The sequence below is a fragment of the Bactrocera oleae genome, chromosome 4 (assembly GCF_042242935.1).
Source record: "Bactrocera oleae isolate idBacOlea1 chromosome 4, idBacOlea1, whole genome shotgun sequence".
Classification (NCBI taxonomy): Eukaryota; Metazoa; Arthropoda; class Insecta; order Diptera; family Tephritidae; genus Bactrocera; species Bactrocera oleae.
The window spans coordinates 55,931,325-56,191,311 of record NC_091538.1 but is presented as its reverse complement, the minus strand read 5'-3'; the positions used below and the strand labels follow the sequence as shown (position 1 = coordinate 56,191,311).

At 33.9% G+C, this 259,987-nt stretch overlaps 5 protein-coding genes across 13 annotated transcripts; 1 reads left to right on the top strand and 4 right to left on the bottom strand.

The window, feature by feature from the left end:
* Positions 1–26,939: 26,939 nt before the first annotated feature.
* On the bottom strand, positions 26,940–35,374 carry LOC106618793 (adenylyl cyclase X E). Its single transcript, XM_036363453.2, has 19 exons — positions 35,228–35,374; positions 35,024–35,164; positions 34,819–34,963; positions 34,352–34,722; positions 34,153–34,277; positions 33,070–33,226; positions 32,868–33,004; positions 32,511–32,799; positions 32,363–32,446; positions 32,194–32,288; positions 29,823–30,041; positions 29,512–29,758; positions 29,337–29,429; positions 29,009–29,277; positions 28,840–28,934; positions 27,864–28,015; positions 27,641–27,806; positions 27,304–27,549; positions 26,940–27,241 (listed from the first exon to the last, which is right to left on the bottom strand). The coding sequence occupies exons 1-19, from the start codon at positions 35,333–35,335 to the stop codon at positions 26,946–26,948; spliced, it is 3,435 nt and encodes a 1,144-aa protein (XP_036219346.2). The 5' UTR covers positions 35,336–35,374; the 3' UTR covers positions 26,940–26,945.
* A 1,967-nt stretch (positions 35,375–37,341) lies between these two features.
* LOC106618794 (adenylyl cyclase X E) lies at positions 37,342–45,229 on the bottom strand. The gene is made up of 19 exons (XM_036363452.2): positions 45,063–45,229; positions 44,836–44,982; positions 44,612–44,765; positions 44,138–44,505; positions 43,949–44,067; positions 42,789–42,933; positions 42,585–42,721; positions 42,193–42,478; positions 41,773–41,832; positions 41,603–41,703; positions 41,314–41,532; positions 41,001–41,247; positions 40,193–40,282; positions 39,843–40,111; positions 39,682–39,776; positions 38,963–39,114; positions 38,768–38,900; positions 37,949–38,164; positions 37,342–37,747 (listed from the first exon to the last, which is right to left on the bottom strand). Exons 1-19 carry the CDS (start codon positions 45,174–45,176, stop codon positions 37,440–37,442), a joined length of 3,360 nt encoding a protein of 1,119 aa, XP_036219345.1. The 5' UTR covers positions 45,177–45,229; the 3' UTR covers positions 37,342–37,439.
* Positions 45,230–56,163: 10,934 nt separating this feature from the next.
* On the bottom strand, positions 56,164–58,515 carry knon (knotted onions). The gene is made up of 3 exons (XM_014236683.3): positions 58,312–58,515; positions 58,049–58,247; positions 56,164–57,989 (listed from the first exon to the last, which is right to left on the bottom strand). The coding sequence occupies exons 1-3, from the start codon at positions 58,422–58,424 to the stop codon at positions 56,316–56,318; spliced, it is 1,986 nt and encodes a 661-aa protein (XP_014092158.2). The 5' UTR covers positions 58,425–58,515; the 3' UTR covers positions 56,164–56,315.
* Positions 58,516–59,968: 1,453 nt separating this feature from the next.
* Positions 59,969–61,092, bottom strand: LOC106618800 (uncharacterized). Its single transcript, XM_014236687.3, has 3 exons — positions 60,890–61,092; positions 60,673–60,835; positions 59,969–60,606 (listed from the first exon to the last, which is right to left on the bottom strand). Exons 1-3 carry the CDS (start codon positions 61,003–61,005, stop codon positions 60,145–60,147), a joined length of 741 nt encoding a protein of 246 aa, XP_014092162.2. The 5' UTR covers positions 61,006–61,092; the 3' UTR covers positions 59,969–60,144.
* A 16,672-nt stretch (positions 61,093–77,764) lies between these two features.
* Positions 77,765–230,103, top strand: LOC106620341 (semaphorin-2A). 9 transcript variants are annotated; one of them, XM_036363448.2, is made up of 16 exons: positions 129,046–129,112; positions 132,392–132,435; positions 132,712–133,250; positions 184,444–184,531; positions 184,757–184,808; positions 198,372–198,440; positions 203,670–203,777; positions 206,694–206,831; positions 207,802–207,934; positions 212,028–212,384; positions 214,777–215,005; positions 223,386–223,722; positions 224,195–224,358; positions 224,514–224,666; positions 224,764–224,872; positions 227,010–230,103. In XM_036363448.2, the coding sequence occupies exons 3-16, from the start codon at positions 133,013–133,015 to the stop codon at positions 227,076–227,078; spliced, it is 2,244 nt and encodes a 747-aa protein (XP_036219341.2). In that variant the 5' UTR covers positions 129,046–129,112; positions 132,392–132,435; positions 132,712–133,012; the 3' UTR covers positions 227,079–230,103. The 9 variants fall into 9 exon arrangements, with proteins under 9 accessions (XP_069963863.1, XP_069963862.1, XP_036219340.2 ...); XM_036363443.2 differs by having other exon boundaries at positions 129,052–129,143; XM_070107761.1 differs by having other exon boundaries at positions 129,032–129,112; positions 132,392–133,250.
* Positions 230,104–259,987: the final 29,884 nt, after the last annotated feature.

Here is a 259,987-nt window from a genome sequence, read left to right as displayed (position 1 = left end):
AAAACTTTAGCTCCGAATACATTACTTGATTTAGATCGGTCAGTTTGTATAACAGAAATACGTACAGACGGATATGGCGAAATTGACTCAGCTCGTTACGCTGATCGGATCTCCGAGGTCTCCTTCCGGGTGTAACAAACTTCGTGGCAAACTTAATATAAAGAAGTTATTTACGTACCTTGAAAGCTTTTCTTTTAGTGTTTTGGTTTGGAGCCAGCCGCGGCGATCTTTTGTTCGAAATCATTTTTAAAATATAATGGAAAACCCTTATCTTCACAATAAAGCTAAGTTCTTGGCTATAACATTAAATTATATGCGATTTATTTCTTCTTGAAAATAAAAACGCTCTTTGCTTACTAAAGCCTGTCACCTTAAATGTCAGCAAATTTTCCGCTTCGCACTTTTCTTTTGTTTAGAAAACTCTCTATAAAGTCATAGCCCTTACACTTCTACTATATGAATTAAAAATTGGAAATTTATACAAATTAAATTTTTATATTTATTAATGCGATCAACGCACTTTAATTTGCAACAAACTCGTGAAATTCCACATGTTTCTTCTTGGCATATTTTGTATGTATATATAATGCCTTGAGGCAAAGTATATAGCTCATTTATCAGTTTAATGCCACACATTTGCGCCCTACAACGACTGTCATTGTGACAAATTAAAAATGCACGCGTCGCTTCTTATCCTTACGCACGCACACACATACGCACTTGCCTACAAAATAAATACATGTAATCAACTACCACACACAAACATACACATGCATGCATCTGACAGATTCATAACTTATTTTTGAGGCTTAAAGCAGAAAAAGAAATAAAAATACGCTTAAATACAAAATCATTGCATGTAAAACACACACACACACACACAAGCACAATGTAAAACACATTGCAAATGAAGTGTGTTGAGCGGCAAGAGAAGGGCAAGCAAATGGAGAGCGGCGCACGCGCAACGGATACCGCTGGTAGTTGCTGACCACAATGCAGACGAAACACGTAAACGCAATAAAGCAATAAATATCCAAATTTAACGCACTATTGTGCGCGGTAATTTGCTGCATGCAGTCGGAAAGGCTGAAATGCCTAGGCGGGAACCTTAGTGTAATTGCAGCGAATTGCAAGGGTTGGCAGCTGGAAAAGGCATAAAAATGCAATAAAAACAATAAAAAATGAGAAATGCGAACAAATAAGAAATATAAATACAGAATGCCTCGAGAATGAGCAGCAGCCAGCGTTTTATTCACAATACTACCATAAAAAAGCGTGTGTATATGTGCGTGTATGGTTGGAGTTTTTTGTCCCCAGCGAATGGCTGCCCCAAAAATCAACACATTTGTCAACGTCATTTGATTGATGCAGCGAGCCATGCAAAGAGCCACTGTCCACTGCCAGCAGCCAGCGTACTCTGTTATAATTTGCAGATCATACATTCATACATACATACATATACATATATGTATATGCAAGTATATATACAACAGATACAGTCCATGGTGTGGTGCCTCGACATACGCATAATGCTGATGGCTCATAATGATAATGCTGATGATGGTGCTGGTGACGCTGTTGATGAGGCATTTATACGAGTGAACGAGTGCGGAAATGCGTGCGCTGCCCAGAGGCCACAAAGGCGATGCTCTGTGTTGCAGTAAGGGTGATTCGATTGTAAAATGGCACAGGAAACACACTGTGTGTGTGGGATATTAAAGATGCTATTGCTTCATTTAAAGTCTATTTTTATATGGCTCTCTATTCAGCTTCACACAATCCTATGGATTCGGGTATAACAATTTTATGTAAATTTTTCAGCACAATACCAACTAAATTCGCTCGGTAGCTTGAAATATAGGGATATATACGAAAGCGGTGATGTAGATTTGGCTCCATTCTGAAACGACTGACTTCGTTGGTAATGATATACACACAATCCCGATAGACACCATTGCTAAAGCAGCCTCAAATGCTAATCATCTGGGAAAATTTTTAAACCTGTTATTCATATAAGTAGATATAAGGTGTCTTGGGTCTAAAAATGTATTGAGTTTTCAAACAAGCTACATTTTTAGATTTTAGTTTTGACCATTACTACTCCTATTGTGTTCATTGGTGAGTCCAAACTATATACCGTTGACCTGAGCGGTAGATCTCCTGCTATGATCCCCACATCATGATAAGTTATACTAAGTGGACTGTCTAAAAGAACAGAAGAACAAAAGTTTTTTAGTCTGCCCACAAGCCCCACTGGTGGAAGTAAGAAGAAGTTCGGTAAAGCCGCACTCGCTTAACAGCTATAACGTGTTCAACGAGCGGCTCTCATTGGCATCAGTGGTACACTACGTAGTACAACATCAACGATGCCACTTAATGTCATTCTAAATGTAGCACCCGTGGACAAATGCATTGCTGTGAATGTTGCTATCAGACTCCGAAAAGCTGTATACATTAAGGCTCCTAGAGAAGGACATTTCAAAATCTTGTCTCACTTCGATTTGATTCGTACTAACTTGGACTACGGCTCCGCGGAGCCTACCACTAGCGGCATCTTCTCCGCGCACATACCTTTAAGGTATATGTGGGTTGGGCGGAGGCGCTGGAGTAGAGGCGCAGGGAGCTTTTTTACGGATGGATCGAAGCTCAACTCTTGTTTCAGACGGCCAGACCACTGTACAGTCTTTCAAGCAAGTTCTAAGAAGTGTGGCTTATTTAAGGAAGGTAGGCATTCACTCCGATAGCAAATCTGCAATACAGGCCTTAAGCTCGCTGACACCCTTACTAAAATCACCTTACTTAATCTTCTGGGCGCTGGATAAATATACAAATTGAATAACATCCGCCTAAGGTAGATCTTTTTGGAGATTTTATGCTCTACAAGAATCTGCCATGCAAAATTTTTAACCTAAATGGTTCAGAAGTTATGATATTTTTAATGAAAACATATTTCTTACGTGTTATTTGTGTGGAGAAACTTTGAAGGCTCACCGACAACTTTTAAAATTAAGCCATGCAGGCATATGTTTTTATATGTATATATGGTATGGGTTTTTTTGCTTGGCCTGGGGGTAAAATTTGTAAATTATAAAAAAAGAAAAGTTGGAAATTTTTTTTTTTCTAACATCTAGAGGCGGCTAGAGAGAGAGAGAGTAAATTTCGAGTTAAATTTTTTTTGGACAAAAAAAAATTTTTTTTGGTTTAAACTTTTCACATTTATATAAAAATTACCGAATTTGACGGTTTTTAACTTAAAATTTATTTTAACGCTTAAGGAAAACATGTTGTCGTTTAAGACTTTTTTTAAACTCCAATAATGACCAAATTTGTTTAAGTTGATAACTTTTAATTGGCTAGAAAAAGGACTCTCTACAGCTTCTAGAACGCTTATCATTTTTAACGAAATAAAATAGATGTAAAAATTTTCTGTTTTTATAATCTACATAGTTGACCCTCAGGTTAAGCAAAAAAAAAAAATTTTGTCCTCCAACCTAGTGTGTAGTTACAGAAATATATACATATGTATCAACTTATTTTTGTGCCTTACCCATCATTTGCCATTAGAGTTAGGCACTTTATGAGCCCCCTGAGCATCATTATTTGCCGGAAATCAGTGAAATTTCTTATTTTACACCCAAAATGTGGCCAAAAATTTCATTTAGTAGAAATACTTAGAATCATGTTAATGTCACCTTTTTATACACACATAAATGTGTGTGTAAGTAATTATAAACCCTTGCTAACGCCAAAGGGAGGTAATGAAAATACCCTTTTAATACACTAAGCCACACAAATACACTACAGTCGGTTTTGCGACCGCTTGCGAGGGACTTTCCGCCGTACGACGAGCGCCGTTTAATATATTGTATATGTGTTGGCGTGAGAACTATCACCGTTTCTAGCAACATTCGCCTAATGCCGTAATGCCATATTAAATGATAACATCAGCACTAACTTTTATCTAAATTCTTGTTAATGAAATCTTTTATTTACGAATTTACCATACCTTCTCTCTCTGTCACTCCCTCCCTTGTGCACACTTTCTGTGCTATTTGCTTATGTTGTTGTTGTGTACCATATCTTAGCTGGCCATTTAGGGTATTTGGCCCTATTCAGTTGTGTTTTAAAGCGAATAAAGGAATAAAATTAGTTGACAATGGCTGGTAGAATACTTATATATTCTATATTGATTCAGCTTTTTAGTCTGCACTGGTGAATGGCTTAATTAAAATGATAAAAATTTGCTATTGGTTAAATACTCTAAGTTTTTCACAAAAACCGCCTTATTCTAAGTTCTGTGCCGAATATTAAATTCTTTTAAACTTTCATGAATTTAACAGAGTAATAGTTTCCAAATATTCTGATTAATCAAGAAAGATATTTAAGAAATTTCTAGCCTTAAAAATCGTTTAGGTTACGACCCTTTTAAAATAGAAAATTCTTGAAAAAAAAAATGTAAGCCCAAAAATTTTTAATCTTATTTACATACAGAACTTTAAATATTACAAGTAGAGGTAGAAGTAATATATAATAAAATATTTTTAACCAAAGTAAAACCGACGTATTTTGAATCATATTGAGAATAATTATAAATTTCTAGGCCTTCCACACAGTATATTGCCACTTTTATTGAGTTATTAAATTCTAGGTTGTATGTGCATCCAAGAATATGTGTTTAAATAAGTTTTTATGTTTTTTACATTTTAGGGTTGCCACCTAATTTTTTTTCGAAATAAGTAGTAAATTAGAAAAGTTCATGTTCGCGTGCTTAAATAGTGCTTTCTTTTCAACCTTTGCTATAGCGGCTTTATACAGTTGGGCCGATCTTACGTCGTCGCAAGCAATCATTTTGATTTGTTTTTGGTATTAACCGACACCTGTGCATGACGGTGGCAGATCCGGACTGCTTAGTAGCACTGTTAGCGCCATGTTTGTCAACGTAGATTACATCCACTTCCATTATGCTCTGCAAATTTTTCATTCGGGATCACCCTCATCCAGCCCGTCAATGATAGTGAGGCTTCGGGCCACAACAGTAAACGATTTTTGAGTGTTACATCCTTTGTCTTCGGCCTCTGATACTGTGGTATCTAGTAGCAGTCGGCACCTTCGGCATGGTTTCAACGAAAGATTTTGTCCATTTTAATAAAGGCGTTGGATAATTTTTTTTTTTAATATTTAGAGTTGCCGCCTTTTCGAACAATTGTTGGAAAATTAATATCAGTTTGGAAAATTCTTAAGTTAACAAAGTTCGCTTCTGGCTATAATTTAAAATGCTTTCAAATATTTGAGTTAAAGTATAAGTTGAAACGAGGTTGCTACTCCTATTAAATTTAAATGGGTAACTAAATGTAAAGTATTCGGTATAAAAATGTCAAGAACTTATATAGAGAAGTATAATTAAGTAATAAGAGTTTTTAATAATGCCACCTTGTTCGATTCGACATTTCATTATCTGAAAATATGGTATGTGATAAAGGGAAGTTACAAGGAAGAACAACACTATTTTGATATAGGTGAGGTGTTATGGTTTAAAAACGAAGTACTATTTAAAAATGCTTGTGATGTGTGTGGTTATACATTTATTATCACTGAGTTGTTGTTGTTTTAGCGTCTGATTATTGAACTTGGTAGATATTCCGAATTTTTTAAGGTATAATGTTTTGATATAATTTACAACAACAACAAGAAACTTAATGGATAACACATTTATATCATAAGCAACCATTCATACCCACAAGAACACATGTCTACTATATTTGCATACAACTTGTATATGGTATGAGCACCCAGCATTCGAGTTGTTCCACGACCATGTTTTCGGGTCACAAATAAGCCATAAATTTGCATTCCAACAATTGACAATTTTCTAAGCTTAAATCTTCCAACCGTTTACCTTCCACATTTAGGTCTTTCAATTGGCCCAACTGCTGCCCACAAACCGAGATATAACACACATTCATACGTGCATATACGTTTATGGAGCTACCTACATTTATATAATGTTTCCCTTTTTCTTCTTCATTACACACAATTTTCAATGTTCGGTTGCAAACTACTGAGTCGGAACTTCAACTGACTTTCGGCACCATTTCCAACTTACATGCCTCCAACAGCGTTCACAAACACCCAACTTAGCTCAAGGGAGGGAGTGGGGTCGCAAAGTATTGTCATTTTGTGTGGCCCGGAAACGACAATGCTTGGTGGCATTAGCGTTGGCCAATGCTGGTGGTTTTGCTGTTGTAAATACCCTTGCTTTTACTACCTGCGGTTCGAGGTTTAGTTGATATTGTTGTTGTAATACCTCTTGTTCGGTCAGAATGGCAGCAATAGCGTTAAAACATGCGTTAACAGGCGCACAGTGGGACAATATCAAGTATGAAAATGATTTTATGGTTTTTTATTTATTTTGTTATTAGATTAGTTTATATTATATTAAGTTTACCACGAAATTTGTAACTCTGAGAAGGAAACGTCATGAACCATATAAAGTATAAATATATACAGACGACTAGTATTACGTCTGTCTGTCTGTCCGTTGTCCGTCTGTCTGTTCGCCTGTATATACCCAAACTAGCCTCTCAGTTTTTGACATACCGATCTAAAATTTTGCATACGTCTCTTTCTTCCCAAGAAGCTGCTCATTTGTAGGAATCGCCGTTATCGGACAGCTATTGTGGCTATGGCTGCCATACAAACTGAACGATCGAACTCAGGTCCTTGTATGTAAAGCCATTTTATTTGACAAGTTATCTTTACAAAATTTGGCATAGATTATTGTCTTTGAATATACTGTTAAGATCAGACCACTATAGCATATAGCTGAAAAAAAAACTGACCGATCAAAAATCAAAATATCTTTTTATACCCTTTCATGCTACAATAATTGCACCTGTGAAGAACACCTAGGGAACGCTTGATCATTTCCAGCGTATGGTCCGACTACTGTGACCTCCTCCTACATTAAACTTTTCTAAATAAATATCAATTCGCTAAGACAAACTTCCTGCTGAAATTATGGAATTAAGTCTCGCTGCCCAAATTAGGTGGAGTATTTATTTTAACAGTCGGTTAGTCTTCGACAAAAATATATTTGGTTAAAATTTGTGCAGTTTTTATCGACGTTCACAGAATAGAATTTCAAGACTTATTTAAGACTCAATAGAAATTTATCACATGTTTAACAAGAGAAAAGAATCTGAAGTATTAGATTTATGACAGAGAATGCAACTTTTATAATTAAATTTGATAAAATCAATAACCTCATTCATTAAAGTTCTCTCTTAAATACTACTAAACAACTTTTTATTGCCCGTAAGATCAATATTAGCCTAACTGGTCGAACGAGTAAGGGAGAATAAGGATATGAGCTTCATCTCCCAAAGTGCTAATGGCTAAAATATTAAAAGCAAACAACTTAAACCAAACAAAGCTTTTCTGCGATATTCCACAGGCGAGGCAAATTTCAGCTATGAGAATAATATTGAAGCCTTTATAGAAATCTTCAAACAGAGTTTCGTCAACATTTTTTATATAGAAGTTTTGTATGAAGTTAGTAGTCAGACTTGTTACGAGGCAGTCCAGATACTTTGGATGAATTTTATTATAATATTTTGGACTCTCAGTCATTAGGTTATAAGGCCGAATAAAATTGTTTCATACTAGGATCTTCGGGTACGTGGTTTCCAACCATATATTGTTCAAGACACCTGCAAAGTTGTTGACAACACAGAACATACTTTAAAATTTGTAGCAAGAGATTGGAGCTAGTTTTAGGTAAAAATTTTAAAAATTTAGGAAAAATACTGATTAAGAAGTTTTTAGTTTATTTTCATTTTGAAAAGATGTAAATCTAAAATATGATTTGGACCGCTTAATTTTTGCTGCAGAAATACCAACCCACTGTCCGGCGCTCTACCATCAACGCGCATTATGCCCGTTCAAAGCAGGAAACAGGTACGAACAAACGAGCGGCCGAACGAGTGCATCACAATAACACTAACTTGTTTGGGGGCTGCCATTGTGCGTTGTGTATGAAATGTTTGTGAAATATTTTCCGGCCACTGTGCCAACAGAAGACAACATTTTACAATTGCAATAAACACAACAACAACATGAACGAAATAACAAACAAGTGACACAAAACCAACAACATCAACAACATGGTGAAACAAATGAACCTGAAACGTATTTTGGGTTTGTCTCTGCTCGTATTGTGTCTTCACTGTTGCTGTTGTTGTTGTGCCAGCGTGCGCACATTGTTTTTGCCTAGAGTGTGCTTGAAAATATTAGTCCCAGCTCCGATAACGCAGTTCAGTGCGTTTGAACACAATGGAGAACACCTTGACTCATGCCCACCTTTTGTGGTTGTGCTCATTTTATTCTTTTTTTTTGTTTTTGTCAAAAATATTTCTACAAAAATGTCGTTTTGTCTTGCTAAAGTTTTGTTTATGCGTTTCGGATGTGAAGTGGCAACCGCTAACAATGTTCCGGGGACAGCATTACACCAACCAGCAACCACACTCACACGCACTATAGATTTTGGCTCGCATGCATGGGAGAGGTACTATTGGCAAAAAAAACAAAAACAAGAATAATCTATTATCTTTCTACGCCTGTGCTGTGGTGGTCAAGCGCGCTAGATTTATGTATTTAGGAAATTAAACATCCTGTCCGCGAACACAAATGCAAAGATTCATTCCAGTTCATACGTGTGAGTGCAGTTAATATTCATTTAAATCCGTTTTCATTTGCTTTGGCGTTTATGCGCTGTATTTTTTTTTTTAATTTTAAATTGATGAAGCGAAATTTCAATTTTAGTGCGAAACTAGTTCGTCAATATTACTCATGCGCCATGGTTTCATCAAAATTACCATACTCATACGCCGTGACTTCATACGATTTTTGAGATTTTTGCGTCTTTTACATCACTGATTTGTGATTACAGCAACAACATATAAACTTGACGAATCACTGTCTTCCACGAAATTGTATATAGCAGATAGAAATTACTTCATAAAATATGGTTAGAAAAAGAAGCTCGATGTATGCAACAAATCACATGGACCGAATCTTTATCTGCAACAAAAACGATACATTTCTGAATCGGATGGTTACTGGTGATGAAAAGTGACTCACTTAAAACAACGTCTAGCGAAACGGGCAGTATTGGCGGTCGGAAATGTTTTGATCAGTCGTTCTCTTATGGCCGAACTCTTAACACAAACATGTACTATTAACAATTGGAACGACTGAAGAAAGCAATAGCTCAGAAGCTGCTAACTTTGGCCAATATGAGCGAAATTTTGTTCCACCAGAACAACGCCAGGCCGAACCCATCGATAATGAAACGCCAGAAGCGCCGAGGGCTTGATCGGTGTGTGCTTATGTTTCCAATTTATTGTCCAGATCTGGCACCAAGCCATTACTATCTGTTTCTGTTTACTGCAAATTTTGGTGGTGAAAAAATACGTCCCAAAAGAAGATTGTGAAAATCGGCTGTCCCAGTTTTTCCTATAAGAACAAGGGTTTCTAGGAGATAATATTTCATTTTAACGTATTCATATAATTATTTTTCAAAAAAGAAATAAAAAATAAATTTTAAACTGCTCAAGTGAGCAGATTAGCCAAAATTAAAATTTGTAATTTTTATTTTGTTCTTTTCTGAAGCTTTTGTCAATCTAGATTTAAGTAAGATTTGCTTGGCAATACCCCATAATATATGTTGGCCTGAAGAGATCGAATAAATGTAGATGTCCGACAGTGAATTAATAAGCAAGCATTTGATTCGGTCGAAAATTCGTTTGCCTTTGAGCTGGGCGAATCATGGCTTCGTCTATGATATACTCTTGATATAGACGTTCGATAAAACATGCTACTTAGACAACAGGAAATCGTCGTTATTGGTATAGGGGCGGACCAAGCTTAATCGATTATATGTCTTATGATTTTTGTTATTTACTCCAGCGTTTTCTTATATAAGTATCTTATTAAATTTTCAAACCTCCCAGACATGGATCATCAGACCCTTTTAAATGAATTAATCGCTTTAAGCTTACCACAAATTTGTTTAGGCGGCGAATATCAATCCTAACCGCTTCGACAGGCTCGCCGAAGATGTGTCTACCGAGATGTTTGGCCTCACGCTGGCAAAAGCAGGAAAGTTGAGAATAAAGTGCTTAGATAATTCCACCTCGTCTTCCTCCATTTAGCTTTGGCAATTAGAATCTGACAAAATTTCTAGTCTCACAACATGTGAGCCTATTGGAAAGTGTTCATTTAGAACACCTACCATTAAGGCGAGATTATGCTAAGAGCAAGTAATTCGGAGAACATACTACGCTCCACTCTTTGCCAAAAGGATCTCGCAACCGTACAAGTTCCGTTTGTTGACCAATGCTTGTTGAGCTCACGGGAGTCTCATAACACTACCCGCATGAGGACAGCGTAGTACTGCCTCATATCAAATTTGATAAAAAGATTAGTGGTAAGGGTGCTCACACTAACATGCACATCGATCCTCAGCTTCCGCTGATTCCGCTCTAACCAGCAACGCAAACAGTTGGATAACAAAGTAGCTTGATGCTACTGACAAGGATGTCAGTAGTCGGTATAGTCCTTGACTAGTATGCTTAGCTCAGCTTTCATTTCTCTTTTGCTGTTTTGCATTTAACAAATCGGTTCTAATTTAAAAACTACCAAATATAATATTATGTAAACATATTCAAATATTTATATTATAGATATTTTCTACTTAGTTAATATGCAAAATCAATTACGGAGCTTAGTTAACCAAATTTCATGTGCGTGTATTCAATCTCATTTCGTTTCATATAGCCATGGGAAAAGATGCGCTTGGTCAGCTTAACGCAATCCATCACTGCCCTAAATTCCGCTTTTTAGTGGGCAATTACAAATATTTTGCATCGGCATCTTAAAACATCGCTAAAATGCCACAGAAATACCAATACACCACATTCGCGCACGATCGAATAAGAAAATGTATGTGCGCTTCACATTTTAAATGCTTAAGATGAATTGTAAATCTTAACGGATGTTTGCACGTCGGCTTACCAAATTGCAATGAAATTAAAAAGCAAATAAAATCTGTAAAATAAATAAAACCGCACGTACCAGCGTCAGCTAAAAGCATTAAATGTGTGTAAGTATATGGCAACGCTGTTTGCATGCTGGCCGCCGCAGCGTTGTTTGCTCAGCAAGCAACCGCTCGTTGCGTTCTCCTCATACACGCACTTTCACTCTCACTCCCACTCTCTACCTCTACCGCCTCCCTCTTCTCATTTGCTGCCCTTAATTGGTCGATTTATCAGCGTAAATATTTTCCAGTGTGCATTTTTAATGAGTGGCAACCATGACGCTCGTTCGCGTATGCCTTCGGTCCGTTTGTACCGTTATTGGTCCACATATATTACAAATTTGTACTTATAAATAAAAGCTTGATGTTTCACGTAGCGCAGGAGGTATTGCTCAGATTGGTCCTGCCGCAGCAATAAGCTGTGAGGTAATTAAATTTCTGCCAGCAAACGAATGAATTTTACAGTAATGTTTTTGCTCGTTATTTGATTCTTCTGATTGTGTTTTCGTATAAAATTTTCAGTGAATCACGCACAACGCATTTTTTTGGCAGTTTCTTCTTATTAATTTTTTTGGTGGAAATGTATTTGGTGGGCTGCGGTTTATCTTACTTGTATATCGAGGAGGTACATTTCGATAGCCCAGAAGTGATGCAAGGTGATGATAACTGGTTTAGTTACGACATTGAAATCGTACGTTTATCCGAATTTCTTAATTCCAATAAAACTTTTTACTCTATAAATAAGCTCTTTGAAACGTCCGAATATAACCGATTAATGTGTAGACGTTTGCTGGATTGTGGTTCAGTTAATCCATGATATTATAGTAAAAAAAAGGTTATAAATATTTCTAAGTCACCTTGAAATGGATGGTACTCTCTATATCAGATTGGTCCGTACAACATTTATGCACGAACGGGATTTCGTACAGCTTTTCCCATAAGTTGGTAACAACTTGTGTAAGTGATATACAAGTATGTATACATGGAAACTATTTGTTTATGACGGAAATACTTTTTTTTTTTAATTCCCTTGATTCCAATAAAAGTATTGCTTTGCAGTCATTACAAATGCTGTAAGATAGTGATTTGAGAAGTATATTTTATGGAGATTGAAAATTATCGACATAAATCGTTCAGTGAAAGTCGTGAGATTGTAAAAAACTATGAAACGAATCGGTAATAACATTGAAATAATAAACCGCAAATAATCTTGCAGTAAACTGCAGAAGATCTCCATTTTGTCTAAATAGAATAGCAAACAAAAATACTGCTTAGCTACAGCTACAAAAAAACTCCTCGACAGATTTGGGGTCTTTGTCACTAATTGACGCTGAGACTATAAAATAGCGTGAAGTTTTTTTTAGATCCAAAGTCAACCGCATTACCAACAAGCAACGAATCCAAACTTTCCTAATCTCTATTTCTTTCAATTTAACACAAACTCGTCAATTTGAGATAAATGACCGAAAATAAGTATTTCTTTCATTTTAATCTAATCTAATCTAATAACAAAGAGAAAACCTGTTGAGCGAACGGTTTTTTATTATAAAATTGCAAGTCTTTTTGTGAAGAAGATGTTGATTCATGCATCCTGAAGACATTAAAAGTTGGAACATTAATCTCGAGTAGATTCCTCAATGAATGGCGTTAGAATATGAAGAGCCTTCACAAGTTAAATAAAAAAAATTAGACCTTTGAATGCCTACGCCTCAAACTCAGTGAAATGCCTTACTTCTACAACACACAAAATGATTTTCATAAACTTTATCAACCACATATTCTTTGCTTCCCCATTGAAGTCCTAAATGACCAACAGCTTAAAAGTATTTGAGTGTTCTCAAAACTCTTTACTCACTGGGCTAAGATGAAAAAAAACCTTTCAGCAATGCCTCAGATTGTGGAGGTCCGAAACCCCTCTGGTTGTTCCGATTGGTTCAACTCAGTGCTAGCGGTAACATGGGCTTTGCAGGGTTCCTAGATATCCTAAAAGTGTACGTTCCCACACTAATTTTTAAATATAAAAATAAATAGATCATAGTTAATACCTACAACTGGGTCCGGATACTAAGACTTATATATTAACTAATCAGCTCTAATGCTCTGAACACAAAGACACGTCTTCACGACAGTGAAATTTTCTTGTCGGCAAATGGCGTCTTTAATCCAGTCTCTTGAACATTTTGAAGACGGCAGGGACATATCAAACAGCTTATGTATACAACTTCGTTGTTGTCATACCGAAACATTTCACTTCAATGAAATTCAAATATTTGTTCAAAGTAAAATTTTTTGCGGGAAAAATATGTTATTAGGTTGATTTATTTGTTTTCAATTATCAATTGTTATTACAAATTCTACTATTCACATATTAGTGGGAACTGGTTTTAATCGAGCGACAGCGACAACCGCAAGCCTGCTGCCGTGAAGTCGTGCTACTGTCTAAGTATGTATGCCCATAAGAACGTGTGTATTTTAATATTTGACAGATGCTGCCTGTCGCTTGTCGTCGTCTATGTGTTAAGCACTTTAAGGTCATTTAAATATAGCAATACTTTTTCTGAAATCACTACTCTGTTAAATGTATTCTTAGCTCTCACTAATGAGGTAGGTTTCCCCATTAATTTCACTGTACTAATTTTGCTTTCAACAAATTGACATTAGTGATTCAAAGCGACCCTCTCCGAGCACACAAATAAGAGAAAATTAAGAAAAGCAAATGAAATTGAATTGTGTGTGTAGACCAGAGTGTGTTGTGTCCTGGCAAAGAAATGTGAAAATTGTATTAAACACTCATAACAACAATTGTATTGTGGCATGCATCTGGTACGACAAAGTAGTTCAGAAGTCATTCACGTTCGACGAACAGTTCTAAGTAAATCCTAAGTAGATAAGTTTTGACTGAAGGTGTAGAGGAAGGAGAAGCCAACAGCAGCAGCCTAGAGAAAGCCATCACCGTTGACTCCTCTACTGCGTGCAACTACACAAAGTAAAATCTGTTGCATGGTCACCGAACCTATGGTACTTCGAGTGCGTGCCACTGGTCCTCCTCAGCTTTTAGCTTGAGCATATGAAATTAGCTTCTTCACTCATTCCCGCTTCGGCTGCTTGTTTGGCTTGCCTTTGTGCGTGAGTACATGACCGCTTGGTATGCGAATCATCTCCGCGCTGGCAACATTACACCAATTTAACGATATCACGTACATGCGTTAACTAATGCTAACTACGCAGTTAAGCAGTCGTGAGGTAGCGTTAACACATACACACACAAGTATACATATACATAGTTACAAAGCGCAGCGTGGCGTTCGTGCGTCGTGGTCGCGTAAAATTATGCCACGAGGCTAATGAAGACAACTAGTTGGCCGGTCCACCGTTGACTTTGAGTCGTTCAGGCGAAATTGTCATTTCCAGTTAAGAACTTTTAATTATGCAGGTTTAATGATACTCCTCATAATAGTTAGTTAGTGGCAGGCACGAAGCATTAAGACGGAAAGCGTGCGTATGTCAACGCATAATCAATTTACATTTGTATTTGTATATATGCAAGTCTTTGTATGAAATGCTTGCGAAATAGCTAATTAGGCTACATTAATACACAGATATCTACTAAGTTTTCCCTTTCCTTTGAAATTTGTGGTGTTAATTTCATTAGTAACGCTGGTTATCTCGAAACGTCGAAATTCCGAAGGCAAGATTGCTATTAAGTCGGTGATTATGATATGGGAAATATTTTTACAATTTATAGCTAAAAATATTTGTATTAAAACAAGATTTTAAAAATAATTATTCTTCATTTAAAGTTGAATCTTCTAGCATATATGTTTATAAGATAAAAAAAGAAGCTTATTCGCTCAGTTAGACCACATAATTCATTCTCATTTACTTTGCTCCGATCAGTATGTACCATATCACATGGGTGATTCGATAATGTCATGGATATCTGATTTTTCTATCGATTTACGCTTAGCTCCGTGACCGAGACCATTTTATGTATAAAGACCAAAAACTATTATATGTTATGAAGTGTGGTTGAGTTTACTTTGAAAATCAGTAAACGAACACAGCGAAGTATTAATTGATATTAAAATCAGATTTGCAAATAATGCAATAAGGAATAATTGAATTAATATTTGAAATACTTTTTTTTCCATCCCGTCTTTGGGATTATAAAATAAAAAAAAGCAATTTTATTTCAACCCGTCTCTTCATTCTGATCATTTATATATATATAACTCTATATCTCGAACTCAATTCGTTTTAGGTGATACAAACAACTGTTAGGTGAACAAAACTATTATACTCTGTAGCAACATGTTGCGAGAGTATAAATATAATAATATGTTTTAGCGTCTACATAGTTTCGCGTTCATTCAAATCAAAAACTAATATTTTCAATTTTAATTTTTTAATCCCAAACATCTTATATTAAAAAATTAAATTTTATTTTTAATCCAAAATATTGAATTAAAAAACTTGCTATCTGATTAGAATAATAACCTTGAAAGAACTCAAAAAAAGATTTCACCCAAAGATTTATCTTTGTTTGATATTCAAGTCTTATACACCTCTCGTAAATATTTCAACCGAACATGCAGTGTTAAGACTGTGAAAAACGGTTACCTACGATAGTTGATCCAAATATTATTACTTTTTTTTGTCTCATGGAGGTTGAAAATCTTTTAAAAACATATTGTTTTACGAAAATGATTGCTGAACAATGGTTAATAGAATATACTACATTATACCTTTCTTTTTGTATGATTTATCTACAGCTAATATTCGTACAAGAAGTATAGGCCTGGTAAGGTATTTTGCTTCAAGTATCTGATGGAATTCATTGTAGAAATACTTTTTAGTCATATTTTCTAAAAACATATATATTGATTAATTTGTTATAGTTTTCTGTTACCATACTTTTTCTTTCCATACAAAATTCAAAATACTAATAATTATCTGGGGAATATGACAGACAGCTCCAGACAGATCCGTACCAGCAGATGAGTGTTTGTATCGAATAGACACTCAACTCTCATTTGCTTTCCCATGATAGCTTTTTAAAGCTACGCCTTTAAGTTTTACAAGACAACATTCCTTTGAAAGCCAAGATGATGGAACGGAAAAACAAGAAAAATTTGCCATACAAGAATTTGTTTTTGATCGGTCAGTTTATATGGCAGCTATATGCTATAGTGGTCTGATCTGAACAATTTCTTTAACACTGTTGCTGTGTATCAATCCATGTAAAATTTCGTGAAAATATCTTGTAAAACAAAAAGACTGAATGTGGACCGATCAGTTTCAATGGCAGCAGCATGCTATAATGGTCCGTTTTCGGCGGTTCCGTAAAATAAGCAGGTTCTTTTAGAGAACAGTATGTATGCAAAATTTCAGAGCTATATGTCAAAAACTGAGTGACAGGACAGATGGACGGACATGACTGGACTCAGCACGTCATGCTGATCATACTTGTATATGTATACCATATATCGGCTTTTTAAATAGGGATGACATGATTTCTAAGTGTCGTTTCGGCCATTTTTAATATGTCATGATCTGTAATTTTTTTTTTTCATTGTATTCAGATATGTTTACAATTTAATCATGGAAAGATATACACAAGAACAACGTTTTCAAATTATTCAATTTTATTACCAAAATAGTCGTTCTCCAATTGCAATTCTTTAAGAAACTCTTCTTCTCCGATGAGGCTCACTTTTATCTGAGTGGTACGATAAATAAACAAAACTGTCGATTCTGGTGCAACCATTACATTCACCTAAATTGACAGTTTGGTGTGGTTTTTGGTCTGGTAGAATCATTGATCTTTCGAAATGAAGCTGGTGTCACCGTTACCGTCAATTGAGAGCGGTATAGATTGATGTTCACCAACTTGTTATGGCCGCAAGCCGCAGCAGTTGAACTTAACAACAAACTTAACAACATTGGTTCCAACAAGACGAGACTAGGTGCCACACAGCACGTACAACAACCCAATTATTGCGCGAAAAGTTTGGAGATTCGATAATTTCAAGAAATTGTGGCATTCAATGGCCACCAAGAAGTTGTGATTGAACACCATTAGACTATTTCTTGTGTTAGTTTGTTAGTTTAAGTCATTGGTCTTTAGCAATAAACCAGACTTACTTCAAGCTTTATAAATCAATATTGAACTTGCTATTCGAGACATATGATTTGCTTCAGTGGAAAAAGTACCGGAAAATTGGGGTCATGGAATTCGTTCCTGCAAAAGAAGTCGTGGAGGTCATTTGAATGATGCTATATTCAGAACTTAATTGTATTGTTTGTATATAATAATGAAACCCGTTTCCCGTTGTCCCGCCATAACTTGAGAACGGCTAGACAGATTTGACTGGTTTTTTTTTTGTAGTTTTCTTAGAGTATTAGAAGGTTCTTACGGAAAAAAATATTTAAAAAAATACATTTAACTTTGCATATTTTAAAAAACGCGCGTAACAAATTTCATCGTCATTCACAGCCATAGACTATATTAAAAGTGCATCGTTTGTTCGAAAATGTGATTACCTAATTAAATTCTATCGCCTTCTCAGTTATGGCGAGACCAGGGAAATAGGGATTCATTTTTATATGGAGGATATTATAGACTCCAGTTTAAATTGAATAGGTACTCATACCTAAGAATGGACAACTGTCAGCTATACAAAATAAAGTAGTGCATCAAAGCTACGCTATGGCGGTACAAAGTTCGCCGGATCAGCTAGTATTAAATAAAAAACATTTGAGTTTCCCTTAACAATTAGTGTGTTTTTGTTTTTAATCATAGCACTATTAATGGAAAACCCTCTTTATTACATGATTTCCGACATTCCGACTTTGTGGCCCTGTTCCTAAAGCCTAAAGCTGCTTTTTGAATTAGACCCTATGATAACAATACATATATATTAGTGAAAGAAGGGTTCACGACCACATCTAAAATACGCTTTATCGAATGAATGCTTAGAACAACAAATTCAAATACATTTTTGTTTCATTGACTTGTAATGGGTGTTTTTTTAGACAGGTACTTTTTATTGAGGTAATACTTTTTTCTGAGTTGGTCTTTTTGACAATTGTTACTTCATTTATTTAAATTATATCAATGTTTACTGCTCTAAACAGTTTCACATATTTGTCGCAAACAATCGAAATGTTAAAAAACCCGTTAAACTCAGCACGGTATTCAAGTATAATTTATAGACGAAATTTAGTCAAACACGCAATGTTCGAGCTATTCATTGGGAAAATATTGCGTCAGTTGAAATTTCTGGGTCTTTGTGTACACGTCAATACCGGCTAATATTTGCACCAACTTTATGCAGCAATTAAAATTATGCCTACATTTAAATCACATTTAATGAGGTAACAATAAAAAGGCAAAAACAATGAAAAGTTTTGTAAGCGCTTACGCTGCCACCCAAGCACCAGCTAGTAGCGGCCTTTCGGGCAGTTAATGTCATCATGCCAGCTGTCGTGGGAGCAGCTCGTAAATTAGCTGCGCGATAATCAAGCATCGTAAATCAGTGAAATTGTGCCCGCTGCACCGACCCTAACCGACTGTGATATAACTGTGCGTTCCCCCTCTCCACAGCGGCGGCACATTCCATGTGTACCTTTCCATCCACCGCTGCCGCCGCCGCCGCCGGCCACACGGGGCACAGGTGTTGAGTTCACGCGCACCGTTGCGATAAGTTTGCAAAAATATGCATGAAAAGGTAAAAAAAAAAAAAATTATAAAAACAAACGTGCTCAATGTAGAGAAAATGGCATGCCATTCTTTTATTTTATTCTTGTATTTAATTATGTCATTGCCTACAAAAGCGACATTTGTGATTAGCCTTTATTAGCATTTTAAGTGCGATTCGGCAGCTTTTATGCCGTCCAATTAATATTTTAGTAGGGGGTGTGAGCAACAAAGAGTATTTATGTAAGTATCGCACATGGATGTATGTATGTTTAAGTTCAGCTCCTCAATTTGGCGCATTTACAGAATTCACCAAGCGTGCAGTACTAAAGGTTAGATTAGACGCGGTTATGAGGTAGTCCAGCGAATGTGGTAAAGTAAAAGTCTCTAAATGTTTCTAATCGTCCTTTCTCCATACAACTTAGACATTTAGCATCCGAGAGTAAAAACTCCTATAATTGCGGCTAGATTAATCTTGCTAAAAGCAGGTAATTCATTTGACGATCAGTTCATTACATACTTAAACTGAGAAGTATTTAGTATGTACTACTGGGTCTTATGAGGGAATAAATAATATACATTCTTGAATAATTGCTCGACAATGAAACGATTTTGCCAAACACTTTTCGACACTCTTGAAAGAAGCAATCATATTCCCGCTAAATTGTACAACGGATAGACTCTAATTATGTTCACCACGCCACTTTTAAGAACTTTTTGAAAAAGCTTGCATACACTAGGCACATTGGATATCAGTCGAAACTTTTACTTTTTTTGAATTTTTCAAAGATCAATTTATGAAACATGTACTTACAAAGGTACACACATATGTATAGAGCTTTTTCTGTTGCTCCGAAGATAACTGTACAATAACTTATATTGTATTAAAAAATAAACCGTATCGAGCTCGTTGTTAAACTTTACTAAACGTATCATTCAAATTGTATTTAAAGCAGAGAGGGATTATTTAAAACCTAATTTGAAGCGATTGGTGTGTAAAAAATTAAGCTTCCCACTGAAAATATTTTTGTGTTCCATTTCCGAATAAAATTTTTTGCGAGCAAAAATACAAGTAATATAACAAATTTTAAACTGGTGGCAACAACCTTCAAGTATATTTTCAAAAGTATTCCAGCCTAAACCACTTCGGTTCGATAACCATATTGAAATTAAACAAAAAAATTGTTTTATAATTTTAAACGTATGTTTATGCATACTTATTTTTAGAATACACAGTAAAATTGGTTAAAAAAATAACGTAATATTTTTCGAATAACACACGATCTCTAACGGTGCCAAAAAACGTCCTCCACTGCTGCACTAATTGCGGCCTTTTCTGGCGATGAAACCTAAAATAGAAATTCCCGACTAGAAAATATTATTCGTATAATGACCTACGGTTGAAAAAATCGAAAATTGTGGTGGCGTTTAAAAAATATTAAATTTTACCCAAAATAAAATTTTTTTATCCTTTTTGGCCTACCAAAATTTCGATATTTGATCAGATCAAAAAGCTAGTAAGTCATTGTATGGAGAACTATATACAGAGTATTCATAAAAAAATGTATAGTGATGTGATCATTTGTCCCCGAGTAATCACTGCAGCAATTTCGAAATATTCTGTTTCGAGAAAACCCTGCGAAAGATACGCTTTTTGAGCTGATTGAACTGAGCGGTCACACTTCAAAAGGCTGTAACTCAAAAAATATTAGAAATATTCATTTAAATTTTTGATGTGTTATTTGTGAAAGTATAGACCATTGATATATGCTAGAATAAAAAATTGATTCTTCCGACATTTCATATAACCCTTATACAGGTAAAATACTGTAATATACAAACAAGTTTGACAAAGATTTAATTTTTATCACTACTTTAAAATTGTGTATATGGCCTACAGATCCACGCATACATATGTACATACAACACTTACAAGTATCAATCAATCTCTTAGCCAAGTTTGCCACCTTTAAAATTCGATTCAAAAATATTCCCCCTATTTAGTTACCAATTCGAAATCTAATATCAGTTGCTCTTGCATACTTTTTAGCGCAGCTTATCTATTGTAGATAGCAAACTAACTTACCCAAGTTCATTGAGATGCCCACTTCCAGCAGAAATCGAATGATCTCTTCCTTGAAAAAGGCTTTACAAAGGCTTTACAAAGGAAATTCCTGCAGTCAGTTTAATTTTTGCTTTCAATTAGGTCGGTCGGGATTATGTAACGAGTGTAGTGAATGAAATAGTACATTAATATAATTATATATTTTGCAATGAAAAGTGTTAAAAAGTGTGAAATGTAATAAGTGAAAGTGATAACAAATATTTATAACACGAAATATCTAGTATTAAGTGTTTTGTGAACGGAAATCAGCTTGTGCAAATTTGATGTGCTGCGCAGCTCAGTGTCGTTTCACAAAATGGCTGCCGGAGAGTAAGTAGCTGCAGTATAGTGAGATTCGGCAACTCATGTATGTATGTATGTAATTACATAATAATGAACGCATGTTCGTACATAGCTGTGTGAACGAATTGTAGGGTGAGTCTAGTAATTAATTCCTCTTAGATTATTTATTTTGAAACTGTTTATATTTTTCCAAGTTTAAAAAGAAATATATTTAAAAAAGGCATGTTCAAGAAACACAAAAAGCTTACTAATCAAACAAATATAAAAAATTTTAATTCAAAGAAAAAATTATTTAAAATTATTACGAGCTTTTTGCAAAATAAATTAATGAATAACAGTCATAAAATTGTGTTTAGTAGTTTAATAACGAAAATTTTAACATCTGCATTATATTTAAATATTTAAAAAATATATTCTCTTATTTTATTTTATTTTGTGATTTTATTTAACTTCATTAGTGAATTTTTTAAGAAAATACTTGGCAAAAGAAAATTTATTTAACGTAAATATTAAAAAACATTAAAAACAATTTTGCGATAGAAGGTAAATTTCTTAACTATTAGGGTAATCAAATATGTCACGTTATTAATTATATAAATTTGTTTTAGAAGAAGTAATAAGCACTTAACTGAATCTAAAATATTAAATATATTGTACATAAATTCTGATTCGTTTTTTTAGTTTAAATATTATTATTATAAATTCCAAGCATTCTAGTTTGGGGCTTCATTTAAAATAACGAAGTTAGAAATTTGAAATTGCTTCTAAAAAAAATATTTTACTTGTTTATTTTCTTAACAGAAACAGATTATCCAGCATTCAATGGTGACGGCAGTTAATGAGCCTGAAAATCGTTTTAAAAATATTGGCAAATAAAATTCTTTATTTAACAATCAAAGTAAATGTAAAGGAAATCATTAATATCTGAAAAGCTGGACAGCTGAATAAATCAAAAGGTAAATAAAATTTAAATAAAGTATAAATAAAATTTCCATTTGTAATATATCATTTTATTTTCGTTTTTTTAAAGGTATTTAGTTTTAAGAAAATCAGATAACCGGTAGCGTTAGTCGGTGAGCCTGTAAAATTGTTTTCGAAATTCAATATAAAAATTTTTGATTAAAGATCAAAAAGAAGACAGCTCAATAAACGCAAATAAAAATGAAACACTCAAAAAACTGCCAGTCGACTACAATTAACGGTAAGTAAAATCAATTGATTAAAATAAAACATTTAATTCTTATTTATTTTAATGTATTATTTTGTTTTCCAAGAACCATAACAACCAACAACATATATATAGCTGAGGCTGAAAATCGTAGTCAAAACATAGAAAACTAATTATTGTTTTATTGATGAAAAGGTCGATTCCAATAACTCTGCATATCTTAAATATTTTCCAGCCGATTACATTAAAAGGTAAGTGACCTTCAACATATCATTTATGGATACTTTAGTAGTTAAGTAAAATTTCTACTATCCCTTTTTAAAACATAAAGAAGTGTAGTTTTTACAAAAATATAAAAGTAACTTAAGTTACTAATAAAGTGAAACTCCGAAGAAATATTGTCGTTGTTCATAATAGAATGATATTCTTTTTTTTAAATTAAATGGATAGTTAACAGTTACAAATTTTGTGGTTTAGTTATATAGCTGGAATATTGAGTTAAAATTAAATTTAATTCGATTAAGGGTAAATAAAGCAAACCTGTTAAAATTAAATATAGATTTAATTTATTTTGAAGAGTAAAAATCTGTATATAAATTTTTTTTTAATTTTAAATTGTTTAGGAATTTTGAAAATATTGAAATTTTTATTAACCCATTACATTTTAGATAAAAAAAAGCTGCACTTCGAAGCTATAAAACCCTTCACAAATACAAAAGATTCCTAACGAGAAATTGATTTTGATCGGCCAGTTTGTATGACAGCTATATGCTATAGTGATCCGATCTATTTCCTTAAATATTCCATTATTGCTTTAGATAATAATTCGTTCCAAATTTCATGAAATTATCTTATCAAACGAAAAAGTTTCCCATACAAGCACTTGATTGCGATTATTCAGTTAGAATGGCAGCTATATGTTATAGTGGTCCGATATCGCTTCTTATTGAGGAAAGAACAGGTGCAAAATTTCAGATCGCTAGCTTAAAAACTGTGGGTCTATTTCGTATATATACAGACAGACAGACGTACATGGCTAACTCAACTCAGCTCATCATGCTTATCATTTTTGTAAATATTTTATGGGTTCTCCAACGTTACCTGCTGGGTGTTACAAACTTCGTGGTACGCTTAAAACCTGTTCAGGGTATAATTAAATTAAATTTTCATATTAATTGAGGATATCTTGAAGACAAAATGGCAGAAAAAACTGGCAACTTTGCACTGGCTTTCGAATTCAGTAGCTTCTTAAACTTATATGAATGCAAAATAATTGAGTTTTGCAATTGTACCAAAAAATATATTTCCATGGCAAATTAAACTAATAAAAATTTAATATGCTATTAGTATATTGAAATTGCCTGCTAAAAACTGACTACAATATTTCAACTTACATATGTAATTTCTTAAACTACGATCGATTTTCGAATTATCAATGCAATTGAATAATAGCAGGAGAAAAAAAGCATAACGTAGAATCATAATACATATACATACATATGACAAGCACCGGAAATAAAACCATATTCCGTAAATTGTTGCTAACTAAATCCAAGCAATTTAAAGCTTGCCAATAGCTTCCTAGCGCTTTCATGTATGTATGTGTGTATGTGCGTGTACGTAGATTTAAGAATGGCAATTGCAGGCGCAGACATTTTACTGTATCTGCCTGTGTACCAACAGCGACAGCATCAATTTCAAAGCAGCATGCAATTGTCAACAAAGACCGCACAGCCACATCCACACACACATTTGCTGTTCATGTTCATTCATAAATATCACGCTCCCATACAGAGCATAGTTGAATGCAATATCTGCTAGTAAAAGCAAAGTGCCGCCGAGAGCCATGCCAAGTGATAAAAGTGAAATAAAATAAATTGTCAAATTCAAAAGTTAAGGAGTTTATGTCTGCTCTTCCCAGCAAATATGTATTATTATCATATACTGAAATATATATATGTGTGTGTTTTTGCCAAAAATCTGTAGCCCAAAGAATTTAAACAAAAGAGGAACTCAGTGTGTTGCATGCTTTTGGCATTCAATATAAAAAGCAAGCTAAGCAGGATATCGGATATTATAGAAGACAAAAGGTCTTATATGTACATAAGCATATAATAATAAATATCTACACAGAATTTTTTTGGACTATGTATGAACCAAATACTACAATAATGTCATGTTTCTAAGCATTTTGTTGCCAAGAAATTTCAAAGATGCTCTCTCTCTCTCGCTTTCTTTACCATTGTCAAGTGCAATATTTTAACACAACAAAGTCTGTCAGTTAGCATATTTTAAGATTATGTGGAATTGTATTTTAAGATATATGCAGGACGGTACTTTGCTTGTTGCAAAAGTTTTTATATTGAAGAAAAATTGTTAAATCTTTTTAAATCTGAATTGATATGACGACGGAAATGATGTAGGACCAACAAAAATAATTTTTGAGCTCAATTCCAAGCAAGAAAATTATAGATAGACTACTCATAAAATATGTGTCTTCATATGAAACAGTTTTTGATATAAAGCGTTCTCAGCGAACTCACCCAGTCAATTTATGTAAGCATCTAGGTAGCAAATATTATCTTTTCGTATAACTTGTTTATATTCTTTCTAACTAATAAACTGAAGAGTATTATTTATTCTAGGTCTTCTTTATGTCTCTACCTAACTACTTTAGCCCTCAATATATGGTATCGAACGAACTAATTGAGTTCACAAAACCATTTTTCTTTTTCATTCATATATAATATAATAAAATGTCACAATTGAAAATTTTTTGATTCCGATTTTCGGAATAAAAAACTAAATTTCGAATATTTACTTTCGAATTTCGATTTAATTTTTAATTTTCAATGCAAAATTTGGTATTAAAAAGAAAAAACGGTAATTTCGGTTGCACCGCAACTATAATACAACTTTACAAATACAAAAGATTCCATACAAGAACTTGATTTTAGTCTGTCAGTTTATATGGCAACTACTCGTATATGCTGGCGTCCGTTCTGAATAATTTCTTCCTATATTGTACCGTTGCCTTGAAAAAGAATTCATGTCAAATTTCGAGAAGATATCCTGTCAAATAAAAAAGTTTTCCAAACAAGGATTGGAGTTTGATCTTTCTCTTTTGTATGGAGCTATATACCATAATAGTCTGCTTTGAACAATTTTTGCAGAGATTATACCGACGCCTAAATTTTGTGAAGATATGATTTTGATCGTTTCAGTTTGTATGGCAACTATATGTCATAGTGATTCGACAGTTCCGTTATATAATCAACTTCTTGGAGAAACAAAGACGTATGCAAAACTTCAGTATATTTAGTGATATCTCAAAAACTTTACGTACGGAAATAAAAAGACGTCATTGGTTTTCCTGATTTCTTGAAAGACAACTGATTAACAAATGGTTGTATACCACGCAGAATTTACTCTTCTGTGTTGTTCTAGTAGTAGGATTGCGACATGTCCAATTCTTTCACGATTCATCAGCACTGCTATGAGCGATTGTCAAAATTCGTGGGATCCAACGTGAACAATTTTTTTTTACACTCAAATGTTCAGGTAATATTGAATGTGTGACAGTAACAGTAGTGCCTATAATTGTCTCACATGTCGATCTTGCAATATCAGTTTGCGCACAGCATCAATAGTTTCCGGAACAACAACTGCTTTTGGCCGACTTTCACGAAATTCGTCTTAGAGTGATCTACGACCTACATTGAACTCATCACACCATCGATAAACACTGGTGCTTAATTGAGCTTGATTGCCAAAAATTTAATTAAATTCATCGATGCACTATTGCTGAGTTAATCCACGTCGAAAGTTGTAAAAAATTATCGCGCGAATATGTTCGCGATTTAATTCCATTTTTTGGACAAGATGAATATTTTAAGTTACTGTAAACAACATAAATAGCGCTAGTATGTCAAAACGTTCTGAGTATGTATAAAATGTCAAACTTTACGATAAAATTGTGAGTTTCAAGATTGCAATACTAGACTTGCCAAATCACGAAATGTAGGGTATAAAAATGATTTTACAGTTTTGAGGCAGAAATATTGTTTCGCTTACTACTTTCTTACGTTGGTCTTTGTTTGTTGTCGAAAAGTTAAATTCTGAATTGTATTCCTTGACAATATACATATGTCGAATTTTATCTCACATACTAATTGGCTTATTAACTCAAGAAGTTAAGCTTATACACAACAAATAGCATAGAATGTCAAAAAATATTTTTTTTTTACCCAAATCCACCTGTAATATTTATCTCTCTCTATCGCATTTACACTTTCTCTTCTTTCTTTATTTTTTTCTGACTAAAATAATACTCGTATTTTCGTTTACCGCCTTGACTGTTGAAGAAGTCCCTTGAGTTCGCTAAACTTGCATCTTTAAAATAATGAATTTCCCTTTAAAACTTTGTTCAGCTGCCACATGACATATTCTCACTTGAACTCGTTTAACTATCTATTTAAATATATATTTATTTTATTTCACATTAGCTTATGATAATAATTATAATATATTTATAATATATTGCAAATTCAGTTATAATCATTTAGCTCTCACACTATTATAATGGATCAATATCTGTTTCTTCTAATGTAGACTTTCTAAATTGTAAACGGTCATCAATATCTATGAAATATGTCGGTATGGAACCGCGTCCTTTAACATATGTTATGCCTCTGTACACACAGTGTATGTTGTGAAGTGTCAAAATGTTGGCAGTTTCCTCAGTGACTTGAATTAGGTTAGCCACGCCAGTGGAGTCCATGCGCGCCGCCATATTCACAGCATTGCCCCAGATATCATAATGCGGCTTAAACAAGCCAACAACACCGGCCATAACGGGACCATTCGCTATACCTTATATGAAGTGTAAGACAAAGTGAGTATTTTACCATTCAAATGATTTTACTTCGTATTACCAATGCGTAAATCGCCAATAACTTGACTTTCCATATCGTGATAGAAATTATTTTTGTTGAAATTGTCCATGGCATGCAACAAACTCAAACCAAAGCGCGCCATAACATAAACGACATCATCATCGGTGATTGGCTCCTCGCCATCATTGAACATGCGCACCGATCGACGTCGTGTGGTGCCACCGGTCGTTGACGACTTATCCGTAACAGCACCAAATAAGTCACTAATGTTTGCTGTCCTGTTGGCTTGGTGTTATATAATATCAAAAAAATAAAATTAATTAACTTTAAGTAAAATTAAATAATTTAATATCTTCCAAATCAAAAATTTATTTACCCAAATGATCTCTACGCCAATTGTAGGCGAATGAGAATGCACTTGCGCGCTTTTCTATCGAACCTCTATGCCCCGTTCCGGTGGTATTCAGCCCACAGGCCGCCATGTACGTCCAGCCGGCTACCTTGATTTTCTCAATTTTATGCACGCCTTTGAATGAGCTTAGCTATATTTTAAAGATTGTCCAAGTGATAAGCAAAAGTTAAAATAGAGAATTGCTTACCACTTCATCGAAATCGCAAATGATTTCGTTTAAAACACGCATACCAACAACTTCAATGTCGAAATTCAGAATCGTTGCAAAGATTACAGCTACATTGGAGTATTCTTCGTAGTAGAGCTTGTTGGTCAACTGATTGTCCATATAAATGTCGACTAAGAGAAAACCAAATTATATATTAAAGTGTTAAAAATAAAAAAAGGTAATTTAGGGTGAAGAACGACCGAACAATATCTTTAATTACTAAACCAAATCGACTACTAACCATAACACCGGTTAGTTTAACCCAATATTCTTAGTGTTTAAATGAATAAAAACTTATTTCAACCTAAAATTAGGTTAGGTGGCGCTATCCTAAAAATTTTGCCATTTTTTATGGGTTTTAATCGTAAAATATTATTTTTTTCAGTTTTTTAGGCTGAGTAGGTTTGTTATTTAAATTCCTCACGCGGCTTACGGTTCCAATGCGAAGCTTTAAAAGGTATTAATTATACTTATGTAGGTCTTCAAAGCCTTTATTATTAAAAATAACAAATGCTAAAATTCTAATCTCGACTTGATCGACTGCCGATAATACATCAGACACCTGTTTTTATATCCATAATGATAAGTACCCTCTAACCCAGCTCTGATTTCGCTAAACTCTAAGTACATCGTAAGTATTCGTGGAATAGAAAATAAACGCCACACAATCCATTCATTCTCTCCTACCGCAATCCGAATAACTTTTCGTAGCGATCCAAGGACTAGTCAGGTGTTAAGACTAATCAGGTAATTATGGAAATACTAAATATGTTGAGGTCAGTCAAGAGGTGTTAAAACACATGTATTTCAGACTTAAGGATAGATTTATTAATCTAACCTAACTTATAGAAGTTGGGGGAAAATATCTAAAATGTTTGGGTCATACCTTCGACTCGTGCTTTTTTAAATACATTTTGGCTTTACTGTAACTTTAAAAAATCAGTAAATTCCTCACCTATATGGGATGGCAAAATATTACTGACCAATCGGGAAATCGTCTCATTTGTTAGTTTAGCATTTTCCTGTTTTTTCTTCAATTCTCGTTTCCAACTATAAAATGGTAAATAAAAAGAACAATATTCAAAATAAATTATTATTAAACATTTTCACTTAACGTTACTTACTAATAATCCACACGTGAGATGAACTCTTTTTGACGATTGATCATGTTAATTACGACAAGGGTCAGAACGGACACAAATATATGCGAATATTCAGGATAAATATGACTATTACAACTCAGACTGCGTTCGTAGACAAAGTCATACAAAACGGTTATGATAATTATGTAACTAATGAGTGTGAAAAGGCCAACAGCTATTTTAATAATATAAGTAATGCCCGAGAATAGAAAATTTAGAAATAAATTCATGACAATGCATTCAGTGACAGCCTGCAAAGATCGATAGTTGTATGAGAACATATAGAATAATTAAGTAGAGAAGCACGCACCCAGGTATTAAAGCACAATATATCCCTGGTGCCATCCTCAAAAAGTAGAATCTCAATTTCCTGATTTTCAATTTGAAAGCGATCGCAATCTAACTGATTAGATGTATATTAGATGAAATAGGATTTAGTTTCAAATGCAAATAGTGTTTCAAGCGCTACAAATTACTTTGCTTACCAGTTGTATTAGTGTATAACTTAACTGTAGTATTAAAATGCCCAAATAAATGCAAATGCGTACATTGAACACCCTTTGTGTGAATTCAGAAAGTCCATAAATCCAACGACTGGCTTTATTGCGCGGTTTCATGTGAAACCAATTTTTTCGACACACTTCCCAAAGTTTCTTGTACCAGACCAAGCCCAAAACTAACAACATCAATATATTTCCAACAGCCACCAAGACCCAAAATTTTATGCTTTGTCTGTAAAAGAAATTTCTAACGTTACGAGTATATTAGGTAGTGTATTTTAATTTAGATCACTTACTTGGCATTAATGGCCTGCATGGCAATTGTGCATAAAATAATTATATATGAAACAAGCACACTATATTTTAGTTTAATATCTGGTTGAATCATATAGTTGTGTTCCCAGCGCCAATTCTTGAAACACATAAGCCACCAGGAAAAATTCATACGAAAGTTGTGCTCTTCTCTCTCGAAGCGCGTGAGATGTCGTGATTTTCCAAAGAATATGCGATGGAATCTAGAAACAGCAAATGATTATAAATTAAATCAAATATGTTATGTATTTAACAAATCATAAATCACAGAGCTAAGCAAAAATGTAGTAATACAAATATGGAAGAAAACAACAATAGAAAAAAAACAAGTAGTGAAGAGCTAAGTTCAGGTGCAACCGAACATATTATACTCTCGCAACTTGCAAGCATCAACCCGTGAATGGATTACAATAAATTTTAGTGTCTTAGTAACTTATATTGAAGGTCATAGACTCACTTAAGGGGTTACATGGGTTTCACGGCATCAAAAAAAATATTATATAATAATAATATTAACTTCTCTAAAATATTGTCCTCAGGTTAATACCTGTAATAGTTTTGGAGGTACAGCTTTGCAAAGTTGCGCGCTCGAGGTCAGCTATATAGTTGCATAAAACTTTAAACGCGTTTTTCTCGAAACTGTGTTTTCAAAGTCGGATATCAAGATTTCTCACGAACAGCTGAACCGATCTTAATGAAATTTTACACAGGTCTTTGAGGTATAAATAAAGGTCTTGCCGCGGATGATTTTTTTTGGTCAACTACATCTATTTGAAAAACAAAAAACGTTGAGAAGTTTTCACCAAAATATGCATGTTTTTATAAAAAAGTCAGCCAAAAATTAAAATTTCTAGTTAATGGTTTTAGTTCAAACATGTACAATATTTGTTTTTTTTTTTTTTACTTTTGATGATCCGAGGGACTGCCGGAAATGACGTCGCAATGACTGAGTTTTGACTATTTCCCTTTAAAAATTTCACAAAGTCTTTATCAGATATGTATCTTCGATATAATAAAAAGTTTTAATAAAATATTTAATTGTTTATATGAAAAAAAAAAATTATTCAAAATAGGGCGTTTTTTGCTCGACGAGTTCCATGTACCCCTTAATTTTATTACTATATTTTACTTCCCGTCAATAAAAATTATATTAAAAGCAGCCTCAAATGAGTAATCAACTCAAGCGAAGGAGCTAAATTAATATATTGAGTTGATGCGGAAAACGTCAACCAGAGGATCGTAATTCTTTATATTATGGATATGAGAATGGACCCAGGTATAGACTAATTCCAAACTAATTCAGCGCTAAGCCATATAATTTTTAAGAAAAATTAAACTCAATTATTTAGTTAATATAAATAACACACATCTTCACCAAACTAAACGGTTTAAAGCCTGGCGTAATATTGAAAATCATTATATAGTGCATATTGGGGACAGAGAAAGATCTGGACTGATTGCACTAACTTTTAACATTGCTCAGGTATAGTCGATAAAATATTTTTAAGCAGTTTTATAAATACATATGTATACAACTCCCACACTGACCGACATATTCAACATAAAGTTTGTTAGAATAACGAATTTCATTATGTTGTATATAGTGTATTGGAGTTGGGGTAATTCGCAGACGAAATTCATACATTTTCGGTATTAAATTATAGTATATGCAATATATAATATGTTCAGATAATTTTGCTAAGGTATCTTAATTATTGATCAATATACGAGTATACGGTATAAAGTCAAGCGGACGTTTGAAAATCTTAGACTAGTTATATAATATATATGAGAGATAGGAATAGTATTGACCCAATTTTTGGCATTACAGAAAATTACAAAAAGCATTGTTCTGAGCAAATTTAGCAGACCTGGTGGGATATACTTGTATGTATAATAACCGCAGTAGAGGTCGGTGCTACCTCCTTTTTTTCAAATTTTCAGTCTACAGATTCCCCTTACTACTAAGATGCCCTGTACCAAATTTCATATCATTTTATATCTTATTTTGAAGCTTAGTAATGTCGCCTTAAAGGTTTTCGATTAATGACATAATTGTGGGCGTGGCAGTGGACCGATTGCGCTCATCTGCAATACTAACGTTCTCATCTCAATTTTTACTCAAGTTACAGCTTGCACGGACAGACGGACGGACGGACAGACGGTCACCCAGATTTCAACTCGTCTCGTCATCTTAATCCTTATATATAAATCGATTAGCTTTAGTTAATGCAAGCAATCGTTAGCTAAAAAAACTGTTATAATCTGTGACAACATGTTGCAAGAGTATAAATATTTAGATAACAATTAAAATCTAGAAAATCTTGTAAAAAATTTGAACTTCCTAGTACTTACTGTAGAGTTTCGACCGGAATGCTTGTACTCTCTCGGCGCATCTCCATATCCACCATTCTTTGTATTATATCACCAGAATAAACGGTTTTCAAATCCTACACAACAAATACAAAATGAAACGTTAGCATAAACTAAATACACAATAGTGAAGTATTAAGACGAATTATACCGCTGCTGAACCCAGTGGTGAGCCCTTCAGAAAAGAAAACCGACTCATTAATGTATTATTTGATATCGTCTCCTTATATTTAGACTATAATGGAAAAAATTCAGCGCAATTGTTACTAAATATGTACAATAAAATCACAAAAACTTACCGTTTTCGGCGGTATAATCAGATACGTACGTATGCTATGTTGTTGCAATAACAGATCATTGACAGCTTTCTCCGTACCATCTTCATATTGGAATTCATCATCTAAACGTTCGAGTGTTTCACCGCTAATGTGTACACGACCGGGTACGCCGGTATTCTCCAAACGATTTGCGATCTCAACATCTTTCGAGTAAATATCGAATTTCCATTTAGTAGCGCCAATGACACCAGATAATACGCTACCCGAATGCACGCCAATGCGTATATCCATTTCCAAGTCTCTGGTATCTCTGTGAGGTATCATATATATATATATTTCTTTGTTACTGGAAATTTTACCAATTTAACAGTTACGCACCGCTCCGTGTGTATCTCCTGTATCATGCGTAGACCAAGTCGCACACAAGCATTAGCGTGATCTTCATTGGGTATCGAGACATTCGCCACACAATAGTAGCAATCGCCTAAAAACTGTATTCTCAGTACATCCAAATCCTGTAAGTGATTGAATTCTCATGTAAATGTGGTGATAATCGAGTGAAAATTAATGGTATAACTACCAGAGCTGCATCATCAAATCTAACGTAGAGATCATGTAGCGTCTCCACAAGTGTTTTCACATCCACAGTGGTTGTTAGTTTGGTATAGTTGACCATATCAGCGTAGAGTATTGTCACATCGTCGTGTGTTTCAATGAAGAGTTTTCTATATAGTAATCTATTATCATAAAGAGTAGATACAAAAAGACGCTTTAATAATTAAATCAAATTATTAATATACAAAAACCTTTACAGACCGGTATTTCTGGTGCTACTAAGATGTCTTAGACTTGAAAATCTTGCTATAGAACATTGTAAACTTATTTTCTATATAATTGTAGAGATCTAATGCTAAAGAGGATCTAAAATCGAGCTGAGATGCAACGCAAAGAATTAATCTGTCAAAAAAAAAGTATTAAATACTTTTGTCCATAAGCTTTAGTGCTCCTCCCTTTAACCTTTAGACTCTTAGTATAATATCCTGTAGAATCTAAGAAAAATTTGATTTCATCATGGTAGATTTCAGTGGCTGAGCCACGCAGGGGTTTGGGTAACCTTTCCTTCCAATTAGAAATTTTAATTCAAATTCATAAGAGTTAAGTAATATCAATGCTAAAAATATGTTCGTAGGCAAAACTCCTCCAGAAATAATTTCAAATCCGCCATTGGTTTCTTTGTTCAAGTATAAATTGATTTCCTCTTTCATAAAATCAAAATAAAAGTCCTTTCTAATCAAAAAGAGACCACTAAACTGAGTTTAAGCAATTTTGAAAATATTTCTAACTAGTTCAAAAAAATAAGTAGGACCAAACATACTTTAGAGGTACTGAGCTTCATAAGAATAATTCAAGGCATAAAGTAAGATCAGACTTACTATAGATGTAAAAAAATTCACCCTAAAATAAAGAGTTGGCACCAACTCTTTAACCTCTTGAAAATTTGATGCAAATGTTATAATATTTGTTGAAAAAGGTCGTCGCGATATCAGCATTCACTTAACTCGATTTTCAAAAGCGCTGGGCACCTTCAGCTTAATATCTGAGCGCTCAACAGTGTTTATTGAGAGAGCCGGCATAGATTTTTTCTTCAATATTTTATACTCACTCCGCTTCTCGCTGAAAAGACGAACGTCTGCGCGAAGTTAAACTCGTGCGCGTTAAACGCAACTTTATATCCTCCTCTATTTTATCAGCGATTGGTGCCGGTATCATGCTTAGTAATAATATTTTCTGTTCAAAGAGAAAAATTATAATTTTAGATAATCCAACTTTTGAGAAAAAGTTTTGTTTTTGTTATAACGCACCTCTTGAGTTTTCGCAGCATGCAACAGAAGATCCTCTTCAACGCACTCACGCTTGTCTATGAAGGTTTGTCTTATCACTATTTCACGTGGTAGGCGAAAAAATAAACCCAATAAATTGAGCCCCACCATGAACAAAATTTCCGATATGATTTTCTCTTCGTCCATATTGCTGCCACCATCAACTTTCATGCGATGCGTTATCGTCAGGAATAATATAATATAACACAGTGATATTGTAACTCCCAAAATGAAAGGTTGACGATGATTAAAAAACGGCATATATATGTAAACTGAATAGATTATAAAACTATAGAATAGTGGTACAAAGATCTCATAATGTGTGACGGCGTGCACTACCGGCACGGTTATATCTGTAAAGCGTGTAAAAACATCAACTCAAATTAACTACAATATATACAAGTATGTTTGTAATTTAATTTTTTATTTCTACTTTTTTCTTGACTCACCCATTGCTGTAAGAAATAGTATTGACAGAACTGCTACATAAATAATCCAAGCAAATTTTGTAATCGCCTTCTTCCATATGCCTATATAAATAGCCACGACAGCCAAAATTGTGAATACCATATAAATAGATATGTCAGTCGCTGCCTGAAATCAAATTTTATTAAAATATTTTACATATTATTTTTGAAGAAAATTTCTTTGAACCTGGTCAGAATTGACCAACAGCACACAATAGATGAATGTTATGGTGATGAGTATTGTCAAGAAGGTGGTTAATTGTATTCGAAGCAGACGCGCCATGTAGGTTTGGTAAATTTTTTCCACGTCATATTTGCGGCAATGCTCCTGCAAAAATATATCAGTACGTTATATTAACCGTATATTTAAGATTTATGCGACGCATCTTACCCTCAACACGCTTAGCTCATTTTTGCCCTTAAACTGATGTGTCACATCGTCTAATATTGTGCCAACATTGACAGAAGCTTTACGATTACGATCGTACGGTGCATACATCGTTATTTGAGAAAAATCAATTTATAACGAAAAAATCATAACGACACTCTCAGCTGATTTTATTGATGATTGAGTTGTCGTTCGGTTTTCGTTTAATACTATTCCTTTCGTATTTGACGCAACTCACATTTTATTTCGTTTAACAAGTGTTTACATTCATGCTTACAGAACTGTAAGAGTAGAAGTAGTTTTCGAAATACCGTTTTTGAACAAAATGAGAAAAAAAGTTTACTTCGGCTCAACCGAAACTATAAGACACTTCACTGGTGCATTTCCTACAGTATAAAAGTGTGAAAAAAGATTATTTTCTCGACTTTGACCATTCGGTTTGTATGGCAACTATATGCTATAGTAGTCCGATCGTTCGGATATTAAAGCATTTCATTTGACAATCATGTATGGAAATTTTCGTGAAGATATTTTGTCAGTTTTTTCAGAAGTTTTCCATAAAAAGACTTGATTGCGATCAGTTAGTTTGTATGGCAGCTATATGCTATAGTTCTCGATATCGCCGGTACTGACACATGAGCGCATCTTGTTTAAGAAAAGGACGTGTGCAAAGTTTCAGGTAGATATCTGAAAAACTGCGGAAGTAGTTTGCGTTTGTACAGACGGACATGGCTAAACAGGCTCGGCTCGTCACGCTGATCCTACATATATACTTAATAGGGTATCCGACGTTTCCTTTTGAGTTTTACAAACATCGTTGCAAACTTAATATGCCTTATTCAGGGTATACGGATTATTTTAATGATTTCGATAGATCGGTGTGCATGAAACTACGTGCCACAGCATTCCAATGATCATCCAATAATTGTATGCCATCGCTGTAACGACTTCTGCAAAATACCCGTGTACGGCTGTAATAGCTTCTTCATTCATCGAATGACTCTTTCCACGAAGGAATTGTTTCAGGTTTCTGAAGAGCTAGTAGCCGCTGAGAGCCAAAACTGGTGAATATGGTGTCTGCTCAAGCAATTCGTATTTTTATTCGTCAGATAATCAATTCGTCAGATAATCAATAAGAAAAATTTCCTTTAGAATCATGGTGGTAGATCCAAGTCTCATCCATAGTTGTAAAATGACGCATTCAATCGGTTTTATTCTGCTTACAACACTCCAAATTATGATGAGAAATTTTTTTTTCGATCCAATTTTTGTTGAATTGTTAACGTGTGCGGCACTAACTTTCCAAACAGCTTTGCCGTATGTAATTCTCCATGTAAAACATGAAGTACTCGTTCGTCTGAGGTGCCATGAGGCATTAGCAATTTCACGCTTAATCAAACTTGGATCTTCACTAACAATATTATGAACTTGCTCAATGATTTCTGGTGTGGTTGCGGATTTTGGTCGTCCTTCGCGTGAATCGTCTTCATGCCTAGTATGACAAATTACGTTTAAATTCACCAGCCCAAAATGCGGTGCGTTGTGAAGATGAGGATTCCTTATACACTTCTAACAATTTTTCATAAATTTCATTTCAATAAAGAATTAATTGATAGAATATCTTGAAATTTCGCAGGTGTTCACACGACGGTGGTACCAACTTGGTGGAAGCTAGTAGAGCTATTTCTTGGTGAGCATTACTCACTTTTCAACCAACCCTCCTACTTCTAAGAATATGCTCTACGATGTGAGATTATTGGCGCCTGATTATCGACGTATATCTTGATCTTTTTTATATTGTTTTCTGCGTTGTTACCTATCTCAGCCGCTCACCTGACCGAAAAGACTTCCGCCTGGAAGATACTCAGTATTCCGTTAGCTTAAAGGGTCACTCGAGGAATAAATTCTGGCGCCCATACATCTGCGTATGAAAAACTTGAGCCATTTTTTTAGCCATCTCCCATTGAAAACTTACTTTGACTAATGAGGTGTCTGAAAGCTGGTACATATTCTTCGCAACATTGACTCTTGGTGTTATCTAATATCGAATGAAGCATTGTTATAAAATATGCATATATCTATATACCTATATCTCTATTTACTAGCTTTAAACCTGGTTTATTCTCGGCCATTGGCCACTCAATTTATTAATTATCTCATAAATCTCATTTTACTTTAAGCATTTACAAATATTACTTAAGTTAGTTATATAAATTTATGGCGTTTCAATATCAAAGGCGGTTTCAGTTCCCTCACTCACTCGTTGCACGAAATTTAAGTCGTCATCAATATTTACAAAATAAGTGGGAATATAGTCACGTCCCTTAACATACGTCTGTCCTCTATATGTACATTCAACATTGTAAGCCTTCAATATATTTGCAGTCTCCTCAGTAACCTGAATTGAATTCTCTAAACCGGTGGAGTCCATTCGTGAGGCCATATTAACAGCATTGCCCCAAATATCATAAAATGGTTTATACAAGCCCACAACGCCGGCCATAACAGGACCATTCGATATGCCTATAATAGAGGTATTAAACCATATATATATGTAAGATGTGATATTCGATATGGAAAATTGTTAGGAAAAACGCATTAAAATACGTTCATTATTTAAGCCTGAGCTTATTAACTATTTTCATTTCTTTTTCTTAATGAGTTTTTCTTATTCACACACAATTATATATTAAATTAGGTTTTAGCAATGACTTAGTATATTACCAATACGCAAAGCACCTTGACTACGTTTCTTATCATCAGTTTGAATATTCTCCTCGTTGAATTCTTTCATTTTTTGCAGAAGATCCAAAGCAAAGCTTAGCATAACGAATACAACATCATTTCCCACAGTTGTACTATCCGGATTAAGTATATCATTTGGTGCATCATTTAATTCTGAGAAGATACTCCTCGATAAAATTGCATTAATATCGCCAGCTAAAATATAAACAAATAGATGAGAATATATTGAGATAATATACTCTGAAGGCTCAAAGGCTTGAATTGTCCACAAAGCTTTGACCTAATATTTGGTGTCATATTAAATGATCTCATACGCCACAAAATTGCATGATTATTGTTATGGTTGACGCGGCAGTAAAATTCCCCCGACTACTTTCGAGGGCTGCTACCGAGTTTACAGCATTTGGGATAAAAGGTCAGGTCAGTTGCGACCCGACTGGAACGGAATCTTAGGGACTCATGTGGGGACGCCTGAAAAGATTACGACCGATTTTTATAATTTTAACAAGAGAGTTACCGCATACACAAGTTTTGTTTAGCGGACGATTCAAGTGAAAGAATATGATTGGTTGGTTGTGATTCGACTTTGTCAATTTCCAAGTTAAAGACGTAACGATGGTCCAGTCCAACTTTTTTACGGCATACTATCCTAAATATGTGCCTAGTTTCATTCAGATATTTAAATTTTAACTCGCGTTATCGCTTGCAACGTCAAAAGCGCGGACGAACGGAGAAAAATACTCTTCGTATCACGTTGCGTGAGTATAAAAACTATTTTAAGTATAATAGTATGCTTACCGGACGACGATGTGGAGAACATTCGATTTTTTTTAATTATTGAGTTACCAGCATTTAAACCACATGCAGCCATATATGTCCAACCAGCAACTTTGATTTTCTCAATTTTATCGATGCCCTGGTATGTGCTTAGCTAAATTTTTTAAATACAACTATAGCATCTAAGTACAAAAAAAAATCAAATTTTTCGCTCACCACTTCATCAAAATCACAAATGATTTCATTCAAAACACGCATTCCAACCTGTTCGGTGTCGTAATTCCGTATGGTTGCAAACATCACTGCCACATTTTCATATTCCTCATAGCAGAGCTCACTCGTCAACTGATCTTTCATATAAATACTCACTTTACGAAAGTATAGGGTAAAAAAAAAATTTATATTTATAAGATCGTTTAACATATTTGTACTTATTTCAGATAGTTTTTAGCAAATAATATATTTTTTGTGGAGAAGAGAAGACAAAAATGCAGGCCCAGTTTCAATTGAGACTTCTTAAGAACTGTTCTCAACTTATTTAAGAAAAACGAGTTAAAACATTTAATTCTTCTAAGAAATGTTGCTTTTAGCGGAAATTTTGTGGCACTTATTGGCATGAAGTTGAGGAACAAGCAAGATTAACCTAGTTTTAATTCAAGTCTAATTATTAATAAAAAGTTGTCAAAGAAATCAAAGATATGCAAAGAAAATACCTTTGTCAACTTGTGGAGCACTGAACACTTGTCAAAGAAAATACGTATGTGAACTTGTGGAACACTATACACTGGGGGAGCAAATGGGTTATACTATCAAAATTCGTTTAGAAAAATGTAGTTCGAAATAGAAATCCTCAATACGAAACAAAAAAAAATCGATATTTATGTTAAATATTCTTTCGTAAATAAAAAAATAAACATTTATTTAAAATAATTTACCTATATGGGTTGGTAAAATATTAGCAATCAAAATTGAAATGGTCTGGTTTGTAAATTTTGCGTCTTCCTTTTTCTTTCTCAGCTCATGCTTCCAACTGTGAAATAGTAAAAAAAAAACAACATTTACGATACAATCAGCAACAAATAATCATTTTACTCACTTAAAGTCCATTCGTGAAATAAATTCAATTTCTCTGTTCATTATATGGAATATCCAAGCGGTTCTACACAGCACCATTATATGTGCGAATTGGGGAAAGAAATATGGATTGGAGCTTACGCTATATTCGAACAAGAAATCATAGACCGCAAATACTATAATTATATAAAATATGGTCACGGACAGTGCAATGATCCATTTTAAAATGTAAGAAATGTGCGTGAATAAAAATATTGTGCCGACATGTATCACCACAGACTCGGTGACAGCCTGAAAATGTAGTATACAATTAAATATGCTATATAAACATTTACTTAACATTAAATTTAGACAACATTTGTGCTGACTTACCCAGGGCACAAAGCATACGTTATTTATATCATTCTGATTTGCATGAGTTTCGATAACTTCATTCACAACTTGGAACTGATTGCAATCTAGCTAAAGAAAATACATATATGTATATTGAACTGTAGTACTGGTGTCGTACGAGATTTTGTCTTGTGACAGTTATTCGTTTCTTCTTAATACATTTTTATACCCTAAACAGGGTATACTTGTATTAAGTTTGCCACGGTGTTTGTAACACAGAAAAGGAAACTTCGTAGACCTCTTAATTTCTAAGATATCGATATCGGACAACGATAACAAATAGCTGATCGATCAAACTCAAGTCCTTGTATGGAAATGTTTTTTATTTGACAAGGTATCTTCACAAAATTTCGCATGAATTTTTACCTAAAGCATCGCTACAATTTCCGAACATATTATTCAAATCGGATCACTATAGTATATAGCTGTCATATAAACTGATCGATCAAAATCCAGCCGTTATATGCAAAGCTTTTGTATTTGTCGAGGTATCTTCACGAAACTTGGCACGGGTTATTGTCTAAAAATGTGATATAATCTCCAAAGAAATTGTTCAAATCGAAAAACTCTAGCATATAGCTGCCATACAAACTGACCAATCAAAATCAAGTTTGGGTATGGAATCTTTTGTATTTGTGAAGGACATTATAGCTTTCGTGCCTCCGAAGTTAACGTTTTTTCTTGTTTTGATAGTTTCAAGTGTTTCAAACAACCGTTAGGTGAACGAAACCATTTCATTCTGTACAACATGTCGGTATTTTTGTATATTTGCCTGTGTATACGTTACCATTTGCATTGTAATCAAACAGAATTGTATCAGTACTATTGACAAATAAACGATGGTACGAAACTTGAGACTTTTTTGTGCTTTATCCGAAAGTTTGTATATCCAGTAGCTGAGCTTTTGTCTGGGCCCCGTTATTAGTACTGTACCACAAAAGTATGACCACGCTTTTCTATACCACATCAAACAAGCGATGACTAGGAAAAAAACCACTGTGCAAATCGCGAAATCCCAAAATATAGAAATTTGTCTGATAAAATAAGCAATTGCTATTACAACAAGATATATATATATATATACAAGTATATACACTTACTCTCCGTTGAAATATTGTATTAATATTAAGCCCCAGGTGACTAACATGCTGATTAGTACGCTGTATTTGTGTAATATATCGGATTGTTGAATGTAGTTATACTCCCAACGCCAATTCTTGTAGCACAAAAAAAGCCATGAAATGTTCGCATAGAAATTAGACTTTTCACTCTCACTCCCTCTGCCGCGTGAACGTTGTCCATACATCAATTTTTTATACCTGTGGTTTACAAGATGAAAAAAAGTTTTGAAAACATTTTTCTAATTTTTAGTAACAGCCATTAACTTACTGCTGCACCAAACCGAAAATTGGAAATTTGCTACTTTCTTGATTCATCTCGAAATGCACCAGCGTTCTCATTTTTTGCACCGAATCAACATCTTTAAATTCCTAAATTTTTCAATATGAACATGAAATTATTTTAAAATCTTTTCTCCACAATTATCAGCTGAAACTTGCCTCATCAGTGGACATTCCTCGGGTAAAGATCGATCGTCGCATTTGTACGCCTACTTCAACCTTTCGTTATAAAGAAACAAGAAAAAACATTAACTTTGGCTGCACGGTAGCTATAATACTCCTCACATGTGCCTTTTTTTAGAGAATAAAAGGGTATAAAAAGTTCTACATCTTGGTTTTGAACGGTCAGTTTATATGGCAGCTATATGCTATAATATAATATCGACGATGCTGACAAATGAGCAGCGCTTTGCGAAAAAGAGGATGTTTGTAAAATTTCAGAAGCATATCGATCATATTTGTGTTTTATAGAGTCGGCGACGTTTGCTTCTGGGTGCTGCAAACTTTGTGGCAAACTTTATATACCCTTTTCTACTAATTTCGTATTCCCTTAACACTACACTTCTCTTTCGCACTCACCTGGGGTCTTATAATTAAGAATGTGGTGATTTGGTGTTTTCGCAAGAGTGGATCAAAGCGTGCCGCTTTTGTGCCCGCTTCGTATTCAAATCTTTTATCCAGTCGTTCCAAGGTTTCTTTGCTTATATGTACCCTACCCGGCAAGCCAGTGCTTTCCAAGTGATTGGCGATTTCGACATCTTTCGAGTATATATCAAATTGCCACTTGGTGGCGCCGATAACGCCGGATAAGGCACTGCCGGAATGTACGCCAATGCGCATATCAATACCTAAATGTCTATTCTCTCTACAAAACATCAGATATCAGTTATATAAAAATATGTTAAGTTGTTATTAAATCTTCGTAATGTGAAATATTATATTATATTTAAAATAAATATGATTTTATTCACCCCACTTCACGTATGTCGTCAATCATGCGCAGGCCAAGTTTCACACAAGCTCTGGCGTGCTCTTCGTTGGGTATGGAAACGTTCGCCGCACAATAATAACAATCACCCAAGAACTGTATTCTCAAGACATCTAACTCCTGTGTATTGAAGAGTTTATTAAAATGAGGGCTTCTTGAAAGTAAGTCGAAAAATACATGTTCTCACCTGTGCGCCGTCATCGAATCGCACAAAGAGTTCATGTAGCGTCTCCACAAGGGTTTTCGCATCCAAAGTTGTTGTGAGCCTGGTATAGTTGACTATATCCGCATAAAGAATTGTGACATCGTCGTGAGGCTCTATGAAGAGCTTTCTGAAACAATATATAATTGAAGCGTTTTTAAATGTTTTAAAAGTAAGCTTTCAGATTTATGAAAATATTCTAGGAGGTAAAGGTCAAGGAAGCTCCTCATTCTTAATAAGATCTCGATCAATTTAACTGAATCACAAATTTTTATACTGTGGAAAATATTTGAGGCAAGTAATAAAAATATCAGAAAACTACAATAAATTTATCGTTTAAGTAAAATTTTTAAAATGTGATATAGCTTTGTGTGTCTTTAGCTCCACAAAACCCTCCTTGTTAACCATGCACTGCTCATAAGATTGTTAGATACAGATTTGAGCGTCTTCAGCTTTACAAAATCCACAACAAACCGAACCACTGGAATAAGTTTGAATTTGGATGACCCTTTGTCGTATAATCAATCTCGTGAGTAAAAAGCGAATAAAGTTTTTCGCACAGGTGGCAACTTTTCTAAATAATATGTCCGAAAGAATTTTTTCTTGAACCTGTTTAGTCCCTCTCCTTTGTTATTCATATTTAAATCAATGATTATTCAATTAATCTCACTGAAAAAAAAATTTAGATTAATTTAGATTAAGTGGCAACCCTACTATAAATTTCTTCAATTTAATAAATTCTTTTTAATGGCTTCTTGTCTCATTATTTTTATGTTTTACTTAAAAATTTAAAATATGTATATGGCAACCTTTTTAATATTTTTGTTGAAGCAGCCCAAGATTACACTGCACAATCCAACAAAAAAAAAATTGTCCTACCGAATGAATATGTTGGCGCTATGTATATTGCAAACGTGACGAAATTTTGTTGCGTAACATCATTCCGTTGCAGTCGTTCGATTTTACCACGAATTCGGTAGTGGTAAAATAAAAAATAAAAAAAAATATTTTACTGAAAGAAAAACTTGCGTGTTTCTTTAATTTGACCATATGTTAGTCTAAAAGACTAATCCAGATAATGTGTTCTTAAGCAGCAGATAATCCAATTTTTTCCATAAACTGATCGCCCAATCTACTGAACCAACCTTATTTTTTCTAACGAATGCGCCGAGTCTGGGTTTTTCATAAGCTCAATGCGCAGCTTAACATCCTCCTCAATTTGTTTCGCGATCTGCTGTGGTATCATACTCAATAAGAGACTTTTCTACAAAAAAAAAAAAAAAACAAGAATTCACTTAATTAGTAATCACTATATAAAACCTTTTTATATATACCTCTTGGTCTTTAGCAGCATGGAACAGTAGATCCTCCTCTATGCACTGACGTTTATCCAGAAATGTCATGCGTATGTTCATTTCGCGTGTGAAACGCATAAATATCCCAAAAAAATTCATACAGCATAACGCTATATATTCGGCGGTGCCTTTTGTGTAGTCAAAACTTTTCGAACCCTGCTCTGTCCAAACATAGACTTGTAATTTCAAAAAGACCACGTAAAATGCCGATGCCGAAATTCCCAATATAATCGCATAAATATCGCTGAAAATCGGCATGAAGCAATATATAGAGATTATGATGAAATTCATATAAACTGGTAAGGTGATATTGCGCCTTAAGGTATGCAGAAGTGGTACAGAGACATCTGCGGGTAAGAAAAAAATATTAATTGGCGTTAATAGTTATGAGGACATTAGCGGTATATCACACTTTTTTAAGTGAATTAACCTTTTTTCACTTTACCCACTCACCCATTCCAATGAGCACTACGACGACCAGAAACGATATCACATTAGTCCTTAGCGTATATGATTTTTGCCTCTTCAAGCCGATTGCTAATATGATAATTATCAGTATGGTGGCACCAATATATATGCACACATCTCTGTAGGTCTCTTTTCTTTCCTAAAATATTTTTGTTTTTTATTATCTTAAATTCTCTAAATAATTGATATTTTTATTAGCAATTACCGACCTGTGACGATAGTGTGGCGAGCAGCAGCCCTGCGTGAATACCTGTATTAAGCACGAGCATTACTATAAACGAATAAAGTTGATTTATGTGCAGGCGTCGCATGTAGCCCTTGTAGAACTCCTCCATATCCTTTTCTCTGCAATACTCCTAAAGCCAAAAAAAAATTTTAATTATTTACATAAGAAAAAAATAACAAAATTGTTGTCTCTTCCTGTCGTGGTTTTTACCCTCAATATGCTGAGCTCCCATTTTTTACTGCCCCTCAAGTGATCCGTCACATCTCTAGAAAGGGATACCGATGCAATTGTCTCATGACGCCATATTGATCGACGCGTAGACATATTTTATAATTTATTATAAATATTTTTCTTTAGCCTGAAGAAATAAATTTACACGTCTTTTTCAGAATGAGCTTTATATGTGTTTTGATTGGTTTTCTTTACAAAATCAAATAAGAAAAAGTGGAAAAAAACGAACAAATCAGACGTTACATGCACAGATGGAGTCACGTGAACTATTATATAATATACATAGATGTTGCTATAATATTTTTATCAGGAAAAGTTCAGGCTTACAATAATTTATTCTTTTAAGTACTTTATTGTTGTTAAACAAAAACAATTTTAATGATCACTATAATGGTAGAAACGGTCGCAGCTGGCGAAAGAAACTCTGATTTTTTGGTAACTCTATAAGACTCTCTCATTCTAAGACTTTTGATATATGGATGTTTGGGTAATTGGTGGACTAATACTACATATTCTAAAAAGAAAAAGAGGCACTCTGAGTTTCATTAAGCTACCTCACATAACATCACCAAGATATAAGGAGCAAGGCAACTAGATGTCTTAAAATTCTGATATTCATTATACTTGTATGTGGTCTAGCGCATATTTTCACCCGACCGACACATATTTGCTATGCTTTACAAAGACAGCCGGAAATTCGAAAATCTTTCTGTTAGGTATGGGGGAGCTAAGGGAATTATTGATCTGATTCAACTCATTCTTGACATACATACAAGTAAAGTCAGAAAAGGATTCTATCCGAATATTTATAATATATATCACAGGTTGACTGATATTTTCGATACAAAGTTCGCAATAGGAACTGGAGTCCACAGATTCGGTATCAGGATGCTTGAATAGTTTTGATCCGATTTGGACAATTTTTAGACCCGATAAGGCACACCTCATATTCACTATACGTGCAAAGTTGTATCTAGATTAATTGATTCGTTTTTGATTTGTATACTGGAAAGTGAAAGAATGAGATGGAATTTAAAATTGTGTTATATGGAAGGTAGGTTTCGTGGTTTCATCCGATTGCGCACATTTTCACACTGTAATGTATGAATTACAGGATAATATTACATACCGAAAATTATTGAAATTGATCTAGTAGGTCCAGAGATATGCGCTTCTATAAAACCTTTTCATTTATAATATATATTTTATCGCACTTTTAGTTTATTTTTAAAAAACCCGTTATATGAGGAGTGGGTAGGGTTATTATCCGTATTCAGAGGGTGCGTACAAATGTTAAAAAAATTTTCCCTGAACGAATTTGGTTATTATAGCTTGAACGATTTAGGAGAAATGGACATACATTCAACAAATTAGAGGGCAGGGCCACAACCACTTTTTAGAAGTTTTTTTAACCAAAGATGCCACTCTTTAATGCAATTCCTTATACTTAATAACAGCCTTGTAGCTTATTTTAGGGCTTAGTTACACTCTTTGATTAACGATTTTGATTAAAGACGTTTTGTGGGCGTGGCAAAGATCTGATTCCGCTCATCTGCAATAGCAAGCCTTCTTGGGTGACAAGCCACATACCATATGTACCAAGTTTCATCAAGATATTGAACTAAAATATGGGCACAAAATGGTGCATAAGATGGCATTAGAGCTAGTACAACTAGAGTCTCCAATTTTTTAATAAATTTTGTTGGTGAACCTATAGATAATGCAAAAAAAAATATGTTTGCAAAAATAGTTTTCGCAACTTACTCTGGTTTCGAGGAAGTTAAATATTCTATATCTATGGTTTGACTTAATTTTACTGACTTAATTTAAGACTTTGAGTTCAAACAAAACTGCTTTGGAATATAACCACCAAATCATACCACCATCATGACGTGGTTCAAAATGTAATGCCAAACTTACTTGAAAGCATAAATAGTTTCGGGTATAATATTATAGAAATAATTAACGAAATACACACATGCTCATAAACGTTCAACTGACAGTGAGATTTGCGAACAAAATTCGGAATGCAATTAATTTTCTCTTAAATACCAAAACACTAAATCCCACAAATCAAGCAGGTCAAACAATTTGTACACTGGGCCACTGATAAAATATGTGAGTAATATATTGAGGCAGCTAAATCAATAAAGACATATCAGTTGAGCGCACAAAGCCATAAAACAATTTTTTAAATCACGCTTTACAACAACAAATTTGTGCACATATACAAATACTTATATAGATATGTGGGAAAAATGATCTGTCTTAGATAGGACAAAAAACTAGGCTTGTTAGTTGCTCTTTTTCTGCTCGAATGTCTATATACGATTATATGTGCATATATATTGTAGATGTTAAAATGCATGTCGTCAAACCGTTATGTGCGTGTATGTTTGTGAAAGCGAAGTAAAGTGGCGCTTAAGTGCAATCACGCCAACACACTTTTGTGTCACTTAAAAATCGATTAAAAGATAAGCCTTTCATATCCGTCGGATCATATACGTATCCGATTCTTATCACCACCCACAATCACAACCTGACATGACATAACTCGCGCTTTACAAATACACATTGTGTATGTATGTGTGTGTGTGTGTCTGTATGAGTACAAGCACTTAACGCTAAAATGTCACAACACAAGTTTGAAAACCTGCTTTATATATAACGGTACCAATGCACCCATTTTAGTTGGCCCGTTGACGGTTTGACGGCTTGATTGGAATTTATATACAAACACACATACACATATATGTATGTGCGATGGTGTTTGCTTTGTTAGCCGCTTTGTTGTTGGTTACGCTTGAATGGCGCGACAGCTCATAAAAAGGATTACATTTTGGCAAACACTCACACATAAATACAAATACGCGCACAAGTATTTATAAATGTATGTAAGCCAATACAAAGAGTTCGAGCAAAACACAACCAAACATATACAAATATACATATATAGATATGTGTGTGTAAGCACAAAAGCGTCAATTTTTAACGCTTCTCAAAGGTTTTTGCTTAGTTTACTTGTTCCATATTGTTGTTGTTGCCGTATTTGTCATTAGGTGACGGCGTAGTTGCACCTTTGTTATTAGCCTGTTGACGGCACCCACTTTTGCAAAGCTTGTTTTTGTTGTTGTTCATTTCGTTTGTAAAAACGTGAATTTGCGAGAAAATTGAATTTTGACGTGCGCGAGCCAAAGCCAACAAAACACGTCTGGTTGAGTCTACTTATTGTTAACAACAACTAACAAAGACTTTGCGAAGCTTTTTAGCAAATCGCGCAGCAGGTGTGTGTTATAAAAAGGTTGAGCTCCTCTTGCTCATCTTACTTTTTGTAAAATTTTCCTTTGGTTCACAAATATTTAAACCCAAATGCAAATTTGTTCATAAAAGGAAACTTGAATTTATTGTTTGCTTTTTTTATGAAATCCTACAGTGGCTAGGGTAAAGGTCAGTTATTCAAAGGGTATTGAAGCGTGAGTGTACGAAATGCTGATAATAAACTTTTTATTATTGTCCGCTATTTGAAAAATCAGTTTGAGCATTTTTAAGGTCAAGACAATAAATAAAGAATACATATGTTTATTCCATTATATCTTTTCGATATATAAAGATAAGATCTAGATTCGATCTTAGTTCAAGCCTGTGTAAAAAAAAAAAAAAAAAAATTTTAGGAAAGCATTTGCATCTTAGCAAAGAATGGCAATTATCGAAGTGTTTATTTATGTTATATATACAGGATGTTTGAAAAGTGAGTAGTGCTCACCAAATTCTTTGTTTACAAGCCATTTGAAGGTGAAGTGAAGAGTATTCTTTTAATATGGAAAATTTTCAATATCGCACAGGGATTAGATTCTTTGTTTTGAAAGGTTTAAAAGCAAAGTAAATTTATGAAAAAATGTTAGAAGTGTATAGTAAGTCCTCACCTTCAAAACGCATTTTACACGTAGACGGATATTTTGCAGAGCTTCTGGAAAGCCATTATAGGGATGGCATAAAATTATTAGAGGATCATTGGAATAAGTGTATTGAAGTTAAGTGATATTATATTGAATAAAAAAATATATTTCGTACCAAAAACAGTATTTTTCATTTCGAGCGCATGCACTTTTCAACCATCCTGTATACTTCAGGTATTCAGAAAACTGTTATGCACAACCAATATAGATTTGTCTCTTATTCATATCTCCACAAAATACTTCATACTAAAAGTCTAGGTTTTACATATACCGTTTTAGATCCAAAATAACAACAGAACGTACAGAAAAAGCTAATGTGTAAGATTAGCCGATACTATTTTTTACTTAAGTGACGAGATTGGAAAATACAAGATGAGCTAGCAGAAGTTTTGGCTGTCACGTAAGCCGACATTTCAAAACGTTTAGAATTAGCTGACCATTAGTCCCGGTTTGGCCGGAACAGTCCGGATTCCGAGTTAAGCGTCCCGGCCTCTTAAAAATTAAAAAATTTAGAATGAATTGAGTTAAATTTTGTTGCTCTCTCACCTATTGTATGTCGCAATTTTCATTGAATTAAAATATGGAAAAAATCGATGACTAAAAAAAACCGTCTCGGATTTTGCCAGGACAAATATGGTCACCTAAGTTTAGAAGCATGAATGGTGCCATATGAATTGAAGCCAAGAGACATTGAAAGCCGAGTTGTATGCCAGAAATGCTGCTTGAACGCCACGAAAAGAAGTCGTTTTTGTTTTGGATTGTGACTGGTGATGAAAAATTGATACATTACGAAAACCCTAAATGTCAAAAACCATGTGTGGATCCTGGCCAATCAACGGCAAAGCCGAATGTCAATGATGACAAGCTAATGCTTGGTTTGATCAGAAGACCGTGCTTTATTATGAGCTTCTAAAACCGGGTGAAACCATTAATGTGGAAAGCTACCGACAACAATTCATCAAATTGAAGCGAGTCATTGCTGAAAAACGCTCGGAATTTGCGACTAGACACGAGCCGATAATTTTCCATCTTGACAACGCTCGGCCTCAAGCTGCGAGTACGGTTAAAAACTATTTGGAAAATTTTTTTTTTTTTTTGGGTTGGCAAGTTTTGTCTAATCCACCTTATAGCCCAACTATTTGTTCCGTTCGATGCAAAATGCTCTCACTGGTATGCGGTTCAAATCAGTATCAAATTGGCTTGATTCATTCTTGCCCGTTAAGCCAGCGCAGTTTGGAATCGATGGAATCCACAAATTGCCAGAAAGATGGGAAAATGTTATAGCTTTAGACGAGCAATTCTAGTTTTTTTTATGTGTATGATACAGATGCTCAAAACAAAGCAGCATAATTTTGCTGCAAATTTTCGGAATCTTACTTTCCAGGAAACTACATTACATACTCTCAGCTACGACGAGATTGTATTTAAAATCACTTTGCTGCTTATCTGAAATGACTATAGGCTTCCTTCTCAAATTCCATTAGAGGGAGCTCTGATTGATTTATCTGTTATAAATAACCAAGCTTTGACAGCTCAAGCTAATACCTCTTATATTCAAATAAGTAATATATAATATTCTGAAAAATAGTCATCGACCCATCTGCTAACTATTGCAAATCTAAGGGTGCTACCCACACTGGTATTAAATTTATACCACAGGGCATTTAATTTATTGAAAGAGCTTAGCTATCAATTCCTGCTTCTTACTTGTATAAATTTGAAAAGTTTGTTTAGAAAATATGTAGACCTTTAGTTAGAATAGTCTACTACAGTCAGTTAATATAATATAACGAAAATTGATTCGCCATGAATTTTGAGTTATTTCCAATAGATACATCTCACACAACAAATTGTAAAGTGGGTCCTCCAAAAGCAGAACATACTGTGAATATCCCTCACAACTCTTCCAATCTTACGTATATCAGTTAAAGTCATTTGGGTTCAATTAGTTTTGATAGGAACATTAAAGCACTATTCTGATATTAGCAGCAATTTTTCACTCGCATTATCAAGATATCGCACACATCCAGATTAAGGCAACGGCAAATGCAACTTTAACTTCTTATGTGTTAAATTACGCTCACACCTTTCTGCTAGCGCTTAAGCACATAAGTTATATATACATACATGTATATACATGTGTGCGTGCGTCATACAATCAGTACTTAACCACTCATAAATTAATCCTGACAACAGAAATTTATGTTCAAATAAAACTAATTGCTAACGTCAGTATGGAAAGTTTTACTTGCGGCTAAAGTGCGCTCAAAGAAACTTTTGCCCACCACAGCACCGGCAACAACAACAACAACAAAAATTACAACACCAATCGCACTAACAACTTAACTGCAGGCGGCTCACAACATTTTTATTTTTTGGCTCTGACTTATTCTGCAAATGATTACATTCACATATATATTTACATACAAAGTTGCGGATAATACATAAACCATATACGTGTATGTTTGTATATATATGTGTGTAATTTCGGTTACTAATGGATTTAAGTTCAATTACACTGCAGGTCGTATTTGCCCTTTACTATTCAGAAACGCATTAGTTTATACTTAGAATTGGCTCTATTGGTTAGATGGGTCTCAGGCGGTAGTGAGAAAGGGGTATATGGTTTATACAGGCAGCATTAGGGATTTCATTGTGTAAGGTCTATTTATAGGTGTTTGATATATTCTAGAATAATCGTATATACAAATATATGTATCTGATTTTTCAGATAAAAACCTCTTTAAAACAGATTTTTTCGGTACAAATCTTTCATAAAATAGCCTCATTGCGAAAACTTGAAGCTGAAAATACTTGCATGAGGATTTGCTGAAAATAATATAACTATTTGCATTTTTTATTAATCCCAGAATTTCTGTCATATATAGATAGATTGTAATCTATCGCGATCGGATTACTTTGACCTTATTTTGTAAAAGCCAAAACAACATTCTAATTTGAAATATATCAAGCTTGAGAGAGGAGTACTTTCTAGGTACAATATGGACTCAAGATCAAGATAGTTAGATTGTTAAGCGGAAGGCGATACTAAGAAGCGACCCCACCATATTACGGAAATTTTTAAATTACTGAGTTCTTAGTATTTCCTGAGTTAGTTTTCTATACCATCATTCTGCATTACTAAGAAACTGCCGAAGTATGTCTAGAGATAACTATTAACTAACATATACGTTCTGCCAACTGAATGTGGACAAATAGAGCTAATTGGTTCAGCGATAGCGTGATAGCGGCTGCAAAATTTTTTTTGTTTCGAAATAATTCTATTCAATAGTAGATATTCAATTGTAGGAGCTTTTTCAGATTCACGCCAAAACTAACTCTCGTCATTTGTTTAGTTTTAAATTGTTAGGGTTCACAGATATTATAGAGACTCTAGATTTTCGAAGCCCGCAATTTCTGATGATCAGCTTTCGAAGGTATTAGACCAAATCATGACAGAACTTAGCTCCCCTTGAAGATGAATATTAAGTAGTCTAAATTTTGTGAAGAGTTTTTATGATCTCGAACATATTTCTGGTATGCTGTCCAATCACCTAAGTTGGCTCCGAAATCATTGTATTGATATTATATACTATGTATATATCTCCACTTTATAAAAATTATAAAATTCGGATGGGCGGAGATTCTACGATTCGGTTTTTGGATACTAGGATACCGATTGATATTATTTTTGAATAGCAATAAAAATAGAATATAGAGAGAAGAATACTACGATCATGCACATCGCTGCATAGGTCATAGAATTGATTGTCATATCATAAATCTAATTAGAAAGCATATAAGTCGCTGCCTATATGATGACAATAACACCTTAATAAGAGCTCATTTTTACGAAAGTGATGACTACTTTGCATTAGCTATTACAAATGGATTTGCACCACCAGAATCTTTTCTCTACTTGGACAAAAATGGCTTCATCCAAAACGTAGACAACATCCCAATAATCTATCACATATTTAGAAGAGCTAACAACAAAGTAGTCACTTCGAAAATACTCACTGCTGAAAACAAACGATTCGACACATACATCCCGTTTAGAGACAAAACTGAAACCGCTTTGACGAAACAGAACTGCTGGTGGCTATTAAGGTCTGATTTCTTGTTCTTCTTTTAACCATTTTATATTATAAAATCATCTATGCATCGTTTTTTTCACTTTTTCCTTGCAAGAAATACATGTACAAGTATATACTATATATCTACTAAGTTAAGATATAAATAATATCATTAGTTAATAAAATGTTACTAATTATTGATAGCGGAGTACTCGAGAGCTCGTCTAGAGACACTGTACGTATTATATGTTATCGGTGTACTATTGTTTATTATAGTAATTAAGCTTATATTAATTTTAATCAAATAAGCAAAACTAAAAAAAAAAAAAAAATTTTTAATAGCAGTTATAGCATATTAGGAGTACAATTTGTAGGTGATTGAGATGTCTTTTCCAAGGTAAATTAGCTGACGGGATTACATATGTATGACGTTATTTGGATAGTGGGCGTGTTGAATGTTTGATTTCATCAGATATCGATTAGGGAGTAATAGATATGTTATGAACTAAATTTTGGTTTAAGTTATTGAAAAAATTTACAGAGAGCCTATCAGCCTTCAGCACACGTCCTTTTATTTACAAGAAGATACTCATTTCGCCGAGATCGGAGCACTATAGTATTTAGCTGCCATACAAACTGATTCTATTTTCTATTCGACAAGATATCTTCACAAAATTTAGCATGGACTAGTTTATAAGATAATCTATATCGGATCACTATAGCACATGGCACATACGAGTAGTTTGCTAACAGAAGTGTACCTTCGAAGGATAATATAGCTTCACTTCAGCCAAAGTTAACGTTTTTCTTGCTTGCACAGATGTGCGGAGATAATTTGTAGATCTTTCTGATAATTTTGATATTATGACCCACATTGACCAAGTGGATATGTGGTCAATAAGCCTTCTTCAAAGTTTAATTTCATCATAAATTTAGTTGAAACTTGTATCCAAAAACTTCCTAGCAGCAAAAAAAAACATAACCCTGAATTTTTTATTGTCATAAAACAGCTTTTGCTTTCACTTGTTTTTACTTCGCCTGCCAGTGCGCTTAATACTCGACCCTAGCTCCAGCAAACAAAAAAAAAACAATACCGCTTCATGTAAATGAGCCTAACTTTTGTATTTCAGGTATTTCACATTCAAATATTTCTATTCACGTGAGTGTATTTATTGTAATTCATTGTCGCATGACTGCCGCTGCTGCCTTCACGGCACATTCGAACCGTTATTTTCATAGCTATGTGTTGTTATTGTTATTGAAAATTTATAGCGCGCTAAATACTTAAGCTTTTAGGCTGTTAATCTACATACTTTCCACATAGATTTGCATAAACAAAGTTGGGCATTGCGTGCGTGCAAACGGTTTTCGCTATTTCAGTGGAATTCTGCTGGTAAATAATTTCTATAGAAAGCGAAAACGGGATATAAATTAATTTTTTTTTGTAGATTAAAGTTGCGAACTAAAAACTGTTACACAATAAGTAGAATGTATGGCAAGTGGAATGCTTTCTAAATATATTTTGCATAATTAAATACATAAGTTGGAAGATCTATGAGAGTATATTCGTGTACTGTATGTTTTCAGGCATGCATTTTTGTGGCGTCTACTTATTTCCAAAACAACTATTTGTTGCTGTTGTTTTTCAAAATTCATAAAATATTAATTAATAATTAATTACTTTCACTACATCACAATTTTGTGTGAACGTGAATTTAAGTGTTCCTACAGGGTACGGTAGTGGCTATCATAGGAGGACTCTACTACACATTTGTTTAAGGGATTAAAGTAAACAATTCCGACTACTATTGCAATTTTTAACTTATTTATGCTTTGAATAAAGATCACATTTTCGCCATTAACCTATTTCAAAAAACCTTTAGTTTTTAGTTAACAAGCTTGGCTAGTAAAAAGGTATGAGGAGCCAAAGTGGAATTGATATTTACAGATTAGCAAAGCCGACACATGACACTAAAAAACAAAGCATTGGTGAAAGCAAAGGTATACTTTTAAAGAGCTAAGCATTATAAAAACGTGGGTAAGCTGAAAACCTACTTGAGAGCCTAATACTGTTGTACGGAGTTCTTAAAAGCTGATTAAAGTTCTCCGTAAGATGTCTGTCTGTGATGTCTTTTTAGAGTTACAAAATATCCTAGAGTTTATCCAACCAGCTGTAAAACTAATCACAAGTTTTAGAAATGGTAAAGGCTGCAGTCATGTGTTTTTTTTCGATAAAAAATTTTTTTATAGGAAGTTACATCCTTCAGGTCCATAAATCTTACGCAGAATCTTGTACTCTATAAAGTTAGGGTCTAAGCTATAATAACAGTTATGAATTTGGAATGGGTTGGAAATGAAGTCAGTGCAGGAATAAACAAACTAAGATACTAAAGGCTTATGCTGACTCTGAGCTGATGGTAATTTTTTTTGTTTTCAAAATCATATATGAACTCTTTAGTATCGAAGGGAGGCTAGGTTAGGTTACATGACTGATCCCTCAACATGGTGTGGGATCACATTCAGGTTGTTCTGTAAGTACTTTGTTAAGCCAGATGAAAAACTCCTTTAATTGGATATCAGCTATCGGCAAAAGCGGCCTGAACCTATCACAAATCTGCTGGTGTGTTTTATTTCTATTTCCGCTATTTCACGTGGTTCTTTAAAAGTATGCGATCCGAGATGTTTTTGCATATTACTAAACTGCTATCACAGCTTTTTACAGACCACACATGTTAAAATAATGCACTATACAATATTTCGCAACGATATACTGTAGATAATTTTGCTCAGCGTGTGTAAAAATGTCTAAGAATGTCCTTGGTTAAAAACCACGTCTTCCGGCTACCATGACAGTCTCGCCCTCAATATAATTTCTTTTTAATGCTTAAGCGATCATTTACGTGACTTAGTTTCACTTGTAGTATTCAGAAGCAGGCTAGAGGAGATGGAATAAAATTTTATTCCTAGCAGAACTCATTTGTCTGACAAACCCTTAACTTTTTTTTTTCAAATATTATGCATTTGATACGAAAAATAAGAATATAAAAATTTAATTTTAAAAATATGAAACTTTCAAAAAATTTATTAAAATATACATTTGCACAGAAAGTTTCGCAAATTGCGCGAAGTTAAATTTAAAAAAAAAGAAATCTCCAAATATACAGGCATCTTCCTAAAGTCGCGTCATTAACTCTTTGACACTACTTATCTTCGTCATATTTGTCATCTTTGCATGGATCGTAATAATCATCTTCGATATTATCGTTTGCACATGGATCATCCTGTTCGCTATCTTCGCACATCTTTTCTTCATTTTCTCGATTTTCTTCTTCACTTCGGAATGGATTGTAATACGGTAGAGCGCCACAAGGCTTGCTAAGTTTGTCCTTATCTTCTTTAGAACGATCTTTAGCTGTTTTGGCACATTTGGGATCAGCAAACACCATGGTAAAATTATTTTTGTCCTTTAACATATCGGTTCCAGCTTTTGGCTTTTTTGTTTCATCACAGGGTGATGATTTTTGAACTTCTTTTGGTTTAATCACTTCCAAAGTACATGGCTTAGTGTCAGATGTAGTCTTCTCCACGTTTGAATCAGCTGCTTTCGAACCGAAGCCAACACTGCAAGGATCCACAAATACACGGGTATTATCTTTTCCATCTTTAACGTGCAAATTTTTTGTCATACTTTTTGGATCTTTTTCGGCTTCAGCTTTTTTCTTGACTATCTCGCACGGTGGTAACTTTTTAAGATCCATTGGCTTTGGTTCAGTCTTTGTTGTGGGTTTTTCCGCTGATTTTATTCCAGTGCCAAAACCAACAGCGCATGGATCAAAAAAGGTTCTCTTTCCGTCTTTAGGTTGATCCTTTGTTGAGGCACCCTTACAAATATCTTTATCGGGATCAGCTTTTTTCTTGACTATCTCACACGGTTGTGATTTTTTTGGTACCAGTACTTCTGTTTTTGGCACAGCTTTGCATGGATCTTTAGCGACGTCAGATTTCTTCTTAACTATCTCACACGGCTGAGATTTTTTAGGTTCCATTGATTGTGGCTTAGATTCCGCCTTTTGTGCAGCTTTTTCCACTGCTGGTTTAACATCTGCTTTTACCCTATCGCCAAATCCCACACCGCATGGATCCACAAATATTCTGGTTTGCTTTGCTTCATCTTTATAAGGCCCCTTGCGTACAGTTTTGCAGGTATCGTCTGCTTTAGAAGTAGGCTCTGTCTTCCTTTTTGCCAAATCACATGGGTGCGGCTTCTTTTCTGCCTCAGTTTCTATATCAATTTTTTGTGGCTTCTGTTCTTGTGGTAACGTTATGGCTTCAGCTTTCTCTTTCTTTGCTTGTTTTTCTATTAGTCCGCATGGATCTAATTTTCGTCTTTCCTCTTTAGAAATGGGTTTGTCTACATTTGGCTTTGGTTTCTCTACACTTTTTGAACTAATTTCTATGTTAGGCTCTTCCTGCCGCCATTTTTCTGACTCAGCTTCTGATTTGAGTGTCACGGGCTCTTGTTTATCTTTAGGAGAACTTGCCTCCACTTCTTTGAATTCGAAACTTTGCGTACTACTTTTAATGTCACGCGGTTTAATAGGATGCTTACCGCCACTACCACCAGAATCACCTCCCCCACGACCACCGTCTATTTTCGGCAAACCTACCGGTCCAGGTGTCTGCTCGTCTGGATCATGCGGCCAGAAAAGAGGCTTACGTTGATGTGGTATATAATTCGAGCACTCAGGACGTAAGTTAATAAACTCTTCCATTGTCATTGACGAATAAGGTTTCATATTACAAAGCCGTTCTATTTCAGTTTCATAAGCTTTCACGCGTTTGTTTGATTCTAAAATATACTGCTTCACTTGTGCCTAAAAAGTAGTGTTAGGAGCATATTACAAATAAGACAAAAATAATTATTGGAACACACCTGTACTACTGCTCTCTGCTTTTCCAGCTCCTCGTAGTATTTCTTCGTGTCTAATTTCACGCGATCATCGAATACCTTATTCAACTCTTCGTATTTTTTCTCGAATTCATCTACCATTTTTATGGCTTCTATACGTACGTTCGTGCGATAGTAATCCCAATCGATTCGCGGCAACTTTTCAGGATACTTATTCACGCGCCTAACAGTAAAAATGTCTATGATCGTAATGGTTTGAATTTAAATCCTTCATGCGCTTAACTTACTTTTTGTATTCAGTATTGAGATCGAGTAAATGACGAAATTGTTTCTTCTGATTATTTGGCACACGTTTCGCCAATTCGCCTAACACACTTTTGGTGGCATTACTGCCAGCCATTCGCAAAAAATCGAATTCAGAAAATATATTTAGTTATAAAATAATATTTCAGCAATGTTTTCGTAGATAGTTCCCAAAATTTATTTTTATTCAAAATATTTTCGAATGACACATTAACTAACAAATTTTGTAAGGGTTTCAATAGCTGTAAATAAATAATACAATTATGTTTTGTATATGGCGTGATTTATGGCAAGACATTTATTTATTATTGCAGCCGTAAAAAGAAGAATATCTACCGTTTTGATCAATGAGAGCACTCCAAAATTTCGTCCACTGATTGAATTTAGCTTTGATGATATTTTTCTATACCTATGAATGGTTCCATCGTATACGGCCAAAATATTAACTTTTATGAAGGTGTGACGAAGATAAAAATATACCATATCTTCCATTTGGGGTGAAGCGTATTCATCCTTCTAGTCAAACTCAGACAACTGTCACTTCCACAAACCGATATAAAATGGCTTTAAAATTATGTAAACTAAACGCGTCCATCGTTCTCTATTGGATTCACTGTACACATCTTTTAAACTACTAAAGAAATTTTTCCTAGCTCGAGGGGAACAATTTACGCCCTTTTGATTCAATTATATTGTAAAATGACCCGTACATGATTAAAAACTATGGGTTAGGTTAGGTTCAATGTCTGATCCAGGGATCGCACTTGGACTAATTGTGAATCCATAAAAATAGAACTCCTGTATCTGATCTTATAAGTCGGTCAGGCGCTTCGTGGTTAATACAAATTTGCTTAGGCATTTAATTTTTTTTTACACCAACTCGATGGGAATATGTTTCCACCTCGTCTTCTTACATACAGCCTCCGATAACATTCTTCAACTTGTAGCGTGTACGTCCAATGGCCTTAATCTTGAGAACTAGCGAGGGGCTATCCTTACTGAAGATAAAGAGCTCAGTTTACAGCCGATGTTGGAACAAAAGGATCTTGCAAGCTCTCGCGAAGCCCAGCTAGTCAGTAGTACAACACACGAGGAGAGCAAAAAACCGACCCGTCCCCATTCTATTGATGCTTGGGTACCTTTCCTTGGCAGCTCGTCAGTTTTAAAGTTACCTGCGATTCCGCTGTGGCCTGGCACTCATAATAGACTTGGCAGAAAGTGTTCAATACCATTGATAACGAGGTCAGGCATTATTTAACCAGCCCTGAACGCACGGTTTGTGAGATTAAGGCTAGTATCACCGCCCTGCTATCAGAATGAATAGACACTTCTGGGAAGGAGGCTGTACTCCGCACACTTCAAAAACATTTCCCCAAGCTTTTACTCATCAGTAAAGAATCTCACTACCCTTACCCTCCAACGGCTTCTAACCATCCGCAAAGGATCTGTTATGAAGTCAAAACGTCCGTGGATTTCCTATGGAAAAGTTTTACAAATGAATCGGTTGAGATTTTTTTGAACAACCACTGTCTGAAACATTTCAGAAATATGAAAGTCTTTCCAGAATATGTACATATATATTCATTACATACACATAGTTTTTTTCCCAATATTTTTTTATTGAGATTTGTGTAAGTAAAATTGTTTTAACAGAAATTAAAATTGTATTAAAAATATAGATTATAGTTAATACTATATGTATATAAGTAAAATAATCTCAAATAAGTCATATTTTTTATGTTGAAAACAAGAAGCAAATTTTCAAAATCATATACAGTTATTTGAACAATCAGACCGACAAATGCCACAAACTTTGCTCAATTGCCTTTTTCGGCACTTAGCATTAGAGATCTAGGTATATCAGCATCAGGAACACGCAAGGATACAGCAGAATCAGTCATTGAGGTGTCATTTGGTAACTTTTTCTCATCCAAGTTCTCCAATGTGGACTTTTGTATATTTGCTTTCACCTGTGGTGGTTTCGAATGATCAATAGATTTTGCTGTAGAGTAGCACTCATGCGTTAGCGTTGTCTTTGCGCTACTTTGTAATGAAAAATCCTGTATACCACCTTTCGTATCAGAAATGACTTGAGGTCTACCTTTGGCAAGTTTACCCTCCTCCATCATATATATGGAGTCTATATTTTGATATTTAGCTTTACGAATCTCTTGTTTGTTGGCTTCGCTGTGGGGCAGCATATGGCGTATGCGCACAATATCCCTCTCCAGTTGGCGTATACGTTGCTTGGACTGAAGCATCAGCTGTTGTACATTTCGCTGCAATTTATGAAAATATAGTATTTATTAAAATCTATAGTTTATTGTCTCTCGAATTCATACAACCTTTGCTTGTCGCAGCGATTGCTTCCCCGTCGTTGGCACTTTGCGCCCCAGCGCTTGAAAGCCAAGTTCCACGTCATCAACTAACCGCTCCATTCTCGCTTGTAGTTGCTTATAATAGTAATTCCAGCTGATTAGTTGCCAAAAGTCAGACACTTTCTGAACGCTGTTGCAGATAAATTATTATTATTAAAAAAAAAAAAAATTTCAAATAACTTACCTTTTATTATTTTGTGCATTTTGCTTGTTGAAACTCAAATATTGCTGGAATTCGCTTGCTGTAAGGCGTTTACAGAATTCCAACAAATTGTTTTTGTTAAAAAATCTACCAGCCATCGGATTTCGTTAATATGTTTGAAAAATATATTTTTTTGAAATATTATTTCGTCTTCCGAATGAATTTTATTTAATTGACTTAGAAATCATAAAGATTGACAATGTGATAATAAAAAATATTTTTAGATTTTTTTTCAAGGTTTTCATGGTGAAATTGTGTATTATTGTGTGGTGGATAATAGTAAAACCCGCTTAAGTGCCTTACAAAAATCCCAGTTGTTTAAGGTGGCGGGTGGGGTACTTAAAAGGACCCAACTAAGTACTCTTACGAGTATTTATGAATTGAATTAAATATCGGCCAAATGTCCACCATGTTTGCATATCTTTTTGGGAATGCAAATGCGTTTCGTGAACCACACGAGGCTTTGACTGACCCCAGTAGCGACAATTTTGTTTGTTGACAAAGCCATAAACCAGAAATGGGATCAAGATGATTTTTCGATAAAATACATCGTTGGCGAATCGTCGGAAAAAAAAATGTATTTCTGTTTCCAAAGTGAAAGGTTACATGAGGAAATGGCATACTTTTCTGAACACACTGTAAATAAACATTGCCGCCATGAGCTCTCAAGATTATGTCATCGCTATTGGTAGACGCTGTACTTTATACGTACTCCGACGTTTCCTTTTGCGTTTGACAAACTTGGTGGCAAACTGAATATGCTGTTTTAATATTTATGTATATTATATATATATTAAAATATATACGTATATGGTAAAAAAACTCTTATATCTTAAAAAAATTTGGTAGAAATGTTGCTTGACACTCTCGGTTCAGCATTGTACAATATATAGAATGAAGATGTTCATCACACTGGTTAAAAATATTTAATTTCATGAACACAGATCAGCCCGACCACCTGCAATATAAGAGTTATGTTCAAAACTTACTAAAAGTGAGATTAATGTATGACGAAGAAGATCAGCAGAGTCAAAAATAGCTACATTGGTCATACAACTAGCTATCTTAATCGGCCTATTCTTTCTTTAGCTCAAAAATACTGATTGGGTTTTTTCAGTTCGAGCCATTTGTTTGTTAATGAAAGAAGAAGTGGGTGTTCTTAAGCACAACATAATTCGGTGTAGAAATAATTAAGGAAATTGCCTGCGACGTCTCCAGTTTTTCCATAAAACCAAAACAAGCAACCATTTGCTTAGAAGTGCTTCGTACGCAAACAACTTTTGTTGGATTCGGCTCATCTTGAAACACCCATACAGGCGACTGCTGTGAACACATTTTTCTCTACAGTCGTTTTGGAGTGATCTTTGACCTCGATTGAATTCACCATATCATCGATAAATCCTAGTTCTTACTGAAGTCTCATCTCCATAAATTGAATGAAGTTAATCGGTGCACTGTTGCTGAGATAATACACTTCGAAAGTTGGTAAAAATAATAGCGCGATTTCATTCCATTTTTTTGCCGATATGAATATTTTAAGTTACTGTTAACAATACGAACAGCGTTCGTATGTCAAAATGTTCTGAGTATGTATAACATCAAAAATATCAAACTTTATCATAAAGTTGTGAGGTGCCAGATTGCAACGCTAGTGTTCCCAAATTTCAAAATATAAAATGCAACCTACGTATTGTTGAAATTTTAGAAATTTTGTATTAAGGTTTCACCCACGGAGAAGGCCGGAATCACTGCAGTAGTAAAGGAACTGTTTTTAGGGCCATCGGAGAACTCGAAATATATTTCAGTTTTGCACTTCAAAAATTTTATTTTGTATTAATAAAATGTTTATAAATATACGCGTAAATTTCAAAAACAATTTATACATAAGTTTTTTATACCCAGAGCAGGGCATATTTAATTTATAACGAAGTTTGTAACACCCAGAAGGAAACGTCATAGACCCTATAAAATGTTTATACAATACATATATAAATGATCAGCGTGACGAGCAGAGTTGATTTAGCCATGTCTCTGTGACTGTCTATCCGTATATACGCAAACTAAAACTCAGTTTTTAAGATATCGATCTGGAATTTTGCATACGTTGTTTTCGTCCTGAGGAGCTGCTCATTTGTCAGAAATGGCTATATGGACCACTACATATATATGAAATATTTTTAATTTGACAAGATATATTCACGAACACGAGATCGATTAATGCGCTAAATCAGCGGTAAAATATCCCATTAAATTTTTCAGACCGGATCACTTCAGCATACAGCTGCCATATAAAGTGAACGATCAATATCAAAATTTTGTATGGAAAACTTTTTTATTTTTAAAGGGTATTATAACGTTTTTTATAATTTAGCTGTTATTTAGAATGAAAAATCATTTCAATATAGGGTGTTTAATATATTTTACAATTAGCTATGCTCTTATAATTTGCTTAGTATATACCATAAATTTAGCGTTTCTGACACCACTTTTATTGCCTACTCAACAATTTTCACTCATTGGATACCGTTAATAGATAATTCCCTTAGTTGATCGAAACTAATTATTCTTTTTTTATATTTTTTATTGATACTATCCACAACAGCTAAGCAATTTAACTTTCTAATTACGACTATGTACGCACTAAGCCAACTCTACGCTTTAGTTATTCCCATGGTTAGCTGCATTGATTGCAAAAAGCACTTACTGAAATTGTTGTAAAATGTTGGGCAATAAAAATACTTTATTGCTAACACATCAATATTCATGCGCTCACACACACACCAACAATGTAACCGGCAAAACTTCATTGTAAAGTGTTCCCATGCAAACGTCCAGTGCATTCACCAGAAATCAACAATTGAATACATTTAATTGTACACCTCTAAATTGTCGCAAACAAAAGCGCAAAAAGAGTCAAATCAAAGATTTGTAATTAAAATTAAAAGCATTGTATTGAGTTTCAGCGCAAGCAAATGATAATAAACATAAACATAAAACACTAGCAAGAAAGTCAAGGCACGCGGCAGCGGGGAGGTTAACGAGTAGAGTGGTATAAAAAGTGTGGGTCAGGGGTAGCGAAGCAAAGTTACTGTTACAAATATAACGAGTTTGAGTTGGGTAGTCGCACAGGTAATAGTATTGCTTGATTGGTGCTGCCACCCTTTGTGGAATGGCGTATGTAGAGGAGTTGAGGATAGTTGTAAATATGTGCATACATTTTTAAGTGTATGAAATGGTAATGTAACAACGAAACAATACTAAACTACCCATGCGCGTGCGCCACAACTGTCAACGTCAAATGACAGCTGTTGGAGTACCAGGGCGACATTGCGAGATATGCGAAACACAATAAAATGCCGAAGTGGGCTAGCTACCCGATTGCAACAGCTGTGGCAGCAGTTTTGTTTGTTTTCACTTTTACCAGCAAACGCATCTTACAACAACCCCCAGCATAACAGTAACTACCTTTTGCAAGCGTTTTGACAGCTCGTGCTCTCGCACAGCGCACACACTCTCGTTCAGCACTCACCAAATGGAAACGAAACAAATGTCGTATCGTGCAGCGCTGAAATTTGTGCGGCAGTGAAAAATTTCTTCAAAATATTTTTGCAAAACTTTAAAATTTTCTATGAAAACTTAAGCGGTTTCGCGTGAAAAGTGTTGATAATTACAGTTAAGTGCTGCTAGCATGTTGTGGTGTTAAAATTTTTTTTGAAATTGCGAATTTTCACTGCGTATTCGTGTAAAAGTCGTGCGTGTGCCAGTTTCTTAAGCGCATGTGCATGTGTGTGTGCGTCCAGTGCCCAGTTGGTTTTTGGTGCAAACAAAACGCTAGCGCTCGAAAGCCTGCCAAAGCAATTGTGTGTGTACTTACACTTTCGCGTGTTTAGTTAAATTGCATTTGATTAAATAATGGAGAGAAAATCAGCGCTAAATCAGCAATAAAATAATCGATTACCCTAGTGATTACAAAGTAATTCAAAGCGGCCTGTATGTTATCAAAATTTGTATTTTACAGCTATTGAGCATTTTTTTTTGCTTATAAACACATAGAAATGCTTGTGTATTTATTTGTATGTGAATGTATGTATATATGCTTGTAAATGTATGCATGTATGTATGTGTGCAATATTACCTTTTTTTATATATTTATAGGCAGTGTGCCATTTATGTAATCTTGCGAGCTTCTGCGTCAATTTCCTTTTATGTAATGCTTCGCTTTTGCTGTTTTGAAATATTTTTTAAGGTGTGTTTACCTTGTTGGTTCGCCAACGGCATTGCCAGGAGGACATTGCCCATGAGAATGTGAAGAACTTAATACGCTTATGGCTTCTGAGTGTTTATGTATTTGTGCGGTTGGAAATGTAAACATCCACCAGCAGACAAAGTTGCCAAAATTTGTATACAAGTACCGAATTCCATTTTCGAATGTACAAGTCAATACATGCACACACATACATGCTTAGGTATATAAAACAGGGACCGTAAATAAACCTTTTTCGACGATCTTTATAACATATTTACATATACTATATATTCATCGTGATTTTTTATGGTCGAATTTTTATAATCGTAAATAATCAATAATTTCGATAAAAAAATTATAAATAATGATAATCATAATTATCAAATTTATCACAATTAAGCATTAACAGCGAAGAAAATCGTAAAAATCAATATAAGTATATTAATTATTACGTGATTTTAAAACCTAAAATTGTTCTATACTCTTCTTGCGTTTCGATGTGAGAAAGTTTGAAAACCCCGAAATTTGGAAAATTTATTGAAGATAACTATGTATATTGTCAAATCAAAATGCTTTCCATACAAGCACTTGATGCAGAGCGTCCAATTTGTATGCCAGCTATGTGCTTTAGTGATGCGATCTGAAAAATTTCATTGGATATTGCATCATTGGCTTAGACAAATATTCATGCTGCACCTTCTAAGTGCAAACTTAATATACACTCTTCAGAGAATAACAAGCAAAAACGTTAACTTCGTTCACAGGTCCATATCTTAAATACTATAAAAAGATCTTAATCTTGAGGTCGATATACCAATTTGAACGCCAGCTACATATGTCCGACCTAAAACCATTTTTTGGATGTTGTATCTTTACCTTAGGCAATATTCGATGCCAAATTAGGTGAAGATATGTTATCAAAACGAAAAGTTATTAAAACAACAACATGTATTTGATCAAATTGTATAATAGCTGTATGCTATTGTGATTCAATATCGTCATTTCTCTTTGCGAGAAAAGGACGTGTGAACATTTTCAGATCGATATCTCCAAAACTGTGGGATTAGTTTGCGTATATACCAACAGTCAAATAGATAGAAATGTCTAAACCGATTTAGATGGTCGCGCTGATTTTTTATATATATGGTATATTAGAGTGGGGCAAAAAAGACGAATGTTGTTTTTTTTCTCTTCGTACTCTGAAGAATTGGTTGACAGACACCTCTAAAAAAATGTCTGCAAGTAATGATATATCCTTAATTGTAACAGGACGGTCTTCCGCCTTACAGTTTTAAATTTTTTTCTTATTATCAGATAGAAATATTCATATCTAGCTTCCAACTACTTGAAAAGATATTTCGTGTTGTAAAATTTATAGAAAATTTAATGTTCTACTAAATGTTCTCTTACGATGTTTTCGTAAATCTAAGCGCTTAAAAGATATTAACGGTTTAAGTTTTACTATTTTTAGACAAATTTGTTTTTTTTTCTTTTGAATCTTATAACTCAATGAAAACAAAATCACGAACGAAACTTCGATCAAATGCGAAGCTCATATTCTTGTAGGAATTTTCTGCTCCACAAAAATTGTATGGATAATTTTTCGATTAAGTTTAGCGTTTACCAGATATTCATCGTCAAACATCAATGCCTATCAAAGGAACATAAGACAAATAAGATTTGAATTTTATTTAATTTCATTCATATAAGGTCAAACTATAAACTAAATCAAATGGTATAAAGATTTATCGAAATATTTTGAACCCAGCGCCATCTATGTCCATCGTGGATTTGTGTATTTTTGCATTTCTCTTTATATTCCGATATTTTCCGTTATTATCGCGATAAGCCGACTGTACTGAATAAATTCCCCTGCGGGTTTGGGGAAAGAATATGCCCGCGGCAAGGCATGCCTGTCGTAAAAGGCGACTAAAAGCCAATATGCACTATGACTGTTATTATATTCTTTGCCCAGTAATATCAGCATAGTATGTGGAGTGATAGTGCTATAATACTCAGCTTGAACTGATATTAGAAACACTTTAAATGAAAAAGCAAATAAAAAGACATTTGAAGTTCAAGCGACAAATGTCACCAGTCATTTGAGTAATGGGTAGCTCAACTGGCAGTAGTTTAGGCTACGCAGTCTGACCGGAGACTTTCCGGTACCACGGGGAGCAGAAAGCCCTTGGACTTCTGTTCAATCTGCTCATTGGGTTCGGCCCTTTGGGGAGTATCGTGGTGGCTGTGGTTTAAACCTAAATGCTGGAAGAACTGAATTTTCAGTTCGAAAAAAGAAGTTACACAAGTAACTGGGTGCCGTACCCGAAAACGGAAGAGGTTTTAGGTCGGCCTCGAATCATACCAAGATGGTAGTGTGGACCCAGACACACTGCCACTGGTATCCAAATAAATACTTGGATAAGCTCGTTTTGTTTGGGGCGCTGATCAACGCATTGTATTGATCCGTTGTGTTTTGAACACCGTGAGGTAAGGCCGTCGCCGGCAGGTACTCACGTAAATCTACAACGAAAGTTGTACTGAATAAAGAATTATAGACTCTAAATGAGATTCCAAATAAAAAGACATTTGAAGTTCAAGCGACAAATGTCACCAGTCATTGAGTAATGGGTAGCCCAACTGGCAGTAGCTTCGGCTACACAGTCTTACCGGAGACTCAATACCCTTGGACTTCGGTTCAATCTGCTCATTGGGTTCGGCCCTTTGGGGAGTATCGTGGTGGCTGTGGTTTAAACCTAAATGCTGGAAGCACTGAATTTCAGTTCGAAAAAAGAAGTTGCACAAGCAACTGGGTTCCGTACCCGAAAACGGAATAGGTTTTAGGTCGGCCTCGAATCTTACCAAGATAGTCGGTGTGCCCCTACACACTGGCCACTGGTAACCAAATTAATACTTGCAAAAAGCTCGTATTATTTGGGGCGCTTATCAACGCATTATTCTGATAAGTTGTGCTTTGGAGCACCGTGAGGTAACGCCGTCGACGGCAGGTACTCACGTAAAACACATCGGACGTTGTACTGAATAAAGTTCGTTTGAAATTTACCTACAATATGGGTGGATGATGGATGGAAATAAACAAGAATTAATTTTATTTTATTTGAAATAATTTAATTCAAATTATATCTTTTTAACTATATACATCTAATTTATTTCTCTTGTACACATAAATAGTATCTGTTTTACTTTATTTCGAGTTTCATACAAATCAATCATCATACAAATAATTTTTAAGTTGCTGAAGCTTAAATCTACTTTTAGAGTAAATTTGACTTCCACTACAATTTTATGTGTATGTGCTTCGAATTTAATACATTCTGCAGAGCTGTATTTATAAACAGTAAAGTATAGCTTCAGGCGCTTTGACGATTTTCCATTTTATGCTTCAAAGTGAAAATTTTTAACAAAAAAGCAAAGAAAAAAGAAAAACACGTAAATAATTTTAAATCCGATAAAAATTTTAAATTATTTAAATATATAATAACTTCTTTAAACTTCTACCTAGTGCGTAACTTGTACACAATTTGTAGCGTTTAATCTGTTGCTATGACTTTTTATGCTATATTTACGTAGTACTTATATAAGCCGATTTAAATATATTAAGATTTAAAATTATAAATATATTGGCAATGCCACCAATTCAAATATAACTACATACATACATATGTAGATAAAAATAAATATTCTTCTAAATTTTGAAGCACAGAACAGTCACTGATACTTTAAAGAGTATATTTGTTAATACCCAATTTCTAAATGAACATGTTAAAGCCGATTAAACTCTAAGGCAGTATTATTTTGTTATTTCGTGATACAATAGTTATCCAGACTAAACAGCTGTCACATTATAACTGAATTTATACATACTATATTCAAATGTACAGAATAAATTTTCTTTGAATAAATATTCGAACTACTTATTACTATTTACAATATTTGTATTTCTCACGTAAAATGGAAGCCCTACTCTGTTAGCGCCACACTCTCACTTCAATTCGCTATTTAGTATTTGCTTCTTCATTATTTCCTTCACTGAGTAGCTCACACAACATCATCATCTACAATTTCCACACAACTGACCATGTGAGAAAATTTTTGTCTTATGTAATACATCGCCCCATGGTAATGCGCTTGTGGTATCTATTGCATATAGCTTGAACGTATATGCTCGAGAAATAAAAGAACTAAAGCCATGCATTCCATATTATAGAAAATATGAACGTTTCAAGCTGTTATTTCTAAACATATTTTGCTAGACTTCTACTTTAAAATACAGTAGTAAGATTGCTGAAAATGAAACAATGATTCTAAGGTTCTAATTAGCAATAATAAGTTGTTTCATGAAACCCTTAAACTAACCTTTACAGTTCTTTCCGAACATTAGCTAGTATTAAATTTAAAAATACCACAGTTGCCGAAGTCATTAGGCGCAAAGATATCTGCTGCGTTTCGACTCAGATTACAAACTTACTTGACATAAAACATTTGACTTAGAATGAGTAGGAACATAACAATATCTGTAATCAGTACACCAGTGGGAGTAGTACCCACCAAAAGATCATTTCTGAAAGTTACCAAATTGAGAAACAGACGTCTTTTATTCATGAAAAGATATATCAACATGATCTTAGATAATCGTTGAGTCAAGGCAAAAGCGTCAGAATTTCGAAACCTATTTGGCAAAAGCGAAACAAAACGACGTTAGAGCCTCGGTAGAACCAAACCGTAGCACATAGTTCTAATCACAAATCGATTGCTTAGTGTAGATTAATACTATCAACTTCCTACTCAGTTAGTTTCTCTGCTTTTTTCTGAACTTAAAATGAGCAAATCCACAGACTCCATCGGAATTTGACGAATGAGTTTTAGAAATGTCCGTGCATTATCCAAGAAATTTAGCTAAGGTTAGATAAATAGGCTCATTTCTCGTGATCCACCAAAAAATCCCACTTGAATCAAAAAGACCGTCACATATCGACAAAACGCTTGACGCCTACCACAATTCATTGAGGCGGTTAATATCAATTCCAGCCAACTCGTTAGGTTCGTAAAAAGTATATTTCACCCTTCACAAATCTAAAAGTTTTCTTCACAAGAACTGGATACTGATCGGTCAGTTTGTATGCCAGCTATATGTTAAAGTTATCCCATAAACCGAGAACATCCGAGTACCGAGAAATCAGCAGCTCCTTGGAGAAAAAAGTACGTGTCCAAAACTACAGATCGATATCTCAAAAACTCAGGAACAGACGGACATAGCTAAATCAACTCAACTCATCATGTTGATGATTTATACATATACTTTATAGGGTCTTCGACATTTCCTTTTGAGTGTTACAAACATCGTGGCAAACTTAATATAACCTGTTCAGGATTTGATAAGATATAACATTAAATTTTATTATGTATTCTTCTCTCTATTTTCATCATGTGAAATAAGCTCCAATTTCGTGAAAGCTGAATTCCCTAACAGGAAGCCACTTACATCAACGTGTTCAACACCTCCTTTCGCTGCTCACCACGTGTCGATAGCTAAGTATATATTTCCACTTGCCTTAAAGCGTACATTGCAGTAGTAGTTGTTGTTATTCGCAAGTGATTTTATGCTAATATTATGGGTCATTGGGATTTGCAAACATTTAAGTGCTTGTTAAACATTTCATTAGTGTCGGTGTGTAAATGCCCGCGGATAACGTTTTATGCGCCGTTACGATTTGAACATGTGTACCGAACATAACTAGGTATTTACATAGCACATTCACAGACAAACGAATACAATTATGCGTGACATGAAGCAACCAAGCTATGCGCCGCTAACTCCTTCGAGCGCCTTTTTTTGTATCCTTTGTACTATCGGCTTAGGTACACTCGCGCTAACTGTAGTTATAATAGTGTTCTAACTTCAATATTACGGTTATACGGAGTAGTAGTCCCTTCGTTAGTTTATAAATAAAGATAACTATATATAATTGTAAATGTAAGTTGTAAATTTAGAGCGTGTGTTTAACCTAACTTACTTCCTACTTAATATTTTATGTTCGTGCATTTCTAGTCAAGCGGATTGGTTTGGAATTGGTGCCTCGATAATTTGAGTATGTTATATTGTTTAATCGTTAAACGGATCTTTGATTGCTTGAATTGGTTTATCTTTGATTTTTTTTTAAGTTAAGCTTTCTGGGTCATTATTACAATGCCTTTTACATATAGTCTTTTGAACCGCTAGTTCCTGATGTCGAAAATATCGAATGATGAAACCCGTCTAGATCAACCGACAATGTTTCGATTGTGCCCGGTGCTAAGCACTGCACAAAAAAACCATTTGGAACCATTTAAGTAAGGCTGGATGGCAAAAACCAACTCGTGGACCAAATTTCCATCTGTGAGTCGCAACAACATTGATCTCTTTCCGACGCAGATAAATACTACTGACTAAAGGAGGGTCAGTTGAGAAAACGCCAAGCAAAAACGGTCGTGATCAATTTTCAGTAAGCCGGAGTACATGGTAGTCAATTCAATAAGAATTTGCTTTCTGTTTGGTAGGGTTGAGAGCGAATCAACTACTATGAGCTGTTTTCCTACAACCAAGCTCTTAATTCGGCTCTTTACTGTTAACAATTTGATCGTCTGAATTAAGCAACCGCCCAGAAACGGTCAGCTTTGGATAATAATAGGAGAGGAATAATGTTGCATCATAGTAAGTCGCCAGAAGTTTTGGGAGAAAGGTAGTGAGGTTCTCTATAGTTCGAATTCAAGTGATTGCTATTTATTCATGAAGGCCTCACAAGAGTTTTAGTAACATAGCGGTAAGCGAGAAAATATCAATTAATTTTTGGGTTGTATTGACAACGTTAAAATCTAAGAGTGACACATCGCAAAAAACGGAGAGGTTTCAAAAAAGGGACATAACCTGAAGATGAGCAAACTTTGTAACGGTATTGCTTGGATAGCTCTGCTTTCATTAATTTATTATTCCATAGCTGTCCAAACACCTTTCCGAAAATTGTCTTTTTGGATTGGAAAAAAAATTAAAGCTAAGATTTCTCAGTTTTTTGTAAAAAACTTAATAAGCCTCCCTACAAAGTGAGAGTGTTTGAGCTACCCTGTCGTTAAACCAATTGTAATAATAGAAAAAAGTTTAAAAGGAAAATGTTCTCATATATATAATATTATACCGAAATATTAAAAAGCAATAAATTTAAGAATCACTTCCAGTACTTCTAAACAATTTTAAGTATAGAACAAAAAAGCATTAGTTCAATATCCAACGCACACGGTGCTTAAAAGATTCGCACATGTGCCACTAACATAATTTGCAAAAAAAATGTGTCAAATTGTCTGCATCAAAATAAACCGTTACGAGGTGAACGAAAATAGAAAAAGAAAATAAATGAAAATTCAAAGGCGCAGCTCCCCTAATTTTAAACGTTCACAGCTGTTGTTGAAAGGGAGCCTCAAATTTATAAGAACAGAAAAAAAGTAGCAAATTCACGATGTAAGCATGGGTGTATGTGGAAATGAACGACAGCTTTGTTGCTGTTTAACAGCTGCTGTACAAATATGAAATATAATGAGCAAAAGCTTTCAAATTTACTTTGAAGTTTAAAAATTGGTCGGAGAAGAGGCTTTATGCATATACTTGTACTCTTATAAGTGTATGTAATATTTGTACATATTTGTAAATATGTATATCTATATATGCATATGTTGGTCTTCGGTTCATTGTCCTGTGAAGCTGTAAATTTCCTTTATAAACACTTGTTGACTATTACTGCTGCGTATTTATCTATTTATTTATTCAAGAAACCAAATTATTTGTGTTTAAGTACAAGAGTGTTTGAAAAATGTACATTTATAAAGCATGCATTCCTGATGAATTTTTTTTGGTCAACTGTCGCTAAGTGTGTAGGAGTGTCTGGTAATCAAGTTCGATTTTCCATATTTCTTCTAAGCTGTTGAAGAACAAAAAAAGTAAAAGTTTAAAAATTTTAAAATTTTAAAATTTTATATTTTACTTCAAAAGTTTTTCATAAACATCTACAATATTAGTCGTTTGGCAGGTATTGATGACACCGCTCGAACCGAACATTTTTTGAGAAACTACCAATTTCTGTGGGGTATTCTACAGGCGATGTTCACCAACTCTAATCACAAACTGTATACTAGTGGATTCAAATCTGACGCCCATTCGCAGGTATGAAACCAGTAATATTGTTTTTTAAGCCACTGCTGGGCAGTTTTTGACTTGTGTGCTGGAGCAGAATCTTACTGAAAGATTCAATGCTCTTTATTGAAGATTGCTTAACTGCTTTACCACGCCTTCTAAAACATCTGCTGGTACACTTTTGCTCCAGTTTTAACTCTTTTTTTCACAGAAGTGAATTGGTATAACCATGACGGTCACCACGTTGAACACTTTAAATAATAGTTTTGGTGTCTTTGCAAGTTTTTGAGTAGATTTTGTCCTGTTTATTATTAAAACGTTCTTCAACAGTGAACATTTTTTCAGCTGTAAAAAGTATATGTTCATAGTCAAATATACTTCAAGCGCGTTGTTAGAAGATTACTATTTGGCCTATCATCTTTTATTTGGAGATCACCTCGAATATGTCTCGACATTGCTCTGTTTGTTATATCCATTTTCCTTGACTTAATTTTCTCTTTTCTAAGGAGATTTCTTTGAATGCCTTCGCAAAACTTTTTGACTACTTCTGTTTTTTTCACTAACGGTAGACGTTTGTTAAAAACGATCAACGGTGCGATAAACAAAAATTTTCAAAATATTAAGTTTGTTGTGCTTTCTTGACACTTATGTAAAGTATTTGCCGCAATACGAGTTATACATACCTTATTTTTGTTGCTTTTATTCCACAAAATAAGAATAATAATACAAAAAATTTCTGCGTTTGCTTTTATGTATAAAAAATAGAAAAATTCAAGTTAATAAAAATACACAAAAAAAATTTTAAATACAAATAGTTCATTAAAATATATCGATCATTTATACAGGATTTATTCTAACAAAAATATTTTAAAATAGAATCCAAATATCTAAAAATGAATAGTTTTACTTTTCCTGTCATGTTATGAAGAAGTTTATCTTATTAGTGCCAAATATAGTCTCCAATCATGCTTTCAGTATTCCGGCCTTGGTAACGTAACTCAAATTCCATTATATCTTGATGGAAGCTATATAAAGCATTTCGTGGCTACATCGGAGCTTCTAAATTCATACCTCAAAGGTTTTGTTCCACAAAAGGACCGGTGTTTTAACTCTTAAAGTGAAAGCCTCTTTACATTGCCGTGGGAATCATCCCTGAAATCTAACCTAATCTAAACAGACTTTTAAAGAAATCTTGCTGAATTCTATTACCTCATGTTTCTTGTTACTCTAGTGGGTAGTATTTTACCGCTATCAAACAATAGAACAAGCCTATAATAAATAAACCATAGTGAAATCATCGAAATCTTGTTTTCACAAGTAACTTTATACAGATATTATTGCCTTTTATAAAAAAAAAAAAAAAACAAACATCAAAAACGAATATCATTAAGAATTTTATTTAATGGCCACTACAAACGTCATTTTCATTCTCAATTATCTGCGTCTGATGTTTGCGCGCACTTAAAATCATTAATTTATTTTTATGCTCCTTTCATATTTACCACCACTTTTCATACCTGCAATTTTTACTCATATAAAAAACGTTGAATTCTTTATCAATATGAAGGCATAAAAATATAATTAATGAATTTTGCACCTTCCCCCACCATATATCGCTTCTCGCCCATGGTGCAGTCCTACATGGAAACCACCACTACTTGCAACTGACAACCCGCACGCCAGCTGCCTTGGGAAATAGGTGCGTTTGCTTCAACTCCTCGCATTACCTGTCATTTAGTCTGTTAATTCGTTAGCGTGCTCCAGCTGCGAAAACGACGAGAAGCTGTCAATTTGCCAAATATTTGATGGATGCGGTTGACATCCGCCGGTGGTCTATGGCCAACGTCTTGCGTGGCCAATAATGATTAAAAATGCGGCTAACGGTGTGCGGAATATTGTCTCATGCTGATTGTAAGCGTGACAACTTGAGTTTTGAGTAGAAGATGAGACATTGTTTTGCGACTTCAGGGGGTTGGTTGTCATTTTCGGTATTTTGGGAACAATTTGGATTATTTTTGTGAAATAAATTATTCAAATTTTACTTGAAATAGTTAGAAATGAGAATACTAATTTTTTTTGCCACTGTATGTATGACTAAAAGAAGCCTATTTGAGACTCTAGGTCACAGCTTTATTGTTTTCCAATTTAAGTGACATCTGAAACTGTTCTCTATAATAATAAGCTCTATAACAATATTTTAACATTAATTTCATAACAGATAACAGCCTTTGTTTTTCCATTCAATTCGCATTAAAAAAACAGCACTTTTAGTATATCCCTGTCCTGAAACAGCTCCATAAACAGCTGTCAGTTTGCCATTGTTATTGTGTAAATGAAGCGCTGTCAGCTTTTTATAAACACATATAGATACATATATATGCAACTATAGTTATCCGTTGTGGCTTCCCGCATACGCAGCAATAACAAAATGCAAGTCAGATAAACAGAAAAATGCAAATTCAAATGTGCTTCGCCTCCGTCACATGAGATTCGTTTTAAGTATGTGTGCTTAGCTTTTGTATTTGTGGTTGAAAATATTTTCCTTATTTATAAATGTCATCGCAGAGTTGTTATTCTTCGTATTTTATCTGCTCAGCAAAGTTTTCTGGTTTATCTGCGACTGTCAAGTGTGTTGAGTTGACTTAACAACGAATTGCAAACAAGATTGTGTGGTGTTGTTGTGGCTGCACAAATGCAATTTAATTATTTTAGACAAAAACTAAAGGATTGGATATTTAAAAAATAAATTAAAATTTGTATAAAATATTGTTCTTTAACTAAATTGTAGAATATTTATTCTAAATATTACCTAATTTGTCGAAGGTTTCCTTTTCTAATATCACAAAATAGAGGAGGCAAATGCATTCGAATTATATTAAAATGAAATCGGCGAGTTTTTCGGACGCTGGTCATTTCTTCTCTTCGCCAGTTTGCATTCTTTCGATACACTTATTGAAACTAAGTCATTCTTCACTTGATCCTTATACAACAGAGGACGCTATCTACTTCGCCATATTCGCCGATATTTTTATTCGATGATCTATGATTTTTTTATTAATTTAAATTGATTTGTTTATCCCAGTTTCATATTAAGTGGCACACATAATGTGAAGTTAAAAAATTTTTTAAGTTACAACACTCTAAAGTGTAGCAATCTGCTTATTTTTACACACTTTTTGCTCAAAATTATGTTTTCAAATTTACTTGAGCGATAACAAATGATCCGATCACTATGAGGGTTTCTACATGTTCCGTATGTAGTTATCCACACAACGACCGACTAATTTTTTCATCAGACCAACACTTTTGAGTAAAAGTTAACTTTGTTTTAAAAGTGTCGCCATTTTGTCAATCAACTATAAGTCATTGTACGGGCAATAACTTCTAATGGAGATTAAGGGAAGTTGTGACCCGATTTTACCCACTTTTAGCACAAGGGCATGCTGTCATCACAAAAATATGCTCCCCGAATTTCAATTCTAGAACTCACAGATTAACCGATATGTTCGGGAAAAAATCAGCTATATGCACCGGGGTTCACATATTTAGGTGAAACCCCATATGCATGGCTATAAAATTTAATGTTTATGGCGCATTCAGATATTTATCTTAATTTAGTGCTTAGTTATGGCATTTTCTATTTGTTCGTTTAATGGCGGCTTGTGACCGACTTCCCTTGGGTGTCAAGCAACATATATAGCCATTGTCGTTAAGATATCTAAATTTTCACTCAAGTTTTCGCTTGTACGGACAAATGTCAGCTCGTCTCTTCATCCTGATCATTAATATATATATATAACGCTATATCTATCTCGATTAGTTTTAGATGATACAACCAAGCGTTAAGTGAACAAAACTAATATACCCTGCAGCAACATGTTGCGAGAGTGTAACTAGAAACTTTTTTATAATATTAGAATTAAAAGCAGAGTTGCTTTGTTCTGTTATTGATTCTCAATTTGGAATCTATCTGAAAATGTATGACGGTCTTACTTTTCATTCATTATTTTGTCTAGATGAAATTTGTTTGCTATGATAGAATACCCTTGCTCTTCTACCTACCTACGAAAAAACTGGATTAAAAAAATTGCTGCAAATTGAATGACAATTTAATACTAGTTGTGTACCTCTGTTATGTATTTGGGTGTAATTAAGTAGTAAATTGGAGCAATTCATAAATGCTTATTAAAAATTGTATTATCTAAAGCTAAACTATTATAATCGATATTTAATAATATTGCTGGGCAGATATTCAATATATAAATACTTCCTTGCGTTGCCTGCCGGAGTTTACTGACTTCTTGTAATGACAGAATATTTCATAAGCAGCTTGAAAATATTATATTAAAATTGTAATTCCCATTCAATATTTGACGTAAAAATTAATTTTAAAATTTATTTTCTCTCTGCTGCCAACTTTTAGGCGCTCGAGTGTCATATATTCAACTAGAGTGAGCAACTGAAAAGGTGAACACGAAAATACATTTGCAATTTCAATCAACATCAAAGTGTTACATTGAGAGTATAAAAGAGCAGGTCAAGTGCCAACTGCTAACTGCTCAAATTGTCCATTAAGAACAAAAGTGCAAAGGGAGAACTTAAAATAAAAGGAGACAAACAAAAAGCACCAAAAACGGAATTGCCGCAGAAACAAAGAAATTGAAAGTTGAAAACTTCAACGAAGCACTTTAGCGGCAATTTACAGCAAAAACTAATTGTTATATTTGTAGTTGTGTGAAAAATTTGTCGGATTTTTCGATTTTTTATTTTTTGTGAGTGTGAGCAATCTATATTAAAAGCAGTGTAAATTGTTCTAAAAAGGTGAAAAACAAGATAAGAAAAAAAAGTGAGTGTGAGTGGCAAGTCGAAGGACAAACAAAGCAAAGTGACAAAGTGAAACTGCACAGTTGCAACGAAAATAATACAAACAAATGAAAAAGTTGCAGAAAACTAAATAAACTGCAATGTAAAGAACTTAAACACTGGCATACACATAAACATACATATTCACACTTACACCTGTGTCACAGTACCGCAAAGTATACAAAACAACAATAAAAGTGAATAAAGTGACAGCAAGATTGTTGTAAAAAATAAGTAGTGTGTATAGCGTTGAAACATTTGTTGAACATTGCCATATAATAATAACTACAACAACAAACGTAGCAGCCTTGCGGCATACTGAGCAATGGCAGCAAGTGCACCGCCAACAAAAGCAATTGCAACAAATGCTGCTGCTGCTGCAATCGCGCAAGTGGAGCAACAGCATCGCTCGCAGGCAGAACCACAAAGACATCAACGACACCAACCACAATGGCTGCTGGTTGCCGCCATCATATTGACACTGTTAACCGTGTCCATTCAGGGCATTACCGAGGAGCTGTCACCAGGTAAGTGCATACAAAGCGTTAGCATAAACCCCCACCCCCCCCCCACGTCGACCCCGATGCATTCTTCGCCCACGTGGCATTTAAATGTAATGGTCGTGCAATATATTTTATCCAACGTCATGTGTGTCAGTTCGGATACTTTTTGGTTTGGTTACTCATACGCCCTGTCGCACATTCAATGAACTGGCAGGAGTAAAGTTCAGTTAAGTGAATGTTTTAAAGAATTAAAAGGCATAAAAATAAAATAAATAATAACGTGCTAGCGGTAAGGCAGTGCGGCTTTGTAGGTGCAACCACTGGAGTGCTGAATATAGCCCTTTATTTGTTCTTTAGCTCAAAAGCAACGAATTCGGCTTTTTGCAAAAGCTGGCACTTAAGCATTTTTTGTTTTTCATTTTGTTGCTTCAGGCTTTAACCGATCGCTTTGCAGCACTTTTCACTTATATTCTGATGTTTGCAGTTGCATGTGCGCTCACTTTACTCAACATGTGTCTTTTGGCGCAGGCCGCATTATTCATGATTTTCCCTTCATGGCGCTGTTTGCCCCAAATATCAGCGGTTTATTTTTACCTCTTATGATAGATAGATTCCACGGGCATTTTAGCTTGCTAAAACTATTTCATGCTCTCCTGTTACTTTGCAGTTCAAGCAGCTCAAGTAAAATAATAAACCAAGTAAACAATCTCCAAATTTTCATGCTCCTCAAGTGTTTACATATATTTCAAGCCCCTGTGGTTATAAGCAATATGTAGGCCATTAGTAGCCAAGTCTGTTGAGCAAGTGAAATCACACTATCCTGAATGAAAAGAATTTCTTTAAATTTTGACGTTATATTGTGTCTTCTTTGTCCTCATCTGAAGCAGGCTGCAAAATTATCATCTTCGGCGAATGTGAGCAAATTTTTAATATTGAGATTTTAAAATATGACTTTTTAATGCACAACGTAATAAAATAGATAGAGCCTGATCTTGTCGCAAATTTTTCGTCCGCACTACCAGTGACAACATCAAACTTATTTGCTATTTTTCTTTGTCGGGAAATTTATTTTCCGTACAAAGTCCGAAGAGTATAATATTTCCTCCTGATTTTTAGCATAAACAAAATAAATTACTTTAGTTATTTTTTACTTTTTCTCTACGGAGAAATTATAAATAATGAATAACGTATATTATCATTCGAAAGAACATTATTTGGCATTTACTTTTTGAAGATTATCTCTTTCAAATGTTGGCCGCGGCTACGTCTCAGATGGTCCATACGTTTAGTCCAATTTTCGATGTTCATTTCGACTGGTAACTGGCGAATGACACACGTGCTGTTTTACTCCAAGGGCTGAATCGAAGCGGGATTGTCCGCATAGACTTTAGACTTTGCATACCCCCACAGGAAAAATTCTAATGGTGTGATATCACATGATCATGGTGGCCAATCGACCGGCCCAAAGCGTGAAATTATCTGCTCACCGAAGTGTTCTCTCAATAAATCCATTGATTGATGCGATGTGTGGGAAGTGGCGCCGTCTTGTTGAAACCAAATATCGCCGAGATCACGAGCATCAATTTCAGGCATCAAATAGTCGGTTATCATGGCGCTATAACGGTCGCCAAACTCTCCGCAAAACACTCTTTCAGGGTCAAAGTTCGATATATTTGAGTGAATTTTTTTTTACGCTCCAAATGAATAACATAAAAAGACGCACAAGGATATTAGGTGTCCAACGCATGCTCGGAATAATAGAACAATAGAAAAGTGATTAAGGTACGTGATATGTTGGCAAACCGCACGAATGTAGTTATAGACCCAATAAATCAAAATATTATATTAGCACAGTTCCCCTTAAAAGGCACCGCCTGTATTAATTCCGTTGGTGCCTTGATTCCACAAAAGGTATTACACTATCTTCGAAGTTGTTTGGGTGAATGTTTTTACATTCGTTTTCAATAACCGAGCCGAGCTAACACATAAAGGGAACGGCAACTTTTCTCAGTTTTTTCTGTCTGGACCGCTTTCCAATCAAGATAGTTGCTTTTGAGGGCTATATACCGATTATAACAATCTTCTTTTTTGAAACAATTTTTATTTAACCTTTGGTCTTCTGCTGCAAAATAGGTCTCAGTCTCAGGTGATTATTTCATCATTGAAGTCAAATTTCACTTCAGAAATTGTTTTTTAGGATCTAGGGAGAGAAAAAATTCGTTGGAGCATGCGAAAACATTTTTAAAGCCCAATTGATGTAATTATCTTTAAAGAATATAGTATAAGGCTCGCAATATATCACTTCAACAGGCGCGTCTCTTCAAATAGGCCCTGCATGTATGTATTTCAAATCCTCATTTGTCTCACTTTCACCAATTTCGTTGCCTTATGATTCAAACCTTTGCAAGTATGCTTTGAGAAGTTATATCCATGAACCGTCTATTTTTAGAGAAATCTACTTCATTTTGTCAGCAAATGTTATGGAAGTTTTTCACTCATTCTTGCATATGTATTCACACAATCACACTAAACTAAACCACTTCATCAATTTCAAACAACACCAAGACACTTGTTTAGTAAAATTACGAATCTGACAACACAAAAATATTGACACATGTAAGTTACTCGTATGTGTATAAAACCAACAAACTTAGTCATAAGTACGCCACTCCAAAGGGCACTCAAGAAATTAGCTTAATTCTGAATAATGTTCACACTTGTCGCTCACATGTGACACCAAATCTGAGTGGAGCAATTCATCTTGCCAACAACAATTGTCTCCGAGAAGAAGCGTGTGACTGCTGTCACTCTGTGACGTCGAGTATGTTATTGTCTCCACTGCGGCTAGATTGTCAAAATATATAGCAAACCGAGAAGGATACTCTTAACAAACCACTAATGAAAGTTGCAGCCGCACATCAGCTAAACCGCAGCCGTCTGTCAAAATGTGAGCTTCTCAGTTGTGGAATTGGTTGGCAGGCGCTGATGGTATGCCGCTTGCACCGAAATAATGCTGACGCATAGCCTTAGCTATCTATTATAATAAGGGTACTCATTAGCTGTGCCCAAATTATGCCGGAAAACTGAAATCGAATCAAGTGAAGTCAGCAGAAATACAGTAACTGGCTTCGGTGAAGATACCGTTTTGCATACATTTATATAATATATATTTATTTGTTGTTATGCACAAAACAAATTCTTGGCGAATGTCGAAATAATGGCTTGACATCGAAGCAGAAGTGTCTGTGAAGTACTCTTGTGTAATTGTGTGGGAGTGTCAGAGGGTTCGAAATTTATATTTTCTCGAATTTAAATATATTTCAAATGGTGAAATGTGTATGAATGTATTTGTGCCTTCCAGTCAAAGTATCAAGTTAATATTTCTTGTCTAAATAAAATATCATTATTTGCAATTATTGTTGTTTAATAAGTGTATAAGAAGACACTTATCTTCACTGATGAAAAATGAAAGCGGCAACCGCACAGACATTTTCATCTGTATGGGTGTTTATGTTGGCGTAAAGCAAAAAAGATAAATTATTTGTGGATGTTTTACCCAAGCAAAAGCCATCCGGAGCAGACATAGTCGGAGCAATTTTACACAGTAGAAGAAAAGTGTGTGGGTTTAAATTTAAAGAATTTAGTTACAGGAGAAAACTAGAGGTTGGAGAGTTATTCTACTTTTAAAGCTTTAAAAATGTGTGCTCACGTTAATTCATTTAAAGTTGTTGGAGTACAGCCAAGACGCCTATATTCAAAATCGCATTATTTATTTTTCTTTAGTTCATGAATACAATGATGGATACACGTTTTTAAAATTTGTTTCTCGAAATAACTCAAAGTCGAAAGTTTGAATATAGTTTTCTGTATAAAATACTCTTAACCGAATAAAGGCACAGATCTTAATAATAATTACTTTAGTGAGAGCTGTATGAATAATTTAAGAAGCCAAAAATTTCTACCTGTGGACCTAACAATACTGACAAATATGCCTTCTTTTCGCAAATTACAGCCCTCGTTTCACTATTTTACTTGACTGAACTAAAATTAGAGTCACTCCAGGCTCCCAGATTGTAGATAGCTGATTCACCACTTCTTCATTCCGATGACTGTATCTTTATTACGATTTTAAATTACGATATAGTCGTATATCTATTTAGACGCGAGAATTATAAGGAAAAGTACGGAGAACTTGTTTATAAAAAGTAAATTCTTTATTTATTCTTCCAAAGCAATTTCATCCATTTTAAGGAAATCCCCGTCCGATAAGATGGACTTTTGTCAAAGCGTTTTCCAGTTCTCGAAACAGTCGGAATATTGTTTTTCCGGCATAGCCTTCAAGACTTTCTTCGATTTAGTTTTATCTACTCAATCGTGTCGCCGTTCACGCATTGGCCTTTTGAGTTTGCTAATCAGGCAGAAATCGCACGGAGCTAAAGCAGACGAATATGGTGGTTGCATAACGATGTAAGTCGCGTTTTTTGCAAAAAGTCGCGAAAAACTAATAAAGTATGTATGACTTGGGGCATTATCGTGATGAAGGAGACACAAAACATTCTTTAAATGATTTGGGCTGAGATAGAGGTTGATGGTCGTCCAGAGCGCGGCTTGTCTTTAAACCGTTCTCGGCCCGCTTTGAAAGCGTTGTACTACTTATAAGCATTTCACCCGACTTTTTGGTTACAATATTTCCTGTCAGTACCCAATAAAATACTTGTAGTCTTTCCGAATTTTTTTGAATCACATAGTTTGCATGCTGCACCGTCTTCAGTACCATTTCAACATTTTATGGTAAAAAAAAAACACATTGAACCTCACATCAGTTGTTAGAGCCAGGCATTTTTTTTTTACTGAGACTAAAAAATGCAGGTAAAATAGTGTATTCATCGTTCGTAGTTAATCCAGAGCAGCTTAAAAATTTTTGCCTCTTGTAGTCTATTTTTAGTTAGTAACAAGAATTTCTTTCTTCTAATGAAAGCTTGGTCCAAATAATTTTGGAAAGATTTGTGCGTTCAAAGGTTTTGTACGGTCTATAGATCATCTCGGAAGATCCGGGAAACCGACTTTTTTAAATTAAAAGTATAAAAGAAGTTCCTATGTACTCGAAAGCAGTATTTTGGTGCCGAACCCTCTTCTATCTATATTCCCTGTGGCATTTCCTATGTATGCTATTTTATCATATACTGTGCCACGTTGCAGTAACCGCCAACAAAAAAGTTATAAAATCTTCATGCTGTCAAGTGAAAAGCAGCTTCATCATCGCACAAATCCGGTATAGCTCCAAGAAGTGCGAAAAATAATATTTCCCCAAAGAACAAAAACACGAGAAAAACACACACACACCACACCAGTGCTTGTGGCTGAGTGTGCGAGCGCGTGGAGTCTATAACACCAGACGAGCGATGCTGGCAAAACTGAACGTGTAAGCATGCCAAATCAGAAATCCTAACGCTTCCACGCTGCTTAACGCTGCTGTCAAAATTATAATAAGATACTTCATAATCAGAAATTTTCAATTTTCCATTTGTTGCGCAAGATTTGAGCAAAGCCAAAGAAAGTAGGGAGGCAAGTAAGTGTGTCCGGGACACCGAAGCTAGAGAGGATGAGAGAGCTTTTCTTTAAAATACACACACATACAAGCATACGCAAATATAATAGAAGCACGTTTTACGTTACTCCTTCCACTCAAATAAAATATCCTGAAGTGGGTTAGGCATAATCATAAAAAAAAGCTATCAAAATAAAAAACAAGAAATAAGCGAACAAGTGAAAGTGATTGAAAAGTCAACAGGTATTGGATTTGCGATGAGGAGTGCTCAGTCCATAAAACAATGAAATTAAAAATTAAAATATGCAAAAGAAAATAAATACTAATTTATATTTTAAAAACGCTGTGAATTAACGACTAGCCTAAAGAAAAAAAACCGCATTAATAGAAATACAAAAAATCGTTACATACATTGCGGCTCCCTTAATGAAGAAGTACAAACTACTTTGCAAAGAAGCTTCTGCCAGCCGTAGAAATAAGAAGCAACAGTCTCAAAGCGCAAAAATACATAATCTGGCACAAATGATAAATTGACAAATTTATTTGGGTCACAGTGCGAAACATTTATCATCATTTGGACCGTGCGTTGGCTCACAAAAGTATACTACACAAAATTGTGCGTCGCCTAATGCACTTCAATTATAATGCGAATGTTGAGTAAGTTAGTAGAGTGCGAAATAAAAGGCAAATATAGCATACGACATAAGAGGAAGTAGTTCAGTTGTATTGAAAATATTGTGCTTCTACAAAGAAATTACTAATTTGTTTATTTGAGACTTTTTCTAAGGAAATCAGTCCACCGAGAACTGTAGTTTAACATTTTCCGATGAAGGTCTTTATATTTTGACATCAAAAAGTAGAAATGGATTTTCACATACAAAAAATTTGTGAATGGAGTTGTTGACTATTTTCGGATGAGTATACTGTGAAACATTTCTGAAATGAATTGCCGTAAATTGAGAAAATGATGCTTACATACTAAGCAAGTGTCACAGTTTTATTTTATTTAAAGTAATCTCTATATATTATATAATCTGAAAGTTAGAGATCTTGTATCATTTCCCAAATCTTTAAATGTAATAAGCGTAGAACTTATAATGTAAGGTCCAGCAAAAAGTAGTCTATTATTTTTGAATTTTATTACAGTTTTTATTTAGCATGGTTATTATTATCCGATTTAGGTGAAATACGTACCGTTTTACTCCTTAGCCTTTTTATATTATTAGGCTTGTAATGGATGTAATTTCATTAGGACACTCTTATAGCCTCGTTCCTATTGGCAAAAAACTGAAATTTTCGATTTTCATAAACTTCTCTTGAGGCGAATTTTTCAACAGCTAAATCAATTGCCATGAACATGAACAGTTAGTAATCACTTGATTTCTGGCCCAAATCATAAGATGGATGCTTAAGAACCTCCCAACCCAGGACACCTTATACCGCTAAGCATTATCAGCGCGCTCTATAAAAGAGCGTTACTTAAAAATTTCGCTACATCAAGAGCGCTCACTGATTTTTAACTACTGTATCTAAGAGTAATGACACACAGTTGCATATTCCGCTACATGACTATATGGCGCATAAATCTATTAAGCCGAAAATTGGCATTGTTATGCATTAGTGTGGTCAGAAACCAGCGTAAGCTCCGGTTCAAAGCAAAGAAGTTCTTTTTTTTTTGCCTCTATCTCATACTCCTCTTCCTACAATCCAATTATGCTCGAAGACTTTTAATTTTCTTCCGCAAGCATTTCGGCAGAGCATGGCAAACCGTATGTAACTAGTTTTTTTGCACTTCCTAAAATGATATACAACCACATGGGCAACATTTACTTCACGTTGTCTATTCCCTGCTTCATCCTGCTACCCGCAACTACCACGTTCTACGAATCAACGCTATACGCTGTCTTTTTTTGCTGCTTTGCCTTTCCTTTCATCCAGTCAGCTTTGCGGTTATAGGTCACGGGCAGGATTTCAATCAAAATTATATTTGCAAAAATGAAAATTAATGCGTCTTAAGGTTATGCGGGTCGGTCGTGTTGCCATGACACTTGGCTGTGACAGTTCCACTGACAATGGCCATTATATGCATTAGGATTGTACTTGAAGATATACCATAATTCGACTTCATTGCGGTCGCCGTCGTACAGGCGTTTTTAATTGTATGTGTGGAGATAAGAGTATGTTTGTATGTATACTTGTATGTGTAAGCATTTAGTGTCCTTTGTGATTGCATGCGCCTACTGTGGTCCATGATTGCGGCCGATGATGTGCAGCCGTCTGTTAAAATACGCACACGCTACAATGGGGAAAAAGGTTAATATTTAGAAGCTTATTGAATTGAATATTAACAAAGAGTAAAGTGTAGCCATTCATTATAAATACTCCTATATATGAATGTGTTTGTATGCGAGTATAGGGTCTCTAATAGCATTATTCTTAGGTAATAAGATTTATTGTGATATTTTTGGTTACAGTTCATTTTTGATTGCGCAGATTTGCATGAAGGAAGGAAAGTTAGCTTTTAAAGTGTGGTAGTGGAAATTTAAAATTGTTTGTGCTGCCATTTTATATCTTCTTATGTAGAGGAAATTTTTGGGATATAAATACCTTTGGCATACCTTTTGGGAAAGTGGTTTTTGTGGTGTTACAATTTAGAAAGATCTAAGTTAGCGACAGTCGAACTTTAAGTATTCTTGCTATTTTTAAAAGTGAAGAGCCTGTTTATATGTTCGAAGTAAATATGCATTATTACTTAATGTACCTATATAAGGCTAAGGGAAGTTGTGAACCATTTCCGTCCATAATTGACAACAAACCCATAGGTTTAAGAAGATCTTTTCGTATATGTTAACCATTTTATGTGGTATGAGGTCAACAAAAGAAACGAAATCATTGGGTTTTTGAAAGCTTGGGAAGCCTAAAACTAAATTTATAAATTTTGTCATCAAACAGACAGAGAAAATTAAGTCCAAAATTTACATTTACTAAAATAAATGTTTCTCAGCCGATATTTACTATAGCAAATCAAACAGAAATACAGTTATATGTATATCATATGTTAACTATATACAAGTACATATATGGAAGCAAGTGAATATTTCGACTATCCAAAAAAAAAACCAAAAAAAAAAATCTTGAAATCATTGTATGAGAAAGCTATGAACTTTCTCTTACTTATTTAAGTTTGTATTATATAATGTGTACGGTGGACGGTTGGTCATCAATTCGTTTTGTACACAGTATTATATAATATATCAACTTTTTAAGAAAGGAGCGTTTAGTCTGGATTTTGCAAACGTTATCGAGTTGCTTTAGATTTAGGTGATTTTTTCTTACTTAGGCAAAGTTTCCAGTGAGTATTATCCAAAAACAATAGTTTTGAAATTTCCCTTAAAAAATATTTAAACACTCAAACGATTTGAGAGTAATATGTAGAAATCGATTGTCAAAAACAAACCATCCAAAGGGTATTAATTCCAAACACATCTTCATTAATTAAACATCAATAGCTTCCGTAAATATAATCGCATCGCCCCAGCAGTTTAACTCCACTGAGGTGATTTTTATTAATGACAACCAAGCGCATAAACAAAATGACTGCTTTTACTATAAATATATACCGCCAAATATACATATGTAGATATAATCGTGTATGTATGTAAATAGGTAAACAAAGGTCGCCCACACGAAATGATAAACGATGTGATGGCAAGCATTCCATAGATTATTAACTTTCAAGGTGGCAAATGAAAATAAATGAGATATAAAGATGAATCGATAAAGACAAAAGGGTATGCTGCTGGGCGCAATGTGAAATAACCAATAATGTCCTTGCAATGAAAGATTCTCACTTACGCGTTTATGAGTAGGTAAAGTCGAGCCGGAAACCCCAAAAACCGCAGCAAGTGACAGTAGAACAACACTTAAGTTATTATTAATAGTCACTCGGCAGTCGGTTCGAAGGGTCTGAACTAAGTTGCGTAAATATATTGAAAACCAAACTAGTGGAATTCTGTTGTCTTTTGTGCATCCTTAACCAATACGCACAGACACACTAACTGTAAGAGGTAAGGGTCATGACGACCGAAAACAAAGAGCGATGCTTCGAAAATTATAAATTTACTTTGTCTTTTGTAGGCTCATGCACACATACAATCAGACGTGTTTGCGCAATGAAATGAGAAGGTCGCTACACGCACACATACATTTATATATACTATATATACTTCTTTGTTTGCGTATCTGTGCTTCTAATTTATTTATATGTGTTGGAGATTTTAGGTTTGCCATTTGCCCTAATGAAACGGAATTATTAATAACGCCTACAAATCTAAATGAATTGCAGTGAAAGTGGAAATTAAAACACACATACACAAACACAAACACACGTAAACACAGTCAGTCACATACAAACTAGACAATCAAAGGCGCAAAATGTCATTTCGATGAACACAAAGGTGAATTTTAACAGTTAAATAAGATGGTGTCAGGGTGTCAGAGCTGTTACGACTCTGTTAATTGTGAAATTAAAAATTAGTGAAATTTCCAAGCAGAACTACACACAAAGCAACATGTGCAATGAAATGTCAACAGAAATTTAAAATTTCTATGGGCACGAAGTAGTTGTTTGTCTTGTTAACCCACGACCTTCTTAATGGTTTCAACTATTATTTTGACATTTCTAAAGTACAGTAATGTTGATTAATTGTGAGGCACGTGACTTAGTTGACATTTGGCTTTGACGCAAATGATAGAATATGTAAGCTATTGAGAAGTGAAAACGTATATGAAATATTATGTATGTAGAGTGAATAACGAAATGAAATAAGTTAGTGTAAATGCGACTTTACCGCAAGCCAAACAGCTAGCTTTCCAAAGCCTTCACACAAAGCAGATAGAGCAAGAACTCTCATATTCTGTTTTGAGTGATTTAAAATATATTTTAAAATTGTTTGAAGTAAAGTTCATAAGAAGTAAAACTGTCACGAAAAATTTAGTTCAAAAGCGGATAGTGAAATTCCCAACGTTCACTTGCTAAGAAATAATATTATTTCTAACAATAAAATTTGATAATCAAGAATAACATATATCTCATCAAAATTGACCCGGACTGACCAAAATAATCAATTTTTAATAAAGAAAAATATGCTAATTTTGAGGCAAAACAAGCTTTGGAATGCTTAATCCAATTTTCCATACACTTGTTATAAGCTTCGGCTGGAACGGGCCGGATGTCTCATTTTTGGAGCGCCATTCGCTAGAGTGTTGAACAGTTTCGACGTCCAATCCTCGTCTCGTCACCAGTTATGATGTGTTTAATGAATGTAGCGTCCTCAACTATATTGTCAAGCATCTCTTTTGCAACTTCTACTCGATGTGGCTTTGAAAAACATTCAGATCTTTTGATACGAGTCTAGCATTATCAGGCTTCATAACCAAAGCCATACCAAATATGCTATCACTGCAACCATAGGCAAAATTTTTTTATCGATTCGGTTTGCGTGCGCAATTTATATGAATTAGTCAAATTTTATAAAATCGTACATATATTTTGGGATCGTTCCAATAAACAACGAGACTTCAATCAATGTCAATCCGACAAGGTACCATGCAAAAGATGACTTTTTTTTATTAAAAACAGGTCAAAATCGATAAAAGAAAAAAATTATTAGAAAATATAAGATTTCATTTTAAAATATGTGAATTTACTTAGAAATATTATATTTTGACCATACAATATATTGCCTAGAGCGAACAATTTAACTTGGACAAATGGGTTGGCACTGAACCGTTTAATGTCTTATTATGTATGAGTATAGCAGAAGCCCTTCGGATCTTCAAGGCAGCATTCTGAAGTCTCATGCCTAATGAACATTAGAGACAAGCGCTCTTCGTGATAAGAATTTCAAAGATTTTTGTACAAAGCCGTTTTCTATTACCAACTTGCAAAATATTTCGCTGAGTTATGGCTGTGACCTTGCATATTCTGGAATATTGTCAGTTGACATTTTATGTAGATAAAATCTAAATTGACTTTAGTCACTACTTTCTACAGATAGTTTGTTCAGCTTTCAATTTAGTGGTGTCAATATCTTTATTCTACAAGAAAAGCTCCCTAGCTTACTGTCACCGAGTTATAAGCAATTAATAAGCGAATTTTGTTCTTGCATTATGAAGAGCAATAAATTCTCATTAACTTCAAGTTCATTTTGTATGATAGCTATGCGCTATAGTGTGCCGATCTGAACAATTTCTTTGGAGGTTGTACTGTTGACTTAAAAAATAATTGCTACCAAATTTCTTAAACAAAAAAATCAAACAAAAAAGTTTTCTATAAGAGAACATTATTTCGATCGTTCAGTTGGTATGGCAGCTATATGCTATAGTAATCCGATACCTATGGAAATGAGCAGCTGGTTAAAGCAAAAAAAAAAGGCGTATGAAGTATATATGATATATATATAATATATCCTGTTCTCTCTTATGTTAATGTAAAGCTTTTACATACCATAATTGCAAGTATAGCTTTTTATTCGCTTTTTCTTTCGAAAAAATAAATTTTATATACCAAAATATATTTTATTTTTTTGCTGGAATTCGTTTTAAGACTCTAAAATTGTGGTCAATCACTCTATTAATTCACCTAACTCTTGTAGCAATGTTGAACAGAAACAAATTTTATACCAGTTTTGAGGAAAGAAATTTTATGTACATTTGTAAATATATTCAATACCAAGAAACAATTTTTTAAATGGAATAAACCACGAGTATATAAAACACCTCAATATTGCAATTGAATAAGCGAAGCACGCGGAAGCTTTCCGCATACCTGCAGCTTTGCAATTTATTGCTGAATTGGTGTGTCGTTCAAGGTAGCTGCTAGCTAGCAACCAGCAAGCCAACTCAAGTGGTTCAGACGAGCCAATAAATCCACATTGCACACTTCACAGAAAACCGTTCTGCAGCGACGATACGCTTTTTTAGCGCAATTTCATGCTTTCGACGCTTTTAAAAGCTTAGTATTTGGCAAGAGCGTCTTTTCTGCTTCCATTTCGCTTTTTATTTTATTTTTTGGTTTTTTAATTTTTTGCAATGCTTTACTTTGTTTATATTATATATGAGCAGATTTTTTATGCACTTTTTATGCATACCTGCATTGCACCTCAGCCCCCTTCCACTTCTCGTTGCTTGTTTTGTAATTTAATTCGCTGTCGGTATAAGCCAATAATTTTCCTTAGACTGCATTGGCATTTTTCGATTATTGGTTTCCTTTCATTTGATTGCACATTGCAAATTTTGCACCTTTTTTGCGCGCCACTAGTTTCGCCTCGTCATTGCAGCCTGCAGCCACATTCATCTTGATGGCAGCCAGTAAGTTCACACCTTGAATCAAGCACTAGTCGTTTTTCTTGTTTGTTAGTTTATGCAATTTTATACTAACCGTACTCAGGGAAGTACTTTTATTATTTTCTTTTTTTCTAACTATTTCACTGCTGAACTTACACACACACATATACATCTTTCAGTTTGGCAGCCGAAAATTGCATTGACAAAAATACACTTGGCAACGCGATTGAAGCCACTGGCACGTAGGCACAACAAGGTAGACGCGGGTAGAGATGTACATGGTTGATAGTCAGACAGTTGGCGCGCGCTGGCACCCGGTTGCAACGCGTCGGCAGTGAGCTCATACATTTTGTTGAAGTGTTTTCTACTTGTCACCAATTTCTCACATTGCAAAGTGTGTTGGCCGCGCTCACCGTTAGCTGCCGTCACCATTGTTGATGCTGCCAAATCGTTTGCCTTCGAGTCAAACACCAACAAAGCAGAGCGCGTCCAGAAAATTGAAGATGAAGTTAAAAATAGAATGCCGAAAAAAAGCGATGGAAAAAATTTTAAAAAATGTGCAAAACTAAGTTCTGAAAAATTCTAAATTCTATTTACTTCTGTTTGCCAACAGCGTCACTCGTTGTAAAGCACGTTGTGTGATTGTGTGTGTGTTTCAGTTGGTTTAGGTGCGTCAACGGTGTTCGTTTCTTATTCGTATTTCACTCTTTTCCCCCATTATTTTGATATCTCATGACAAATTTACGCAATTGTCAGTTAAAAGGCAAACAGGCAAACTGCTATTTGACATCAGCGGATTGGCTTACAATCGAGTGCTAGTCGAAACTAGAGTAAGTTAAAGCTTGAAATGAAAAAATACTGTTTTTTGTACGAAATATATTTTGTATTCAATATAATCTCCCTTAACTTCAATACACTTATTCCAATGACTTTCCAATAATTTTATGCCATCACTATAATCACTTTCCGGAAGCTCTGCAAAATACCCGTGTACGGCTGTAATAGCTTCTTCATTCGAAGAAAAACGTTTTTCACGAAGGAATTGTTGCAAGTTTCTGAAGAGCTAGTAGTCGCTGAAAGCCAAGTCTGGTGAATACGGTGGATGCTCAAGCAATTCGTACTTTAATTCGTTAAATTTCGTCATTGTTAAAACACCTTTGTGAGCAGGTGCATTGTCTTGACGAAAAAACCAGATCTTTTCTCACGAATTTTTTCATCCAGCTAATCCAAAAGGCTGCAATAATATTGGAAGTTGACTTTTTTTCCTTTCTGCAGATAATCAATCAACAAAAACTGATATCATAGCCTTCTCTGCTAATCGTTGTGACTTTACCTACTTTGGAGCTTAACAACCAGCTTCAGTTCACTGTTAATGTTAAACAACCTGTAAGTATTTTACAGTGAGAAAAAAAGAGCTCTACTCTCTTTTAAGTCTTGTGAATACAGCAACAATTATTAAAATCGATACTAGAAGATAGAGTATGGATATTTGATATTTCTTTTATTCTCTAACAAAGCATTATATTTATTTTATTCCAATAGCCTGTTCGTTTCGACACTATTTAAATGTTCACTTAAATTCACCTAAGCATTGTTAACAAAGTTCAGAATTGTCCAGATGACCTTTCCGAATCTTGAATAGAAAAGGAAGCAGCTATTATTATGGTGGATAAACCAAGCACATAATACAAAGCCTTCTGAATCACCCTCTTCATACAAAGTTTCAACAATGATGGGTGGCCTCAGGGGTTAATAATCAAGCAGAAAAATAGCGACTTCTGCTGGTGGGCAAACCCTCTTTCAAATATCCATCCATAGATACTTAAAATTATATCGTGTTTTACCGATTGATTTCGGCTTTAGCAAAGAGGACGATATATTTCATTACATATGTATATTCGAAAATGTTTTTGAAAATCACAGAGTAGTTGTGAAAGACAACCTCTTTGCTGTGTACTCCTTTATAGTTTCATGCTTTGAATGAAATATTCCGAAATTCTTAAAGCGTACGATATCTAGTTTGCTGTCGGTTCAATCGCTTCAAACTTAATCGCACTGCTCTTATTGTACTATTTTAAATTGTTTTCTTCACTCAAACCTCACCTGCAACGCATGCGATATGCAAAAATATTTCACTTTTTACCAGACTATGAAATACCAGCCATATGTCTGAGGCTGGCATTCCAATAAGTCTCTCACTCCTTACGCTCATTCGCCTCTAACGATTTTTGTGGACAAACTTGCCTTTGGTCAAAAGCCGGTAATAAATTATGGCGAAAAAACAATGGTAGAATAAATGCAAAGCGAACAGAAAGGTAAATAAGAATATGATAAATGTGTTTAATTACTCGTTGAAGTTTGAAGAGGGGAAGAGAGTGGGAGGAGAGAGCGTCAGGCGGAACTAGCAGAGAGGAATGTCATATACCGGTTAAGCTGGTGTACGGAAATAGATTGTATTTAACTGAGAATTTGAAATGCAAACAATTTGCTTGACTTAAACGGTAAGGATACATTACACAATCGGAGAACGATACGAAAGGACGACAAAATGACAAAATAAAGTGCGATTAGGTAAATAAAATGCAAGTGGAAGTGATTTTCTATGAATTGCTCGCTTGTGGATTGCATGATATATAAATTGTTTAAATTTCTTTTCTAACCATTTTATAGATCTCAGATACTTTCTAGTATTTAAGTTTCTATTGATATATACATTTTGCAATTTCTTAACTAATCCACAAGGTCTGACAATGTACCTCTGTCACTAGAGCTCAAAACACATTTCCATATCCCTTTTATCTTCAGCTCATCGTCACTTGGAAATTCATCCAACATCACTTCACTTTGTTCTCCAATTATACACTTTCCAACGCTGTGGATCGCCATACCCAATTATATAACCTCAAAATATGCAGAAGAACTAAACAAAAAATAAAACACCGTTATATCTATGCTGGTGTTCACTTGAAAACACTTTGTCCCAAAACTTATTAAATTACTGGGCGCTACTAAAAGGTTTCAACCCCAAACATGCATTTAATGCACACCTGCATACATACAAACGTGTATACGAGTACCTCCGAACTGAACAATGAAAGCTGCATGGAAATTTTGTCCGTCATAAATGGAGCATCTATTAGAGAAATAGCATTATGTGTAATGGAAAGCCATTAATGTCAAGTCAGTACCATTTAAAATGATCATAATTGAGGCCAAGTAATAATGGAGGGTGTTGAGCGATTGAAAATGCTGATGCTATAGGGTTTTTGTTTATTGCTTTTTGCTGTGTTAAACAGAGTTTTTGGAAACATGCCACTGATATATGATATACATACGTATATGTGTCTGTTTTAAGTTATCTTTTCTAATTATTGTCACATTTTGAACTATACGAACTCTTACCGTGGTGAAAATACCAAATATTAAGTTAAAACCGTTATTTTGTAAGCGAGCGGCAGAAGAATGCTTGCCAATATAATGAAATGTTTGTAATGGCACAACGCAAACACTGCTGAGTTTTCATGGTTTCGCCAAAATATAAGCGATTTCAGATGTCGCATGTCAAAGCGAAGAAATATGATCACTCAAAACCCCGAGCACAAGTGAAATGGAGCAAACACGAGAAAAATGTGGTATATTCAATATTGCAATATATATTTTGGGGATTTTTATTAGAGCTGTCCACACCGTTTCCAGTCACAAAACTAAATAAAATACATATAGGTATTATATATAAAATATAATATATTAGAAAGATCTGAAACTAAGGTCCCGAAAATAATTCTTAAATTTCTCTCAACGGTCAATGCAGTTTATTATACTACATTTTTGTGAAGCTGAATGTATCAAACTTAGACTTTTGTTCGACTAAGTGATAAAATTTAAATAACCTTATAATCGCCTTTTGAGCCAATGCAAGCATCCTAGTGTTTAATCCAATTTTCTATATAAGTTCAGCTACAATGTCCATGAGGAGTAGTCATCCTTTAGGATGCCTGCGATTGATGCCAATTTCAATAGACTCTATGGCCTCACTATCGCTAACTCTTCCAGTGTTTCGTACCGTGGGACCACCAAATGCTTTAAGCATAGCCTTGTCAATGCGGGACAAGTGCACAAGAGATGCAACATTGTTTATCTGGTGCCAGACCCACCAAACAGTGACCAGTAAATATTTCGATCATATTCATACAGTACCTACTATATTTTTAATGATGACTTTTGCAAAGAAAGCGCTTACAACCGATATTAGAGATATTTCTACAAGTCCCCATATATGCCCACATAAGCATAAGTTTCACTGCTTCAGCCTCCTTACAACTCTCTAACTGGCCTTATATATCGAACCTTTGACCATATTGAATTTTAGTATGTATTGTATATTGAATTTTGTGTGCAATAACGCGATCTGGAAATTTTAATTAAAAACTCACAGGTGCTGCCATATGAGAAGAACATAAGGATTGAAAAGAAATATAAGAACAAAAACGCAAAAAAAATAAACAAAAAAATATTTTAGATTTAAAAAATATTGCAAAATGAAAAATATCACTCATTTAAATGCGATATTTCACTGACAACCACTTGTGTTGATCCCCACTTATTTCACCCTTCAACGGCATGAAAAGCGAGCACTCGACCATCATTTGGCCACATTTTAATTTTACTTTTTCGTCAAACCGGAAAAAATCCTACTAAAAGTGAACTATGAAAAAAGCAAAAAAAATAAAAAATTAACTCTGAAAAATGCATTGCGAAATGGTCGAAATCCTTTTAACCAGCCTTGTGGCGCAACAACGTTGAACATCCACTTAACTACGCCCTCTTTCATGTTTATTCATGCTGTGCTCACCTTGGCCGCAAGTGGATATCAGGTATGGCCAAAGAAAAACAAAAATTAATATAGCACATAAAAACTGCTGCGCAGCAAAAACAAACTAAATAAGTAGACAAGCGGTCGGTCGTTCGGTCGGCAGGTTGTTGGAAAAAATTTGAAGCATACTACTTGGCGCAAGTGCATAAAGTACCAAATTTTGTATACAAAGTTGCGCTATTGCAACAAATGAAAAAGCGCATAAGTGCATGTGTATGCGTATGTATAGTTATGAGTATTGCAAATACATATCCGCACAAAAGTACATACACACATACATGCAGCCAGACGCTCACGCACACTCCAACTGCCACAGAGGTAATAGTGTTGCTGTGAAAAAAACTGTTATTTTAAGTGCTACAAATGGATAGGCAACTACAATTACACACACACACACTCACACAGAGGTACACATGTACACACAAATAGAAATCTACTTAACGAATTTTCATGAAAAAAGATGCTCTGTTTCAATGTTGGACCATAAACCGAAATTCAAATAAAATATATTACACCTTTCTTTGGCACCGAGCGTATGTTTTAAGCTCACTTGTTGTTGTTGCTGTCATTCTGCGGTGGGATTAAGTAGCAGAGTTTTGCTTGATATGCTTGTTGCTTTGCGACTTGTTTGAATACACGGAATACATGTGTGAAGTATTATATATTTCTTATACATACATACACTAGTATACGAATATACGGAACCAATATATGTAGCATATATGTAGCTGCCATACAAACTGAACAATCGGAATCAAATGCTTGTATGGAAAACTTAACTTCATTTGATGAGTTATCTTCTTGAAATTTGGCATGGATTATTATTTAAGGCAATAATGCAATCTCCGAAGAAAGTAAAGTGCTTCAATGGAAAACTTTTTCATATGACGAGATATCGCCACGAAATTAGGCATAAGTTATTGTCTAAGGCAACAATGCAATCTCCGAAGAAATTGTTCAGATCAGATCACTATATCATATAGCTGCCTAACAAATTGAACGATAGGAATCAAGTTCTGTGAAGGGTATTACAGTCAACGCTTTTTCTTGTTTTTCATTTGAAGATGATTGTAATATTATTTGGCTTACCCGAAATAAAATACCAAATTTTATTGTAATACTTGTACATTCACGAATAATCGTCGAATAATCAATGATTCTTCCGCAACAGTTTTTATTATAAAGTTTTATCAACACCTACTCATAAGTATTTCGCCGGCTTTAAGCCTTGCAAGTTATTAGAGTTTAATATGTTCGCTCACACCCGAACTTCTTCTATATAATTCTTTTCACTAGGAAATATGCGATGTGGCTAGTATTGGAAAATAATACATACTATTAAATATGATGAGACAATTAAATAATGGAAATTTTCTGTGCTAAATTTACTTACGTATGCTTTATTTTAATTGGCATCTTATAATACCCTGAACAAGGTATATTAAGTTTGCCACGAAGTTTGTAACACCCAGAAGGAAATGTCAAAGACACTATACCATATATAATAGGTGTTTTTTAAGACGTGTGGTTTTCCATGAAGCAGTACTTTTTCGGAGTTAGTCTTTGAATCACCATTTTACCATATCATAATAAACAGACTTATTTCGGAACAACGTTTGTAAATCGTGCAAACTTAATATCAAAATAATGGTTAATGGTTGTTCAGCGATGAAACTCACTGTTGGTTGAATGGGTTCGTTAATAAACAAAATTGTCGTGTTTGGAGCGATGGTAAGCTACAAGTCATTGTTAAGACACCGTTATATCCTTTTTGGTGTGCTCTTAGCGTAGACGGAATATGCTGTTTGTATATTCGCGAACTAGTCCCCCAGTTTTTGAGGTATCGCTATAAAATAAGTACAAATAGTGTAGGCCTTTTTCTTCTCACGAAGCTACTCAATTGTCGGAAGCGCGGATATTAAACCAATATAGCTTATAGCTGCCATACAAACCGAACGATCAAAATCTAGTTATTTATTTGCGAAGGGTATACTAGCTTCAGTGCAATTTTTTTCTTGTCTGAATTTTTGTTGTACAAACTTTGCCTAGGAAAATTTCACCAAAAAGTCTTTGGCAACTGGCAATTGAGTTTTTGTATGATAGATTTTGCTGTAAATAAAAACGAACCTAAATGTTAAAATATTTCATATTGGCAAGATTAGGGTGAAAGTCAACCAAATCTCTTTAACATATTTTTTCGCAATGTAAATAAACCAAAGATTTAATGAAATTTAGTTTTCATTAGAATACATTAATATATTAAATATTTTTTAATTGAGTAACTAAACAAAAATGGGAAAAATAGCAAACATTAATTTAATTTAAATAAATACAATAGGAAATTTCTTAGTTTTATTTGGACTAGTCGCAATTTAATGAAATTTTAAAGCATAACTTATTTATTACGTTTCAATAAAAAAGAAAAAAATATTTAAGTTAGTTTGGAAACATTATTTTCAAATTTTTTTTTTGTTGTAAAATTCTTTTCTAAGTGCCACTTTCACAATTTTGGAGCTAACTTACGCGCTGCACTCATTAAATGAATGTTTTGTTATCTTCTCAAAACTATCAAAGCCATCGATTTGACCTGTATACTCTTACATACAGTGGCACAGCCTATCGCAACTGTAAACATAAATACATACGTATATTATTTAGATGTAAATATGTTTGTATCTGCATCTGTGTTTGACTACTACAATTTACGTGATACACATCCTCCAACACTTAAGCAACTTTCCGACTCATACGCATTCTGCCACTTGTACACTGACCATTATGCACTTCACTGCTTCCTTGAGAGAGCACTTCAAACACTACTCAACAGACGGGATTATAACAACAAAGAGAATATGGGGAATATAAAGAGGGCTGCACCAAGCAATTTGAGGCAGCAAAAGTATAGCATAAACTGTAAGCAAATGTGTGTTAAGGCATACAAGTATAACGGTAAAGCCAAAAGCCAATGCGGTTGGTTGTTAGCTTGATTTTGATATTTGTGGTATTTTCTTATATAAATGCACTGAACATGGTGAATATGTATGTATGTGTATATGCACTTTATTTTTTTGATATTTTTCCGAAACCGTTGAACATATACATATTGTACATAGTAATAGGTAGTTATGCATAGCTGTTTTCTTCGAACAGCAATTTTATTTTCTGGCACTCCACACACACTCATACATACACACACACACACATTCATTCGCGCTTGCACACGCAAATGTAGTGCTTGTTTTGCACTTAACAAGCTTGTTTAGTACCGCCAGCTCCCCAGTGTACGTCTGTCTGCCTGAGCTTGTCTGTCTAACTGCCTGCCAAAACACTCACACAGCTTGCGTTCCGTTGCACCTTAACACTATTTAGCCAATGTCCTTTCAGCGTATTTGCTGCCTGTCCATATTCTGTTGTCCAGGCGGCTTCGCTTGAGTTCAGTTGGAGTCTGTATAGTGCTTACTGTTGCTTTGCATCTCTGCCTGCTTGCTGTCAGTCGGACTATCCATCAGCCGCTGCATAACATACATCTCTCACAACACTAGCAGCACCCGAGCAGCGTTAGCGAGACAGTTCCAAATGGAGCTGAGCAGAAATTTTGCACATTTTTCTATACAATACGAAAAATTTGTGTTGTTTTTCTAGTTTCCAGCTTTCGTTTAAGCTATTTTGTGGCTACCCTGTATTCCCAGAAGTGTTTAAGTAAAAGGATTTCCAAATTTTATTTTGTTGCAATTTTTGCATTTCTGCAATTTTGCATTTTTCCCATTGGTCATCGCTTCGAAATGCTTTCTCGGTTAATGCTATTACTTTTACCTTGTGTTATGTAACGCGTCCTACTTCGTTTATCCGTTAGCTGAAGTTTCTCATATCGAAAGTGCAAAAAGTACAGTTGCATTTAAATGAAGAGCATTTATTTGTATGCGAAACTGCTTGTGTGCGCACCTTTTACAGCTAAGTTTACACTTGTGTGTTGTTCTTGTTATTTTCTCTAACAGGCTTTTAGAGCACTCAACCCAAAATACAATGCAAACCTGTTTCGGTTTACTTTTTGTTTTCTGACATGTAAATGCATTACACAATAATTGATTTTGTTTGGTGGGAAAAATTAAATTTGAAATTCGAAGAAAAGAGAAATTTTAGTTATTTCAGATAAATTTTTAAAAAAGAAAATATCTTCTGAATTTTACTGCTGCTAATGCGCTGATAAACTCTGCATTGTACCGGCTGTGTTTAATTCAATTTAAATTTTTAGTTAAAGCAACTACAATATTTTTCTTGTAGGCTAAGTCTATAAGTTAAAATATATGGGTTTTTTTTTATAGACATGTTTTCGTGAAGAAATTAAACAGATATAATTTAATATTATTGCCAAAAACGTATCTTTGTTATAAAGACAAGGGTTTGTCGTTATGTTTTAAAGATGATTTCAAGCAAGTGACCACAGCGGCTGGCTGTAATAAATTCCACCTGAGAGGCCCAATGTTCGATCACTTTCTGCAATTCAGCTCGAATGTCAGCTATAACGCGCCAAATATTCTCTTCCAAAACGTCAGTCGACTCGGGCGTATCTGCCTAGAAGCGCACGATCTTAGAGGCCACGTTGGGAAATATTGCGTTCAAAAAAAGTTTTATTCAATAAATTAATTGTTTCGTTGGTTGTTTGGCATGTAGCGCCGTATTGTTGGAACCAAAGGTCGTCCACATCAACATTCCCCAATTCAGGCACGAAAGAATCATTAAACATGGCTCTATAGCGTTCACCATTGGCTAATATGGAAATATGGACCAATGATGCCCTCTGCCCATAGAGAATATCAATTAGGGGATTATCATCACTCCGAATGCGCCAATATTTATACCCTGAACAGACTCTATACAATATATACATAAATGATCAGCATGAAGAGCTGAGTTGATTTAGCCATGTCCGTCTGTCTGTTTATATACAAACTAGTCCCTCAGCTTTTAAGCTATCGATCTGAAATTTTGCAGCAGTCCTTTTCTTACGCAGAAGCTGCTCATTTGGCGGAACGGCTAATATCGCACCACTATAGCATATAGCTGCCATACCAACAGAACAATCGGAATCAAGTACTTCTAGGGGAAACTTTTTTATTTGACGTAATATCTTCACGAAATTTGGCATAAGTTGTTTTCTAAAGCAATAATGAAATTTTTGAAAAATTTCTTTAAATCGGATCTCTATAGCATATAGCTGCCATACAAATTGAACGATCGGAAACAAGTTCTTGGAAGGAATCTATTATCTTGGAAGGGTATTATTGCTTCGGTGCAACCGTAGTTAACGTTTTTTCTTGTTTTTATTAACGTACGACTTCAATCAAAAGTGAACTAAAAATATAAGAATACTTGTTAAACAACAATTTTTTTTCATGGAAATATAAACTCCCAATGCAAACTTGCAGCAAAAAATGCAGCACAAATTTAAAAATGGAATAATTATTTGCCGCTTGAATAATTCGCAATTAAATTGCCAAAACTTTTTACGAGCTTATGTCTAACAATCTAAGAATATTCAAGAAAATTTACTAACTGACAAATACCTCCGCACATACACACATACTCACATGCCAAACAATGTGCATATTTATAGCACAATGGGCTTTTATTATTTTCTATTTAATGCTCGAATGATTTTAATCTCGCTGTCAAGTGGTCGAAACTGCACATATCAAAAGTCAAAGTTTTCAAATAAAAAAAAAAGAAGATACCCAAAAATTCAATGAAAAAATAATATAGCAAGCTTTTAACGCACATACACACAGCCAACAGAGTTGCATAAGAGCATAAGGCATAAAGTGGAAGATGCTTCAACAAATGCGTACAGCAAATAAATGAATAGCTATTGTTGCAAATAATCTTTCTAATAATAAAATAAAAGTCAGACAATGCAAACCGTTCGACCCTCAATTGTGTAAGTTACAAAAGTAACGGTACTGGTGGTGGTGCTGAGAGAGCTCAAGCCGACTATGCAGAGACTTAAGCAAATAAATAGCATAAAAGCGAATCATTAGCAAACTTAAAATTTGTACAAAGATCAAATGCCGGCAAGTGGTTGCATTGTGTCTGCGTTGCATACTTTTTAGCGCCGCCAACATTATTAAATATATGTATGTACGCACGTTGTAAATGCGAAAGCGAAGAGAGCAATTAATAGTCGAAACTATTGTCTTTGCGCCACACTAATTGCATGAGATGCATGCATTTGGTAGTCTCACTACCACCGGACCAGTTCTTTTTGACGACCAGCTTGTCAGACGCTTTCTTGTGGCTCGCCATGAGAAGGGCGCTCGAAAGTTATATGTATTTAGTTGAAGAATTTCTCTCAAATGTTTGATTATTGTTGATTGTTTGACTGCCGGCATATTTGGTCGCCCGTCTGGCCTTCGCATTATTGTTGCTGTTGTCTGTTTGGCTGGCTTTTAATTCAAATTCTGGGTTTGTATACTTAATGCTTGCCCGAGCACCCCTCGACTGAATGACTACGCAGCATTTGTAATTCGTCTAAAGGCAAACAATGTGAAACTTAAGTCTCTTTTCGTTAAGTTCGACTAAAGTGGAGGCGTGAGGGCGAGATACGTCGAACGGCGCAAAGTTAAAATTAGTAAGTGATTTACAGAGAGGAAGAGGCGAAACAACAATTTTGCTGCTAAATGTTGTCATAGTTTTGCCATTGTCAGCTGGGGTGTGGACCAAAAGGAGAGTTTTGGTCCACTGCCAAGATCTAAGCTTATTTGTCGACGTATTAACGCTTGCAAGCTATGCATAAATGCTGAGTTGAGTAATTTGGAATTCAAAATATGTATTTCTATGTAATGAACAACTTTGGGAAAAGTATTTTGTAATTGAATGTAATTTTTCACTTAAGAAAATATTCTTTTATGAGAGAGTAACACATTTAAAACGTAATATACAAATATTGATATTAAGAAAGTTTTGCTCTGGTGTTTATTTGGAAAAACCACTTGAAAGAATTTGATGCGAATTTGTTATTTGAATGCTGAAGTGATGATTAACTCCTCCGGTAAATCTACTCCACACATTTCGATTGTTGACTAAGGCTTTAAATTATATCGGTACAGATTCAAAGGTTAGGTCAGATTGGATTAGTCTGGTGGGCTAATAAGCCATGAATATACCAGGTTTTGTCCTTAACGATACCAGATGGATTGCCATTTTGTAGTTCATGAGAAGTAGACATCCTTCCATGAAGTCAGCGCTAGGCAAGATATGTGCACAAGAGAAGCTCCATTCTTTGCCCAGTGACTTGAGCTTGAAATTTCCTGCAGTTTTCCCGATTTGTCAGCAGTACTCTGCAGTCATGCGCAGTCACCAAACAGTGACCTTGGAGTAATCCAATCATGTTCCTATAGTCCCTTCTTTGAAGAGTGAGTAGGAACTTTACGAAGTTCGGACTTACCGTTTTGCACATAACTTTTCCAGGTCGTCGTAAAGACACTGTATGACTTATTCCTTTTGATTACAGTAATGTATTGTTTTCAGAAAAACAACTGATTAGCCTATGTTTCCTAGTTCGTTAGTAGGGCCGCCACATCGGCCTACGAACTTGCCATAAAAATATACCATACATGTATGTAACGCGATCCGCTTGCTGCAAAACAGATGCCCGCTGTAGCCGTCACTAGCATGTGAACAGATGCTACGACCCCTCTCGCAGAAGGATTGCGTTATGTGGATTGTTTTAGCTTTGGTACTCACCTTCGACCTTAAAGACTTTGGAGGCCCTGCTAAGCTACCGCCGGTACTACTCTCAGGATCGTTATACTAACTGAGCCCCCTCATGGCTACAACTTAACAATCCTCGAGGGGAAGGAGCTTTGTTCCTATGCTCCAAGCGGAGTCAAAGAAAAAAATTATAGTTATATAATATATATGAGTTTGTCAATGTCGGTCGGGTTTTCGGATGACAACCGTACACTACTCTTGGAAACCTCGTCCACTATCTCATTGCAATCGATGTCTTTATGACCAGTTACCTAGTGGAAATGAAGTCGCTTGTTCCTGGCGATACTCTCCACTGCTGTCCTACTTTCTAAGACACTTATCGAACGACGTTTACGTAGATATTTTCACTATTGTTAACCGTTGTTACGCTGTTAGTACATACAACGGAGCATATCTGGGTAACTGGCAAGCTCGCTCTAGGCAAAAAGGCTTCAAATATCTAACGTGAGTCTACTACATTCGATTCAGGCCTACCATTCCTTTAAGCTGTTTTAAAGAAAAAGGCGTTCGTCGTTAACCACTAAAACCACTATTCCTCATTTATTCCAAATGTATAATATGTGGATGTTTGACCTGATGGAGCACATTTTAGGAAATGATCGTAAATATACAATAGTTTCGTCTTTGTTACCTGATCAGTCTTAAAGCCAAACAGTTTTCCTCCAAAAAACTTATATCTATTACTATTTGTCCGCTTCGCAGCCAATCTTCCTACCATTAAAAGGCCTCTTAGAAAATATATACATGCATTATGTAAAACAAAATTGTGTAATAGACTCTATAAATACTTGGGTATGTCATTTAAATTTTAAATTCCCCAAACCTTTGTATTCTTTTATACCAACTAGTATTTGCAACAAGTCGATATATTTAACATATGTCAGTGAATTTGTATATGCTCGTCAAAATATGTCTTTTAACTTCTTGACTTTATTTCCATTAGGCTCTAATTCAATTACAATTTCCATACCAAAGAGGAAAATCACAAGCCGATAAATATCATAAGAACATAAATTCTACGTCTCCACTAGATAACTGTACAGTCCATGACTACAAGGCACATCAACCATATACCTCTACTAAAAGACAAAGATATAATTGATTGAACTACCTCTACGTATTTGGGTGTAAGAAATTGGAAACAAAGCGATATAACGGTTGTACACAGTTCTACTCCATTTCGGTTGCTAAACCGAGAACACACATTCAAAGATACATACAGTTGCATTGTCACAGAGGCTAACACGTCCAGCAAATATTAGAAAAGTGTTGGCTAACCGTTACATCATCTAACTGAATGTGGCGGTAAAGCAATTACGGGGGCAATATTAGGGCGGTGCTTAAGTATAGAAAAAAATTTAAGATTTGAGCTTGTAACATTTAGTCTCGACGTCGAATCTATCGAAGCTTTCACAAGAAAATTTTGACCAGAAGAAAATCGATAATGAAAGGTCCTAGTTTCTGCTAGACGACTTACTAGATTAATAGAAATGTAATTAATTTTTTTTTGGAGATTTCAAAAGATGATCTAAGATTTTAACGTTGAACGAGAGAAAGTCTTTAAAGACATCAATCGGAATCAAATATGTGACATATTTGGCCGCTGTTTGGTAGGATGAAGCAAAAAAAAGGCATACATTTGATTTTAAGGATCACCTTAGAGTATCTACTATTGCTGTTGATGTTACTTTGTCTTTGATTACACAAACGAGAACAAGTAGGTCCATCCAGTGCTTAAACACAATAGTACTGTCAAGAAGAGGAAGAGGAGTACCTACATACATACTAGTAGAATTAGTAGTACAAACTACTGAGCAGATATCATTGCCACAAAGGTGATATATGCGCTTCCCTTCACTTTCAGAGCAGAACAGTGGCTTCATATTTTCAGCAAACATTGTTGTACCTGTGCTTTTGGAGACTCACATCCACGTGCTGGGCTTTGGGTGCGTCGCTGGTTTTGCCAAATATCAACATACTCATATTGTCTTGTCAAAATTCCAAAGTTTGACATTTTGAATTAAATTTTGCTTTGTGACTGTAATACTGTGCCGAATGGCAGCTGTTTCTCGAAGGCAAAAATATACGAAAATTTCTGATTCGGTCAAATGATTTATATGGCATTCTGTCGACGCATGAAATAACTATGCTTGCTTGCAACAACAAACACACATACACACATCTATGCATGTGTAGTTGACTAGAAAAGGAAGCAAGATATGTTTATGCCGGTAGTTAGCATTTGAGTCGGTGTCTATGAGTTGCAGACACACGCATCCGTAGGAGACATTTTCTCAATGAATTGAAATGAAATGAAATTTCATTGTCACTGCAGCGTATACACTTAAAGTCAAGGCAAAAGCTTACAGGCGCACAAAATATAAAACACATACAGGCACACAGAGAAAGGCATAGAAGCACATAGCACTCAAAAACACACAGAGGCTCATAGAAAGGCATAGAAATACACAGAATCATACAGAAACACATATAAATACATATGCCTGCGGCTAGAACAGTCAATAGATTCTATACGTATGCCACATATATATATATATATATATATATATGCACAAATACATAGAAAAGTGAAATCGTTTGCGTTCATTGAAGTTTGCTGTGCTCTCGGCTCTAAGCAGCTGCTCTAAATGCATTAGTATAAGCTTTTACCACCTGCAAATCACAACGAAGAGCTATACTTTCTCCAACCTCGCTTTTGTTTTTGTGCTTAAATATGAGCCTTTCTATTGTTTTGTTATTATTTTCACTTTTTCAGTCATGTTCATCTGTTGTTGGCACATATGCATTCATTCGATTTTGCATTGTTGGTCTGAAATTTATTTAGCTTCTTAGTCACAAATTTTATAAATCATCAGTTAGCTGCGCGTTGTGGCATGCTGATGGAGTTCTTTCGGTCTTTTGATAAATACCACTTTGATTTAGCAACGTGTTGATGCGTGTGGCATTGTGCATGTTTGTCTGTATTGGAAGATTTAGAGATTTGTATTGTTAAGCGCCTCTTCCAAATGATTCGACTGCATGACTTTTTGGCTCTTCTACTTTATGACGTTGATTCGTAAGCCTCTTGCATGCACATATTGGTACTGCAAAAACAGTCAAGAGTATTAGAATTCTGCAAAAAGTCATACTCTTGACAAACGAATTAATTTTGTTTAAGTTTTGGAATATTTATATAATTTTTTGGTTTTATATTTGCAAACGGTAGAAATTTGTAAGTGATAGCATATCGTATACCAATACATATGTGTATATGTATGTGTATACTTAAATATGAAATATCATATATTTTACTTCATGCCATATCTACTCAATATTGTTTTCCTGAAACTGAATGCCTTCAAAGAGCAACAAAATTTAGAGTAAGATTGAATAATCATATATTTATATATTCGATTGTTATAGTTTAGTTTTGATATATGTCTGTCTCTGAGGTCTTTGCCATAGAAAACTCATATTGCGTTAGTACATGGATAAATCTCGTTATTGAAAGAAGGAAAAAAAATTATAATTTGAACTTCTGGCGGATGACCTTCCCGATAGAATTAAGAGCTCATACTCTAGAGACTTTCTTAGAGGTGTCTATCCACCAATTTTTCAGAGTACTAAGTGAAAACAACATATTCGTGATATTCAAATTCATATTCATATATTGATATATAACACTTTATCAACGTGTTAGGCCGATTCACATTAGCTGCCTTCGCATCACCTTTTCTCCGCTCTCTTGTCAAAAAAATTACATGCAAAAGCAAACAGCAAAGTTATCGAGTTGAATTCGTACAAGAAAGTGGAGAGTTACATCATTTATGTAAGTGGTATAGCCGCTATCTTCAATGCTACCAAGTTTTACCTTACACTACAAGTGCTGCCCAATTTTTTAAGTATCTGATGTAGTTTGTTCGATTCGCTGGAGAGTAACACCGCGCGAATCGAAGACAGCTATTACATCAAAGCAATACAGTGGGAGAATTTTAAATAAACTTGGCTCAAGTCAATCAAGTAGTTCGCCAAAAATTGGTAATGTCGTTCTAATTGTTTTCTTTTTGACTTAATATATACGAAAGCTTGCTCAATTAATATTACGGACGGTGCACAAAAGACAGATATCATGATATCAATTCGTTTCGTCACGTGTTAATTTTGATAACTATAATCAGATATCAATTTAACTTCGAAAGAAGTTACAAACAATCGTTAGATGAACAAAATTATTACAATCTTGTAAAATATGAAACTAAAATATATTATATAAATGAGAATATAAGAAGTTGAGTAAAAGTTTGTGCTGATTTGTTAATGCTCAGCCTTTACTTAGCATTTACCAGAGGTGGAGCCGTCTATTCATATTTTTTCGAATAAAAACTGGTAATTGGAGTCAGCTGACAACTGATAATTTGAGATTTGGTCGCTAAGTGAGTTGTTATTAAGGTCTCCATACGTAAAAATTTTGGTTATGATATTGCTGTTTGACTTAGTGAAACACTGCCTTATATCCTATCCATCGCACTTGGACCACTTACTACAATCTTATTTTGAGTCATATTTTCAGACTTCAAATAATAATTTGATATTTTGTCCCGAAGTAAGCTGACTTTAAGGTCTCCCAATGTAAAACTTTAGGCAATGATATACTGCGTTCACACAGGGATTCTTTTGTCGCCCAAACTGGTTTTTTGTTGGCGAGGGGATGACGAGGAAAAACGAAATAACCGGGCCGATCTTGTTTGGCATGCTTTGTGTTCTTGTTTCTAATTCCTTTTTTTTTTTTAAATTATCTCCATGTGTGCAATTGCGCTCGATTTCAAATGAATATTTACAATATTTTCGGAAATTTGAATTTAGTTTTTGTACGTAATATTTAAATATGTATGCAAATACATATATATATATTATATTACAAATATTTTAGAAAAGGGTGAATAAAGATAAAAATTTGTTAAACAAAAATATTTTAGTAAATGGCGTACAAGAATTTGATAATTTTATTTGAAGGGAATGCTGAAAATTGTACGACCGGAGTGGTCTCGTGTTGTTCGTGTGAACGCAATGAGCGACACCACAAGACAATTTGCCGATAATGAGCGACAAAAGAGTTTATGTGTGAATGCAGTTATATTAACGATTGAGGGGATGCCTAAAAAGAAACAATTTTTATTTATTACATATTTTTTTTACATTTTCAACCCTCAACCCACAGTTCCACTAATAGCCTAACAAAAAATATCTATAAATACTTTTAAGGCTTCAATGCAATTACTTTTCCGTTAAAAACTGTCAATTCTTCATTCAAAAAACCTCCAAAAATATAAATATGCACGCCACATAATTTTAGAATATGAACTTTACCCAAACCACAAAGAACCGCAAAATTCTTAAAAATTTCGCAACATGTCAGCATGCATAATTAAAATATTTTCGCTGTGCTTATTTTTGGCCAAAGCGCCATGAATGCTAAGCAATTTTATCACCTGCTACTTTCAATATAAACGTGTGCTTATAGAAAAAGCATACATATACTTAAGGAAAACTTTGCGTGGGGAAAGCAGCCAGTGGTGAACGTGGCATAATGAGTATTGTATAGAAAATACACATACGCACATATACGTATATGTACGCATGCGACGTAGCAGGTGTCAGAAAAAGTTAAGCTGTAGAAAAATTAAAATGTCAAATTATGTGAAAATAGCTCACACCTTCAGACAAAAGAAAGCGCTGCTGAATTTCGGTGGCGTGGAAAGATTAAGGTGTGCACATATAGTGGCCGAGTGGCTGAGGTGAGTTTGTGTGAGTACACCACACAAATGAGCTGTCACCTTCACTGACACTATTTTAGTTTAACGGTACTTGTTATTTTTTACGTTAACTCGATGGAAAAAAAGTATTTTATTTGTAGTTGAGAAAATTTTGGCTGTGCAAAGCTTTCAATATACTAAATTCAGTTGAACTATGTGTGAGCAAATGCAAAAAGATAGAAATGAAATAGCAAAATGCTACAACAAAAATGTTGCTGCTATACGCTTTGCTTTTAAAGTTTATTTAATTTTGTTTTTACCACACCCGACTCCATTTTTTATTTTAAAATTTCCATTTTTTATTTTTTTTTTTTTTGTAGCTGCAACGCTTGTGCCCAAAGTGGCCGCTTTGCATTAGACGCGTTGGCCAATGCTGTCAGCCATGGTTTTCAGTTAAAAAGGTAGAAATTTTCAAAGTGACCACTACTTTTACCGCTGTCATTTTGACATGTTCTCCAACTCCTCTCTCACTCCCGGCACACTCGCTGCTATAACGTCGTGGGTTACCAGCATTAACGCGCAACCTTCGTAACGGACAGGATCAAAGCGCAGTCAGTCACTCTCTCTCTCATGCACTGCTGCATATTTTATGGTAAATTTAGCCAGCGAATATGACTGTGTGTGGAACGTATATTTCTTTTTGTGCGTCAAATGTGTGACTGTTGAGTTCCTGTGTGGTTGCCGTTGAAAATTTGCTACATAAAAGGCTTTTTAGCTGTGGTTTTGCATACACTTTTCGCACAGCTCCACGCTGTGGTCTGTGCACTCGCTCTATTTTATTTTAACTTTTTTTTTTTCGGCGCTTTTATTTTGTTTTATGGCTGTGCATTTGTTTTTGATTGCTGCTGAGTACTTGAAATGGTTAATTTTCGCTCTCAACACATTTCAATTTGAATATTATGCTAGTTTCTAAAATTATTTTAATTCGCTGTATATAAAGTTTTGCATTAAATATTCTAAGCTATTACGAATTTTTACATTTAAAAACGTATTTCGGTAAATGTTGTGGTTTCATACCATTCAAATATTTTTTTGTGGTACTAGCTGTTTGATTTATCGTATTTTTGATTTCAAAACTTGAAAGGCATATAATAAATCTGTCAAACTAGCGCTGTTATAAATTTCTCCCAACTATATTTTGAAAATCCAACTTGTTCATTCGTAGGTATTTTGTAGCTCTTGTGACTATTTTCAGCATTGCATTCTATTTTGTTTAAAAAAATGTCATTAGAGTGTATTGGTACGACATATTCTACTTGTTGCAAAGAAAACTGCTGTAATTGTAGCCTACATTTCGGAGCCAACCTTAAAACTTAAATTTCAGTGTTGTTGATGATTATTCTGGTACGAACCGCATAAGACCAGGATAAACAAATGGAGATATATTTCGAGAAAACATACTACATGCATCTGGAACTAATCACATCCAAAAATTTGATAAGAACATATTAAATATTTATAGTAAAAACTTTGGGTTCTCTTACGATGCATTATAATCATATAAGTGTATTATAAAGTTGTAACATATTTTTAAACACAAAATAATTGTCGAGTTGAAGATAAATTCAACGTCTAGTAATAGTTGGAGCTCCAATTTGTAGTACATCGCGTTACGTTTCAACATAAAATATAGGGTGCTATGCTATATGCAAAATTATATCGTTTTAAAACACAGAAAAAAGCGATGTCACATATAATTAAAACACGTCGGCTCAAGATGTTAAATTGGTACATATATTCCTTCACACCCAAGGAATGTTGGTATTCTAGTAGCCATAATCGGACTATTGCCACGCCCACAAAATCCCATTAAGCGAAAAGCTATGAAGTGCTTTAACTAAGCCTCTTATCAAGATAAGCGAAATTGGTACAGGGAATTTCAGTACTAAGAGGCGCTTGCGGGCTGGAAATTTTTTAAAAGTGGGCGTGTTCCCGGCCCCTAATAGGTTTAATGAATGTATTAGTACCTTGTGAGATAGCTCACACCTTCAAACAAACGAAAGCGTTCCCGAATTTCTATAGTGTGAAAATATTAATGTGCACCTTTAGGTGAAATTGCGTATCTCACAACCACCATCAACCGAATTCGGTACATGACCGTATCCTAAAATTCCTATATACGGTGTAGAAATGAACGAAATCAGACAAAAGCTACGCCTACTTTCAATATAACAAAATAATAAATTTTATCTGATTTATTCACTTTTTAGTACAAGGCAAGCTCCTTGTAGCCAAAATAGATATAACCCGGTAAAATTTGTCCATAAAACTAATTTAAGAACTATCATCCGCTTAGCTCTACATCTTATACATATATAATTCATATGTGAAGGTATCTTAACGAAAATCATGGAGCATTTTTTATTGATAATGATATGCCGTAATGCTTAAAATGCCAAAAGCTAATTAAATCAGCTCCGACCTTTTTTTGCCCCAAAATACCCTGTATAAGAATTTCCAATATTTCACCTGATATTTAGTCATTTAGGTTAGTCAAAATATGTGATATTTTAATGAATTTAAGTAGACAGCTTTCATGAGAAATAATGTCTTTCAGTGCAGAATATCGACTGTTTGAAGTTTTCTCATATACCCAAAATATTTAATAATATATATATAAATTTAGATATATATATATATATATTACACGGTCTCATTTCAGTTAATAAGCTTGGCATAAAAATAATCTTTATTGAAATAAATAAAATTTTTACAAAGATCTTAAGTTTGTTCTATGATAATTTGCATATACCTACATATGTATACGTACAAATTAATCGATACTCTTTACAAAAAAAAAAAAAAATTCTCTAAAAATACTATTTTATCACTGCTTAGCACTTTAGATAGCAATAATGGAAAAACCGAAAATGATAATAAAAATTTCTTAACACGAAGGATTTTTGTGTTGTAGTCAATGGGTGTTATTGTCAAACCACCACCATTTATGAAATGACAAAAATAGCTATATGTGATGAAAATTTTTTTAACTCAAATTCGTATTCAGGACAGCGCAAATACCACCACAGACCTCTTAGTACATCAGTCGTAAAGTTTTGCTTCAGATTTGTTGAGTAGTGTAATCTTTAATTTTTTAAAAATAATTATTTTTTTACTCAAATATTTTAAATTTTCTGCGCGCAAAGACAAAATTTTACTTACTCGCTGGCGGCTACAAATTCTTTCTGCGGAGTCCTTCTTTATCCACAAATAAAAAAGCACTTAAAAAGTGCTGAATATACAATTTTAAAGTAGAAATAACAACTTCCTCCACAACATCCTGTCCGCTTGTCCGGTTGTCGGTTGATTTTCTTTACTGCTTATGGTTTACTTTAAATACAACTTTATATGAAGGCACTTGTGTATGTGTGTGTATGTGCGTTTAAGTGTATGTATGTGTGTAAGAGAGAGTTTGAGAGTGTCTTTCGCTCTTTATCCTCAACTAAAAATTTATTTATTTCTATACGTTTTCTCTACTTTACCGTTATTATTTTATTTTTATTTACGAGCAAAGTATACTAGTTTTGTATTTTTTATGCTCAAAGTAAAAGTTGAAATTGTGACCAACATTGCTTCCTGTTTTCGGGTGATTGTTTGTTGTCGACGGTGCACGGCACTTCGACTACTACGACAACTGCAACTACAGCTATAACTACAACTACAACTACAACTATATCTTCAACTACAACTACAACTACAACTACAACTACAACTACAACTACAACTATAACTACAACAACACTCACCTACTCCACGTTGAAAGCATAAACTTTGCTTTGCTGCTTTCGTCAAGACTTGTGGGTGTTGTTTTGGCCGCCAGCACTACGCTCGGAAATCTCTGCTGGTCAAACAAACACTCTGTCAACTTGTTGGTTGTTTTCTTGTTTAACTGAGTTGTTGTTGTTGCAGTGCAAGAAGTTCACTTTAAGTTTACATTTTCCTAAACGGAAATGCACTACAAAAACAGCAAACCAGCGACAAACTATGTTGGCGTCAGGCAACGAACAGCAGCAACAACAACAAAACAAATGTTTGTGCGCAGTACTTTCAACTCGAGCAGCAGTTGCATGTATGTATGTAAGTTGGTGGTGTGTTTGTTTTCGTTGCGGCTGCAACTGTCCAGCGCGTGGTCAGCAACATATTGCACTAATGACCACCACAAATGCCAAGGAGCGACAAGTTTTTTTCGCTTACCACATTGCTTATATGTTCAAGAAAGCCATTACTCTATTTTTTTATGATTTGCAAGCGAAGAAAGTGCCGAGAAAAACTATTGACTTAACTAAGAGCATTTGCTGCAGCATAAATTTGTAGTTGTTGTTTTAGTGTACTTTTGTTTACTTGTTTTTGGTTTTTTGTTGAAAAACAACTTTTTCAACCGACATTTCAAGTTCAATTAATTTGAAGTGCCGTTTTTGTGCATTTGCAGCGATGCTTCGGCGTTTCTTTACGTTTCTTTGCGCGTTTTAATTTCAAATAATTCACTGTTATTTTTTTATTCCACCAACCAGTTTATTGTTGTTTTTCTTGACGTTGACATGCCATGCAATGTCAGCGTCGCCATAAAAATAACGCGGTAATTGCGCCCTAAATTATGCAACCAATTCATTGCCGTGCGACAGGTGCATGCACTTTCCACTCAAACGAAATTGCAAATTAGCCTCATTTGTCTGATTGTTTTGTTATGTAAATAATTAATCACCTGATTTGCATGAGTAGCCATTTAAGTGCTTTGTTTTCTGTGTATTTGCTATTCACCTAATTCAGTTTTTAGATTGGCTCTGCTTGTAGTGCAAGTTGATTGTGGTTTTTAGGACAAGGTTGCATTTAAATGGTAGTGCAAAGAAAATGATTTGAGATAAAAAGAATTTTGTATTAATTTACTAAAAACATGATGTTTTAATCGATTTTGGCTGGAGCAAAGACTTACTAAAATAGTTTATATAAAAATCTTTCTGTGACGAAACCCCATTTTTACTAAAAAATAGCAAACTCTATTAAATTTTGGAAATGTGTAACCGCTATATGAAACAAAATCCACTAACATCTAGAAGTTTGATGAATATTCGACAACTTTGAATAAAAAACAAGATAAAACCATGACTTCCGCTGCACTGAAGCTATAATACCCTACACAGATGCATTTTCTGTGGCATAAAAGAGAATAAAAAAGACACGATTTTGATCAAAGCATTTGTATGCCAGCTTTAGCGATCCGATCTGAACAATATGTTCGCAGATGGCAGCAATGCTTTGCGTACTAATATGTCCACAATTTCTTAAAGTTTGTCAAATAAAAATGATTTCCATACTAGAAATTGATTTTATTCGTTCAGTTTGTATGGCAACTATATACAATAATGCTACGGTATCGGCGGTTCCGACAAATGGACATTTTTTTTTATAAAACGAACATGAACGAAGTTTCACATCGATATTTCATAAACTGGGGCACTAGGCGGACAGAAAGTTGTATATGGCTAAATCGACTCAACTTGTCAAGCTGATCATTTTTATTACCTTTTATACCCTGTTTAGAGTATAAAGAAATAAAACTTTTTTATGAGCGTTGATATCCTTTTGACATCCTGACTGGTTAGAATGATCTCTACAGGTTTTAGCCTTACATAGTATTTGTTCGTGAAACAAAGCAATTGTACAGTGTGACCAATGTAGCGGGTATAAAATCATGTCAGATTCAAAAATTTATTTTTCGTGATTTAATCATGTATTCATAAAACTAATGAAATATGACTATTTTCTATTTCCAAAACTTAAAATCAACATTAGAGATACATTTTATTCCAGCCATTCAAGCAGGCTAAGCAAATATACGAAAGGTTTCAAGGTTTTAATGAATATCGAACGTGAAGATATCTTAATTTATTTTAAATACGTTTGTATAAAATTTCTGAAGCTTAGTATGAAATAATTGAGAGGTGCAATACTTAAGGGTACTCATGATGGTAATGAAAGATGATGACAATGAAATAAACAGATTTTATCAAGGTTATGATTGTTCCGTTATGTAGTCGAAATTTTCTTAGGAAACCATAAAGCACCAATTTACGAAGAAATTGAGCAAAATATGCTGACACATTTTCAGACTCTAGGAGCAAATATGAGTATTAAGTTAAACTATGTCTAAATATATTTCGTATAAATTTGAGAATAATGGTAAGAGAGCGGTGTCAACTGGATCGAAAAGTGCTGGGAGAAAGGTATCAAAGTTGGTGAGATCATCACATGGTGACAGATTATTGCTGGTCCTTAAAAGAAAATTGTCAACTGGAAATTGTAAAAGAAATGATCATAAAAGGAGTTTTATTGAAATAAAACATACATTTTTGACAATTATCTCTTTGCTAACTTGGCTGTATCCTTATTTTTCAAAACAAGACAGATATAATAAAGATATTTGTTATTTTGTTCATGTTTTTTGATTTTGGTAATATAAAATGAATAATTAAGTATTTAAAAGTGAACAAGAGCAAATATTTTAAAATCATTAATAGTTTCACTAATTTTGGATACAAATCTATCAATCGATCTTATATCTAAGGCAGCAAAACCACTGTAGACCGGTGTTATTATTATATAAGCAATAAGCATTGTTTATTCGGGTGTTTTCTTCAAAACCATCAATGGACCATACAGCTATCAAGCAAAATGAAAGAATCTATACAAACCCAAAGCGATATGTTTTATATAAGGTTTTGATCGTTACTAATTTCAACAAGCCGGTTTTAGGTTATACTCAATCAATTTGACTTTTTTTTTGTTTTGAAACGCTAATTATATGAAAGGCCATTGACGAATTCAAGTTTCAATAGTTGCGCCAAAATATACGGTTTCTTGAAAAAGTAATATTCTGTTACCAAAATTATATGCAGTTTAAGCAAGTTATTAATCAAATTTTTTACATGCTATGTTGCTCTTACGACATGGTGCTATATGAATACACAGTATATCCTAACTGTTATATCATAGTCAAATTTAACACTAATGTCAAGGAAGGTCTTATGCAAATCTTTATGCTGTCGCCAAAGAAATATGTTTACAGGCATAGTCCCACTGAATAAATATGAACTTTAATGAACATGTGAATGAGGAGGCGAGAAATCTGCTCCTATAGTCGCTTATAGCGAACAAACACATAAGTTATTTGGTAGTTAGAATGCCAAAGAATTACGAACTTTTTTGTTATCTTTGCCGGCTACTAAAATCAAACTGCTCATCACTATTATAATACTAGTTTATAGTTGTAGTAGTAGTGCAATCAAATATTTTTGTCAAAGTTTCAAAAATGTTTGTAATAAAAATAAAATATCAAGGAGGTTGGAAGTAGAATAGCTTTAGCACATCTGTGCACTACCGCAGTCCAACTATTATAATATAATCTAATTTCTCTAAGACGTTTGCGTTAATTACTTTTAAACGAGTCCGAACACTTAATAATATCAAGAAAACGTATACAAAATATACACCACACAACAAAGGGACTTAAATTTAGTGAAATACATTTTCGAACTTTACCAAAAAATACCAATTAAACAAAAGGTTTTATCCGAAACAAAAGCACACATATCTGATGCCCTTTCTAATAGCGCAAGGAGGTTTTCCTTTGTACTTTTTATTAATACTTCATATATTTTATTAATAAAATTCCAAAAAACCAGACAAAAGTGTAATGATTTCAATAGATAAGCCAAGCAATGCGCAGCTGTTGCCGTCTCGGAGTGTTGACTGGAATTTGAATTAGCGCAACAGCCGGTCTCCATCAGCATAATGTCGTCTGCAATGCGCTGGCTTTTGTCTTCATTAAGCTGCCAACCACCACCTTTTAATATGCCATGGCAATTGCGCTTATATTTGGGGATATACAAAAATGAGAACTTAGACGCTTACTCGTTTTTGAAAAAGGCAAAAATACGACAATATCGGCTTAAGCGCGACCACAAAGCGGCACTATGAAAGGGGAAGGAGTTTCGCTCATGAATTTGTGTTGCATATCACATTTGCGGTATGCCAAGCGGAACTGGTAATTGTTTTGATTGTTACGTAAACGTACTACAACACTCCAACAACTGTACTTCCAATAGTAGTACCCCTTAGCTTAGCGCAGGCCGGTTGCTGTGGGCACTTAAGAGCATATGCTGCGTCACAGCAGAACGTGCTTTCCACGTCCGCAATATGTATGCAAATACTTTTGCATACTTTTGGGCGCATTCACTTATAGCTTATTTAAGTTTTGTCGGGAATTTTCCAAACTCAAATACGAACTTGAATTAGTTGACTGCAAAGGTGAATGTATTTTGCGCTAATGTGCCGTTGTAGGCCACCAATGGGATACTATTGAAATTTGTGTTTGTTTACAGTTGCGTGTCTGCGCCTAAAAGTATGCATTTAAAATTGTTTTCATTCAACAATTGCTCACACCCAATCCATGCCTACATGGTATTTATGCACAGACGGCTTCTAGTCTACTGCGTCCTTTCAAGAACTTTTCACTAAACCACAAATATAACAAAAAAAAAAATGCAAACAAAAACAAAAAGTGCATAAAAGCAGCGTAAACAGTGAGCTGCAACAACTACAACGGGCAAAACAATTATTGCACATTTGAAATGCAACGAATTTTGTGCCGTCTGCTGCATTTGCATTTGGCGACGCGTCAACTTCATTGCAAATCCGGCCCAAAGGCCAAACTCCGGATAAAGTCAAGTACGTCGTAGGCGACGGCAGAGTTTGGCGTTTGGCGCGTGTGCGACAGCATGCAAAATGCTTTTTTAATTATCCACACACACACACACATTTATGCACATACAGTTAGACATCCATCAATTGCAACTACTTGCTTTTTGCTGGATTCTCCTTGTCTCGGCTGACTTCCCTCCGCACTTCGTGCTTCCTGCTCGCATTTTTCACTCGTTCATTCGTTTGCTATTCGTCGCTTCGCGCTTTCGTTGATTCGTTGGACAGAAATTGTAGAACTTTTGTTATTGCAACACAACTTTTCATAGAGTAAAATACAGCGGAACATAGACGACAGCTAGACAACTTGAACCACCGCCCGCTATGCCCCGCTAACCAGTCACTAAATACAATGGCGCTGCTAGTAGTTGCTCATGCAGCTGCTTCTTCCCATTTATTTGTCGTTTTGTCTGCTCTCCTTGCACTTTCTCGCCTGCCACATGGCCGTATGTTGGCATTTGCCGTTATGTCGTCCATGTTGCTGTTCGCTGTCGTGCGTCAGAGGACGCAGCAAATGTCATGTTTGGCGACATTAATCTTTGTCGTGTGTTCATAGACTGTTGAGTGATGCATGAAAGTCAAGTTGTTGCCAGTGTTGCTGCCACTAAACTTTCCACTGCCGTTGTTTTTATTTGTTTATTGTTATTTTGTCGTGCAGTTCTACTGTTGTTGAATTATAGGCTTAGGGAAACTTGCGCATTGTTCATGTTATAGGAGAACTGTGGAGAGAAAATGTTTGGCTTGTTGTGGAAAATGCACTTGAAATGTTTTCGTTGCATAACTCGGTATTAGAAGCATATCTTCTTACACATGTATATCGAGTTTTTCATTCGTATTGTTTTTAAACAAATTACTAATTTCACAGTAATATGATAAATAAATCTTATGAAATATTGGTCAAAACTAAAATCAGAATGACATTTCAAAATAACCGTATGGAATTTCTATTTTATGTGTTAGCTTTTTTTTACCCTGACTAGGGTATATTAAGTTTGCCACGAAGTTTGTAACACCCAGAAGAAAACATTGGAGACTCTATACAATATATATATATATATATAAATGATCAACTGTTCCATTACTGTAGACTTATTTATATTGCAATGTTATTGTCTTGTCAAACAGATGATGTGGTCCTTTCATTGTTGATGATTAATTGATGATTAAAAGTTTAACAAACTTTGTTACAAACGAAAGGCTCCGTAAGGAATATGGGTTCTCTGCAGAATTATTTCTGATTCAAATTTTATTATAATAATCACATACCAACTATATCTAACTAAGTTAAAAGAATGTATAACGTTTTTACATAGAGGACTAACAATGATTTCAAACCTAAGAAACTTGTCATATCCTTCAAGTTCATCAGCTATTGAGTAAAGTAGGCCAACACCTCAGTTTTTCGTTAAAGCCTTATCTAACATTGCTTTAAAGTCGCTTCCAAGTCTAGTTGCAGTTAGTTCTGAAGAAAAAATAAAAAAAGTCAAACAATTTTCTAATCAATACATAAGTCGAATAATCAATATCAATAAACCTTTTACTCGTTCTCAGAGAATATTAAATTTGTAGAACTAAAACTTCGTGTATAATTGTACTTTAAGTGGTTACCATATTGTTTTCAAACAGATAACAATGCTAAGAGTCCGACAGAAATCCAAATGTTATGATCTATCTACTTTCTCCAATCTGATCTCCAAACTTTATTAGAAAACTTTGTATTTTGGCCTTCCATTTTACCTTAATTCCAAATACTTGTATAATAATTTCGTTCATTCGTTTCAACCAAGCGAGAAGAGTTTGTTTATAACGCTTGATCCAGAGTTGGAGTTTAGGGGCTTTGAAAAATTTGTACTCTATTTAAATGCATATTGGTTGGTTGAAAAAGGAAACACAAGAGGCTCAGACTACAAGCGCCACCTAGCACCCAAATCGACCTATTAATGCACGATCTTTTTTTTTTTTTTAATTTTAATACAATGTGCGTTTTTCTCGCTTACCAACATACATGCCTATATCTCAAACCTAACCAATAAAAAATTGAGGATAACTGTTTATATGTACATATGCGACTTTATTACTTGCTAAAATTTCTTAAGGGCTTATCGAATACTATATGCAAAATATATTATTAAGTAATAATCCTAAAAGTAAATTATTCACGAAATTAAAGCTATATATTTTTACAAATAAAGCGAAAACCATATTGCCACAACCTTGCATACAATTAGCAAACAATTAAATATGAAATTTTCAACATAATGCAATTTGTATATTTCGTAAGTGCAAATGAAGTTCGATTAAAAATTAATTAAAAGCAAGTGATTAAAAATAGATTACATATATTTTGTGGTCAAATTTATTATTATTAAATTAGTTACGCTGGTACACTTGCATTTATTCCAATTAAACACTATATTTAGGAATTTTCAGAGTAAACCGCCTAAAAGCATGCTAAAAAATTACGAATATTTTGCTAAAGTGGTGGTTGCTTTTAATTGTACACACACATTGAGCTGTCAATGTGTATGGATGTGGCTTGGTGCGTTTTGTGTTATATATATATATGTGTGTGTGTGTATATACATATGTATGTGTATGTGCTAGCACGTGCATTTCAATCGAATGAACACCAGACAAATTACTCACACCAATAGGAAATAGAGCATTTATACAACAAGTAAATACACAGTTAGAGTGTCAGCGTCTGAGTTGGAAACCAAAAACCAGAAACCAATGCCAATGCCAATGCCAACTCATTATGACAATAAAAGCGCAACGTTAGCACTATTGTTGTCACTAAATGACGGCACAATTGTTTGTTATTGCTATTACTGTTTGCATCCATGTCTGCATGTGTGTGTGTGTGTGTGTTAAGTGTACGAGCGTCTGCCAACGGATATTGTGCTGCAGTGTGTTTGTGTTTTATGTGGACTCATACTTGTGACAGCGTGTGTGTGTGTCTGTGCGGTAACACTTTGCTGTTCTCACTATCACTTTGCTGTTGTTTTTGTATTGTGTTTTTTTTTTTTTTGTTGTCCTAGTGGTGACTGCAGTAAGTGTTGGTAAATTAAACTGTCATTAAGGGCTTAATTAAAGGCCTTTGTTGAAAGTTGATGTGGCATCACTAAACGAATTGTTTTAGATGTTTTTCTCACACTAACTTCGACGCTAACAGAGCGACGCTCTGCCAGTTAGCGTGGCGTAGAGACTCTTGTGTAAAGGAAAAATAAATACTCATACTTCAAGGATATAAATGTAATCGCTCTTTTAGTGTTTTTGTTGTAGTTTTCTGATATAAAAGTGCATGAGGGATAAAATATTTATTTCGTTCTTTTATAACTATTTCCTTGAGTTCTCACTATTTTCACGTAAGATGCCAAAATATGCGCTCTCTACTCGCACCAACTCAACTAAAATTTCGGCATGAACTTGAATTACTTCCGTAAAAATTTCAACAATTTCTACAAATATCTGCATACTTTTAGGCACTTTCTATATTTGGCCGCTTCGTGTGCGACCATCGGCATATTTGTCTGCATTGACTGAATCGCCGACATACCGAGACGACATTTAATTGCCGATTGTCGCAAGGTGAAGGCAAATGCTTTTGAATGTTAAGTGGCGAAAATTTCGAAGAATGGTATCAACGCTATGGCAATGGAAAATATTATATTTGGTTTTCGAGTACCTTAGCGAGTTATAATTACATCAAAACATACAAATATACAATTTTATACTGTTAAATTATTTTCCTTTTCTTTCGTAGAATAATATATGTATGCTTTTTTTTCTTTACAGGTGAGTTTTGCGCTAAAGATTAAAAACTATTGCTAGAGTGAGTATAAGTATATTCAAATATAAGATGTTAAACACTTGTTAGCTTGCATCAATTATCTAGTAAATATTATATGTATAGAATGAAAGAAAAATGAAGCCAACGTATTTACCATACTTAATTAAATTTTTACCATCTGATAAAATTTGACGCAGATTGACAAACAAAAAAAAAATACCGTTTCACTAGTACTGCAATAATAAAAAATATTTACTGTCGCCTCCAAATAGGCGCCTGAGCCAATACAAGCTTTCGAAAGCATAAGCAAATTTTCCTTAGATTTGCTTAAAGCCTCGGCTGGGTTGGCCTTCAGTGCCTTCAGCATTTTTAGTTTTTTCGTTTCTGCTCATTTTTGGATCGCCATTCGCTAGATTCTTGAACAGTTTCGACATCATATTCATACACCTAAGACTCTCCAACAGTAATGATGCGTTTGTTGAGTGAAGCGTCTTCTGCTACGTTTTCAATTATCTCCTTTACGACCGCTACTCGAAGTCGTTTTTGCAAACGTTTTACATCTTTTGGTATAAATCTAGCGTCAATACGCTTCATTCTTAAAATATTAAACAGATTAGTATAAATAAGTAAATTAATTACTGAAATTGTGTGGTTTGTTTTTCTGAAATCATACAGATGGTTCATAAGTGACGACCGTATATTTGAAGACCTGAAAAAAAGTAACTAAAGAAAATTCAAATAATTTTATATACAGAATAATATTGGCTAAATTATCTGCGCACTGAAAACCAGCATAAAATAAATGCATTCTTATTGATATGGAGTTGAAATATGTGACAAAAACTTTTTTATTTAATGTAATTTTTTTTTAATGAAATACATTATGTATAAAAGGAGAAACTAAACTAGCGAAGGACTCGGATAACGCCTAGCAATCGAATTACTGCTCGTCGTTCTTAACTTCGGTATTTTGCTTCAACTTTGTGTACACATGTTTGTCTGTTTGCAGCTTCGCATTTGATTACTTTAAAACTCCAGTTCTTCCTGTCTTGCTCAACTGTCAATCCAACATACATACATCAAACGGGTCTATGAAATTCTACTAGGCAATACTGCAAGAAAAGTAAAAGTTCAGACAGCCAACTTCGCTGCACTGTGTTGAATCTTGGATTTTTGACCAAGGGTGTACAATATAGTAAGACTTAAGCATTTATTAAAAAATTTGAAGATTTATTAGGAGAGAATTGCTTTGAAATATTGATTAAATAGAATATTGTTGGTGTTCTTAGTAACACCAATCAGCTTAAACTGGAATATAACAGAAAGAACAAGAATAGAGAATGTAATGGAAAGGTCAAGCAGAAACCACACTCACAGGCATAGACCACTTAGTAGCAAAAAACCTTAAAAACATAATTACATTACAATACATTACAATAAATAACTGAGTTAGGATTTTGAAAAAAAACATAATCTTCTTCAGCCCAGCACGCGCACAATTCAGTGAAACTATATGGGCCACCTAACTATTTTGAAATTACTATCAAAATAATTCATTACATTCATTATCATATGCTTTGACAACTCTTCAATGAGGATCATCGTTCATATCTAATAAACAACGCTTAAAAAATAAAAAAAAATACTTCCTCAATCCCAAACAAAAAGTAGATATACTGCCACACTGGTATTAGAATCATAAATAGTAACATTTATCCTAAAAAAAACTAATAACATATATGCCTAACATGGAGCTTAATTGATCACAAGAACCTGAAACGAGCTTAATACTTTCAAAAAGAGAAAAGGAAGAGAGACGCACACATACTAGTATGGTAGAAAATATATGAGAATGAACGTAATATTTTTGAAAATGTTAGCTTTAGTTACAGCTAACAAAGTGAAAGACTACTAAATAATAATTATATCCGATTCGCCTCTCTTAGAGTGTAGCGAATCGAACAAACAACTATAAATGCAATAGACGGGCATACTTGTTTAAAAATTAGAGATAATCAGGTAAAAGAAGAAGACGACTATGACGTTCTTATAAAGAGTCCACATGCTCTCTTATATTGGATTCATTAGTAAAAATTTATTGTTCCTTTTACATGCAAAATTTTTCTAAAATAGCACAGCTTAATCAAACCGAGAAAGGCGAATCAAAGACAGCTATTACAACATTATCATAGACTTCTGTTGAACATTTCATAAACGTACTTTTCTGTAATGCTTTAAGCCCTTTACATAATTACTTTCACATATTTGCTACTTCAACCAGCTGCATTAGAATGCATGTAAACATGCTACGCGAAGAAGAAGAACCGGTTGAGGGAATACCCGCAGAAAGAATGCCACCTTAATATGGTATAAGTGCTTTTGTGTAATAAAAAATTCACTATCTTTAACCTTGACTAGACCACTTCGTACATGCAAGTGAAGTGCACTCATACAATCACAGGATACACACACACTTACGTTTGTATGTATTAGTGTTGCTTGTGTGGCATGTTGCTGTGTGTGAATTTTAATCGCGCCGTCTGCGCAACCACAACCATGGCATTGTATAATTCATCCTGTTTTTTTCTGCGTGCCTGCAAACTCACACACACACACAAAGCTTTGAGTGCTTACTTTGAGTTCTCATCAGCACAGCGGCACACTCCACTCCAGACCAGACAGGCCAACAGCCAGACACACACACATATTAATATGCATGTGTGTGTGTGTGCGTTTAGTCAGCAGCAGACACTGATGAGCTGGTTGCAGCGGTGGCACCAATTGGCATTGATATATGTGCGCCTACACACATACATACAAACAAATGAATCTTTACTGCGCGCTTCACACTTTGCGCCGCCTTGTCAATATTACACAGAAAAACAAATGATGCAGGCAATTGCATTGAGAGCGTGTGTATGTGTGTGTGTGTCGCATTCAAATTGAAAAATTCCATGGCAGCCGGGGAAAAAGTATATCAAATAAACAACAACAAAAAATGGAAACAAATAAATGCAACTGTTAACTGCCGCAAATGGAAAATGCCTCCAAAAGCGATAATAAAAAAAAAAACAGTCGTGATAGAAAAAGTAGCTGCAACTAAAGGCAAATTGTGAGCCGACAGTATAAATAAAAAACAACAAATTTCACCCAGACAACATGCATTGGGTTACTCGCTGCCTTGGAACGTGCCGGCACAACATCAACACACACACACACACTGGCGCACTTAGTGTAATTATTGTTGTGCAGCAGCTGTGGCCACTGTTGCAAATTTTTCTACAAGCAGCAACAAAAAAGCGAATTTGTATGCAGCAAAAGCATACATACAAACACATTTACGTAAACATTCACTTGCCGCGACGCCGCTCCCACCAACCCTACCAAAGTCTGTGGCTATGCAACGTGCGGCATTGCTGGTTATCCTGACCATAGCTGGTGCCATAAACGGTGAGGGCGGCTGTCGCTGATTTTTGCCTGTTACTGACGCCCACTTGAACTGTCTGCGCCACACGCGTTGAAGGTTATCACGACGAGATTGCTGTGTGGCAATTGCCGGCGCCGAGATTATTCGATCATGCACGATTATCCTTCTTATGCGGATGTTGATACACTATGCAACAAAATTTAACTTTTTTCAGTTGCAGCAAAATATTTTCCAATTGTTTTCGAAATATACTCTCAGCATTTTTGAATTTCGTTTCCATCGCGTCATATATCAATGCCAATTAGTGTCGAATTCGTTCGAATTTTTGAGACCATATTTCTCTAAAGTAAACCTTCAAACATTTTTCATTCTATTTCCAATAATAGCAATATAAATAAAAAAGAAGAAGAAAAAAGTTTAACTTCGACCGCACCGAAGCTATAATAACCTTAACAGGTGTATTTCTATAGGTAAATTTTCTCAAGCTCAGACTCAGCTGATCATTTATATATACTTTGTAGGATCTCCAACTTTTCCTTCTAGGTGCTACAAATTGGTATAAAAAAAATTAGAATTGGTGTGTACTTAGCTAGAAAAGCTAGTTCTATACTATAACAGATATGAAATAGACAAAAACACTGTTAGAAAAGTAATTTGTTCGTAGATAAAAACAATGCTGAAATTCACTTGAATTGCTACAGATTTGCGAGCAAATCATTGCAGGAAAAATATTTACACATATCCTTTACAATTAAAAAAAAAATATTCTTCACTAATTCTATTCACCAATTTTGTTTCATAGTGTAACAAGTTGAGTTAGCGAATTTTGAATTAATATAAAAAGTGTATGCTATAAAAACTTTTATACTTTTCGGATCTAGTCTATTTCATTATTAATTTTAATTAAAATTTTCTGTGGACATTTTCATATTAAGCAGACTTTTTAAATGTTTCTAAATCATAGTATTCGTGCGCTAGGTTTCTAGAGCGTGTACTTATTTTGAAACTATTACAAAAATTGTACGATATTTATAACTAAATGCCCTTCTTAATGACCTACAATTTCTCATACTCAAACAAATCAAGTAAAAAGCAATACAAAAGCAAAGTATTCTGGATAGCTTTTATTTAGTCACATTTTTAATTATGGGAAAAAGTTTGACTGGCTTACCCTTAATTTAGAAATATTTTCGAGTAGAGTTGCCACCGACCATCCAAATTTAAAATTCAGCCGTATATTATAAATTCGAACACACCATGCAGAATTCAAAAAACCTTTAAGAAAATATAAAAGATGTTTCGAACTTATTAATAGTTTGATCAAGTAACACACGATGTATTCTATACATAGATATTTATTTGTTGTGCTAGATGCAAGGTCAAGCAGAACAACAGCAACCCGGTCTACTGGCAATAAGAATATTAGATCTAGTAAAAATAAATAAATTATTTTTCCTATATTTGGCTTTAATATTTTGTATGTATCTTGCGTTATATAAATATGATTGGAATACGCTAGACGGTGTGAAAAACTAAGATGTCAAGTTTATGCAAACAATCTAGTGGACTCCTTTTTAGCGGACCTTATATTTTTGTTGTGTAATTTTCTACTGTATAGAGCTTCTTTCCGGGTTTTGGTAATTTTTCCATTTGATTCACAATGTTGCCAAATAGACTATACCAGAATTCAAACTACCAGCATTTAAACTATGCCGTTTTGAAGTAGTTTTGAACTTAAATATTTATAATTATTTATTTGCATACATTTAGGCGCTAGTTACAGTTTCTGGCTTGCATGAGGGTTTCTTTGAAAATGGATCGTTTTGTTATGATAAAACGACCTCGAATTACAAAGCACGTGATTAATAGGGTGGAGAGAAAAAAAAATTATTTTTGCTTAGCCTAAGGGTAAAATTTGTAGATTATAAAAATAGAAAATTTTGGACAAAAAAAAATTTTTTTACCATCTAGATGCGGCCCACTCAGTTTTAAAGTAAATTTTCGAGTTAAAATTTTTATAAAAAATTTTTGATAAGTGTTCTAGAAACTGTGGAGAGTAGTCTTTCTGGCCAATTAAAAGTTATCAACTTAAACAAATTTTTTCTGGCCATTATTGGAGTTTAAAAAAAAAGTCTCAAACGACAACATTCTTTCCTTAAGCGTTAAAATAAATTTTGAGTCAAAAACCGTCACATTCGATAATCTTTATATAAATGTAAAGCGCTTAAACCAAAAATAATTTTTTCCTGCCCAAAAAAAATTTTAACTTGAATTTTACTTTAAAACTGATGTTAACAAAATTTTTTTTTTGTCCCAAAATGTTCTTTTTTATAATCTACAGATTTATTCTCAGGCCAAGCTCCACCCTAGTGATTAACCTTTAAGCAAAGTATAGTAACATTTTTAAATAAATATAGAAGTTTTACCTACGAAAATACAGAAAATTTTTTTATTTATTTTTTACTTCGTATGGCAGCACAGCATAAGTGGATTTTTAAGAGAGCCATACTTTAGCTAATATCTCTTCAGACTGCTAACGATTTCCGTATACAAGCTGATTGAAAAGTTTGATACGTCTCTGCTCTCCAACTTATTTAGCTTTAGAATACACAAATTTCTTCATTTTACACTTCTTTTACTCATATACCGCAATAAAAATTTATTTTAAATCAAAAGAAAGCAAATTATTGCCATAAAACGAATTCTCTCATTAATAAACCATCACTTTTATTATTGCTGCTTCTTGCATTTTTACTGCAGCGATCAAGTGACTTTTGTTTACCTGCTCCGGCTCTCCCACACACTCAGGCACGCTCTCCATATGGTTTGTTTGCCTTCCAGCAACTTCCACAGCATAGCAAAACAAACTCTATTGGAATTTACTTGGTTTGTTGTTTTCTTGTAATTGCCACTGGAACTAATTGGAAATGAAACACTTCTTGAAGATCACTAAAAACACTGGACATTTTATGGCAGCAGCAAATTGTATTTGTTGAAGCGGTTCAGTGATCTGAGCGGTGTTAGTATAGAGAGACGTATGTGGTGTAGCGGATATTGGAGATTTCGTGCGGTTTACATATACTTAAATAAAAGTTGTATATATGTGCTCTCATACAAATATCTGTATGCATTTCTATTTGAAATAAAAATATATTTTTTCGCGATATTATTTTATATTTTAGTGAATTCTGATATTTCTTAAAGAAGTGTGCAGTATTTGAATTTGTGATATGGAAGAAATGATGAAAAGAAATTTAAAAACTTGAATTTACCGCTAAAAAGTGCGCAAATAAATTTTGCTTCATACTTTTAAATAAAAGAATTATGGTTTTTTATAAATTAATTAAAAAATCGTTACCTCATTAAAGTTGCATTAATTCCTTCCTATTTATTTATTATTTTATTTCTAAGAAGTATTGACCATATGAAATGTGTACCTATTTGTCTTGCGGAATTCACAAGAACTCTCCTTGTTTAGTAAAAGTTGCCAGAGAGGCGAAAAATAAAAGTTTAAATTTCTACTCGTCTTATGCGAAAAATCAATGAAATCGGTTTTCTAATTTGAAATATATAAAGAAAATTTGTTTTATTGAATAGTTTAGGGACGCATATAATATTAAAGTGATTTTAAAAACCTCTTTTCGCAAAAAAAGTCACTAAAGTTTGTGGTTTGCCAAATTATTGATTTTTTTTATATATATTTGTACACCTTATAAAATGAATTAATGACTTTACAAAAATATTTTTTTTATCTAACTGGCAACACCTCGCCTATAAATATAAACATAGGTAGTATTCGCTCTCCAATGGGCACTTCTTTGTATCCGCTCAAGCGCTCCCATTTTCTCGCCATCCATGTTGCTATATTTACGTACATGTATGTATTTACCTTATATACTCATGCTCATATACACATTTCCTTTGCGGTTAATTGTTGTGTAGGCATACGAATTGTCTGAAACCAGTTTTCCGCTGTGCTGTTATTTTTGTGCCTTTTCTTTATTCGTCTGTCATTGTGGTTTGCTCTTTGACTTTTTCCAATGAAATTCAAAATAAAGAAAATTTCAAAACAAACACAAATGCAATAAATATGTATACAAGCGCGTCGTATCAGCTTGGAATCTGTGGAGTGGTGTTCTTGAAAGACACCAAAAAGCAGAGAGGAAACAAATATTATTTGTGAAATGAATGCATACTTTGTGTTTATTGTAAATATATAAATGAACTCGTCGAAATCTGTAGAAATATCTCTTGCGTTAGTTATTTTAAATTATCGGTTTAAAAAATTTCCATTTTTTTAAACATGTTTTACTGTGCCTGGAATATTAAGAGTCCTGCAGAGTATTTTCTCAAGTTAATGAAATTTTGTATTTCTTATAACCCACAATAAGTCCAATGTTGAGAATATATGCCCTTTAGATTCGCTTATTTTATGGTGAGATCAAAAACTAAACCTACTTATTTGCAACATACTCCAATTGTTGTTGCAATGTGTTTTTTCATTCATATATCTCAATTAATTTCAATAAATAATGCATTATTTCCACAAGTGGTAACCAAATTTTCGTTTTTGAAAAACGAATGAAAGTTGAATATTTCTTTAGGTTAAATAAATATTTTTTTTCGCAATCCTAGGTTTGCCACCAGGACTAGATTTAGAAACGCTTTTTCGTGGAACCATATTTTTTTTTTTTTTTTTTTGTGACGCTTCTGAGTTCCATAGAAGTGTATGAGTTTCAACATTTGCGATTTCTCATCTTCTTCAAAGTTAATTCATTAAATAAGATCAATAATAAATTATCTTACGAGAGACTTTGTTCGATAAAAAACTGTCCGACACATCAAACAAGGCATTATTAATAGCTTAGTTTAATACCGAACAATAAATCTTAAAAAAAGGAAAAAAAAAGAAAGATTCGGATTTCAAAACAAATCTATAGATATTTGAATATAACTTCCTAATATGCCATACTTTGTAAGGGCGTGGTCTAACTATTTATCATATGATGCCTTCTCATAGAATCGAAACGAAGTTTTCAGTATTTTTAGCATATTAATCCGCTGAATGAGCGTTTGAAAAAATCACCGCATTAGCTTAGTGGGAAAATTGGTTCTATGGAAGGTTGGTTTCATTGTCTACCGCGGTCTCCAGCACTTGATGTTAGCCATACAGTTACTTCACACACTTATAGTAGCACATTTTTTTCACGTACATGAGAAAGCAAAAAAAAATAAGACTTATCAGTGTCTTCAATGGTGTGATTTTATACTTAAGGAATATCATCCGTTTAGTCAATCCGTTCATATATGTTGAGAACTCAACCAGCAATCAATATCTTACCTAGTCAAAATCGGTTGCAAAAGCTTATTTTTAATCCTTTATTTTTAGTTTTTCACTGACGTTAAGTAGTTTTCAAATAATTTTTATTTCCTACCTTGACATAATGCTTTTTCATAAGTATTCTGATTTTATTCACAATTATGTACTTTTCATGGAAAAGCTGTAGCAATTTTGTAATAGCTTCATAATAAATATACTCAAGCCATTTTCGATTAACCACTTACCAGCTCGTTATGTTTGAGTTCTGCGCTCTTTTCAACAGTTTCTATGTTAAAGCACATCGAAGTTATAGCGTCGAATTCAATATATTATAATATATGGTATAACATTAAAGCCATATTACCGTTATATGTTGAATCGCTAACTATTTATGCCAGTCTAAACATTTTATACCAGCTGTGTGTTCGATTCGTCCTTATCTAAAGTTAAAGGAAAGCTTATTAGTTCTAGCTGATATATTTATATAATTTACGTGCGAATAATTTTATCTTAGCTTTCTAATTACAATATCATTTTGTTCAGTAACAAGGGCAGAGATAAATTAGTATATACTTAAGCTATTTAAACCCCATTTGGATTTACGCACTTAAAAGTTGATTTTGTTTTCAAACACGCATACAAATAATTATATATAAGCGCATTTTTAACTTCATATACCTCACTTTTCCCCTACAAAAGAAATTCAAAATAACAAGTATGTACTTGTATGTACTTGTGGGCTTTTAATACCTTATAAATAAATATATCACCTTTAATGCATTCGCAATATAAATTCGCTGATGGACCATATTGAAAAGCACAAAAATAAAACAATAATGAAATATTTATTATCACTACACTGTTCAACGCGCCACCGTGTAAAAATTGTATAAACAAATAAATAACAAAAATAATAATGAAAAGCAATAGGAACAACAAAAAGCGACGCGCCATATAATAATGCAATAAATAATAATATCAATGAACGGCATTTATTCGTCTTAAATAGTAAACAAATAAATTTAATAACAATAATTCATTGGCAAAAAAGCCCATTTCAGGCAAAAGGCACGTACGCAACGCGCCGGCATTAAGGTAAAAAGGATCAAGCATAAATTTCAGATGCACACAAATACATGCACGTGCATACGTTCACCGCATGCGGGCAGTGAAAACATCATAAATAGTAATATTGTATAAATAACTGGAAAACAATGCGAGCTTAATGAAAAACAACAACAACAACGGCGTGTGAAATAAAAAATATTAAAAATATACATATTTACACATATGTATGTATGCATGTATGTGTAGAGAGAGTATAAATAAAAAGTAAATAAATATTACAAAAAACTATACATTCATTAACAGCAGAAAACACAGCAACAAAAAAATTTAAAAAACAACAACAACCAAAAGCGAAAAAAAGTATAATATAACAACAACAAAATAATTGGAAACAACAACAAAAGATATAAAAACAACAACCCCAACAACAACAAAATAAGTGGAAACAACAACCACAACAACAAAAGATATAAAAACAACAAAATATACAAAAACAATAACAACACAATATACAAAAACAACTACAACAAAATAATAATAATAAACGAGCGTAAAAAAGTTGTGGCGCGTACAATTCGCGTAACAACAACAACAAAGACAAAAAATGCCGCCCACACAAAATCCCAACACCACAATAATCCAATTGCGGCGACCAGCAAAACCAGCTAGAACAACAACAACAACAAAAATAAAATCATCAATGTTGTTTTTCTACAGTGCAGTTTTGTTGCTATTGCAGTGTGTGCCACACATATCCTGCGATTATGAGAATACATGGAATTTTTACTACGAACAGCCGTGCTGCAGCAACGAGGTCACGAATTATGCGAAACACAAGAGAGGTAAACAAAAAACACATACCAAATACACAGACATACGGACATTCAAATATTTGCTTGGTTTTTATGCGGTCTTAATTTTTTTTAGCTTTTACTTGTTTGATTTTTTTATTTTAATTTTTTTTTTTTTTGTGCTACAATCACATTTTCACATTTGAGTAATATTTTAAAAAGAGTTTAACGTGCAATTTCATTTTATTGTAATTTATTTGCGAAATTTCTTGTGACAAAAAGCACGACAAAAAAGTGTCAAGAGTTGTTGGCAATATTTTTCATTTTCCTCCACTTACTCGCTTTGAAACCAAAAAATTACAAGCATTAAATGAGTTAAACCGGTAAAGTGGCATAAAAGGCGTTTAAAACTGGTCAATTGAAAATTATCGTGTAAACTGTGCGATTATGCAAATAAATAATTTAAAGCTCAATAACTGGGGTAAGCGTTTTAAGAGCTCCCAGGGTGCTGTAATGAGCTGAAGCATATCATTTATATAATTGTTTGTTATATTGAGCATTTTATGAATGTCATTTGAGTAATGGTACAGTCCACCTTTGATTTTGATTGCAGTTAGACCTCCAGCATTCCAATAGCGAATTTTCTTTGAGCTCTTCTTTTGAATATTTGAATCCTAACCCATTGCCCACACTTTTTTGGACCTAGTTTTATAGATATTTTTGCAATAAATATAACAAAAAAATTTTGACTTTGTTTTACAGAGACATTATGCCATACAATGATGCCTTTGGGCACTGAGGGTTAAGCTTTTTGCAACTTCAGTTAAGTGCTAAATTAAGTAAAAACAAGAAAAAAACGTTAACTTCGGCTACATCGAAGCTATAATACCCTTCACAGGTGCATTTTATAGCATAAAAGGATATTAAAAAATCTTTATATTGATTCAGTCAGTTTGAATAGCAGCTGTCCGATCTGACTAATTTGTTTGTCAATAATTTCATAAAGAAAACTTTTCAAATAAAAAGTTCGCGTACATACAGAAAGTTTTCGGAAATTGTAAATAAAACGACAAATTTTTAATCTTCATCAATATATGCCACTCATATTTCCATTCCATCGAAACGTGCCTTGTAGGCGTTGTCCGGGATCGCTTTTAGTTAACTCTGCAAATTTTCTTTTACGGCCTCAATCGAAACAAAATGGGTTCCACGGGGTGGTAACTTTAGTTTGGGAACCAAAAAAAGTCGCATGGGGCCAAAACTAGTGAATACGGTGGTTGATCGATGGTCTTGAACTAGTTATTGGTCTTAAAGTCGTTCACAACTATGGTGGTCTTTTTGCAAAATCTCATGCCCAAATTATCGGTCAAAATCAAACGAGCTGCTTCACGGCCGACGTTTAGCTTACTATCTCTCTAATACACGCATGACCGTTTTCAAGCGCGACTTTCTCCACTTATATAGTGTTATCATCAGTGGAAGACGTCGAAGGGCGACCGAAACGAGGCATGTCTTCGACGGTTTCTCGACCAACCTTAAAGGCTTCGTACCAGTCATAGACTTGGGCTTTCGATAGATTAGATTCAATGTAAGCTTTTTCTAACATTTGCAAAGATTACGCACCCGAAATTTGGTTCGAAACACAAAATTTGATGCAAATTCTTTGTTCAATATTTTTTTCCATTCTAAAAATCGCAAAACACTACTGAGGTCGACTGATTTCAACAGCTGTTGCAAACAAAGGGGTTAACAGATCGTGCTCATTTTTGGCATAGTAATTAAGGACAGTACTACCAACTTAACTAAAAGAACAAGTGCTGACAAATATGCAGCGCAGGCAGTTTAAATAACAATTTCCGGAAACTTTCTGGTCACAAAATATATTTGTTGCTTCATTCGTTGATAGCACCGTCTGTAGAATTGAAAATTTTTCAAAAGTAGCAATGGGTATATTCTCTGGGTTTTAATGGCCGAAATTCATAGATAGATAGATCGTATTAAATCTCTAAAATTTCTTTAATAAGGACATATTTTCAAGAAAGAAGAATCAGACCAATATATGATCCAATAGTACGATGATGGACGTTCATTGGATTCATTGTCTTCGACGCACTAATAAATGGTTCCTATTCAGAGCCACCTTTCCGTATCAGTAGCAAAACATTGCTATAATCCAATTATTACTACAAACTATAAAGAATATGGAAATTACTCTTTTTCATAGAAAGTGTACTAGATTTTCAGCCTTTAAGAGGTTAGGGGTACACAGAGGCACGAAAACTTTAGAATTTTCAGTAATTTTTTTTGTTATTAAATCATGTTATTTCACAAAAGTAGTATTATGGCATTATTATGTTGTACAATGTTTTGACTTGAAGTCACGAAAATTTAATAAATGAAAATTTTAATTTCCAAAGTTATAGCTGTCTGTGTTGACTAAGTTTCATAAAAAAGTCCTTGCGGTGACAACCATAAGTCCTTAGAAGTTCATCTAAAATCAATCGGATGGAAAAAATTTGTTTTATAAGTAGATAATCCTGGGCCTGAACGAAGCTTTTTGTTATTAAATTTTAATTATTTAATTTTTATAAATTTTAATAATTATATATATATATTATATATTTTAATAATTATTTAATTTTTTAATTAATAAAATGGCAGCCTCAGAAAATTTTTTCTACATTTTTGGTAAAAAATCCACAGTTTATTGGTCTTAAAAAATCGAAATTTTTGAAAAAAAAAATCCTTCGATCATGCCCGAGTTTATTATGTATTCTTAAAGCTGTATAAATTTCATCAAAATCTACTGAGAGGTTTTGAGAAAACCGCATTTAAAGTTTCACACCAGCGCCTTGAAGTGCCCGAGCGCTCTTTATTTCGCGTCTCAACAACACTTAGCTATATGGAAATGTTACGAACTTTTAGTAATAAGAATTATTTTCCGGTACATGAGCAAAGTGAACAAATAACCTTCCTCTGTTTAGCGAAAAGAAATAAACTGTCAGAGTTATCAGTGACTCCAACATTGCCATTTAATGCTTATTAAGGAATATGGGCTTGTTAGCCTTCCCCCCATTTTGAGGGCCCTGTCTGCAATTAGTCGAAATTGCTTGCAAAAGATTATATTTAATTCAAATGTATGCATTAATTTTTCCCCTTGCATTAAGTAGTTTTCAAATATTTTTTATTTTCCACGCTAACTTATCGCTTTTCCACAAATATTATGATTTTACCCAGAATTGTATATTGTAATTTTAACATTTACTCAATACGACATCACCGCGATTATCCCTTAATACATATTTAATAATTTAATTGCAATATTTTGCATTCTTAATGCTGATGCCCTAGTGAAAAAATAAACTCTTCACTTTACAACCGACCTTACGTGTCACACCAATACATGCATAATCCGAGCGCTATCAGCGACGCAGCAGCATTTCGCTGGAACGGTATACAGCCAGATGGATAACCAATACCTTGACAACATAATCATGCGCACATAATGTGCGCTGCGCTAACAGTGACCTCGAGGTCAGCTACGGCAACAATACTGTTACTGCTACATTTGCCTCAACAGTCTCATCCCATTGTTCGGCTGCGCTGTTGCATTTCATTAGCATGTAATCACAGCACATTATGAGCAATTTAATTATGCATTGGAGGCTTAAATTTGCCGAGCACGCCCGCAGCTTAAAATTAAATACGCGTAGGTGTGTACACATTTGTGTGTGAATGTGTGTTCACATGTATCGCCCACATGTTTTTGCCAGTTACATAATTAAATTTGCATTTTTATTTCCATTACACTTTAATATATTTGCATATACAACAACAGTTAATATCAACGCAAATTTCACTTTATCAATTGACCAGCTGCACTTCAAGAATACACATGCAAACAAACATATTAATGTATGTGCGCATATGATCATCGATGCTTGTAGCGACAGCTGCGCATGCGCGTCATTGCCTTTCAAATTGAAAATTAAACCCAAAATAATCATAATGAATGACAGAAAATCGTTTAAGCCATCACTGACATTCAATTGATACGCAAAATAATGAAGTAATTATTTTAATTAATCGCAGTCAATTTGGAATTGATTGCAGTTTGATTTCAACAAAAAGAGATAAATAATACGACTGAAAATTAAAAGTTCGATGCATATTTGGAAAGTTGGTAAATGCCATATCTCAAAAACTGCACGCTGTTTCGAATGTTCAAAAATTTATGTCGAAATTTTTATATAATATATAGGCCAGGGTAGAAAATTTTTAAAAGCAAAAAAATCATGGTAAGATGAAACCCATTAGAAACTAAAGAATAAATTTAAAAAATTGATAGAAAATTAATTATGGGCGATCTGAGGTCGGTTAACTTAAAAGAAAGCTATTTGTGAGTTCATTTTATTATTTCCTAGAAGAGGCTGTTGTTTTCTTAGTTGTTTTTTTGAAAAATTATTCCAGAAACTATAAATTTTTATAAGTTGGTTAATTTTTAAATATATTAAACATTTTCTAAGAAGAATTTGATTATATAATTTATTTTATTATATTATTTTTATTGGTCATAGGTATATAATAACTCTGTACTTATATTCTAAAAAGTGAGTACAAGATATTTTACAGACTAATGCTTTTATGTGTTTTAATACCATACTGCTTCACCAAATAGTTGTAAATAAAATCTAAAATAATATAAAATAAATTATCCAAAAACATTTCGATATATTGCTAGTTCCGTGATTTCTTCATATACATACATATGTATATGTTATACCATAACTTTGTCTTGCATAGTGACAGCTCGAAAATATTATATATTTATCGCGCGTGTGTAAAATCACTTTCATTGACTCTGTTTACCTTGAGTGGCATCAGTTTGATTCAGATGATGTCTAAAAATTTGGTAGCAGTATAACATATAGCATTGTAATATTTACGACTTTCTTTCTTATTCGTAACAAATTTTTATGTTTGATCTTTTTATCATCATCTAATGTAAGTCTATAGGCATTTTTGAACCGTACCTTTAGTCTTTGTTGATCCGGACGCAATATTTTTAAGCATTGAAAAATTCTTACTCGGTGTTAACCAATTTATTAAATTTCACTTTATTAACTATCCTCAGAAAGAAATAGGACAAGCTGTTTCTTTCAAATATAAGCAATTTTATTGTACCTCTGTACCTATCACCTATCAGTGTGTAGTAATTTTTCAAGTACATTTTCCTTTCCGTTACCAATATATACAGCGTAAATATGACCCAAACCATACCCTAAATAAGATATTTGTACCAATTTGACTCTAGCGCCATCTATCGTAATAACCTTTTATTAATTTTTCGGTTGTATTAAGTGAGATGCTCGATGTAAACTAAAAGTTTGAACAATTTTTCTAAACTCCCTAAAATTTATTAATTCAATACTCTCAGGAGTGAGAGCATAGCTTAGAGCATTTAACGCTCTCTTTTCGATAATATTATTATCCAAAGACTTTAAAACGTCTTTTGAGAAATTGATTTAGATGATTGATTGATTACTTACGATGTAATTTCCAATATGAAAGGGAAATCATATCTTCTCTAATATTTAATGGAATTCTAAGCATACTTAGATTTTCCGTTTTAGACAATAACATAGGACAAGAATCTGTTGATAATATAATATTTTCAAGACATAAAGATGGGCAGATTTTTCAATAGTGGACTAAATGTCATTGATTCGCATATCATCCGAAATAATAAACTTACTTTTCCTAATAATACCCTGAACAGGGTATTTTAAGTTTGCCATGGAATTCGTAACTTCCAGAAATGAACATCGACCCTATAAAAAATATACATATATATAAATGATTAGCTAGACAAGCTGACTCGATTTAGCCATGTCCGTCTGTACATCTGACTGTCTGTATATATGCGAACTAGTCCTCGAACATTCCTCCCCAAAAAGATGATTGTGTTTTCTTCGGGTTAGTGTTCTTAGGTGCTCTGAGAGTGGAAAAGAAGTAAAACCTCCAGTGTATTAGTAAATTAATTTCTTTAAATACCATGAGATCAACTCAGAAACCGTCATTAAGCAAATGAAATAACTGTATCTGCATATTTTGTTCAGAAGAAGGGAGTAGAAAAGAGATTTTAAATCAAAGCATAGCCCTACCTATAAGCTATGTTAAATATGCTTTTGACCACACCAGACGCACAAGGGGATATTATTGTCAACAGGTATGAATTTCAGGTATTTCTCGAAGTGTGGTGAAAAAAAGACAATTCATATTTTTACTAATTATTTCTTTGTTAGTTACTTTTTAAAATTACAAGAATAGAGAAAAAAATCAAAAAATTAATAAAAGAAAAATTTCTAAAACTACCAGCTGATGTATTGGGGGGGTCTCTAAAAATTAACAAGTGACCATACCAACGATTTCAACCCTTCTAGTACTCTGAAACCAAATAACAAAAGAAAATTTTTAATCTAGAATAATGTCGCAAGTCCCTTCAAAATATAATCATCTTGTTGATACACCACTTATTTATAAACTTTTTTTTAATCTATTTTTAACTTTATGGGACCGGACATTCTCCCAAATTTGTTTGTTTTAAATGTCACCATAAACATTATTTTCAATAAAATTGACAAAAATATTGTTCATAATATAATCTTCGGTATTATAAATTGTGGCTTATGCGTAAGTTATTTATTACTTAGCCCTTTAACGCTAATGCCTTTGAGTCCACATTTATAAGTATGACTATATGTAGTTTCACTGTTAAAGTGTACCGCATAACGCGGAATTCATTCTTACCCTATCGAAGTGGTTCAGCTAAGGCAGGAATGGCTCGCATACCAAATTTATTTTTAAAAGCCTGAAACGCACTCGCTTCCTTGCTACCACTAATATATACTTATACATATATGTAAATGTACTTTATTATATTATATATATGCGTATATACTCGAAAAATATTTCTAATAACTAATATTTAATGCTTGAAGCAATATGTCCAACTTATTTACGACTTCATAAAAATTTTGCAACGAAACAATAAAATTTTCAAGGTATTATTATTACTCATTGCTCAAGATGTTGGCATACACACACATACACAAATGCATAAATTTACAAGTCAATATTTCTGTGTGAAGTGATTCCAGTCGCGGCTGTCCGCTAATGAGCTGCAAACACATGGTCCAAAACCACGCTCGTTCCCATATGCTGCCACCGCGGCAAAGAACTGGTTGTATTTTTTTTTTTTATAGAAGAAAGGCGTTTCGTGCGTATTTATGTTACCCCTTATATTGATATGTTAGATTATGTATGTGTATGTATATATATTTTAGTATCAGCCAACCAATCAAGCCACCTCAGTTTCACCGCAATATTGAGTCATTAAACATTTCAATGAGCTGACCACAAAATACTTTATAGGCAACACGAAAGTCGATAAAAAGCAAGAGGCAAAAAGGTTGAAAAATGTGGCAGTTAAAAGAAGTAAAAAATATGACGATTAATCAAAATTTAGCATGGCGCTGTTAAGCTTTGAAAAAAAGAATGATATGAGCATAAAAATTAATTTAATTTTTTATACACTCAATAATTGCCAAGCAAGTTTTGTGCGGCATCAGCAAACGAAGTGAAGGCAAATAAGCATTTCCAAGTAAATAAATATCTTAGCGAAAGCAGTGTTGCCAACTAAAAACACAAACAAGCTCCTTGAAAATTTTTGAAATTGCTTAATTTTTAACCAGAAAGCTCAATTGCAGCTACAAAGCTTTTAATCGTCAGCCATAAAGGAATTTTTTTATTTTTAAACCATTTCAAAAAACTGTCGTAAAAGTCTACATAGCAAATTTTATTTTATTTCAAATTCTTTTTCGACCGAATTCCTGCAGTATTTGGCACTACACTTGCGAAAGTTTCACGCCCTGCTAACCAAAGCTGTCTTTAAACATTCTTCGGCATGACAACTGCAAGCTTGAACCTTAACGCTTCGTGTCGGCATGCCACAGTGCTCTTCAAAGTGTCTATACGAGTACACTCGTAGTACTTCCTTATATGCTGATTTTTGTTGCACTGCCACTTAAAGTGTACTTATATGTATTCGCGTGTATGTGTTGGTGTATACATTTGGCTGCAAGTGTTGTCCTGAATAATTTATGATTTCGCAGTCTGCTGCAGTTTTCAGTTTTAAAGTTTCCATTTGGCATCGCATATATTATTTTTATTCGATCAGCGGTATGCAGACGCAAGCAACATTGCGCTGTGCATAGTTTTATGGTGATAAGATGGATTTGGTCCTTTTTTTATTTGGAGATACTATGCATGTAAACATTCCGAGGAACTATGTGCATACCACACTCAAACTTAGACTTATTTGTGTAGTTGCATGTAATAAATGCTTCTATTCAGGCGGAACAGTGTAACGAAAGCGTGATACATGCTCTCAAAAAAATTTTTTTCGTATAAAAACAAATTTCATATTAAAAGAATATAGACGAGATCGACTATGATATATTTTTTTTGAAAAAAATATTTCTCAGCTGTCATACAAACTGACCGAACAAAATTAAGTTCATTAATTTGATTTAAGTATTTGCGAACGATAGTTCGGTGCAACCGAAATTAAGGTTTTTTCTAATTTTTGCGAATTCGGATACCCTTTTATAAAGTACAGCTCTACTAGATTGGAAGAGATGTAGTTTAATGAGACCATTACACTACTGAACAAGTATTTTCATATATTTTTATTATTAAAATTTTCCAGTTCCATATAACTGGAATGTTACCTAACAACCCTTTTATTTTAAGTGTCAACAGAGGACGCAAATTAGATATCGGTTTCCGGTTATCGGTTTTTGTCAAGTTCTAACTTTCTTACCACAAAAAGTTTGGTTACCAATTGGGTTAAATTCGTCAAGAAATAGCCTTATGACATTAAGTAAGGAATACGAGATTTTTTTGATAAAAGTACCCTAATTTATTTGGGGAATGAAAATGAGACGCACGCAAACGCATTCGAAAAGCTTCTCCAGATATCTAAGATATTTAGTTTAGAAATCCATAATTTTTACACTGCTCTTTTCCGAGAATAACACACTACACCTCCACTTAGAAATTCCTTTTGCCACAGTAAGCGTGCCAAAGTCTTCAAAGGATATGTCAGCAATATATACTTGCCTGTACATATGCATTTCGAGCTTTGTGGCACATGCAACATGCAACCGCTGTTGTTGCATCACTATTATTGTTGCTGATGCTGTGGACGTACTTGCCGCTGTTTGTGGCTGCTGCAGCAGTGTTGCTTTGGCATTTTCGCTGCATGTATTGTGAACCACATTCAAGAATGTTATGTTAGGGCTGCTCTCGTCGACATCCTTGTAGTGTCTTAAATTACGCAAGAGTTGTACTCGGGTGGGTTGCTACCGCTTGTTCATGTCCAGTTTGCGTGTTTTACGACTGCACGTTCAAGTATGCTTTGCGGCATTTGAATCGTCAAAATGCCTTGAAACGCATGCATGATAATATTGTTGCAACTATCTGGTAGTCTATGGTTATGTAGCGGTTATTGTGGCAGCAGTTGAAACACTTACGCCCTAGAGACAATTGTCTCAGATATATTATTTTAGCAGCGCAAAAACACTATTTCGACATGTTTATTTTCGTGTATGCTTCGGTTCTACTAAAAATATATTTTTTTCTTTTACCTTTTTATTTTTTGCTCTTTATTTATTTTCCTTTTGCCCAAGATCGTAAGCATGCAATTTTTGCATCATCAAAAGCCTTAAGTTCTACAATGACTAAAACAACAACAACAATAAAATTTTAACATGCCGCCTTTTCTGCACAAAAAAAAATAAGCAATACGAACAAACAACAACAAATTGACAACACAACAACATTCTGTTGGTGATAAACTTCGCCTTTTATGCGCCTTAGAAAAAGCGAAAAACTTAAGAAAAAAAAAAAAAAACACGAAACGTATAAGATTCAAAGTATTGCCTACTCTACTGCAATATCCTGTTGAGGCGCTCACCGAAACGTGATGCGATTAGAAAAGCGCTTAAGTTGTTAGCGCGCCATTTGCTCGAAGCAACAAACACGTTCACCTGACCTGTGTACACTATGCGCACATGTCTCGGATAAATATGGATCTTCTTGTATTTACGACAAATTGTACATTGACACATACACATACACACAGACTCGTGCGCACGTACTGTAGTTGTATGTCAATCTTTCAGCTATAAAGTCGCATAGCTGATGTTCTTCGTACGTCGAGCTCAGACAGGCGTACTACTTTGGTCTTCATAACATCAATATTTCATGAGCTGTGCATTTAGTACTTTGGTCAGTCAAAAGTGTATTGCTTGTGCACAATAACAACAATGAAAGATGGTGCACTTTTAACATACATGCATACATATATATGCATATACAATATATCCCGTTGATTCTTTGACTGAAGTTTAATGCTCAAGAATAAAATACGGCTGCTCGTGCTAGAAGAAAACCGATTAGGGTAGCAAAGATGTAGTGCCTTTAAGCTAGCGGTAACTTAGTTCAAAGAAACAGGTTGAATAAATCGGCATAAAGATTAAAAAGGAGATCAGGTTGATGTATAATAGATAGAGTAATTCCTGAGCGTAAAAGCTATGGACACTAGAGTGTACCGCTTGAAGGCCGAACAATCCAGAGATATATTGAACAAGAAAAAACGCTAACTTCGTCTGCACCAAAGCTATAATACCCTTCACAGTTGCACAGGGTATGAAAAGTTTTTTATCTCGATATTGATCGGTCAGTTTGTATGGCAGCTATATGTCACAGTAATCTGATCTGAACAATATTTTCGAAGATAGAGTTGTTGTCTTGAATAATAATCCAGGCCGACTTTCGTGCAGATATAGCCTCAAATGGAAAAGTTTTCCATACAAGAACTCGATTTTGGTCGATCAGTTTGTATTGCAGTTTATGCTATAATAATCCGATCTGAAAAATTTATTTGGAGATTATTTTATTGTTTTGTGCATTAGCTGTTTCTTAGGTAGAAAAAGACATGTGTAAACCTTTCAGATCGATATCTCAAAAACTGAGAGACTAGTTCGCATATATAGTATATGAACAGACGGACGTCTGTATTTTATAGGGTCTCCGATGTTTGCTTCGTGTTACAAAGTTATTGGCAAACTTAATGTGGCCTAAAGTTCAAGCCTCGAACACGATACGCAAAGATTTCTTCATGAAAATATATATTTAAATCTTATGATACTTTAATCTGTGCTCTGGATATTTTTCATATTACCCCGTTATATACTATCATTTATGACATTTTCAAACGATTTAAATTAGGTAACCCAATTTTATTATATTTAATAATTTTGTTCCCTGCCAAGTGTCTTTGGCATGTTGTCTGTCAGTTCTAAAAACTCTTAAATTAAGTGTTGTTTCTTCATTCATAGTTCTTAGTTCTATGAGGCTGATGTCCTTTGTGAATTTTGACATTTTAGTTATCAGAGACCTGGAACTAAACTTATTTATTTAAGTGTAGACACTGATTGTGTTGGTAATCATAAAAGTTGGGGCTACCAACGACTTTAGAGAAGTTAAACTAACTTTTTTTTTTGGTACTTAAAACGAATGAGGCTTTATCAGTACTCAACACTTTTGTCCGCAAAAAGCTGGCCAATTATAGAAGAAGCGGCTAAATACTTTTCTAATCGCAAAATAATAATAAGAGCTAAAAATGTCGACACTTGTCAATGCTACTTTGTTATTAACTTTATTTAAGAGTTTGACTCCAACATTAATCATTACTCTTCCATTTTCTTCAGCTGTTTCTTTCACGAACATAATGTGGGTCATATTTCAAAACGAAAGAATTCTTAGCGATTTCCCTTTACAAAATTATAGAGAACGTTAATAGCATAAAATTTCTAAAACGATTCATCTGCTGACCCTGCTCATTTATAAATATGGTATGTACATACAAACGAGTCCACATGTTCATTTGTTTGTAGTTGCAAAATCGAAATTCCTAGAACACTCAAACAGACTGTGAACACTCGAAAAAGCACTATTGAAATATAAACATAATAATTAAGTAGCAAAGATTGTGGACTGTGAGTATATAAATGAAGTAGAAGAAGTAACCATTTCACAGCATGCTTCAATATGCTCTCGAGCTGCTCATTATCTGCAATACGATCGTCATCTCTTATTTATGTATGTAGTCATATGCACATTAAAATGGGCAGTAAATCATTTTATCGCCGCACGTCAGCGATACATCAATTGACAGACAATAAATAACCGAAAAGGCAAGAAATTTGTGAATGCCACATGGCAAGATAAAGCGATATGAATAATCAACTACATCAGTTTATTACAGAGATGAGCGAATGGATATGCTATAGAGAGCAAGGAAGTGTGCTGCGTTACGCCCATTAGCTGAGCAACGTATAGGAAATGTAATGTACGAATATGTTTGTTTACTATGCACTCATTCGGTTAGGTTTGCATGCGCAGTTTAAATAAATCTATGAATTGTTACTTACTTGTAGGTCAAGCCTCAGTTGCGAACTAGTTCGACTTAAGGGTACTAAGAGGCATTACAGATTCGGTGTTGTCTTCTTTTCAATGGAAAGTTGCTTAATCTTCTGGGAAGTGTTTTAATATTGTTCTATTGTTGTAAGGATTTCCTATAGCTTCAAACTAGTCCGATATAGCAATCAATTTGTCGGTCGATGAAGTCGCCGGTAGAGCAAAGGGATACGTACATTTTCTTTTAAAATATTGAATAGGATTTGGAATAGGAAGTCTTCCTTGTCGTTTCACAAATTGCATAACATACTCGAATGTATACATTTTGTACGATTTAATTAAAATTTTAAAACTGTTTCGAATTTCGTGAAAGTGTACTAGCTTCAGAATTTGATACTAGTCCGGTCACTTTGAGCTTCTCTGTGGGGCGCTTACTTACTCTGTTGGCGTCATAAGAGCATACATTTCAAATACTTAAAAAATCTCCCAGTAGCGGCTATGTAACTACTATTTTTTAGAAATGCCAAACAACTTGCGGCATGCAATTATCAGCTGGCGGTGAGGCGAGCCTTTGCCTTCTCAACACATTTTTCACTCTATTGTTTCTTTATTATAAGTAATATTATCACTTTACCTGCTTTGAAGTTATTTCTCTCCGCCTTTAATGGCATTGCTCTATTTCACAGTGTTTGCCTCAAAAATAACACATTGTCGTTTGACAACTTCATTAAACAACAAAAGAGATTTAGCTATTAACATCAATTTTTAAATGGAAGAAAATGTGCAAAGCAGAAATAATAAGTAGCCGGTGTTTGAATTGTTGTGCGGTTGGCTCAAATGGGTGCTGGCTTATAATTATCTAGAAATGTATTCATTTCCGAGCAAATAATGTTGATATACTCTTCAGTGTGAGCAGGTAGATTTGTCTAACGAGCCGGTTTTCATGCGAGCATGAACGCATATGCCCTTACCTACAATTATTATACCTAGTAAACAAGCATATATACCTTGTTCAGGTCATTTGAGTTTTTAATGTGCTCGTTTTTGCTGCTTTCTTTTAGTTAGGCATTAGTAGCAGGTGTTGAGGTTTTAACAATGTCGTTTAATTAACAAACTAATAACTTCATTAGTGTGTATATTACAGTGAATACTCGATAATATGAACTAAGGATTGTTGTTTAAGCGAATATATTTCCATTGAAAAAGCGTCCATGTTCTTAACAAAGGGTGGATTTACATTTATTATGTAGAATTATATATTTGTTGAGCATTTTGGTCCTAAAATTATTTACATATATAAATATATAGAGATATTAGCATATGATTCAGAACTCCAGTTTGTGTTTGTTAGTGGTTTCATAGGCATATCTTTCTGTAAGCTATATATTATAGCAATAAATGACATGTTAATTCTGCTCTTTCATATAATAATCAAAATACAATAAAATTCTTGCTTAGTTATTCAAAATTAATAGGTTAAAGTTTATGGATCTATGAAGGAAATTTATATATATTTGAATCTTATTTAGGAAATTTTTATTAATATGAATGCTCTCATCCATTGAATTTTCAGTTATGAGATATTTATATACTTTTATGCCTTTCTTTTCAACCTTGACATTTTTTTCGAATTACGAGTGGTTCGGAACTAGCAAGAAAAATAATTACCCCCTTTTACTTCAATCTGCAATAGTAGCAAAATTTTGAGGCGATTGACTGAAGAATGATTTAAACACTATTCAGCAGCCTTAAAATTTCAAGAGATTCCGAAATCATAGAACGTTTTGGGAGCGTCTATAGTAAACAACCTAGAACTCCTTCTTTGAAGCAGTCTGGTGCGGGTTCTTCAGTACAGGACTACTGTATGGACAACTTTACCAGAAATATGTATAAATCGTTGGTTCATATTGGTATAATCATCAACAAGAGTGGCTATACCATAACATATACGGAGAACTAATCGTTTTGTTCGATGACTTCTTGTAAAGTAATGATGCTAATGCCACTCTAATTTAAACTCGGAACAGTCGATTTTCACAAACTCTTTTTGAGGCGAGCAAAATCATTTATCCCTCTCCTACTAAGTCTACAAAGACTTTATTCACTAATTGTCTTCACCGACTCCATCCCAGTGCATGGCGTACTTGGACACCACAACTTATAGCACACGAACAGCTCGAGTTGTCCCGCGAATCTAAAGTGACCCTCGCGCAAGTGAACCTAAACTCCTACTTGACGAGAATCGACACCGAAACTCCAAATACATATATGCTCAGCGTGCACTGAGTCCCCGCATGACTCTAAGCACCTCTTTGTATGCCAAGCTAACCCCATTCATGTAACACCCCTCTCTTTACGGCTCGACCACGTCGAAACAGCACGTTTCCTGGAACTACCGTTAGTTGATTTCGATGACAAGCAACCCCATCCAATCGGGGACTAGGTAACTGCTACAACAAAAATATAATGTATCTATATAAACAATAGCATGTAATATGTCAGTTATTAAAGAAAAGAGAACTGTTCTTATAATTAAAGCAGAACTGTACATAATTATGTACATAGACACGTACTCATGTGTCACCAAAGGCAAAGTTGATATAAAAACATATAGCTTCATACTCTTTTATACCTGACGAAAATGTATAAAACTCTCGTACCAGTAACGAAAATATCAACAATAAAAACCTACTGACACGTTTTCATTTCGTAAGCTCCGCTTATGTCCCGCACCCTGCTGATACCCAACGCTCGAAGATGACTTCGGAAATTTCTTTGGTGAACTCAGCAAAATCACAATCACCGAACCAAAAGGTGGATTTTGAATGTTGCATGCACCCAATTATTGCTTGTTTTCGCATAAAATGCGTGGCAAATTATTCAGGAAGTATGGACGGAGGTGCAGGCCAAAAAGGAGCACACAACTTATATTGGAGCTTATGAATGAACCTTCGCGCATTTCTTACTTATATGAACCCATATTTGTATGACATACATAAATATTTATGCTTTTATATATTGTCTGTACACCAACGGTAACAAACTACAGGTCAGCCACTGAAATACTGTCGGACTGTGATATGAAGATGTGTCCGTAATATTGGCGCTTGTCATTAAAAGTGGAAAAAAAAGTCAAATGGACTTCCACTCACAGACCGTTGGTAGTCAGGGCAAACGAGTGTTAACTTTGTAACTACATAATACCGAAAGTATTGACCATGTCATGTCAACGCTAGATATTGATGGGCTTCCAATGCATCGTCCACCTTTTATAGCATTTCCACCACATTTGTGAAGTAGCAACGGGCACAGAAGTAGCGGCGTACGCAATGCCCATGGCTGTAAGCCAGTTGGTTGTTGCCCCACTTTGGTGCTGCAACACATGCTACCAACTATGTGGCGCTCGGCGCTGTGTCACAAGGATGCGACCGTGGAGTACACACGTTGCACGATTGACACATGTACGTTTACAGTTATATGGAATGTGTGTCACCATGCTGACGGCTTACGAATATGGTGTAAATAACGCCTTTTATTGACTCTTTCACACATGCACAGCCACCATTACCGCATCACACCACATCAGACGTGCGTCAACTGCATAAACATATGTGCATAGGTGTGTTTGTTTATGTGTGTTTACATTCATTCAACCGTCCAGCGATTACCGTTTCGCATTGCGCTAGGTGCTAAAAGTGATAATGGCATCGCAGGCGTCCGTGTTGGCGGCAATGACAGTTGTGGCAGTGTGTACCGCTAGAGTGTGTGTGTGTGTGTGTATGTGGCAGTTATTCGATTTCTACATGTTTTTATTGTGCGGTTTGGGCATGTATATGTTACGCTTGCCATGGCATATGTATTCGCTCGTTACGCCCATTTCATGTTGTCCTCAAGATTGCCGAGGCATGCTGCAAGTCTTCCATTTAAGGGGGCGAAGGTTATATGTGTACAAAAGACATGTTTTAGCACTATTTTATCAGCTACTAACAATAAGTATAGATTGTTAAGCGCTAAAGATGTTTCACACGTTTCCGAAGTCTTTATTAATTTGTGTCTTTTATTTACTCACCCCTCTCTCTTTTTCTCTTTTGCAGGTGAGTTCGTAAACTGTCAATGCGCAATGGTTGATGGTAAATAACTTTAGCATAACCATAAACTATACTTAAATATTTGTAAGTATGCATGCTAATATATACTGGTACGTAATTTAACACAAAAAAATTATTAACTTTTAAAGAAAATAAATATTAATTGAGTTTCTCATGAAAATTCTAGTTGCATATAAAAAAAATAATATTTTAAATTTTGAATTTAATAACTTAAAAAAAAAAAAACGAAAAAAGCGAAAAAAAAATTTGGCTACGCTGAAGTTGTAATACCTTACGGAGATCAATAGCATAAAAGGGTATAGAAGGTCATGATTTTGATCGTTCAGTTTGTATGGCAGTTATATTCTCTAGTGATCTGATATCGGCGGCTCCAACAAATGAACAGCTTCTTGGAAATTTCAGATAGATATCTCAAAAACTGAAGTACTAGCTCCGTAAATACAGGCAGACAGACATTGCTATATTGGCTCAGCTCAACACGCTGACCATTAGTTTTCTTCGGTGTGTTACAAGCTTCGTGGCAAACTTAATATATTCTGTTCAGGGTATAAAAAATATTATATGCAGAGTGATCGATACACAAGTTTGTTTTTAGAAATTCAAATATTTGTAAATAATTTTGTTATTAACTTCCGGACTTTGACGTTATTTTATTCGTCTCCCTCTCCCTCGCGAACTCTACCATCGTTAACTGATTTCTCATGATATATGTACAGAGATGGTGCTGCAGTGGAACGATTTCGACTTTGATGTGCCAAAGGTAATTTTAATGGGATAAGAATTCTTAGTGACCCTTGACAATAGCTAAGATTCCGCTTTATTTTACTGATCATACAAACTGTGTGTGCTCCTCTCTAAATCTAATATTATCGTAATTTTTTGTTGTTCTCGAAGATACGGCGAATGTCAAAGGGTGATGTGAGAAAACTTGTCGTATCGTCAGTGTCGAATCAGTCCTTATTTGTGTTCAATCAGTAACATAGTCTTGATTTTCTGGTAACTGGCTTTAACTAGGTGGCAGGCTAATTTAGAGTCACTTCAGAAACTAAATATTGAACTCGACAAATAACACCACAATTGACATTAATATGCCTTCAAAATCTCATTTCACTCTCTGTATTGGCAAAATGTTATAGAAATTCAAAGTAGGTTGAAACCATTGAAAACGAAGATAAAATAAAAAAATGGAGAGTAAATAAGAGGTAAAGAGAAGCGTGATGGAATCTCTAAAGGTAAAAACGGCAAAACTACGAAGCCTATAGAAAAAAATTGTATAACAAAGTTGTAGATAATGAAAAGACGTACATGTTTTTGAATGAAATGAAATTTTTACATAACCTCAAAGTATGTGAAAAATGAAAATATCTAAGTTTTTTTTATTTTTATCTTGTACAGAAAATATTTCTTTGACGAACTTTTATATAAACTTACCTTTTACTGTCGCGAACACACTGTATTTTTTTCTTTAAATATTAAGGACGAAATCTTGTTACGACTTAAAATCAAAAAAAAATATATAAAATTCAATCAAAAAATTCTCACGTCATATTACGAGATTTTTTGAAAAAGTGTTTGAAATCCATAACTTTGTAGTAGCAGCTAGTGACCGATAAATGAAAATACTTTAAAATGTTACTTGCGATCAAAGCACCATATATATTCGCAACACCAGGACTGATTTTAAATAATCGAACGCCTTAACATTTGTCAACGCCAAAAAAAAAATAGCGATTATTATATGCATCAAATAGCCGCTAAGTGGGTTCGCCACTTTCGACCTAGGTATAACCTTTACCCCTACCCCACTCATGGTCATCACTTAATAGATTGCCTACATTTGGCGGTGTTAAACGATTGCGTAATAAATTATGAGAGCACTGCCCAACTCTGGCTGCCAGCAAGACTTGCTATTAGTTGCAACAAAAAAGGTAACGCCTGCAGTTGGAAGTGTGTCTACAGCTGCCTGCTGCTGCTGCCTATAGTTTGGCGCTGAATACTTAAGCCGCTCAAAAGATTCACAACTTAATGCAACTATGCAGGTGAAGTATCTGCGCGAAACTTTTTGCCACCTAGAAGTGTGTGAGAACCCTCCTCACCTCCCATGGCACACATATGCGCGCTCACCTTGAGTCTTCACAATTTCGTGCAATACTTTTGTAATTTTTAAACTTTTGCTCCTTCGCCACTTTCTTGCTGCAATCTTCTTGCGCGGGCACTTTGACTTGAACCTAGAGCTGCCAGCTTCATTTAAACTTTTTAAGCGCAATGAGCTCATCTCGCGCGCTCTAAAAACAAAAAAAAAGCAAGATGCAACTTAGCAAAACACTCAAAATATAATATAAAGGAGAAAGAGAGCAAAGAGCAAAAGAGTTGAAGAAAAAAAAAAACAATCAACGCTTCGAAATAATGCGAGATAAACTAAGTTTCGCCATAAGTTGCAAAATCGGCGAATATCTGTAACTTAAATAACAAAAAAATGTTCACAACTCGTGCCGAAGTTGGGCTCACTGTATATACGTGTGTGTATGTGTTAAAAGTTGAGCTTTAATGGCTGCTTGCAGTCGTTTCGATTATGTCCACGTAATGATGCTGCGCATTGCAACAAATTGCAGGTGAATTGTTGATAAAATGTTGCACGTCCATCTTTCATTGTGCGCTTCTACTCATATACATACATACATATACCATGTAAATGTCTGTGTGTGCTTGTAGTGCATATACAAAGATCTCGCCTGCATTTTAATTTCAAATAAAATTCTATTTACTGCTAAGTTCGGTCTTTAGTGGCACTCTTCGTGTTTCCAACTACATTTATTTTTACATACTGCTCGAGCGCGCAGACAAAATGGCGAAATGGCGTGCTGGTTGTACCTTTGCTGCATTGAATTTATGAGCTTTCGCACAAAGTTCAAATGACATTTTCGTAGAAGAGCTCAAGTTGGTAGATTGAAAATTAGTTTTCCAATGGAAATAAAAAGTTGCAGCGCTAGATATGAGTATTAAACATGATAATAGAATATAAATGCGACTTAAATTTGAACGAGCTTAAGTTCGTGTGAGTTAAATATCCGATTTAATAGTATGATCCAACGATTTTTTCTTATATTGCACATAGATAAATAAAAGCTTTATTATCAAGAATTTGGACAGTGGAATGAATTTGTTTTTGAGAACCATATAAATTTTTCATAGTTCATATTATTCTGCAGTCAACTAGTCATGTGAAAAACTACTCCTCAACTAGTACTGAGCGCAATCCTAACTAGTCAGTCGACTGTCTCGTTTACATACAAGAAGCTGATATTTATTTATATTGATACCCTAGAAAGTTTAAATTGTCAGATTTCGTTTAAAATATAGACCCGCGTCATAACAGTTCAAGAAATAAACAATATAACTGGATCATTGAGCACGAACACTGGTCTAATAAGATAGCCCATATATACCTATAATAAATAAAGAATAAGACTGATTTTTTTTTTTTTTGTCTAGTTAATTCTCAAACAGCACTTTCTAATAGCAAAATTGTATAATTCCAGACTTGTTTGACGTTTCATTGCAGTGATATTGGGGTAGCCTAAAAATATACTTCATTTATTGTGAAAAATTTATCGACTTTTCCAAGCTTAGTAAATATAGTAAAGAGAGTATAGATATATTTTTGGGAGGCTAGATGTGTTCCAAACAACAAATGACGATGCCTCTCTCTGTAAAAAGGAAGTTTAAGCTAACAACAGGTGACTAAAGATCTTCGCTGAAGGCACAAAGAAGCAGCTGGTTCGTCAATTAATAATAATTTAAAAAAATTTTTTTTCATACTTAATTTTGTGGTGAGTCAATAAGTATTGAGTGGTTGGGTGATATCTTAAATGATGGCTATCATGATATAGACTTATTGCAGTGTACTCTATTTTAAGATGAGTAAATATCTTGATAACTGAGAAATGAATATATATTGTTATATATGTATATGTATAAATAAATTATCATCCATAGACAAGAACCGATAGCAACCAGAAATGGCCACTTCTGGGCACATGTTGACAGCTCAGAACCTAACAAAGTGCTGACAATTGCCATTATTTTATCGATATTTCCGACAATTGGTCTTCCAGAACATGGTACATCTTTGAGAACCAAATTACTGGAACGGAATCGCCGAAACCAAAATTTTTGCGTGATTGACTCCTGCAGGGACTATAAACATTATTCTCATTTCCCGACGCCAAGCTTACGTTTTTATATTTTTCAAAAAAAAAAGCTATAAAATATATCGTATTCTCACTTTACTGGTGTCCATCTTTGATGCGTGTTTAAACAATACTTGCTCAATCAATGAAAGAACTGTCTAAGAATATTTTATAGTACGAAATCTTATCTTACTATCGCCATATAATTTAACGTAACTACACTTAGACAAATCAAGGTACATAATACTAAAAACATATATTGGAAAAATAACACATTTACTACTATATTAATACTTTTATCTAAGTTCACGCGAAAACTTACTTAAAAGTAATGTAGACAGGAGGTAGAAGAATATAAAAAAGGGAAGTTTAATATCAAAATTGTTTAGTTCTTTCCACAGTTGTAATTTTTCTTGGAACGGGAAGGCAGAAATTGTACATTGAGAGAAAGAATTGAGAGTTGGTAGACAAATAAAAAACGTTTAGAATATTGTGTCAAATTAGAGTTCAGAAATAGTAAACTATAAATGGAACTATAAAAATAAACTATAAATGGAACTATAAAAAAACAATAATTTTTGCATATTTTTTAAACACAAGCCGAGAGGTGAAAGCTAAGAACTGCAACACCTCGGTAGGTCTTGATTAAATTTGAAGTTTCTATGAGATATATTGAGATGTTGGAATACTCATTTAAAATTTTAAATATTTAAGTTTATTTTAAAATTCCATATTAACCACTTACTTACTAAATAACTGAATAACCGCCTTTTATAGACTCAATAAAAGGTTATAAAAAAATTATTGTGAATTATATTACTTCCTTACACATTTCTTCACGGCAAAATAAGTACCCTACAAACATTTATCTCATAAATAGTCAATAACTTCATAAAATACTGTTAATAACTCCACTGATATGTACGATTCAATTACCCATTTACTAACTTGAAATACCACTGAAACCCATCACATCTACGTGGTGAAAGTCGGAGAGCAGCTCCTGTGATGAAGATATAATTTCCGAAATGTTAACATAAAATGTTAAAGTAATCAAAATATATGAGATCATATTAGCTTTTACGATATTGCAGTCAACGGTGAGCGGTGAGCACGCAAAGCTGAAGCTGCCACAAAGGGTCCAGCCGTTAAGCACACATGCGCACGCCATACTAAAATACACCAACTAAGTTGCCACATTGATGCAATGCAATTTGTAGGCCGCCACGGCAGCATGCGAATATCTACTTTGCCGAGTATCTGCATTGTGGCCAATGAATAATGCATAATGTATGAAATTCGAAATTCGAGTTGAAATAACTTCATCACGAAGATGTGGCGTACCTAAGAAGGCAGTGATATACTCATGTGCATATATTCATGTAAACATATATTTATAAATATGTATATTTTATAGCACACAAGCACAAAAAGCATGCTTCTTAGTCGACATGCATTAAGCGCCTGTTAGTATGCTACTTTCAAATGCATATAATATTCGCTTGTGGCACTTAAACATTTCCGTTATGACTACATACATGAACAGAATCTTACTAACTTAATTGCTCATGAGTGGTTATGAATGATTGCTGAAATTTTATTAAAACATTATAATTTAATTAAAATTTTAAATTGTGCTGCTTTGATAAATTTATAAATTTTCCTATGTCATGCTTAACTATATGCTCAAATACTTATACATATATATGTACATATGTTTGTGTGTTTATAATTTGTTTGTGGTTTAAATAATGAACCACAAAACATTTTAATATGCCGATAAGAAAACGGAAGTAGTTTTGCATGCGGAAAGATTGCGCAGCTGGGAGATTTAATTACTTTGTTAGTTCTTTTGCTATTTTGCCTATTAAACCATTACGCAATCGCTCTAGTTTCGTAAACACCGCAAATAGATGGATAAACTTATATATGGACTTACATATATATATCGAAAATAAGAAAAATATTTATATGTTCCTTCTGTGTTTCATTCAAGAGCATTTTAGTCGAACAAGTTTTAGAAAATACAAAAAATAAAAATTTAATTAATGAAGCATTTAGTTACAATCTGTAACAAAAACCGTTATATGGGGAGATGGCGTGGTAAAATCCGATTTCATCCAGTCTCGCACTGTCGATAGTGGTTTTTATAGCATTTGTTCTAAGCGAAGTTGGTTATTATAGCTTTAGTCGTTTAGGAGATAAGTATCTTAAACTTATTAGAGGACATTTTTTAAACATTTTTAGCCCACAGTGGCTCCTTGCTATTGCAATCCCCTGAACCAATTTACAGTTTTATATCTTAATTTGGACCTTAGTTATGGTATTTTATAGGTTTTCGATTAATGGCGTTTGTAAGCGTGGCAGTGCTCCGATTACGCCCATCCACGAACTTGATCTCACTTTTTTGCCAAGGATCAAGGTGTTGTCACAACATATAAACTGCTTGTCACGTCTTGTAAAAATTGAAATTCAAAATTTTGTCAATTATTGTATAATAATTGAAAGTTTATTTCAGGTGTAACCGAACACTTTATACTCCGACCATTTTTTCTATTTTTGCATCATCAGATGTCATCTGAATTAACCTCACAGATTGAGAGATATAGATATAGACTTACGTAAATTTTAAAATCATTATTTTAGGTAAGTATATGGGACTAGAAGAAGTATTGATCCGATTTTCACCATTTTCAGCGCAAATACAGATTATTTTCAGAAAATTCTGTCCTCTGCATTTCATTAAAATATCTCACATATTGATCAATATTTTTGGTATAAGGTCAGCCATATGACCACATATTAAGTACTTGGGGGTTTGAAAGTCTATGGTCCGATGTCGACCATTTTTGGGCGTGAGATTACATACCTTTAAGTCTTTTTAATTCTTAAATATGGGAAACAGGCGTGGTTGTAGTCTGATTTCGACTGTGTTCACACTGAAAATGGAGATTCTGCAGAGACTTGTTCTCAACCAGTTTTATGATTTGTAAGATTTTTAAATTAAAACTATTAGAAGGAGGAGTCGCGTATACTTTTTTAAAACTTTCAAACCACAGATGTCCCTCCATATTTTCATACCCTGCTTATCTGCAATAACAACTTCCTAGGGTGCCAAGAAACACGTGGCATCGCGATATCTCAATTTTTACTCAAGTTAGCGCTTACACGAACAGAGGGATGGACGAACAGAGAGACAGCTGGTATTTAACTCTTTTTGTCGTCGTGATCACTGTAATGTATGTATCTATAACGATTAGTTTTATTTGTTATAAGTAACCGTTAGATGAACAAAATTTTCTCTACCCTCGACAACATGTTGCGAAATTATAAAAAAATATATGTATCTTAATTAATTTATTCAAAAACTACTACGCAATGGAAGTGAAGTGTAAGTTTGCGAAATTGTAATGAATTAGCATCACTACTATAGAACACATATACTAAATTAATTGTGCAACTGTTGCCTTGTTACTTTATTTAGAGCAGGAAGTATTGAAATGCCAGCACTTCTGCTCTTCTAATCGATATTAGCAATTGCCGGCATTGTTAATTTAGTGGCTTGGCTTGAAATTGAAATTTAATTGACGTGCATGAATGCAGTGCGATTAGGCGCAGTTCTCTTACACAGCGGAGGATGATAAGGTAATAAAGCGCCAAGCAACACTTGAAGAAGACACAAGTGTATAGAGGGCTTTCAACTGCAATGGGGCAGAAAATGCATTTGCGCTGGATGCAAAGGGGAAAACAAGTCGTTTTACTAGATACATACATATATGCATATATATACATTATATGTATTTGAGTGCACTTGTTGTATCAAAGGCATTAAACAGAGCACTTAGCTAATCTACTTAGCAGCAGCTGCAATTAGTGTTCATAATTACGAATTTGTAACTATTTGCAAATCATTTTCATTCAGTAGTTTTTTGTTGTTCGTTTGTAGATATGTGCTTTGAATAGTTGCTAAGGGTTAATATTTGCAATATTCAACATTTATTGCACACAATCGCTTGCGTATGTATGTATTATGACTGCTGATAATTTCCGTCTCTAAACCATTTTACGTATTCATATAGAGTCCTCTATACCTCCGAGCATTTCCTTTTAATATTCATTAATAAATTCTTATCATGCTAGTTGAATGCTGAAGTTAATTCATATTGCATATGTTATGCAATATTTTCAAGTACTCTTAAGTATTACAGCTGAGTATACATACGGAAACATATGCTATATAAGTATATACATACATCTACAATATATATTTCTTACGTAAATTTATATAGTGTATATGTATTATATACATATATAACCTTATATGTAAACAAGCAGGCTTATCAGCTTTCCTGACCTGCATTTGGCTGCTGTGCAATAGAGCGCGCAAACTGTGATAAAAACCGTCTTGTGGCATACTTAAAGAAATTAGCAAAAGTTATAGAGTAAAACTTTATAAAAGAATTATTTTCATAGTTTCCGAATAGTTACTGATGAGAAGGCACATAATTTTTATACCCTGGACAGAGTAATAACATATATGAAATTTGCCACGACATTTGTAAAACCCAAAAGAAACGTCAGATACCCTATTAAATGTGTATATAAGTGATAAGCGGGACTAGCTGGATCGATTTAGCCGTCTGTCTGTCCATCTGTTCATCTCCAAAGAAAATATTCAGATCGGACTACTACAAGTATAGCATGTAGCTACTATACAAACCAAATGATCGAAATCAAAATCTCTCTATACCCTTTTATGCTACAAAAAATGTGCCTGTGAAGCGTAATATAGCATTCCATATATTAACTTCCATCTGATCAAACCTTGCTGGTCACTCAACAAGAAAAATTTACTTGGCGCACCTTCATATAAGAGGTAGCCTCACGGACAACTGTCATGAACTAGTTTTTCTCAAGACCGTGTAAGCTATTTTCTTAATATAATTTAGACACAAATAGTTTGTTTTCAAATACTGTTGATTGCATGCTCACTATTGCTTGTTTTAACTTACTACTGGCGCATTTTATCATTTAAGAGAAGGAAGGCGTAATTTCTCTCGAACATTCTTCATTGACAGCATTTGCTTAATATTTACTTTTATAAAAGGCGCACCAGACTCTTCATTATTGTTTTCAGTCTAAATATAGATGAACAAAAATTAATACAAATCAGGATTTTGAAAACAAAATTCGGCGATTTTCGACAAAAGTTTCGGTTTAAGTCTTTATATGTTAATTAGTTGAGACGAATTTCACATAATTGTCAATCACATGACTTAATTTTGACAGCCTGTTTGACAGCTATCCCTCTAAAAAATCTGACTAAATTTGATCAGAGTTTTGTGTGATTTCAGAATACTTGAAAATATGTTGGAACATCAGACAACACAAATAACTGAGAATATTGAGGATATTACACCAGTTGGTTATCAGTTACTTAAATTGATATAACATAGACAACTATAAAATAAATTTTAATACAAATATTGTACTTTTGAAATCCAGAGAAAGGTATTTGATTTTTCTCTATTTATCTAACTTTAACTAAATTTATTGCCAAAACCAACTACCGTCGAACATTTTTTATTAAATGTATACCATTATTCGGAAAAGGCAAACCTCTTTACAACTCTTTACTAATTTAGTAAAATCAGACAGCTTAACACCAAGATGAAAGCTGATGTACTTAGGATCATTTTGAACGGTAATTTCAAAAAGAAGCTTTTAAATAGCTTTGACTCTTCTGATTTTTTTTATGATCATAATGAGTTTTGACAATTTATTATAATAAATGCGTATAATTCGCTTACATTATGGCTTACCGGCCATTATACACATATACATAGCAACCGAAGTTGATGTTTTTACTTGTTCTCATATGTGTTCCAACAAAAATATTTTGTAGTTTCCAATTACATTTTAACGACTGAGTTCCATAAAAACCCTTTGTCAATATGCACTTTTCTTTGCAATTAAATTATTTATTTGTAATGGCACATTATGAGCTGTAAAACAAAAAATATAAACACAATGTTCGAGTGTAAACATATATAGTTGTTATTGTAAATGTACTTTACTCGCAACATGTGAGACAATTCAAGTGTGATGTATGCACTGTGCACAAGCGCCTATATGTACGCTACCATTATGGCACATAAAAACACGAATATTTGCCTATAAATTTTGTCAATTCACCTGAGCTGTCATAAACTGTATTACAAAGCGCAGAGGTAGACAACTGTGATAAAGAGGCGAACACGAAAGAGGTGAGTTCTCTTTTTCTGTGGGTGCTGTTGTTATTTTTTGCTTTTGTTGGGTACTGGTTTTTGTTCATTAATATGTGTGCTTTGTATGCCACGGCATCCCGGTACACCTTATAGGTGGATAATAATGTTGCGTTCATGGCAGTTATTGTAGCGGTACTACTATGTCATATATACAGTTATGTGTGTGTGTATGTGTGTTTTCACCTCATGTAATTTGCCAGTTTGAATGTATGATGTGTACTTACAGCAATTTCGCCTGCACCACATTTGTTGCCATCGACTTTATTTGGCGCCTATTTTCGTATGCTCCGACCGTCATTGGTTCCCTCTGGTATGTAGCTGGTGATTTTGGAAGGTATGCAGCAGGATAAAATGAACTTCCACAATGCCACTTTCGCTCGTACTTAATATTAAATAAGGTTGCATGACACACGCAAGCACACACACACACACACACACACCACAGACACACTCACACGTTAAAAAAACATCATTTTATGTGGCGACTCTCAGTGATCCTGCCGGTAGTGGGTGCAAGCAGCACTCGTGCTGCACGGTGGAAATGAATTTTTATGATTGCCATAAATTTCAATACATTCAGCGGTGGCAGTAGCATAGTGGCAGCGTTGCATTTATTGTCATGCATTGTTGTGCATCGTTTTCTTTTTTCAGTTTATTTATTTTCTGCAAAGACAAGTCCCAATTGCCCAAAACAATCCAACGACAGCACGCGCATGTAGTCTTCCACGATCACATGTGTATATGTATGTAAAGAGTGGTGCATATTGTTGTTGATTCCAGCTTTTAGGGGACTTAAACTCCGAACAAGATCATCTTGAAACCAAGAACTGTCATAAAGACAACATCGTACGTACGTAGATTAAGATCTCGATTTTTATTTTCTTGCAGTTAGCATGAGTTCCCACAATCTACGCCGCTAATCGGGGACCTCTTGATGCATGTATTTCAAAGGACCCACTCAGTGGAAGCCATTTTGTATTAAAATGTCAATGTAAAGTTTTTCTATGCACTCAAATGTTCTATAGAATCTGAAAGAGAGAAATATTCGATTCTTTTACCTAAACCCGATAATCAATTGTCAAGGTGAGGCGTTTTTCAGGACTCTAAAAGGACAATGCGTTTAACCCTGAGCGCTATTGCATAGACATATTTTTTGTAGTCACAAGATAGAGACGTGCGCTTGGAAGAGACTTCTTTTAAGCATAAATGTGAGGTATATCGCAAAGTCTGTGTTGCCATCGATTTATTTTGGGATGAGATCACTATCAACAGGTTCAGTGGCCGGAGCTGTTCGCCTCAAAAAAAAAAAAAAAAACGAATCGCCGAAAACTGCAAAGCCGATGAGCTTGCTAAGGAGGGCAACATTACCTCTATTTTATCCAATTGAAAGCGAGGCTATTATCCTATGTCCTCTTGCATTCTAGCGCTGGATGTATCGACCACCAGTGAGCTTGGCAAGCGCTGGTCAACAACCAGAACTTGTGCTACTGCGAAATCCTTGTGGCGCTAAGTAAACCCTAAACGGTCCTCCGAACTACTTGCCTTAGCAAAGTCAATCTCGCCACAATTGTAGGTGTTCTGACTGGACATTGTCCAATAGTTTCAAGTGGCAAAACATTTTGTCTCTCTTTGTCAGAGCTGTATGGAAAAAAGCTAGGAGCATTTTTTTATTTTTTTGAATACATAATTTTCGATAACTTTATCTTAAATTTTTATAGATGTTTTCAATTTTTTTTTTACAAGATACAGCCTTAAAGCGAAGCGAAAATTTAACTATAACCTATAATTAACCAAGAATCCGTACCCATTCTCTCACTAGAAATAAGTACCAGGCTTACTTACCAGGCTTGGGGAGAAATTTAACAATACCGAAAAAATATTTTTGACAATTTTTCATTACCAAAAATACAATATACTATGCATATGCATCACCCTGTCTTCAATTGGATTTTTTATTTCCCCTTAAACAGCTGCAGCAAACTGGTTGGTGGACTTATGTTTATGCCTTTGTTATGCACATAAACATTTAAACTCGTATTTAAAGCAGGTTAATAACGCGCTCAACTGCAGACACATTTTTACAATTGCATTCGAATATCTTTGCATTTCATTGCACTACATTCGCCGACTCGGTGGATCCTTACCACTACCTTCGCACGCTACTATCGGCACTGAATTTTATGGTTAATTCATTTTTAAGTTGGCGAGAGTAGGACAACAACAACTACTGCCTGCACACACACACACACATGGCTTTATAAGAACACCTTCAACCCGACCGTTACGATTTTTTATGCTTGTCTGCGCTGCGACGGCAATTTTATGATTGCGCTTCCAAGCTGACTAAGGTGCACACTCCACGCAGGGATATGTGAAAATGGCGGAAAATATTATTAACGTTGTATGCAGTGTATGTGATATTTTTGTTATTTTTTATTCACCATTTATTTGTTGTTTGTTTCCACCGTTGATGTGCAGGCAACCTCAGGCCCAGGTGAATCACATTTTTTTTCACATTGATGCCTTAAGTGTGATTGGATTAAATATGAGTGTGTGTGTGTGTGTACGTACATATATGTATGTGTATGTGTGCGGACAAGTGCGGCTACAGTGGCGCTGCATCAGCCGGTCGCTGTGACAAATAAATTATTTTGCCACTTTCATGTGCATTCTTGCAATTGGTTATTTGTGTGCAATGACGTAGAAGAAGATGGCAGCGACTCTTACACAACCACCTACCCTTCTTTGCATGACTTAACTGTTTAATATTTTTGTTAATTATAAGTGTATATAATTGTTTGTGAGTATGAAATTGTAATTGAACTTCAGTTAATTTTTTCTAATATTTATTTAGTTCATTCAAAACTTGACTGATGTTAATATGTCAAGCGATTTGATTTTTTACCACGTGTTACGGCTTTAATCTTCAATTTCATAAGATATAAATTGTTAAAAAATATTTATCAATAAAATATCAGCGGAGGAAAACCTTCAGGTTTTTGCAAAACCTTATATCAAACTAAGAAAAGTATCGTCGTGATTTCATTAATTTAAGGAAAGACGATACACTGTTATTAGAAAAGGATTATTTCGATATTTCATTAATTTTTACATCATAATGACCGACAGATGCGGTATAAAGTGAACCGAAAGTTCAGAAATATTTATGTTAGGTATATGAGGGCTAAGGGAAGTGTTGACCTGCTTTCAAGTAGTTTCTGATAAATAGGATTTCACCTAAAGGTAGGCGGTTTCACAAAGACCTTCCATACCATCATGGTTGTGAAATGTAATGGTATGTAAGCCCAGTTTAATTACATACATCTCAATTTTTAGTCAGTTAAAGCTTGTTCTGGCAATCGGACAGCCGGACAGTCACACGGAATGCAACTCGTCTCGTCCTCCTGATTATTTATATATATATTACTCGATATCTGTCTCGATTTGTTTTAGGTGAACAACTATTATGCTCGGGGAATCAATAAGAGTTTATGTTATGTCATATTGCATAGTATACCAGGATTAGGTTTTAGTTGTTGTTTTACATATATATTTCTCAAGACTACCCACTGTTTTTTACTCTAGTTGAACCAGAAGTAACAATTCGAAGAGAAAATGTTTTTGCTCTAGTTGAACAAAAAGTAACAATGAAGGGCTGGTAGACCATGTGAATATTATAAAGAAAGTCAATTCGAAGAGAAAATCTGATATTAGTTTTCTAGTATGCTTAAGAGCCTAGATTTTCATTTCCTATGAACTAGGCTTAGCTTCAGCTCCAATTTTAGTGCCAGTAAGAGCAAGCTTAGCTATCTTTGTGCTGGCTGCCTTCATGCTCGTTGAAAACGCTGTCCTCTTCACTACATTTTTTCGGTTTTTTTCAGAAGAGCTAATCCTTCAGCCAGGCTAATCTTCCCAACCAGCTTTAAAGCCAGGTTTAAGCTAGATATCTCTCAATGACCAACTGTTTCCAGTCAATCTCTGCCACCGTCAGATTTTGCCGACCTTATTGGGGTTAAGTAAGTGGCTTTGCCGGAAATACGTTCAGAAAATGGTGCTTTTGAAGGACAACGTGACAATAATAATATGAAACTTTGACCTGCAGATATTTTCGAGGGCTTCTTCAAGGTGTGACATAAAATTAAAATAATTTTTTTTAAAGTATTATTTAGACGAAATATATTTTTCGATAAATATGTTAAATAAATTTATGCCTTACCGCCTTTATTTCTAGTGAATAGAAACTAATCAGATTTGTAATGTGTACAAGGCGTTTTGCCAAATCTTAAAATCTCATTACAGCAGTTCTTTTTCTGGCTTCACACGGAACTACTCATAGTTAATTCAAGTGCGAGCCTCTCTTGAGATCAGCCATATAACCTTAACTATGTCTGGCATAAAGCTTTAACAGAAGTGGAAGACCACCCAAAGTCTTCAAGTATTAAGTTATATAGTTCCAATATAATACTACTTTACAACTACTAGCTAAGTAACAACAAAAGTAAAAAGATAAAGTCACAGTTTGGATTAACCCTCGTTGAGAACATTTTCAAGGAGAGTTTAATGAAAATATTTTAGCTTTCAAAAAATGAAATAAATACTTATAAGCATTAAGGATTTGTACAAGTAACATCCCTGTCTTTAAAAAACTACCGTTCCAAAAAAAAAAAACTTAAGCAGCTGTTTTGGAATCAGTACAGTTTCATTCTCAGTTACAAGAACAATAAAAATAATTTGAGGAAAATCTAGTCAGTTGAAATAAGCTTATTTGATACGCCAGTTAAGAATAATAATTTGCTTAATAGATTTGTGGAAGACTCCAGTAATTCGTTGATACATGAGTGTCTTTTGATCAAAGCTTTAGACTTTTTGGCATCACAAATTAGCAGTGTGTAAACTGTTTAATTGAAATCCCCAAGGACGCTATTTCTGAGATCAACTCGAATTATAATTTAATCCAAAAACTTTCGTTGTGACTTTCATTGAATAAAAATATTATTTGCAATTTTAATGTATTAGCAAAAAATAAGGAATATTTTAGCTCAAACAATACAAATTTAATCTTTTTTCTTTGCTTTTTTCTAATTTTCGGAAGCCACTTAACGTCGCTTATTTGCAATGAATGTCCTTTTCTTACACAACAACTTTCACAAAGCAATTTGCCGCTGCAATTTTGAGCATTGAATGTACAAAAAGTATAAATCAAAATCATACTTTTGTCAAACAATAATGTCACACAAATAATGCGTAATGCCTTCCACATAAGGCATTTGGCTTTTCTGTTTGTCACTGTGTGTGTGTGTGTGTTATAATAATCTTAAAATGACTTTTATCCTTTTCACAAAGGTATCACTTTATAAATACTATAAATTGTCCACGCACACACGTGTATATATGAGTATGTCTGCATAGTACTCAGCAGATCACAAAATTTTTGCATAAAGAAAAACCTTTTGCAAACTAAAAGCATAAAGTCAACACAGCACGCGCCTGTGCAGACGGCAAAACGAAGCCTTTTTGGCAAGACTGCCATATAGAATTGGCTGCAAATGACAGCTGACAAGTGAAAAACTCAAACACTGGCACATACTAAACATAGGTGGTATGAATGAAATAATATTATATAATATATTAATACAAATGTTAACGAAAGTGTGTCTGTGAAGACATTTGTATGTGAGCGCCTGCTGGTATGCAAAAAACTGGAAGTTGCGCTGGCAGGATAACTTTTATATGAAGTTGTTTTTTCGTAGTATTTGCATACATTTGTACTCTCTTTGTGTGCTGTTATATGCTAGTAAGTGCTTGATAACCATTTCGTTTTATGCATAATCGAAATCTGTTGAAAAGGTTGATTTTCTTACAATCAGTTTTATGGCATATTTTCTGCTTTTTTTTGCATGTTTTTTGCAGCATCTTTTGAGTCAGTCAGCCTTGAGAAACTCTCATAAAATATACGAAAAAATTTCGATATTATTTGTGCATATTTTTTTTATAACGGTATAGCAGCGCTCATCATACACCCATTCAACATTTTATTGGTTTATTTTATTAAGTTGTGCGGCTTCTTTGAATTCACATTTTCCACGCCTACGTAACTACATACCTGTTTGTAGCAGCACACACTGTCTTGCCTGTGGCGCTTCGACAGTCATATTGCCGCGCACATTTATGGACCTCATAAAAATTATTGACATTTTCCAATCAGCGTGTGTGATGAGTGATGGATATTGGAGTAGTCATGCGCACACACACATATATATATATATATATTTGTAGATATATATGCTTATATATATTGCTTATGTTTGCTTATATGTGCTGCAACATCCACTTGACTGTGTTGACATTTCCAATCGCTTTTTTGCGTTCGCTTTCTTTAACGAATTGCAAATTTGACAACTCGCTTTGCCACAACGCAGAAATTGCATCAATTGTTGTTGTTGGCAATAAATGCAATTTGAAGTTGATTGAAGTTTAATAGATTAAAAGCACATTCAAAAGATTGGGGAATTAAATTGTAAGGCGAACAAAAAAAAAAAATAAAAGAAATTAGAGCGTTAAAAGTAGGAAGGTGTTGCAACAAAAAATTGCAATAAAATGTTTGCAAAGAAAATTTTAGGTAAAAATCATTAAGCGCAGTAGCATAAGGAAAGATCGTAAATTCAAATTAATATCACAGAATTGAGTTGAAGTCATAAAAATAAATAGGTTTAAGTTTAAAGTCGCTTTTAATGAAAAATGAAAAAGCAAGTTTGAAGCAGATCTATTAGAAAGTAATGTTGTTCAATAAGAAGTCAATGAGGCAACTTGCCTGTAATATAAAGTTTAATTTTATCAAAGCTATACAATATATAAATATATATGTATTATCATATACACCATCGCCTTGATGGTATCACCACTGATTATTGCGCCTATAAGCTCGCAACTTGGCTCTCCCAAGTGCTTTTATGATTAAGCCATAAAAGGTGCAAAATTTTATTGCTGCCCACTTATAGGCAATATATTCCGGTATAGGCATTATAGATTTTATCGCCGCTATTTACTGCTAGAATTCAGAAAGGATTTTATGAGCCTGAACATTTTATCGCTTTTCAAGGAGCACAGCATATTAAGTTGTGCTGTCGAGTGTGAGGAGGGTAAGATTATAAAAATCTATTTAATCCATGATTTATGTGTACATTAAACCGAAATGTGAATAAATATTTTCCAATTCGAGGTATAAAATTTTAATTAGCTACCCTTCTTGGATGTTTTCAAAAGAATAAAAGACTTAACAGCTGCTTGTTAAACTTTTCAAATCAACGCTGTAAAAAGTAGTCAGAATAGCCTCTAGAAGACACTTTTTTTGGGCTTAGCATAAATCGAAGCGAAAACTTTGGCTTGAAACTAGCTTACTGCTTGAAAAAAATAATTTTTAATCAAAGTTCTCTTTTGAATATTTCTTAACGAAATTTGGTTTCCCTCCATATTCCTTTGATTTCTTATCTTAATATTTTTTATACCCTGGAAGGCGTATAAGAGGTTTTCCAGCAAGTTTGTAACACGCAGAACGATACCTGAGAAACCCTTGAAAACACTAATAATATATCAACAAGTCAGCTCGATTTAAACATGTCCGTCTATCCGTTTGTCTGTCTGTATATAAGTCAACTTGTCCCTCAGTATTTAATATATCGAGCTGAATTTTGCACACGTTTTTTTCTTTCCAAAAAGCTGCTTATTATTTGATGGAATCGCTGATATTGAACCATAATAACATAAATCTGCCATATAAACTAAACAATCGGAATCAAGTGCTTGTATAGAAAACTTCTTCATCAGCAAAATATCTTCTCGAAATTTAGTACGGATTATTGTCCCAGACAACGATATAATATCCGAAGCAAGTGGTCGAATCGGATAGCTATAGCATATAGTTGCCATACAAACTAAATGCTCGGAGTCTAGTTCTTGTATGGAATGTTTTGTATTTGTGATGGGTATTAAAGCAATCGAAGTTAACACTTTTTCTTGTTTTTGTTAAATTTAAAAACCTATTTTCATTTAAGAAAATATTAAACCCACAAAACGGTGATAGGTTTCTTTTCTCAGCTATATTACTACCAAAAAAAAAATATTACTAAAAAGACACTGTGTTTAACAGTAGAATTCAAAATTTTTTATATAGATCTTTCGATTATTCATTTTCCAAAGCTTTCTGTCTACAGAAAGTTGATAGAAATTCAAGGACGTAAAACCGTGCTTTGGTTCCGAAGTCGATCAGATATAATCGATTGTTAAAATAAACTAAATCGGAACATTAATAAAACTTGTATGAATAACTCTGCTCCAGTGCGGGCCAGCTGACCTATTTTTTGGTATTATAAAATAATATAATTTTTGAACTAAAAATAACCACTTCATATACACAAGTTTTTTGTAGATGATAGATGATAATAGATGATATTTTACAGCACCATGAGTTCATTTTTAGCAGACATATTCGCCCAATAAATATATACATATACTTCAATTTAACCAAATTGTGTTCGTAAATAAGATTACTAAAAGTAATTCGACGCCAACGCTACCTAGTGAGTTTTTGAATATCATCTGACTTGATATGCAGGAAATTGTCTTCACAAATTTAACTGAAGTCGATTGAATGGTTTTTAGAAGTGGTTTTAAGTTTAAACATCAAATATGCTTGCCTTTGATATATACAGATATATATATACAAAATATTTGCCTACATTTAGGGTGATGTAGTAAAACTGCATTGGGAAAGTTTAAAACCTAAGAAAAGTTATTCTATATATTTTTAATAAATAATTTAAATAAATTTATTTTAGCGAATATATACACACATATAATATGTAATTTTGTATATTTACATTATATATGAAACTTTATTATCTACATATATTCGACTAATTTCTTTGGCAGTTCTCGAGATGTTATTAAAATTGTCACAAAATTTTTTTCAATTTTAGTATTTTTTTGCATTTATCATTGCTTTTTTCCACTACTAATTGAATTTGTACTCAATTTATCTTAACGCCAGCAAACATATGCTTCAACACGCCAAAAAATATGTTTTTGCCACGATAGCTTGATCACCCGCTTTTCCTGTCGTTTGACTTCGCAAACGCATGCTTACACATACTTACATAAATTACTTCGCTTGAATTCCGTTTCTTTGAACGCTGAAGTCTTGACTTTCCGGTTGCCCAAATTTACCAAAAGCAAAAAATAATGAGGCGCGGAGAAACGATAAGTACATGTCCATACATATGTGCATACCCAAGCACATTTGCAAAACTGTAGCATAATTCACGGATCATAGCCGCTTCCGCTACTAACAATATGCTACGATTTGCTTCCGTTTCATTTGATATTTATTATTATTATTGTCTCGTACATGAAGAGATTTGGCGACAAGTACATACATACATATACATACAAATGTACTTAAATACATTTATGTTAATATATGGCAAGTCGACCGTATAGCTGCAGCTTTACAAGAAGCTACAAGCTCTGTTCGGTACAGATACAGATATAAACGCATACATATTCATATAAATATTGAATTGTCCTTTCCCTTGGCATACCATGCGTGTTTTTGCTTCACCCTCTTCATGCACATTTTTACGCATTTATTGCGTTATAATATTTTTATTGACTCAACCCCATTGCGCAAATTTACAAAGACGCACACATATGGAAACTTGAATGGAAATGGTATGCAAGAAATTACAACAGTGTTAACATATAGTTTCTTTTCCGCCGCCTCACTCCCATACCAATTATTTGAAATGGGGCGGGGTTTAGTATATGATATATGAATACTCGTATGCCTGACATTGCTTGCTGTTGCTATTTTCTTCTTTATTTTCAATATATATTTTTGGCATTTTTCTGGTAAAAGTAGTCATTAATTTGGTGCCTGGCTGGTGGATAATAATAACAATTCAACGCGAATTGGCAAGCTAATGACGGCTAAATAGCGTTAGTGATATTGCCTGCAGGAAATATGAATTATATGAAATAACATATCTGCTTATTAACTAACTCCATAAATGGAGCATAATTATAATACTTAGATTAATTATTTAGTTTGTTACAAAAACCGTTGTAAGCCAAAAATAAATGCCGAAGTCCCTATCAAGAATATATGTACATATGGTAAATACTCACATGACTAGACAAATCGATTTAGCCATGTCCGTCTGTCTGTCCGTCGATATATACGCGAACAAGTCTCTCAGTTTTTGAGATGTCGCTCTGAAATTCTCAAACGTCCTTTTCTCACCAAAAAGCTGCTCATTTGTCCGAACCGCTGATATCGAACAACTATATGATAGAGCTGCTAATTTCTTGAAACGAAAAAGGACACTCCTCTGAAAATTTCAGAATTTCTTTAGATATGGTTTTGAAAAATTTTAAATTTTTTAATTTTGGTAATTTTCAAATAGAAAATTGTTTCTATATTGTTTCCCTTGGCAGGACTTGGTTTTATGATAAGACAAAACTTTCCTCCAAAATTCATTCGAATCGGTGGGGGTTGCGTCCAATTATTTGTCGATTTGACATGGAATGACCCAAATATATATAGTCTATATTTCTAACAGCGTATACCTAACTATGTACGATTATATCTTAGCATATGTACTTTATATGAATTTGTATAGACCCCCTCCGAGCATCTGTTTTTGCGCGAGGTCGTCTGGTTTTATAGAAAGCATTTAAATTCTTTATTTGCGCTATGCTTGTTAGCATATTTGTAGGCGCATTAAAACTATACCAAATAGCGGCTCGAAAGTCAATTAATATATTGCTTTGCTTTTATTATAAGCACATTTCTTATATATCAATTTCTGCGTGTCTGTTAGAATTGAATGTGAATATGGAATTTATTTACAAAAATAATCGCTGGTAAAAAAATTGAGGAATTATATAAAAAATACATTTACTTAAAACTATTTTGACGAAGTTTAGAAAAAATCAACTATTATTCGTTTTAAAAAACAAAAAAAAAACTTTTTTTTTAACAAAATTTCCTCAGTGAGGAATATGAAATATTATATTAACCGAAAGCTTTTAAAATAAAACACTTCAAAAAAATTCAATTCCTCTAAAATATATAAAATATACAAGCAGAGTCCAAACCTTTAAACAAAAGGTGTTAGTTAACACATGCAGAACAAAAGAATTCTTATAGGTTTGCCAACTTACACATATGCAGCTGATAGACACAACCTAAAAGTATGCAAAAATATGCAAATGATAGCCTTCATACACACATACATACCGAAGCTGTTCGTTTATGTAACAACAATGATAAGAGTTCCTAATGATGCACTACCTCATAATAGTTGCCTTTAAAACAATAACAACAAAGCGAGTTAGTACACGAAAATGAAATACACCTGGCGCTGCTCAAAGCCTAGAGATTTCTCATTTGCAGCGTTTGTTCTAGCAATCGCTGCTGCTACCAGTCCCGCTTTAGTTGCACTGCATACGAAACTTCATGTTTTGTATTCCTGCCACCTTTTGTCAATGTAACTGTTGACATTTCGTAGTGGTTGCGCTCAACGTACTTGTTGTACTTGTTGACAATGATGTTAATGGCAAAGTTATCGTCATTGTTGTCTTCGGCACTGCGCTTTGTGTGCAACTCGCTGATAAGGCGCTGAGTGTTGCAACTGCAACTAGTTGTTTTAGCTCGGGCTGTGCGTTTGTGGTCTCGAATGTTAGCAAAATTAAGGCTTTTGTTAGTGTATCTGAGCGAAGGTGGCATTCATTCTTTGTTTATTGTTGTTGTTAGTGTTGATTTTGTACGCAAGGTAACTATGGACACAATAGCGGTCATGTTAGCTGGAAGAAACATACCCATCTGTTAATGGTAATCGTTTTAAGATGAGTGTAAAGGTGTGTGTGTGTGCTTTTAGGCGCAAAAGACAATATGTGTTTTAATGACTAGCCGATATACGGGTATGCATGTGTTGTTAAAACGGCATAATAACAGACATTGGGAATTTAAAATCCGGTATAAATTCGATGTTGAAGAAGAATCCGGTCTGTATACAATTGAAACTTAAAATCTACCTTCGGATGTACCAAGTAAATTTTCAGCATGCAACTTAATTACCCTCTAAAACAACTTTTTCTTTAGAAGCCCTTCTGCCTTTCGCCGTTATTGCTGAGACAAACAATTTCGGGATCTCACTTTATCATCTTAAATACTTAAGTAGATTAGCTGTTAGTAAGATATTATAGAATAGTATGATTGTAATTGTCTCTAAAACAGCCTTTATTGGTTTTAACCCTGTCATTACTTTATTGACTACGCAAAATTGAATTTCTGCTTAAATATAATAAAATTTTTCGATATTAACGAAGATGTTGAATAGGTTGAAAATGTACTTGTATATACTCAAAAAGTCAGATGCTTAAGCATCACCATTTTATTTGAGTAAAGTTGCCACCTGTTTAAAATTTTGTATTGAATAAAGTTTTCAAAAACAATGAATTTCTAAAAATTGAGTAAAAAATTCAGTTTATCATCTAGCTTAATTGTTAAAAAAGTTGCCATCTCTTTCATTTAAATTCAGAAAACTTTGATAAGATTAAAAATATTATTATCATCGAATTTCAACCCAAAAAGATTTATCAAACGTGAAATAAATTTTCAAAAAAGTTGACAACTAATTTTTTTAAGTATAATTTTTCCTGCTAACAAAATGATAAGATAAAAATTTGCTAAGACATGGGTCAAGGAGTTACATATATACATTTGTGAGTCAAACAAAGTTTATTTGATAAAAAAATTACAAAAAAATATATAAATAAATGTGTAATGTTACTTATGAAATTTAAAAAAAAAATACCGATATATTTATAAAGAGTATGCTAAGAGGGTTGCCAACTATTTAAATAGTGGAAGTCAGTAAATTTGAAAACATAAAATTATTCTTATATCGATTTCAAATCAAGTTATCGTGAAACCAAAAATATTTATGAGAAAAGCTGCCACCTTTTAAAAAAGTTTTTTTAAATGGTGTGGATAAAATAAGTGCCATATTGCAATCTCGACATCAAGGAAAGAGGGTTAAAAAAATAACCGTTGGAGATAAATATTTTTTCTAAAGCTGCCACCTATTTCACATTATTTGTATTTACTTTAACATTGGTCTCAAATAAATCTTTTTTGAAAATTCCTCCATTTACACATATATTTTAGATAATTCTCTCCACGTATTCTAAATTACTCTCTTCATTGCGAATGTACATAGTTTTCACCGATTTAATATATAACAGCTGGCTGCTGCTAATACAACGTCTGTTAACAGCGTTCCTGGTAATGCAATTTCACGTTGTTGCTCCTTTTTGCACATCTATTACAATATTGCTTCTTTTGTTCTATAAACTTGCTGCTTTCTTCTTCTTTCTTCATCTTAGCTCATTCGTGCAACTTCACGTTGCATCTATTTGTTGTGGATTAGTCGAAGGAATTTTTATACCCTAAACAAGCTACATTGAGCTTGCCACGAAGTTTATAACGTGCAGAAGGAAACGTCATATATCCTATAAAATATATATAGAGTCGATTTGACCATGTCCGTCTGTTTCTCCGCCTATGAGTGTATACGCGAACTAGTCCCTCAGTTTTTGAGATATCGCAGACGGCTGTTTTCTACCTGTAAAACTGTTTATATGTCCCAACCACTGATATCGGACCACTTTAGCATATATAGCTGTCACACAAGCTAATCGATCAAAACTAATCTTGTATGGAAAAATTAGTCATTTGATAAGTCACGAAATTTGGCACAGATTATTATTATCTCCGAAGAAATTGTTCAGATCGGACTACTATAGCATATAGCTGCCATACACTTTAATCATTCGAAATCAAGTTTTTGCATGGAATATTTTGTATTAGTGAAGTATATTCTAGCTTTCATGCAACCGACGTTTATTCTTGTTTTTTCTCATTTTGCTTTGTTGTTTTCACTCAACTAATGCTGCCTTATAACTTAATTTAACTCAACGCCTTAAAATGCCACGGCAGCTGTCATTCACGTGTTGCTTCATACCTCGACTTTCCTTTATATTTTACTTATACTTATATGCTAAAACTGATAGGCAGATGTTGCAACACAAGTACTGTTGGTGCAAGTTAGTGGTAGCCTTTAGATTTTTATGAGTATAAGTGAATTAAAAAATTGCCAGCCCTAGTTTTCATTGCTCTTTTTTAGTATCTCATATTTTTTATATATAAAAAAATTATACATATATGTCGCTTCTCTGCAGCTTTTTGACTAATTCTGGCAACTCTTTGCATTTTTCATTTGATAGTCAATAAAGGTTTTACTCTTTTTTTCTATGCGCCACAATTTCCACTTCCCGCTCATTATTTTCTCTTTTTGTTCATGCTTTCACAACGAAGCAAATTTTCATGTGTTTTCTAAAAAAGCAGAAAATGCTCGTAAAGCAGATCTTACAATTGGTAGAGAAATGAAAAAATAAATTACTAAAAAGTTGGCATGAAAAATTCATACTGTAACTTTAATTAGATTTTTATTTTTTCTCGCAAGCGATTTTTCCCTGTTAAACCCTACGATTTTCTGACAAACGACGAGTATATTCCAGCCAGTTTCCTTTTATACTTGTATTATTCTGATTATAACTCATTCTTTTTTCGATGCTCAGCTTAAACACTCTGCTGGCGTTATCTGCTGTTAATTTGTGCGCTTATTCTCAAGGGCATTCGCTTGTCAGTCACTGCTGTAGTAGTTGAAGTTGTGGAAAATAGTAAAACGCACGCGATAGTCAATTGCAGGTCTAAGGAGAAATTGCAGGTCTACAGATGAGTGCAAAAACTCAATTAGAAGTAACGTTGAACAAACAAGGAGGCAAGTACTGCTTTAGATTAGTGTCTGTTGCTTACACACACACGCATACCTACGTATTTAAGGACCCATATACAAGTCCATTTTGTTTACTCGTACAATTTTCGTGTATCTGCAGCTTTAGCTCATGCATATGGGCCTGCATGAAATTGTCTAATTGCGTTGCGCCTGCATGTATGCTTCTGCAGATGACGTGCGCTGAACTTTGCACATACTCCTGTCAAATAGTTTAATTAAGCACACGTGCTAATATGCTAGCGGCTCTCTAGTTTTAAGTTTTGTTTTTAATTTTTCACTCAATAATTGTGTCATTTGGATTTCCTTTTACATTTTCTCATAATTAAACACACGTGTCTGCCCGATGGTTTTTCGTAGTTTTATTTTAATTCTTCAGATTTTGCTTTCTTAGTTGATTCGTGTCAAGGCTAAGTGTTAATTTTGAATTTGTCTTATTTCTTTTCGACAACAAAAATTTGTTTCTTATAAAGAGTAAGAATAATTAGCTCATGCTGTAAGTGACAGTGACTCACGTCTCTTTCGAACCGAAAAGAAAAAAGTATTGTCTTTAATTTTATTGAAATACTCCTTTAAAGGATTGTTTAGACACAGTGTTTCAATTTGTATATAACATTGTGTTGCTTTTTCAATTATACATAATGAAATATTTTAATATAATTCACTTGCTGTTATTTACTCTGCGGCACAGACCAATATTAAACGTTTTTTTGCGGTAACCCTAGGTGCATGAATACCATATTCCGACCGACACCTTATCAAAGTTTGAAGCTGCTGAGTAGATTATCTCAGTAATCTACTGGATCTAACAAGATTGCGCCGCCGAAAAATGACACTCGTCAGCGAGGAAATTTAAAGTTAATCTACCTGTGTGACTTGTGTCAGCGCCATCTGTTTGTCAGTAGGGAAATTTATCACAATATCGCAGCTGACACTACAAAGAAAAAAAGAATGTAAACAAACAAAAAAAAGATGTATATATCCATATAAAAAGTACGCTTCATAAAAAAATTGGAAATTGGAATTGCTGCTCAGCCAATGCTGTCCCATTGATGAAACCAAATCGGTAGGTGCCACGTCTGTTGAATGCAGTGTGGGGGGGAAAGGTAACAGCTCCCATACAAGCTTTTCGATTATATCCTGAAGCGATTTTGCTTTGTATGCAGGTGCATTGTCATGTAACAAAATTTTTTTGCCGAGTCTTCTAGCCTATTCTAGTCGTTTTTCGATAAATGCATTTGATCACTTGTTATTTGCAGCGATTAGTAATAACAGCTTCAACATGTTTTAAAAGCACCAAACACAGAGCATTGCTTTCTTCTTGAATCGATCTGTTTTTGCAGTCGATTTTGATGCTTGTCCCGGATTAACCCATGATTTGCTCGGTTTATGATTCTTAAAATAAATTCATTCTTCATCGCCAGTGATAATTCGATGCAAAACTAAATTTCTTTCGTTTCTTTGAAGCAAAATTTCACAATTGTTTTTTCGGTTTTCCGTTTGTCTTTCATTCAATTCACGTGGCCCCATTTTCCACACTTTTGCATCTTGCCGATAGTTTTTAAACGGTCTGAAATTGTTTGTAGTGCAACACTAAACATGGCTACCATTTGCTTTTGACTCAAAGTATCATCTTGATCCACTATTTCTTGCAGTTCGGCGTCTTTAACTTTTTTGGTGGTCTCCCATGTTCTTCATTTCTCACATAAAAATCATTATCTCTGAACCGTTGAAGCCATCTATTACACATTACAACTAAAACGTCAAATATTTCAACTTGAGACAGACAACTAGTAGTTCCGAATTTTTTTTATTTTAGAATTGTGGTTTGAATTTCCGAAAAACATAAAACCTTGAAATAAATTATAGAGTTTTCTAACCAAAATGGGTGTGAGCTGATCTCTCCTCATGAGATGAAATGCACCAGAGTTTCGGATGCGGTTTGCAACTAGTTCTTATGTCGCTGTATTAGTCGGAGAATATCGAGACGTAATTGTCGAAAGGAATGGAAGTGAAAAGGCCTTACTTCAACAATCAGTAATAAACTTGACTGAGGGCGTTACGGGCTCAGGAAATGAACGGGTGTTTTTTTTTTAGTCGTTTCGTTTTCAATGAAGCAATACTTTTTTCGGAGTTGTGACATTTGTTATTTGGCTTATACTCAGTTTGGCTTACCTTTTCATAATGAACAGATTTACTCTTAAACTGGGCCTTTTCAACGTTCGGTGGATGGAACCAAAACGAGATGGCTACTGATCCTGATTTTTAGAAGAAAAGTGGAATGTGTATGTTAATAAACAAAATTGTCGCATTTGGAGTGATGATAATCCAAAAGCCTTTGTTAGGACGTCGTTACATCCTTAAAAATTCACTGTTTGATGTGATCTATGTGCAGATGGAATCAGTGGTGTGCCGTTTTCAAGCGTCGTGAACTATTTTTTTAGTTTGTTTGGTTATGTAATATCGCTTTTCTACGCAGAAAAGGCCGAAACCCTTGAAGCCTTGGAAGTAAATATTCGGTGCAAAATTGAGATTAGCAAATGAAATTATTCGAAAAAAAGCTTTACACATTTACTAATAGCTTCCTTAAAACATTACATAACGATCGACGCTTAAAATCTACACAAAATTTTAATTTCAAGAGTTAACCAAATATGCAAATGTATGTGTGCACAAAAAGATTCTACACAAATTTATGTTTTTGCTTGTATGTGTGTGTTTGTGTACACGTTGTTTGCTAAGCAAACATGTTTGCACTATGTGAATGGTTTGCAATTAACGAAGGACATCAGTATGACAACAACAGTGGCGTTATCGTCACGTCAACAATTTACTTATTGTTGACATGCACAATATATAAATTGACGATACAAAAACAAAAGAATAAACACAAATTACAAAAAAAAAACACACACATACTAAATGTAATACACACACACACATGAAGACACATATTTACTTTAATATAAAAGCAGCAGCAGCAAGAAATCGTGTAAGCTCGCCATATTAAGCAAAGTAAATAAAGCGCAAAACAGTCATGTAAGCATATGTGTGCATGTATGTGTTTGTGTAGGTTATTTGATGTGTGATATGACCACGCAGGACATTGAGGACAAACATGGTAGGATATTAATTGCTTAAGTTGTCGTGGCATGTTTAATTGTGCGATTTGCTTGTTCGCTTTTCGTCGTACACACACACACACATATTTGTAGGTTAGTATATAAAAGTATATGTGTTAGTGTCGATTGTACAAATATTGGCATTTAAATGCTTACGTTTGCTTAATAGCTAAATGTCTATATGTATACAATATGTATACACATATTAAATATATTTGGTTTCTCTTTAACAAAATTGTATGGAAATTTGTGGTGGGCAGCAAGTATTAATTATGTTAATTAAATGGCTCTTTTAGTGATTTTTTTTCCCGCTGAGTGCTGTGTTTGGATATTGTTTAAGCTTTCAGCCAAGTCGTCGCCAAGTTGGATATTTAATTAGAGCAATCTGAAGAAATATTCTAACAAATGATTGCCACTTAAGCAGTTCTGTTGGTTTTGTGGCTAAATAGTATATGTGCCAACTGAGGGATGAGGAAAAATGATGAATTACAGCGAATTTGTCCAACAAGATGCGGTAGCTGAGTTGTGTGACTTTATATTTGTCATTTAAAATGATGCATTTCTTTGAAAAATAAGCTTCTAGAAAGCAAAAAACTTAAATTTGATTTATATATATTTTTTGGTTATTGGAAATAGTTAGTGACAAATTTAGGCTTATTTTACCATAAAATATAAAGATGCACTAAAGGAATATAAAAAAGTGATTCGCAAAGCCAAAGGAGAGTCGTGAAAGAGTTGCTGCGACAAGTTAGAAAATACAACCGATGTAGCCAGGATTAGAAAACTACTAGCCAAGCACCCCACTATCCCTAGGTGGAGAGTGAATTGTATGCAGTGAGCAATCACTGAAAGACTTAGTCAATATACATTTTCCAGCATGTACGAACGCTACTAACTTCCAACTTGTTGGAAATAGCCTAGAGTACGTTCCCTCTGATATTATAACGAAGAACAAAATAGTTTGAGCACTGAACAGCTACGAAACTTTTAAATCCCCTGGTATGGATGGTATTTTCCCAGCCATGGTGCAGAAAGTACCAGCAAGTATGAAAATGCTGAAGAATGCTAATGCTGATGAAAATATATGAGTAATGCTTTAGTTAAGTTTTGCAGCTATCCTATGGTAAGAGGCGAGCTTTAGATTTATACCACAGACGGGTGAGAATCCTTTACTTTATTCAAAAGAATATAGACCAATTAGTGAAATATCATTCCTTCTTAAGACACTAAGCTGCAGAAAGAATAATGCAGAATGGATCGACGCCAGATTGCTTAGGATAGCGCGAAGAGGACCTCCTCAGTGGGAAAATTTTAATGAAGAGCGCCCAAGCTGCTAGCCTGGGTAGAGACAGACGTTGGAGAAGATAATCAGCATGATAAACTGAGTCGATTTAGCCATGTCTGTCTGACCGTCTGTCTGTCTGTATATAACCGAGTTAAACCAGTTCACTTTTTGGGATATCGAACTTATGCACACGTGTTTTATTCCCCAAGAAGCTGATCATTTGTCGGAACCGTCGATATCGGTTCAATAAAGCATATAACGGCCATACAAACTGAACGATTGGAATCAAGATCTTGGAAGGAATCTTTTGTATTTGTAAAGTGTATTATAGATTCGGTGCAACCGAATATATATTTATTGAAAGCAGAGAAATGGTGAATCGAAAACGTTTATACTGTTAGTTCAAATCAGTGGATTAAATAATGAGCATATTAATTTTTCAGAAAATATATTTCTAATACCAGAAAATGTTTAACAAGGCTGAAAAATTTAAGTAAGATTTCTCTTGTTTACAATATTTAAATAGCCAAATAATCCGAGATACCCTTTAGGTCATGAAAGACTCTTTCAATCTAAGCAAAATGTCGTACATAGCATTTCTGCACAAATTTCTTTCTAGAAATACGTAGAAAATATAGAAAAACTGAGCTCAACGACGGTCTGGCTAAGTGAAAACGCAGAACTTTTACTTTTATATAATTTTTTTTTATATATAAATTTTTATTTTAAAAATACGTTATTTTGGTTTATCATGCGCCATATACATTTTTATTTCATTTTATAAAAACTACATTGCAAAGTAAAAAAATCCATGGCGTATGAGTAACCTAAATCACTTAAAGGAGAAAGTCGCTTAAGTAATTTTTCGAACCAAAAAATTGCAATTTTTCTTACTCTTCAATTTGCCAAGCTACCACCCTGCCACAAAAACGGGCCACAGAGATATTCAATTTTTCAAACTAATGCCTTTGGCTATTTGTCAATTGATTAGAATTTCAATTTCATTTTGTCCGAATTTGCGGGACATGTTAGTCCGTTAGTTTTTATGAACTGTCGGAATGCATACTTTTTCTGCACCTTTTTTGTGCAGAAACAAATGATAAAGGAATATAAAAATGCAGATATTTTATGTGCCGAGCTTACGTAGTATATGTGCGAATATGTGTGTTTCTATGTTTGAGTGTGCGTGTGTATATATTTCTCTGTCACTGCTGCCTGCAACTCGTTTTCATTTGGCAATATTTTATATCGCTCCTCTCCGCAGATTCTTCCACCGACATTCTCTCCACATGTATTGAAATACAATACCGTTACGGCCATATTCATTTACAAACGAATGAAGCATATCAATTTTTCATTTCACATACAACAAATATTTATCTACAAATACAATAGCATAGCCGCAAAATGCACATAAGCCGGTGTATAGGACGGCGAAAATATTGTAGAATACAAAAATGAAGTGAAATAAAATATTTTGTTGCTCCAAATCAATGAATGGTCAGCTTTTGAATTTGTTTGACCCCTGCCTGTCTATGAATTTGAGCAGATTTTGTTACTTTTTTCAGTTTCAACTGGTTATTTTGTTCCTTTGCTAGCTATTGGCGCATCCTTAACTCATTTATTGTTGAAAGTACTCGAATCGTTTATTTTCATGTAACAATATTTCCTAATTTTACTTGCTTGTTTTGCTGTCGAAATATTCATAGCAGTACTTTGTGCTCACATATGTACATGAGTATGTATCAGGCGGCTTTGGAAAGCTGATCTGCGATATTTTAACATTTTTTCGGCGGAAAATTTCTGTGTTCTCAAATTTATTTACATGTATATTAGGGTGGAGCGAAAAAAATTCTTTTTTAGCTTAGCCTGGTGTAAAATCTGTAGATTTAAAAAAAAGAATTTTTTTTTTAACATCTCGAGGCGGCGCACTCAGTTTTAAAGTAAATTTCGAGTTAAAATTTTTTTTGGACAAAAAATAATAATTTTTAGTTTAAACTCTTCACGTTTGTATAAAATATACCGAATTTGACGTTTTTTTACTCAAAATTTATTTTAACGCTTAAGGAAATTTTTTAATTGGAAACGAAAGAGAACTCTCCACAGCTTCTAAAAGACTTATTAAAAGTTTTTTATGAAATTAATATTTTAACTCAAAAATTTACTTTAAAGCTGAGTGCGTTTTAGTGTTAAAAAAAATTTCTTTTTCGTCCAAAAATTTTCTTTTTTTATAATCTACAGATTTAAAAAAAAAAATTTTTGCTCCACCCTAATGTATATGTGAACTTAAGCTCGTTAGTTTAAGGGATAGTATTTATTACACGTACTACAATGCGCATTTATGCTTGAAAAATACTTTTTTCAAAACGTTGTATTTGCGAAATTCGAATAAAAATTTATAAGCAACAGAAAAAAAGTAATTTCTAAACATAAAAATAAAATTCATCTTTCTTTTGACTCTTCATTTCTTCATTACTTTTTTATCCTTTCTGAGCTTTTTCTTACTTTGCATGCTTCTTTTTGTCATCGACCCCTACCAAATAAATAATTTGGCATTTTTCGGTTTTAATTTCCTTTACACTTGAACAACAACAACTCACCAGCCAAATAATAGAGTAACGGAATTGAGGAAATGTATACATTATTTTCTTTATATATTTATAAATTTTTTTTTTTGAAATTTTTCATGCCTTATGTTTTTAAGTCACTACAGAAGATAAACAATACACAAGCGGTTCAAAGTATAAAGTGATTATTTTGTTTGCTATTTGTCTTGGTGTACTTAGTTTTGTGCTCTTGTAATAGATATTGATGAATGCATACTTACAGTGCATTTAAAACATAAGGTTTTCGTTTCCTAAAGTGTAGGTATCGTTCATTATGAAAAAGTTGTAATTACAGAAAATAAATTGTTTTGTCATAGCTGTCGCTTATTCATTACTTGCTCCAATCGCCCGCGTTATCTATCATAGCCTGACATCTTTGATGGCAACTAGCAACTAAATTTTCGACATATTTTACAGGAAGCGACCTCCTGGTATGTTGGGGTAGTCCAATGAAATATTTTGTTGACGTTAAATATTTCTTGATTTTTTGGTTTTCATTAAAGCTCAAACATTCTCTATTGAATTGCCGTCTGGTGACTATGATGGCCAATTTAAAGTAACAATATGGTATTCCTCTTGCCTCGGATCATTTTCTTCTTGCAGTATTCAATCATGCACCATCAGCAGAGATGCATCCATAAAAATGTAGTTTTAAAATGTTTAACACCATAATGAATAGTTGTTTGTTCTTTTCGTAGTCAAACACCTCTCGAGAAGTTGAACATTACAAACGTTGGCTCATCTATAAATATTACATTGCTCCAAGCACGGTTGATGTTTTCCAGCGTCTAATACAACCCTTTTTCAATGTGTGTTTTTGAAAGTAGGGGTTTGATTATAGTGATGCTGCGCTTCATGCCAGATCTCTAAAGTCTGTTTCATGTTGTATTTAGAGATACATATATCTAAACCTTTTTTAAACTAATTTTTTTAGCTTCTCTTAGGCTGAGCAGCGGTTTCTTCTCAAAGGGGAGAGCAAAAGCTTTGTTGTCACTTTTAGATGTTACGAGATTCCTCCCTCTTCCTGGCTTACCACCTACATTTCCAGTTTCTCCACAAAGGTTCTCCACTTCTATGCTCGCTATATTTGAACTCCGCTATATTGTCAAGATATCTACATGTGAAAGCAATTAAAAATTATCCACTTTAACTGAATGCAATAAAGCGTATGCATATCACATGATTAGTGATTGCTATTAAACTTATGTTTATTTAAGCTAGTCTGTATATTTATAACAAGTGTTTGTCCGATTCGCCAAAACTTGATGAGCTGAAGAATAACAAATATACAAGTAACAAAAAAAAAATCTTAATGTTAGCTGTACCCAAACTATAATACACTCCACAGCTGCATTTTTATAGCATCGGCCAACGGCTTGCAACCATCGAAAAACGTTTTGCTAATTCTTTCTTGGCACATTGTTTGATCTAAATTACCGTCAAGTTAATAAGGAAAAACGATTTTTTATAGAAAGCTTAATCATGATTTTGATCGGTCAGTTAGGCGGTTATGTGCTCTATGCTTCCGATGGGAATAATTTATTTGGAAGTTGTAGCGTTGCCTTGGACAATAATCGGTGCCGAATCTTGTGAAGATATGTTGTCAAATAGAAAACTTTTCAATGCAAAAACTTGAATCTGTTCAGTTTGTATGAAAGTTATATGCTATCGTGGTTCTTTATCGGTTCCGACAAATAAGCAGCTTCATAGGGGAAAAAAGGGATGTAAAAATTTTAGAGCGTTTTCTGATAAACGGGGGGACAATTGGACAGACAGACGGACATGGCGAAATAATATTCAATAGGCTGAACTATAAATGTTTTCACAAATTATTTACTCTGTTCCTGGAATATAACATCGTGACTTCCTTTATGCCCACAGCCCAATGAGCTCTTTCTACTTTGTTCTCTATTATCGAATGCCTCGTTAAGAGATATTCGAGTACCGAAAAAAAGTTAGCTTTAAATGAAATATTATGAGATAAATTGAACACAATGCCAACTATCGCTCGAAAGCCACCTCAGTGTAGAATAATATAATAAATGAAACAACATAGTGAAAACGTTTTTATGCATTATTTTTTTGACGACATCTGCTTCAGCGCTTTGGAAACTCATAAATTAGCATTACTAAATTACTATTACTTATATTTTTAACAAAATCATTTATTTAAATTTTTTACAGATCATGTACGCGAATTCAACTGCGGCAAATTATATTACCGAACTTTCCATATGGATGAGGCGAAGGACACGCTCTACGTAGGTGCCATGTAAGTAACATATGGAAAACAAATAAAAGCTCCAAATCGCCGTGTTGTGTTACTGAAAGAGTTTTTAATATCAGTTTTCCAAAAAAAAAAATTTTTTATTTATTAACAAACCTCCCCTCTGTGAGGCACTTTTTATGCCACCAATCCCTATAAGCTCAATACCGACCACAGCGGCGGCGATTTATTGGTCTTTATCGCTATTAACTGATTTTTATGTCTCCACAGGGATCGCGTGTTTCGTTTGAACCTGAAAAATATTTCGTCATCACAATGCGATGTAAGTATTATTGTATATGTAAATGTTTACTAAATACCAGTTATTAGCTGATGGAATAAAGCAAATGGCATAAAATATATAATACAAAAAAAAATGTGAAAATATTATTATAGTGGCTTTTCGCAATACTTACAGTCATAATTAATAATTGATGAATGTTTTAGGCTGATGCGCCTAAGCGTATGCTTTGTGAGCTTAGCGCACGAGCGCTGTGAAAACACTAAGCTGTTGGCAAAAAAGTTAATACTTCTGCAAACAACAAAATATACCATTAAAAATGGAAATAAATCTATGACAAACAAAATTTCAACTCACCGTTGACTGCTACTACGCGTATAAGTGTGCAACAACTGTTGCAACCACAAAACATAACTTATTTATTAATATGAGTCGCCAAAGGCAAGCATACTCGCGTATAGACAAATGAGCAAAAAACAAAGTTGAGAAGGTAACATAGCACAGCTGAGACTAACGTTGAGCGACCGACATAAACACTAGAGATTTATGAGCATTGGACTAAATTTTGCCACAATCACACAACTATATATTTCATAGCAAAATTGCGTGTAAAAAACAAACAAAAATAATAATCAAAAAAAATAATAATAAAAAAATAAACTCGAAGCGAAATTACATAAATTTTTTATGAAAATGCCTCCCAAGCGATGCAAATAACCACAAATCTAAAATGGTGCGGAAGCACATGCAAAACACAATTGCATTCAGCAGAGACAAGCTCGTATGTGCTTATTGTCTCCAAACACATGCTTTGCGACAGTGTTGTTGCTGTAGCTAGCGCGTTTTTGTCGCTACTTTTCTGCCATTTTGGTTGTTTAATTTAGGACTTATTCGCAATATTCAAGCTTTCTGGCTGTCTAGTTCAAAAATAAAATAAAGACATATGTTCAAAACGTGTTTAACCTTGAGGCACAGAAAGCCATATACAGGATTTTAGAACATAAATAGTATATAGAAAAAATATAAATTTTGTAGGCATCAGAAATAGTAGCTCACCGGAGGAGTGTAGCATACCTTAAGGTGCAATTTAAATAATTTTTTTTTTACTATCTGTGGATTACGACGTTGTTGATAGACTTGGAGTCCACTTATTGAAATAAATAATTTCCTGTAACATATTCGAAAACTCGTATAAACTATGCTAAACACACTTTGGGAGGAAGTTTTTGGTCTAAAAAAGTGCTTATATGTAATTTGTGCTCCAGTTCGAAAGTTTGCTACATAAACAGAAGCTGGAAATCTTAAACATTTTCTTCACTTACTTCAAAAATTCATAAATATAAACTATTTAGAATTTATTTAAAGTGAGCTAAATAGCTGTAGCATGCCTTAAGAATGCGATTTTGTGAAACTTATTCGAAATTTAAAGTCAAAAATGTTTATAAAGATTATTTAATATATAACTATTTCACTTATTATCTACCTTACTGAGTTAAACAAATCTGAGAATTGCACTCAGAAAACAATTTTCAATATTTTCTTTACAATTTTCTTCATAAATAAGAAATCTAAAAAATATCAGGATATAATAAAAGTGGTTAAAATAATTGCTGCATACCTCAAGAGGCAAAATATCATTTTTCTTCTAAACTATTTTAACCCTTATGAATTTTTCTAAACACCAAAAAGAGCAGTTCTTTTCAACTTACATACATACATACATACTTACATAAAACTGTTACGAAATTCATTGCTTAGAAGGCATGAAAAAGGCATTACAACAACTGATCAACCATTACCCTACATTTTTTCGCTACAAAAATATATATCTCCACCCTTCACCTATTCACCAAAATAATAGCATTATCTACTTAACGGTAAATTTGTGAAAGTAAGCCTTAGTCCACCATCGAGTACACAAAAGTTATAAAGCGTAATGGTTTTTGCACATTTTAAACTCCCTGCAGAATTCAGCATAACCATCAAAATTCTATTCTGCATGTGTTGCAAAAATACCAAATAAAAGCACAAAAATAGACAGCTCGTAAGATATTCAGCTCAACAGTTTGGCTAGCATTAGTTGTCCTGTGTGACTCATGATTTTAGCGTACTTAGTAGTAATACTTAGTTTGCGCCTACTTTATTATGCCCCTTAACGCACTCGCACACAACCTGAGTGCGAAACTGTTAATGCGCGCAACAACAACGTTCTCTGTTATTTACTTTGTTTCGCTCTGAATACCATATTTCTACGTTGAAGGTACATCAGCAAGGAAAGTGTGATTGTGGTTGCTTCTGCATAGTGCTCGGGAGTTTTTTAGGATTTATAATTGTAAAATTTTGGATTAATATGACATAACGTTGGTGCTAGAAGACAATATGTTGAAATTATAATTTATCGAATTTCTTAAATAAAATAAATTTAAAGGTTAAATAGGCGCAGTAGTCCGGAGAAAACTTATGAAGATCCAGGAGAATTAATTTATATTTCTTAACTTCGTTTTAGTTATAGTTTTTATGACTTCCTCGAGGATTTGCCGTCAACGTATATTTTTATATTGCCTCCGAAAGGCGCGAAATTTGTCAACCGTCAATGAACACTTCATAAATTTATGCTTGGATTTCCAAAGTTCCGAAATCGTCACATTTTTTTAACTTTATGCGAACATGTTGAGAAATTTTGTAAAAGTGTTTCATTCGAAAAGATATTGATATTTTTGATTAAATAAATTTGCATAATTAAGAATGCAATGGATTGGTTGGAGCACTAACTTATATACGAAAGTTTTTATATCACTTCCAAAGAAGCCTGATTTGTCAACAGTTAATAAGTAGCCATAAAATTTTAAATTTCCGATATGTGAAAATCCCCAGAAACCAACCTTAATATTATTATTTCATTAATACTTCTTTTCAGAATTCATTTTTCCAATAGAAACTCTTTTGTGATTAAAAAAGGTTGTGAAAAGTTACTCATACGCACCTTATAATCCTATAGTGCTTATGTAGCAGATAAAAATTAACATATTTTTTAAAATTATATTTGCATTATATGATTCAAATAAAAATGTGGATGAGATAAAAATATCATATAATATTTAAAAACTATGTATGTTCTGTTTTCAAAAAGTGTATTATTCTCAATTTTTAATTTTCATATACTCTTATAACACAAAAAAAAATTATTTAGCTAAGAAATTATATAAAATACCCAATTATTAGTACTTATTGCCACAAAAAATTACACTTTTGTATAAAAAATATATTTTATAAATTTTGGCATGAAATAGTTTGTTAACTTTAGAAAACAACATATTTTGAAAGAATATTTTTAAGAGGTACTTATGAAGTAATTTAATATTACAAGCATTTTGAACCCAATTGGTAAACTTTTTGGAAAAAGTTATTTTTTAAAATATTAATCTTGACCAAATTAGCAAAACTACATTAACTCTCTGAAGCAATAATTCACAAAATGCGTTTTTTTTTTAATTCGAGAACAAATCTTTCTTTTTAAATTGCATGGACCTTAGCTTAAATGAATGAAATAATTGACTTCAGAATCATAAAAGTTAAAGTGGAATAAACTTATGTGGCAACACTGAAAAAGAGCTGCCATAAATGTCATATATGTGGTTTGAAAAATAAATGTTGACAGTTTCAGTAAAGTTACTTTAACCGAGCAGAACCTGAGCTAACGTAGATATCATAGAAGAATCATAGAGAACATTAAATCTGCAAATTTTCTAAATTAATAAAATTTCACTCAAAAATTCCTAAAAAAATTCTTATTAATTGAAAGTCATATGTTTAAAATTAAATATTTTGTAAATGCATATTTTTTTCAAAATTTTCTTTTTGACTGCAATTTATATAAAACTGATACACTGTAAGATACGAAAATTTTCAATGCTTGCAAATGTAGAATGCTTAATAATGCATAATTTTGATTTACAGCATAGCTTAAGCAGATTTCCGCACTTATATGTAGTTGTATATGTATATATGTACCCATATATATGTAGAGCTTATATGCAACTGTATATGCTACACATATGCGCAAGTGTATCCCCAGAGCGTTGAACACTTTGCAAGTCACGCAACGCACCTGCCATCCACGTCACCGCGACACATCAACACTCGGCCCGTAGCAGAGCTAATGCGTGTCAGTGTTACTCGTTGCCCACACTTTGCTCCGCCACACAAGAAAACACAAATTGCGTCGTGCTGACAGTAGGAGAAACCAACGCAGCGCTCTTCTGCTCATTATGCGCACTTTACATTGTCTTTGCCTTATGTGCATTACGTGATTTATAAATCAATTTCGTTGAAAGCGCTGAGTCATGCGGGAGAATTTTATTTTTTCTACCTACCCTACACAACTCCTTGCCCTTTTATGCGCTGAAAATGTTTGCTTTGGGCGAAAGTAGTGCGTTGCGCCTACATGTATGCTATAAAATGCCGCAGCCTATATGTATGCTACGAAATGCCTAACACATATAATATTAAAATGTACAATTGTGCCGCCTAGTTCAAAGTGAGCAGCGAGGTTACGCATACGAGATGCTCAAAAGCAGCACTGAGAATAACAACACATGTTAACGCAAGTGCATGCACACATACACGCACACACGCGGGAATGCGTGTTATCACAAACCGAAATGTGTGTCATAAATATGCAGTTGTGCAGCGACCGCAGCACGCTCACACTTCAATTGCTTAAAAGCCTCGGGTCGCGCGGTGCATAACATACACAAACAAAATGCAAGAAAAAAACACATAAAGCAGCTGCCGTTATGTGGCACAAACTCTTGCCACTCATGCACGTTCTAACTGCACCAATGCACATTTATGCGGATTTGTTAGTGAAAATATTTGATTTAATTTTCCTTATTATGGCACGCATTCGAATTTATGCTCAGCGTTGCTTTTATTGAAAAGTTTGCAACTGTGGCAAGTTGGTTGACTGCCGTTGCATGCCGTTACTACCGTTTGGTTGTTGTTGCATGCAGTAACAACATGCCCCATGGCAGGCCCTAATACGATTTACAACATTTGCATGCAAATTATGTATAATTACGGTTTATTTACTCCAATTCAATTGCCGCTGATTCACAAAACACCACGACCACACATGCACAGTTGCCCACAGTTGCGCTATGTTGGCATTACACGCACAAGAGTTGTGTGCGATTCAGGCGAATTGTGCGCTTTTGCTTGTGTATGCATGCGGCATACTTTGTTGATTTGCAGTTGTAAAATGCAATTGATTGCTGCTTTCAGTGTTTCATAATTTTATTTGATGAATTGGAAATTTGCTGAAACTAGCTGGTAGTTGCATGAAAAACTAGCAGTTGGGGGAATAATTGTAAAACTTCGTTTTAAGCCTTCTTAACTAGTCACTAAGTAAGATAAAATAATTATAATATAACAAATTCTTCCTCGCATCGAAACGATATACAATAAGCTGCTACTTATTGTTAATAAAAAAAATAATTGAAATGAAATAATCGTAAATGTCGATGATGACTGCATTCACCAATTAATTCAATAATCCAATTGGTAGAAAGGTTGGCTGTTACAGACTCAATTTTCGACCACTTTTTGTAGTGTTCATTTCTTCCTTTCTTTTTCCAATGCGTCAATCGTCTCGAACTAATCTGCGTAGATAAGCGACTTCACATAATCCCACAAAAAATAGTTCAACGGTGTTAAATCTCACGATCTTGGAGACCATGCCACAGGCGACGCGAGATAATACCTTCACCAAAAGTTTTCTTCAATAAATTGATTGTTGCTTTGACTGTATGTCATGTAGCGCCGTCTTGTTGGAACCAAATGCCGTCCACATCAACATCTTCCAAACAGGCTTGAAATAGTCATTAATTATGCCTCTATAGCGTTCCCCATGGACTGTACGAGTAACATTGTAGCCGACTACAGTTTTGAAGTAATATGAACCAATGATTCCCTCTGCCCATAGAGCACACAAAAACAGTGAGCAGTGACTTTTTGTTGTTACGGAGTAAGTCTGTGTCTCATTGAAAACCATAAGTCTAACACCCTTTATGTAATTTGCCGTATAAGTCAATTCAAAAAAAAAAGGTCCGTAATAGTCATATCTGAGGACAATAACAATAATTTTTACGAAATTTTTCACTCTTTTTGATAGAATACTGATTCAGTATTGTCTCGCAGTTAGGCGTCGTTGAACTGTATGAACCTCATGTGAGTTTTCGGTTTCCCAAACACCACTACTTCGCTCGTTAAAAACCCTGAAAGTATGAAATCACCCTATTTGGTCTTGAAATAAAGATCTTCTATATATATTATATTAGCCAAAGCTGGCCACAACTGAACGATTGATTCCTTCAGGTGGTCCAATTCTTAAAAATACAAGTTCGAGTTAAGAGTTTGACCGTAGGGAGACAGCTTATAGTAGATGATGACTTGCCAATCTCATCAGACACACAGCGAAAACTTCCTGAACGTCAATTTGGCCACCTTTGCGCTGCTTCAACGCCATGACACCACGACCGTTTTCGATTGACGTTGTTGTAAGGGAAAAAATCTGCACTAGAATTGGATCGATTCAGCAACACAAACATTCACAGATGGAAATTTCAGCCTTATTGAAATGATTCCAATTAGTTTATTGTGCAATATTAAGCTCCTGGGCAATCGAAACAGTGCTTGCATGACAGTTGAACTTGTCGGTTTTCATTATTCCAATTGGTCTTCGAGAGTGCGGTGCAAAATAATATAGTTCTTTTTATTCCACCTTTATGAATCTATGTATACAAGTAAGGGTCAATATAATGGGATTCTCCGTGGGGAAATAATTCTCAGTTTTCTTCATGGTTACATAATTTTATAGCCGATTTTAGCTGATTCCACGAGTCTGAAGTCTCATTTAATACTAACATAATTATCGTAGCATTATCAAATTTTATATAACTTTAGCACTCCTTCCTTAAGTTATGGTATCAATACTTAAATCCCAGCCAAAGACCGTTTTCCCTGGTAGTTCTCGAGAGCTCACGTGATGTATGAATTCACCATTATTCTGAATAAAGCAGAGATTCATCAAGAATAATCAAAACTTCTTGTCAGATCCTCAAATAATATCCTTGGCTAGGGTAGTGAGATCGGACTCTTCGCCTATCACACCGTGACTGAATTAGTTATACGTTTATCAGCACAAGAATATATGTTGGTGAACTTCTTGTGTTGGAACTTAGTGCTAAAACAAGCTATTTCAGGTATGGGAAAGTCGAATAATACTAATTTATGAGACATACCGGTATTCTCGATATTGGATAAAATTTATGCTGATTCTTTGATTTAGGAGAAATTAGAATGCAGCTTTGAGGAGTTAAAGTAGGAAAGACCAAAGTTCAGTTTTTTTTATAAAGAAAATATTACATTAATTTAAGCTCCAAAAGCATGATTATTGAAGAACAAAACTAACTTAATTATTTTTTTTTACCAAAAATGTCAGCAAAAAATAGTAAAAGAATAAAGTGCCCAAAACTATTCGCACCAAAGTCCTCCTACATTTAGTTGACAAAATATTTGAGGTAAACTTTCCACTTGCATATAGCAGATTGACACTCAAAACTACAAAACAAACCAGAGACCTTAGGTAATGCTGTGGATCTCTTAAAGTAAAGTTTGGCTACAAATTTCATTTTATGCAAACAACCACAAACTGAACTACACATGTATCTATGTATGTAGATAATTTCAACAATGTGTCTGCTTAATAGATTCAAACAACTTTTTGAGCTGCTCAAATGTATTTTTCATGTTTTTGCCAAATTTAAGGGACAACTTAATGAAGTACATAGCAATTTGAGTTGCCGCCAGGGATGTCAAGAAGTACACACCGGACCACAGATAGTGTTAATAATATAATTCTATAAAATACTGCAATAGCTGTCTATACATTAGCATACTTACAAACTCACTTATATGGCTGCATATATTCGTTGTGTTGTGGTATTTAAGTGTATTTGTTTATAAATATTTATGACAGAACTCGAAAGTATTTTTTGTGTGTGTTGCTCTTCCAGTGATTTTTATTTTATTTTATGGCAGAACATGAAAAGTGAATATGCACAATAATAACACTTCTTGTGGCCAACACATGCAGAAAGTTGTTAAAATTCTCACTCACACATACATACAAATATATATAAAAAAATAAAAAATAAACACACACTGTTATATACGCATAAGTATGCAACATTTGTTATTCGACTGAGAAGTTTTTGATGTTTAGTTCACAAATTTACATAGTCATGGCAGTTTGATGATTTTAGAGTGAGTTAATGAAAAATGGACAAAATATGACTGCATATATTGACTGAAAAGTTTACAACTAGACTAAAATGTAGTAAGGTCTCTTGTTTGCTTTTTAATATTTTAAAATAATTTTCAAGTTATTTACTAGGTTTTAGTATGGAAGACCACATTTTATCAGTTAACAGCTAATTGATATACTCGTAGAAGGCAATATGTTTATTAGAACAATCTTCCAACTTTTTGATATAATTTTTCTTCTCCCATTCGTCTTTTGCTTCAATATTCACCTCAATTTGGCAATTTCTCACCGGTGATGATTTCTTTTAGCTGACTAGTGACTTCCTATCGTAGAAAAGATATGAGTTATTTAGTATTCCATATCTGATAAGTGGTTTCATATAAACGAAGTTGAGCACTTAAAAATTATGATCCGGAAGCCCCTAACGAAAAGCATGAAATTGCCATTACATTTAATTTCCTTCGGGAAAAAATTCACATAGTACTATTATTAAAAAAAAAACTGTTGACCTCGATAATTTCCGAGGATCTTTATAGAAAGCATGCAATTTTGTACAAAATACAGTCGAATGAAACCATACCCAGTCTTTACGCCATGTTCTTTTTATGACAGTCGGGTATACGTATCCGCAAGGAACCCAAAAATGTATCCGGGTGAGAAGTATTTATAAAAAAAATTTGCAAAAAATTTTTATAAAAAATATTTCTTTTGCGAAAACTGCAAAAACAATATAGTAATTTAAACATGTCCAGCCGAATTCTAGTTAGTGTCACAACCCTTGGTCGTTATGTTATCATTCAGAAGATCGTACTTGCTTTACGCTGACCCCAAAATGCTGGTGAATATTATGAGAATATTTTTCCGTCTGCGGACATCTATTAGACTTATTGATGTTAATGTTAGCGATTTCTTAGCCTGCTATTAACAGTCATGATTTCAAAGTCAAGGTTAAAATTTCTTCTATGTACAGCATACATGCATATATTGTTCTTCGCCCTATCAACAAATGACACTTAGAAATTTATAAACAACTGTCTGTAGACAACTCAGAAGAAAGGTACTCCTCAGCAAACATAATCAACACTTTATAAGATTCTGCTTATGAAAATTTTAATATTATATTTATACGGAAGTGCCGAAGACAATATCCAACGAAACAGCTCTTAAGGAGTCGTAGAGCAAGATAAACCATATGAATTATATGGTAATATAACTAGCTATACTTATTATCCGAATAAATACGGAATAAACAGTTCTGGAATTATTTCAAAATATATCAAATCGTGAGCCTAGGGGACGAAAAACGTATCTAACTCGTGTTCTCAATCGGAATAAACTTTCGAAGTGATATACAGATCGCTTTAAGTAACCAGAGAAAAATGTACTGTTTGAAAGTATTAGCAACCATCGATATATTTTGATCATTTATAAAATCGCTCAATAGTGTTTTAAAAAGTGCCCTTAATAGAGTATACTTATATTAAGTTTGTAACAAAAAGAAAGGAACGTCGCAGTCCTAGTACATACAGAAATTATCAGCATGACGATGCTGAGGCGATTAAACCATGTCAGTCTGTAAAACGCTAATTATTTTCTAAGTTTTTGAGATATCGATCTGAAATTTAGCACACGTGCTTTTATTCTAAAAATGCTGCTCATTTGTCGGAACCACTGGATTCGGAGCACTATAGGATATAGTTGCTATTCAAACTGATCCATCAAAATCAAGCCCTTGTACGGAAATTTTTTTTATTTGAAGATATCTTAATCTTCACGAAATTCAACATGGATTATTGCTCAAGATAATGCTTCAATCTCCACAGAAATTGTTCAGATCCGACCACCACAGCATGTATGTAGCCGCCATAGAAACTGACCTATGAAAGTCAAGCCAAAAATATGTTTATAACTTTTTTATTATGAGAAATGCACCTGTGATGGGTATTATCGCTTCGATGCAGCGGAAGTTAATATTTTTTCGTGCATATTTTATTTATTTATTTTTTTTAAATTTTAATTAGTCATATAAAGCCATGTGTGAATATTTAAAAAGCAATTTGTTCCTTATAACAACATATCCATATATGTGGGTACTCTTCTTTACCATATTTGTAAATACATATTTGACGGCTGTCAAATATTTCCAAAAGTTTGGTATTTTTCTGTAGAAATAAATAGTGTTTATTATGCCAAAATAAGCACTAAAAAATTTATAAAAAATATTATTATAATCCACCCATATCAGATGGAAATTTTTAGCAATTCGTTTGCAAACGAATGTTTATGCTGCTTTTACATGCATATGTACCACAATCGAAATTTAAAAAGCTTTCATAAAAGCGTTCAATTCAACCACTGCAAAAGGACCGACTCACGCCAAAAGCATCAGCAGCAGTTGAAAGGCGACAAAATCGCTGCACAAATATAATTAATATTTAAATAACATGAACACTATGCTCCAGCGCATGCTAAAGTCGTTGCGCCACCGCAACAAAGTAACGGCAAACAGTCCAGAGACAGTAGACATTATACAGTAGACTAAATCCAGTTGCAAATAGAGGAAAAGCATATCAAAAGAGGAAAACCAAAACACAAAAACAACATTCGTGCAAAGGCGAGTCGAGTGCTGAGTCATTCATTTGCAATACTGAATGTTGGAAAAATTTCAAAATCGTATTATAAAATAGAATAAAAATCAGATTTGTTAAGTAAACAAAGTTTACGTTTATGTATGTCTGCTGTCTACTGTCTAACTAAATATCTAACTGTCAGTCAGGCAGTCAGATACTGTCACCGCTGTGTACAAACATAATGCTGCTGTTCATCATGTCCATTTCAAGTCCGACGCTGTCGCTTTCTTGCCACTCTTGTCACACACACACACATATATTATATATTATATGTGACTGTGTGTTACTGTGTGCGCTCGTGTTTGTGTAGTGGTCATGTGAAGTGTTGTGCAGTCGTTTGCGCATGAATTAACTTTATTTGCTTTGAGTAAATTAAATAAACTACTCATAGACACAAACTACTTTAACCGAGGTAGGTGTGGAAATTTTTCGCTGCAACTAGCAGATAACTCGGATTTTTTCGAGCGCATTGGATGTGTTTGCGACAGAATTTAAATTTTATATTCTTCTACAACGACTTAATTGCTTGAAGTTTATTTGTACTGAAAATAGTTTCGAAAGAATCTTGGTTCCACACATCTATAGCCTGGTTTGAGTGCATTTTTTAATTAAAAACTAGCCCAAGAATATGCGTAGCCCACTAAAGCCCAAATATTTCTAAGTCTTGAGGCAATTACTTATGAAATGTTGCACAACCTGGTCTACTAGATTCGGCGTTCAAAATGAATCTGAAGCTGGAAGATACTGGTGTCCAGGTCAAAAGAGCGTTCAGGTAAACAAAATAGCTGATGAACTTACCATAAGTGCCATTCGTCTGGCTACCGAACCAGTACAGGAAATAGCAAGTCGCCAAAAGCAACAAATATTGAAATTTTCGAAAGGGCTGACAGACTAATCAGTGAATAATGGAATGCCTTAAGGACATCGCAGGATCACCAAGATCATGTGTAAGAGCCACGAAGAAAAACACGCATGACAGGTCACCACTGACTGACATCACATGCGAGCCTGATGGGCGTTAGTAACGACGGCACAAGAAGGAAGTGCAGGGGAGTAGGCACGAGTAAGAGGCTGAAACACCTCCTCTGTGTTTTGCCCCGGCCTATCTACAATTTATCTATACTAAAGGAGGATGGCAGTTCAAAAGACTAGACAAAGTATCAAAATTAGCTATCAAGTCTCTAGTTGACGTCAAGTCAAGTGCTGATGTCTTGTATGATGAATACTTCAGCTCGAATTAAACTTAACCGCCATCTTGCCTTAAAAAGAACGAGTAGGTCTATGAAGCGTGACAGCCGGGCAGTATAACCTAACCTAACTTATACTCAAGATCAATATCGAGCAGGTCTAAAATCCAAATTGATACAATTTTTTTCTCTTGTAGATTAATACAAAATTTGTTTATGATTTATTAATAAGTGCTGCTGATTAGAAAAAAATCTTAGAGCTTTTAGCCAAAACACAAGCCTGAATACTAACACAAAACTGATATTTCCCGTCAGTATTTACAAATGGATTATGAAAAAGTAGATGCCGAAAGCAGATGTTTATCTTATGCTTCTAACTTTGTAATACATCACGATATTTTCATTAGATATCAACACGAATACCCTTTGTGCTCAAAATATTGCAAACGAAGCTTTAAGCTCTTGTTAGTTAAGTCATAAACCTCATTTTTTTTAATATTCTATTGTGAGGATAAGATAAGGGAGCAGAAATATAAAAATGTTGTATATTTATCTGACTTTCTACTTCATAACCGAATTCTATATATTTGTTAAAACTCTGAAGATACAAAATATTGCACCTAAATAAAAGGGGAAGTTTATGTGTAACAATTTTACAGCATTCTATGCAATTTTATATCAGCTTTCGCGGAAAGCTTAAATCTTTACGAAAATTTAGCATCAATTTCGCTTACAACTTTGACCTATAAGCGAAATTGCATATGCATCTATCAAACAATTCAACTTTACCATGCTAACCTTATGTTCCATTTCGAAAAAAGGTTAATAGAAATGGTGCTAAATTTAAAAGCTCAAATTCCAGCTTAACACATACATAAAACCACACATAACGGTATAAAAGTATTATTGGCTGTCCTCGCCACATATCGAGCAATTCATCTATGTCAGTCGCTTTGAAAGCAGCACCGATGCTACTTATGCATTTATACTCTATCATACCTGCATAAAGGATGCAGTGAAATAGTGTGAATACAAAACTAAGCAATTGAACATAAAGCCAAGGTAGAATTGCCAAATGAAACTGTCACAATCAAATTGAACTGTCAGTGTGAATGAAATGAACAGAGAGACGACCTGCATAAGTATTGTGAAAAGATTAAAACATTGACAAGGACTTGGCGGAAAAGTGGTGCAGCAGAAGCGTACACATATTTATTGTTGTACAAAAAATGTAAAAAAATTCAATAAAATTTGAAACGTAAGTTGGATTGCCATGCAATATTCCATTAGCAATAATTCTATCAGCATTGTAGGTCATATGTGTATGTGCTTATACTCGTATAATGTATTTTTAAGCGCTGATGTAATAGTTTTTATATCCACAATTTTTTTTGTTTTTTTTGTAGTGAACATGCACCAATTTTATTCAACTTTAGCTTATTCTTTTTCATCTACTTTACAGCGCGATGTTATTAACTTGGAGCCCACACGCGACGACGTTGTTAGCTGCGTCTCCAAAGGCAAAAGCCAGGTAAGCCAAATCCGCACGCGCACAATATATTTATGTATATATGTCATTTATGCATGTGTATGTATGTCTAACACAAAGTTCAGGAGTAAGCTCCTATTTTATCTGCATTGAATAAGACTACTGCCGCGGTTCAATTCAAAATTTCACAAAGCCTCTCAAAGCACGGCACAAAATAAACTTTTCTAGGATTTCCCAAGCGGTTGACTGTCATTGGTGCGCCACACATAGATGCGTACATGCTCGGCAACGCATATTCCAGCTGCAATCTACTTAAAGCCAAGTCATCATTCTTTTGATTTTGTACAATTTATCGCCGTTTTTGAATTTATATGAAATTGTAAGCGCTTATATGCAGCTGATTTTAAAGTTGGTAGGATAGGGTAAAGAAAAGTATGCTAAATACAGATTACTCAAGTCAGCGCAGTATCAGTTTATACACTTATGAGTGCGACCCAACGAATGTTAATTCCACATAAGATACCATAGTTTTCATTCAGCTTAATACACTTGAACCAGCGATGCTCCAATTTATTTAAGCCGTCCGACGAATTATGTTTTCTGAAGGTGACTGACCTGACTTTCTCATGTTTGATAACAAAAAGGAACCGCACAAGGCCATAACCTAAGAGTACGGTGGATGACTCAAAAGTTCGTAGCCTGATTCGATGAGTTTCGCAATGGCGACTGCTGGTGTGAGCCGGTGCGTTGCCATAATAGCATGGAAATTTTTCGATATAAATCTGAAATCGCAGAATACCGTGACAGTCACTTTTCTGGCCTGTCGTCTAACACAATCTTTCCATTTTTCACTTTTTTTTGCAAATTTTCATAATTGTTTATTTTTATGGACTTTAAAATCATATATTTTACAAAAAATATATATCACTAATAAATCAAATTTCCACATTTCTTATTATTATATATTCAATATAGCTGGAATAATTTACAGTTATTCAAAAGTGCATCAAAGACCCACACGCACTGCTATGCATTCCAATACTTTACAAAGACACCCTACATATATTCCAGCAAGCATATTCGCATCCAATTGCGAACTAATAAAAACTAAAATCCCTACTTTTTACTATCTGAATAGGGAATCCCGTCAAATAAATGCGTGAGCGCATCGCTTCATTGCGGATAAATTCAATTTTTGCTACTTTACGAAAGCTTCCGGGAAAGCGCACGGGAAGTGAGCAAATACACATTTACCCCATTACTTAAACACACATGAGTGCTTATTTCTATACGTGCATATGCATGTACGTGTGTGTGTGTGCACAGTCAAGTCAATTTAGTGCACATATCCTTTGAGATCGACGCACCAACATACATGGAAACACACGCGTAACCGATTTACTGTGACTTTTTGTCTCCTGCGCTTCCCATAACCTTACGAAAGAAAAAGAGAAAAAAAAAACCAAAACTATCACGGGCGGCTACCAGCAATTTGATTGATTTTTATATCATCTGCAGCGTGCGGCAAATGTCTGCGTAATAGAGCAATTTCTCTTCACACCCGCATTCGCATTTAACGCAACGTCATTGCGGTTGCTGCTGCTGTTGGGTGTCGCACACACATAAAAGTTGCTGCTTTAAAAAAATCTCGTCATCTTATTTGTGGCTTGCAATTTGTGCGCACTGCTGCCACCGCCCTCGGTTGCCTGCTGCCTGCTGCTGTTGACGGAATCCCTATAATGCGTGGCTGCCGCAGCTCCAATTGACAGCGCAACATCTTGCAATTTTCCACACATTTCTCCGTAGTAGATTCAATGGGTTTCCTTTCTCTCTTTACCCTTTGCCGGTGCGTGCCACAGTACGTTGCAGGGGATTATTGTGTAAAATATTGCAGAGAATTTGCTGTTTTGTATTTTGCCCGCCTTTATGATATTTATTTATATGCATTTTGCTTTGTATTTTCCCCAGCGCATCTTCTTTTCCGTAACGGCATACTCAGCACAATTCCTACAACATTTGCTACTTTGCAATGTTGCAACATAATTTGCGGCTTGCAATTTTATAATGAGCAAGTTGTTTTGTAAAGAAATTTGATTTCGCATTTTACTTTGTTGCAAAGCTGATTGTTTCCCTATTTATTAATGCTCGATAATGGTATTTATTTGTTTTCTAAATTGCTATTGTAGCGCTGCAACATGCTTTAGGAGCTAATAGAAGGCGTTGCTGCAAAATACTGTTGGTGTAAATTTATTCAAAATATTGCTTGCAAATAAATAGTTTGTAAAAATTCTAAACTTTTCTAAATAGAATTTCATAAACCAAGAAAAGAGAATTGGAGTTATATAAATTTTATTTCAAAAATAACACAGAACAAGTTGACCATAGTTTGACTTTTCAGTTCAGTTCACACAATCCATTGCTATTAGTTTTTGAAAAGAATTTTGTAAACATGACCACCGCAACAGAATCTTATAAACAATAAACTTTCGGCCCAATTTTTGCCCCTTTTTACCAGGATTGTCGCCTGTAATAAGGGGTATTCTAAGATACTAAGATACAAATTCCCGTTTCTACCCATCACCACGAATTTTCGAGTTCCTATAGAGTAAAACTAAAATTCGTTCCGCAATATTGCCTTCCCTTCCAGAAAAGAGTGGGAAAGGAGTAAGGTATACAGAAACACAGGGAACAGCATCTATACGTAAGGGTCCAAACTAGATAATCGAGTTAAAGGCGGTGTATTTTCAACAAAATTAGATACCATAATGGCCTTGTGACTACCAAAACACTGCTGAAGAGAAGCTGTTAAGAAGTAGACGAAGAAGAGACTATTGAACATCTTCTATACGAGTTCAAAGCTTTGTACAGGAGTGTAATTGCAACTATCGGTCGAGGGTTTCTTTACGGTGTCTGGGAGGTTGAACAGATAAAACTTTTTGTATTGAGAATTTTATCCGGAGCATAGGGTGGTTCAGAGAGGATATAATATAGTGGGGGACTCTTAGTACCGATGGTTTAATAATGGGCCACCTAAAGGTCTAGGTCGTCATACATCCACTTTAACTACCTACCTACCTGCCAGGATTATGATTCTTTCCAAACGACACACCAAATATTGAATACCATTTAGTCAGTTGAATCTGATTTATCACCATTTCTATATAAAAAATTGTCTAACGGCGTCGTGTACATGACTTGTGTGGTGAATTAAGAGGCCCAATTTGTTATATGATTCAGTCACCAACAGTTGTTACCAATAAATTTAGGGTTACACGCTTCCTAAGAACTAAAGTCAATATGAAAAAATATCTATCTCTTTTTTTTTTTAAAATATAGACTAATAAACCCTTTATCATGCAAACCACACCGGACGGTGAAACCCTCTCGAGTCTCGAAAACAAACTCTCACTCTGAACAGATGTTGTTCCTAAAAATTTACATATTTGTACTGTGGTTTGTCAAAGTAAATTTCTACTAAACTTCAAACGCATATAAGTATTTGCTTTGTCAGCTATATTTCTATGAAATTATAAATACGTGTATATAAATATGTATGATTATATAAACTGCGACTTCTTCTTTTATCAAAAAAAAAAATGTGAATACAACTTGTGAGGCATTCATAAGTTCCCTGATAGTCTCAGCTGCGTGGTAGTTTATTTCAATTTCAATTTGCTTGGAGTACAAATCTAAATTTAATGCTTTGCATTGCACAGCAACATACTTCGGAGTCGAACGCAAGCGAGCAACCTGTCATAATTTGCAAATGACAAAATAAAAATAAAAATAAACTAAAACAGGAAGTTAAAGTGTAGTAGAATGTAGCAAGTTCGAACGGAAACGAGCACAACAAACTAAATGTGACTAACTAAATATTGAAATTATAAAAAAATTGTAGACCTTGAATGCATTGTGGGTGATATTTTAAGTACACATTTAAATTATCAAATTAAATTACAAAACAAATTCTAAAATATATATTATATGAATGAATATCTTATATAAATACTTCCAAGGTTTGCTTATTTTTCTTTATGGTTGAAACAAAAAACTTCAAAATTTTCTTCACTAACTGCTTTCTATTGTGACTATGAAAATACTCCTTATTTATACTTGTATTCTGGGAGAGGAGTAGGAGAATATTCTTCACATTTTGTCTCAAAATAAATCCTAGGTGAACTCATTTCGATATTATTTTTGGAAACTCTCTCGCTCTTCAATTATTTTCGTAGCCAAAAGCAGTTTTTTTAGTGCCTTGAAGAAAATTTAAATTTTTACAAATTGTGAGGAGGACATGGAAGCACAATTATTATTATTAATTCCATTATCATTGTTGGATATTCTATCAAATTAGGAAGAACGACAAGACAGCAAATAAAAAACAGAATGTACTTTTTCTCAGAAATATTTTTAAAATCATAAAAGTTTTAGAACCTTATGTTTTGTGGCGAATACTGCTAATAGACTTAGGGAAGCTGGGTATATGAGGTTCGCCGGGCAGGGACACACTTCTAACTTACTTCGATTGCATTTCATACAATCTAGATCACAGCATCGCAGAGTTATGCATTCACTCCGAGAGCTGAACGGCTATACAGGCTCTGAGCTTGCTAACTGTGCGCTCAAAACAAACTTTCCATGACAGAAGAAGACAAAGCAAACAATGCAACGGCGTACCGACCAAGAGAACTCCCACGAACCAAAGAACTATTAATAAACACCGAAAATTCCACCAAATATATATTTTTTTTTAATTTTATAGAAATTATTATTATATTTTAAATAGAAATTATGGTATTAAAACTAATTTGCTTATTTATCTTCAAGTAAAATTTGATTAAAAACTTATTGGTTGGACTATTCCAAAGTCTGTTTTGATCTTTATTCCTGAATGGTAAATTATATTGCCCAAATATATATGCGTTGGGTATAAAAATTGGTAATAATTTCTAGCAATATGCATGTGCAATCGAGCAATACATCGGCAACAGCTGTGCAACTACGCTTCCAATTGTGTAATTTCTTGTTTTTGTTCAGTATTTATTTATTCACAGCTTTTTTGCAGCGTGCAACAATTTTGTGGCGATAAATGACAGGGACTGAAAAAAAAACTGGCGAAAATAACAAAATATTGCATAGTGCAATATTCAGACATTTTTCTCACTCAACACTTGGCATTACATAACAAATATTGCACGAGCTGTATGAATAGTTTGTGATTTTATTCATTTCACTGATATTTTTCTCTGCACATCTTTTCTTTTATTTCAGATTTTCGATTGCAAGAATCACATTCGTGTCATACAATCAATGGAAAACGGTGACAGGCTTTACGTTTGCGGCACAAATGCACACAATCCCAAGGATTATGTCATCTATGTAAGTATCAATAGAAATAAACACCCAGCTGTAGACTAACAGCCACACACACATGAACACACTTAGAAATGCAAAGTCATAAAAAGTTAAAAAAAAAAGGTTGTAAAGTTTCTTTGTTGCAACTGTGGAGTTGCAGTGATGGGGAGGAGCAGCAGAAGGACACTGAGAGCGAGAGCTTACAATCTAAGCTTTCATGCATTTTTCTTGTGGCCACCAAACTATACACATGCAGGCATACACACATACACACATATATGTAACACATCTGATAAAATCACTTTTTTCCATTTCACCAAATGCAATTGTCCGTCTGTCCGTTGAAAGCGTTTATCTGTGCGCAAATAGAACGCTTACTTTCCTTTTTGGCGAAATCAACTTTCTTGCTTCGTTTGACTCGGAACAGATTGCAGTTATCGCAGTGACTCACGTAAAAAAGGACTTTTTACTATTATCCCAACTCTTTGTGTTCTTGTTGTAGTAAAGTGAATCCTTAACGGTTTTGAAGACACACACACGCTCTAGGAGCATATTGTTGACATAACCGGGCAAAAAAAAAGTGTTTGAATTTTTTTTTTTATTTGTCGCATATGAACACAAGCCTTTATTTGTACGTCAAAGTATGTGTCCTTGCATTTTAGGTTATGGCGTTCGATAATAAATGACAACGGCAACCATATGCTTTCCTTCAAATGACACAAATTTTTATGTGAATTTATCTTTTATATTTGAGTTATGCCTATTGAAGAAGTTGAGCAGTATATTTATAAGTTCACCTATGAAAATATTGTTAGTTGGTCAAAAAGAGTAGTGTTTATTATTTATATTCACGCTTTTGCAAACTTTCTGATTTTTAGGTTATGAATACAAATTCATAACAGGATGCACTTCATACTTAATATAGGACGATGAGACCCAACTAAGGGTTTAATTATATTTAAACGAGTTTTAACTTAAATTCTGGTTCCTTTCGCATACAAAAAATTTTACAAATAATTTAGCAAAATTCTCTAGATCTTTATCTCGATTTCAATCCGGGTCCAATTCGATTACATAGATCTGGCGGCTATGAAAGCAAATGAAGTAAACAGTAGTCATTCAGAACGCATTTTGTTGAGGTCTTGTACCACTCATCTTGTTCAACCTATCGCAAATTTACTCTCTTGTCACTCTACGCGCACATAATAGAAAAGTCGACTATTTTATAGCGCTTGAATAGACACACCCCTTCGCTTTCTTTATTGGCTCTATACGAGTATTCGCCAAGGATTTTGGGAGTGATCGCAAAAACGTATCATTCGTTTATATTTTTTTGAAAATTTGGGGAAATCTAAACTGTCAAGTAAAACCAAGCTATTTTAGTAGCTAATTAGGTAGTAGTGCAGCAATCCTGTGCTCGATTAGCGCTGGACTCGCTATTCGGTAGCATCTATATAATATTGCTATCCCGTTATGCTTTTTGTAGACAGCTATTCAAGGTTTGGTGTATGTTGCGTTCGAAGTATTTTGTGTCTGGTTTGTCATAGAGCTGGGCATACACAGAGAAAGTGGAAAACAGTTTTATGATTCCTTTGTGGCTTGCAGCATCATTTTTAGCGCATGTTCCCCGAAAGACCAATGCTTGTTATAGTGGCAGTAAGTCAGTAACTACTATTACTGGATCTATTTAATAAGTCTTTAGTTTTGGTTTTGTTATACTTGTCCTATATCTGTTTCGTTATCTTGCAGTTCCTGATTGATTTTCATCTACTCTGAGCTTTTGGTTCAAAATTAATATACAACTCTCTATTGATTATTCCCAGCGGGCATGGCAGTAACTTTGCCTCAGATTCGTCTAAACAGGCTTTTAGCTGGGTCAACTCGGCTGCTTTTTTGTGGTCGAAAATCTTTTTTTTTGACCGAGAACCCTAATTATGTACAAGTGGATTTGACCTGCCAGTGAGCTTAAAGCCTTCCTGCAATTAAAGATTATGTTGGAATTAATCCGTGGTGTCCACAAGTACAGCAACGCCGCTAGGTTATTCGTGTATACGGTTGCTTTCTGTATCCTCCCGTATTTAGTTAATAAAACTCCACAGGCCCTCTCAATACCTAGTACTTCCGCTTGGAAGATGTTGGCTGAGTTTGGTAGCCAGATGGAGAGAGATGACAGTCGCACCAATATACTTCACAGTCCATTTTGGAGACGTCGATATAGATAGAGGTGCTATCATCCTCCCTAACTTCACCTCTTAACCATTCACGTCTAGAGAGTATACTCATTTGAACGTGACTATTGAAATCTAACCTTGTGAGGATATAGTCTGATTTACTTAAGTTTGCCAGGTTCAGGATGGCGTTATGTTCCAACCTTCTAATTCCTTTATTCTTACAGCAGACCTTGCTGCTACTTGTAGCTTATTAATGGCATAAGTCGGGCATATTTGGCTGCAGGTCCCAGTTCCTGTTAAGTATTCTTTTGCAGGTGTAAACAACCATATAGACTTTACTTATTCAATGTCAGGAGTTTGCATTCAAACGCAAGATCGGTCTTTGACACCGATTCCTGGAAACATGTTGCCGACCTTCTACAATTTATAAAGTTCATCGTTTCAACCGAAGAAATACACATAATTATTCGCTTAGATTCCAAGGTCTCTCAAATAAAAAATTTCAAAGTACACCAAAAGTATAACAGTAAAAATCGATAGCCTCCGTAAGAGAGAGTACCTAATAAACTCCAAAACATTCACATCTCACTCAACATAATGTGCGAAGCTTGAAATTCGAATTAAGTTTCATAGAAGAGATAAATTTACACGAGTTAAATATTTTAAGTGCTAAAATGGTAGAATTATATAATTCAGCCACTGATTTTAAAATATTAAAAGTTTTTAAAAATTTTATATACTTCAAATTGAATATTCATAATCATTTCAGTCCAATCTCACCCATTTGCCTCGCTCGGAATATGTGATTGGCGTTGGTCAGGGTATCGCAAAATGTCCCTACGATCCGCTAGATAATTCAACTGCCATTTATGTTGAAGAAGGCAATCCTGGTGATTTACCCGGTTTGGTAAGTAATGATTTCATTGCTTTTAAAATTTAATAGTTTTTATTGTGTACTGTTAGTTCAAAAATTTATAATAATTTATTTTTAAAAAAAATTAATATTTACATTACATTTGTAACTTTAAGTCATACATCATTGAAAGTAATTTTCTGTAAACTGTATTTACTTATAAATGTATTTGTGATGTATTTAAAATAAAGCTAGCAAATGTACACTGTCGTACATATATGTATACACTAGCGCGTCCATTATTTCCCAAACTGACTTTTTTCTTTTGCAAACGTCCCCTGAAGTTTCAAGTTTTGCTTTGCAAAAAAATATCCAATGTAAACAAGGTGTTTATTTCAACTTGAACCGTGCCTAAATCACATTACTTTTTCCATATATTTTATATGGGATTTTTCTGATCTTTTGAAATAAATTTCTTATCTCTAAAGCAAATAAATCTACGACTTTGATAAAGTGATATTCTAATGTAAACTGTTCCGCTCCACAAATACGGATAACGATTCTTTTCCATAAAAAGATTCTTTTAAAAGTTATACGCAGTTAAAGTTATACATCAAATGTACAGTAGTGATATAGTACACCATGTCGTATGAGCAACACAGTATATACAAATCACTTGTATGAATGCTCAGGTCATTTGATGTATAACTTTAACAGCTTATATTTTTGAAGGAATATTTTTATTAAAAAACCATCAAGACTTTTTTTAAAAACGGAAATTTTTGAGTAAAAATATCCCTCTTTCAAAGTTGTACTTGTACTTGGCTTATTGCAAAAACTGAAAGATCAGCTGGCATTTGCTTAAAAAAATTCAATTTAGGAAAAAACGCCCACACTAATATACATATGTACATATAATTGCTACAAGTATTTACTTTCAATTCAGCTTAAATGTTGCATGCTACTTTTGTTCGCATTAATCATTCATAGGCTGCTATTGCATAATTCTCTCTCTATATTACAGTACTCAGGCACCAATGCAGAATTCACAAAAGCAGACACTGTGATCTTTCGAACGGATTTATATAATACGACAGCAAAGCGATTGGAATATAAGTTTAAGCGCACACTTAAATATGATTCCAAATGGTTGGACAGTGAGTACAAATAATTTTTATAATAAAAAAAATTATTAATTCATAACATAAAATTTTAAGTAAAAATCATAAAATCAGAAATAGTAAAATTTGTTTTTTGTACACTAAAAAGTCAACAAAGCATTTGAAGACTTTTGTAGCGATATTATGTTTATTACTAGTTACAAAACTAGTCGAAAAACTTTGTCTCACATGCAATAAGTATTGAATTTGAAAAACCAAAAAAACTTCCAAAAGGAACAAAATTACCAGAAATTGTATATATTTCGTCTTAATACCACACGAACACTGCAGCAAAAGAAAATTCAATTTCGTCATCAGGAAAAACTTTGCAGACATTATCGCAACATTCGACACTTTGCCTCAAATCGGCTTAAAAAAGAAAAGATATTAAATTTGCATAACGAATTTCGAAGAATATGATGAGCAAAAAAAGCCAACCAAAGCATAGGAGAATTGAAATGCTTTGCAATTTAAAGATTTATACAATTTTCTTTTAAAAAATTCAAGCCAAACCAAACCAAGATATCCACAAATTTATCCTACAAAATTAGTTTTATATGAAATTTTCATTTCCACAGAAATGCATATATCCACAGAAATGAAACATTGAAAATTATTAAATTTTTATATCTACAACGGAAATTCAGATTCCGAAGAAAATCGAATAAGGTTTTTTTTTTTGGATTTTTTCGACGATAATTGAATTTAACGGAATAGGAGAGCATGTGGAATATGAACAAAGCAAATTCATAAAACGAAATAAAACACGCACTCGTAGTTGTGCAAAAATAGATATAGTGTAATTCAATATTATTCCTACAGTTGTGTGGAAAATCGTAGAATTGTACGAAATTAAAATATTTTTAGCTTGCTTAACTTGCATGCGTTCGTAGAAATGCAGCAATAAGAGTTTGATAAAAGCTCGATTTTCTCCAAGATCCCCCAATTTTAAAAATTAAGCTGAATTTATCGAATTATTCGAAAGTCTAATTTTACAACAATTTGTAAGTTTAAAATGCTAGGCCAATGCATGACTAGACCTCTTTCACTTCATAAGGAAGTAAGTTCAGGATATGTAAAGGCCTAAGAACTACCTCTCTTATTGGCGTTAAAAGTTCTTCTTCTGAATGTTGTAAAAATTTGCCAACATGCTTAATTAAAATTATGGGGAAATTAATAGTAAAATGAAAAACCCATATCGTATGTTAATTAGGAATTTTTCGTATACCATATTTAATCCTATGTTGTCGGAAGTCTGTGCGATCAGGAAAGTGGCCGGGATAGCTAACAATAAGTTAAAAGATCAATATATATTAGATCTTTATATAGATGTCGTCTTAGATATTAGAATATAAGTTGACGCTTTTGCATTATATTTGTACCCTGAACATGGTATATAAAGTTTTGTCTGTATTTACGCAAATTAGTCTCTCCGTTTTTGAGCTATTGGTAAAAAATCTGGTAAACCTCCATTTCTCTCCAAGAAGCTAATGATTTGTCGGAACCGTCAATATCGGACTAGTATAGCATATAGCTGCCAGACAAACTGAATGATCAAACTCAAGTCCTTGTATGAAAAACTTAATTATTTTTCAAGACATTTTCACGAAATTTACCATAGATTATTTTATAATTCAACGGTACAGTGTACGAACAAATTGGATCGCGATTGCATATAGCTGCCATATAAACTGACAATATTTTGACAGCAAATATGTATATCAAATGGTCCTGGCACCGACATATCTATCGAATCACATATGTCATATTTTTACACGTAATAGAAATATTTTTTTACACGCAGTTGACTACAGTTACTCAACTTACAGACTAATGAAAAGTTTACAACATTTCAGATTCAATGACGTTAATTAGACATATGTTTCCAGTGCACTAAAAAAAAATAATAATAATCAAATATTATTTTCATACTGACATTTGCTACTAATCTGATTTACAGTTACAAATTTAACATATTTCACTATACTTTCAAATTAGGAAAATTTCACGTCAACAGAGTTGAACAGAATGACAGCAATATAACAAATTCATAATTTTATTAAACAGATAACATTATATAGACAATTAAAATTGACATGTATAGGTATTGACATAAAATCATGTTTATTTGCCATTTAGGGTAGGCGTTTAGGTTTGGCGTACGGAGTTTGTCATACTTTAATTCGTTTGTGGCGCAGCCTGAACCACTATTAAACAAAGTTTCATTGAAAGTTTGCTGTTCAATAACAAATTATAGCTTCATTAAAAACTTACTTAATAGCACCATGAATGTATAACTTCCGCTTCAGCTATGCTTAGATATGCAGCTCACCAACCGATAAATATTACATAACCAAAATATTAACACTTAAAAAAGTTTACATACATAACAAGGCCGTCAATGCGAAATGTGGCGTCTGAACTAAAAAAAAAGAACCCCGAATACGAAAGCATCAATTTTATTGTATTAAATCACAATTTTCATAACACCAAGGAAACAGGCAAGATACCTAGTGCATATCCTTGAAGCAAACAACCGTGCAGCGCTAAACTACGGTGGAGCCTGCTGGTTACACACGAACAGAAACGATAGCCAGATTCTACAGACTACAACTTCTCTCGCTCACTTCTCTTTCTTCTCATAGTTGCTTTGCGCTTTACTTGCTTGTTTATTTAAGTGTTTTTTTTTTGTTTGTAGGAACTGTGTTGTAGGCGCTTGTGTACGCGCATAGTTGGAGGTACTCTAAAGCTGCTAATACAATTAAAGTCTTTTCAGTTCAGCTTGAAAATTAATTAAAACTTGTATTGCAGCAGATTAAAATGAAAGACGTGAGGTATACGAATATTTTTAAACAAAAGCAGAGCGTAAAGAGCAGAGGGTTAAGACCTGAGTGCCTTATGCCTAAACACTATACTTCAAAAGAAAAGCATTATTGGGCTTTGGTTTATGAAAAGTGAATGGTCACAATCTTATTAGTTTCACGTTGAATGGCGTTTAAGTAAATTTTGTTAGCAATTATGTAGATAAATAGTGAGATTTAAAAGCGATAGTCAAAGAAAGCTCATTTGAAAGCAATTGAACGGCAGAATTTATTTACAGTTATTTCGCAGTAACAAGATAATAACCTTTTTGTGGGATGAAGATAAAGGCGTTTAAGTGGATGTTGAAAATTTTCAATATAGTTGAGAAGTATCAGAGATGGTATCGTTGGAAGAAATTAAAAGCAAAACTTTAGAAATTAATAGGGTTAACTTTCTAATATTTCAAAATGAACCTAATTGAATTCGAGGCATGATATACAGGGTAGTCTATTATGGAGTGATATAAAGTGGAATAAAGAGTTTCACATAGATTTCGGAGTAGTGCTAAAGCAACCCCAAAAAACGGATAAAAAAATTTGCTCGTTCCTCTCACAGACAGTAACAGGACCTGGCAACTTCTTTAGACCATTTTTCTCCAAAAACAATACTGTCGGGGACCTTTTATCACTGGAGGGCACTAAAGAATTTACATAAACGTTGGAAATCTGGTCCATTGCCAAAACAGTCTGGTCTAAGTAAAAGAAATAGACCCGGATTTTTCTCCGTCCAAAGGTTTCAACTCGGTAGCACTCTTTAAACATTTTTGGAAAATATTTTCTGACAAAACAACAATAATAACTGAATATTTGGATTTCGATTCACCACCAATTACTGCATGCCATACCGTAAAGCGTGCTTACGGGCACTCAGTGGTGATTAGAAGCTGTATCCGAACTCTGTTCTAAGGTCATTTGACATATATCAAAAGGCAAATTCAGACGAGATCTCTATTAAAACAGAGAAATCGACCAAAGAAGATAAAAAAATTAACGGAATAAAAAAGTCTAAAGTAATGCCGTTCCCTCGACAAAGGATTGTATACAGAAAATTTTTTTTAGGTTTATGAGTCACCTTGTACATATGTACATATATTTAGTAACATAAAAAAGTCAATGTAAAATTTAGAAAAATTAAATAATTATTTTAAAAATTATAGTATTATCTATCATTAAAAAACTTTTTTTTTATCTACTACTAACCGTTACCAACGCTATTTTTTCACCCGCAGAACCAAACTTCGTCGGCTCCTTTGACATTGGCGAGTATGTGTATTTCTTCTTCCGCGAAACTGCTGTCGAATATATCAATTGCGGTAAGGCCGTGTACTCACGTATCGCACGCGTTTGCAAAAAGGACATTGGTGGTAAAAATCTGCTCGCACACAATTGGGCCACCTATTTGAAGGCGCGTTTGAATTGCAGCATCTCCGGCGAATTTCCATTCTATTTCAATGAAATCCAATCTGTATATCAGCTGCCAACGGATAAGACACGTTTCTATGCGACATTCACGACCAGCACAAATGGCTTAATCGGCTCGGCGGTGTGCAGTTTTCACATCAACGAGGTGCAAGCCGCTTTCAACGGTGAGTAGTGGGTAAAAGAGAGTGTATTAAAAGAGATTAAATGAAATTGCAGGTTTAGGGGTGCGTGAAAATGCATGGGATTAGCTGTGTACTTCATATGAGTGGCTTAAGAGTCTTATGATTTAATTGATATTTGCTTTTAATTAATATTTTATTTTTTTGTTTGTAGAGATTTGAAGCAATTTATGACTAAAGAACGTGTTCTAATTGAAAATATATTTTTACTCACTTGTTTATATGTATATTCTCTTAACATTGATTATTATTTTTTCATATATATACTTGTATGTATGTATTATATATATTTCTGTATTTTTATTTTCTGAATTTTAAAAGTACATGCAAAGCACTGAAAATATTCGCTTTTGTGTGCAATTTTTGCATAAAATATTCAGATTTAATTTGAACAAGATAGTACAAGGTACAAAGGTTTTGTTTGCAATGCTTGTAGTTCATATTCAAAATGTGTATATATGTATGTTTGTAAATCTTATTCGACATAGTTTTGAACTCTCGTTCCCTTTGTGCCAGCAGCTCACTAAGTTGTTCTAAAAATGTTGTAACTTTGCGCTCCATGAGACTGAACTATCAAGGAAATTATTTACTGAAACCAAGTATTGTATATGTAATGATATGTATCACATACCTCAATCAAAATAAGCAAAAGAACGAAGATACTGGTAAATCGTATTAGAAAATCCATTTTGATAGATTATGAATATCCTGTTGAAGCGGTTAAGCTTCTCAAATGCTGTGGAAGTTGATATACATACGTTGAACTCTTCACATATGACTAAGTATATATGTATGTCCGTAGATATACCACAAAACACACTATTTTATCGAAGTGAATTTGAGGAGACGCGCATTAACCGTTTTGTGAACTACAACTTTGCTTGCTTCCCTTTGCGGTTGCTAGAATACAGAGAAGTGCTGTTTAATGTTCGTTAGCGGTTGATCCGCTTGTATGCATATAATATTAAATTTTTCTAGAAGATTCGAGGCCATTGATTGAATTATTAAATTATGATAGAAAAAATAATAAAAATAATTTATTTCAATCATTATTTTATTTTATTTAAATTTTAATATTAATTTTAATTTTAATTTTAATTATTATTATAATAAATGAATATTTAATATTAATTTCAATTGTAATTTTAATTTTATGATGATTTCTAATGAAATTACTAATTTAATTTGATTAACTTTAATTTATTTTGATTTTAATTTCAATTTCAACTTTCATTTTAATATTAATTTCAATTTTAATACTAATATTAATTTTAATTATTATTATAATTAACTTAATTTTAATATTAATTTCAATTTTAAATTTTATTTTAATATTAATTTTTATTTTAATTATCATATAATTAAATAATTTTAATATTAATTTCAAATTCAATTTTAATTATTATTAATTTAATTTAAATATTAAATTCAATTTTAATAATAATTAATTATAATATAAATTTTAATTTTAATTTTGATATTAATTTTAATATTAATTTGAAATTCAATTTTAATTTTAATTAATATTAATTTAATTTAAATATTAATTTCAATTTTAATTTTAATTTTTATTAATTTAATTTAAACATTAATTTCACTTTTAATTTAATTTATGATTATAATTCAATTAATTTTAATATAAATTTTCATTTTAATTTTGATATATATTTTAATATTAATTTCAATTTTAATACTAATATTAATTTTAATTATTATTAATTATTAATTTTGATATTAATTTCAGTTTTAATTTTAATTTTAATATTAATTTTTATTTTAATTATCATTATTATAATTAAATAATTTTAGTATTAATTTCAAATTCAATTTTAATTATTATTAATTTAATTTAAATATTAAATTCAATTTTAATAATATTTAATTATAATATAAATTTTAATTTTAATTTTAATTTTGATATTAATTTTAATATTAATTTTAAATTCAATTTTAATTTCAATTAATATTAATTTAATTTAAATATTAATTTCAATTTTAATTATTATTAATTTAATTTAAATATTAATTTCATTTTTAATTTTTATTTTAATATTAATTTTAATTTAATTTATGATTATAATTAAATTAATTTTAATATAAATTTTCATTTTAATTTTAATTTTGATATAAATTTTAATATTAATTTCAATTTTAATTTTATTATTATTTAAATTTTAATTTTAATTTTATGATGATTTACAACGAAATTAATCTATTTTGATAATTATTTTATTTTATTTCATTTAATTTTGATTTTGATTTTGATTTTAATTTTAATTTTAATAACTTTAACTTTAACTTTAACCACCATTTTTTGTCAGACTGTTCTCTCTAAAATTTCATGTTATTAATTTCTCTTCTTCTCTCACCTTTCCAGGCAAATTCAAAGAACAATCTTCATCCAATTCAGCTTGGCTGCCAGTTCTAAATTCACGTGTACCCGAACCACGGCCCGGCACCTGTGTCAACGACACCTCAAATCTCCCCGACACTGTATTGTACTTTATACGCTCGCATCCGCTTATGGATAAAGCTGTGAATCATGAACACAACAATCCAGTCTATTATAAACGAGATTTGGTATTCACTAAACTTGTTGTTGACAAGTAAGTTCACTTTGTTTATTTATTTCCGAGAAGTGGTATACAAATTATTATATGCATATGTATTGGGTATATAAGTTTGTGCGAACATTTAGTTTAAAATGCATTGTTAGCTAGTTATATCCATTATCCCATTTCTAACCAATTGCAACTTCTTTACTTATACATGCACCAGACCGTGTGTGTTTATTAAGTGCCATGTTTGCATGAAACTGGAATGTGGGTCCTGTGTGATCCACCTAGGAGCTAGTTTTTCAATTATATCCGGCTTTGAGTGCGATTGCTTGTCAGTGTGGTTTTGACTCGCTTAGCTGGCATTATTTTGGCAGGAAGTAAATTTAGAGAGTTTCCAAACAATTCAATTAAAAAATATTGGTGAAAACATAAGCATACCTGTGCATATATATATAATATAAACATCTATATACTTTTATATGTACATTATTCAAAAAATGCGCTCAAAATGCTCGTAAAGTATTCTACATAATATAATATATAAATATCTATCAATTGCTGTCAACAATGCAATACAATTACTTTCCACTGCTAATAGTATTTTATTAAATATTCAGAAAATAGTAATATAATTTAGATTACAATTGTTTACACATTTTTGTACATATAAATGCACATGTATGTATTCTACATCACATATATATATATAATATTATATTATAGTTAAATTACTCTCATTACTCTCATTAATCTCCAAAGTACGATTGCAAATTTGTGACGTATTTACAAGTACGTGTTACGACCAATAATTACCTGTAATTACAATTTCAATTAACAACAAATATTTTGAAAAAAAATGCCATTAATCTGAGTTCTATTGGTATTTGAGTGGTGTGAGAAATTCACTCATTAAATATTTATATTGGTACTTATTTATTTATACCCTTCGAAGATAATTAAAATATTGTTAGTTTTCGGAATATATTGAAAGTCACCACACCAAGTCAGACATGCTTAACAAGTTATGAACCGATTTTTGAAAATTTTAGAATAGTGAAAGCTGCAGTCAGCCAGAACTTTAACCGATACTCCGGACTTCCGATTAACTAGTATGGATTATTGTCGTTTCGCTGTTGTAAAACATTTTTCTCATAAGAATTTATCAAATATTTATAAAGAAGAGTTTCAGAAAATTTAGAGTATTACTAATTTAGGTTTACCATATCTTAAAACAGAAATATTAATCTTAGTCCTAAAAAATTTCCCATAGTAATATTTTACCTGAAATTTCAAAAATGTACCCGACACTGCTGAAGTCTTGAAAACGTTGCCTACATTTACGCGCGCACATTATTATTGTTAATGTTTGCTCTGTTTCTATAATGTAGTAACAAATAGATACCCTCTGTGATACAAATATCTCAACGCTTTCTTCTAGACAGCTTTTGCTGTTCAAATGAGATACCCATGATCTTCATTGCGGTATAAGCCTCTAAATTAAATTTAACCTAACCTACCCTCGAAAATATTTACTAGATACCATGGAGGTATTTCCAATGAAATGAATTTAGCTTTTATGAGACTTGTATTGATTTGCTTATAACTGTATCAGAAAAATGTTTAATTAATTTTTAAGTGAAATGTTTTTTTACTTACGAACACGTTAGTTATTAACTGTTATTACCTTATGATTGATCAACAGCTGAAATCATTTTTCCCTCATCCGTCGACATTATTTTTTACAGTAATTACATTTCCGCCTCACCACTAACAATTTTTCAATTTCGCCTTAGCCACAGACTCATTTACATAAATGCAATGTGTTTCAAATGCCTCATCAAATTATTTTTTAATTAAATTTTAGCTCATTTAAGTGCAAATATGGTAAGGGACACATGGTGTCACATTTTGTCCAACAGTTTTTATACGTAGTGCCATGAAACTTTTTTTTATAGTCTTATATATGTATTATATATATATCTACATACCTGAGTTTAATTTTAATATGCCGCATTGCTGCAAATTAATTTTTAATGTGATTCAAATATAGAACATATTTTTAATTGTATGTGTGTATACATATGTAAGCATATTTATATTTGTATGCATTTGTGGGAGAGTTGTTTTCAGTAAGTTTCACTGAGGCATGTGTGCCTGCATTTAAACAGTGATAGACAATGGTGATTTTGCTTGATTTCACTTTTTGTTCGATTGTTTGAACGCACGCTGAATACTTTGACAATTTATGCAAATATTTGTGGCAAGCGGAATAAATAAAGCCAGAAAAGGCAGAATTAATATCCAAATGCAATTAAATTTTACTTACACTATAGTTGACAGTTGAAGCGAGAGCATGCAATTTACTCAATCAACAGAAATTCAATCAAAATAATATTGCCAATTTTATAAGCACTTGACAAAAAAACAGCAACAACAATAACAAAATAAAATTGAAGCAACGTTTACGGTTATAAGGGTAACAGTATAACATTTTATTGCCTATCTCGCTGAAATTTTACTTAAAGTGTTAATTAAAAAAAAATTTGGCAAGTTCATAGAAATTACAAAAATTTCGGTTTATTAGTTCGAAACGTTTATATATTTAGCTTAATCTGGATTATGGGCTCATAAGGTATAAACCACGAAAAGTTCCGGCATGCAAATCATACCACAGATTTATTTGGATGCAAAGATTCCTTGAGAGTTTCTTCAGCATTATTTTCACCCCAGTACTGTAATTGTGCCAAATCAGAAAAAAGTGATCAGTATATACAGCCCAGAATAAAAGTTTAGAAAAGAAATTTTCACTATATTTTACGTTTTATCGTAATCACGCGTCGAATACGATGAATAGAATGAGCATTCAGGTCTTTTGGTACGAGTCCCAAAACATTAAGCAAAATGGTTGAGTCGACCCATAAGAGATGTTGAGATCCTCTGCTATCTCTCTGATGCCAACACGACGATTTTAAAGCACAGCTTCTTTAATTTTTTCAAGACCTTCACCGAATGCTTTGTGCCTTTCAAATACTTATGTACGCTATAAAGCTGATTCCCCAAAACACTTCTTCAAACTTTTCAGCAACTTTTTAGATGTAATTCCATTGAAAAAACAAAACTTCGAGCAAACTCGTTGTAAAATTTTTTCACACGAACATTTTTCCACATAAATAAGGTTGTACCAATCTAGGAAATAATTTTTTATCAATTCTGTTTGGGCGCGCAGTTTGTAGGGACCTGTCTAGAGCAAATTTATTCTTTACTCTATATTAATTGGCTTGCTATACTTCCCGAAAAATTCTACATTTCCAAAAACACCTAATATAAACGTATATGGTAGGATAACATATATTAATCCTGCTTTACACACATTCACCATAAATGTATTTGATTTTTTCAATTCCGGAAAAAGCGAATCATTGTTTTTTAAAGGGAATCATTGTTTTTTAACTGCAAAGTCTATAGTCTTTGAATAACCTACAGTGGGTTTCTGACATAAAAAAAGTGAAACTAAAATATACAGATCAACTGCGCTATTATTAAATGGAAAACCAAAGCTAAAAGAAGTCCAAAAATATTAAAAGCTACTAATAATTTTCAATATTAAAAATTTTATGAATAGAGCAATTTTCATCCCAAAACTGGTTCTCTCTGATATTGTATTTAGGCGGCAATTTCGCAGAGAATATTTATATTTTTAAATTTGTGAAACATATCTTTACTTACGCGAGAAAGTTCATAGTATGCCTATGTTCCTATATTTTAATGAAAAAAGTTTAGTCGTATTAAAAAAATATATAAATCAGTCACAGGTATAATTCACTAAAGTAGAGCCGTGATCCGTATAGATTGCGACTCCCAGAAAACGGTGATCATCTCCTTTTTGGCCAATGGGACGGTCGCCGCCTTCTTCTGTGCAGTCTAAAGTTCACTGTTACGTCAGTTTCTTAGTGTCTGGTATGTATTAGTAGTTACATAATTCATCGACAGTAACGCCAAGGCAACAACGACAAGTGTAAACGTGGTCACAAACTGCTATGAAGTGGTGTAACGGTTGTATTTATTATCCGAAATGAGCCAACGTGGCATCTATCGCGCTGACGGCTTTCTCATATCCCATAACTCATGCAATTTACAACCCACACAGTTTTTTGAAATGCCTTTTGTCTCTTGCTCATTCAAAAGGCAGTCAATCAATACGTGGTTGTGGACTTTTTTCACATTATCATTTTTAGGTAACCTGGGTTTAGCTCTGCAAAAACAAACGACGACATTGTAACTCATTTGAAACCAATTTTTAACAGTCGTGATCGAGTAAGAAGAGTCTCCGTATAGTAGAAAGTATCTCCGCATCCAATATATTACTTTCTCTTGATTCTCACTTCCAAATATTAAAATCGAATAGATTATATCGGCAGGTTGGGCTAAGTTATTATTGAGCCGCACTTGTATAGTTCTCTCAGTTAAACTGCTTGTGATGTTTCGTTCTTAGGATTATAAGTATAATATATTTCTCACCAAATTTCTAAAAGGGTTCTCATAACTGCTGTACAACAAATGCAGGTACAGAGTATAATTGTATCTGCGGCGCCATCTATCGGATTTTATTTTATAGTTAACTTATCATCTTGTTACATATCTACAATTAGTTCAATTTTTTTCCAATTCTCAATTTTCTCCGCATCAATTTATTTTACTATATTGACGTATTGTTACTGCTTTTGCCTACAGTTTCCAAAAACTCGATTTATTGTCCTCCGAAACACTGTCTTCCAGCCGGCCAGCTATTCATCGCAAATCTGACCGCACTATCGCATTTATAACGACCGCGAAGCGTGTAATAAAACGAGCTGCCACATTGAATTTACCATAAATAATTAAGAGCTGAAGTGCACAGCCGGCGTCCAAAAGCTGCCTCAAATGGCCACACTTAAGCCATCACACACAGCGCTCTGGCGATCTTGATGCGCTCCGGTAAACTTTGCGCCACTTCTTTCTTGTTCACGTGCCGCGAAGTGCTCAGCTTTCCACGACAGCCACGCATATTACAATGATTGTGGCATCAGTGGCGGCAATTATACATATTACAATGCTAGCGGCGGATACATCTAGGGATTTTCATTTTTCATCTCACTGCCACATCGCCTTTGCTATCAGCCATCTTGTGGTATATGTATATAAACAAGCTTGTACATATATACACACATACATATAAGTTTTAATAATTCTTCGGCCATTCGCCACTTGTACACTTAATGCCTTTGAGCGCCTGTAAGTAGGCAACAGCAATAAATGCAACGCGCTGCAGCTAAATTTTCGCTGCTTGATTTTTGCTCGCTACCAGGACGCTTAAATTGCACACTCACTCATACTCGTCTTAATGAAATTGCGAGCGAAATGCGCAGCTTTATGTGATTCATTTTAATTTTTACCTTGAACTGTTTGTGTGTTGTTCTTTTCGGCTGCATATAATTTCGTGCATTATACGCTCTTCGCGGCGCACAATAAAATTGATATCACCTTTGTTATTAAATATGCACACTTAATTCTTGCTCAACCGCCATACTAGTGACATGGTTTGCTAGCCTCATTGCTGTTGTTGCGGCTTAATTATTTTATGCGCTGTGCATTTTTGATTTCACATCAAGAAAATTTAAAACGCACACAATGGCTATGGCTGCCGCCCAATGCGCAGGTGTATCTTAATGGCGTGGCAAGCTCTCCTTCAATGCGCTGCCACTGCCGCTTGGCTGCAGCAAACTCACTCACATTGTAATGACCAAGCGCACGTGTTGCACGCATCATATTAATATCCATTTTTAATGATTTATTAATGCCTTTATTTATATGCACAACCACTTAAACGCACAATACAAGCATCAACTTTTGTGTGTATTTTTTGCCGTTGAAACGCTTCAGTCATCATCAAAATAATCCCGATCAGATAACAAGGATTTCATTGATTTCAGCAACCGAATGAAAAAAAGGATAAAATATGAAATCCTTTCTTTATCGTTTGCGTAAGTACTCAGATCAGCGAATTTAATTGATTTCTTATTGAGATTCACAATTTTTCGGTTATTGAACGAGCGCAATACAGTGCACAGATGTGGTAGAAAAGGATTAAGGATAAGTTAAATTCGAGTGGAATCACAAAAAAAAATCGTCATATAAAAATTTAATTGGAGATATTGCTTTATACAAGAATGTATTTATCTTACCATATTCATCGTACTTAAGTACATACGTTCCTCGAATAAATTTATCATTGTATCTCATTTTTGAATACGTCTGTTGTGCATTGTAATTCTCAATTGACTACCTTAACGCCCCAAGTTCAGTTATTATTGGCGCCATTTTGAAATAAATATGAAATTAATTTTAAGAAATAAATTTTTAATTAAATTAAATAGCGATTTCTAGCGCTTTTTTTTTGGTAAAACTGAAAATTATAGAAAAAAAATTTGTTTTTAACATTTCTTTAAACGTAAAACATACAGCTAATAAAAATATTATATTGTATAAAACTGTCTAGCAGGTTAGGATCGCAAAATTTTTTGCAAAAATATTCTTTAATAAGACATAAAAGGAGAAAATCCTTGACTCACAGAAAATGAATACAGAAACTTTTTTTTATACTATTGTTTTGGTCCTGTCTGTCTATCTGTATATACGCGATAACTCAGTTTTTGAGATATTCATCTCCTCAAGGAGTTGCCCATCGCCGCTATCGGAGCACTATAGCATATAGCCGCCATATAAATTGAACTATTAGAATTATGTCCTTGTACGGACAATTTTTTTATTTGAAAAGATATAGGTATTCACGAAATTTGGCATAGATTATTACACTAAACTAGACGCTACAATCTCAGAGCAAATTATTCAGATCGGACACCTATAGCATATAGCTTCCATACAACAGACCGATTAAACTCAAGTCATTATATGGAAGACCTTTTTATTTGACCAGATGTCTTCACAAAATTTTACATGGATTGTTATCCAAGGCATCTACTACAATCGCCGTTCAGATCGAATAACTATAGCATACCGATCACAATCCAAATTAAGATATTTGTATACCCTTTTGTGTAATAAAAAATGCACTTGAGAAGAATATTACAACTTCGGTGCAGCCGACGTTAACTTTTTTCTTGTTTTTTTTATAAATTTCAATTACAGATCATTTTCTTTTCAATTTTTTCTGCTGTCTTCAATTCTGAAAATGTTAGTGAGTAGTGAAACTATACCAGTTCGTCAAACAGCTTCTTTAACTCCACTTTTCGCTAATTTACACTTTATCGCATATGCTATTGTTAAGCGCTTCTTTTTTGGTGAATAAATACTTTTCGGTTCCAAAAGATATTATTAGTAATGATTAGGGAAGTAGTGATAGCTATACTCCAACTACTCGCTGCGACAAAATGGGTCGAGAAAACTACAAGTATAGGATATTAAAATTAAAAATATGTTAAAAAAAAGATTCATCAACATAGTTACTTATATACACATAATTTTATATTAGAAAAATCATTGAGCTAAATTTCAAAATATCGATAATGGACTAAATTATTACAGATATCGTAAGCAACTTTCCATACAATACTTTTCTTATCGATCACTTGTTTCATACAAGAGAAACATCATTTGGGAAGAGTGTCAATATTTCTTTTATATAAATATTTTCAAATTTATTCACTTAGAATATGTAAGTTGCCTTTTATAATTCAAGATAACAAGACAACTGTTGCAATCTCACAACTCATAACTTTAACGTAAAGTTTGACATTTTTGAAGTTATGCATACTCAGCACGTTTTGTCATACGAGCGCTATAAGTGTTATTTACAGTAATTCAAAATATTAATCTTGACCAAAAAATGGAATTAAATCGCGAACATTTCCGCGCGATAATTTTTTACAACTATCGACGTGAATTAACTCAGCATATGTACATAGAGCTTACTTGTAATCGAGAATATTTTGAAATACAATTAAGCTATTTTCATTGATTAATATTTGTTGTTTTTCTCTTATCTCGCAACATAAAAGGCAACCCTTAAAATCTTGTCTTATCTTAATCTTAAATCGAAAAATGTAATAGACACATTTTCTTCTTATTTTCTTTTCAAAATTAATTTTAACCCAAACCCAAAAATAATGAGAATACTAATATTCAATGAAAACAGATAATTAGAGGTAAATTTTATCAAAAATAAACAACAAAAATTAACTGCTCGACTCCATAACGTTCCATATTAATTAATTTTTCCATAAAATTTGACTAAATTTTTTCCATAGCACGGAACATTTCATATATGACCAAAAGGAAATCAGATCTCTGTAGATACTTTTTGGAATTAAATACAAAATCTCAATATTGTAACACAGTGTTATTATGAACTCTTTTTCTCTTTTTTCCACAGAATTCGCATAGACATACTCAACCAAGAGTATACCGTCTACTATGTGGGCACCAATTTGGGACGTATCTATAAAATCGTACAGTACTATCGTAACGGTGAATCGCTGTCGAAATTGCTTGACATCTTCGATGTGGCACCAAAAGAAGCGATACAGATGATGGGTCTCAGTCAGGCACGTAAATCGCTCTATGTTGCCACAGATCATCGCATCAAGCAAATCGATTTGGCGATGTGCAATCGACGTTATGACAATTGCTTCCGTTGTGTGCGTGATCCCTATTGCGGCTGGGACAAGGAGGCGAATACCTGCCGCCCATATGAATTGGATTTGTTGCAGGTGAGCAGCAAGCAAACATGCATACAAGTTTTCCGGGTGTGTGTGTGCATTTGAAAATTGCTTGTGACAACAACTCAATGTACAAGTAAATGCGACGGGCGCACGCGTAAATCAACGTTGTTGATGCAGAGCAACCGGTTGTTAGACAAACCAACATTCAGCGTGGTGCGGAAACCTGTAAACAGTTATTGAGACATTGAGCTATGCGCACAGACATTGAGTTAGACATGCAGACAGACAAATGGCAAAATGATAGACAAGCGTCGATTGGCTTGGAAGCAGTTACACGTTTCGTGTTGCCTTGTTTGTGTGTGTCTACGCTGCATGCGGCAGCAATTTTCCAGCACAACACCTGCAATGCTGCGTTGCATGCAAATTTCGTCGATATCCTTTTATGATTTCCTGTATTATATACAAACAGAGTTATATACATATACATATATAAGCTATATTTTCCTTTCGCTCTTTGCAGGATGTTGCCAACGAAACCAGTGATATTTGCGACTCCAGCGTGTTGAAGAAGAAAATCGTCGTCACCTATGGGCAGAGCGTGCATTTGGGTTGTTTCGTTAAAATACCAGAAGTGCTGAAGAACGAGCAAGTTACCTGGTATCATCACTCAAAGGATAAGGGACGGTAAGACACCAGTTTTCTTCTTATTTTTCTTGCATTTTTTTTCTGCTTTTACTATGTTAAAAAAGCAATTTTCTATTGTGAATCACTATTTTCGCTTTCTTCACACACATTTTTGGTTATTTTTATTTTTCTTTTTTTTTTTTGCTTTCTCACAGCTACGAAATCAAGTACAGTCCCACCAAGTATATTGAGACCACTGAGCGCGGTTTGGTTGTCGTATCGGTGAATGAAGCGGATGGCGGTCGCTATGATTGCCATTTGGGCGGCTCCTTATTGTGCAGCTACAACATCACCGTCGATGCACACAGGTGAATAAAATTACATATATTATCCGTTATGTTGTAAATAATATAATTTTCCTGCGAAAATATTCTAAAACTCACTTTGTATTTATACAACTTTCAGATGCACTCCGCCGAACAAAAGCAACGATTATCAGAAAATCTACTCGGACTGGTGTCACGAATTTGAAAAATACAAAACCGCTATGAAATCGTGGGAAAAGAAACAGGCGGTAAGTTTATATACTAATATGCGTGTGCGTAATAATTTGATATTCGCGTAGCTTTATAAATATTTAGACATTTCGGACAGGCGGTCATTTAGGCAATTATTGAGTAAGGTACGTTGATAGAAATGAAATCAATTATTTACACTGGGAAAAATGTTTAGTAACACTTTCATGATTTCCTTCAAAACAATATATATACGTATACAATATATAGTATATACCTGAAGTAATATAATATTTTATGCTCAAATTAGTTGAGGCCATTAAGTCCTTAATTGACTAGTTCTGGCTCAATATGGAATAACTACTAGTGTTGTTAAGCTAATTCATTGCAGTTCAAATATTTTCCTAAAATTGTATAACAATTAGCAATACCATGTAAAAATAGGTGAATTAGTTAAAACAATAAAGACTCAATTAATGTCGTTTTGGATAATAATTATTAAGCAGATTTTGTTTAAAATCAAATATATCACTGAAATTGGATAGCAATTAATAATACCATGTTCAAGCAGTTGAATAAGCTGAGGCAATTATGGCATTAATTAACTCGGATTGGTTAAGTAAAGAAAACCTTAAGCTTTTACAAAGCAGATTTCAGTTAAGATCAAGAACATACATATCCTTGAAATATAATATATATTTGATAAAAACTGTTTAAATAGATGAATTAGCTGAGGCAATCAAGAACTTAATTATTTCATTTTGGTTAAGTATAGAAAGTGCTATGAGTTATTATACATATTTTATTTAAAATCAAATATACTCTTTAAATTGAATAACAATTAGCATTATCATGTTCAAACAGATAATTTAGAAGACGCAATTAAGATCTTAGTTGTTTCGTTTTGCTTAAGTATGGAAAGCCTCGATTAGATATCTCTCTATTAGTAATATTATATTATGCTGAAACAAGCGAATCAATTGAGGCAAATAAGATACAAATTGAATTGTTGTTTGAGTGTATTCAAAATGCACTCATTTTTATAGAGAAATATTTCTATGTGGAATAAATGGAAAGCAACCCAACTTTAAATAACGTTAGTATTGAACTTATCTGGTCGATAATGTCGAGTTTTAACGGTAATGGGAATGAGAAAGAAGCCAAAATAATCCGACAAATATTAAGAATAAAAGGAAACTGAAAATACTGATATAGACATGATTATTGTTTTAACTTTATCTTTCTTTGATTATGGAGTCTCCAAGATTTTGCAAAATAGATAGATGGATTACCTGTGTTGTTCTCAATTTCAAATAATTTTCACCTATCTTTTTCAAGTGTACTTCCATTTTGCATGTCACTACTCCCAGCAATACGTGGAAGAATAATTCAGCAATTATTTTAAAAATGGAACGCTTAAACACTTTCCTCACCACACTTATACTGACATCTTCAACTCCGCCTCTTGCAACTGGGAAAATTGCTGCACGCTTGGCCAGGTGTTGTCGCAACACCCGTCAACGACATCACCATAGCACTGTAAATTGGTGAAGGTGTGTCTGTGATGGCCACAATTGCTACTTTGCCACTTAAACTTGTGCGGATTTTATCGCGAATGTTTCATAAATATTATATAAGACTTTTAATGGCATACCATAAATGCCACACATTTTGTGAGGTACACCCTCTCTATGTATGTGTAATTGTAGACGAACGCTTGTGGGTCAATATGTCAAATACACGTCAAAGTCTTAAATATTTAATACAGGCTGATGTAAATACATAATTGTAACTCTATAGTTATTGTAATTGTAACTCTATAGTTATTAAGTGGCTTTTAAATACTCAAGCTGTAGAATAATTGTTGGGAGTGTTATCTAGTAGATAGTGAGTCGGGGCTTTAGCACTAGAAATATGAAAATTTATAGTCACAACTAGTTTTTCTATAGTTCTTGAACATAAAAGCTGCCAAATAATCTTAAGAATCTCTAGAAAAATAATAAATTTCTTCACGTACAGTTATGTTTTAATAACTTGTACCCACCGTGTTGCAACGCAAAGAACGTTGAAACCTAGGAATCTTAAATATAGTCAAGAACTTGACCATATGCTAAATATTTTAACAATATTATACATTACTTATTCATATACTCTAATATATCATATACCTTATGTTCTCTCTCTTCCTTCTCTCAGCAATGTTCATCACGCCAGAACTTCAGCAATCAGCATCCCAATGAAGTTTTTCGTAAAAACAATGTCTGATATCAAGAAAATCAACTACAACTAACGTCCATAAAACTGCATCTATAAGAGGTAAAGATTGATCGGGAACAACTAATGACAACCAAATGAGGAGTTGGAGAACTGAGGGGTTTAAATTGAGAGGTTGCGAGATTAAGTGGCGGCTGGTTATATAGGTATAACGGGAGGAGCTTTCATATGTGTCTAATCTTACAAAAGCTTGATAACGGTGTGGAAGTTAAAAGTTGAGAACTAAATATGGAACTTAAGGGCGGCACATCGATATTACATTAGATACATACTTGTAGCTCAGCATTCAAGCGTTCATGAAAAATTTAAAATTTAATTAATGACATAAGCAACAGTTATAAAATAAATTTTGACAAGCGTAAACAAAACTGAATACACTCAAGCAATCGCATTATAGCTAAAAAAAATAACATAAAATAATAAGGTAAAATTTACTGAAAAAATAATACTGTAAGATATTTAAATTTAATAATAAAAACTTAAAATTAACAAAACAAAAACATATTACAAACACAAAAACAACACAAGCATAAAGCAAGCAAAGCTAAAATCTACAAAACCAACGAAAGTTCCCGCATTGAAACATGGTTGAAAACACCCTTTAAAACGAAAAATTAAAAATAATTATTAATAATTAAAAATAAAAAATAGCACAGGATTACAAGCATAAAGGCGATCCATAAATGCGCAATGCAAAATAAAGATGAAACAATTACACAAATAAGAAAAAATAAAAATGCAATTAAAATACACTCATGCATGCATAGACAAGCAATACAACAACAAACAGCAAATAAAACAGTTAAACAAAGAAAAAACTTGAAACACATTACAACAACAACAAAAGCACAAACATATGTATTATTAGTAAAACATAATAAATACAAAAGCAACGCGGCTTAATTTTTTCGCAATAAATAGGCGTTAAATACATAGGCTACTAAATATTGACAGTAAAAACAATAATTATACACAAATTAAATCATGAAGAAAGCGGGGAAAAAAAGGCAAGCGCAAACACGTACAGCTGGCAACAATTCCGATTCAATAAAAGGCAATAAATTTTTTTGAAGAGACCGAAAACAATTGGCGCTGAACTGATAGCATTAAGTTTCCATTTTTTACAAGCTCATAATTTTACAATAGCAACAACAAAAACTACAAGCAAATCCCGCAGTTGATAAAAAGTTTAAAAGCAAGTTTTCAAGTACATATAGAGGTATAAGCAAGAGCATAGCGGTATAATAATGTAAGTAGAACCATGGTACTACAACATTTTGGTATTTGAGAGTAGATTCAGCTTTTTTGAAAATGTTTCTAATATAGTATTGAACTTATTCGCAACTTTCAGCAATTTTCGTATTTTAAAAAATAGTTTTATATTCTAAAGTTACATTTTTGTAAATTTTTACTTACATTTTTATTCTCAATTCGGACTACAACTGAGCTTTTTCTATAAAAGCTCAAAAATTTAGAATATTCATATTTCATTGGGCTGGTGCAAATAGTAGCACCTGTAGATTTTAAGAGCCTCAAAATTTGGGAGCTTATAGCTTAGGTAAGCACTCGGCAAGAACCCTGCTTGTTATTTGATATACATGTGTGTATGATACAAGTAGCAGAGTTTGTGACTTTATGATCTTTGAAAGCTTTTGCTCAAAATTGTGAACTTAAAGCTCTGGTCAACACGCGACAAGAGCGCTACTTGTTATTTACATATATATATACTCATATATCAATGTATAAAAAAGTTGATGAAACTGACGGTGTTTGCTCCAAATTTTTGACAATCATCAAACAATTTAACACAACATTTTGAGCTTGCATACATTTTTTAAGATTTGAGCTCAGGCATGAAAAAATATAATCTATAAACTTGCCGTAGTATTGTCATTACCTTCCTGTTCATCAATATATGTTTACATGTATAGGAATTGTGAAAGATAGCATTTAACATTTTTGCTTAGAAAAAACCCAAACTTTGAAAAAAAATTATTCTTGGCAGGTTGATGCTTTCTATGCTTTAAAAAAAAAGGCCGAAAGCTCCGAATAAACTATTCTACGGTTGAGGTTTTCTAACGAAAATTTGTTTTATCAAAATAATCCATAAAAGCTCTCTTTAGAGCTTAAAGCTTAACGAATTAACTATTCTAAGTACGTAGGGGAAATTCATAATGCGGTTTCTAAATAAATTGTGGGCAAAAATAATCTCCCTAGAGCTTTAAGCTTAACACAGTTCTTGATAAAATCAAATTGTTATTTAATATGAAAACTATATTTTATTCGAATATTATTTACAACTACACAAACATTCTCCTTGTCGAAATATGATTCAAATGTTTATGTTAAAGAGCTCTTAGACTTTATTTACTAAATGATTTGTTCATTTTCTACTGCTGTTTATTGAACAGTAAAATATTTGTTGATATGGAAGAGCTTTTAGGTATCCTTTACTAAACGCTTTGTACAACCACTTTGCTATACGTATATTGAACACGGGAGCACTAAAAACTCTGAAAATAAAAAATATGTTCAAAGTTTAGTACAAAAAATTCAAACTTTCTAAACTCTAAATTTCTATAACGAAATATATGTATAACTCTTTTCACAAGATTTCTATTAAATTCACTCATACCCTCATAAACGCGCCTCTTTAAAAGCTCTATCGCTAACTCAAGTTCATAACTAAAACTCACAACTGTACTCTTCAGCCCGTTTGCATTGCCTATAAATAAATATTTTCTTTTCAATGAATTAGTATTAAACAAACTCGAATAAATATATGTGTAGACGAAATTATAAGAAAGAAATTACGCATATTAAAATGAAAATCGACAAGCAATGTGATGTTAAGTTTGAATGCATTTAACTATTATTGAACGAAAATCAACTATAACTATGAGCAATTTCGCTTGAGACCTAATAAGTATTTGCTACAAAAACAAAACAAAAAAAAAACTAATGGAAATTCAACCAATGCACCTTAAGTTACTCTAGCATATTTTTAATCTCAAAATACATACTTTAAATATATAAAATAATCTAACAAAAGTAAAGGAAAAGTAGAAAAATGAGCAAAAGCAACAGCAGTCCATAGCTTTTAAGTCTACGTGCGTTTGAGTATTTAATTGGAATGTTCAACAGCAAAAAAAAAAGAAGCAATTAATCCTTTTTGTAGTTTTCAATAATTTTTCATAAATCATGAAAAGCATTTTCAGTTTTGCATAATAAATATTTAACAAATCAATAAATACTTGAAAGCGTATTGCCTTTCTTGAAATACGACAAATTGCAATAAAAAATTCCTAGCGATGCATTTATTTTTTACTAAAAAAAATAATTTTTACTAAAATATTGCAAAATCTAAATATCATAAAATCATTTTAGCAAAACTGCTTTTCGCTTAATCAGACAATTCTTAACTTGGTTTGACACCATTAGTACTTATCGTAAATGTTTGTTGCATTTTAATCACATAAAATATTATGTAAGCAAATACCAATCTAAAAGTTTTACATACATATCTGTTCGTACATTTGTGTGTGCATTTCTGTAGTTAAGTTAAATTTTTGATAGTACATTGTAATTTAAAGATAAACAAAGCAAAACAAAAAATAATAATAATTTTAATGTGCATTTTTCTCTTATTTTCATAATTTTTTTTTTAAACTAGTACTTAAGTGCTTAAACGTAAGAAAGATTATTAATGAAATAAACATATTATTAAAAAAAAAAAACAAAAATTTGAAAATGTTTTCAGTATAATTAAATTTTTTGAAGTTTTTAAGTATTACAAATATTTACAAAGAATTAGTTAATAAATAATTTTCTCTTAATCGAGTGTGGAGTAACTTTGAGTGCTCATAAAAAAATCCCTCTGTTTAACAAAATCGAGAAACTCTCAGGTTAGGTTCAGTTAGGTTAGTATAGGTAATAGGCTGATTTCTCGTGAAGTCACGAATAATCCCACTTGGACTGCTACAGACGTTCGTTCGCATCCTGATAGAATTCTTATTTTCTTAAAGCTTTCAATGTTTTATGTTATTTGTGAACAGCTTTTTCAACTTTTTCACTGACATCGATAACAAATATTTTATACGCATCAGTTTTTTTTAATATTTCTATTATATGTATTTTTCAAATAAATTTTCTAAAAATTTTGAATAAACAATCTGACCTTCTGAAGAGCGCGCGGTTGCATTTACTACAGATATGCTTAAGTTGAAAGCCAATCTCCTCAACAACAAAATACTAGCGGGTTATTAAAATTTTTGTCAAGTAAAAGAATTATTGTTATTATGTAGCAATCTTGATAAAATATAAAGTTTCAGAACGCAACACTTTTATTCCACATGCTTTTGCTTCTGTGTTATTGCCTACGCATTTCTGTTATAAAATTGAAATTTAAAGCTGTCAGAGGTTTTGATTTTCACATGGGGCCTGTCAAGACACCGGTAAATTTCACGCGTCCAACGAAAACTTTGTAGTATTAACACTCCATGAAAATGAATCACTAAAATCTGGGTTATTTCTTAAGTAATGCCTGCAACCCTTATTTTTACGGCTAACAAAAAAAAAAATAAGAAAAATATCTTTCATTCTAACGAATTGATTTTCACAAATATACTTGTACAGTTGTTATATAATAATCACTATCAAGAGCAGTTAACACCATGACAATTTATTAAGAAGAGAGCTTTTTAGTTACGACACAGGATAGAAAAGTCTTGATAAACTGTCAATTTTAACAAATTAGCAAGAGGTTCAACTTTTCAAGTACACAGGAAAGGGTTGAATGTATACATACATATAACAAAGTTAAAAAGTATTTCAAAAACATTTTGAAAGAAAGTTAAAACATGAGGGAAAGATGAAGCGGTGTACCGTCTACTTAGAAATAGAGATCGTCCAAGTCGATTTCATCAACTTTCGGGGAAAAAAGTCGGTTCGAAAGCCGATGATGCCGCCATACCACAATCCGCACCAAGCGAACAATTTTTAAGGGCGGCAATGCATTTCCGAATTCACACAAAGACTTGACTCACCCCAATAGCGACCATTTTGTTTGTGAACAAATTCATTAAGCAAGAAATGGGTCTTATCCGAGAATAGATGAATTTGTGAATTTTTCGGAGAACGTAAACGAAACGCGTAATAATCTTGGACAATTTCCGAACATTGTACCAAAGTGAAACATGACATGATGAATTACTGAACACACTGACAAAATTTGTAAATAAACATGGCCGTCACGAGCTATCTAAATCACGTCATCCCTATTAGTAGACGTTTTACAATTATAACTAATTGGTCTTTATTCACAATTCTCTCTATTTTATGAGTCAGTATTTAGTTCTTTATATGCATTATTAAAACGCTAAGATCTCACTGTGTTAGGTTATGCAAGAAAGCCATAACTAGGCTCTCAGTAGGTAACTCAGTTAATATTGACCCAGATAATATAGAAATCGAAGGAAATGGAACAATTATCCCAGCCTATTCAGCTCCTTTGGGGGTTGTTTGAAGAAATATACCCTAGAGGAAGATCTCAGGCCTTCGAACACTTGTAACACAAGGCTTACCACAAAGTTACTTTGGGGTAGAGCTGATGGTGGACAGACCAAAAGCTTCTACTTCTACACATATGGAAACTCAGTAGTATTGTAGGGATCATTACAGCAAACCTACCCTTCACCTTGACAAAATTGAAAAAAGTATATTCGGCGGATAGTAGAGCATGTGCGAAAGATGATGCGACGTTGAAACATGATGTTTGCGAATGCCTATCCTTCAGCCGGAGACGAAATATATATCACACGCCTCCCCCTGCTCTACCTTAGGAGACATTGGGCAGCAGGGTTGGAAAAAAATAAGGCATTTTACAAAATCCACTGAGTTGCTGGACATGGCCTAATTTAGTTACCACCTGGGGGCACAATGAGCCTAATGATGGTCTACATATAACTGTACAGTTACTCCAATAAAACATAAAGCATCGAAATCGAGCATTTTCGGTCGGAATACATATATTTTTCGGCTATTTTTGTCTGGTCGATTAAAATTCCATGGAAAATAAAGATGAAAATTTGTAAATGACACGGAACTAATAATATTCCATTCTACCAGGAACTGCGAATAATCACCATAAGGTAAAACGAATGAACTTTAATTTACGCACATGTCCCTTACTTACTTCAACTCAATTCAATTACTAAAGGTACCTTATTATACACATTAGGGTAGTGCCTAACACTTAAAATGGAAATATTTACGTAATACATTGTATCTACATTTCTCTACTATGTAGGTGCTACTGTTTTCGACGACTTGACACATAAATTCTAGAACCTATCGGAGAAAGTCAAGAGGTACATATCATGTAAAGGTCAAAGTTCAGAACCCCAAAAAAAAAGAAAACCCAAAAATATGATTTATCATTTATTACCAAAAATTAGTATTACTCTAAGAGAAGTATCTCATATAAATAGCAGCAGACTTTAAAAAGGGTTAAGGTATTCCGACATTTACTTACGAACCACCTTAATGTTCGCTTATACACAAAAAGGAAACAATTCGCCCTTGCTCCTTTATAATTTTTACGCATTTTTGTCTGTTGTCACATGTGGAATATTTCCCATTTCTTGCGTATTGTCTTACGCGCCGACAGTAGCTGTAGCAGTAGCAGCAGCAGCTGTGAATTGCCAAAGAATGAGAAATTAATTAAAACTGGCATGCACATAACAGCATAAGAAAGCTAAAGGAAAGAGTTGTACATGGTAACTGGCGCACTGGCATTAAAACAGGATGCAAAGGTGTAGTAGGCACACACACTCACACTATACTTGGCGCGATGCAGAAGACATGAGGGAAATTACAGTTCAAATGTCATGCAGCTATGTTTGTATAGAAAGGCTTGCGCTTGTGTGTGTGTGTGTGTGTGAGTCTTCTCGCGCTTCACAGCATACGAAAATTGCCTGCTGTTGTTGTTACTTTCCATTTTCATTGCACTTCCTCCACTTGCTGGCGAAGTCCAAATAGAGTGAGAGTAAGATAATTGTAAGAAGCGCACAGTACTGCAAAGAATTGCAGACTCCAACACATGCGTACAGGTGTGTTTTCTCTTGTAATTATAATTATTTTCGTTTCTGTCGCATTGTGGTCGGTGTGGAAGCGCTTAAATGTTTTAATTTTTTCCGCTTTCATGCCAGACACGCAGTGGCATCTAGGCTATTACGTTGCCTGATAGTAAAGGGTTTTTTTTGTTTCATTGGCATTCAAGAAATATTGCCAATTAAGATATTCTAGCCAAGTTGGTTGTTATACTAGTGTCAGCATGTTGCTAACGAACAGCTAATTGACTGGTGGAAAGCACAATCAGTTGTGTAAATCAGGAAATGGAAAACATAACTAAGATGTTTAGTAGATATGAAAAGCGTAAAATGAAGAAAATTATGGCATTCTATATAAAAGAAAGTGTCTTGTTAAAGCCCTCGAACAGTTTCTTATCGTTTGCTTGTTCTTCTTAAAAGGGCCTTAACCCTAAAATCTTTTTTGGACCGAGTCCACAGTCGATTGGGGTTATTGACGGTTGTAATATAATGGCTCTACATTTAACTCTCCGAAGCATAAATTTTGACTCACACTAAATTTAAAAATAGTCCAATCAGCAGCTAGATTAACGCTTTGAACAACGTGACCAAGAAATCCGATATTCTTATCGCTGTATCGGCTGACAGCAATTTGGAGTAAGCTTAGAAAAAAAAATTGAAAATGGTACCATCAACATCCGTACTATTTATCTAAATTTAAAATATCTATCTGTGTAATCTCATTGTAAAACATCTAGCCGAAGCTGATATTGTCGTTGCCAGTGAACGCAAAGTTCATTCAATAATAAAACAAAAAAAAATGCCCCTTAAAACATCTGTGGTGGTTTTTGTACTCGTGTAATTATAAAATAACAAAAATGTTGCCATTGTCAAAAAATTAGGGAAGGAAAATTAGATTCCAAGAGTTTGGAATTAAGTGTTCGACACTACAAGGAATTATTGGTTCTCATAAGATTTCGAAAAAACAGATTTGGTAGGTAGAGACAAGACAGTTGGCCGGAAAAAAACAATTTTAAGTATAGTTACAGGACAGTTTAACAATGCTAGACCGCATAAAATTTTGCGCTCTCACAGAAATTAAATGTCATTAAATCTGCTACACAAGTTTCATAGCGTGGTTAAAATCATTATATCCTTATTCTAAGATAATTCCGTCGATGCTGCTGGGTGCAGTTCTTCGCTAAAAGGTCTACATATAACTCTGTCGCAATTTTTCTGTGACAGCTCATGTTTCAAAATATGATATTATATATTAAAATCTTATAATTTTACACGTCTCTCTGGAGAGATATCCAGTAGCTACTATAGCAACAAATAAAAAGAGAACAAAAATCAAGTTTACATTTTCCTATAGACTCATAATTTTCCCTTCCCATTTCTATTTTCGTATTAGCATACAGATATTATTTCCACTTAACGACACAAATTTTCTTGAATTAATGAATATTTTATGCAAAAAATGTTGATCTCGTCCTCTCTTCGCATTCAATACGGCAACGTCATCGCAGGCTTGCGTTATTTGTGGCATGAATCTAAATATTGATGCTTAACGGTGATAAACAGGGAAGGAAATTTAATTAATAAACACAATGTGGCGCCTCAATAATATGAACACTGAGTTGTTGAGTGGATGGGACAGGACGATTGAGTCTAACAGACGGTGGAACTGGGAGCGAAAATAAACGTATAATGAGTTAATTTCCATTAGAAGGCGAATTAAAAACGGCGGCCTGTCTATTGTGTGCTCTTAATTGATTTTTCTGATTTAATTTGCTATTTGCGGCAAGACAAAACTAGCTAGGGTTGCAGTCATCTATATTGATTTAAAAAAGTATTGAAATTTAATTGATTTAAGGATTTTATGTTAAGCATATTTAGAGTCACAACAAAGTAAAAAGAAAGGTTTTTATTATCTACCATAAAGTGATATGTGCGCTTATAATGGGTGTCTCGGTAGTTCCCGTAGTTAAATGGCTTGAAATCTTTCTAATTGGCGACAACCCTTAAAATTATTTGTTATACTTATAAATGAGTTGTTCAACTATAAAATATATTCAAAAAATTTTGCTTGATATTCAGCTGCGCCCATCTCTATTTATTCGATTTATCATGTTAGTTATGCTTTCATATTTTAATGGTTTTGAATCAAAAATAAATAAAAAACTGTAACATTGTTTGCAAGGAAGCTATAATACACACAGGTACAATGTTTCATAGCATAAAGGGTATGAAAAGATCTTTATCTTGGTTAAGATCGGTTAGTTTAAATGGCAGCTAGAAGTTAGAGTGGTCCGATTCAAAAAATATATTCGGAGATTGTAGCGATGTCTTGTATAGTAATATATGCCAAATTTGATGAAGATACCGTAACAAATATTAGCGTTTTTAATACAATGAACTTGAGTTTGATCGGTCAGTTGCATGACGGCTATAAGCTATGTTAATCTTATATCAGCTGTTCCGACAAATTAACAGCTTTCTTAGTGAGAAAAGGATGTGTACAAAATTTCATAATGATATCTCAAAAACTTAAAAACTAGTTTGCGTTTATGTAGAAACACGCGGATAGATGAACAGAAAGACGGGTATGTCAAATTCGGCTCAGCTCGTCAAGCTGATCACTTATATACCATATATATACTTTATAGGGTCTCCGACGTTTTCCTCAGGGTGTTACAAACTTCGTGACAAACTTAGTATACCCTGGTTAGTAATTCCTTTGAGTTTGTCTTTTAGTGAATTGAATTTAACCGTTTGAACTAAAAAATCCCTTTACAAAGTCGCTAAATGTAAATTACTGCTGTGGATGACCCCCGAGAGGCATTTTAGTCAACTTAACTTTTCGTTGAAATAATTCGAAGATAATGAGTTGGAAAATATGCCAGAAAATAATTCACGTACAAAATTTGAACTTAACTGCCACAGCAAGCGGATGTCAAAAGGAGGTGTTCGTACAGCTGGCAGGCAAATGTGAAGAGAAGAGAAATTAGCATTTCAGGTCAAACATATACACACGCACACACATTTTTAGCCCGCTGTTCACACAAAACGTGTTGAAGTAGATCTTATGGAAAATAATTCGCTATTTCCGCGTTCAGTAAATTAAGTTCGCGTTTGCGCTTTTATGCTCGTGCTTGTATTTATGTATGTAACTGTGTCTTCTTATCATGGAAACGATTTCGGCGAAATTTATTTCCAATGCGATTATTTTCATGCCTCGCCCTTTGGTGACAGCCGTTGTTTCGTGCGCAGAACAAAAGACACAAATTAACGGTGCATTTAAAAGGCTAAAATGCAAAACAATTCTCTCGGGGGAACGAACGGTCCATTTTCATTTCGGACTTTCACGGCTGCTGCCGCTTATTCGCAACATCCACAACGAAAGTTCGCCGTGTGATGGAAATGCGATTAGGTGTCCGATTTAATGGAGGACTTCTAGCGCGGCTCATTAGAATTTATGCTCGCTTTAAGCGCATAGAGAGAGATACATGTTTCGTGGTGTGAAAGAGCAAATGTACTTTTGCGTAGCAAAACAATTTACGCATTCACCTTTTATGTGTTCGCGTCCCCAGGCTCACTTCGCGGACCGTCAACAACAAGTTGTTCACGAGTTCTCCGGCCGGTCAACGTTTATGTGTGTGTGTGTGTGTTTGTGCTTTTTTGTGAGCTGCAAGGCGTTGTCAACGGAAGAAAACGCACGCTGGGAGCAATGTGCAAGGCATGTTCACCCACATATTTATTATGAACATTTTGTATATAAAGTAACAAAAGGGTTCTGTTTCCGCATTTATATTTGCATTAACGGGTTTTCTCAGAAATTGATTGGGTTTGTGAAATTTATCTGTGAAGTCTTATATTTTTGTTAATCCTTTGTTTGCTCAGCGCCTTTCCTTGTTATCTAAGGTTTGTCCATTTCTCTGTCAGCTTTTAAACGCAGAAATATTAACGAAGGTAACTTGCAATCAAAAGTGGGCGGAATTAAAGCACCATCAGCAACAACGAACAATTAAGCAAATATATTGATAAGTTCACTAAATAGAAGAAATAATTCGATTGAAATAGCTATTATCATACGGAGACTAATAACATTTAGAGCGACTTATTGTGATATACTCAATTGGCGCGATAATTCGAACTGTTAATCAAACCTTTATGTAAATTTTGCAACCACTCGATAAATTTTTGTATAGCAATCTGTTCAGCTGGTTTCTCTAAACGTCATTCGATAACAGGCGTTCTCATATCCGCTTTAATCTCAATATATAATCACGTAAACCCCTTAAACGATTAATTAGATTGACATTGTAATAAAAATGTTTAATTTTCAATTGCATAAAAAAAAAAATATATTTACATGGCATTATATAAAAAATTACTAAATTTCATAAATAAACCGCTATGTCTATATTGAGAAGAACTTGTTTAAATGATCCGAATAGTATATGTGCTGTTTGTGGTGACTATATGTTTAGAGAATGCCGTCTAAATGCGTCTGATTCTATAAAATAGGGGTAATTTGCCTACTTTAGGAAGCCATTACAATTACAATCAGCTGACTGAATTTAGTACCTGGTAGAATGAATGTAATGAATGCCCCTCTACATATATTACCCTCTCTTCATATGAATTACTATAAGTATATCACATAACTTTCAAACAACTAATTATTCAGATTTTATATTGGAATAATGCCTTCAATTAAAAAGCTAACAGCTTGTAATTTTGCAGAATAGTTCTCTAACATATACTCATATAACATACCTATACATATATCTCCCATATAAAAAAGCATAAGATAAGTTTTAAGTGTATTTTCATACACATTTTTAAAGTTTATCCTAATTATAGAGAAAATCAAAGAAAAATTGTGAAAACAAAAACCATAGAGATATATACATACATAATTAGATATCCGTATATATGTATATTAAATAAGTAAGGAAGGGCTAAGTTCGGATGTAACCGAACATTTTATACTCTCGCAAAGTCAAATAGTATACTCGTTTGAGATTTCTTTGTGGATTGACTGATATTTTCGGTAGAAGGTCAATTATAAGCACTGGGGTTCACATATTTAGTATTTAGGGGTTTGAACAGTTTTGGTTCGATTTAGAAAATTTTTGGCCACAAGGTGGCATACTTTAATCGCATTATTCACGCAAAGTTTTATCCCGATACAGTCATTGTTGCCTGATTTGCATAGTGGAAAGTGAAAGAATCAGATGGAATTTAAAATGGTGTTATATGGGAAGTAGGCGTGGTTGTAGTCCGATTTCGCAATATTACATAGAAATTTGAAAAGAATGTCACGCACCGAATTTGGTTGAAATCGGTTAAGCAGATCCCAAGATATGGGTTTTCACCTAAAAGTGGGCGGTGTCACGCCCACTGTCTAATTTTGAACGCGGTTCCTTTAAAGTCATATCATACCATCCCAGAGATAAAATTTATTGTCTCTGGCGTGTTTCGTGCTTGATTTATCGCGCTTTTAGTAGTTTTTAACAGTACCGTTATATGGGGAGTGGGCGGAGTTGCCACCCGATTTCAACTATTTTCACAAGGTCAATAGAAGTGCTAAAAACATTTGCTTCCAGTGAATTTTGTTATTATAGCATTAGCGGTTTAGGAGATATGCACATTAAACCTATTAGAGGCGGGACCACGCCCACTTTTAAAAAAAAATTCTTAACTGCAGATGCCCATCCCTAATGTGATCCTGTGTACCAAATAACAGTCTTGCATCTTATTGCGGAGCTTAGTTATGGCAAGTTATTTGTTTTTGATTAATGGCGATTTGTGGGCGTGGCAGTGGCCCGATTACGCCCATCTGCAATACCAACCGTCTCACGGTACCAAGAAACATGTCTACCAAGTTTCATAAAGATACCTCAATTTTTACTCAAGTTAGAGCTTGCACGGACGGACGGACGGACGGACAGACAGTCACCCGGATTTCAACTCGTCTCTTCATCCTGATCATTTATATATACTTATATAACCCTATATCTAACTCGATTAGTTTTAGGTGATACAAACAACCGTTAGGTGAACAAAACTATTATACTCTGTAGCAACAGGTTGCGAGAGTATAAAAATCTGCAGCAAAGCAAGAGGATTGAAATGTAAGTTAAGAAAATAAGTTATATTATTGTTACGATTTAATTTATCGTTATTTCTATAGGGGAAAACATAAGAATAAAAACAAAAAATTTCATAATTATCGAGTTTATGGAAGAAATCAAGATATTTTAAGAGATTATACAAAACGTAACAAATGTAATTTAATACCCAAATTCGTCTTTATTCAGTCTATAATGTGCATCAAGTGGATAACTGTGATCTTTTAATATATTCCTTTTATTTTTTTCGTAGCTTTTTTTCTTCAAATAAAATAAAAGCTAAAATAGCGGAACTCATTTTAAACTTTAGTATACTTCATTCAGCATTTCAAATTTATAAAACGCTGCCTAATTTATTCATATGCGAATTTTGTCACATTAGTAAACAGCTGATTCGAATTTATTGGTTTTGCATATGTTCGAAAAGACGCAAATCCAATGAGATTCTGTGACACCATTCAAAATCAGAATTGGTTTGCAATTCTGACAACTACGCAAATCTGTCTTGGATCCCACAACACCGCTGTATATTTTGAAAGTTCTCCCATTTACTGAAATACTTCAAAAATTCCAAATATGCTTCCTATGTTGGATTCCAATGAAGCAGTCATGTTGTTTAGTCAGCATAGAAGATTGTCTTAGTTTAACGGAGCCAAATCATATGAAGAAGTGGGCAATCATTTACCTATCGCAAATGACTTGTAACTTTGCATGTGTTCTCGCGACAGATGTGCCAACTTCAAAAAATTTGGAGCTGGTAGTGCGCTTGGTGAGAGCAGACACTTCACAACCAACCTGTAAAAGTGAAAACATAATATAACTTTAATAATTTTTAATCCAATAGGCAGCCTTAAAGCTTTTGATTTCATTTTCTTCTTTAAACTTTTTACTCAAGCTTTTATTGAATCATACTACTGTGCGCCGTGACAACGTCTGCATTATAAACGCTTATTGTACTGTGGCATAGAAAGCGTTAGCTACAATTGGACAGTGTAGGAGTAGATAATGGATGTGCAACATTTGTAGTTGGACATTTTACAGGAAGCCCTCCATCAAATTTCCCTACTTTAATTGTTTAAATACTACAAAATTTGGGTGCGTATAAATCGAAACTGTAGTTTTGCTGTGACTCTCTTAGACTTTTTAATATTTCATGCAACCCTCAAAAATTGCGCGAATTATTAGAAAAAATTTATACACTATCTCGCTTTTCATTCACGCTATTGTTATTCACGCATTATTATTATCCGCTTGGCTGCCCAAAATCTGAGAAAAAAAAAAAAACAAATACAAAACTTTTTCATAGAATTTCCTTTCGAGTGAATTTTTCAGCACCTCTAAAACGCTTAGCTCAAACGCGCTTTTGTGGCCAAGTGTTGTTTGCATTATTCGAAAGCTAAAATTTTTAATTCAATTTTTTTCGCTGCTATTTTTTCCCTCGAATGCGCCTTTTCATTCACCAGCGACTGGTCAAATTGTTTGTGTGTATGTTACGCGAGCGCTTGGAAATGAAATAGGAAGATAAAAAAAGTAAGTAGAAAAGAACACTTGAATGAAGAGCAAATGCAAAGTCAAGCAACATAAACTTAATTTACTTACAGTTAATTTCATTCGCAAGTGGCTTTCGCATTGCTACATAGCGGTTATCAGCGTGGCAACAGCAGCGCTGCCACAATCCGCCAGCCATGCTTAGCAAATAAATAAACAAATCTGTGAAAATAATAAATAAATTTAGTGTATACTGGCCGGCGCGTTGCCTGCCGTCGATTTAATGCGCATTTAATTACCGTTACAAAAGTAACGCGAAAGTAAAGCAATTTTCATATATTATCAATGTTCGTACTTCATTTAATATGCACGCGCCGATTGCGGTGAGGACGAATACTCACACATACCATATATATTTATACACATATACAATACATACTTACATACATGTACATATATGTATATATGCCGATAAATATATATTTATTTGCGCTTTGCTTTAACTTAAATGTTATAATGCTTTGTGCGCTTGTTGTTAATCCATTGCACATTGCATTTACGAAAATGACAAAACCGTTGTATAAAAGCACCGTTAATCGACGTTGCATGTACACGCATTTATTATAAGCGTTGGCGGTAAATTTAATTTTCCAGTTAAATGAGTAGAAAATTATTCGCTTGTTGTCATCCATTGGTGGCCACTTATTGCCCGTTCATACATTCGTCCATTCTTATGTTAGTGTGTGTGTGCGCCTGTGTGTATGTGTGCCTGTGTAGACCGTCATCAAACAAATAGCAATTATTGTAATTTTTCGCGGGAATTATGCACACGGCGCACACCTGCGCATCAATACTTACCCACACATACACATTTAAAATATGTGTTTATGTGTGTGTGCAAATGTAATCATCAATCAATCGTTCGAAAATGCGCGCCACTAAGTGTTGCATTTGTGTGTATATGTATGTATATGCATGTTGGCAATTATTATTAATTTTTGCAAATGCCTGCAAATTTGTTATTTATATTTTATTCATAAGTATTAATTTTCGAATTAAATATTCATGCCGCTAAAAATTATATTAAAGATATTAATAGACACAAATGATTGATCTTCTGTATATTTTCATCTGGTGCATACATACGAGTTTTACTGAGCGGCACTGTTGAAAATTTCGTTTGAAGTACTTAGTGACATATGTATGTAAGAGGATTATATCTTTTATATTTCGAGATTAGAGAACAAAAACAAATTTTAATCCTCGAAAATAGCTTTATTATTTTTCAAAATATTCTCCATTAAAATCACTTTTGCACGCGTTTGAAGCAATTGTGGAAGCACTTTTGTCGCTCTGATTGTCGAAAAATTACTCACTCAGAATTTACTGTTCTGCGTTGTTCCACAGTGCTTCGTACGCAAACAACTTTTGTGAGATTCGACTCATCTGGAAAAACCCATACATTCGACTGTTGGATATTGTCGGGCTTATACGCGTAAATACACCATTCGTCACCTGTCAAGATATCATAGATGTGTTTTGAAGCAGTGCTATCGTATTTGTTTAACATTTCTCACCACCAGCTCTCTGCATATCATGATATGTCACATGCCGATCTTGCAATATCAGCTTGCATACAGCTTCAATAATTACCGGAACAACGACTGATTTTGGACGCTCTTCACGAAATCCGTCTAGGAGTGGTCTACAAACTCGATTGATTACAACATATCATCGATAAATACTGGTGTTTGGTGGAATTTACGGATCAAAAATTAAATTAAGTTCATCGATGCACTGTTGTTTAGTTAATAATATTCCGAGATGAATATTTTAAGTTACATCAAAAATGTCAAACTTTAATAAAGTTGGGAGTTGCTATACAGGGTTGCCATATATTTATACCATATATTCGGGAGCTTTTAATGAAAATCACATGATAGCATCGGTGTTAGGGTCAATCGCAAATCCGAACAATTTTATTGCCGGTATTTTCTACAGAGCTGCCTCCGAATTCGATTCCTTGGGTTGTCTGTTTTCCAACGTAATCATGATTATATCAAATGTCAAAATGGTCCAAATATTTTCAAATTAATGTTTTCCATTTTTTGAGAGAATCAATATTAAGGCTTATCTTGTAGCGATTTAATAGAAAACTACTTAACTACTGTTTCCACAATTTAATATCATTTCAACGAAATTCAATTTCAACACTTTTTCCAACACGTAACCGACAGTTGTGAATTAATGCAAACATATATTCGTGCTGGTGAAAATTTCATATTTTAGTACAAATAAATACAAATTCTCATAAACACATAAACATTTGTAAATATATGCATTTAGGTGCTCTACCGTTAGCAAAACTTTTCACCAATGAAAACACTTTTATCATTGCAGTCATTTTCAGATTATGCTCGAATGAACAGCTGCATTAGTTTCTAATGTTAATTTAAATAAAATGCATTTGAACTCGCCAACTTGTGCAAATATTTTCTTATCGACCAAAAACTAACAAATTCTGCTAATCCCGACGACAATATGTCACTTGTTTGATAAAATTTAAGATTTTGCACACCTTTTGTGTGGCAGCAATGTTTTAATGTACATATATTAGCTAGGGTGAGTCTAAAAAGTCGAATATTTATTTTTCGCTTGGTCTGCTGAAGACCTCACTCTCTTAGACATCACTAAGAACGTCTCTCCAAGTATAAGCTCTTAATAATAACAGGAAGTTCATCCGCCTCACAATGTTCTATTTTTTCATAGATTTTGTAGATAATTTAATGCTTCACAAAAATATTACGATATTACGCTTTTTTCGTAAACTTAACCGTATATTAAAGGTTAAGGTTTGATTATTTAAGGTAAACTTTCTTTTTCCTTAAAAATTATATAATAAATATATTTTACCATAAACGGTTAGGCTTACGAAAGAATCGTTGAGACATTTTTTAGAGCATTCAATTTCCTACAAAATCTATGAAACGGGATATTTTTTCAGGTAATTGGGAGATTTTAATCTTTTTATCTGATAATAAGAAACAAATAGAAAGCTATAAGACAGAGGACCTGCCCGTTACAATTAACAGAAGAGCTCATACAATACTTGGAGAGACTTTCTTAGAGGTGTCTGTTTTTCAGAGCACCGAGCAAAAAAAAAAAATTTTTTTTGACTCACCCTAATCTATATTTATGTGTATATTAAAGTATATGTATACATATGTGTGTGCATTCGGACTCGTATAAATGTGTGAATTTGAGAATATGTGTGTTTATAGAATTGGAAGTGGATGATTATTAGAAAGGAGCTGAATTATAAGTATTTAAAAGCATATAATGTGAATATGTGTGTGTACACATATAGATAAACGAATTCAATTATCTCAAAGGTGTTATAGAGGATTAAATGCTGTTGATTACACTGAAAGAAAAAGCTTGTATTATTAGCAAAATAATAAGAGAACGACTAACGTTTGAAAAAGTAAATTTAAGTGGGGCGAATTGGAAAAATAAATATCAAACTGCAACTGAGTTGTTATCGCTAGGTTGCTTGTCTCGCCGATTTCACTCTCCTTTAGTACCAAATCACAGTAAATTACTCATAAAACAACTACTTAATTTTATTAATACAAGTAATATAGCATTCATTAAGCTGAGTTTATATGTACACCTCTGCCAACAAATTGTACTTAGATACTGACCGATATATGCATTATATAGTCTGGTCCAAGAATTATATACATATTTTCTATGAAGTCTAGTAGGACATGTGGACGATTTTATTAATTTTATATCAAAAATTTTAACTTACCATCTGAGCAAATTTGGCTCGGACTCGGATCATTTAAACTGCGCGCTATTATTATACCCTAAACAGAGTATATTAAATTTGCCACGAAATTTGTAAAACCCAGAAGGAAACGTCGGATAACTGCTAAACAAACTAAACGATCGGAATCAAGTGCTTGCATGAAAAACTTTTGACGAGATATCTTCACAAAATTTAGTACGGATCAATATCTCCCAGGAAATTGTTTAGATCGAATCACTATAGCATATTGCTGTCATATAAGCTGAACGATCGAAATCAAGTTCTTCTAAGGAACCTTTTGTTTTTGTGAAGGGTATTATAGCTTCGGTGGCACCGCTTTTTAACGTTTTTAGTTCTTTAAATTTTTTTTTCCAATGGAGTCGCGGCTGCGGAATCGTTGAAAATGTTGCAGAAGTGTTTAAGGGATAGACGGACACAATTATTTTTGTGGCACATAACATTGAGTGAAGGTCGCAAGGTTATCGAAAAATGACGATAATATCGAAGAAGTTAAAAACAAGCAGTGCTTGAAAATCGTCGTGTTGGCATTAAGGAGATAGCAGAGGATCTAAACATCTTTGAGGGATCGACTCAATACATTTTGGTTAATGGGTTTGGTATAAAGCGTGTCAATACTGTGTTAGGTAAACAAACTTGTTCAGCCTCTGTGCTACATGTTGCACTTTAATAAGCTATTCATGGTTATAACTGCATATAGCCGCAGTAAAGCTCTCCAGAACACAAATTTACTTTTGTGCAATTATTTTTATTTTATAGATATTTTCCACAGTGCAATTGTCCACTTTAACAAAATTTTTTATTCATAATGCAAATAATTTTGTGCAATTGCAGACGTTTAAACAATTCTTGCACAAAATCGAATTTTCCTACGACAAAACAAAAAGCCCACACACATACACAAATATTTGGCGTACAAATATCTAAAGATATCTGCACTTTTGCATTATGCCAGCTTTGTGTGAGTGAAAAAGGTGAGAATGGTCATAGACTTTAATCTAAATCTTGGTTTCAATCAGAATGCCTGAGGCAAACCGGCCGAAGGCACTAAACAAACACTTAATGCAAAAATTGAAATATGCAAATATTTGCACACAACTATGCGTTTGGTGAATTATGCATGCGCACACCAACACATACGCATATAGTAGAGATTGACATACACATGGATAGACATAATTTTGTCTATATATGAAAAGTATTCGAAGCATTACTTTTTGATTAAATATTTGCTGTTTTGCTTTCAAGAGCAACTTGTTCTTATGTATTCATATATACATACGTGAGTTATATATATATCTATATATATTTATAACAGTTTATTTATCCTATTTCAATATGTTCGTGTTTCCTTTGGCATTTACGTGTTCAACAACTGAACAAGTATAATTAGTTTTTAAGACCACAATTACATTTATTGAATTTTATTCATATTTGCTAAGCTTTTGTTGTTAAAAATTGATTTGTGTGTGTGTGTTTTGTTTGCATTTTATATTTATTTCTTTTAGTTGTTTGCCAAAATAAATGGTTAATAACAATTGCCTGTATTATAAAATCTGATAATCATTTAAAATTGTACACAACGCACACAAATATGCACAAACACGTATGTAAATGCTTGTCAATATTTCCAGCAAAAAAAAAAATCATTTGAATGTTGTAGCTGGCAAGCAATAACGGTAATATTGTTGCTTATTTTTGAGTTTTACGTAAAACGCAGATTTTCTATACAAAAATTGATAAAAATGTCAAGAAATTTTATTCAATTTCGCCTTTATTTTACTTTGATTTTAATTTACAAGTAACGTAAGTAAAAGAACGATTGTTTTGCGCTACAAATATTTATATTTTAATTGGAATTTCTTTTGTTGTCAAGTTCTTACCAAATTTTATTTATCAGTTGATAGATTGTTGAGTTTTTGAAGGAAATATGTAACAACTTTTCATGTCACTAATTGAACAGATGTTGCAAATATAATATTAATTAAGGGAAATGTTGCAAAAAATCATAAAATTTAAATCGAAAATCACATTTCAAGAGAGAAAAGTCAATGTTGAAATCAAAAATGTGTGTAGCTGTCAAAAATTTCAAAGAGTAGTAATCAAGCTGGCTATTAAAATTTTATACAAAAACGAAATTCTTCGTATTGTCTAAGCGTTGTGTGCAGTTTTATAATTCGATTTTATTTATGTGTACAATGACAAATTTTATATAGAAATTGCGGTCAAATTTCAATAACTTTGGTTATACTGTTGATATTTTTAAAATCTATGGGATGTTATTCTATATAAGATGGAAAGATCGTCTGCAGCTATAAAACTAGAAATATTGCATCTAAGCCACTTACTAGAAGATTCAAAGCTCTTCATCGAATAACGTATTGCTTAATTGCCTTACCAAACTTCTAAAACATCCTGCAGGTACACCTTTGCCTCAGTTTGAATCCCTTTTTCACAGAACGCCTTTACAGGAGACTCACCACCAAACCATTACAACGGCTGGCTGATAACTATGTTCAACTCTCGAAATAAGATTTTTTGCGTCTTTGGAAGTTTATGAGTAGATGTTGTCGTTTTGCTTATTAGAAACTTCTTGAACGGTAAAACTTTTTTATCTGTAACAAGAATACTTTCATTGCTGTTGAGCCTAATTTGTAACTAGCACGTTGTCAGAAGACCTTTATTTCCAACATCGGGATTAAAAAAATTTTAATATCACTTTTAATTAAAATTTTTTGAATTAAAAAATGTATAACCCTGGCGTACTACAAGTACCATGCTCCGATAGATACATATGAAGATATGAGGGCATTTTAACTTCAGCACCATCTAGTAGACATATCAAGGCCTAACTATTTTATTTCATGAGATAAATATGAAAAAATCGAGTTAGGCATGATTCTAGATAATATTTCTAAACTCAAGGTTGAATTGTAATCCGAATTTACTGTTTTATATGATAAATGTGCGATCTAATCATGAACTCAGACACATCGATTCTAATAATCGGTCAAAAAACAATTTGCTTCGGTGCACTCTGTGAATTTATCCCAAAGTTTCTTAAAATATCTTTATAGACAATTTGTAAATGCTTTTCCAACCAAATTTTAAATATTTAATTATATTATATTATAATGTAATTTTAAGATTTTTTTTTAGCTGAAATAACATTTTTATTCATGGACTTTATGCGTTGAATTGTTTCAGGATATACAATATCATCAATAGAATACCTAGTTTTTTTCCTTAACACGTAGTGTTTAATGTTTGGAGATTTTTTAGCATAGTCTGAAGAATTTTTAGAGCCGTCAAAGCTTGGTCTAGTCAAGTAATGTTTGATTTCGATAAGGCTATGGAAAATATAGGCTCTCCTATAGGCCTTAATGTTGAAATTGGTACAGAAAAAGTTAAAGTTTAAAGCTGAACTGCAAAAAGTCGTAATAAACACTTGCCCAAAGCATGCTAGTAAGTTCAGTTATATTTTCTTGTGGCTGTTTACTAAGCATTTATAACCAATTTCCATTGTATTAATTTTCGTTTTTCACCTTTCACCTGCAGAAAACGCTTCCACTTATTCTTCGCTTTTAAAAGCATTCTAAATGTTTGTGCCTCGCGTTACACACATATGAGCATTTGTCTATGTAGTAACTAATGAATTCTTATATATATACATTGCTAACAAACATATATATATAAATATATAAGTTTATAAATATATGTATACAGGTACGGTTCTCCGAGTGCAGCCAGCTCCAGGTTCGAAAATGCCTGAGTATGCAGGCAAATGTGTTCATTTGTATGAATGTACTTTCAATTAGCTGCGCTCCACGCTGAATAATTTGCTGAGTTAAATTCCTCCGACATTACAACAACAAATAGTACGCAACACCTTCAACCGCTAACTTGCCAGTGGAGTATAAGTGCAATTGCATTAAGCGCTCTGCGTCTATAAATACCTTGAGTTTAAGTTTGTGTGTGTGTGTGTGTGTATGTGCCTCCTTCTCAGCTCCTCAGCCAGTTAACTTTTCAATTTATTACTCTCTTACTTAAAACGCTTAGCAACACTGCGCAGCAAGGCGTTTCCACTGCCTACAACTGAAATCACACACACCTAGCACAATACAAATATATGATATGTATGTATGTATGTATGTATATACTTATAGTATAGTGCAATTTGTATGTTGGCTTACGCGCTGGCAACGTTGCAAGGCGAGCAACTTTCAATTAATTGTGTGCGCTGAAACACCTTCGTGCGCCGTTCGGCAAAAGCGCCCAAATGCAACTACATATGACTTAATATCGCACACGATTATGCTTGACGTAAATTACAAAATATTTGTGCAGAATATAAAATGCACGAGTTAGTGAAAGGAATTGCGAAATGTAAAATTGTAACTAGTTACGACCGAACTAGTATTGCACTCACACTAGTTAACATAACCTTACCTGACATAATTGAGTTCAAAGGCTTTGTTGAGCTTTGAAATCTGTCCGTCAATAATAAAAGATTTTCTTCGTTTTTGGCAAAATTATCGTACGCCAATTGCGAAGAAGTAATCGACCCATCCAAAGATAAACCAAAACGACCTAGTGGTTGAGCTAAGCCAATATTGTCCTCCGTCGGTTTATCTAAACATTCGTATAGTTAAGCCCAACTTGAAGCAGAGATTTAAACAAACCTTAGCGAAATTCGGTATAAAAAATCCAATAATATTTTCTCGTCCGAAATGATTTTGATGTATAGCTAGACAAACTCACCGTTCTTAATAACTATAAATATACATATCTCCCTCCGCTAGAGTTTTTCCTTACTTTTCAGAGCTGTCTTATTAGATATAATTATGTTACTGTAAAATTTAATGGATTTTATGTTTAATCAATTATATTTTTTTTAGCTTTTACTACAATTCTTTACTTTTTCTAAGTTTCAAAGTATAGAAATTTGGTTAATAAAGTCAGCCTACTTTGTCATTTTGTTATTTACTACCATACCTCTTTGCCTTGTTTCGTCATCTAATGCCTTAAACTGAGTATTGTAACTGTTTGATTTACAGAAATCGTTATTTCTCAGCTGTTTTATTCTTTGGGCTATTTTCTATAATTTTAGTTAACACTGTCAGAGAATCACCCTTTTTGTTCAATCGTGTGGGACTGTTTCTTTTAAACTATAATGGCATAGTGAGGATACAGAATATAGCTACAGATTTACAATGAATATCTCAAAACTAAATTGATCTGATCCAAAAATCCCATTATGTAATTCAGTAGATATTTCGCATTTGAAGCATTTTTTATAATGGATGCACGAGTTTGATAATCATCGAATCACATTCCAAGATTCTTTATTTTTTGTGAAGCCTTTTAAATGTCGTTTAGGTTATCAAATGTTTGTTAAAGTCTGCCAGCAAAAGAAATCTACTTCATCTGACGATATCGAAATTAATGTAATGACGATTCTTACATCCTTGACTTGATATACTAGTTCCTCGTTTGCGCTGCATATTTTGTCGGCATTTCCTTTCATCAGTGTTCAGGAAAGTTTTCTCTTAGCCTCAATATAATTATTATACCCTATGCTCATATACTCGTACTCTATAAGTATACTTATTCAGTGACTTATTTCGTGCTATAGTCCGTCTGTCGGTTAAGAAAAGTTTAGCTAGAACTTTCAGCTAAATTCAAAAAACATTTCCAGCTCTTCGAACTCACGCTTACAGATTTCGCGCACTGTTGTTCGACGAATACAATCAGTTTTTTCTGAGTAAAGTGATCTCAATATCTGATAGCTCAAAAATAAACCAATTCTTTTTCGGTATTTCGCATACGTTTTATGTATTAAGTACCGTATATATTAATAGCCGCCTTAACAAATTTGTGGTGGGCTCCAAGCGCTTCGTCGATCTATAAGGGTCTAGTAATTCATATCTAAGAGTTTTAGGAATCACAAAGTACCAGCGTTCATAGCTGTCTAAGTGGAATTCTGAGTTACCTTTGGTGCCAGTTATAGCCTTTTGGCTTAATCTTAACCAACTGTATATATTATATTTCAGATTTGTGTGGCATCTACAGATTCTAAGAGATGTTTTGCCTTTGCACACAACACAAGCTTCTCAACTCTATTTCATCTACAAATTCGGTGAGTCCTTACCCTTACTTTGTTTCATGAAGCGACTATGAGCGTAAATATATTTTCCGACGACAACAAAAAATACCCGCAGGATATGCAACCATAACAGTCTCACCCACAAACAAAAGGACGCATACATATGAGTTGTGTGGCAAGCGTCTTTAACATACAGTTATAACACCTAGATATCTATGTATTGTAAGTGTGTGAATACTTACAATACACATACATACACATTCGCTTGTGTATAAGTATTCGTGAGTGTCTGTATGACTAATATTCTTGCAGTAGTGTGTGAACACTTTCAGTGATTTTCACAAAGTTTGCAGTGTTGGCGCAATAACAACACTAGTGTCAACATGAAAAACAACAACAACAACGAGCGGCTCTCGTAAAAGTGCCCGAATAACGATTTGCAAAATGTACAACCAAATTGAAAGCGCCAAAGGAAAGTAACACTGCACAGTTAAGCGAAACGTTGCAATGCAACTGAGCACAGGATATCCCGTTAAACATAGATACATATATACATATGTGTGTATTGGTAAGTGTTGCTGCATGCGCATGTGTAGGAAATTTAAGCTGAGCCGAGCATAACACACATCATATGTCCACAAAATTTGTTCACTCTGTCGGCGAGTAGACAATTAAAATCAGGAAGCATTTTAATCCGCTTAATAAGGGATTTTTGAAGGCATGCAAAAGGAAGTGCCAACTAAACGACTGCCGCATTTGTATGTACTAGAACGGTATATGTATGTCAGTGTACATATGTAAGGAACACCTAAAATTCTGTTATGCTAGTTTTGCTCTGCAAAGAGCCTTAGTTCAACAACTCAACTGGTTTTTGTTGTTGTGATTTCGTGGTATGCAACCATTGCGGCAGCAACGGGCACACATAACTTAACATAAGGTGCTGATTACCAACACACATGTAAGTTATAAGCTCCTTGGTACGTTTGCTTAAATTATGGCCTTCGGGTTACTTTTAATGCGGTAATTTATTTTCGGTTTGTTTTGAGAAAAGGTTTGAAGGAGTTCATCGCATTTCGTAATTTGGCAAAGTAAAGAGTACGTGCAAACTTCTATGCGTTTTTCTTGGAATCACATATAGTGAAGTGTTCAGTTAATGGGCACTTATGGCATTTGTAGGTATATTAGTGTGCATTTCTACCATATTAAAATATCCTGAATGTTAAAAGAAAAATCATTAAATTACTAAAACAACTGCAAAAACAACTTTAAGCTAAGCTTTCTAGACAATTGAGGCTTCTCGTATATATGTGTGATAACAGAATCTTGATAACAAAAAATCTTTAAATAATCGAGTTTTATACAGCTCAGGCTGCGTACGAATGACTCAGCTATTTCATAAGAAAAAATTTCAAGTCAGAAATATAATCGAGATTTTGATATGGTCTGTCGAGAAACGATCCTTATTCAAGGAAATCTCTATTTTCCAATTGAAATGATTAGAGTGATGAATACAAAAGTCAAGTGCTTATCCTAATATTTATTTAAAATTTCTTGAGTTCAAGGATCTGGGTATGAAGAAATTGAACATAATAGCTCTTCAAGTCTTACTAGATAAATTGAGCACTTCGTCTGCATTTGGAAGCAACTTTTACAATTTCCATTTTATTATTTAATTTTAAAACAACAAAAGTTGTTTTCAATGGAATTTTGAATGTGGATACCCTCATGAACATGGTGTAACCTCATTATACACGTAATATACTCTCTTTGATTTATGACACATGTTCGTTTGATTCTCCAATATCCAAATATTGAAATATAATTATATTAGCTAGTATAAGTTTAATTAGAGGTCAATTAAGGCTAAGAAAACGAATATTTCCTATATAGAAACAAAAACTAGTATTTTATGACAGTTGCTTAATCGATTCGGCACTCAGCAAGTACTAGTAAAATTAAAACAGCTAATGTAAGTTTGACTAATGGTTGATTTGAGTACAATTGTACATGTTGTTTGTAAATGAGCATGTCATTGAAACTATTATTTCATCGCCAAAGATCATTATCAGTATTTTTCCAATAACCATGAAGATCAGATTCATGAAACTGATTTAATCTCATCATTGTTTTCTTCGACTTATTGCAGAAGTAGTTGACTTTTAGATCTAAAAATGAAGTCACAAAGCATATATACAGCGCCTATCAATAGGGATGACGTGATTTTGACAGCTCATGGCAGCCATGTTTCTTTACGAATTGTGTCAAATTTTGTCAAAATGTACAGTAATGTTTGCCATCTCATCATGACATAATTGTGACCCAAATACACGTTCTCGAAATAAACGTTGAAAAAACGTTCATCGAAAAATCATCTCAGATACGGCCCATTCCTAACTTAATGGCTACGTCAACAAAAAAAATTGTCGCCATTGGTTCAAGGAACGCATTCCCAAAAACTTGCCCTTTGTTGCAAATTGTGGTATAACGGCATCATCGGGCCTTATTTCTTTCGAAATGCGGCAGGAAATGCCATTACCAACAATAGCAAGCATTATAACACGATGTTGAACGAGTTCTTTTCGCGGAGGCTAATGAAATCAAGACGGTACGCTACCTCATGTTTTACGTCTAAAGATAGACACATTGCGTGAAAAGTTTGGAGACTCGTTAATTTCGAGAAATGGCCCACTGAAATTTTAAATCACGGGGTTTACGCCAGTAAACCAGCAACGCTCGAGAAGCTCCAAGACAATATTCAAAACACTATAGACGAAATTCCAGCCGAAATAATGCACCGGGTAATCGAAAGTTGGCGTAAACCGTTAAAGATATGCAAACGGAGCCATGGTGGTCATTTGGCCAACATTTTGTTATAATCATAAATGGCATAAAATAATCTGCATAAAAAAACAAAAAAAACAGAATTCATTTTGATTTAATTTGTGTGTTTTATTTCATTTTAACGTCACGTCCTTCTTTTTGATAGACCCTATAGATGAAACTATGAACACACAATTTTCAGAGCTGAACAGAAGCTCTCTGCCTTCCGATTAGGTTATAGAATTATTAGTCATGTATTAACTACTGAAGCCTCTATTTAATTTGGCACTCCTAAATCCGGCGCTATTTATTCTCCAGTAGCTTAAACTATATGTACATAAATAATTTCTATTGAGAACTATTGTCTCCATGACAGACGGTGACTTTCGTAGAGCTATAAGAGAAAATTGTACGAGTGGTTCCATCAAAGCGCTCTCCTTCTCACTCAGTCGTGAAAACTACAGCCGAATAGATAGAGATCGGATACAAGTAACAAACTAAATATAAAACTGAGGCATGAAATGCATACCTGAAAACTAAACCAAAGTCCACATTATCAAAACAAAAAAATTCTTCAACAACAACTAAAACAACAAAGAAAACTTAAGTGGATAATATAAAAAGGTACGTATTTACCAAACTTAATTAACTGTGAATAAAACAATAATAGTTGTTGAGTACCAACTTAGTTTTACTTTTGTTAGTCTACTCAAAATTTGCTTCACGCACAAAACGGGCTTTGGTGCACCACACCGCTCTTAACTGCTTATGAGAATAATTGTTGGTTAACAAAAGGTTGCAAACACTAAATCACCAATGGAAAAACAACGTAAAACCGACAAAAAAAGTCGCAACACACTCATATCCTTAAAAAGGATTCACTTATAAGCAGACAGGTATGCGAATGAGAAGGAATTACCAGCGCAGTATTCTATAAAACCAGCAAGAAAAACTAGTTTGCAGCTGCGAAATCAGCTTAAATAAAGTTCACTGCAGTAGAACGCATACTCAGTGGCTTGGAAAATTAACTGAGTGCGTAGACAGAAAGTCGTATGCTTAACTCTGAGAACGCTGCAACACTACTTAACTCACATACATACATACATGCTTTACGCTTACCAACAAGCGCTCACAGACTCATCTATCTGCACACTGCGTCAACCGAAATCCCACGTTGATATTTGCAGGCATTGTAAATGTGAAAATATAAACAGAAAAGAACAGAAATTTTTAATTAAAAACCATGCGCAAAATTTCCGAAATCCTGCTACTTTTTCAACTCTTCTACGAGCGGTTAGCGGTAAAAAATGAGACGACCTAATAAGCTTAAGTAAATCTGTTGGTCAGCACAACACTGTGTAATGCATGCAGCTTTAGAAAACAAAAAAACAGAAGAGCAGCGCTCAGCTGCTGGCTAGACTAATCAAATGTTATGAAAATGTCTGTAAAAAATATAATATTTTAACACATGTTGGAATTTATTTAAGGAAGAGTTTGAGGAATAAATTCTTAGTGTCTTTTTTTTACTCTCCCACTTAAGTGCAGTGACAATGAGCATTCAACTCTTCCAAAATAACTTCGATTAGATCTCTCAATTGCATAAACGTGATTTTATACATGGTTTGAAAACGTTGAAACCATTCGTGCACTCTGCTACGAGATAGGCAATCATCGTCATAAACTTGTTTCATCAATTGAAACGTTTCGGTAAAAGTTTTACCAATTTTTAAACAAAATTTAATGTTGGCTCTTTGTTCGAAACTCATTTTCGCAGCGATGACAAAAACATACTGACACTTAAAACACAATAACTTCACTTCCAATAGATGTCATGAAATTTTTACGACATATAGATGGCGCCACTAGAGTTTACTTTATTAATTTTTTACTGTTTACTTTGGAATGCACCTTGTACTACATAAAATAATTTTCTTTAGTCCAGAATAAAATTGGAATTTTCCATCTATTGGTTGAAGTTTTATTTATATACGAGTTTGTTCAAAAATATCTATTTCATGAATATAATTTTGTCCCCTTTAAAGTAATTATATATAAGTACATATCTCATTTGAATAAATTGGTTAAATCTAAAATGGCGCTTTCAAATCTTTCTTCAATAGATTAATTAAAGTGACAAGGATAATAAGATTAATTGTAAAGAGTCAAAAGTTTTCCTATCATTCGATAAGAATTCAGTTATGTTAGCACCTTCTTAAGAAATATTCCGAATAGAATAAACTCGACGGCGCTAAGTTCTGATTATCCTTAAAATTTGCAGACACTTCCCAGAACAGTTCAGCGTTTTGGACATATGCAACAAAATAGATACGATAAGTGGCACTGGTATTCGTACGTTATAAATTTTGTATTAAATATCAATATTTTATACCCTACATAAAATTTCAACCATGGTACAACTACTGATTCGACCATCAGTTAAAAAAATATTGATTACTCTAATAGATTCCATGTTATTTGTATATTGTTGTTGTTTATGATATTTTGAGTATAAAATATTATGTTTTTTCTTTATGTTGAGGTTTACGATACGAGAAAAATTTTCTTTCACGTTCATTATACACCAGGGTGTCTCCTAATTTCCTATAACTTCTATGTACAAGTATATTAATATCGCTTATTTTGGCTTATATAGCTTCGATCAGTTTTTAAGCTATCGATCTGAAATTTTGCACAGGTCCTTTTCTCACTAAGAAGCTGCTCATTTGCTGGCCGATATCGGACCACTATAACATATAGCTGCCATACAAACTGAACAATCGCAATGAAGTGCTTGTATGGGAAACTCTTTCATTTAACAAAGTATCTTCACGAAACTTTGCATGGATTATTATTTAAAGCAATAATCTAATCGCCGAAGAAATTGTATAGATCGGATGACTATAGCATATTTTTTGTACTTTTGCACGAAACTTGGGTTAGGTTAAGTTAGTTTGGTAAGCTAAGGAGACACGCATAGACCATAGATAGTTTTGGTTCTTAGCGACACCAGTTACGTAGTTCATGAGCTTTAGGATGCCACGAATTACAAACAGTAGGTGTGGCCTCACTAAGGATACCTCTTCCAGTGCCTCATACCGTGAGGCCCCCAAATGCTAGAAGCGTTGCCTTGCCAATGCGAGATAAGTGCACAAAATATGTTCCATTGATTCCCTGGTGCCTTGCTATTGACATTACCTTCGGTCCTCTCGATCTGTCAACTCCGTATCCTAATCATGTTTCTATAATCCATTTTATCGAAGTAGGAACTTTGTATATTTCTGATTTACCGCTTTACACATGACTGCATGACACTGCAGTTTTGCACCGCGGTAGATCGTTCATAGGCACGAAACTAATTGACCATTACTTATCTTCAATAAAATATTAAGAAATAGGCATAATACGATATGGCTACATATCGCACTTAACGATAAATGTATAAATAATAATTAATTATAACTAAATTAAGCAATGTAAATTTGTAGGCTACTTAGTACTTAGAAGATGCTTTGGTTTAACAAAGTCTCTGCTATTTGGACTCTGCCTCTTGTCAACATATACAAGTATATTTTTTTGAAAACCAATAACAGAGTTATCTAATTGCTTTCCTTAATTTTAAAAATATATGGATATTAGCTGCCTTTGCTTCGCCAAGTGTTAGAGAGTAGCCAATCGAACAAACAATACAAGCTGTTCAAACAAAAATGGAGCACTTGTGGTGCAACGCTGTACTAGCTTGTGCTCCAACGCATGTGCAATGATTTTTTCTTGAAGTAGAAATTCTGTTTTCCGTGTCAAAAAAAAAAAATTGAGTAACTCCTTAGTTTTATTCTATATAAACTATTATAATTGATTTTAGGTCTTAAGAGTTTAAAATCAAAAAAAAAAAAGAAATTTGTATATTCTTGTGTCATTTGAGTCATTTATAATGCTTTAAATACACACAAATATAGCGAACAGAACGAACAGATATTTAGCTCTTGTTATTCTATTTCTATTTGTTTATGCCAGTGTACTTCATTTTTACTCGTTTGTTGTTCGAATCGTCACTTTCTTAACTTCACTTTATTGAGACAGCCTATAATAAACACTTTTGTTAACTCACTAGCGATATTTTGTTATAGTCACTGTCTCCATAACTTTCGGTCATCCTACATTAGTATTTTAAATGCATTCTACAGCTCAAATGCTAATTGTTATTGTCTACAACACACATACAATTTACTAATCTCCGAAGAACTCCAATGGACCAATTCAAGCTTGATGTTTAGATGTTTATCTATTTATGAAGGTAAACTCGTTCGGCCGATGTTCTCTAATGGCTTTAAACGCATTGAAATGTGATTATTTGTGTGTGCATGTATTTGTATTAAACACATAAGAAAACATATTTCACACATGCTAATGCGCATTATAATATTTATATTTATGTTTATGTTTAAGTTTATGTTTGCGTTTAAGTGCAATGGGTTGATATTGTGAAATTATCTGCATGCGTTTGTGCTTGAGGGCAGACAAAGGCACTAACAGTGGCTAACGGCATATTTATAGATGCCCCAATACATTTATTAATGCACATGTTAATCACTAATTGCATGTGTATGTGTGTGTGTGTGTGTGCTTGTGGTTGTGCAAATGTTATTTACACTAATGCTAATGAAGACTCCAAGGAATACTTAAGTCTCATACAACTACACGTAACCGGCTAAAATTGCAACTGATTGCATTATTGTTTTGGCTGCAGTATTTTCAATGATTTTACGCAGATAATTAGCTAATGGACTAGCGGAGTATTGTCACAAGCCACAGTCAGCAACTGTTGCACATCCGCCTGGACGCCTCAAAGTGAGCGTCGTAAATCATTTTTAATCCTTTAACATTTAACACTGCTCAGACAAATATACAAAGGCATTAAGTGTTAAGCCAACAAAGTGTCAGCTAACCTACAAAACTAACCGAAAACGCAAAAAAAAATAACCAAAAACACAAAAAAAAAATATATAGAAGATAATACAATTAGCCAGCAATGCCGGCTTTTATCCCACAAAAGACTTTTTCTAATACACCGCAATTAAATGTTAAAGCTGCTTGTCTCTCGTTTTTGTTGTTACTTTTTTGTGGCTGCCACGCGGTTATGTGGTGTGTGGTGGTCACATAAATCCTTAGCACTTCATCAAATTCGTTATCAACATCTCAGCGACAAAGTCACTGTCACCAGCAACAACTGTAAGCATCATCATCGCCAGCATCCATAGACAGCAGCAACAACCATAGACAGCACCAGCATCCACAGTCGACTACAACATACACCAACGAGCTGGCTGACGAAGTCGACGAAAGCGCGAACCGCCTTTGGCTTAATGCGCGGCAGCTAGCCACCGCTAACGAGCAGCGAAGAATGTTTGGGCAGCAGTGTTGTTGTTTAA

Coding starts and splice junctions, on each gene's coding strand:
- LOC106618793 (XM_036363453.2), bottom strand. CDS start 35,335: ATGTATGCACCGTACGATCGTAATCGTAAAGCTTCTGTCAATGTTGGC. Junction 32,447..32,510: donor TGATTATACCGCCGAAAACG/GTAAGTTTTTGT, acceptor TTTCCATTATAG/TCTAAATATAAGGAGACGAT. Junction 28,935..29,008: donor ATCTCACGTGTGGATTATTA/GTAAGTAACGTT, acceptor ACCATTTTATAG/TTGGAAACGAGAATTGAAGA.
- LOC106618794 (XM_036363452.2), bottom strand. CDS start 45,176: ATGTCTACGCGTCGATCAATATGGCGTCATGAGACAATTGCATCGGTA. Junction 42,722..42,788: donor GATTCGATGACGGCGCACAG/GTGAGAACATGT, acceptor TTCAATACACAG/GAGTTAGATGTCTTGAGAAT. Junction 37,748..37,948: donor TCAAGGTGCTTTGCGTATTG/GTAATATACTAA, acceptor CCTCTATTATAG/GCATATCGAATGGTCCTGTT.
- knon (XM_014236683.3), bottom strand. CDS start 58,424: ATGGCTGGCAGTAATGCCACCAAAAGTGTGTTAGGCGAATTGGCGAAA. Junction 58,248..58,311: donor CTCAATACTGAATACAAAAA/GTAAGTTAAGCG, acceptor TTTTACTGTTAG/GCGCGTGAATAAGTATCCTG. Junction 57,990..58,048: donor AGCAGAGAGCAGTAGTACAG/GTGTGTTCCAAT, acceptor ACTACTTTTTAG/GCACAAGTGAAGCAGTATAT.
- LOC106618800 (XM_014236687.3), bottom strand. CDS start 61,005: ATGGCTGGTAGATTTTTTAACAAAAACAATTTGTTGGAATTCTGTAAA. Junction 60,836..60,889: donor AATGCACAAAATAATAAAAG/GTAAGTTATTTG, acceptor TATCTGCAACAG/CGTTCAGAAAGTGTCTGACT. Junction 60,607..60,672: donor AATCGCTGCGACAAGCAAAG/GTTGTATGAATT, acceptor CATAAATTGCAG/CGAAATGTACAACAGCTGAT.
- LOC106620341 (XM_070107761.1), top strand. CDS start 133,013: ATGCCGCCCACACAAAATCCCAACACCACAATAATCCAATTGCGGCGA. Junction 203,778..206,693: donor CCAAGGATTATGTCATCTAT/GTAAGTATCAAT, acceptor TAATCATTTCAG/TCCAATCTCACCCATTTGCC. Junction 207,935..212,027: donor TGATTCCAAATGGTTGGACA/GTGAGTACAAAT, acceptor TTTCACCCGCAG/AACCAAACTTCGTCGGCTCC.